General features: G+C 37.4%; 2 protein-coding genes across 5 annotated transcripts; one reads left to right on the forward strand and one right to left on the reverse strand.

The window, feature by feature from the left end:
• Positions 1-5,205: 5,205 nt before the first annotated feature.
• On the reverse strand, positions 5,206-209,832 carry LOC121386554. 4 transcript variants are annotated; one of them, XM_041517505.1, is made up of 14 exons: positions 209,757-209,832; positions 206,844-206,958; positions 187,298-187,508; positions 152,351-152,393; positions 142,391-142,601; positions 141,438-141,547; positions 140,328-140,455; positions 98,592-98,732; positions 39,151-39,312; positions 32,101-32,268; positions 31,204-31,319; positions 25,280-25,436; positions 23,983-24,599; positions 5,206-6,895 (listed from the first exon to the last, which is right to left on the reverse strand). In XM_041517505.1, exons 3-14 carry the CDS (start codon positions 187,503-187,505, stop codon positions 6,128-6,130), a joined length of 2,829 nt encoding a protein of 942 aa, XP_041373439.1. In that variant the 5' UTR covers positions 187,506-187,508; positions 206,844-206,958; positions 209,757-209,832; the 3' UTR covers positions 5,206-6,127. The 4 variants fall into 4 exon arrangements, with proteins under 4 accessions (XP_041373439.1, XP_041373431.1, XP_041373447.1 ...); XM_041517497.1 differs by having other exon boundaries at positions 209,616-209,822; XM_041517513.1 differs by lacking the exons at positions 206,844-206,958; positions 209,757-209,832 and adding an exon at positions 205,162-205,353.
• A 6,814-nt stretch (positions 209,833-216,646) lies between these two features.
• On the forward strand, positions 216,647-221,959 carry LOC121388795. Its single transcript, XM_041520301.1, has 5 exons — positions 216,647-216,708; positions 217,300-217,423; positions 217,744-217,910; positions 218,286-218,876; positions 221,839-221,959. The coding sequence occupies exons 1-5, from the start codon at positions 216,647-216,649 to the stop codon at positions 221,957-221,959; spliced, it is 1,065 nt and encodes a 354-aa protein (XP_041376235.1).
• The last annotated feature ends 66,399 nt before the right edge of the window (positions 221,960-288,358 follow it).

Below are 288,358 nucleotides of genomic sequence, written 5' to 3' on the forward strand. Positions count from 1 at the left end.
ACACATCCGTTAATTAGCAGTGCAAACGGTAAAACAAGAAACAACAACAAATGTTTTAAAGACTATATATGTGACAATCTGTATTCAGCGGCCACCTGTTATAAGCGGCCACTTTTATCTACTACCATGTGTGACTGCTTAAGACAGGTTTGACTGTGTGTGTGTGTATATATATATATATATATATATATATATATATATATATATATATATATATATATACACACATATATATACACACAAACACACACAGATATATATATATATATATATATATATATATATATATACACACACACACACACACACACACATACATATATATATATATATATATATATATATATATATATACACACACACACACACATACATATACATATACATATAGTTTATTTTAGCTAATAGATACATAATAAAGGGATTATCGGAAAATAAAATAATTCTCTTGAAGTTTGTTGTGAGAAGCTGTGAATGTGAGATCAATTAATGTTTACCGCTGGGTTGCTAAAATCATTAAAAGATTACTAGAGAAGAGGTTTATTTAGCGACTGAGCTGTCGACGATCAAAGAGCTGGGCTGGTAATTTTGTATTACAAGTATACTTTAAATAAAATAAAGTGGCAAAAGAAAAATAGTTGTTTCTTTGAAAATGACTACGGGTATTAATGAGCAATCAACTGATTGTGATTTCTGCTTGCCGACTTCACAGTATACTCCATTTATTTAAAAAAAAAAGAAAAAAAGAAAAAAAAAAGGTTAATAAAATTAAAATTTACGGTCTTTTTAAAATCCAGCTAACTTATTAAATGTCACCTCACAGTCTTACAAATTTATAGCAAAAATTATCTAACAAATATGATTATTGTAAACTACTTTTATTCAGTGTACATTTAACTGCATTTTGTAACCTATAAATACTGCATGTTCATTTCCCGCGATCACGATCTGCATGCGTGCTCTCGACCATAGGTACAAAATTAACAAAGACAAACGAATAAACAAAAACTGCAGTTAGGTATTCAATGATGCGAACAACTATTTGTTTTTCTACAAATATACATCAAGATTTACTTTTGCGTAATCGTATTGTTTAATGTTCGCAACAATGTCTCTTGACACGCGGGTGTCAGCTGACTGAAGCGTGACGTATATTTGCGCCGAGAGCCGTCTTCAGTTCAGCCAACGAACGTTCTTCCTAACGTTCGCGAACTATTTGATTGGTGTTCGTCATGTCCATTTGGTTTACGTGAAGCGCACAAACCAGATTAGTGAACGTTTTGTTTTCGCTTGGTCTGGCTGAACTCAGTCCTTGAGATAGCCTACATGTCTTTCGGCCCTGAACTGGCATGTGTATTAAAATTGACACGCATTGTCGGGCTGTTTTTATTACTTTGGTTCAAAGATTTTACGAAGTAAAAATAACAAGTTACATATCTTCCAGACAGTGCTGTCATACATGTTGAATGCATGCCGCTAAAATTAATAACCGTGATTATTAAAATAAGCAAACATTATAAGGCCTACGCTGAATTCTGCATGATACCATTTGTTACCGGTCGCGAGATCGCCATTACACTAACTGAATATTTGGTATTATTATTATGTTTGAGGTGTCGGATGGATTATGTAACCGTTTGTTCACATCAGAAGATAGTGCAATATGCAAAGGAAAAAAAGTGTAACGTTTAAGCAGAGCGTAATCTTGCAAAATAGCCCGGCCAAATGTACACTGTTTACACTACTTCGTTCCGATGCAATGGATACCAGTTTAGTATTAAACGGAACGAAGATGTGTAGCCAGTGTATACATACATGATCGGGCTATTTTACGAGATTGCCGTAATGTGCAGTAGCCTTTCGCGTAAATGACTAGATCGGGTAATTGACTAATAGTCTATTTGCACGGAGACTATGCAGTTACGCGGAACCCACTGTATATATATATATATATATATATATATATATATATATATATATATATATATATATATACATACATACGTCACGGGGATTCTATAATTCCCGTAACCGAATAAAACACGATTATCAAAATGTCTCTCCTACTTGTATATCTATTAGATCTCTCTGTAACAGGCTGTTAAACCCTAGTATGGCTCGTCTCTAGGTATGATCAGAGATACGATCTTATATAAAGTATATATTAATATAGCACGTTAGTTCTCTAGAAACACAACAAAAACACAATACACTTTGGAATCTGTATTAATCTACGCTGACAAATGTACAGCCGTAGTAGTTAATTAATAACAGCAATAATAACAACCCAGAACTGATCACTTAATTAGTTAATCTCTAGGTGTCTAGTTACACAATATGCGAATCACTTCACCGTTACACCACACCCACACGTGTGATAATTGAGAACGCTTACAGGAGAAGTTAATTAATAAAGGAATTACAACACCATTCCTAACTGGTTAATTTTTAATTAACCCTTACTACTCGTTCAGTAACGTGTGATAATTTAGGAACGCTTCTTGGGGAACTTAATTAATAAAGGAATTACAGCTCTATTCCTAACGGGTTAATTTTTAATTAACCCTTAACTACTCTTTCAGTGATCTGTAACACAAAATTAATACTGGTACCTATCACAATAAAGACAATAACCTACAGTTTACCTAGGGTCTTCTAGGATGACTGGCTAAGCTTTATATTACCAAATACTCATATAATGTTAGAACAAAAAGTCTACGATTTACTTCGTCAGATGACCGAAGACACTGTCTAAAGAAGATTGGTATAATACAGTATTAAAATATTTAAAGTCACATCAATCACATCAAGGTTATACACAGAGCAGAAATGATATTTACCAAAGTCCAAACGGACTACGTTCCCTGGAGCCGTCCTTTTCGTTCTCCCAGATATCTCTCAAACACTAGCTATTTATTATAAATCAGGATTTTGCCTGGGAGTACAAGGCGGTACCTCACGTATCATCTCATAGTCTGACTCTACTAGAGTCGGTATTATTTCTCTCTGATCGTCAGACTTACTGACGCCATCGTCGCCAAAATCACGGTTGTAAAACCGCACTCGCAGAGGTATTACGTAACTACTCGCCACATGGCCTCCGCAGCTGGACTAAGTGCATATTGGAATGTCCGATCGAAGACGGTCGCGCAGAAATCTTACGTAACAAGTTGCCCATCTGGGCTATGGGCAATAAACTGCACACGGCCCTCTAACACAAGTAAAATCGCCACAGGCGAAAACAAATTAAGAGCATGTACCGTGACAACATACATACATACATACGTATATATATATATATATATATATATATATATATAGATATATATATATATATATATATATATATATATATACTATAAAAAGAAGAGAGAAAAAAAGAAGAAAAAAAAGTACCTGATAAACAACATGCATTTCTTTTGGTGTTCAGTATATAATAAATACCATTGTTTCAACAATCCCAAAAGCCACCATCTTTGGGTTCAGATATAAAGTCTGCTATAACCAAAAAAATCAAAACGTTTTATACATTTTTAATTTAAAATGTTTATTTATTTTATTATTTAAAAAAAATTAAATTTAAATACATGTACAAGCATATATCACAGATAATTATGACTAACAAGCAATTCCTCTGCTTGTTTTTTTTTTTTTTTTTTTTTTTTTTTTTTTTTTTCTTTCAGATAAAACGTATTATCACATTTGCTTTCACTTGACTCTTTCTCTGTTATACCATAAATAACAATAAATATACTCCTGACAATTTATTAAAACACATTTTCCAAACATATGTATAACACATATAAAAATATATTAATAATTTTGATGTTATTGTGTAAAATACTTTATATAAATATTGTTTTGTCAGCCATAGGTCTACAGTCACTGAAATAAATAACAGCACATGCTTATAAACCTGTCTTAAAGTCCACACTCGACATTCAGCAGATCTCCACAATTAACAGGGTTAGCTCTGGCACTCACCAAATTCGCCAGTTGCAATTTTTAGAAACATTTGGCGAATTTTATTTTGATTATGCGAAATAATTTTTAGTAATAATTGATATTTTTTTTAGAAAATAATTGGATTTCTGCAATTTTTTAAAGATTTCAGAGATAATTTGGCGAAAGTTTCTACTTGCCCAGAGCTGGCCCTGAATTAATTAAGTATCCATGGATGAAATTCTAGAAAAATATGGAGTCTAGATTTTTAAAGTTTTAAAAACATTGGGTCAGTTACTGTCTCATATTATTGGCACCACTAATAGCAACAGCAGCCAGTTGAACAAGCCAAGTTCTACTACTTGTTCTTCTGGTTTTCAGGAGGAAATTGTCACATTGCTAGTAGCACCACTATTAAATTCAGTCATCAGTTTATTAAGCACAGTAAGCAAACGAAAAGTGTGAGAAAAAATCCAGCAATTTTGAATGGGTAGTTCAAAAGTAAGTGTAAAGATCTATAATAAATGGAATGGCAAACACTTTGACACACAAACCCTTGATTCTGGAAGTATGTAGTGACTCTGAAAAGAGATCATTACAAAATATGTAATGTAATGTTATTGCTTTTGACATTAAAAGATGTGAAAATCTGTAAACAAATTGCAGTGCAAGGGACAGGTCCAGAAAAGGGACCACAGCTGGATCTGTGCTTGATGAGTGTTCTAACTTGATTCAACCAGTTAAACATGCACACACAAGAGGTCAGAGAGCATTATCAATGAAAAAAAGATCAAGTGATCACTTACATGTAAGATGCCAGCACCACAAACAGTAATCTGTTCACCTTGAGCAAATATTCTGCACCTCTGTTATTACTGGTAATGAACTGGGGCTTGGAAAGGAAGTCAATCATAGTAGCACCAATAACAATAATTGTTTTGTTACAGACAGTACTGTTGGTGTTTTGCATTTTCTATATTTAAGATAATCAAAATGCAGGAATGAAAATAACATTGGACAAAAAAAAATCAAGAAAACTTCACAGGGTCTTAAAAAATAGGGTTGTTACTCAAAACACGAAATGTCCACATGCAATAATTAAAACAATTAAGTCCAATCTTGTCCCCGTTTCAGAAATAATCATAAGGAATGGAAAATTCAATTTTAATGCCCATAGAAAATAAAATTATATAATATACAACCACCCTAAAAATAGATTTGAATGCAGCACACAACAAGCATAAACAATAATAAAATATGGAATCCTCAAAAATAGTTTAATTGGCTATTTATAATTACCTCACACACACTGAATTCTATTGACACAAACCATTTTATTTTACTGTATGTGATTCATTCTAAAAGGACCCCAAGTCTGGTAACAAGACAGGTCACTTGTCACAATCGTCAAATTTTCTTTGCTACTTCAAGCTGATTTCACAGAATCCTAATATCAAGAAATGAAGTCTGAAGAGAAGCAAAGATAAGCAAAACTTAAGTCCATGTTGGTAGAACCACAACAACATTCAGACTGTAAGAAAATCCGCCTACATGCAAACCTGTAGCATCAAACACATTGATACTGGCTTCACGAAAGTCTATGCTTCACTTGATGCTGTCACCCATAGGAGCCAGTCACCTATCAACTCACACTGCTTGGTGTGCTGAGCAATCTTTGTCTTATACTAATGTCCCGAGTCGGGCCCCTCATCTTATTGGAGGCCAGACTTGGGATGGGCGTACTCGAAACCCTAGTGGTATATGAGCATGTTAAACCAGTTACCTACCTACCTTCTTATACTTCAACTATGGCTCATGCTTATAAAACTTTGGTGTGTAACATGTTCAGGATGGCAAGCACTTAAATCTATTCAGTATTCATCATGTTGAACTGACTGCAAGTGCTACAGATCCTAAGGCTTCAACTTAGACTGCATATATGTTTCATGTCACAATAATGCCAATACCTTTATGTAGCATTAACAGGCTGAACTAACTTGAAGTTAGACAGTTTAAACCTTGCAACTAAACACCAGTTTATAAAGCCTAGACTTTAGACCCAGTCTTAAATTTGGACTTTGAGCCATAGGTCCTGACTTAACTATTGTATGAATGGGCCAGTTTCTCAAATAAAACACAACTTTAGTGTTGTTCTTCCAAGATTTGCTCAACAGTCTAGAAAAACTTAAACACCATCTTTTATTTGATGCACCGAAGGATGTTCATCACCAATCTGACCAGGGAAGTTTTTAGGTCTTGGGTGAATTATTGCTGTCCCAAGAATCTTGTGAGGATTTCGAGCTAAACCTCTTCGACTGGCACTGGAAGATTTCAAGTGAGCATTGCTGGAAACGGACATCTCTGAAGACGTCATATGACCATTGACATCTGCAGAACATGGTCCCTTTCCACTCATGTGTTTCTCAGATCCTAAGCATCGATCTTTGTCTGAATTTGTCCTTGGCATATTTTTCACAATAGGTGATCGATTACTTGGTGTAGATGCCACAGTGTTTGGAGAATTACTTGCTAGAGGAGACAGACAACTTGGTAAAGATATTACAGACAATGTCTCTAGGTCTCTTTTGTTTCTCCAAGATGATGCACTAGAAAATATTGGCCTCTGCTTTCTCTTGAGATTCTCAGCAAATAGAGTCTGCTCCTTCTGGGAGCCATTTAACAACATCCTGTTAGCCGAGGACAGGTCCGTGTGAGCTCTTTGGTGTAAAGTACTGAAGGTTTTTTCGAGACCAGGATGTCCACTAGACTCCTGCACAAATTGAGGATTAGTTCTGGAAGTAACACCATGAGTTTTTTGTGAGGCAAACTCCACTACAGACTGTGATGTCATGGCTGAACGTTGAGCAGATGTTTTCAGCTTGTTGAAGATTCTCGAGTTGTCTCCTCGAAGAAAATGACCAGGAGGAACCATTGAGGTTTTAGATCGATGAGCCTGTTAAAAAAAGACAAAAAGAAATTGGACAAATCAAAGTACTGGGTTCAAACAAAAACGGGGGAGAAAAACCCAAATATTTATCTGGTACAGTTTAACTCTTCTAAAAAGTAACATACAAAATTGTAAACTCTTAGCATATATGAGTAATGCGGTTTTGATATTCAGCAGTTAAGATTTTATAAATATGGATTGTAGCAGACACACTAGGGTCAGTATTAATGTAATGACCCATCACATCTGAGAGTGGACACTATTAAATCTTGCACTTTTACACTCTATTGGACTTACCAAGATCTGTATCCATGTAATGACCTATGACATCTTAGGGTGGACACTATCACATTATTGATGTAATGACCTATCACACCTGAGGGTGGGAACTACCACATTATTGATGTAATGACACATCACATCTGAGGGCGGACCCTATCACATTATGGATGTAATGACCCATCACCGTAACAGACACTTCAAAAACAGATGTTATATGCTACAAAGTGTCTGCAGGTAGCAGGGTGAGGGAGTTGTAGTATTCATATCTGTGGTGCACCTGTTCATTCAAAAGGCTGCCACATGTAGCAGCATTAGCCACATGTTCCAACTGTCATTTACGGGATTATTCCGTGGTATTGCCCGTGATCGTGCTACATGTATTACTAACAACTTGGCTTTGTTTTCCATGCATGAGTTCCTTTCGGCATGTTATACACACAATACCTTTGTTACACAGTAATTAATTTTTTTAATTTTTTAAATATATTTTTTTACATAACCCTACATGAATCCTGTGCCAAAACACAACAATGTGTAGACATCATTCTTATAAACCACATGCAGTGTGTATTAATGACTATCACCGTGAATTGGCAGACACCTTGATCCTGGCCTCGTATTTCAAGATTGTCTTCTTTTTTCTCTCAAAAGAACCAGCCGACACACACTATAAACATGGGAGTCAGCAGCTCATATGTGGCCGTTTGCATGCATGAGCAATTAAATTTTAACACGTCTCCTGTTCGGAGAAAAAATATTCCTGTTAAATTAAAATTGTACAAATGATTAATTTTTCAGTGGTGGTAAAGGAAAAGGGAAGTCTTTCAGAGTGTGATGAGAATTATCCGCGTGGATGGGTACTCAAACCGCTGCCCCGTGGCTCGGGTTATTACAACATGGAGGAACCGAGAGGGCCACGGATCAAACTGTTACAGGATTTAAACTTCCTCTGTCAGGAGATAATATACAGACAGACACAGAGCAGACAGACAGAGCAGAGCAGACAGACAGACAGACAGACAGACAGACAGACAGACAGACAGACAGACAGACAGACAGAGAAAGAGAGAGAGAAGGGAGGGAGAAAGAGAGAGAGAAGGGAGGGAGGGAGACAGAAATAGATAGGGAGATAAAGAGACTTGGAGAGAGAGAGAGAGAGAGAGAGAGAGAGAGAGAGAGAGAGAGAGAGAGAGAGAGAGACAGACAGGCAGGCAGGCAGAGAGACAGACAGAGAGACAAAGAGAGAGAGAGAGAGAGAGAGAGAGAGAGAGAGAGGGGAGGGAGACAGAGAGAGGGGAGGGAGGGAGACAGAAATAGATAGGGAGATAAAGTGACTTGGAGAGTTGGGAGAGAGAGAGAGAGAGAGAGAGAGAGAGAGAGAGAGAGAGAGAGAGAGAGAGAGAGAGAGAGAGAGAGCGGAAGTGAGAGAGAGAGAGAGAGAGAGAGAGAGAGAGAGAGAGAGATAGGGAGATAAAGAGACTTGGAAAGAGAGAGAGAGAGAGAGAGAGAGAGAGAGAGAGAGAGAGAGAGAGAGAGAGAGAGAGAGAGAGAGAGAGAGAGAGACAGACAGGCAGGAGAGGCGAGCGCGAGACAGACAGAGAGACAAAGAGAGAAGAGACTTGGAAAGAGAGAGAGAGAGAGAGAGAGAGAGAGAGAGGAGAGGAGACCGAGAGAGAGGAGGGAGGAGAGGAGACAGAAATAGATAGGGAGATAAAGTGACTTGGAGAGTTGGAGAGATGAGAGAGAGAGAGTAGAGAGAGAGAGAGAGAGAGTGGGAAGTGAGAGAGAGAGAGAGAGAGAGATAGAGAGAAGAGAGAAAGAGAGAGAGAGAGAGAGAGAGAGAGAGATAGAGAGATAAAGAGAAACAGAAAGAGAGAGAGAGAGAGAGAGAGAGAGACAGAGAGAGAGATAGAGAGAGCGCGAGAAAAGAGATAGAGAGAGAGGAGAGAGAGAGAGAGAGAGAGAGAGGAGAGAGAGGAGAGAGAGAGAGAGGGACAGAGACAAAGAGAAACAGATAGGGAGATAAAGAGACTTGGAGAGAGAGAGACAGAGAGAGAGAGAGACAGAGAGAGATAGAGAGACACAGACACATAGAGACGAGACGTGGCTGCCACTGCGATAGGGCTACTCCTATAGAAAAGCAGATAAAGAGACTTGGATGCACTTTCCCAGAGAGGATAGTACCTTCCACAGAGAGAGGGAATGGTTGGGATGAAAAAAGCATGAGTCCAACAGAGAGTGTTTGATCCTGAGAACCTGAGACACACAGAGAGAGCACTCTAGACTGAGCTAGAGAGAGAGACAAGAGATGAGGAGTGTCGACGTTCCAGGGAGGAGAAACTAAATAGATAGGGAGCAACATCCTTCTTGGAGAGAGATAAGTAGACATAGAATTAGACAGAGATTTAGATAGAGACCAACACATATTTTTTTTACGAAACAGGTGATGCCATTGCATATGTTTTCTCCTACCAAAAAAAAGGATAAACGCAAACTTTTATGCACTTTTCCCAGCACAAAATAGTACCTTGAACCACAGCCTTTGAGCTGGAATTTTTTTCATTTAAAAAGCATGAGTCCATTTCAGTGTTATAAAATCATATATAACCTATCCACCTGAAAAATGCACTTTGAACACTGAGCTATGATTTTCCACAACACTGTTCAGTGTCGACGTTCCATTCAATGTTATAAACTAGCTAGAAAACATTGAAAATCCAGCAAAATCCTTCTTGAAAGGACATCTTTGGTATTTTTAGACATTAGAATAAACCAAATTTAGTTTTTCCAATATTGAAAATCCTGCATTAAATAACGGTGACTGACATTACATTATTTGTTTTCATTTCCCCAAAAAGGATATTTCAACGTTATACATTTTTTTAATTGAAAATCCTGCATTAAAATTGCTCTTGAACAGTGATGTAATTTAATGTTTGTTTGATGAATGGTAACATATCATGTATTATATTTTTGTGGTGCACCAGCCAACAAATTACATGAATATTAGACGACCACTAACAAAAGTGATTTCGCAGTAGAACTAGGATTCAGTGCCTTTAAACTAAACACAACGCCATATAGCCGTAAATAAAATGTGTTGAGTGGTGCGTCGTTAAATAAAACATTTCTTTCTTTCTTTAAACTAAACATTTACTGAATATTCATCAAAATAATGTAATTGGATGGAAATGCAAATTTATCATTTGTATTTATTGGCATTTTTATTTTTGATACTTCCTCACATTACAGTTTATTACGTCTACCCGCTGGGAGAAGTCATATCTTCTCAAAAGTGGCAAAAAAATTTCACAATTTGACTCGCACAGAAGTCAATGAAGCACAAACTTCTGTTAACAAGTTTACCAGTGTGTTATTCTGAATGACTGTTCTAGCATGCGGAACATCCCTATCATCTGCGTGTTACAGTTATAGAATAGGAATTATAAATAAATTAAACATTATTAACTATAACAAAGTGCATTTCACATGGGTTTTTCTTTCTTTTTTTTCTTTTTTTCTCGCAGGTTTCTTTCAACTAGGAAGGTTTTACGTTTCTGATGGAAATTACAACAATCTGTTATCATATTGACAGAACATTCTGTAATCACACAATTCATAAAGCTAAACACAGATCAAACGTAAAATAATTCGGAAATGAAACATCCTGCGTACGAGAGGTGTTGTAGATTTTTAGTACCGGCAATCAGTTTTTTTTGTGTGTGTGTGTGTTTCTTTTTGTGTGTCATAAAACCCAGAATCGGAAGAATAAAACTATCCAGTCCATTAATGATATAAAAATTAACAATGGCAGGTAACAACAGGTATTTAGAATATCATTTTCTGCAGTAACTGGTTGTTAAAACGTTACACGATCTCACGGCTGATAAAAAGACTCTATTATTACGCGGGGTACCTCTGCCGGTTTAAGAAACATAATATACACACGCACATGCTGTATATGATTAAAGAGAACAGAATCCAACAAATGTGCGGTGATGGTGAAGTTTGGTAATAAAAGTAGAAGAAGAAAGGAAAACAGTATAATGCTTGTTCAATGACACCTAAGTGGGTTTATAACTACAGTAGGGATGTAGAAATGGAAATTATTATCCACATGATTTAACATAACCAAGTTAAAGGGATAGACCCCAGTTTTCAACCCGTGAAAATTAACACTATGTTTAGTTAATCTACAAACCCGTAACACATTTGGATAAAGTTACAATTGAGTGAAATAGGAGTCTGTAACTTGAAATGGTGAAATACCCTCTAAAAATAGACTAAAACTTGACTCGATAACTGTTACTTCTCAGACGCACATACACTTTTTAAAATATGAAAAATGCAATTTATATTAAAAACACCAGGATGACAAAAAAAACTTCAAATGTACGGAAATTAATAAACCATAAAATCTAATTAAAGGATGATTTTAGTTATCAAAAATGGCTATAATAGTAAAAAATATGCCTTAGTGTTTAAAAACTAGGGTATATGTCCCTTTAATAAAAACCATATGATTCACACGTGTAATAACAAATATAATGATGTAATATTGCATAGCGACGTCATAACATAACATTGCTTCGCCAGTACTAGCTCAGACCCACTCAACACATTTTATTTATGGTTATGTGGCATCAGACATATGGTTAAGGACCAAACAGATATTGAGAGAGAAAACCCGCTGTCGCCACTTCACAGGCTACTCTTTTCTATTAGCAGCAAGGGTTCTTTTATATACACCATCCCAGAGACAGGGTAGTACATACCATGGCCTTTGATATATCAGTCACAGTACACTGGCTGGAAAGAGAAATAGCCCAATGGACCCACCAACGGTGATCAATCCCAGATCAACCTCGCATTGAGCGAGCGCTTCACCACTGCGCTACATCCCGCCACTCAAAAACATTTAGAGAATGCTATATTTAGATACCGTTTATCTCACTGAGTTGTTTAACAAAATGATTTAAAGAATGTACATTTATCCGTTTATCTCACTGAGTTGTTTAACAAAAAGATTTAGAGAATGCTACATTTAGATTCCGTTTATCTCACTGAGTTGTTTAACAAAAAGATTTAGAGAATGCTACATTTAGATACCGTTTATCTCACTGAGTTGTTTAACAAAAAGATTTAGAGAATGCTACATTTAAATACCGTTTATCTCACTGAGTTGTTTAACAAAACATTTAGAGAATGCTACATTTAGATACCGTTTATCTCACTGAGTTGTTTAACAAAAAGATTTAGAGAATGCTACATTTAGATACCGTTTATCTCACTGAGTTTTTAACAAAAAGATTTAGAGAATGCTACATTTAGATACCGTTTATCTCACGGAGTTGTTTAACAAAAATGTAGCTAACACAATTAAACACTTGTAACATAAATGGTATTAATTTATAACGGACACGAATGTAGTACTTCTATTTGTTACATATGGCCAAAACCAGGTTTAAAACAAATATGAACATCTTTTCCAAATAAAATGTATTTACGGCAGTTTCACTTGCAGTTAAGTTATGCATCATAGAGCAATCAGTTTCAGATTAACTTCTATGTCACAGAGCAATCAGTTTCAGATTAACTTCTATGTCACAGAGCAATCAGTTTCAGTCACCTGTTAAGAGACCACATTTCAAAATTTAATCATCTAATATAGTATAAAGTGACCTGTATTAAGCAGCCACCTGTGTTAAGAAGCCACCTTTATATTCTCCGAAATCATCTAATATATAGTACAAACTAACCTGTATTAACCAGCAGGTAGTACTAGACCAAATAACTTCCGGCTGGGTCAAAGTTGGAGGTGCACCGAACTTTTGATAGAGAAGTGAACACCACAAGTCCTGTGATTGGTTATAAATGTGAGTGTGTTGGTTGTAAAAAATAATAGTTTTATCTGGGTTAAAAAAAAATGCAATTTTATTTCATCTAGTACCAATGTGTCAAGTAGCCTTGTGCTTGAAACATGTATGGGGTACCTGTAAAAAAAAGTACTCGAATTTTGTGCGGAACTAGGGTAGTCATAGACGCTACCCGTTATCTCAGAAACGAGCAGCTTGACCCCCATTTTTTTCTGATTCACTTTAAGTGTGAGGGGTGGTAGTATTTATATCCGTGGCGTTTATGTCGGTTGATACGTTGCAGGTAGGAGTTTTAGCCACATATGTTACTATTGTCGTCTATGGGATTTGATTTGGTAGTATACACCCTATAGCACATATTCAGTGCATAATAAAAAATATTATGATTTTGTCATTTTATTTAATTAAACTATACTGGTTGATTAATTAGCCATCACTTGACCATGCAAGTTCACAATGACCTTGACCTTGACAATAATCTCTGTACATGGCTCTGAATGGAGTTTGAATCAAAGTTAGCACTGAAGAAAAGTTGGTTTTGGCCTATAATTCGTACTGTAAAGATTTCAATAATTTCTTTTTACATGGTATTTGACTTGCCATATACAACTGTTCTTAAATATGGTATTATATATAGGCAACCTGAACTAAGATTTTAATAGCAATTTATTTTTATATTAAAAATAGCATGTGCCAATAGTGGGTTAATGTCTTTAGTTTCCATTAACATTGTTAATTTTTTATGTATGAAATTCTGAAAACTCAAATTTGTAAAGAACTTGATTTTTATTGTCATTTTGACATATTTATAGGATGCTAAGTTATATTTTAGACAAAATAGTAGTTTTATGAAAAAATTTAAGTAAATTTGAAGAAAAACTTTACCAAAAACATAATTAAATTTGTTGTCACTATTGTGCCTTCTATTCTTATTTGTACATAACAATAAGGTTGTTAAACATATACTTAGATCTCCAGATCATTTTTTTTTTTTAATAATCACTTAGTTAGCTCTCATGAAAAGCATTTTGAGTTTATACTAGATTCAGAACCAATTTTTTCAGATTTGATTATCTGCCTTGGATTAAGTTGATAATTTATTTTATTGTTAAAGCTGTATTACCTAATGTTACTAGCTAAATGAAATGCTGGATTACAGATTGTAGGAATACATCTAATATACATATTGTATTAATCCGGATTAGAAAATAATGCAAGAAAATAGATGTTAGGGTAATTTTGTCATTTAAAAATAGTTTTTTTCAGTAATTAATCAAAAATAAATGTGTGAAAGCTGCATGATGATTCCAGATATCACAACTATTAAAACCTCCAAATACAGTAGGCTATAAATAAAATATAGTCAGGAATATTGGTGGCTGCCAATGGTTTTCATGGTTCATTATGAAAATCAGCATGGCCGATGGATTTGAAATTCCCACACCTGGTAAATTGAAGACACCCACACCCAGCATACAGGATTTCCTCCCAACACTAATGTTCAGGACATTAAGTCATTACTTCATACAGGTACAGTCATGTTTGTGTTTCCTTCCTCAGACAGTGTATTTTTTTAATACTGATATTTCTTTGATGTGCCTGTTAAGGTCTTCATACTCTAGGGGTCAATCATGTGCATGTGTTTTAATGGAATTCTTTAAAGGGGTAGAGGTACTCTGACTATCTTTGTTGTCTCTATATATATACCTGAGTACACACACCCAACTGAAAGTAAATATCTTCAGGAGTTTTATTTTAAAACATTTTGTTGTTTAATATGACATATTGCATTTGTACAAAACTATATGCAATATATATGTTTTTTGAGGTGTACATTATATTAGGTTGCACTGTAGAAACAACAGTATCAGTGAGGTTGTCAGTTTATGTCAGAATACACCAGATCCTGGTTGTCATAAAGACACATAGCTGGACACTTTTTGAAAAATGTATGTTATCAGTATAGGTAGTACTAGACCAAATAACTTCCGGCTGGGTCAAAGTTGGAGGTGCACCGAACTTTTGATAGAGAAGTGAACACCACAAGTCCTGTGATTGGTTATAAATGTGAGTGTGTTGGTTGTAAAAAATAATAGTTTTATCTGGGTTAAAAAAAAAAATGCAATTTTATTTCATCTAGTACCAATGTGTCAAGTAGCCTTGTGCTTGAAACATGTATGGGGTACCTGTAAAAAAAAGTACTCGAATTTTGTGCGGAACTAGGGTAGTCATAGACGCTACCCGTTATCTCAGAAATGAGCAGCTTGACCCCCATTTTTTTCTGATTCACTTTAAGTGTGAGGGGTGGTAGTATTTATATCCGTGGCGTTTATGTCGGTTGATACGTTGCAGGTAGGAGTTTTAGCCACATATGTTACTATTGTCGTCTATGGGATTTGATTTGGTAGTATACACCCAGCAACCTGTGTTTAAAAGGCCACTGTTTGGTACACCCTAAAGTGGATTCTTAACACAGGTTTGACTTGGGGGATAATATCACTGTGTTTCGTTGTTCACTATAAGGATTTATCACAACATTTTGTGATAAATCCACGAAACACAGTGATATTATCCCTATTCTAATACTACACCTATTAGGAGTATCTGTAAGACATTTTATTGTTTTTATTGAAGAAATCCCACAAATATAAAACAATTAATTATCTATTCTCCTTACTTACGATATTCAATGAAAACACTTGTAGTAAGTAAAAGTATGATGTACCGTATATCTTCGCCTATAAGTCGAATTTTTTTCACCCAAAAATTATTTTATAACTTGGGGGGTCGACTTATAAGAGGGTAAAAAAAATTCACCAAAAAATATTACTGTTTTGGGGATTATTTTACAAATTTTATTGTTGAAGTATGCCATGTATTTATACTCAAATATGTTAATTTGACACATTTATTTTTTATAACCTTTTTTTTTTTGGCATTAGAACGGTTTTGGTTATGCGAAAAGGCGTACGATCTCACTCACATGCCAAGACAACAGTCCACTTAGTTAAATTAACAGTCATCACTAATAGTAAAAATGTAAACAATACTAACTACCTGTTGCCTGAGTTTATTTTGAAATCTGGTCACTGGCATTAATGGTTGTTCAAACAATGTTTTGGCGGTGATTAACTTCATGAATATTACTGAGCTTTCCCTTAAAATAGACTGATCTCTGCAGTTCACTATCTAGAGCAATAGGGACACACATCATTTGGTACAAAAACCAGTGTACTTTCCAGAGTTATCCTCCTTACATGTATTAATATGGCGGCAAAACGTGATACTTTCAGTTTTATCGTAGTGATCTGTTGGCAGTGTTTATAAATAAAGTTGTTGTCTGTGCACAAAACCATCTGTACAGTACCATACAGTAACAGTCAAACAGCTTTCACTCTCTACTAAGAGAATATTTCGTTTTGATGCTATGTAATAATGATAGTTTGATTGGAATAGTCTGATTATATTGCGATGTACAAAACGTGAAAACCGAAGTTTGTAAAATAATTTTCTTTTGTTCAAATATTGTACATTATTGTTCTCATGTGCTGAAAATAAGAAATATTTCAATATTTATAAGTTGTTTTTCATGGGTTGACTTATAAACGGGTCAATAAAAAAATACGTTTTCAGGGCTTGAAATTAGGGACTTGACTTATAGCCGAGATCGACTTACAGGCGAAGATATACGGTAATATCTTTTTCGTTCTCTTCACATGACATCACTGACTTAGGACTAGGAGCGACCCAAATGGCAAATTTATCAGCATTGTAGTCTGTCTTTTGAACATGATTTATTTTAATACATGATACACTAAAAGAAATATGTTCGTTGGCTGTTAATTTCTGTTGCAAGACATATATAAAATAATATGCATTTACTAAAGGGCAAGTATTATTTTCAAAAGTTTTTCAGAATTGTGCGATATTTTAAAGCAGTTAATGCTGTTTAAATTGCATTTAAAAAAACAATTTTATTGTCACAAAAAGTATGTTCTAAACAAAAATAAGATACTTCAGATTGTGATATAATTATTTCTGATGAACCTGCTTGCACCCTTTTGAGAACACAAACTAGAAGAGCAAACCACAAGACACATGGTGGTGACTTCTGCGGTCGATCAGTGACTGGACCTTACTTGGGGTGGGTGGGTGCATGGTCATTGCTGCTAACAAAGTGTTAAAAGTTACAATGGCACGAAATAATAACAAAATAGTAACAATAACATCATTTTTATCTGAAGTTAGCAATTTTGTTGAAAATTATTTATACTGATGTTTAAATATAATGGAAGACGCGGAATTAATATACTAACGAAAACACCATACACGAGGCTAAGTGACAGCATATTGGACAACTCCTCAGAATTTTGTCATCGTAATAAATCCTGGTTGCTCATGACAGCCTACATCTATCGTCCGATATATCACAAAAATTAACCAATTGAAAAAAGGCTTATATGAAAGTTGTATTAGAATAATGTATATACCACAGCATTTGACATTCAAGTTGTATTAGAATACTGTATATACCACAGCATTTGACATTCAAGTTGTATTAGAATACTGTATATACCACAACATTTGACATTCAAGTTGTATTAGAATACTGTATATACCACAACATTTGACATTTAAGTTGTATTAGAATACTGTATATACCACAACATTTGACATTTAAGTCAGGAGGTATATGTACATGTACTTGTTGCAAAGGACAAAAAAACGGAAACCCCCCCCCCCAACCCCACAAAAAAACCACAGCAAAAAAACTAACAAAACCAGAACCCACCCCACCCCAACAATAAAAAAAATAATAAAAAAATGGAGCCACCAAGGGTGATAGATCCCACAGCCTACGGCACCTGGTGGTGACTGAGCACTCTACCACTGAGCTACACCCCTCCTATGACAGGTAGAACCACCTGGCTGTAACGAGCTGTCTCCACCTGACAACAGGTGATAGATCATCATAAAGAAATAAATTAAATAATCGCAAGTGATTTCCTCCACAATTATTACTCTGATTATGATCGACTCGTCTTACAATTAACAACCACTCCATCAGAGTGACGTACAGATGGCTTGTGGTGAACAATCTACACACTTTACAGTTGGGAATCAGTGGGAATTTCATTGTCATTTATTAGTTATATATCAGTTTGCACTGGCTGATCTTTAAAAAAAAAAAGTATACAATCAGTTAGAATATACAGTGAAAACTGGACCCTCTGTAAACAGGAATTCCCCAAAAATCTGACTTTTTGAAGAGTCCCTTTTTAAAAACCAGTACAGAACTTAACCTCTCTAAACCAGATCCCTCTTAAAACTGGACATTTGTAGTGGTCCCAAGGGTGTCCGGTTTAGAGGGGTTTCACTGTATATATATATATTATAGGATTTTACTAATTTTTTCTTTCATACCTACTCGATATCTGGGCTCATGCTTACGAAACTTTAGTCTCTAATAATGTCACTTGTATGCAATTTGAATGGCACATTGCCATGATGTTAAAAGTCTCAACACTCTATTAAGAGTTGGGGCGAGATGTAGCCCAGTGGTAAAGTGCTTGTCTAATGCACGGTCGGTCTGGAATCGATCCCCGTCGGTGGCCCATTGGGCTATTTCTCGTTCCAGCCAGTGCACCACGACTGGTATATCAAAGGCTGTGCTATGTGCTATCCTGTCTGTGGGATGAAGCATATAAAACATCAATTGCTACTCGTGGAAAAATGTAGCGGGTTTCATCTCCAAGACTATAAGTAAAAGTTACCAAATGTTTGACATCCAATAGCTGATGATTAATAAATCAATGTACTCTAGTGGTGTCGTTACCACCCAAACTCCCAACCTATTAGAGTATGGAGCCTAGGGCCCGTGCTTATAAAACGTAAAGTCTAGACTTTAATAAAGTCCAGACTTTAACGTAATGCTGTTTGAATGGCGCTGCCGTGATGTTAAAGTCTGGACTTTAATAAAGTCCAGACTTTAACGTAATGCTGTTTGAATGGCGCTGCCGTGATGTTAAAGTCTGGAGACTTTAACGTCATGCTATTTGAATGGCGCTGCCGTGATGTTAAAGTCTGGACTTTAATAAAGTCCAGACTTTAACGTAATGCTATTTGAATGGCGCTGCCGTGATGTTAAAGTCTGGACTTTATTAAAGTCTAGACTTTAAAGTTTATAAGCATGGGTGGGGCCTGACCTGTTTTCTTTATGTATGCATAAAAACAAACCCATGCGTTGTGACATTCCACATAATAAGAATAATTTCAGTTAACATTTTGTACAACAATCAGTTGTAAATTTTATAATTAATCATCAGATTGCATCAATCATAACTGATCCTTATATAGGTAACAGTACACCAAGTAGTATCTCACTGGATCGAGGTTTGAAGTGTACCCAACTTGTAATATCACAGTTAATACTACCAGTTCTGCCATTAGTGATGCTTACGCCAATGTGTGTTGTTATGAAATGTTGTTTTATCTGGCCAGTAAATGCATGTAATTTAATCTGAACTAGTGTCAGTGTATCAGCTAATCTTGTGCTTGACACATGCACTGCTTCCTACTGAAAATGGAATGGTAATTTTTCTGTGAACTAGAGTGCTCAAAAGTAGATCCCATAAGGAAGACAAGGATCAGACGATTTCCTTTAATGTGCAGTAATGTGAGAAAAGTAGGTCACGGGGACCTAGTTGTAAATCAATGTTCCTATATGAATTGATAAGAAATATATGGGGCCCAGACAAGGATTTCCTTTAATGTGCAGTAATGTGTAACATGTAGGTCATGGTGACCTAGTTATGGTAAGTGACACATCATCATCCAAAGTTATACTTAAATGCAAGGTCTGATCATCCTCTTTTAATTGATAAGAAAAACATGCTCTGGAAACAAAAAGTTTACGGATGGACGGACAGACATACAGATGAACGTATAAAAATGAATGTTTAATGACACCTCAGCACAAACAATTATGGTGGTTACTGGGCATAGAACATCACTTGGAGATTTTGCGAAATTATTAAATGTGAACATGTTTAATGTTTTACAAGCATGAGCCCTGGTATTGCCTAACTTCTGAATGGCCTCTAACTACGCCTTCCTCCGCCTCCAAGTGGAGCAGTAATAACAGAGCAGGAAGCACGTTGTCCTAATAGTGCCTCATTCTACAATCAAATACCTCTAACAATCGTGTCAGCAAGTCTAAGACACTCAACCACTCGCCCAGCCCAAACACTTGCAGTTTTCTTTTTTTAAAAAACCCTGGTCAAAAGGCTAATTGTTGTACTTCTTGTATGCCAAATGCTGGATCAGTGAAGTCTTCATCTGGTTGCATGATGCTTAATTAGCTGCAATCAGGACAAATATTGGCTGCAAAGTGTTCACGTGGTTCCCAGTCAAATAGGTTATTAAGGGTTTTTTCAACACAGAAGTGGAGATGATAATGCAAGCTATAATCAGAGCAATTTGTATCCTTGAGGAAACACATCGCCACTACGAAAATAACTCGCTTAACTAATTGTTGCCATTTTGTCGACTGCTGCCAATATAAACAGTTGTAGTGCCTAGAACACTGAAGCACTTTCTCTGAAGTTTATTAAGTGGAGGTATGTATGAAGGGATACAAGGAAAAACCTTTTTTGATACCTATGGAAATCAAATGTAATAATCTAAAGGATAAAAATTACAATTAAAGTTTGTTTTGTTTAACGACATTAAAAGGACACACTAATTTATAAATCATTGGCTATTGGATGTGAATATCCACTACATTTTCCCCCATAGCAGTTAGGGATTGTTTATATGCACTTTCCCATAGACAGGACAGCACATACAATGGCCTTTGATATACCAGTCATGGAAGGAAGGAAATGTTTTTATTTAACAATGCACTCAACACATTTTATTTATGGTTATATGGCATCGGACATATGGTTAAGGACCACACAAATATTGAGGGAGGAAACCTGATGTCGCCACTTCATGGGTTACTTTTTTCGATTAGCAGCAAAGGATCTTTTATATGTACCATCCCATTGGATAGCACATACCATGGCATTTGATGTACCAGTCGTGGTGCACTGGCCGGAGCAAGAAATAGCACAAATTTGGCCCACTGATTGGGATCGATCCCAGACCAACTACACATCAAGCGATCGCTTTACCACTGGGTTACGCCTTGCCCCACCAGTTATGGAGCATTGGTTGGGATGGAAAAGAACCCTTCTTTCGACTGAACTAGATCTCGCCCCTTAAACTTGGACAATAGAATCTGGAAAACGTTTTATTGTCTTAACTAAATTTAAATAACAGTAAGCTCTAGCACAACATGCATGTGCACATGTATGTAAGTAGTTGTAGGCTGGAATGGGAAATAACCCAATAGGTCCCCCAGTTGGGTGGGATAAATCATATGACATAATAAACTTCAGATGAAGCTCTATCCCTACATCCTGCTCATTAATAATGCATCTCTATCTGTGTCATAAACAACGTTCCAGTGATACAGTGTACCATTGTCATCAATGCTTTCTGTGAAAGGTCTAATTACAAGTCAATTAAATAAATTGCCATAATACAAAATTGACAAAAGTATTGACAAATGCAAGCCTATTTAATCAATAATCACACATTAGTGCTTATTAAAACAAACAATTTCTGTGTTTATAGTTAATTTCAGATTGATCTCTACTGTATATAAATTGTTAACATTTAAAATGAACAATTATGTTCCTAACCTATAACATGGGCACAGAAATATAGATTCAATGAAGAAAGTGTGAAATCATGCTTATACAGATGGGTAAGATTTTAACCTACAGCAGCTGAGTGAGACTACCTGGACAACTGCAACAACTCTCCAGAAGAAGCTGTATGGCACAAGAAGTGATCTACAGATAACAGTATCGTTCATAGTCACTGCTGGGCTTGACGTGTGGTCAACAAGCGAACGAAAAGAAGAAGGTAAGATTTTAAACTGCAGTACTTAGCTTGGTAAAAGGTAGTGTTGGGAATTGGTTGTAATTTCATCATCGATTATAATTAGTTAAAATCAGTGGGCACCAACCGATCAACTTTTTTTTTACACACTCGGTTAGAAGTCTACGAAATAAGAAGGATTAGAATTTTTAGAAGCAAGCTCTTATTGTTGTGCTCACCAGGAGCTAGACCCTACACATGGCTAATTTACCTTCAGTAACTATTTACCGGCCTTGGTAGCGTCATGGCAGGTCATCGGTCTACAGGCTGGTAGGTACTGGGTTCGGATCCCAGTCGAGGCAGGGGATTTTTAATCCAGATACCGACTCCAAACCCTGAGTGAGTGCTCCGCAAGGCTCAATGGGTAGGTGTAAACCACTTGCACTGTCCAGTGATCCATAACTGGTTCAACAAAGGCAATGGTTTGTGCTATCCTGCCTGTGGGAAGCACAAATAAAAGATCCCTTGCTGCGAATCGGAAAGAGTAGCCCATGTAGTGGCGACAGCGGGTTTCCTCTCAAAATCTGTGTGGTCCTTAACCATATGTCTGACGCCATAATATTATAACCGTAAATAAAATGTGTTGAATGCATCGTTAAATAAAACATTTTTCTTTCAGTAACTATTTAATTATTTTTCTTCTTCATGTACTCACAAAAGCAAACCCCAACCCCAACATATTTATATCAATTCCATCATCTAAACTGGAGAAAGAAATGCAAATAACCTTTTCGATTATGGATTTTGATAATCGATCTGCTCACTGACAGAGTCAAACAGTTCAATGTTCGATTATGGATTTTGATAATCGATCTGCTCTCTGACAGAGTCAAACAGTTCAATGTTCGATTATGGATTTTGATAATCGATCTGCTCACTGACAGAGTCAAACAGTTCAATGTTCGATTATGGATTTTGATAATCGATCTGCTCTCTGACAGAGTCAAACAGTTCAATGTTCGATTATGGATTTTGATAATCGATCTGCTCTCTGACAGAGTCAAACAGTTCAATGTTCGATTATGGATTTTGATAATCGATCTGCTCACTGACAGAGTCAAACAGTTCAATGTTCGATTATGGATTTTGATAATCGATCTGCTCTCTGACAGAGTCAAACAGTTCAATGTTCGATTATGGATTTTGATAATCGATCTGCTCACTGACAGAATCAAACAGTTCAATGTTCGATTATGGATTTTGATAATCGATCTGCTCTCTGACAGAGTCAAACAGTTCAATGTTCGATTATGGATTTTGATAATCGATCTGCTCACTGACAGAGTCAAACAGTTCAATGTTCGATTATGGATTTTGATAATCGATCTATGACAGAGTCAAACAGTTCAATGTTCGATTATGGATTTTGATAATCGATCTGCTCGCTGACAGAGTCAAACAGTTCAATGTTCGATTATGGATTTTGATAATCGATCTGCTCTCTGACAGAGTCAAACAGTTCAATGTTCGATTATGGATTTTGATAATCGATCTGCTCTCTGACAGAGTCAAACAGTTCAATGTTCGATTACAATCATTAGAATGTCCCCGGTAAAAGGATATGCAACTTGTATTGTAAATGGTATATAATTATATTAAAATCCACTATAGTAGTCAGCAGTTAATAGACATAAAACAGTAAAATTGTAACAACTGGATCTACTAAATTTGGAACCTCAACATTCATCACATGGCTATCTCTGATTCTCACTAACTGCAAATTTTAAAAACAACTGGCAAATTTTATTTTACACTGGTACAATCATTTCATGTACTAACTGATATCTTGCTAGACAACAACTGGGTTTCTGCAATTTTTGCAGTTTAACAGACAATTTGGCAAAAGTTTCTACACACCCAGAGATAGCCCTGCATCATAACCAAAATTTCCTCTCGATAAAACCAAATCACAACGACAATACCAGCCATATAAATTAATCTTACCAAATAATGTGTTCTGGCAGGAGAATGTATCCCATTGATTTGCTTTGAGTGTTTCAGAATCCCCACCATGCGGTCTTTCTGTTTTTTAATCAGGCTGTTTTCTCCAGTCTCCCCTGCCCCTGACCCGCGATGACCAGCCGGAGCTGTGGTCAGCAGATCTTCGGCACTGACAAACTTGAAACTCGTGCTGGACACGAAGGTATTCTCTCTCGGAGGAACATAACTACTGGCCGACTTCTTGCTCAGCTGTACCGTTCGCTGGTACTCTCTATTGGACATCAGAGTCTTCGACCGACTCAATCCTGATCCAAGTTTCAGCGATTCCTTCTTGAGCATCAGTCTGCTGTTTGTCCTCACAGAACAAGAACAAGAACAAAAAGTTTTGCTCTGAGCTGACTGGGTCTTTCTGACATCGGGTTGGCTTTCATTACAGTCATCGTCAGGGTTTTTGGCAGATTTGGAAGACTGGCTGGAAGAGTCCGAGTCTAACACTGATGCTGGCATCTGGACAACGAGAGATCGAGATCCAGCAGAAGACCGTTTGTCTGGACTGGCGGCGGTCGTCACTCTGTCGGCATCAGATACTGATGATACCTTCTTGGAAACTGTATGGCCACCTAGAAGAAATATTGGTTAATTAACAACTACATGTAGATCAATGTATTGCTGACTATCAGCATCAGATACTGAAGATGTCTTCAGGACCATCTAAAAGATATATTGGTTTAATGGAAATTTAACAAACAGATGATTATCAGCATCAGATAATGAACATGTCTTCTTGGAAAATGTAGGAACCCGTACAAAAAATAATGTTTTAATGGTTATTTAACAACTTATTGTAAAGCTGACTATCAGCATTAGGTACTGAAGATGTCTTCTTGAAAACAATTAGATCAGTGCAAAGGGCGATCATCAGCATATTTCTGATGCTGAAGATGTTTTCTTTGAAACTGTATGGCCATCTAACAGAAACAATGGTTCAATAATTATTTAATCACTAGATGAGTTGTAATGCAAAGCTAACTTTTTAAGACTGAATGCCAGTAATGTGGGATTAAGTGTTAGACACACATTTAACCTCCACACACCATGGATGAGGGTATTGGTTGCAGTCACTCTCTACTGTCATTCTTTTTATAACTCCTTATTTCTTTTCAGTATGAAAAATAACTGTGCACAATATGAAGCAACTCAATATACTTTTGTTATTGACAAAGTGCTTTTAAATGTTTAATTAATATAATGAGAACATCTATATTCATATTTTCAATACAAAAGGTGACCCCAAACTTACCCATGTTTTTAACTGGGGATGGTGATGGTGCGTAGAACTCTGCGATAGTCAGTTTAGTCATATTTCTATCCAGTACAATGCTCTGATGGTCACACACTGGAACTGGCATAGTCAAAGTTTCAAAATCACCAAACTCATTCTCGGCAAAATTTTCGTCCTGTGTAAAAAAAAAAAAAAAACAGATACTAAAAGTTTTCCAACAATGAATTGAATTCCACTGAGTGAATTACGACAGTACCTACTAATTGCATCATGTGCTGGTTGTCATAAAAGAAACACACACTTTCTTTAAATGAAAAAATACGGCACATTATTTAACAGCAGCTACTCAGAATTCACACACAGTAGAGTCTCGTTGGCTCGAAAATTCACACACAGTAGAATCACGTTGGCTCGAAATTCACACACAGTAGAATGACGTTGGCTCGAACTTGGAAGGGTCGAATACACCACAACGCATTAACCAAAACCCGAGCTATACAGAGACAGAGACAGACAGAGAGAGACAGACAGACAGACAGACAGACAGACAGACAGACAGACAGACAGACAGACAGACAGACAGACAGACAGACAGACAGACAGACAGACAGACAGACAGAGAGAGAGATAGAATCATTAGAACCATGCATATATATTTTCTTACATACCCGTTGGTGAGAACGTCATTCGTTATTTATAATTACATGTACGTGTGTTAACAATTTCAAGACATACGACTAGCTGCTCCTAGGTGATGATAGTGCATGTGATGAGAAGATTCAGGTTCAAAACATACTTAATCATGGCCACAGAACGGACACCTGCCTGGATTCCTGTTAGGCCTAATGATTTTGTGCATTCCATGATGCTCTTTATATCCTTGACTGAATAGTTAGGTCGAACTACACAATTGGTCGAACACTTTCTCAGGCATCGACAGGGTTCGAGCCAACAGCATTCAACTGTATATGCTAATTATTATGGATGGGTATTATTATAATTTTTGTATTGCTATACATTACAATACGGGTTTCCTGCATCATGATACATATCATCATATTTTATTGTGCTGGGGTGTCGCTAAACGTTCATTCATTCATTCATTCATTCATTGCTATTTTATTTACAACAGTGTCACCTGATTTTAAGGAAGGTTTTAACAAAATAAAGAAAATACATGATAAGTATGAGTTCAAATTTATTATTTAAAACCAAATATATATGTATGGATCACTTTGGTGTACAAAAGCTTGTGTGCACTTCCCAGACAGTACAACCCATACCACAGCCTTTCATATTCCAGTCGTGCAGACTTGGCTATCATATAACATATAGTGTAACTTTCTGTCACAAAACACCGCAGAGAAAACATTTTAAAAATGGAGGCCGTAAAGGACATCTGAAAAATGTTTATCTTGAACATAATTAAGTTGGATATAAGACTGAACACAATTATATGATTTGTTTGTTTGTTTTGTTTAAATACACCACTAGAGCACATTGATTTATTAATCATGGGCTATTGGTTGTGAAACATTTGGTAATTTTAACTTATAATCTTAGAGAGGAAACCCGCTACATTTTTTCATCAGTAGCAAGGGATCTTTTATATGCACCATCCCACAGACAGGATAGCACATACCACAGGCTTTGATAATTATATATGACATCACTTGCAGGATTTAAGCAGTCTTTCTCCAAAACAACAAATGTGAATTATAGCTGAATTTCATTACCATATTGTCCATTTTGTAAATTTGAAAATCAAATGTAATTAGTTCTTTAAAATGCCTTTAATTTTATATTTTGTTTGGCTAGTTGTATTTTCATTTAGGTAATGAAAACTGAAATGTGACTTCAGTGTAAGCCCTGAGATGTAAGTGACATGAATTTACACGAGGCACAATACTGGTGATACATGTTTATTTGGGTATGGCTCTATGGAATTGAATGCAACCACAGTCAACAGTGGGTATGCGGGACCTCACCCAGAAAGAAAATGAGTTCTGTTTAGGGTTTGGGGTCGAGAAAATCATACAGTAATGACAAGAGTAATTAATTTTGTGAAAAAGTTAACTTAAAAATAATTAAATCTACCAAAACATTTGGGTTTGGCACCATACCCGTTTTACCCTCTGGCAGAAACCCAGACATGGCACCATACCCGTTTTACCCTCTGGCAGAAACCCAGACATGGCACCATACCCGTTTTACCCTCTGGCAGAAACCCAGACATGGCACCATACCCGTTTTACCCTCTGGCAGAAACCCAGACATGGCACCATACCCGTTTTACCCTCTGGCAGAAACCCAGACATGGCACCATACCCGTTTTACCCTCTGGCAGAAACCCAGACATGGCACCATACCCGTTTTACCCTCTGGCAGAAACCCAGACATGGCACCATACCAGTTTTACCCTCTGGCAGAAACCCAGACATGGCACCATACCCGTTTTACCCTCTGGCAGAAAGCCTGGTAGGTGTGTTGAGTTCTTCCACCACAGACTTTCTGCCTGACAATAATTTGAGAGTATGTAATAAAAACAAAACAGACCATAAGTGACCCTACCTGGTGGTAATTATGGGGTTGAAATAGTTTTAAAATGAACACTGCATTTCATATACTTTGACAAATTAAAACAAAATCAGTTCTCTAACAATAACCTTTTTAAAACTTATATAAAAAATATATCCAGTAATTTCCGAGATTTTAGGGAACGTAATTTTACCCTGCCGTACCCTCTGGCAGAAATCCTGCGCGCATGGATGTGTTGAGTCTTAATCACCATTACACAAAACCCTGAACTAATAATATGACTACGTCTAAATGTACAATTTCATTTACCTCAACGCTAGAATACCAGTGTACACTTTTTATACGGGATGGTATCCAATACTCATTATCCAGCTGAACAGGATAGGCTTACAGACAGCAAAGTGTGACAGAAAATGTCATCAAATACGTTATCTCTGAAGGTACCAATATGTCACTGTCACACAAACAGCCTGGAATAAAACACGGGCCTTACGCAGTCGGCACTAATTAGAGATAATCACTTGATTGTGGATATCAATACTGCGGGCTGTGTCACACACGGGGAAACAACACTGAAGTGAATTAATGAAACAAAACCAGGGAAGTATTACCGTAACTGCATCATTTTAAAAGATTGTCCCTAAACATCGAGATACATGACAAAACCTTACTTTTGATTATTCTTTTGTTAATGTGTCTCTACTAAAAATGAAATCGAGAAGTAATAATTTGAAAAATTTCGAATATGCTAATGTACCATGCCATTAACACACAGGGAACATATTGTTTAAAAACAAATTTGACTGGCAACAGTAGGTGATTACTTGAAAACTGAGTAGCAACTACTGTTCATTTTTCAGAATTGTGTCATAATCTCTGAAATTTGTGTACCGAACTGCGACATGATACTGAACAAAATGTTTCCTCATACAGTGTGTAAAGCTAGCCTGTGGCTCATACTTCCATGAATATAAAAAATTATCAATAATCAATTCTTAAATAAGTACTATAAACTATTGTTTATTGATATTGGTAACCATGCAAAACCGTTTTGGATACATTTTGATGCGTTTAAATATATACTTTTAAGTTCTACAAAATGTTATTAAAAATCGTTCTCCTAATATCGTTCTTTGTTAATGGATAAACCATTCTCAGGTATAGAGGTAACAAGCATGCGTACAGTTTATCAGGCAATTTGACGTTTATAGTTGAACAAGTTTTGGCATGTTTTGGGAGGATACCATTTTAAAATGGCTCATTCAATGTTGCATAATTATGGCTTCCCACCAAATGTATTTGTTAACTTTTGTTTTCAAATGTAAAGATTAAATATTTGAATAATAAAAAAATCCCTATAAAACTACCAATGGCAATTTTGGGGGTACAACCCCCAACCTTCCCCACTAGCTATATGGCCCTGTTTACAATGTCAAGAAATAATATTTCAAATACAAATAAAAAAATACAAGTTAACTATTTATGGACAAACGTGTTTAATGGTTATAAATCAATCTTTGCACTTTCCATTTTCTATATTTCTTATCGAGGAAACAATATAATTTAATTATTATTTTCAGTGCTGGTAACTCAATATGTAAATTAAAATATAAAATATATTTATTTTAAACAAAAACTTACATCACACAGACAAAGACAGCTTCAACTTTGTTTGCTGATTAAATAAATATAAATGATTCAAAATTGATTTTAGAGCAGAATGGCCACAACAGCTTGTGACAAACATAATTACTAATAATTCAATTGTGGGGAACCACAAGGCCATAATTAAATAAAAACATATCACTGCCGGGCCAGAGACAAAGATAGGCCACATGGCCTGATAAATGAAGAAGAGAGATTCATAGTTTTATTAACATGGAATCTCTGATGACTGTTTTGTCATAAAAGTATGGACGCCAAATTGAAATCATCTGATTACAAAGTAACTTTAATATTTCAACAAATCTTAATAACAGACTAAATTCAGCAACATTTAATACAAATTAAAATATATGTTAGTTTAACTGTCAAAGTCTACTAGATACTTATGTATACAACTTTTTTAACTAAGGAAATTTAATAATTTTCCTTTCTGTCCAAAATTAAATAGTGAAAACTATTGCAATATTAAAATATTTAAACATTAACCTTTGATTGAAAATGTACTATCATCTTGATCAAACTACTGTATAAACACTGTCTTCCACACTGATTTCCAGCTTTCAAAATACTTTGTATACATGTATATGAATTAAGCAAATATTAAATCTTCCAAATGTCAACAAATCTATGTTAACAATGTGTGCGTGTGTACATTAATCTGTTTTATTAAATAAAATCCCATTGAAATAAGACTGATTAATCTGACATAAAAACATACTCCCAGCTTTAGAATATTTCTCTTAATTAAGACACGATGAAGCTAAAAAGGAAGATTTTAAAACAAAATTTAAAATCTTTATAACCTGACTCTGGATAAGAGAAAACCGACGGCCATCACAGGAACATCAAAGCCAAACGGTCGTGATATAGTGTTGCACAGATTGTGGTTTTCTTCGGCAGGACGCGACCCACTGGAAAATGATTTCATAACGCGGAACCCCACTGATCCAAGTTCACGTAAAGAAATGTCATGAAAGAAGCACACATCAAACAATGGGTCACGAGGATTACGGGAAGGTTGCGCTTCACAACAGACATCAGTTTCAATTAGTCATTGAATTGTGGGTAATATGTTTTCTGTTATATCCCAGATGGATGAAAACCAACAGGAATTCCGACCAGCCGATCCGACATCAAACATGAGGCCTGTCAAGAATTGTTTGTAAAGTTTTCATCATTTATTTACAGGATTAAAGGCTGGGGCTTTTTCTTCAGCAATTAGAATTAAAAATTTAAGCAAAAAACCCCAAAGATTTAAAAAATCCTTTGTGGTTGTTAAAATTTATTTTATTAATATCTTAATAGCTTTTCAATGTTATGGGGAGGGGTAAGATCAAACTAAGCAGAGTATAAGGACAAAAGCGACATTATACAGGCTGCGAATTTAGTACGATTCCATGTCTCCGCGAATGCTAAATTTTAAGTCAGAAATGTAACATTATGAGATGGAATCTCAAGATATTTTACAAAAAATCCCCTGCTACTAATCGAAAAAAAATGTAGCGGGCTTCCTCTCTAAGACAATGTCAAAAGTACCAAATGTTTGACATCCAATAGCCAATGATTAATAAATCAATGTGCTCTAGCGGTGTTGTTAAACAAAACAAACTTTAAACAAATTTTAACTCAAGATATTTATATTATGATTCTGGCAGAATGTTAAAAACAAATCACCAAATTCAATGGCTGTTATTAATTTAAAAGAATTTTCTCCACATCATAAAACATACAAAATGTACCTTGATTTCCATGTGATCTGCTTCTGATGCCATGCTCTTGCTGACAATACTGAGCACCTCTTCCTGATCCTCTTCACTCGAGTTACACTCAGACTCATAGCCAGCAGGGCACCAGTCTAAAAGAAAAATAATACTTGTCATCCAAATACATTTTTGTATCTATGAATATTGTTTAAAAAATCACCATACATGTAGTTCAAATATACAGTGTACTGTGGTGTGCAAAGAAGATACACAAAAAAGACAGAAAAGAATCAATGATAAATTTTGATGAAAAACCCCCTCTCCAAAACAACAATAAATAACCATATAAATTGCATTTACATTTTATTTTCAAGTGAAAAGTTCTTTTAAAAATTTCTTTTCTTTCACAGTAAAAAATTTTAATAATCACTTTTTTTAAAAGTAAAGAATAAAGAAGTAATGTGTGTTATGGAAAAACATTTACAAATATACACTTCCCCCCCAAAAAAATAACTTAAATAAATTTTCAATGTCAAATTTATATTTATAATATTTAAATTTAATAAAGATTTACAAATTCAAAATTTTCAAAATATGTCTGTACATATTAGTTTGTGAAGAGTGTCCCCAGAGAATCATAGTACCAGGTTTCACAACTATAGATCCAATAAAAAATCTAAAGGAAGAAAGACTTTCACATTAATTAAAAATCAAATACAAAATTGCCAAAATATATCTCTATTAGGTTATGAAAAATTTCCCAAAGGATTATTGTACCAAGTTTGAGAACAATCCAATCAAAACCCCTGAAGGACAGACTTTAAAGGAAATGTTGCCGGTAACTGATGGACGGATGATGGATGGACAGACATTCAACACATTGGTATTGGAAAATCTCATAGTAAAGCTAAAATCTCAGTACAAGAAGTATACCCGATGTTCCTGTTACTGCAGCAGCATGCCAGGCGCCACAGAAAATATCTTTTATTCTCGGCCACCCGGTCTCGTTCATGCACTGAGGGTACGCAACAGAATATGATGACCTCTGACCTGCCGAAATCGTATGACTGTTCTTGCCCCACATGTACAGCTTGCCGGAATCTGAAAGAAAGAATAAAATGTTGTACAGTCATCATGATGGCAAGAGACAGCTTTAAAACTGGCTCCATTTTGTGAAAAATACAACAGACATGTTCAGGAAGATGAATCTTGACATATGCATGAACAAAAAACCCCAGAGGAAATGTTTTTCCTTTTTAGAGCTTTAAACAATTTGTTTTGACAAGATAATAACAAAATATCATTGCAATATTTTATGACTATTGGACCTTTCACACATTCACATAAATATTACAATTTCTGTTGTTTTTTCCACGATTTTTACAACTCGGATAATTCTTAGATGTTAGCATAAATTCTAACTAAGGGTTACATGTTTTGCCATGTTATATGTAAACAAAACAAACAAACAAAAAAACAACAAAAAAAAAAAGAGAAAGAAAGAAAAAAAAAACCCAGAAAAAACCCCACTGTAACAATAAACCAAAAAAACAACAACCAGAAAAAAAAAGAGAAGAGAAAAAGTATATATTTTTAATTTTGATTGAAAATGTTTCAAGACTATACACAGAGTGCAAAATTATGATGATTTCATCTTTCCATTCTGCCACTTAATCAATCACAAATGATTTATTTGTCGCTTGTTTTTCTGTCCTCGGTGAACACTGCCAGAGACAAGCGTTAATTATCTAATCAGAGATTGCCGTGAATTATGACTTTACGACTTGTTGGTTGCGGGGAGTGCGCTAACTACCCCTTGCCATAGCTCATCGCTCATAATCCTCGGACTTATCACTTATCGCACAATTTATTCACCTCCACATACTGAACGGTCAGCTAATGACCCCGGAGCCGGCTGACATATTAATTACTGGGAATGTTCCACCTTAAATACCGTTTAATGTGTCTTGATGCTACGATAAACGTCACACGAGGACACAAAACGTCAAGACCCTGACAAGCCATCGCCCAGTGCTGCCACCAGCGCCATCTATCTTTGTACGGGGAGCTTCTCTTGTTTTTGCCATGCTGACATAATGATGGGTTGTTTCGTAGATGAATAACTCATAAGGAGACTACTGTTTCTTTTCTCTGACCCGGTTCTGTCTTTTCAAATAAAGCAAATACTTATTCATGTTTCTGGATTTTTAAAAGTGCATTAGGTCACATGTAAAATTTACAAGATTTAAAAAAAAATTCAAGTGATGAATGCGTTATCAGAGTATTAGAATTGTATCTTCAGAAATAGAAATTTCAAGTTAATTTATGATCTTGATAGATGCAAAAGTTGCTGTAAATCTATGAATTTATATCATGTATAAAAATCGTGAAATAATGTTATAAAACAAGCCATTTCTGGTCAAATAAAAATTCAAAATAACTAAAGAAAACTTTCAAGTTACTTTCAAATAAATGCGTATTGTTTCAAATAAGACATACTTGTAAAAACTACAAAAGTCTAGAAGCACTTAAATTTCATGTTACAAGATGTGAGGAAATTAATATTAAATTCAAAAGATTCTTAAAAATAAAAAATAAAATATTTGAAAAAAAGAAAAAAAAAGGAAAAATGGAATGGGAAGAAAAAAGAAAAAGAAGTGTAAATAATAAATAAATGATTCAACTCTTGAGTCAGACCTATTAATTACATTTTATTTAAAGGGACATTCCTGAGTTTGCTGCATTGTAAGATGTTTCCGACTAATAAATATTTCTACGATTAAACTTACATATTAAATATATTTTCTGGTTTAGCACATCCGTGTCTGTATTTTCAAGGTGTTTCTAGTCATCTTAATATTTGTAAGAAGCCCAAACTGGATTTTGTCTTCAAATAATTCCGTACATACAAAAAATAAATAAATTTGGAAATGAAATGAAATTTAACCTACGTGTTTAATATACAGCCACTAATATTTTATGCAGAAAAATGTATTTGATATGTAATTGCAATCGTTAAGAGGTCTTTGTTAGTTGATAACATCTTAAAAAGTACAGCAAACTCAGGAATGTCCCTTTAAGAACAGATTGAAAAAAGATTGTGTTAAACTGATGTGCTTTAAAAAATATTTAACAAAAAAATAAATAAAAAAGATTTTCTACAAAAGTTTTTTTCCCCCAAGAAATTAGCTCTGTATCCTTGAGAATGTTTACTGCAGCAAATTTACTTAATTAATAACTGAATAATGATTAATATACTAGTGAAAACAAAAAGTTGTTTTAAGGGTTCATCTGGCAAACGTCTGTGCTCTTTCAGACGAGGAGGAATTTCGTATTGATTCTGCGAGGTCTTCGGACAGAGTGTTGTTCCGGCAGTTGATTTACTACCGACTAAATCACAAAGATGACAGCTTCTGATGAAATAAAGAAGTGAAATCTATACGCCGTAATCTGAAACACTACTTCTACAGATGATGTGACAACTAGATGATCGTAAATCTAGTAAAAGCTAATAGTTAATAGGTTCAAACTTCTAACTCTGACTCCACGACACAGGAGTAAATTAATCACATTTGTTTCAAAACCACCAGCAATGCAGATCTACATTTAAAACTAAAAATAACAGCGGTGAATGCTAATGTTTTTAATTAGCCAAACCAATAATTATAAAGTTCGCCTGAAAGGTTTATGATCAAGGCTATATATTATGTGGATATGAAATGTCTGTTTAATGGCTAACATGTAGAGTTATTGTTCTGAAGAATTTTAAGTTCAAATTGTCTGACATAAAATACTACAAAATCCAAATGAAGTAATAAAAAAAAAAAAAAAAAAAAAAAAAAAAAAATTAATAAATAAATAAATTAATAAATAAATAAATACCAGTAAATTAGTTTCAGTAAAACCTTCTATGATTTATTTAATCAAAGACAGGATAATTGAATAATTTCAAAGAACATATACTTCTGGCACCTGTATGTATTAGGGGGAGGATTTAGCTGTCGGTTGAGTGATCGCTTAAAGGTGCTTGTGTCACAGGATCAAACCACTCTGGTGAATCCATTCAACAGCCGCTGATTAATTAATCTATGTTCTCTAGTGGTGACAGTCAACAGCCGCTGATTAATTAATCTATGTTCTCTAGTGGTGACAGCCAACAGCCGCTGATTAATTAATCTATGTTCTCTAGTGGTGACAGCCAACAGCCGCTGATTAATTAATCTATGTTCTCTAGTGGTGACAGCCAACAGCCGCTGATTAATTAATCTATGTTCTCTAGTGGTGACAGCCAACAGCCGCTGATTAATTAATCTATGTTCTCTAGTGGTGACAGCCAACAGCCGCTGATTAATTAATCTATGTTCTCTAGTGGTGACAGCCAACAGCCGCTGATTAATTAATCTATGTTCTCTAGTGGTGACAGTCAACAGCCGCTGATTAATTAATCTATGTTCTCTAGTGGTGTCATGAAACAAACCAAACTTTAAACATTTATGTGTGTACTGTATGTATAACACTGACCTACAAAACAGAGGTTAACCACAGATAAAAAATTAAATAATAATAATACAAATTACAAAACAATGCTCGGACAAAAGGAAATGAGTATTTTAACCTTTGGTTATGTGATATATGAGAGAGTGACAGAGATACAATGTTTAATAAATAAAAAAGACAAAATATGTATTGTCAGAAAGATTTTACTAAAAAAGAAATTAAACAAGAAAAAAAAAATTAAAACAAAATAATAATTATGGCATATTAAAAGAAAACCTTTTCCCTAATTCCTTAAATTTGTAAGATGTTTGAGGTTACAGTATTATCTGTTATTATGTTTGCATCAAAAGGAAACCTATAAATTGGCTGTATTGATGTGCGACTCTATAATGTTAAAACTCACATAATAATATTACCAAGTTTTAAACTCATAGCAACTTGCACAACATTTTTTTTTTTTTTGCACAAAAATCTGAATGAAAATAAAAATATTTCTCAGCAAAATGCCATCAAATTCCATAGGTCAGATATCACAGCTGTATATATTTCATTGAACTCTATCCTTTGAAAGTTTGGGCTTTCTAAGCTGGTCTTGGGAGTGGCAGTCCTCCTACAGGTGGTGCAGGAGGGATGAAACATTCTGTTATGGATCTCCTAGCTAGGGCAATGGCAGTTCCCCTAAGAATGATGTCCTAGCTAGGATAATGGCAGTTCTCCTAAGAATGAGCTCCTAGATAGATCAATGACAGTTCTCCTAAGAATGATCTCCTAGCTGGAGCAATGGCAGTTCTCCTAAGATTGAGCACCTGGCTAGGGCAATGGCAGTTCTCTTAAGAATGAGCTCCTAGATAGAGCAATGGCAATTCTCCTAAGAATGATTTCCTAGCTAGGGCAATGGCAGTTCTCCTAAGAATGAGCTCCTAGCTAGGGCAATGGCAGTTCTCCTAAGAATGATGTCCTAGCTAGGGCAATGGCAGTTCTCCTAAGAATGAGCTCCTAGATAGAGCAATGGCAATTCTCCTAAGAATGATCTCCTAGCTAGGGCAATGGCAGTTCTCCTAAGAATGAGCTCCTAGATAGAGCAATGGCAGTTCTCCTAAGAATGAGCACCTGGCTAGGGCAATGGCAGTTCTCCTATGATTGAGCTCCTAGATAGAGCAATGGCAGTTCTCCTAAGAATGAGCACCTGGCTAGGAGAATGGCAGTACTCCTAAGATTAAGCACCTGATAGTGAATCATGAAAGAATGCCTAAAACATACTCTCGTCTATCTTCTGCAGAGATATGATTTTGATAAAGGAAAACAGATTGGTTATTTCGATTTAATACATATAAAGTTACCAGTTATTATCAAATTTATATCCAGAGTGAAATAATTTTCAGTTGTTTTCGTGAGTGACAAATGAAAATTAATTCATGAGGGACATAAATTTTATAATAACTGGTACCGAGTTTGTTATTTTATTTATTATTTCAGCTATTTTTCACTAAAAGCCTTTATTTTCAACATACGTGCATGTACATATATAGAAACAATGTAAATCACTTTACACACTGTTCTCAGTATTGCTATAACTTTGTATTTTAATCACGTTCACAGATATTGTTCAAAAACAAAAGTTTTCTTTATTCTGCTAAAAAAAATCTATAATGAATTGTATTCAAATAAAATGTTGTTATAAACGTAAACGTAAACATAAACTCTTTAAACTACATGACCTCATTTTGTGTGTTTGCCAAATTTTGATGACATCAAATTTAGTACCGACAAGGTCATTGGTTTGTAAACGTCAAATCATTCAGTAGCATTGTTCGTTAAACCAATGCAGAATATTTTTCACTGAAGAAATATGGAAAATATTTTTCCTGTGACGAGTGACCACTGAAATAATGAAACTCTTTTGAATATGTATCTGATTATGCTATAAACTCCCTCCAGTCTGATCGACAAGCAGACAACAGTACCAAATTTGGTGTGCCATTTTGAGGAGAGTCTCTAGCTTGGCTAGCATACGAGCCTGAATGGCTCGTAAAAATTATTACATTGATTCTTCGAAATGACAGTCAACATATATCTCAAACTTCTGGGAAACCACAGTCTTGAATAGCAATCTTTTCCATGGTTTCATGCAAAACATTTAGCGTATCATCTGTTCTACTGGAGACGCATGGCACGGCTCGCTGGGTTGGTGGCGGGCTCTAAAGATTTGCAAACGGGGATTCCTTATGACACTTAAATTTTTAAAACCAAAATCGCACACTGCAAACTGATCGACCAATCTTGTTAATCTATGTGATGGATTACCTCAAATAAAACACAACCACACAAAGGAAACAGTCTTTCTGTTGTCTCCACAGAGGCTGTGTCCAGAAACACGTTTTTAAAAACCACAGAACAAAACAGCAAACAGGACTGATGAATGAATGATAATGACTCTATTACAATTAAATTACAAGTTTCAGAAAATTGTCAAACAATACATGTATAAATATAAAAAAAAGCAACAAAATCCCCAAAACTAGGGGATAACTCTCTACTGTGTTGTCCGATCTGCGAATAGGTTTATATATATATATATATACTCCTCCAACAGGATTCAACAAAAATCCAGACCTTTTCCCAAGACTCACTGCATTGCACAAGTGTACTTCAAATCTTCAGTAAATGTCGGCAATTGTTAGTCTCGATTTTCCAAATGTACTTTAGTGCCGAGATCGGAAAATGGCGTCAGATTCTGCCGGTTTCATGCAACCGAAATTTTCTACATGAGTCCTAAAGGCTAAAGATGAATTTCCATACCTTTTCCAAACCAACTCAAAAAAAAGGTATTTTTCCATACTTTTTCCAGGTCTAGAAAATGGATTTTCAAAATTCCATACTTTTCAAGGTTTTCCAGACTCCGTATGAACCCTGCTCCAAAAGTATGAATAGAATAATTCTGTGAATTATTTATTTATGAAACTTAAGTTGTGATCTTTACACAGTAAGATTTTAAGTAATCCATTTATATTAATGTTTAGCAATTATAATTTTGCTTAGACTGTTTTCTCGGCCAGTTGGATATCATTTTGTTTTCAGAGATAAAAATCAGTAATGACCAAAGCATCGAGAAATGTTAATATTGGTGGTGAGCACTGGCGAGGTACCGAGAGTGGCCCTAGGGGTAGGGCTGCACAATGGTCTAAACTGACGGCCTCCATTCAGAATATACATGTTCTTCATATTAGACCAAAACATATTGTAAGTTTGGGACAGAGAAAATTAAAACTTTTTGACATATATGCAAAAAACACAGAAACACTATATAGATGATTAAAAAACCCTGGAATTCTGGATAAATCTGGAATACTTTCATCTCTGTGCTTTTATCAGCATGTTTAGAATACCATGACAGTTGTGTTTTGGTGAATCAACCAATTGCTGATATTTTATGAACTAGATCACACTGACGTGAAAATAATTGTATCACAGTAAATGTTTGCCTACTTGTGACTGCGGCACTGAATTCCTCGCCACACGCGATCTTCACCACACAGCCCTGCAGGTCGGAGTCCGTGAGTCGCCGGGGTCGGTGCAGGAACATGATAGACTGACCGTGACCGAGTTCTCCATCCACTCCCGACCCCCACGTGTACACGTTACCATTAGCTGAAAAAAGAAGAAGAAAACAGTCATAATTTAAACAGAGAATTTTAGTTCATATTTCTTTTAAAAAATCTTGTTTTATCCCAGAAAACTACAAGCTGGTAATGTCAGGTCACAGGATCCCTACATCAGCTGTAGTTGAACAATCTGGAAGACATTTTGCAAGAACCTGAAAAATAATGAATATGTTACGAACTGTAACTTTTATTTCAGTCAAAGAATAATGGGACAGTTTTTGCATAAGACTGAAATACAGAATTCCAGGAAAATCTTAAGTTCTCTTTACTATATCAATACCTTATATAAAAAAGAACCCTGGCAATTTAAGAAATTGGCCTTGGCAAGAAAAAGTCTCCATGGCAGTTTTGCAGTTACTTTGTAAGAGGGGATTGTAAATTATATTAAAAAAAAAAAAAAAAAAAAATGAACAATGGAAAATGACATAGTTGAAAGTTTCATGGCAAAATATATGCTGAGAATATTGTAAATACTGCAGTATAATCACCACAGCATTGCCAATTGCTATGGTTAATTGCGATGGCTGAAATATACCCAAAGACAAAGCTGAAACATAATACAAACCGTACACATTTAATCATTAAAAAAAGAGAAGCAATTCACAAGTAGTCAAGTTTTGGGCACAACCTGCAAGTCTCAATTGAAGACCATCGTACAGTACTGTCCCAGGTGTGATATGGACTGTAATCTAAAACACCATGTTCACCATGGCCAGCCCTGACCTTAAAGGCCATTCTGGGCTAAACCAACACCTCTGGCAATGCCAGCAACAGCATAATGTGATGTAACAACAGGGAGTGTGCACCAGTGATCCAGCCTGACCTGTGATGCAACATGAGGTAACAGGGTGAATGAATGACTGGATGATGTAACAGAATGAATGAACAGACCAAGATCACAGAATGAATGATGTAATATATGGGGCACTACCACCACAAGCCTGACCTCAAGGAACAAACAAGAAGCCAGAACTGTTACCACATGTTACGAAAACCTAGCCTGCCTTTGGTCATGAACTCTGCACTGTGATGGTCTGTGATTTGCCCATTTGAACTGGTGAATGGGCAGGAATGGTTACCAAGAGGTGGAGTCCTGCTATTGTTTAAACAAGAGTTGTGTCCTCAAGAACACACAGGATTACATCAGATTATGCAATTCTGTTTGCAGAAAGTCTGCAGGGCTGTATAGGAGACTTCTATTTTTAAGCAGTTCCACTATGCAGGTGGTTACCTAATCACGATAAGATAAAAGTCAAATTTATTGCAGGCAAACATTTCACATTTGGAACAGTGCATGTGCACAGAAGAGTGTTATGAATAACATGCAGGTGATTTCCTGGACTCTGTATTAACTGGTTTTCCACGGTCTATTTTGTTCAGTATCATGCTGTCATTCGCTGCGCAAATTTGAGAGATTACTAAACAATTCTAAAATGTTATGTTTGTTTTGCTTAACGACACCACTAAAGAACATTAATTAATCATTCATCGGCTATTGGATGTCAAACATTTGATAATTCTGACTCGTAGTCATCAGAGGAAACCTGTTACATTTTTCATAATGCAGAAAGGGATGTTTTATATGTACTTTTCCACAGACAGGAAAGCACATACCATAGCCTTTGGCCAGTTGTGGTGCACTAGTTGGAACAAGAAAAAAACAATCAGTTGAATGGATCCTCCGAGGTGATTCAATCCTGCGATGCAAGCACCTCAAGGGAGCACTCAATGTTAAGTAGTAGTTGCTACTAAATTTTCAACTGATGACCAACTATCGCTAATCAAAATGTTTAAAACAAAATGTTCCCCACTTAATCCAGTGAACATCAACTTTGGTGACAAACAGATCAGCTAAAACCACACCAGGGTCTGAATATTTAGTCTACTTTCAAGACTAACAGGGTCTGAGACTTTATCACCATGACAACACCATAGAATTTATTTATTTATTTATTTATTTATTTATTTATTACCCCAGCAGGAACTGATAAAATTATAAAAATCATTATTTATTTATTTAATCCCACTGCCCCCTTTCTTTTCTCTCTTGAACTCCATGCTATTTCTTGCCAACCTGGCAGCTCTTCCTATCTTTCAACTTCTTTTGGTGTCCAACTCCACATCCTAACCCTTGTCTCTCCAACTGCAACAGGATATCACCATAGAAACTGATGTCATTAAAGTTCTGAGTTTGGACTCTAAAGTTATAAAAGCTTGAAGCATATGAAAACAGAGTTGTATGCCCAAGACAGCATACTTGAACCGTACATAGATTTAAAAGCAAACATAATGAACATAATGTAGAAATAAATAAATAAGGTTCACACAGCAGTTCTCAGTATACCATGGTTACAGATATAAAAAACCCTCGAAACACGGTAGCAAATAAATAAGTCAAATTGAAACAGCAGTTGCCATTATATATATATATATCTACTATGGTTAAGCCAGAATGGATTTATGTAGTTATTATTTCAGTGGGTCACTATGATATTTTTTCTCCCATTAAAGGAACAGACCCTAGTTTCAGCCCACGAAAACGCACACTAAGTTTGGTTAATCTACAAACCTGTAACACATTTGGATAAAGTTACAATTGATTGAAACATGAGTCTGTGACTTTGAAATGGTGAAATACCCTCTAAAAATAGACTAAAACTCGACTCTTTAACTGTTACTTCTCAGACACATGTGTGTTTTAAAAAATATATAGAAATGCATTTTGTGATATTAAAAACACCAGAATGACCAAAAATACTTTGAATGTATGGAAATGGATAATCTAAATAATAAAATGTAAGTAAAGTATGATTTCAGTTATCAAAAATGGCTCTAATAATAAAAAATATGCCTTAGTGTTTAAAAAAAAGGGTACGTCCCTTTAAACAAAGGTCTAATTTTTTACTTTTAATAAAACAAAAAGCATATCTAAGATTCTGACTGACCTGTAATAAATTAGGTTGAGCAGGTCACAGAAAGCAAACATCTATTTTTAAGGACATCTCCATGCAGCCTTACAGGCTTCAGTTTGTTAAGACGGCAGTAAACTGTAATGAATTCAATTTTCTACACTAACCCTATATGCACAGAACGCAAACAAACATGCTACCACAGCAACTGGAGAGCTGGAAAAAAAAAAAAAAAAAGCCCCCCCCAAAACTTCACCTTTGTATTTGTAAGGTTAGAAAGGGCTGCATGTGTAGAAAACAAAACAAACACGGAAGACGCACATCAACATAGAACGAAAAACAAGACCACTCGGCGAAAACACCTGAGAGGGTGTTTGATCTTTCATTAGAGGAGCGTGCGTGTCTTTGAAGCGCCGTGCAAACTTGCAGCAGTTTGCTAACAGGACTGTGCGGCCAGCCCGAAAACATGCGCAGTATTTGATCCACAAACACGGGCAGAATTCGCGGAAGACTCCAAATCAGAGAATAAACAGTGAATTAAGGCCTCGCGCATCTCACCTGGCTTAGAGGAAGAAAATCCACTTAACTCCGCTGTCACCCAAACTTGACCAAGCAAACATACCCAGTTTCCAAGGAGGCATTATATTTGGGTCATGTAACAGTTAAATATTTACCATTTCCCCCCAATCCTTCAAAAAACTATCTGTAGAAATTTTGTAGCCAAGGATGTGATGATATTTTGATCTGTTATTAAAGGTTCAATAACTGAAATCCTTTTAAAATCTCTTTCTATGGGCCCTCCTTTACTAATTCCTAAACAAAATCTTCAAAATATACATACACATATAAGAACATTTTAAATCAAACATAATTATAATGTCTTAAATAATAATAATAAAAATGATGATGATGATGATGATAATAATGATAACAACAACAACAAATGACAACCCTGTTCATTAAATTATATACATAATATAGCTATTAACTGTCTAACATAATAATTAAAATAAATATTACATAATAAATTTCCTTACATTTTATTGCCAGAACTAGTAGTACTGTGTTTGATAATGAAGGGGCAGGATTTAGTTAAGTCAATTGAGGTGCTTGTGTCGCAGGATTGAATAATATGGGTGGATCCATTTAACTTATTGTTTTACCCTCTGCTGCTAATGAAAAAAATGTAGCGGGCTTCTTCTGATGACTATGAGTCAGAATGACCACATGTTTGACATCAAATAGCTGATGATTAATTAATCAATGTGCTCCAGTTGTGTCGTTAAACAAAAAGTTTTTGATTATGAAATACATTGATGACAATAAATGAGTGAAATAATTTTCACTTGTCACAAGCTTTAGTGAGTGCAGACAAGTGACATGTATTTCATAAGGAACATAAATTTGATAATAACTGGTATCGAGTTTGTTATTCTATTTATTACCCTAGCTAAATATTTTTTCTAAAAGCCTTTATTTTCGATATATATATATATATATATATACACATACATATACTACATATATATAAAAATCACTTTACATACTGTTCTGAGTATTGCTATAACTTAGAATTTTAATCATGGTTCACAGAGAATTTTCAAAAACCAAAGTTCAAAATATTCTGTTAAAACAAATTGATAATGAATTGCATAAAACTAATTTTATTACAAGTTTAACACTGAAAACAGAAAGCTGTAAATACAAACTCTTTAAACTATGTGATGTCATTTTGTGTTTGCCAAATCGTGATGAAGAAAATGTTTTATTTAACGATGCACCCAACACATTTTATTTACGCTTATATGGCGTCAGACATATGGCTAAAGCCGCTTCATGGGCTATTCTTTTTGATTAGCAGCAAGGGATCTTTTATATGTACCATCCCACAGACAGGGTAGTACATACCACGGTCTTTGATATACCAGTCGTGGTGCACTGGCTGGAATGAGAAATAGCCCAATGGGCCACCGACGGGGATTGATCCTAGACTGACCGTGCATCGAGCGAACGCTTTACCACTAGGCTATGTCCCGCCCCCAATCGTGATGATGTCATATTTAGTACCTACAAGGTTAATTGTTTGTAAGTGTCAAATCGTCCAAATGGTAGTGTACATTACACCAATGCAGAAAGTGAGAAAATATGAAAATATTTCCTGTTATGAGTGACCACTGAGGTAATAATATGATATATAGGTGTTGAATTTGCTACCTTTTTGAATGAACGAAGAACATGAACCATTATGAAATGTACCAGTAAATGTTCACTTTGCCTATTTTTATCAAACTTTCTCCTTTTCTCTGGGGAAAGAAGAAGTCACTTCTACTTTTTCTATTTTACATTACCGGTAGGCCGGACTATTAAAACGCACAGCACACATCCCTTTTCTTTCCTTTAATTTGTATTTACCGACACAACCAGTGCATCCCTTTCCATGTGTGTTTGTTCCACTAATTTGATATCGTGTATAAAGTTGACATCAAACTACAATGTTTGTCCTCCAAGCTCTTCACAGTTGGAAATTGAAAATGCAAACCTTTAATTATTTGAAGAGTTTTTTTCTTGGTCCCTGTAACAGGTCAACTGTCAGGCCTTTGATGTCTGTGAAACAGGTTTACCTGGGCTTTGCTCATCACTATGTGACGATCTACCTGTAGATGGCCTGGTGTTGAATGCCTGGCCAAAACCTACCTGTAGATGGCCTGGTGTCGAATGCCTGGCCAAGATCTATCTGTAGATGGCCTGGTCAAGATCTACCTGTAAATGACGTGGTGTCGAACGCCTGGCCAAGACCGACCTGTAGATGGCCTGGCCAAGATCTACTTGTATATAGCCTGGTCAAGACCTACCTGTAGATGGCCTGGTGCCGAATGCCTGGCCAAGATCTACCTGTAGATGGCCCGGTGCCGAATGCCTGGCAGAGATCTACCTGTAGATGGTCTGGTGCCAAATGTCTGGATGACATCTACCTGTAGATGGTCTGGTGCCGAATGCCTGGCAGAGATCTACCTGTAGATGGCCTGATGCCGAGTGTCAGATCGTCACCATTTCTTATTTGTCTTTGTAACCTGTCCTTCTGAAGATGGCCTCTTGATTTGGTATGGGGTGTGATGTTAGGCTTTGTTTTGTTCAACTACATCACATTGATTAATTAATCATAGGCTATTGGATGTCAAACATTGGGTAATTCTGACTCATAGTCATCACAGGAAACCTGCTACATTTTTCCAATAGCAGCAAGAGATCTTTCTATGCACTTTCCCACAGACAGGAAAGCACACCTTACTTTTTAGCAGCATTAAAAGTTTTTATATATTTATATATATATATATATATATGTGTGTGTGTGTGTGTGCCCTCCACTTTTTGGCACTTTCCTATGCCCATGTCATGCTTGGTCTAGGATCAAACCCTGTCAGTGTGCCCATTGCACTATGTCTTGTTCCAGTCATTGCCCCACAAGTGGTATATTAAAGGCTGTGGTATGTGCTATCCTGTCTGAGGGATGGTGCATATAAAAGATTCCTTGCTACTAATGGAAAAAGGTAGCAGGTTTCCTCTCTAAGACTGTATGTCAGAATTACCAAATGTTTGACATCCAATAACTGATGATTAATAAAATCAATGTGCCCGCCCTAGTGGTGTCATTAAACAAAACACACTTTTTTTGTTGTTGCTGATTTGGTATTTAGTCGACACAATTTGATTACATTTGTACTGACCTTGGCAGTGTTGTGGTTTATTCAATGATGCACTCAAGTTATTTTTATTTACAGTTCTATGGCATCAGACATACATGTATGGTTAAGGAACATCCCATCTACAGGATAGTACATACCACAGCTTTTTTTTTTTACACCAGTTGTGGAACACTGGCTGGAACAAGACATAGTCCAATGGGCACACTCTAGACCAACCACGAATCTGGTGAGTGCTTTTTCACTGGCTACGTCCTACCCAGGGTTTCGCTCAGTCGGCTGAGTGCTCGCCTGAGGTGCTTGTGTCACAGGATGGAACCACCTCGGTGGATCCATTCAACTCATTGGGTTTTTTCTCATTCCAACCAGTGCACCACAACTGGTCAAAGGCTCAACGTGCCCACCGATGGGGATCGATCCTAGACCAATCATACATCAGGACAGCCGTATAACCACTGGGCTATGTCCCTCTCCATTAGTAATCTCCAGATATTGTTTCACAAGTGGCTTTCAGTGGGGTGAAACACAAAATACTTAGTCTAATATTAGAGAAAAAGACATCTATTACCACAACATAAGCTAGTCTGTTCAGTTAACCATTAATTTGTTCATAGACATCTTTGCTTGACACCAACAACCAATGTATTTTTCATTAATGTGTTATTAAACCAACCAACCAAACAATCAACCAATCAACCAACTAACCATCCCATCCAACCATTCTGTCCACCTATCCATCCATCCCATCCAACCATTCAAACCATCCCATCCAACCATTTCATCCATCCATCCCATCCAACCATTCAAACCATCCCATCCAACCATTCCGTCCACCTATCCATCCATCCCATCCAACCATTCAAACCATCCCATCCAACTATCCATCCCATCCACCCATATATCTATCCATGCAACTATTTCATCCATGTATCCATCCACCCATCTATACATTCATACAACCATTCCATCCATCCCATCCAACCATTCCATTCCATCCATGTAACTATTTCATCCATGTGTCCATCCACCCATCTATTCATCCATGCAACCATTCCATCCATCCATCCATACATTCCATCCATCAATCCATCTATCCGCCTATCGATTGATCCATCCATCCATTCCATCCATCCATCCATCCATCCATCCATCCATCCATCCATCCATCCATCCATCCATCCATCCATCCATCCATCCATCCATCCATCCATCCATCCATCCATTCCATTCCATTCCATTCCATCCATCCATCAATCCATCTATCCCCCATCGATTGATCCATCCATCCCTTCCTATTAGCAAAATTTATTATTATATGTGTACTTCCCAACACAAGACAGCACATACCTCATGTTTTAATACACCAGTCATGAAACAAAATGTGGTGATGCAGGACAAAACAAAGTGGATGCACTGGGGGGGGGGGGGGGGGGGGAGCAGTCATCAAAGATGGATACAGACACCATAACCCACCACACAAATGAAAAACTCATTTACGCCACCACCATGAAATTCAATCAGAATTACCCATTTTTCTTCCATGAAGACGTGCACTGACCTTTCCACTGTTTACACGGGTCAATTACCCAGCAGCTTAAAGCACAATAACAAAACACATTCTTCTATTATTCTCCATTCTTTCCTCCATTTGTTTTTTCCGTTTTGTCCTGTTTTGTCTCCCATCACGGGGACCAGGGCCATGTTAACCCCAGCTGTTGTCCGGTGAACTCCCTGCCCTGTGTGTAATCGGTTCACTCTCACAAGACCAAGTCCTTTGATGATTCCTATTTCACAATTTGTTTTTCAACACATTTTTTTTTTAGCCTCAAAACAAAAGAAGTGTTTTCTACGACAAGGAACACCTGCCTATTGCGAGTGGAGGGACGGGGGGGGGGGGGGGGGGGGGGAGTGTTATCCAGGGGAAACTGACCTGTGTCCGGTGTTCAAACAAGTTTTCAATTTCCTATAATAAAATTTTAAACTTGTTCTGTGGTCAAGGGAGGCAACAGAAAAGTGGTTTTAAAAGTGGTTTGACCTGTGAATATATATATATATATATATATATATTTTTATTTTATTTTTAAATTAAGAAAAAACCTAAACCCTAACAGATGAAACCAAAGAGGAGAAAAAGTCTTCGTTGCACAAATTATTTGCTTACTTTGCTTTGGTGTGTTTTTAAAAAGTATTTTTAATTTCATTAAACCAATAACCAAGTCTTTAAAAATGATATATGTGAGATGAATAATAAACAGTAAAACAGAAAATAATTTAATTTATATTAAAACATGAACTTGACTTTATTCATGATAATTAAACAAAATACTGGGTAATAATAAAATTAATTAATTAATTTAGAAAGATAAACAACAGCAAGAACCTCCCCAACATACCCCACCCAATTCTTTTTTAAATCACAAAACAGTGATAATATAAGATAATATAACTTATAAGAAGAAAAAATGTGGATGTGGTCAGATTTTAAAACTATATGAGGTGGTCAGATTTTAAGACTAGGATGTGGTAAGATTTTAAAACTAGGAGGTGGTCAGATTTTAAGACTAGTCAGTGGTAAGATTTTAAGACAAGGAGGTGGTCCAATTTTAGACTAGGAGGTGGTCAGATTTTAAGACTAGGATATGGTCATATTTTAAAGATAGGAGGTGGTAAGATTTTATGACTAGTAGGTGGTCAGAATTTAAAACTAGGAGGTGGTAAGATTTTAAGACTAGGAAGTGGTCAGATTTTATCACCAAGAGGTGGTCAGATTTTAAGACTAGGAAGTTGTGGGATTTTAAAACTATAGGAGGAGGTCAGATTTTAAAACTATAGGAGGTGGTCAGATTTTAAGACTACCAGGAGGTCGGATTTTATAACTAAGAGGTGGTCGATTTTAAAACTGCATGTATCTATAGGAAGTGGTCAAGATTTTAAAACTATAGGAGGTGGTGAGATTTTATGACCAAGAGGTGGTAAAATTTTAAGACTAGGATGTGGTCAATAAGTCTGGGCAATTAAAATATTCTTGAAAATAAGCCATTAAATTTTATGTGTCACCCATGGCTTTTAAGATTTATGGAGTACAGGCACCTCTCTTCCTTTTGTGTCCACCAATTACCCGACAGTGTTTTGTTCCAGTCTCTGTCCCCTCGCCACAACAGAATCTAAAGTTTTTTTCAAAGATTTAATCCAAGCCGGAGACCTTAAGGTCACAGGTCACCTAATGAGGTGATGACCCTGGTAAGAGGTCATGCACTCTTGACCAGCTGCCAGGCTACCTTAGAGTGACCAGTGGTCAAGAAAGCTGTCATGGGCCTTTGACCACCTGGGGATGGCAACACAAACACAGCAGAGGGTGAATGAAATTTATCCTCACTTATTTTGAAAACTTCCGAGGCAAAGACCTGCCCACCTGTTTGGGAAGTCTCGGACCGTGAGAAATTCCTGCATCTGAACCTGTTTGCGTCACCGACTGGCGTAAATAGTGACCTTGGCGAACTGTCATCATGTCAGAGAGATGAAAGAAGGGAACATATTAAATTATCATCATGCCAAAGATCAACGGGGTTCAACAATTTTAGAAAATTTCCATACAAATTGGTGGATAAAAATTTGCAGATTAATTTAATGCACTGCATGTACATGTGTAATATTTTTCAAATCTATACATGCATGGACATATTTTCAATACTTGTGTTATACAAACTACAGAGATTATACCAAATGTATACAATGAGATGATTTATGTTTTCACATTTCCAACAAGTTTTTAAAGTTTAATTACAGCACAATAATTGTGATAATTTCTTTATTTTCAGAATGGACCAAATATACAAATGATCTTGGACAAAAGACAAAAACATTACAGGGTCTTCAAAAGAATGGGGTTTATTTTGAGCTTTTCTTCAAAGAACCTGGGTCCAAGTGTTAGCTCTACTATATCGTAAAACAGTTTTAAGCTATAGCATGCATTGTTATGATGTCATAGCTCGCGACGGTTTTGCGATATCGCAGTGCTAAGACAGCTTTGAAAATCTGTGCCCAGGTTCTTTGACGAAAAGAACAAAATCTGTACCCAGGGCTGAAACAAAAAATATTTTCAGGAGGCATTAAAAGCCAAAGATTGAAAAATATCGCCTTTTCCCCCCATTTGTAATGGACCAGTAATGATCATGTATAAAAGCTTAAAATCTATAATTTTTAATCATGAAATAATTTTTATTAAGGTTACTATAAAAAAAAAAAAATGTTTATGCCACATCCACAAAGATAAGACTATTCAATATGTATCCAAGGGGAAATAACTGTCAAGTTGTAATAAGGTAACTAATTGTCACAGATATTGTAAGTCAATGTGGGGTGAAACAGGATGATTAGAATTCTGCGAACTCTGCCTAATTTAACCAATTACAAACCTGAGGTGGGATGTAGCCCAGTGGTAAAGTGCTTGTGTTCTCCTGTCTGTGGGATGGGCATATAAAAGATCCCTTGCTACTAATGGAAAAATGTAGTGAGTTTCCTCTCTATGACTATGTGTTAGAATTACCAAAATTAATGTTTGACATCCAATAGTCGATGATTAATGTATGAATGTGCTCTAGTGGTGTCATTAAAAATGATTAAAAGAAAAAACAACTTGGAAGAAATGAACAGGCCTTGACTATACTAGTATGCAGAGGTTAGACTGTAACAGGATATACCCCCCACCCCCCCACCCACCACCCGCAGATCTATGTACATACAATATACAATGTTTCTTCTGACACATTTATTACAGCAGCTAACTTGTTCTTCCCAGAGTCCAGCCGATAAAATCACACCATAATGATATCGCAGATATTTACATTATAAAACTCAGACAGCCCAGAGTAAAATATTACACCATGGGCTGAGCAGCCATCTAATAAACACAGTTATCAGTCAACCAACTTAGTACACCTACTGTTTATAGCTTTTTTTCTTCTAAAAAACCCCACCAGTTAAAAAGCTCAATTTCGAAGGCTACATACAAATTATAAAAGTTTGTTTGATATGTCATCTCCAAGTATCAGAACCAGGGTGAAACAAAGTTATATGATAGTAATGTGACTGCCCCATGTTCAGTTTATCACATCAGATTTGATTTAAGATGCTAGTGCCATATCTTATGAACTGTTACATAGCTGTGTTATGTACATGGTGTCATATCACAGTTACATTCCTTCAACCGATTTATGACATTTAGCAGGATACATGGATAGTTTCATGATAACAAATATTTATCACGTAATTACATGTACACGTAGGTAACGAATTGAATAAAATAACATTCATTGGCTACTCTTTTCAATTAGCAGCAAGGGATCTTTTATATGCACCATCCCACAGCCAGGATGCATAACACGGCCTTTGTTATACCAGTTGTGGTGCACTGGCTGGAACAAGAAATAGCCAATGGGCCCACCAACGGGAATCGATCCTAGTTCGATCGCGCATCAGGTGAGTGCTGTACCACTGAGCTACGTCCCGCCCTACAGTTGAAGGTGACCGTAGAACTGTGATTTACTAACTATCAAATTAAAGTCATGTTATTTTAGAAGTATTAGAACATACTAAAATTTGCTACTCATGTTTTTTAATATGTAAAATATCAAACTCATCTAGGTAATTGGTATTTGTCTTGGCAGGGCCTCAACAAATACCTAGTAACATAGTCAGTTGACATTTTCCACATTAAAAAAACTATCGTGACAAATCCTCTAATTTATGTGATCACATACTTTCAGAATATCAGAACTTTACAAATTAGATGTAAATTAATTAGGTCACAGAACTGCATTCATTGACATGTAAGTAAACATACTAGTAAACAAATAAACATGGCTTTATAATTTTCTATTAGAAATACTATAATTGTATATTATATTTAAGAATGTAACCCCACCCCCCCCCCCCCCCAACACAAAAACAACAGTAGTTACAAAGGAGCAGTTATACATTAAAAAAAATTAGTATATATTTTTTAACAACTGAAATTTTGGCAACAATAAAACAAATATGTTTGTATAGTGTGTATACAATTTTTATTTTTACCATAACTAAAATTATTAGCAACCATCTGACAAATCAATGTTTATTTTTTATTTATGTTTTACACCAATTCAAGTGATTAAGAAATAATACATAACACAAACCTCGAACATCATAGTTATTTTACTCTTTAACAAAACCTCAGCCCACCCCCACTTCTCCAAAGTTATCAACATATCCACCACCATTCCCCACAAATTGGTTAAAATTGGCAAATAAAGAGTAATCATGGTTTTTTTTATTAAGTGATAAACTCGGACAGAGAAGCACGACAATATTTATCTGTTAATCTAGCAGCTGACGGTGGCACGGCTTTGAAGTTCAATCTTTTCATCACATCTATGCAACAATTATGTACAGTGATATCCGCGCGGAATTAACCATTTGTTCTTGGAACACTCACCAGAATCTGCAGCCGAGAAATGTCACAGGCCGAACAAGTCATTTGTCATGTTCGTGTGGATGTTAGTGATTCACCCAGTGATTACCCAGTCCCCACAGATGTCAGACAACATCAGTATATATATATATATATATACATACTGCAGTTACAGCCACTGAATTATTTCAGAGAAAACAATGTCATGATGATGATGGTGATAAACATACGTTTTATGCTTTTAGCCAACTATGTATGGTTCAAGGCCACTGATCCATGCAAGTTTAGCTCATTGGGCTCGTAAGATAGTAAATGTATATGCAATCTTTTATTTTTTGTGTGCAATAAGCTATGTTTTCAATCAATCAATCTGCTAACAAAAGTCAATGGGCTAACCACTAACAGATCAATGGGCAAGCTACTAACAGAGGTCAATAAGCAATCTGCTAACTTACATCAATGGGCTATCTGCTAACAGAGTTTAATGGGCTACCTGCTATCAGAGGTTAATGGGCTACCTGCTATCAGAGGTCAATGTGCTATCTCTCAATGGGCTATTTGCCTACAGATGCCAATATGCTATATCTGTTAACACAGGTCAATGAGCTATCTGCTGAGAGAAGTTAACAGGCTGCCTGTTAACACAGGTCAATGAGCAATCTGCTTACATATGCCAATATGCTATATCTGTTAACACAGATCAATGAGCTATCTGCTAACATAGGTCAATGCATGGGCTGTTAACACAGATCAATGAGCTATCTGCTAACATAGGTCAATGCATGGGCTGTCTTCTAAAATAAGACAATGAGCTATTCGCTACCAAAGGTGAGCAGAAAGCAGGTACCACCATGGGGAAGGATGAATAGCTCAGTACTGGTAGAATATTTACTGGAGACACAGCATGTTTTAGGATTAATGGCTCTTGCACCCCCCCCCCCCCCCACCAACCAATTGGAAGATGGGACTGTACCTCAAAGGGTTGTTGGTATTACTATAATACATAGGACACTATAGCCAAAGTTTCTGTGAGGGCTAGTGACTCGAACACTGCAAATAGCAATAGGTTTTAAATATGTTTGGATGCCGTTAAACATTATTTTTCCTTTCCCACATCCAGCACATAGATTACCGTACAAATTGAAACCAAGAGATCTTCTATATTCACAGAATTCAATATGCATAGACAGACAGAGCATCACATGCCATGACCTTCGATACATACATGGAACATATGGGAAAAGCAATCCATTGCTGGTATACACCAACAATCTGACTCACTGAATTTTTATTTTTCATGACTGATACAAGAAACAGACTAAAAATATTCTTCTTCTCTTTTTTTATGTGTATTATTTTACATTCAGTTTTATAAACAGATGGTAAAAAATATTTTTCTAAAATTGTATTGAAAAAACCCCTCCAACATGCATATCTAAAAACCCATACCGGAAATGCAACATAAATGTCGTCTTTTTTTGTCTTTTTTCTAAGATATACACAAGCTAATGCATAAACTAGCAACATGCATATGCTACAATTATTTATTGCTCCCCGGTTTAAAGGCCAGAAGTCATCGCCCATGCTTCATTAGGCAGGGAAGGAGTAAACGAGTGGGGGTGTTTTCGTGTTGTGCAATCTGTTTTTGTCATCATTTTCCACTCGGAACATCAATCGTAACACACCGGCCCGTTCGCCTTTATGTCAGACAACTGCTTTTCAGATCTTCTCCAAACACCCACTTTGTCTTTCAGACACCGTAGGACCTGGCAAAGCGCTCAGACTCGAAACCCATCTCAAACATCTTAGAAAACAATTCACAACTAATTGCAAAAGCATCACCACGAGTTTTCCGCCCCTCTCTCTCTCTTCTTCATGTTAGTCGATTCCAGTTTTCTTTTCACCATTTCTTTTTTTTCCTCCCTTTTTTTTTTTTTTTTTTTTTTTTTTTCAACTCCTGAATTCAAAACTTCGCTGGTTTTCCTCAAAGTGAACAAATCTGGGAAAATGTCTAACATGCAACCTGAAACTCAATGAAGTGATAATGGACATCTGGGAAGCTACTTTACGACTGGTAAAAAGTCAACCATGCCCTTTTGCTTTTCTCTCATTACCGAATTATCTCACAAAGGGTCTCACAACATAAACTGGAGGTCTTGGAGATAATAAAATGACACTATCATGGCATTTCCCAGCCAGAGTTTAGATAAATCCACCTGCAAGACCAATTTTTTCTCTGATAAAAAGGGATTGTCTTCCTCTTACAGAGACGGAACAAGGTAATCTATCACTGCAACAAAGGGAAATCTATTCAGTGGAACCACCTGTATTAACCCCCCCCCCCATCTTAAAAGACTGTTGTTTGTATACAAATCCTTGAGAAGAGGGGGTACGTAGCCCAGTGGTAAAGTGTTTGCCTAATTTGTGGTCCTTCTAGGATCAATCCCCATCAGTGGGCACACTGGGCCATTTCCTGTTCCAGCCAGTGCACCACAACTGGTATATCAAAGACCATGGTATGTGCTATCCTGTCTGTAGAAAGGTGCATATAAAAGATCCCTTGCTACTAATAGAAAAATCCTGTCATGGATAGACCTCTCTGGCGAAGTCAGAGGTTGTATCCACTGCAGGTGTGCTTGAACAGTTCTCTGATGGAAGCATGCCAAAACTTACCCCCACCCATCCACAATAGAAAAGTGAATTGATGAATGAATGTTAAACAACAACACCTCAATATGACCAATATAGTTATTGTTAAAGGCTGGGATGTAGCCCAGTGGGTAAAGTGTTTGCCCAATTCACAGTTAATCTAGGATCAACCCTTGTCGGTGTGCCCATTAAGGCTATTTCTCGTTCCAACCAGTGCTCCATAACTGGTGTATAATAAAGGATGTGGTATGTACTATCCTGTCTGTGTGATACTGCATATAATAAATCCCACCCCTCACTTTTTGTGACTGCTTGACACAGCTTGTGAGAAAAGATTATTTGCTAAAGGTTCTTTTTCACTCAACAGTTATTAATATTATATTTCACATAAGCAAAGTCTGATTAACACGGGTTTTTTTGGGGTGGGGGGGTGGGGGTGGGTGGGGTAGGTGGACAGGAAGGGTGCAACTCAAAAGGCTGTCAATTTTCGGTTACTTAATACTTAGTCATTATTGCTTCAAGTAATTAGGGCAGTTGCATCAGCTTAGGATAAGTGCACACCATAGAACTGTCTAGATCTGCCATCGCTAAGGTAAACTAAACACATGGTCTAGTAAAAATAGATAAGAAATGTTTAGACAGCAAGAAAAGAAAGAAAGAAAGAAATGTTTTATTTAATGATGCACTCTACACATTTTATTTATGGTTATATGGCGTCAGACATATGGTTAAGGATCACACAGATATTGAGGGAGGAAACCCGCTGTCGCCACTTCATGGGCTACTCTTTTCGATTAGCAGCAATGGATCTTTTATATGCACCATCCCATAGACAGGGTAGTACATACCAAAGCCTTTGATATACCAGTTGTGGTTCACTGGCTGGAACAAGAAATAGCCCAATGGGCCCACTAATGGGGATCGATCCCACACCGACCGCACGCTGTACCACTGGGCTACGTCCCACCCCTTAGACAGCAAGGAGTCTTTTATAGTTGTTGTGCCCAAACAGGATAGCAGTATGCTCTATGTATCATTTATTGACAGGCACCATGGAGAAGGGGAGATAAATCTAATGGGGAGGCTGGGGAATACTGGATGCATCTACAACTGTGGGGCTGTACCCTCCTGGGGGGGGGGGGGGGCAGGCAGTTGCCCCCTGAGAATCTCACTATTTTTTTCTACTTCAAAAAATAACATACACATCTCAGGGTTTAGTGTGTAGTGTTTCATTTGTTTATAAAATGTAGTGCCCCCAGGATTTTGATCAGGGTACGGCCCTAAACTGTATTTCATAAACATAACTTTGTTTCAACATATACACAAAAACCAATAAATTTCCCTATAGTTATTATAATATTTTCATAATGATAAGCAATTCCACATTCAACAGACAGAGTCGCCATTGAAAGTTTTTTTCTTCTTCACATATCAGCCATAACTACATGTATGTCTCCACATTTAATATAAACATAATCAGTCCTTTATCAGGGAGTTGATTCTGTCTTGCAGCACTATAAAACAAGGCTGGGCTATAAGTGCTGCAGATAAGGAGCCCTTGATCAAAACGTCTGGGGCAAGTTGGCAACAGAAAAGGTTAAACAAAAAATTAATCCCAGTCAAAGGTCAAGTCCAAGTGTGTGTACAGGGGTAGCAGCTGTTTAAGTCAACAAAGCACAGCTTATGGTTTTCATGTACACTTGTATTGGGATATCTTTTCAAAAAACATTAATTATATATATAATACAGAAATCTGAAAATAATTCCATGGATTTAGACTTTGTTAAGATGAATAAGAAAAATGGATTTTTTCTAAGCATGGTATTATTAAATACAAAGAACATAAAGTAATGTAGGCCTACGTGTAATATTGATCATAAAAATTGTGTGACGTATAGAGCTAGGGCAACAGACTTTGTAAATTTCAGCCATGTAAGTTTAAGTCTGTCACTAGCTGTAGCACTTTTACATGTAAGTTTAAGTCTGTCACTAGCTGTAGCACTTTTACATGTAAGTTTAAGTCTGTCACTAGCTGTAGCACTTTTACATGTAAGTTTAAGTCTGTCACTAGCTGTAGCACTTTTACATGTTTGGCATTTATTCCATGTAGGGGCGAGACGTAGCCCAGTGGTAAAGCGCTTGCTTGATGCGCGGTCGGTTTGGGATCGACCCCATTCAGTGGAGGCGAGACGTAGCCCAGTGGTAAAGCGCTTGCTTGATGCGCGGTCGGTTTGGGATCGACCCCATTCAGTGGGGGCGAGACGTAGCCCAGTGGTAAAGCGCTTGCTTGATGCGCGGTCGGTTTGGGATCGACCCCATTCAGTGGAGGCGAGATGTAGCCCAGTGGTAAAGTGCTTGCTTGATGCGCGGTCGGTTTGGGATCGACCCCATTCAGTGGAGGCGAGACGTAGCCCAGTGGTAAAGCGCTTGCTTGATGCGCGGTCGGTTTGGGATCGACCCCATTCAGTGGAGGCGAGACGTAGCCCAGTGGTAAAGCGCTTGCTTGATGCGCGGTCGGTTTGGGATCGACCCCATTCAGTGGAGGCGAGACGTAGCCCAGTGGTAAAGCGCTTGCTTGATGCGCGGTCGGTTTGGGATCGACCCCATTCAGTGGAGGCGAGATGTAGCCCAGTGGTAAAGCGCTTGCTTGATGCGCGGTCGGTTTGGGATCGACCCCATTCAGTGGAGGCGAGACGTAGCCCAGTGGTAAAGCGCTTGCTTGATGCGCGGTCGGTTTGGGATCGACCCCATTCAGTGGGGGCGAGACGTAGCCCAGTGGTAAAGCGCTTGCTTGATGCGCGGTCGGTTTGGGATCGACCCCATTCAGTGGAGGCGAGACGTAGCCCAGTGGTAAAGCGCTTGCTTGATGCGCGGTCGGTTTGGGATCGACCCCATTCAGTGGAGGCGAGACGTAGCCCAGTGGTAAAGCGCTTGCTTGATGCGCGGTCGGTTTGGGATCGACCCCATTCAGTGGAGGCGAGATGTAGCCCAGTGGTAAAGCGCTTGCTTGATGCTCGGTCGGTTTGGGATCGACCCCATTCAGTGGAGGCGAGACGTAGCCCAGTGGTAAAGCGCTTGCTTGATGCGCGGTCGGTTTGGGATCGAGCCCCTTCAGTGGGGGCGAGACGTAGCCCAGTGGTAAAGCGCTTGCTTGATGCGCGGTCGGTTTGGGATCGACCCCATTCAGTGGAGGCGAGATGTAGCCCAGTGGTAAAGCGCTTGCTTGATGCGCGGTCGGTTTGGGATCGACCCCATTCAGTGGAGGCGAGACGTAGCCCAGTGGTAAAGCGCTTGCTTCATGCGCGGTCGGTTTGGGATCGACCCCATTCAGTGGGGGCGAGATGTAGCCCAGTGGTAAAGCGCTTGCTTGATGCGCGGTCGGTTTGGGATCGATGCCCTTCAGTGGGGGCGAGACGTAGCCCAGTGGTAAAGCGCTTGCTTGATGTGCGGTCGGTCTGTGATCGATCCCCGTCAGTGGGCCCATTGAGCTATTTCTCATTCCAGCCAGTGCACCATGACTGGTATATCAAAGGCCATGGTATGTACTACCCTGTTTATGGGATGGTGCATATAAAAGATCCCTTGCTGCTAATCGAAAAGAGTAGCCTATAAAGTGGCAACAGCACGTTTCCTCACTCAATATCTGTATGGTCCTTAACCATATGTCTAATGCCATATAACTTTAAATAAAATGTGCTGAGTGCGTCGTTAAATAAAACATTTCTTTTTTTTATTCCATGTAATAAATTACATAATTATGGCATATGGAACATTGTAAGAGGGAAAGAACATGAAATATGTACACATTAAACAATATTAGTTATACTTTTGGTAGTAATAGGAATTGAGCCTTTGTCATAGACCTACGTTTACATGCAAAACGCTTGACGATGTTTTGTGAAATTGGTTCCTGTATTCCAGAGTACATTAACATATTTTCATGTAATATGTTTTTGCACTGATTGTTTGTATTGTTTGTGAAATTATGTGAAATTATTTCTGCAATAACAGTTATCTTATTTTATCTTTTGTTATTTACATTAAATTTATGGCAATCTTCTCCAAAAACCACAGTCAACCAAAATAGTTAAGATTTCTCCAAATAAAAAAGAAGAAGAAAAGAAATAATTATAATTTTATTCATCCAGGGATAGATGATGTACACATACCCTCCCTTTGGATCCACCCTGTAGAATGTATTTAACTGAATCCCTACAAAACATTGTACTTTCATATTTACTGCAACCTACATATACAGTAAAGTACACTTACAACGAACATGCTTAGAATGAACTACTGCATAGAACGAACTGATCGTAAAGTTCCGTTTCATCTCCCTATACATTAATAACCAACTTATGCAAATGTGTACAACGAACTACTGCTATAACGAACTAACCATCATGGTCCCTTCTGGTTCGTTACAAGAGTACTTATACTGTAGATATAATAGAACAACTACAATGTAATGTAGAACAAGCACACTTATAGAGTACACACCAAGCAGCAACCTTGGCTGATCTACGACATCATAATAATGTAATATAGTATGTTTATCAGTCTATCATTATTTGTTTCGGCAAGTAATGTTACGTATTCTCATGGTATGTGGCATGTGTTGATGATGTAGCACGCTCAGCTTCTTTTCTTTCTTATAAGCAGTAAAAACAAGTTCCCTTTCAGTACGAGAAATTTTACTTTGACTATATATATCCACAATTTCATGTAATTTATCTATCATATTTCACCTATATGTTATATTATATATCAATTATTTTATTTGAACTGTTAACTGGATTGATAAGAAAACACCCCCATCAAATCAACTCAATAAATCTACTCTACATTCTTCAAAATGAGTATTATATTTAATATTTAAAACGAAAAAAATGGGGCAAAACTATAAATTTGTGAAATGTAACCTAAGCAAATTTTTATCAATATAACGTTATTTGCTGCTTAACCATAAGCATACGAGAAGAAGCAAATCTTCGCATTCAGGCAAACACAATGGCAATGTTTCGGCAAAATGAGTTGGCCTGAAATGTTTTGACCACGTATTTCTATCATTCTCCTCACAATATTAGTTGTAATTAATGTCAAAACACGTAATGATTCGTTTGGAACCCTATATAGCTGTTGGGCAATAATGCAAATATGAATAAACACTGTTATCCAGATTCTGGCTTTTTGGTTTTCGTTTAATTTGGAGCCAAAAATCAGCCATCCCACCCCTTTCAAAATTGTCTAACATTTACATATTCCAGCAGTTGGTGAAAAGAAACCAGCAGCTGCCACACTGACTACTAGCTACTAAGTAGCATCAAAGGATGTTTTATATGCACTTTTCCATACAGGACAGCACATACCACATTTCTGATATACCAGTTATAAGCTTTAATTAAGCAATGGTTTGAAAGAGGGGAAAACCGTGACAGTTTCACCAAAGAAAATAAATGCTATGACCCATTACACTTCAAGCAAGCACTCTACCACTAAATTACATGCCTCTCCCCCACAAGAAATGGTACATACAAAGAAGATAGAAAGAAGAAGAAAAGAAGAAAAAAAGAGAAGATTTTAAGTATACATGTACATGACAATAAAACCAATATTGGTGAAGCATGTGGAGAACGAAAAGCAATCGATGTGGCCGTCTGGTTTAGCGATCGCTAACATCGCACGATTACATCTGAACCTGTACTTCCTGTTTGCTTTTACTTACACAATCTGCCGACAGGAGCAAACAATATACCATTCCACTGTTGAGGAATTGGCTTACAACAGCAAAACAATGAGCTCTGCCATGCTATACAGACAAGGTTTTTTTCTTTCTCTTTTCTTTCATTTTCTGCTTCAGACATCTCAAACAGAGCTGGCTACACTACACTGTACACTTGTTGCGAGGAAATGAGGGGACTCCACGTACATGTGGTAAATCTGTTTATTGAAAACATATAAAAGTCAAGGGTCACAGAGATGACTAGGAAAGCTTAGCCCCAGGTCAACAAGAGGAGAAACAAACAAAAAAAAAGAAGAAAAAAAAAAGAAGAAGAAGAAACAGAGGAGAAGTAAAAGTAGGAGAAGAAGTAGGAGAAGTAGGAGAAGAAGAAGTAAAAAAAGGAGTAGGAGAAGAAGTAGAAAAAGAAGTAGAAGAAGTAGAAAACGTTGATGGAGAAGTAAAAGAATAAGTAGAAGTAGAAGAAGTAGAAGTAGGAGAAGTGGAAAAAGAAGAAGTAGTAGTAGAAGAAGTAGAAGTAGGAGAAAAAGAATCACAAAAAGAAGTAGAAGTAGAAAAAGAAGTAGAAGTAGCAGAAATAGAAGAGGAGTAGGAAAAGAAGTAGAAAAAGAAGTAGCAGAAGAAGTAGAAAATGTTGATGGAGAAGTAGAAGCCAAAGTAGAAGTAGGAGAAGAAGTAGAAATAGAACAAAGAAATGTTTTATTTAATGACTCACTCATCACATTTTATTTACGGCTATATGGCATCAGACATATGGTTAAGGACCACACAGATATTGAGAGGAAACCCATTGTCGCCACTACATGGGCTACTCTTTGGACTAGCAGCAAGGGATCTTTTATATGCACCATCCCACAGACAGGGTAGTACCCATTGTGGAGCACTGGCTGAAACGAGAAATAGCCCAATGGGTCCACCGACAGGGATCGATCCCAGACCGAGCGTGCATCAAGCAAACACTTTACCACTGGGCTGCGTCCCACCCCTAGCTCAACAATACGGTTGTCTGCTTCCATGTATCTGGGACAAGTAGCTTTGGGTATAGGACAAATAAATTGTTCTAACAACTCGTCTAACCAGACAGATCAACTGATTACACTGTACTGACAAAATTATCATTTATTCAAGATATATTTGATAGTTTTGTTTTAATCAAGTGTATGTTTTGCTGCCTTTCAAGAGACCACAAAATAGTGTCGGATTCTGTTACAAGATTCATTTGGATGGGACAAGTGCATTTAAGACAGGATATGTAAAACAAATGGAGAGACAGTTGTCCTATAAAACAAGCGGAAGGCAGAATTATAATGCCAGCGATGTCAACAGAAAAATGTTTTTAGAAGTCTTCAGAGGAGCAAGAAAAAACAGTACGAGTGAATCTCGTAAACATTGTAGTGTACAGTATGTGTAAAGTAGAAAAAACAGTACGAGTGAATCTCGTAAACATTGTAGTGTACAGTATGTGTAAAGTAGAAAAAAAAAGCATTTGTGCAATGGAAACTTTATTTGTAAAAGCAGTCTTTTACCTTGTCCGATACATCTGCTGTCAACTGACAATGGATAAAGAAAGGAAATTTTTATTTAACGATGCACTCAACACTTTTTATTTATGGTTAAATGGCGTCAAACATATGGTTAAGGACCACTCAGACATTGAGAGAAGAAACCTGCTGTCGCCACTTTATGGGCTACTCTTTTCAATTAGCAGCAAGAGATCTTTTACATGCACCATCCCACAGATAGGATAGCACACACCACAGCGTTTTGTAATACCAGTCGTGGTGCACTGGCTGGAACGAGAAATAGCCAAATGGGCCCGCCGACGGGGATTGATCCAGTTGGAATGAGTGAGGCCCCCACTGTTCAATCTCTCACCAACCAGTAACAAACATTAAAACAAGGTCTTGAGCAGACAGCCCAGACAGGCTAAGTGTGTATGTACCCAGGACAGCATGCTTTAACCTCAACTGAACACATGCATGGAAACAAATTAAAATTAATTAAATAAAACTTAAGACTAGAAAAGAAGGCCACCCTGAAGACTTTGCTTTCTTCCCGTGTGATGGGTGAGACATAGCCCAGTAGTAAAGCTTTTGCCTGATGCATGGTCAGTCTAGGATCTATCCCCATGGCGTGCCCATTGGGCTATTTTTATTCCAAATGTTATAACTGGTATAACAAAAGTAAAAGCATGTACTATCCTGTCTGTGGAATAGTGCATATAAAAGATCCCTTGCTGCTAATGACCATGGAGTGGTGGCAGTGGGGGTTTTCTCCAATTATCTCCGTGGTCCTCAACGGCATGTCCAACACCATATAACCATAAATAAAATGTGTACAGCCTGTTGTTAAATTGTTTTCTTCCAGTCATGTATGTGTGTGTGTGTGCGCGCGCACACACATGCATGTGTGTGTGTGTGTGTGTGTGTGTGAAAAAGTGTATGTGCATGTGCAAAAACGTGTGTGCATGTGTGAAAATATCATGTGTGTGTAAGTGTATATATGTGTATGCTTGTGTTTTGTTTTCGCTCTTTGTCGGCTGGCTCACTGAAGTACAAATTTCTCACTGATACTGTCACCCAGCTCTGTATCTTCCTGCCTCTCCTCATTCAACCCTGTTCAGCAATCCGACCCTAACCCTGCTGCCCCAGGGGTCACAATAAGTATGAATGGAACTGACCTGTGGCCTGCCAGAAATGCGAGAGTCTATTAACAAGTCTGTGTTTATACTACACAGCTGTGAAGATCCTGTCTGCTTTCATTCATACAGTACATAAACACTATAAAGAGTGGACCAGAACTAGCAATAGAAATAAAAACATAAACAAATACACATACGTGCACCACACCCACATGGAAATTGAAATAATTAGCTTATATTGAAGTAATTACAACCTTAAAGGGACATACCCTAGTTTTTAAACACTATGGCACATATTTTACTATTAAAGCCATTTTTGATAACTGAAATCATACTTTACTTCATACATTTGAAGTGTTTTTGGTCATCCTGGTGTTTTTAATATCACAAAATGCATTTCTCATATTTTTAAAAACGCAAGTGCGTCTAAGAAGTAACAGTTATGGAGTTGAGTTTTAGTCTATTTTTAGAGGTTATTTCACTGTTTCAAAGTCACAGACTCATGTTTCTCTCAATTGTAACTTTATCCAAATGTGTTACAGGTTTGTAGATTAACTAAACTTAGTGTGCATTTTCATGGGCTGAAACTAGGGTCTGTCCCTTTAACAAAATGAGCTAAATTGACAATGCCTGTTTTTTTGTTGGCCTTTACGAAGTAAAAAGGTGAGATATATAGGTATTACTTTTCTGACAATGTTGGTGTCAACTTTTGCATTAAAGTTATAAATTTAGATCAGGGTTTCTTTTACAAACTATATGTCTGAGATCAATAAAACTTGGTTTATAGTTGCACACATGAATGTGAATCGAAAAGGTTTATGGTAGGTGAGACATTTAGGCCTGCAGAATTCTCTGTTCTTAAATGCATGTTTTTAAGTATTGTAAATACACACACACAAAGTTTGTTTTGTATAACAACACCACTAGAGCACATTGATTAATTAATCATCGGCTATTGGATGTCAAATATTTCGTAAATTTTGACACATAGTCATCAGAGGAAACCCACTACATTTTTCCTAATGCAGCAAGGGATCTTTCATATGGACTTTCCCACAGACATGAAAGCACATTGTACAGCCTTTGACCAGTTGTGGTGCACTGGTTGGAACGAGATACATACACAACAGATGCAAGACAATAACTGACTGTAAGTCCAGCCGGGTCCTATACTGTTTGTTTGGCACTAGCATAGCCATATAGTTTGTAATGTGCTGAGGTGTAATCAAACAAATATTCTTTACTTGTTTTCCACATTCTCAGATGATTGTCACTGACCACCTAATGTTTTTACAGCTCCAAAAGTTGATATAATATATATATATATATATATATATATAAATAAAACTTTAATTTAAAAATATTTAAATTGGTAATAAAACCCGAACATATTTTGATAATAAGACGATCTTGAACAATATATTGTTCAAGATCTCATTATCAAAATAATGGCCACTTTCTTCCCATACAACACAATTCCACCCAATATTTTCACTCTAAAACCTTCAGCATTGTATTCAACCCATACAACAGGAAAACACCAGCCCACCTTATCTTCACTCCAAATTATTAATCCCTGAATGGGCCGATCTATCACAAATTATGTGACTTTGACCAAAACCTTATTGTGGCCATCTTATTTTCCCAGGGTCAGTGCTGAGTTCCCCTGCAAGGGATGTATTTTAACCCTTGGCCGATGACTCGGACAAGACAGCCCAGTACCAATTAGAGAAACCTCTGGTGTTTGAAGACCTAATTAGCAGAATCCTGTTTCTGTGGGGGTCACAGCGTGAGTTACCCCGTAACAGACTGCTATAACCTGGCCAACCACTTATTACTTCTGTCTTGGCCTCCAGCAATGTATACCGCTATAGGTTGTGGGGAAGTTAATAGTCTCAATAGACTGGGTCAGTTCTCGCGTTTGTTGTACTGTTATTCTTGTTCATGCAATATCTATCTGACATGTAAATTTCATAATGTTTATATTAAGATGTTTATATATATATAAATATATATATATATATATATATATATATATATATATATATATATATATATATATATATATATATATATATATATATATATATATATATATATATATATATATATATACTCTTCAAAAAAAGAAACGCAAAAGGGTACAAATGGGTTATAACTCCGATTTTATGTTTCCTACCGGTTCATGCTTTGTGAATATAAGGTCATTGCATGTCCCAAACACATTCCCACGGGTTACATTCGATAAAACGCAGCTACTGTACAATAAAGTTCCAAAATGTGAATATTCACAAAAACGCAGCCACGTGCAAACCATGTCACCACTGCACGTGCGTTGTCTGCACGTGCAACATGAACACCGACAGTATAAAAGTGCAGGGTGTTCGCTTGCCTGGCCTCTGTACCTGTCCGACAGTTGACAATCCAGGACATGCCACGTCTCAGTGAACCGCAGAGAAACAATGCCATCGGCCGACTAGACGCAGGCGAATCCAGAACGGCCGTTGCCAGGGCATTCCATGTGTCCCCAAGCACCATCTCCAGACTGTGGGACCGTTACCAGCAACATGGATCAACACGTGACCTCCCTAGATCCGGTCGACCACGGGTCACTACCCCCGGGCAGGACCGCTACATCCGGGTACGCCACCTTCGGGAACGATTGACTACTGCCACCTCCACAGCCGCAGCAATACCAGGTTTGCACAGGATATCCGACCAGACCGTACGGAACCGCCTACGTGAGGTAGGAATTCGTGCCAGATGTCCAGTTCGAGGTGTCATCTTAACACCACAACACCGTCGACTCCGACTGCAGTGGTGCCAGATTCATCGACAATGGCCTCAACTGCGATGGAGACAGGTGTGGTTCAGTGACGAGTCCCGATTTCTGCTCCGACGTCATGATGGAAGATGTCGCGTGTATAGGCGTCGTGGTGAACGTTATGCGGCAAACTGCATGCAGGAAGTGGACAGATTCGGCGGGGGTAGTGTCATGGTGTGGGCAGCCATCTCACACACTGGCAGAACTGACCTGGTCCACGTGCAGGGCAACCTGAATGCACAGGGCTACATTGACCAGATCCTCCGGCCACACATCGTTCCAGTTATGGCCAACGCCAACGCAGTGTTCCAACATGACAACGCCAGGCCTCACACAGCACGTCTCACAACGGCTTTCCTACAGAACAACAACATTAATGTCCTTCCTTGGCCATCGATATCTCCGGATTTGAACCCAATTGAGCATCTATGGGACGAGTTGGACCGATGCCTCCGACAGCGACAACCACAGCCCCAGACCCTGCCCGAGCTGGCAGCAGCCTTGCAGGCCGAGTGGGCCACCATCCCCCGGGACGTCATCCGTACTCTGGTTGCTTCAATGGGCAGGCGGTGCCAGGCAGTTGTCAACACACGCGGAGGCCACACCCGGTATTGACTCCAGATGACTTTGACCTTGGTGGTGTGTCCTATCACTTACTCACAATGGACTAGAGTGAATTGTGAACAATCCTGCAACATTTGGTAATTATCGGACTCACCATTCAATAATTAAATCAATTCTCCAAATGTTACGACAATGTGGTTTTGCGTTTCTTCTTTTGAAGAGTATATATATATATATATATATTTCTTTCTTTTAAAGTATAGAAGATTCTTTAGGCCATTATAAATTAAATAGTAGATTTTCATCCAATTTTTATTTTTATTTTTAAAATGATGGCGGAGCAATGAAATGTTTCAGGACATTGGACATATTTGGTGTCACTGATATAGTTGTATCCATAGATGTTAATCTTAAAGCATGTTGACCCTCCTCAAAAACAAATAACAAACCCCCTCTCTTCACCCCCCCCCCCCCAACACAAAAACAACAAAAAAACAAAAACAAACAACAATGAAACATAAGTCACCAAACAAAAAAAACCCCACTTAAAATAAAACATTAAACTAAAATTTTAATATAATAAATTCCATTTTAAAAAACCAAACAACATACATTGAGACGAACATTCATATTTGAAAGTATAAACAAAGTTTTATTCATATAGGACTTAGTTTTAGAGAGACAGTGCTAAATGCAAAACTTCAAAAGCCAACAGCTGATGTGGTGTGGTCATCTCTGGAAAAGTAATATCTCTATCTCCGGGTTTTTCTTCTTCATGAAGGTACAGGGTAAGACAACAAAATATGGCAGGCACACCACGCAAAAAATACAGTGCCAACACTCCCCACCCAACCCCTGTCTTATCAAAATTCTGACGACACCTGTACAAGAAGATGACAGTTAAAGTTTGTTTATATTTAACAACACCACTAGAGCACATTGATTTATTAATCATCGTCTATTGGATGTCAAACATTTGGTAATTCTGACAGATAGTGTTAGAGAGAAAACCCACCACATTTTTCCATTAGTAGCAAGGGATCTTTTATATGCACTTTCTCACAGACATGATAGCACATACCACAGCCTTTGACCAGTTGTGGTATTCTGGGTGGAACAAGAAAAACCCCATTGGGCTCGCAGATGGGGATTGAGCCCAGACCAACCGCACACCAGGCGGCCACTTTACCACTGAACTAGTTCCCACCCCATGTGATGAGGAGTGAACCGACTAGAAGAAGAAATCGGATCAGAATTCTGACGACACCTGTACAAGAAGATGAGAGAGCCCAAATGATAACTGTTTGTTCATAGGTGTGGCACTGGCGCATAATGGAATCCCGCGTTTGAATAGGCTGTTCACACAGAGCCCTGCGCTCCACTTCATTGTATGGGAGGGATCTGAGTACACAAAGGGCCGACTATATAGCTCTGATTGTGTCTGGTCCGCGGTAATCACTTGTTGAGTATGTATGGTCATTCCCGGAGTTAATCGAAACAGGTAGGCATGCAAACTCAAGCAAACGCTGACAGAGAGTCGTATGAAACCTAGGATCAAGTATCACCAAGAATGCATCCCCCCCCCCCCCCCGCTCTCTCTTCTGTGTAAATAATTAATGTGTTCATACAAAGGAAGATGTTGAGTTTTTTCTGAAGGTGTTGGAAGAATTGGTTTACTGTTGAATTAAAATATTTGTGTTATAAATATATAGGATAGAAACATTTCATGGAAAATGAATTAAAACATTTTACTGCATAATATACATGTAAGCAAATGTTTTGCTGTAATAATTTTTTTTGCAGTTGATTTGTGGAAATAGACAAATTCTTTTAAATTAAACAAATTGTATTTTATTTTTGAAAGCTGCAGAAAGAACAAAAACATCATGAAAAAATAAATGATCATGTCAGGAAAAAAAACCAAATCTACTAGTTTAACATAAACGCAATTTGAATTTTTTTTCTTTTTTTTTCTTTTGTTTTTATTTGACATCAGTCCTAAAAGCCAATATTATTCTTTCTCTTCAATCTGCTGCACCTCACTGCAGCATTAACACTATTCATGTCCTCACAATGCCGTTTAACACTCATCCAGGTAAAAAAAAAAAAAAAAAAAAAAAAAAAAAAATCATTCTTCTGGCCAGGTGATAGCAGGTAGGTGTCAAAGATCGCGACCTTTGTTCAACCTGCAAATTGGCCTTCAGGTGAGAACAATGACAGAATGTCGGAGATTAGCCACAACCGCAAACTTACAACACGCGATGGCAGACAGGTACGAAACGAAGTCTTTGATCTACACAGCGAGAAAGCCTTGTACAATCGTGTCACATTCGGGACGGGTGTGCAAGCATTTTGTCTTCTTCTGCTTTCATTTTTTTTTGTTTAATTTTGTCGAAAAGAAAGCCCTTGAATGAAGTTAGCTTGGTGTGGGGAGTGACAGGGCCACTACGAGAGGGCTAATTTACAACTGTAAGGGTCTACAAGAAAAGGGGAGGGAGGGAGGGAAGGAGGGAAGGAGGGAAAGAGAGAGAGAGAGAGAGAGAGAGAGAGAGAGAGAGAGAGAGAGAGAGAGAGAGAGAGAGAGAGAGGAGAGAGGAGAGAGAGAGAGAGAGAGAGAGAGAGAGAGAGAAGAGGGCTGGATCTGAGTGTCATCACTTGGGTCAGGCTGACTTTGTGGTGTCGGGTAGACTTTATACCCACCAGGTTTAGGTGACACAGGTCAAACTTTCGGTTAAGCATCCGGTAGAAAGATGTTTTTAGTTTGGAAACTTGATATGTGTCTATGATACACATCCATGATAAGCAACTGATACTGTTTGTGCAAGTTGTTAAAGAGAATGGAATGCATACAGGTGTAACAACATTCCAACTTCTTTTTTTTAATCAGTGGTAGTTAATGTCTAGAAACTTGCCGCTACCATAAAAAATACTTTTTTTTTTTTGTTACAAATGAGATAATGTCTTCATAAGCAACAATAAATAAATGAATGTATGAATGAATGAATGAATGAATGAATGAATGAATGAATGAATGAATGAATGAATGAATGAATGAATGAATATAAATAAATAAATAATGTAACAGTAGACATTAATTTTTTTAATTAAATTTAAATTTAAAATAATTCAGAAAAGACCTCTTACACAAACGATAATATCCTCTCCCACCCCTCAAAGAAAGAAAGAAAACAATCCACATTTTTCATTTTAAACAGTTATAAATGTGACTTTTACGTGTCAGTATATTTGTATATCAGTCATGGGACACAGCTTGGTACGAAACACCCCCCCCCCCCCCCCCCCCCCCCTCCCAAACAGAAAACCCCACAAAAAACAATTGGAGAATAGATCTAAGTCAGTACCCTGCTGTTTTACAATCACCCACTAATATGACCACTTTTATTAAATGTTTGCAGCCGTGGTGAATTATGAGACTTCTTGTGAGTAAGCACATCCTGCCACCTGCACTATACGCAACACTTAAACCTAATCTCTCGGCTTTCCAGTCCTGCAAGAGGCGGGATATAGTCCAGTGATGTAGCACTCGCCTGATTTGAAAATCAAATTAAAATAACAAACATAGCTAGAGAGAGATTAGAAAGTTAAAAGTTTCATTTGTTTAACGGCACCACTAGAGCACATTGATTAATTAATCATCGGCTATTGGATATCAAACATTTGATAATTCTGACTCTTAGTCATCGGAGGAAACCCACAACATTTTTCCTAATGCAGTAAGGGATCTTTTATATGCACTTTCCCACAGACAGGAAAGCACATACCACAGCTTTTGACCAGTTGTGGTGCATTGGTTGGAACGAGAAAAAACCCAATCTGTTGAATGGATCCATTACGGTAGTTTGATCCTGCGACGCAAGCACTCAACCGAGTGAGCTATATCCCGCCCCCTGTTAAAAGGAAATACGAGAACACCCGGCATTTCAGACCACTAGAGCAACAGCACTTTCTCAGCATGTACCACAACCTTTGATATACCACTCATGGTGTAATGGCTGGGACAGGAAAACCACCCGATCAGAGAATGGATCCACTGAGGACAGTTTATCCTACAACCGAAGCACCTCAGTAGAGCAAAGGTAAAAATTAAAGTTAGTTTTGTTTAACGAAACTGCTAGAGCACATTTATTTATTAATCACTGGCTATTGGATGTCACACATCTTGACATATAGTCTTAGAGAGGAAACCTGCTACATACTTCCATTAGTAGCAAGGGATCTTTTATATGCACCATCTCACCGGCAGGATAGCACATACCATGGCCTTTGATATACCAGTCGTGGTGTACTGGCCGGAATGAGAAATAGCCCAATGGGCCCACCAATGGGGATCGATCCTAGTCTGACAGCGCATCAAGCGAGCACTATACCACTGTGCTACATCCCACCCCCAGTAGAGCAGAAAGCACTCTACCAATCTTATCAATAATATCCATGTCATAAACCCATTTCACGTTTTGATTTATTAACACAGTACTATATACATGTATTTTTTTGCTGTGATGGGTCATTTGTTTTACAAGACCTGAACACCTGAGCACGTGTTATGATATGGTTAAAGTTTATGTTATCAAACTGCATTTGTGCCAATTGTGATGATGACATCATACCGATGAACAGTCAACTTTAGAACTGTGATTTACTAAATTGAACTAAAATGTTGTTTTAGAAATGCTGTAGGATAAATAGAATTTGTTGACTTGTAAATTAAGTAATCGGTATTTGTCTGGGCAGTCTCTTGACAAATACTAATTAACACAAATTTGATTGATATTTTCCAAATTAAAAACCACTCCAATATGTATGTCACTGTTATTTCTACTTGAATATTTAAAGAGAGCAGAATTGTTAATGGCATTACTCGAAGATGAATGCCATGTACATGCATGCAATTCATTTTATCAACTAAAGATAGAGAAAGAAATGTTTTATTTAACGATGCACTCAATACATTGCATTTACGGTTATATGGCATCAGACATATGGTTAAGGACCACATAGATATTGAGAGAGGAAACCCGCTGTCGCCACTTCATGGGCTCTCTTTTAGCAGCAAGGAAGGGATCTTTTATATGCACCATCCCACAGAGAGGGTAGTACATACCCTTGTACACACAGGGAGGGAGGGAAGCTGAAGGCCAGTGCCAGGTATGATCCTCAATCTAATTGCTTTGTTACAGCAGAGCAGCACAAGAAGCTGGAGCAATATTAACCTGCTTGCTCCCAGCCACCAGCAATGTGGTGAGCACTGGATCAACAACATAAATCAGATTTGTCACCTATACTGTACAGGAAATTATAACCAAGAGAGATAGAGATGGAGGGAAGGAGAGAAAAAAAAAGAGGGAGAGAGAGATACAGACAGAGAAAGAGACAGAGAGATACAGATAGAGTGAGTGAGAAAAAAGAGAAAGAAAGAGAGATACAGAAAGACAGACAGAAACAGAGAGAGAGAGAGAGAGAGAGAGAGAGAGAGAGAGAGAGAGAGAGAGAGAGAGAGAGAGAGAGAGAGAGAGAGAGAGAGAGACACACACACACAGACAGACAGACAGACGAGACAAAGAGACAGATGAATGCCAGGTACATGCATGCAATTCATTTTATCAACTAAAAATAGAGCGGAGAGATGGATCAAGTGAGAAGAGTGAAAGAGAAAGAGTCAGAGAGAAATATTGAGAGAGAGAGTGTTGAGACAGACACACAGACACACAGACAGAGAGAAATATTGAGAGAGAGAGAGTGTTGAGACAGATACACAGACAGAGTGTTGAGACAGACACACAGACAGAGAGAAACAGACAGACAGAGAGAGAAAGACTAGATCACAAATAATTTCTACTAGGAAACACAAGCCAAGACTGAAGGCAAGGAAAGGCTTGAGTAGCTTGTGAAGCGCTGTATCCTCAACAAGGTGATCGCGATTGCCCACACATGTGGTCACCTGCCTGGCCCCGGGCAGGGGTCAACAACTTACACACAAACTGTTGTTACTGGAGTGTATACTGAACATACAGGCTGGGACTGTTAAACCGCCCGCAGCAGGCCAAGAATGCAGCTCCAGTGTAAAGTGAGAGAAGTCAAGTCTGCACTGTATTGCTCCTATCACATAGCACTGGACTCTTTAATAAACGAAGGTAGATGGAGCTGATGATGTTGATGTTGTAGTTGATGATGATGATGATAATGATGTTAATGATTATGATGGTGGTGGAGGTATAGTGGTGGTGGTGATGATGTTGATTTTATGATGATGGTGGTGGTATGATGGTGGTGGTATGGTGATGGTGGTATGGTGGTGGTGATATGGTGGTGGTGATGATGATGGGGTGATATGGTGATGGTCGTGGTGTGGTGGTGGTATGATGGTGGTGGTGATGATGGTGGTGGTATGATGGTGGTGGTATGGTGGTGGTGATGATGATGGGGTGGTATGGTGATGTTGGTGGTGATGATGATGGTGGTGGTGATGATGATGGGGTGGTATGGTGATGTTGGTGGTGATGATGGTGGTGGTGATGATGGTGGTGGTATGATGGTGGTGGTGATGATGGTGGTGGTGATGATGGTGGTGGTATGATGGTGGTGGTATGGTGGTGGTGATGATGATGGGGTGGTATGGTGATGTTGGTGGTGGTGATGATGATGGTGGTGGTGATGATGATGGGGTGGTATGGTGATGTTGGTGGTGATGATGATGGGGTGGTATGGTGATGTTGGTGGTGATGATGATGGTGGTGGTGATGATGATGGGGTGGTATGGTGATGTTGGTGGTGATGATGATGGGGTGGTATGGTGATGTTGGTGGTGGTGATGATGATGGTGGTGGTGATGATGATGGGGTGGTATGGTGATGTTGGTGGTGATGATGATGGGGTGGTATGGTGATGTTGGTGGTGATGATGATGGTGGTGGTGATGATGGGGTGGTATGGTGATGTTGGTGGTGATGATGATGGTGGTGGTGATGATGATGGGGTGGTATGGTGATGTTGGTGGTGATGATGATGGGGTGGTATGGTGATGTTGGTGGTGGTGGTGATGATGATGGGGTGGTATGGTGATGTTGGTGGTGATGATGATGGGGTGGTATGGTGATGTTGGTGGTGATGATGGTGGTGGTGGTGGTGGTGATGATGATGGTGGTGGTGGTGGTGGTGATGATGGTGGTGGTGGTGGTGGTGATGATGGTGGTGGTGGTGGTGGTGATGATGATTTTATGATGATGGTGGTGCTATGGTGATGATGATGATGGTGATTTTGATATTTATGTTGGTGAGGTATGGTGATGATGGTGGTGGTGGTGGTATGGTGGTGGTGATGGTGATGATGATGATGGTGGTGGTGTGGTATGATGGTGGTGATGATGATGATGGTGAAAATAATGTGATAATGATGGTGATGTTGTTGCTGCTGCTGATGATAAACAATGAATGAATGAATAAATAATACAAATATGAATGCATGAATGATTGACACAGACTATAAAACCTCATGAATTGGGTGACAAAGGTAAATTAATGAGGGAAAGGGGAAACAATCTGTTTTGTCTCTAAACATTTAAAAAAAAGATTAGAATATATTTCATTTGGGAATATATGTACTGGTAGGATGACTGTAGCACATCATCTCTGCAATATTGTGAAACATATCAAAACAGTGGATATGTGTTCTACGTCTGGAAACACTTGATTGAAGGGAATAATTTAATAATCTCTGCAATATTCTGAAAAATATTCAAAACAGTAGATATATGTGTTCTACGTCTGGAACGACTTGATCGTAGGGAATAACTTAATACCTCTGCCTGTAACCACTAACAGATAAAACATTCGAGAACCGATAGCGAATGTATTTCCATCAAAAAACAAATCTGCACCGAGAACTGCTTTATCCTTACCCACATGACCCTGCAATCTAATAAACAGGCAGATACACACTGTGTATCTCATTATATAATGTGCTCCACAAAAATGTACTTAACCTTTCAAGTTATTTTTATCTCCCAGCTCTAAAACGTTCTCCATGCGTTGATTTATGCAATATATTTGAGATGTGTCTTTACAACGTTAAATCCCCCACTCCCCCACCCCTTGTTTGATCTGGATTTAAAGAGCACGGAAGCCTCTCTTTTTTTGTTTAAAAAATGGTGGAAATTAGCCATATGTTGTGTAACGGGTAAACAGTTACAGTTCTGTAAAGGGGCAACCAGTGAATGAACAAGCAACGACACAGTATCAAGGGGCTTCATCATGAAGTATTGGTCTTGTATGTAGTAGATTTTTTTTTTTTTTTTTTTTTTTTTTTTTTTTTTAAAGAAAAGCCTCTGGTTCCTAGCAATGACTTATAGCTGAAAGCTGCCTGAACGGTGTAATCGAAGCCGGGTTCAAAAGTGGGTATGAGATCTTTAGAAGCCACCAACATGAAGCCTGCCCTTTGTGCTAGGTGCCTGGCCAGGTGTGTTTGTGATTACAACACATTTCATCACAGACTCTGCAACCGCAAGAGCAGGTTGATGGTGTACTCCAGACTACAAGCTTAGATGATGTTATTAAGATCTTGCTGTAAAGGCAGGCAAAAAAAAAGAAGAAAAAAAAAGAAAAGAAAACCCCCACAAAAATCCTGCACACAGGAAAAGGTAATGGCAGCTGCAAGCTACATGCAATACGATGGGATACTTGCAAGTAAAATACACAATACACATACTATGCACGTCATAAAAGTATGTTACCAAGACGTAGAGGCATATTCGGTATAATCATAATAACAGGGGTGAACTGTAAAAAAGGGGAAATCTAGAGGGGTCCCGGAAATTCTTGAAATCCTAGGTTAAAATCTATGCCATTTGACACATTTTGGAGGACACAACGATTAAAATGCTAGGAAACACAATGTTTCATGAGAGGAAAACAGCTGATCCGAGGAGAATTCCCACACCTGTATTAAGGAATGGTTAAAAAAAAGTTAAAGTTTGTTAGAGCACATTGATTAATTAATCATCGGATATTGGATGTCAAACATTTGGTAATTCTAACTTGTAGTCAACAGAGGAAACCCGCTACATTTTTACTAATGCAGCAAGGGATCTTTTATATGCACTTTCTCACAGACAGAATATCACATACCACGGCCTTTGATATACCAGTCGTGGTGCACTGGCTGGAATGAGAAATAGCCCAGTGGGCCCAATGATAGGGATCGATCCCAGACCGACCGCACATCAAGCGAGCGCTTTACCACTAGGCTACACCTTGCCCCCTTAATAAGGAATGGATTCTCTTAATCACTTGTAAAATGAACCATCAACCATAATTATAAAACTGAAACAGGAAAACAGAAAACCTGTAGACTTCTCTTGAACGACTATATATAATGGGTACTGAATACAAATTTCACTATTGTACAATGTAAAAAATATTAATCTTTTTGATTATCCTCATGGAGCCATCTTTGGTACAATTATCATAAGAATGGATTCTCTTAACACATTGTAAAATGAAAAAAAACCCACCCTCACACAAAATTTGATTATTTGAAACTGAAACAGGGAAACATGAATATGTACATTCTGGATGAATGTCTATGTAAAGGGTAGACTATCATTGATTAACACACATAAGACAATTAGAAATTAAATGCTCGATTTTCGTTAAAAAAAAAAAATCAAAATGAGGGCAAGGTGTGAAATTAAATTTTGTATTGTATATTTTCAGGACATATTGAAAATACTGCACAGAGACCATTGAAGTATGTTAAAGGACCAAGAAATAAATAAATAAATTTTAAAAGTGGCCAATAAAAAACAAATGGAGGTGGGGCATGTATCCTTGGGGTGATTTATGATTTATTTTATTATGACACGATAGTCTCTGCTTACACATATTGCTGGGTATCCTTACACATTCCTCCTTATATATATGCTTTAGTTTTTCTTCTTCTTTTTAAACCTTTTTTATTTATTTTTGTGATTATTATAAAAATGTAATATACATCCACTTATGATTCAAGCATGTGGCTCTGGACACAAACTCAGGCAGGGGTGAAATTACCAAATGTGAATTAAAAGTTTAAAATATTGAGAATAACATGTTAAAAAAAGAAAAGAAATAAATCTTTTATTTAAAGACACATTTTATTTACAGTTATATGGCGTCGGACATATGTTTAAGGACCACATAGATATTGAGGGAGGAAACCTGCTGTCGCCACGTCATGGACTACTCATTTCGATTAGCAGCAAGGGATCTTTTATATGCACCACCCCACAGACAGGTAAGTACATACCACAATCTTTGATATACCAGTGGTGGTGTACTGGCTGGAACGAGAAATAGCCTAATGGGCCCACCGATGGGGATTGATCCCACACCGATCGCGCATAGTTTTATCCTGTGGATGTAGGACTGGGAAAGGAACTCAGCATGACTCGACAAATGGAATTCCTCATTCATCCCAAATGAAGCTGAATACCTGATATTTGTTATTTTTTATCCTGCAACCTGATAACAATTAGTGTGAAGAAATTCACTTTATTCCTAGCTTTCAATATGCTCAAGCTGAAAAAAACAACCAAAAGAAAACAAGCTTTTTTGCAGCATGACATTAAAATATAATAATTTAAAAAAGATTCATGGCTTCATTCTCTTAATGTGTTATACCTGTTACATTCAAACATATATACTAAGTGCTTAGCTCATAATTCCTAAATATAAACACATCATTTGTTTATAGCACTACACAAGATTTATTTCAATCGAAATTAATGATGTAATGAACATGTAACTGATATGAATATCTAATCCAGACAGACAGGTCACATGATATGTGATATCTTTTATATATCATAGGATACATCACTAATTGTTACATAAAAAAATAATTTTAAAAAGGTGGGGGGGGGGGGGGGGGGGGGGGGGGAGGGGAGGAAGAGAAAAAAGAAGCTTTATCTGTTCATCATATTCTGTTAAGGAGACAGGACGTAACTCAGTGGAAAAGCGATTGCCTGATGTGCGGTTGGTTTGGGATCAATCTTCATCGTTAAGCCCACTGGGCTATTTCTTATTCCAACCAGTGCACCACAAATAGTATATCAAAGGCTGTGATATGTGCTATTCTGTCTGTGGTATATATGTATACATACATACATACATACAGGCCTTCTAGAATACGGTGGCCCGATGCCCGAGGCCAGTGTTTTTTGGATTCGGGCCAGTAAAAGTTATTTTGTACAATCCCGATGGCAAGTGGTAAAAAAACACACAAAAAAACAAAAAAAACAAAAACAATCTACAACGCTATGTCCTACGATCATACAAAAACAAAATAAACATCTACAAGTCACTTCTTTCGATTTGCTATCACATGCAATATTTCACTAACAAACAGTTGGCCACCAGTAATCTCTGACCCACCCATGACATCAATATACTCATTGATATAACTTTATTAAAGTTATAAAGTGTAAACATTGGAAAAATAAAAGTTCATTGTTTTGCCGCCATTTTGTTTTTGACACTGGAATCCAAAGATTTGTTACTAGAGTAACAAATAATAATATGCAAATTGGTAACCAGTCTTTTATTAGTTTTAAAGGTTGTATGTCACTATTTACAAATACTTTAAACGTGTAAATTATTAATTTAATTTATAAAATTGTTTCTTTTGTTTTTTTTGAGGGGTTGGGGGGGGTGGGTGAGTTCCCATTCATAAGTAAATAAATAATGCTGTTAATTGTTGTAATATGTCGGTAACATGGATTAGTGGAAACAATTATTTTAAAATTTTAATAGGTACGATAACTTTATTCTAAATTGATGAAAATTAAATGCATATTTTTCTAAACAAACCATAAAGCATGCCCAATGAGCCAATCTGTTGTGTAAATTGACAAATTGACTAAACATGATCTCAGTATGAAAAATGGACATTTAAAAAGTTAATTATTTTAATTTACCGTTTTTTTGTTTCATTAACAGTAAAAATTGGGCAAGTGAATTTTTTACCATGGCCAGTGAATTTTCAAATCCACTGGCCTTATGGCAAATGAATTTTAAAAATATTCTAGAACCCCTGTACATACACACACACACACACACACACACACACACACACACACACACACACACACACACACATATACATCTACATCTACATATATATATATATATATATATATATATATATAAATATAAAACATATGGTGCATATAAACGATCCCATGCTACTAATATAATAGAAAAAGGTAGAGGATTTTCTCTCTTAATATAATAGAAAAAGGTAGAGGATTTTCTCTCCAAGACCGTATGTCAAAATTACCGAAATGTTTGACATCAAATGACTGATGATTAATAAATTAATGTGCCTAGTGGTGTTGTTAAACAAAACAAAGAGGCACTTTATAGATCTGGTCATCATACATGTATTTCCAATAATTAGTCCTTATTTAGTCAGTAGAATAGTATGATGTTTGTGTCTTGTTTGTGTCTTGTTTGTGCATGTGTTTTGCATCCAGTTCCGTATGTGGTATGTTAATATGTAATAAAGTTTTTTTAATACTTTTTTTTTTATTCTGTCAATACAAAAGAGTGACTGCAGGATAAAATTTCATTATTAAATCGCCCAAAAAGCTAATTTGAAAATTACACAAATAACAGTCTTTAAAGAGCTTTGATTTTGTTATACCTTGTTTGATTCTATTAACTGAAACTTAACTGAATTTGGCTATCAATCTTCTGACCACAATTACCTAACTGCTATGGTAATATGTTTTTTGGGTGAGGCTTAAATTAAAACCTGAACCGATTAAGCAATACATTTTAGTCACAGGTGCACAAGAGTGGTTTACCCAACAAGCATGTGGATGTGGTGTCCGGAGATCAGGAAGGTACATCTGACAGGAGATACTCAATATCTGTCATGGCTCATGCAACTGTTTAATGTCCCACCATCACATGTTTATTAAACAAGCTGTTTGCTGCCAGGGCAGTCGTCTGTAGGTATGAGGTTGTTTATCATCACTTGTTTGTTTTAATCAGCTCACAACCAGTGCTTGTGTTGTTACATTCCTCCCACTCTTAGATTAATTTGTATGTCACTGTTTTTTCTACTTGAATATTTAAAGAGAGCAGAATTGTTAATGGCATGTCTTGAAGATGAACGCCATGTACATGCATGCAATTCATTTTATCAACTAGATTGAAATCGCGAGGGAGAGAGGAGATAGGGGAAGAACAGAGGCAGGGATGGAGAGACAGAAAGAAAGGAGGCAGGTAGGGAGGGACGAAGAGAGTGAAAGAGAGGGAGGGAGATAGGAAGGGATATGGACAGAGAGAGAGAGAGAGAGAGAGAGAGAGAGAGAGAGAGAGAGAGAGAGAGAGAGAGAGAGAGAGAGAGAGAGAGAGAGAGAGAGAGAGAGAGAGAGAGAGAGAGAGACAGACACAGACAGAGACAGACAGACACAGACATACATACACACACACACAGACACACACACACACACACATACAAAGCTTAGTTGCTGAATGGTAAACCCAATAACAAACATTTTCGTTTTCATCATCATAAAGTTTCAAACCCAAAATAGCATATATTCATGAATACAAATTTGCTTAAAATCATGTAAAAATAGTCATCAGTGTGTTAATTTAAGCAGAATGTATTGCACTCAGCCTGTTCTCCATCACACACAACTTTACAACTTCTTGTGTATCTCAGAACAAGTACAGTCTGATTTAGCAGGTTTTACCAAGGTATTATAGATGTCAAGTTAAAGCTTGTTTTGTTTATAAGAGAACACCACTAGAGCACATGCATTAACTAATCATTGACTATTGGATGTGAAACATTTGGTAATTCTGACACATAGTCTTCAGAGGAAATCTGACGTGCTACATTTTTCCATTAAAAGCAAGGGATCTTTTATATGCACTTTTCCCACACAAACAGAATCTAAGAACCTTGTTGCCCAAATATATAAATATATATATATATCTATATCTTATTGAATACTGGCAAGAAGACACATTATAACACCAAACTGAACTACATACAACTTACAAAAAAATTGTCTGTCTAATCTTTAAACCAAAAAATAAAAAATCACTGAATGTAACTATTACCATCAATGTTCTGTTGCAATTTATTCATCTCTGCCCTGCCACGCTTGATGGACTACAGACAGATCATTCCTACATAATGCTGTATTTAACAGCACAACCACAGAAAAAAAGAGCTCATAATGAATTTCTCCAATCCAGTGACAGACCTCTGACACCACATTACAATTTCTATACACCACGGGTGAGCTGGAGAATGAACCTGGCACAGCTTTAGAGGAGCAAGAGCTTTCTGGGAGATTAACCTCCGAGGACGACATTGTCAGTGTCTGGCCGAAAACTCACCAGGGAATCAAGTGCTTTGTGTTCTAAATTATCAAAATGATTACATGCACACGCACACGCACACACACACACACACACACACACACACACACACACACCATATTTCTACATATCCCGACTGCAGCCAAGAACAGCCATTAAAGGCACATGTCCCCATATTATCATTCCAGTCAGTGCACCACAACTGGTATATCAAAGGCTGTAGTATGTGTTATCATGTCTGTGGGATGGTGTATATAAAAGATCCCTTGCTACTAATGAAAAAATATAGTGGGTTTCCTGTCTAAGACTATACGTCAAAATTACCAAATGTTTGACATCCAAGAGCTGATGATTAAAACATCAATGTGCTCTAGTTAAACAAAACAAACACATTTTTTTTTGGTCCCCATATTAGGACATAGTATTTTATACAACTTTAAAAAAGGTAATGTCATTTATATTCTTGAAATATTACTTTTTGGATATCCAGTGCATTTTAATTCTTTTAATGTTTGGTATCTTAACATAGGATTTATCTAGACATGGAGTCATATGGTGTGCATATCGGTTTTTCAGTTCATACTTGCATGAACCAAAAAATAATTGTGGTCAATTCTTAAATGATGACTAAAGCTTGGAAGACAAATACAGGTATAAAGAAAGAAAGAAATGTTTTATTTAACGCCACACTCAACACATTTTATTTACAGTTATATGGCATCAGACCACACACATTTTGAGAGGAAACCCGCTGTCACCACTACATGGGCTACTCTTTCCGATTAGCAGCAAGGGATCTTTTATTTGCGCTTCCCACAGGCAGGATAGCACAAACCATGGCCTTTCTTGAACCAGTTATGGATCACTGGTCAGTGCAAGTGGTTTACACCTACCCACTGAGCCTTGCGGAGCACTCACTCAGGGTTTGGAGTCGGTATCTGGATTGAAAATCCCATGCCTCGACTGGGATCCGAACTCAGTACCTACCAGCCTGTAGACCGATGGCCTACCACGACGCCACCGAGGCCGGTAATACAGGTATATGTCCCTTTAATATATGTATGATGACTAAAGCTTCGAACACAAATACAAGAATATGTCCCTTTAATATATGTATGATGACTAAAGCTTCGAACACAAATACAAGAATATGTCCCTTTAATATATGTATGATGACTAAAGCTCTGAAGTGTAATGACCGATTGAGAAAAACCTTGAGTGGTTCATCTTGTCAAAATGATACAATGGTGCCCAGCGTAGATGTCGGGGGACTGCCATAATTGATTTCCTTGGGGAAGTTGGTGTATGTGTGACAGGAGATGGCAATTATGAAGTGAATAAATTAATAAATACACTCAATAAACACTGTGAAAAAAAAAGGGAGAGCAAAAAGGGAGAACAATATAATAAAAATTAATGAACAAAATGAGTGCATACAAAGGTCGCCATCTCCGTTTGTACTGACAAAGGTCTCTCTGGCCTTCATTTTAATCACATTTATGATCCAACAAATTAATTGGTTATTTGTATGACCTGAACAAAATCATATTTCCTAAATCATACATACACAGAGTAGAACAAGTTCTGTAAACCATAATAAAGCCATATGTGGCAGATGATGTGATTACATGCAAACTGATTTATGATCATGCTGAAGACAATTAATGTAATAGACCATTGGTAGACATTGTACACTGATGGCGAGTGTGTTCTGTATTGTGACTGGTTAATTACATTCTTTTTCCGGGATCAAATAGACAATAACACCAGGAAAGCTAATGACGTCATTAGAAAGTGATGTCATTAGCAACAGGCGAAATTGACAATTCAAGGGTCTACAGTCAGATTGTAGCCAGGTATTTTTTTCAAGAAATACCAAATATACAGTTAGTTCTGTAGAAAAACGATTCAGTTTACAATGGACATAAACATATGGAGTTTTTAGATTTGCAAGTGTTATTGTCTATTCGATACTCGCAAATGTTTCATTTTTGACCTCAGGCTAACAACTTCGGTCAAAAATGACATTTGCAGGATCAAATAGACAATAACACCTGCAAATCTAAAAACTCCATATGGTTATCTCCTAAATGAATACTGTTATATAATAGGCACGTTATAAAACAACCGTTTGTCTATAATTGGCCTCGGTGGTGTAGTGGTTAAGCCATCAGCCTTAGGCCTGCTAGGTACTGGGATCCCATCCTGGTACCGGCTCTAAACCCTGAGTAAATTTAACAACTCCATGTAAGGCCACTAAACCGACCTCTCTCATTTACCACAAATCACCAACCCACTGTCTTGGACTGGACAGTCCTGATAGCTCACGTGTGTGTCCTAGGACAGCGTGCTTCAGCCATAATTGGATATAAGAACAAAAATCTATTGAAATGAATTAAGGAAATGTTTTATTTAATGACGCACTCAACACATGTTATTATGGTTATATGGCATCAGACATATCGTTAAAGACCACAAAGATATTGAGAAAGGAAACCCACTGTCGCCACTTCATGGGCTACTCTTTTTCGATTAGCAGCAAGGAATATTTTATATGCACCATCTCAGACAGGATAGCACATACCACAGCCTTTGATATACCAATCGTGGTGCACTGCCTGGAATGATAAATAGCCCAATGGGCCCACTGACAGGGATCGATCCAAGACCGACTGTGCGAACACTTTACCACTGGGCTACATCCCGCCCCTATTATTGAAATGTAATTAATGAATCCAAAGTTGTTTGTGTCTCTGTATAAAGACAACATGCTAACAATACCATGACCTGAATCTCTCTCTGATTGTCTTACAGATGTGATTGTAATTAATGAATCCAAAGTTGTTTGTGTCTCTGTATAAAGACAACATGCTAACAATACCATGACCTGAATCTCTCTCTGACTGTCTTATAGATGTGATTGTAATTAATGAATGTAAAGTTGTTTGTGTCTGTATAAAGACAACATGCTAACAATACCATGACCTGAATCTCTCTCTGATTGTCTTATAGATGTGATTGTAATTAATGAATGTAAAGTTGTTTGTGTCTCTGTATAAAGACAACATGCTAACAATACCATGACCTGAATCTCTCTCTGACTGTCTTATAGATGTGATTGTAATTAATGAATGTAAAGTTGTTTGTGTCTCTGTATAAAGACAACATGCTAACAATACCATGACCTGAATCTCTCTCTGATTGTCTTATAGATGTGATTGTAATTAATTTTCTTTATTAGTATGTCAGTATTTGTTCATCCATTCTTCAACACATTCATCCATGCATATATTTGTACATTCATCCATCCACCCAAAACACACCCACCTATCCATCCATCGGTTTATTCACCCATCCTTTCTATCCATCTGTTGATCCATTATTCCATCTGTTGATCCATTCATCCATCCACTCACCCAAAACCCACCTATTCCTCCATCCACTCATCCACCTATCCATCTATTCACTTATCTATCCATTAATCTATCTGTCCGTCCACCTGTCCATTCGTCCATGCATGCATGCATCTATCCATCCACCCACCCATCCATTTGGTTTCCTACTGCTACTTTTCATTTTAAGAATGCTTGAAGTTACACACACATATCTGTATGGATATCTGCACTTTTATATGGATTCTGACCTTTAAAAAATAATAACAAAATAAAAAATTAATTCTCGGTGATGTCTTGTTCATTGTTTTGACAGTAAACAGGTTCATTCTAAACAATGCTGTTGTTGATTAACATATCCCTGGATAATTATGAGCGTGTCATAACTGCTATGGCACAGGGAATTAATGGACTATTGTTTGAACCTCAAACATGCTTCAGTCAACATGCAAAAACTTATACAGTGGTTATTTACGGACTGCTCTGTATATTTGAGGTGAGTGAGGTTGAACAGGGTGAGGTAAGGTGGATTGGGGTGAGGTGAGTGAGGTAGAATGAGGTGAGATGAGTGAAGAAGGAAGAAGGAAATGTTTTATTTAACGAGGCACACAACACATTTTATTTACGGTTATATGGCGTCAGACATATGGTAAAAGGACCACACAGATATTGAGAGAGGAAACCTGCTGTCACCACTTCATGGGCTACTCTTTTTTAGTAGCAGCAAGGGATCTTTTATACGCACCATCCCACAGACAGGATAGTACATACCATGGCCTTTGTGGAGTTGTGGAGCACTGGCTGGAACGAGAAATAGCCCAATGGGTTATGTCCCACCCGTGAGATGAGTGAGGTGGAATAGGGTGAGGTAAGGAATGAGGTGAGGGAGTAGGAATGGCATTGGTATGAAGAAATGGGGTGAGGTGGATTGGGGTAAAGTGAGTGGGATGGGGTGAGGTGAGTGGAATGGGGTGATGTGGATTGGGGTGAGGTGAGTGGGATGGGGTAAGGTGAGTGGAATGGGATGAGGTGATGTGGATTAGGGTGAGGTGAGTGGGATGGGGTGAGGTGATGTGGATTTGGATGAGATAAGTGGAATGGGGTGAGGTGATGTGGACTGGGGTGAGGTGAGTGGGATTGGGTGAGGTGATGTGGACTGGGATGAGGTGAGTGGGATGGGGTGAGGTGATGTGGATTTGGATGAGATGAGTGGAATGGGGTGAGGTGATGTGGACTGGGGTGATGGGTGAGGTGAGTGGGATGGGGTGAGGTGAGTGGGATGGGTGAGGTGATGTGAACTGGGGTGAGGTGAGTGGGATGGGGTGAGGTGATGTGGATTTGGATGAGATGAGTGGAATGGGGTGAGGTGATGTGGACTGGGGTGAGGTGATGGGATTAGGGTGAGGTGATGTGGACTGGGATGAGGTGAGTGGGATGGGGTGAGGTGATGTGGATTTGGATGAGATGAGTGGAATGGGGTGAGGTGATGTGGACTGGGGTGAGGTGAGTGGGATGGGGTGAGGTGAGTGGGATGGGTGAGGTGATGTGAACTGGGGTGAGGTGAGTGGGATGGGGTGAGGTGATGTGGATTTGGATGAGATGAGTGGAATGGGGTGAGGTGATGTGGACTGGGGTGAGGTGATGTGGATTAGGGTGAGGTGATGTGGACTGGGATGAGGTGAGTGGGATGGGGTGAGGTGATGTGGATTTGGATGAGATGAGTGGAATGGGGTGAGGTGATGTGGACTGGGGTGAGGTGAGTGGGATGGGGTGAAGTGAGTGGGATGGGGTGAGGTGATGTGGATTGGGGTGAGGTGAGTGGGATGGGGTGAGGTGATGTGGATTGGGGTGAGGTGAGTGGGATGGGGTGAGGTGATGTGGATTGGTGTGAGGTGAGTGGGATGGGGTGAGGTGATGTGGATTGGTGTGAGGTGAGTGGAATGGGGTGAGGTGATGTGATCTGGGGTGAGGTGAGTGGGATGGGGTGAGGTGATGTGGATTGGGGTGAATAGAGTGGGATGTGGTAAGGTGAGTGGATTGGGGTGAGGTGATGTGGATTGGGGTGAGGTGATGTGGATTGAGGTGAGGTGATGTGGATTGGGGTGAGAGGAGTGGAATGGGGTGAGGTGATGTGGATTGGGGTGAGGTGAATGGAATGGGGTGAGATGAGTAGAATGGGGTGAGATGAGTAGAATGGGGTGAGGTGATGTGGATTGGAGTGAGATAAGTGGAATGGGGTGAGGTGATGTGGATTGAGGTGAGATGAGTGGAATGGGGTGAGGTGATGTGGATTGGGGTGAGGTGAGTGAGATGGAGTGGGGTGAGGTAAGGAACAAATAAGGTTAGGGAGATGGAATGGGATTGGTTAGGAGGAATAGGGTGAGGTGAGCGAGGTAAAATGGGAAGAGGTGAGGTGACGTGAGATGGAATAGGGTGGGGTAAGTGAGGAATAAGGTGAGTGAGATGGAATAGGGTGAGGTAAGAAATGATCTGAGGTGAGTGGAATAGGGTGAGGTTAGTGAGATGGAATAGGGTCAAATGAGATGAGTAAAAAGGAATTGGGTGAGGTGAATGAGGTAGAAAGAACTGAGAATAATGACACCTGAGAACATTTGGAGGAACACAGTCAACCTGCTTCCGCCACATACACTACCGTATATCTTCGCCTGTAAGTCGATCTCGGCTATAAGTCGAGTCCCTAATTTCAAGCCCTGAAAACGTATTTTTTTATTGACCCGTTTATAAGTCGACCCATGAAAAACTACTTATAAATATTGAAATATTTCTTATTTTCAGCATATGAGAACAATAATATTTGAACAAAAGAAAATTATTTTACAAACTTCGGTTTTCACGTTTTGTACATCGCAATATGATCAGACTGTTCCAATCAAACTATCATTATTACATAGCATCAAAACGAAATATTCCCTTAGTAGAGAGTGAAAGCTGTTTGACTGTTACTGTATAGTACTGTACAGATGGTTTTGTGCACAGACAACAACTTTATTTATAAACACTGACAACAGATCACTACGATAAAACTGAAAGTATCACGTTTTACCGCCATATTAATACATGTGCGTGTAAGTGTTAATGAACACAGAGCTGGCTCAAAACAGTGAGATTACGTGCAATGCATGGCCACATAACTGAATTAACGGCAGGACGCACCCCGTCACGCTACGTGTAAGTGTTAATGAACACAGAGCTGGCTCAAAACAGTGAGATTACGTGCAATGCATGGCCACATAACTGAATTAACGGCAGGACGCACCCCGTCACGCTACGTGTAAGTGTTAATGAACACAGAGCTGGCTCAAAACAGTGAGATTACGTGCAATGCATGGCCACATAACTGAATTAACAGCAGGACGCACCCCGTCACGCTACGTGTAAGTGTTAATGAACACAGAGCTGGCTCAAAACAGTGAGCTTACGTGCAATGCATGGCCACATAACTGAATTAACGGCAGGACGCACCCCGTCACGCTACGTGTAAGTGTTAATGAACACAGAGCTGGCTCAAAACAGTGAGATTACGTGCAATGCATGGCCACATAACTGAATTAACGGCAGGACGCACCCCGTCACGCTACGTGTAACTGTTAATGAACACAGAGCTGGCTCAAAACAGTGAGATTACGTGCAATGCATGGCCACATAACTGAATTAACGGCAGGACGCACCCCGTCACGCTACGTGTAAGTGTTAATGAACACAGAGCTGGCTCAAAACAGTGAGCTTACGTGCAATGCATGGCCACATAACTGAATTAACGGCAGGACGCACCCCGTCACGCTACGTGTAAGTGTTAATGAACACAGAGCTGGCTCAAAACAGTGAGATTACGTGCAATGCATGGCCACATAACTGAATTAACGGCAGGACGCACCCCGTCACGCTACGTGTAAATGTTAATGAACACAGAGCTGGCTCAAAACAGTGAGATTACGTGCAATGCATGGCCACATAACTGAATTAACGGCAGGACGCACCCCGTCACGCTACGTGTAAGTGTTAATGAACACAGAGCTGGCTCAAAACAGTGAGATTACGTGCAATGCATGGCCACATAACTGAATTAACGGCAGGACGCACCCCGTCACGCTACGTGTAAGTGTTAATGAACACAGAGCTGGCTCAAAACAGTGAGATTACGTGCAATGCATGGCCACATAACTGAATTAACGGCAGGACGCACCCCGTCACGCTACGTGTAAGTGTTAATGAACACAGAGCTGGCTCAAAACAGTGAGATTACGTGCAATGCATGGCCACATAACTGAATTAACGGCAGGACGCACCCCGTCACGCTACCTGTAAGTGTTAATGAACACAGAGCTGGCTCAAAACTGTGAGATTACGTGCAATGCATGGCCACATAACTGCAGCTTCTAAGTAAAGTTTTGGCGGAATGTAGCCCAGTGGTAAAGCACTTGTCTGATGCACGGTCAGTTTAGGATCAATCCCCGTTGGTGAGCCTGTTGGATTATTTATCGTTCCAGCCAGCAATGGCATAGGAAAGTGCCAAAAAGGGGGGCAAACTTTTATTTTTACACTATTATAAAGCAAATATAAAGCAAAATATCTGAAAACTGGGAGGCACATGCCCCCCCCCCCCCCCCACCTCCTATGCCACTAGCCAGTGCACCACAACTTGTATATGAAAGGCCATCAGAAAATGGGTCCCCTCAAGTGGTTTGATCCTACAATGCAAGCACCTCAGTCGAGCACTCTACTGACAGAGCACCTTATAAGTATGTCAAATTAAAGGGACATTCCCGAGTCTGCTGCAATTTTTAAGATGTTATTGACTAACAGAGACTATTTAACGATTGTAATTACATATCAAATATATTTTTCTTCATAAAATATTAGTGGCTGTATATTAAACATGTTTCTGATCGTTCTTATATATGTATTAGGTTAAATTTTATTTTATTTCCTAAAATATAATTTTTTCGTACTTAAGAAATTATTTGAAGACAAAATCCAGTTTGGGCATCTTACAAATATTAAGACGACCAGAAACCCATTAAATATACAGACACTGATATTCTAAACAAGAAAATATATTTAATATGTAAGTTTAATCGTTGAAATATTTTATTAGTCAAAAACATCTTATAATGGCAGCAAACTCAGGAATATCCCTTTAATATAACAACCAGTTATGTAAAATTAATATAACAACAAGTATAAGAAAAAGCTTGACGGAAGATATATTTGACTAGATACAGTGTTATTTAATTCCTCCTTCCACTGACAAGGTGTAATTACATTGCTTTCTTGTATAATTTTAACTCTCTTGCAGCATCAGATTTTTAAATAAATCCTCCTCACCTCTTCTATTTTTTGTATAACTATAAAACAACCTGATCCCCACCCCTTTCCCTCCCTTGTTGGTATCCATAATTTGTGGGAAGAATGCTTGGTGAGGTCGAAGTTTGGAGACACCCCTTCTATCTCTTTAATGATGCCCTCCCCTTTTCCTCCCTTGCTGGTATCTGTAATTTGTGGGAAGAATGCTGGGTGAGGTCAAAGGTTGGGGGGATGCTGTCATTAGCTGTATCTTGCGCAGATTAGCCAAGTTATAAACAACATGGCCCTGCTCCTTGGGTCAGGGGGAGAAACTAAAACAGACAGGCTTTGGTTGAAAGATACAGTTGGAAGAAAAAACCCTGGAGCGAATGAAAACAAATTGCTCTATCTTTCTCCAGTGATTAGCTCACTATGTGGCAGGGCAGGCCGGTGATAACAGTCCTGACAGGCTCCTATTGACAGAAAACAAATGTGGCTTCTAAAATAATACAAACACACTAAATGAGGCAGATAAAGTGTGTGGTGATATAATAGCGGTGCCATGTATCTATTGGTTTCAAAACTGAACTGACAAAATCGGTTTCCTGGCAGATCCATCAAGACTAGATATATATATGGCATCATTGCTGATTTCTATAAATACCTGATTAATGACCGATTGCCTCAAGTCATGGTTAATGTTATAGATAGTGGGGTGTTTTTTTACCAAGAGAAAAAAATATTATATATAGCCATCATGGTTATACACATAATTATGTCACTAATATTAATACCGAAATGTTAATATTTAATTTACTGTAGTTTGATGTATCCGGATTTATTGAAATAAGAAATAAACTATGGCCGGCTGGGTTTTTTTTTAACACACATGTATAGCTGAAGTAAGTTAGTATGGGGTCAGAGAGGGTTTATTACTGTAGTTTGATGTATCCGGATTTATTGAAATAAGAAATAAACTATTTAATTTTCTTTTTTTAACATACATGTATAGCTGAAGTAAGTTAGTATGGGGTCAGAGAGGGTTTAAGACTGAGTACTCTGAAGACAACTCTTTCTAATAAATAAACTTACTGTTCACTAAATACTGTAGATCCTGAAATTAATATGATAATAATAACAATTATGTGAAAAATGCGAGTTTGTGTTATTCGCATTCATAATATTATTATTACATATTTATTTCTATGTTTTGTCTATGTGTCCCACATTATTAAAACATAACCCCCCCAAAATTAAAATTCTAATATATTTATAAAACAGAACTGGAAAACAATTCATCATAGTCAAGACGGACTAATTGGTAAATAGTCCAGCAATGCCAGCCATGTGTGACGATTGCAGGGTCGTTGGCCACCCTGTCAAAAGGCGACACAATCCATCGCGTGTGAATGGGTTTTAGGACACTAATATTGCGACTGATCTTTTCTTTGTCTTTACTGTTCAAGTTCCCTGCAATTGTGTTGGCATACAGTTAATAGTACATGTATGCTAATGTTTAGCCAGGTTTAGGCTAATATACATGTTACGTAAATGATTGCCACCAAAATATGCTTTGAGTTTCACCAAAAACACTAGGGATAGACATGTTAACTGATGTGTACACAGACATGTTAGTGAGTTGATCTCATTGAAGAGGCCTGTAACTCTGATTTAACCAAAAAGAACACAGATGTGTGGTGTTAAGAAAGTTAATATTTCAAAGGGAGGCCACTTGCATTAATTTCATGTCGCATTTTAGTCTGTCCACCGTCACTCGCATTAATTTAGGGACGCATTAATTTAGGGACGCATTAATTTCTGGATTTACAGTATATACTATTTAAAGGAACGCTCTTGCAAGGCTTTTGGACTGGTATGCATATTCAACAATATATAATGCACATTATTGCTTAGTATCAACAAGTATATTATTATATTTAATTAATAAAACGGTTAAATGTGATGGCTATTATATATAATGGGCGCAGCCATTTTGTACCAGCCCAGTGAATATACCCTCTGGCGAGCTGGTGGTTACATAATATTTAACGCGCCATGTCAGGAATTAGTCTTAGAACCGAAGTATCATGAGTGGTCATTTTTAGTCCAACGTACCCTACCAATATAGGCCTAATAGTATAAATTTTTTCTTTGAATTTTTTAAGAGAGAAAAATACTATAACCCTATTTCGTTCTATTAATGCAAATTGAAATATATTTAGTTAAACAGTTTATTATATTATCAAGTCATTTATGTTATTTTACAAGTCAGGTTGATAAAAGAAAAGCGCCGTGTCGTAAATGACTGCCTCTGTTTAAACTGTTGTTTACAGCAGTTGGTAGGAGCTGATGTCACTTCGCCCCAAGCTAGAATACTGGACGCAACGAAAACAAAACAAAATGGCTGCCTCCAGTTAGCAGGAATAATCACGTTTTTTTTATTAACTCTAAAATTACACATTTTTTATTTCTTAAAATGTCAGTATGTGTTGGTGGTCTGGGTTTACATTTTTCCAACACATAAGGCTCACATTTGAGTTTAATTCCCCTTTAACATCAATAAAAAACCCCTATATACTTGATAGTTAATCATTTTAACTGAAACAGATGTTTTTTGTCAATGAGAGAAAAACGTATGGATACAGAAAAAAACATCATCAATTACCTTTTTGCTTATTTGATGTGTTATACACAAACCTGTAATAAATGGTCTCTTACTGAAATGTTACTGAAATGAAAAGTCAAAACGAGTAAAACGTTCCAAAGCAATTACTCAGGAACAGGAACAGGACATGGTTTAACATGTACATTCAGAGCAAGTTGTTGTAGCACATGCTTATCATGGGCACGGGTGCCGGCCTCAGCCATGACAGGAAAAGGTGAGGGAGGTAGGAGGTAGGACTATGCTGACTGGCGCAAGGGAGCGCCAGCTGCCCGGTTGATCAGTAGCAGGCGGAGGGCAATTACTCCAGATGCCTACAGAAAATATGCTATGACCTCAGCACTAGTGAGATGGTCTCGGACAAAGTGAAAATGGACCGTATCGATAGAAGTGTGAAAACTGTTAGATGGCAAGATGGCCAATTATCAAAAGTGTTTTATATATAGATTTTTGGGTGTATTTTTTTCAGGTTTGTGAAAATAATTATCCAATTATCTAGTGACTAAAGATATATATGACTTCAAATTGTCAAGATCTGCTAACGTGTCATTTTCCACACATTCAATTTTCCTGCACATTTTTAAATAATCTTTCTTTTGAACTAATTATACATATCAAATTTTAACATGCAATGTAAATTTTTTTTATTATTACGCCTATTTTTATTTGTTACTTTCAATAATAATAAAAAAAGAAGAAGAAGAAAAAAGGAATTGTCTTATTTAACAAAAATAATTTGTTTAACTGTTTATTGTTTCATTTTAAATGCATCATTTAATGTTAAATACAAAACACTGAATTTAAATATGAAAATCTAAATCACTTTAATATGACTCAGTTTAAATACAAAAATAGGAAACAGAAACAAAAAAATCAGGTTAATTTAACATTTGTTTTAAATATAGAAATCAGCACTGATTTTAACAAACTTCATTTAATTAAAATAAAAACCCCAAGAAAAAACAAAAACAATTTTCTATAAACATTCACTTTAAACATACATATATCTCAAACAACTCAATACTCTTAACAAAATATGCATCATACAAAGAAACTCTTAGATATCTTCCGTGCAAAACTACATCATCACGCAACGAGCGAGAAAACTTTTAATCAACACGGAGTTTGATATGTATCAAAAGCCTGCAACAGATTTCCATTGTGACATTTGTCAAAGTGATCTCCGCTACAAGCACAGCCCTCGCATGTTAATTACGCCCTGAAAAACGGCCATCCTGCGTATTCTCTAATCCAATAAAAGACGGCATACTTCGACCTTCAGGGCCCACCACGGCTCACCGAACCTACAGTCAGCCACAATAGACTGTCAGCTAATAGAAGCCAGTATCAAATGTGGCGACAAGATTCGTTAACTCCTAATACATTTCGAAATGCAGCGTAAATATCAATAAACGTGCACAATCAATTGTATAACATAAAACATGTCAATCGCAGAAGTGGACTTTTTTTTTTAAATAAAAAGAAATATATTGAGGCTGGTCCTAAGCATGACACATGGGCTCTGTAACAAGCTTATGATTTCTTTGTACAAACATTTCAACAGCCATTGACATACAGATTGAGTTTCCACTCCCAAGGCCAGAACACGGAACAAGGGTGGTCTGACCTTCGACCTCACATTAGTAGCGATATACGGTTTTATTTCATGATGATAAAGAGAAGAGAGAGAGAAAAAAAAGAGAGCAAACAATGGCAAATTGTGTGTGCCTGCATCAAACTGTTATACGAAGTGGTTTAGTATTTAGTGTGCAACAATGCACAATGACCAAGGGCAGGTAAAGTGTGTTGGCATACGATCACCTGAGGTAACGATGTCACGGTCTGCTTAATGAAATGGCCAACGGTTTTCAAAAGCACGAATCGACTGCTTGCCCTATCATGTTACGAACACAATTTCATAAGGTTGACAATACATCCACGGTTTTTAGTTTATTATTAAAGGGTCCAACATTTTCAACTTAATACTATAATTGTTGCTTGCAACTGAAAGATAAAAAAAACCTTTTTTTTAAAAGTCTTAGATGGTCATCACAGCAGATAGGCATCGTAGATACCTTTTAGTTGAAAAAAGAAGAAGAAAAGAAACAGGATATTCAGTTACTGAACACCTGCAATTTATATAGTATTTCATAATGGGACCAGTCATCACAATATATAGGGCTTTAAATAATTATTTCACACGTTAGTCACTCTCTCTCTCTCTCTCTCTCTTTATATATATTTCCCTCACTCTCTCTTTATATATATTTCCCACACTCTCTCTTTATATATATCTCCCTCACTCTCTCTTTATATATATCTCCCTCACTCTCTCTCTCCTTACTGACTCACTCTTTCCTCTCCTCTCTCTTTCTCTCCCCTATCTCTCTCTGTCACTCTCATTCTCTCTCTACCTCTCTCTCTCACTCTTTCTTTGTTCTCTCTCTCTACCTTTCTCACTCTCTCTCTCTCTCTCTCTCCCCCTCCTCTCTATTTCCTTCTCCATCTCTTTCTCCTATCCCCCTCCCTCTATCCCTTTCTTCTCTCTCTCTCCCTCTCTCTCCTTCATTCTTCTGTTTATTCTCAATTAACAAGTTCTAAGTACCAGTTTATTATATTTGTCATCTGGACTGTATCTTAAAATCATATATTTGACAGTTAATAAATAATATTTATAATTTAAAAGAAAACAAAGAAGAAGAAAAATAAAGTTATAAGTTTGTTTCATTTAACACCACTTGAGCACACTGATATATTAATCATCAGCTATTGTATGTCAAACAATTGGTAATTCCGACATTATAATCTTAGAGAAGAAACCTGCTACATTTTTCCATCAGTTGCAAGGGATCTTTTATATATATGCACCATTCCACAGACAGGATAGCACATACCACAGCCTTTGATAAACCAGTCATGGTGCAATGACTGGAATGAGATATAGATTGATTAGGCCAGCACTTTACCACTGGGTTATGTTTAACCCCTAGTATAATGGTATGTGACACATTGTGACAAAATGCCATCCCAATTTGTACTTGCATTCTACATCTGAAAGTCCTAATTATAGTGCAGTAATTTGTGAAAAGTAGGTCACAGTGACCTAGTAATGGTATGGAAGGAAGGAAGGAAGGAAATGTTTTATTTAACGACACATTCAACACATTTTATTTACAGTTATATGGCGTTGGACACATGGTTAAGGACCACACAGATATTGAGAGAGGAAACCCGCTGTTGCCACTTCATGGGCTACTCTTTTTCGATTAGCAGCATGGGATCTTTTATATGCACCATCCCACAGACAGGATAACACATACCACGACCTTTGATATACCAGTCATGGTGCACTGGCTGGAGCGAGAAATAGCCCAATAGGCCCACCAATGGGGATCGATCCTAGACCGACCGCGCATCAAGCAAATGCTTTACGACTGGGCTATGTCCCGCCCCTAGTAATGGTATGTGACAGAACCCCATCACAAGTTGTTCCTGCATGCAAGGTTTTAATGGTCATGCATGCATTAGTAAGAAAGATATGGTCTAGACAAGCATTTCCCTTAATGTGCAGTAATCCAGATCACGATGACCTTCTAGCAATAGAATGCAACACCACCCCATCTCAAATTGTTTCTGCCTGTGAGGTATGATGGTCCTGCCTACTTTAGTATTCAGGATATGTCCCGGACCAAAAAAGTTAATAGACGGACGGACGGACAGAGAATCAATGCCAAACCATAATACAACCCATCAAAGCTGGCCTATTAACAAAACAAACAAACAAACAAACAACCCTCATCCAACAAACTGTCTTTTTTTTAATCCAGAAAAACCCATAGCACAATAAGAAAGAAAGAAAGAAAGAAAGAAAGAAAAAAAGAAAAGAAAGAAAGAAAGAAAGAAAGAAAGGAAAGAAAAGAAAAGAAAAGAAAGATAACCAAGAATTATTTTTTATTGTCCCCACAAACATAACCAAAATTAATACCCTCTTTTCTATTGTTACAATTCTAATTGAGGAAAACCCCCCACATGATTTAAAAACTGACGTTTTTATACAGTTAACCTTTTGTCATATGACGTGTGTAATAAACCAAGCCTATACCACTGTGATTTACAAAAATCAAAGACCATCAGACCATACCACCACCACAAGATGACCTTCTGGTTTGAAACCGGAGCCCATGCATTGAAAGACACATACTGTTATTGTCGGTAATCAATGGTACTTGTTTAATTAGGCATAGATTAAAATCATGCCAAGTCGCTTTCATCAGCTGTTAAATACTGCTGGTCACTGCATGTGTCATAACGAGCTCATGTGGTGCTACTGATGTGTTGATCTCAAAGGCCATCAAGATTCTCTCTGGTCTCGAAAGCATTGTACAACTTTGTAGAACTGGGTAAAATGATTTTTATTCTAATTTATTATCTGGGCATATATCCAATTAAGGAAGGAACGAATGTCTTATTTAACGATGCACTCAACACATTAGTTATAAGGTGTCAGACACAATGATCTTTCTGATCTTTCTGATGAGCAAGGAATCTTTTATATGCAGTATCCCACAGACAGGGTGGTCCTTAACCATATGTCTGATGCCATATAACCATAAATAAAATGTGCTGAGTGCGTTGTTAAATAAAAACATATACCAGGTGCACTTGCTAGAACAAGACATAGCCCAGTGGCCCCACAGACTGGGATCAATCCTAGACCAACTGTGCATCAGGTGAATGCTTTACCACTGGGCCACGTGACAAATAATAATCTATTAAAATGCTTTTTTATGCATGACATTTGATGGTTTTAAAGAAAAAGACTATTTTTTCTTGATACTCAGTCCGAGCCATTAGATTTATTTCTGGTAGGTTTTATGTTCACTCTAATCCATAATAATCCACACAAAATCAGGGGCCTAATTCACAAAGGTCTCTTAGGCTCTGCTACCGGCCTCGGTGGCTTCGTGGTTAGGCCATCGGTCTACAGGCTGGTAGGTACTGGGTTCGGATCCCAGTCGAGGCATGGGATTTTTAATCCAGATACCGACTCCAAACTCTGAGTGAGTGCTCCGCAAGGCTCAATGGGTAGGTGTAAACCACTTGCACAGACCAGTGATCCATAACTGGTTCAACAAAGGCCATGGTTTGTGCTATCCTGCCTGTGGGAAGCACAAATAAAAGATCCCTTGCCGCTAATCAGAAAGAGTAGCCCATGTAGTGGCGACAGCTGGTTTCCTCTCAATCTGTGTGGTCCTTAACCATATGTCTGACGCCATATAACCGTAAATAAAATGTGTTGAGTGCGTCGTTAAATAAAACTTTTTTTTCTTTTTTCTTAGGCTCTGCTAGACAACAAAGCACCCTCTTTGCAAGTCTTTTAGTATTGCACTGCGAGATCGCCAAGTTGCGAGAGTTTAGTGAATTAGGCCCCTCGTGGTATCCTGTGGACTTTGGGAACCGGTGGTGTCCCTTCGACTACCTAGTGAGAACAGGACTGGAAGTCTGAGCATGGCTTTGGGATCGCAGAAAAAGAAGAAGAAGTTTCTATCAGACATGTAATATACCAGGGGCCTAATTCACAAAGGCCTCTTAGGCTCTGATAACAAAGCATCCTCTTTGCAAATCTTTTAGCATTGCACTGCGAGATCACAAAGTTGCGAAAGTTTAGTGAATTAGGCCCAAGGATTCAAATTTAATAGCAGCCATGCAGCAAATTGCTGCAGTGCCCTAGTCATATGTTCCAAGACAATGTCATGAAAATCAAACAGAATCTTACGGCCAAACTGGCTGTACCTATTTTACATGTTACTAATCGGTCATCATACACAAATGCGACTCTTGGAAGTTGTTTTATTACAAAAACATGAAACTGTTCATACTTATTTATTTCGAGTGGGTGCTGTTGTTTTATATTAATTAACTTGTAGAAGTTTACATTGTTGCCCTGCCTTTTGTCCATAATGCCCTAAACAAACAAATCACCATCAGTTGTGGCCAAATGGCATAATATTCACAAGTATTGTGGATTAACCCACCTGTAAGAACGATGCTGTGACAACTTCCCCCAGCAGCCTGTACGACGTTGTGATGGGTGAGAAACAGTTCCGGTGTTAAGACGTTGTGTCTGCGGTGGCCGCAGCCCTTACTGTACCCCCACACATAGACGTCACCATCATCTGGAAAAACAGAATGAAAAACACATTTAACATTTAAATATGAAAAAGCCCTTACTGCACACACATTTAAATCTGGATACATACCCTTACTGCACCCCCACACATAGACGTCGCCATCATCTGGAAAAACAGAATGAAAAACACATTTAAATCTGGATACAGCCCTTACTGCACCCCCACACATAGACGTCACCATCATCTGGAAAAACAGAATGAAAAACACATTTAAATCTGGATACAGCCCTTACTGTACCCCCACACATAGACGTCACCATCATCTGGAAAAACAGAATGAAAAACACATTTAAATCTGGATACAGCCCTTACTGCACCCCCACACATAGACGTCACCATCATCTGGAAAAACAGAATGAAAAACACATTTAAATCTGAATAAAGCTTCTAAAATGTCCATTACCAGTATGTCTTTTTGTAAATTGTCTTAAGTGGTACATCAAAATGAATAAGAAACCCTCCATTCATTCCCTCAAATTGTATACGGCAAAATAAACTATCAACATAATCAAACCTGGCCAAAGCAAATACATGTACCTTAAAACCACACTACTGGGGGTATGTGCATTTTTCTACTGTTTTGAATTGTATAATTTGTATTGGTTTATGTTCCGGAAAGAGAGAGTGACGGGGAGGGTGGGGGGGGTGGGGGGGGGGGGGGGGGGGGGGCAGTGTGAGAGACAAAGAAAAAGTCAGAGAGAGAGAGAGAGAGAGAGAGAGAGAGAGAGAGAAAGAGATAGAGACAGAGAGATAGAACGAGAGACATAAAGAGACACAGGAAGAAAGAGAGAGAAACAGACAAAAAGAAACAGAAAAAGAGACAGAGCAATAGGGATAGATAAACAAACAGACATATAGACAAAGATAGATACAGACAGTCATAATAGAGGCAGAGAGAGAGAAAGAGAGAGAGAGAGAGAGAGAGAGAGAGAGAGAGAGAGAGAGAGAGAGAGAGAGAGAGAGAGAGAGAGAGAGAGAGAGAGAGAGAGAGCGAGCGAGAGAGGGAGGGAGGGAGGGAGGGAGGGAGGGAGGGAGAGAGAGGAGAGAGAGAGAGAGAGAGAGAGAGAGAGAGAGAGAGAGAGAGAGAGAGAGAGAGACAGACAGACAGACAGACAGCCAGCCAGCCAGACAGCCAGACAGACAGACAGACAGAGAGACAGAGACAGAGATAGAGAGACACAGACAGTGACAGAGACACCAAGACTGAGACAAAGATGACTGATTTATTCTAAGTTCTTGTGACCTATTGTTCATGTTGATAGACGCAACAAGCAAGCACTTCTCCGCAGACAATAAATTTGACAGCGCTGCAATAAATACTGTCGACATTCAAACATAAAGGTGCTCCTTTCTGTGCAGGGAAATGCGGTCAGATAGGCCTTCCACCTACCAGCTATTCATGGTCATGACAAAAAAAGCAGATACTTATAATTTAATGACACAGCAGGTCAAAGTGACATGGGGGTTAAATTGACACCGCTATACAGGTTCTCTTTACACTTGCCGAAACTAAACTTGTCTTATCAAATATCAGCAAACACAGGCACTCTGTAATGCTGAAGTTGAGGTAAGTAAAGAGAATAATAAACAAGTGGTGTACTTGTAATAGTGGAAGAGTGTTACTAGGAAGAGGAATCCCAAGAGAATATTGTGTGTGTGTGTGTTTGTGGGTAGAGGGAAGGGGTCATGGGTTAACAGGCTGAACTAAAAACGAAAAGTAAAAGGAAGATAAATGTTTGAATACAAAAATACCTCAGATTATGATCAAACAATATGCTGGGATATTGTGTATCATGCAGTTTTTTCCTGGACACATTTGTAAATATAAACATTTTGTTGGAGTTATATTAAATAAATGTTGTGTAAACTTTAGAACAACTAGTCCGATACTTCTGTTAGAGTAACAGATGGTCATCAAACACAATGAACAATTTTTTTTTTAAAAGTCTTAATGTTTAACAACCTATTTGCCTCATAATTAGTATATATAGGTGGGAAGGTCACAAATACACATGTATACAGGTCAGGGCTTTCTTTCTTTCTTTCTTTACCGTTGAGTCCTTTTTCCTGTTTTGTTCACCGAGATTTATCATTTTAATTCTGATGTGCAAGGGCAATAATTAAATTTCTGTTCCACCTCATTGGAAGTTTCTTCTTCATCTTTTTCTTTTTAAAACTACAAAGACAGCTATTACCTTCTCCTCTGCACCCGCCCCAAACCAAGAAACAACACAAACAGAAAACTTACAATAATAAAGCCAATAGCTTTTAAATGTTTTATAACAATGGTGCGGAACAAGGTGGTGGTCATTATAGGGGCTGGCGGATTTCACAATCGGTATCGTCCGCAATTGGTCTGCCATGGGTTCTCTAATTGTCATGGCTGGTACGTGGGTAACTATTACCCCGCCACGATTTCAATAACGGTGGGTCATTTCACACACTGCTCATCTTCGTTTTCGGCAGGCCATGAAAGGTCACGCTACCCCAAGGCTGAATCAATTGACAAGAGTAAAGTGGAAACAAAAGCAAACATGGGCAACAAGTGCCATTGTGGTGGATCCCGCCAGGGGAAGCCGTGCTCCCATGGGAACATCAGATCATGGGAGCGTGACCTCAGCTCATGAGGGTCAGACCCTGATGTAACCAGGGGTCATGAGGTCACGGATGCCATTAAAAAAAAGAAGAGTTCAAAGCCAACTGGGAAACCCATATTTTTTTTTGTAGGTTAAGTATGTACCACCCATATTCATATAATGTATACAAAAATTATTTCAAAGTAACAAATAAGTGATTCTTGTTAGAAAATGTAGAATTAGGTTTTAATAAAATTGTAAAGTTTATGAATAAAAAATGAAGCAGTTAGTTGCATAATTTAAAGTTACATATTTAAAATGAATCCAAACGAATTTTACACTGTTACTGCACAATATTTTCTCAATCAATATCAGCTACTGGTGCAAAAATATTTTAATAAATTAGTTTTTATGTTTAACAACACCACTAGAGCACATTAATTTATACATCATCAGCTATTGGATGTTAAACATTTGGTAATTTAGACATAGTCTTAGAGATGAAACCAGCTACGTTTCCATTAATAGCCTATTTTATATGCACCATCCATCAAACAGGATAGCACATACCACAAATATTTTAATAATTCTTGCAAGAATGTCTGCCCAAAACAAATTTCATACAGATAGCACTTTTGATTAACATATTGGGGCAGGGGTGGGGGCTAACCGACACCATCCCTCCTCCCTTTCCACAAATTATTCATGTAATTTTATTGCCAAGTGTATACATAAAACCAACCAACTCTTTGTACTAATTAGAAAACAAAGAGGTGAGCTTCTTCCCATCTTAACCATATTTAACATCACATTAGCAACAAAATGATTACTCAGTTACTGGAAAGCTACATTTTAAATAGATATTTTCCCTTTTCCATTTGCACCAAAGCAATTATGTGTTCTTTAAAAATGAAACCTTATTAAATTCATAAATTTCCAACATGACCATGTTTTGACCATTCTCTCATCCACTGGATGGTGTAGACAAATGGTAACATTCCATGTAACAATGACGGGGGAGGGGGAGATCTCGTACAGGTAACCGGCTATTGATGACGGTATGAGCATGCCCGCCCCTTATTCACCACCCTGGGGTCGCATATCAGGTCAAGTACCCCCTAACGGAAGGCTCTTTTATTTGGCCTGACTTCTGCCGGGATTAAAGAACACAGGACCTGTTGAATGTTGACGTATCGCACATCCTCCGATTAATTACCACGCCTGTGTCCCAAGTCTCTTTGATAGCATCACAGCCCAACTTGACCCACGGTGGGAACAAATCACAACTGCCTTTTGAGATGGAGATGCTTTTGTAACACATCTTATTGTGAGCCTACATTGTAGATCAGTTTCCGCGGTGACCGCTGGGTCATCTTGACCATCACCCGAGGGTCATCGGGGCTATGGAAAACAAAGTTTTGAAATCGTACAGAAACTAGCCGAAATGCTCAGAGAGACTGTCCTTGGCTTAATTTGATGCCATTGTTAAAATGTTTTCAGCTAACTGTGGGCCCATTGGGCTATTTCTTGTTCCAGCCAGTGCACCACGACTGGTATAGCAAAGGCTGTGGTATGTGCTATCCTGTCTGTGGGATGGTGCATATAAAAGATCCCTTGCTGCTAATCGAAGAGTAGCTCATGAAGTGGTGACAGCAGGTTTTCTCAGTCTATATATATATATCTGTGTGGTCCTTAACCATATGTCTGATGCCATATAACCGTAAATAAAATGTGTTGAGTGCATCGTTAAACAAAACATTTCCTTTCTAACTAACGAAGTATTTTCAGTCATTAAAATTACATATTAAGCACATTTTCTTGTTTACAATATCAGTGTCTGTGTATTCAATATATGTTTTATTGTCCTAATGACTGATCCTTCTTTTTATTTCCAATACTTCTTGTATATGTATTTTTTCTCTTACATATGAAATCATTGGTAGATATAAAATCCAGACATGTACACAGAATGTACAATCATTGGTATTAAGCTTTTTTTTTCATTTTTTTTTCAGTTTAGTCGAATCCATACATTTATCCAGGATTTGCATTATAATTTACAAAAGATATTATTGAAGACTGATGAAATTAATAATGAGCAGAAGTAATTTAAATGCATGCATATATTACTGAAAACTATATTATTTGTATTGGTTTTCAGATATAAGAATTTCATTTTGTTACAAGTGTTCAATGTATAACTGTCACAAATTTAGTATAAAATTGCTTTTCATTTTTATTTAACTTGTTACATTGATAAATTCCCAGAATATGACAAATAATTCTTGCTGATGATTTCAAAAAAATCTAACCACGTCGTTTTGTTGGTCTTGCATAAAAAGGAGGGAAAACAATTTAACAGCAGCTGTAAGGCCTGTCTTTAAGGTAATGGTGATATCTGGTAACACTGTTTAACAGCAGCTGTAAGGCCTGTCTTTACTGTAATGGTGATATCTGGTAACACTATATAACAGCAGCTGTAAGGCCTGTCTTTAAGGTAATGGTGATATCTGGTAACACTATTTAACAGCAGCTGTAAGGCCTGTCTTTAAGGTAATGGTGATATCTGGTAACACTATTTAACAGTAGCTGTAAGGCCTGTCTTTAAGGTAATGGTGATATCTGGTAACACTATTTAACAGCAGCTGTAAGGCCTGTCTTTAAGGTAATGATGATATCCTGGTAACACTATTTAAAAGCAGCTGTAAAGCCTGTCTTTAAGGTAATGGTGATATCTGGTAACACTATTTAACAGCAGCTGTAAGGCCTGTCTTTACTGTAATGGTGATATCTGGTAACACTATTTAACAGCAGCTGTAAGGCCTGTCTTTAAGGTAATGGTGATATCTGGTAACACTATTTAACAGCAGCTGTAAGGCCTGTCTTTAAGGTAATGGTGATATCTGGTAACACTATTTAACAGCAGCTGTAAGGCCTGTCTTTAAGGTAATGGTGATATCTGGTAACACTATTTAAAAGCAGTTGTAAGGCCTGTCTTTACTGTAATGGTGATATCTGGTAACACTATTTAACAGCAGCTGTAAGGCCTGTCTTTAAGGTAATGGTGATATCTGGTAACACTATTTAACAGCAGCTGTAAGGCCTGTCTTTACTGTAATGGTGATATCTGGTAACACTATTTAACAGCAGCTGTAAGGCCTGTCTTTAAGGTAATGGTGATATCTGGTAACACTATTTAACACCAGCTGTAAGGCCTGTCTTTAAGGTAATGGTGATATCTGGTAACACTATTTAACAGCAGCTGTAAGGCCTGTCTTTAAGGTAATGGTGATATCCTGGTAACACTATTTAAAAGCAGCTGTAAAGCCTGTCTTTAAGGTAATGGTGATATCCTGGTAACACTATTTAACAGCAGCTGTAAGGCCTGCCTGTCTTTAAGGTAATGGTGATATCTGGTAACACTATTTAACAGCAGCTGTAAGGCCTGTCTTTAAGGTAATGGTGATATCTGGTAACACTGTTTAGCAGCAGCTGTAAGGCCTGTCTTTAAGGTAATGGTGATATCTGGTAACACTGTTTAACAGCAGCTGTAAGGCCTGTCTTTAAGGTAATGGTGATATCTGGTAACACTGTTTAACAGCAGTTGTAAGGCCTGTCTTTAAGGTAATGGTGATATCTGGTAACACTGTTTAACAGCAGCTGTAAGGCCTGTCTTTAAGGTAATGGTGATATCTGGTAACACTATTTAACAGCAGCTGTAAGGCCTGTCTTTAAGGTAATGGTGATATCTGGTAACACTATTTAAAAGCAGCTGTAAGGCCTGTCTTTAAGGTAATGGTGATATCTGGTAACACTATTTAAAAGCAGCTGTAAGGCCTGTCTTTAAGGTAATGGTGATATCTGGTAACACTATTTAACAGCAGCTGTAAGGCCTGTCTTTTACTGTAATGGTGATATCTGGTAACACTATTTAACAGCAGCTGTAAGGCCTGTCTTTACTGTAATGGTGATATCCTGGTAACACTATTTAACAGCAGCTGTAAGGCCTGTCTTTAAGGTAATGGTGATATCTGGTAACACTATTTAACAGCAGCTGTAAGGCCTGTCTTTAAGGTAATGGTGATATCTGGTAACACTATTTAACAGCAGCTGTAAGGCCTGTCTTTAAGGTAATGGTGATATCTGGTAACACTATTTAACAGCAGCTGTAAGGCCTGTCTTTAAGGTAATGGTGATATCCTGGTAACACTATTTAACAGCAGCTGTAAGGCCTGTCTTTAAGGTAATGGTGATATCCTGGTAACACTATTTAACAGCAGCTGTAAGGCCTGTCTTTAAGGTAATGGTGATATCTGGTAACACTATTTAAAAGCAGCTGTAAGGCCTGTCTTTAAGGTAATGGTGATATCTGGTAACACTATTTAACAGCAGCTGTAAGGCCTGTCTTTAAGGTAATGGTGATATCTGGTAACACTATTTAACAGCAGCTGTACGGCCTGTCTTTAAGGTAATGGTGATATCTGGTAACACTACTTAACAGCAGCTGTAAGGCCGGTCTTTTACTGTAATGGTGATATCTGGTAACACTACTTAAAAGCAGCTGTAAGGCCTGTCTTTACTGTAATGGTGATATCCTGGTAACACTATTTAAAAGCAGCTGTAAGGCCTGTCTTTAAGGTAATGGTGATATCCTGGTAACACTATTTAACAGCAGCTGTAAGGCCTGTCTTTAAGGTAATGGTGATATCTGGTAACACTATTTAACAGCAGCTGTAAGGCCTGTCTTTAAGGTAATGGTGATAGCTGGTAACACTATTTAACAGCAGCTGTAAGGCCTGTCTTTAAGGTAATGGTGATATCTGGTAACACTATTTAACAGCAGCTGTAAGGCCTGTCTTTAAGGTAATGATGATATCCTGGTAACACTATTTAAAAGCAGCTGTAAAGCCTGTCTTTAAGGTAATGGTGATATCTGGTAACACTATTTAACAGCAGTTGTAAAGCCTGTCTTTAAGGTAATGGTGATATCTGGTAACACTATTTAAAAGCAGCTGTAAAGCCTGTCTTTAAGGTAATGGTGATATCCTGGTAACACTATTTAAAAGCAGCTGTAAGGCCTGTCTTTAAGGTAATGGTGATATCTGGTAACACTATTTAACAGCAGCTGTAAGGCCTGTCTTTAAGGTAATGGTGATATCTGGTAACACTATTTAACAGCAGCTGTAAGGCCTGTCTTTAAGGTAATGGTGATATCCTGGTAACACTATTTAACAGCAGCTGTAAGGCCTGTCTTTAAGGTAATGGTGATATCCTGATAACACTATTTAAAAGCAGCTGTAAGGCTTGTCTTTAAGGTAATGGTGATATCTGGTAACACTATTTAACAGCAGCTGTAAGGCCTGTCTTTAAGGTAATGGTGATATCTGGTAACACTATTTAAAAGCAACTGTAAGGCCTGTCTTTAAGGTAATGGTGATATCTGGTAACACTATTTAACAGCAGTTGTAAGGCCTGTCTTTAAGGTAATGGTGATATCCTGGTAACACTATTTAAAAGCAGCTGTAAGGCCTGTCTTTAAGGTAATGGTGATATCTGGTAACACTATTTAACAGCAGCTGTAAGGCCTGTCTTTAAGGTAATGGTGATATCTGGTAACACTATTTAACAGCAGCTGTAAAGCCTGTCTTTAAGGTAATGGTGATATCCTGGTAACACTATTTAAAAGCAGCTGTAAGGCCTGTCTTTAAGGTAATGGTGATATCTGGTAACACTATTTAACAGCAGCTGTAAGGCCTGTCTTTAAGGTAATGGTGATATCTGGTAACACTATTTAACAGTAGCTGTAAGGCCTGTCTTTAAGGTAATGGTGATATCTGGTAACACTATTTAACAGCAGCTGTAAGGCCTGTCTTTACTGTAATGGTGATATCTGGTAACACTATTTAACAGCAGCTGTAAGGCCTGTCTTTAAGGTAATGGTGATATCTGGTAACACTATTTAACAGCAGCTGTAAGGCCTGTCTTTTACTGTAATGGTGATATCTGGTAACACTATTTAACAGCAGCTGTAAGGCCTGTCTTTTACTGTAATGGTGATATCTGGTAACACTATTTAACAGCAGCTGTAAGGCCTGTCTTTAAGGTAATGGTGATATCTGGTAACACTATTTAACAGCAGCTGTAAAGCCTGTCTTTAAGGTAATGGTGATATCCTGGTAACACTATTTAAAAGCAGCTGTAAAGCCTGTCTTTACTGTAATGGTGATATCCTGGTAACACTATTTAAAAGCAGCTGTAAAGCCTGTCTTTAAGGTAATGGTGATATCCTGGTAACACTATTTAAAAGCAGCTGTAAGGCCTGTCTTTAAGGTAATGGTGATATCTGGTAACACTATTTAACAGCAGCTGTAAGGCCTGTCTTTAAGGTAATGGTGATATCTGGTAACACTATTTAACAGCAGCTGTAAGGCCTGTCTTTAAGGTAATGGTGATATCTGGTAACACTATTTAAAAGCAGCTGTAAGGCCTGTCTTTAAGGTAATGGTGATATCTGGTAACACTATTTAACAGCAGCTGTAAGGCCTGTCTTTAAGGTAATGGTGATATCCTGGTAACACTATTTAACAGCAGCTGTAAGGCCTGTCTTTAAGGTAATGGTGATATCTGGTAACACTATTTAACAGCAGCTGTAAGGCCTGTCTTTAAGGTAAAGGTGATATCTGGTAACACTATTTAACAGCAGCTGTAAGGCCTGTCTTTAAGGTAATGGTGATATCTGGTAACACTATTTAACAGCAGCTGTAAGGCCTGTCTTTAAGGTAATGGTGATATCTGGTAACACTATTTAACAGCAGCTGTAAGGCCTGTCTTTACTGTAATGGTGATATCTGGTAACACTATTTAACAGCAGCTGTAAGGCCTGTCTTTAAGGTAATGGTGATATCTGGTAACACTATTTAACAGCAGCTGTAAGGCCTGTCTTTAAGGTAATGGTGATATCTGGTAACACTATTTAACAGCAGCTGTAAGGCCTGTCTTTAAGGTAATGATGATATCTGGTAACACTATTTAACAGCAGCTGTAAGGCCTGTCTTTAAGGTAATGATGATATCCTGGTAACACTATTTAACAGCAGCTGTAAGGCCTGTCTTTACTGTAATGGTGATATCCTGGTAACACTATTTAACAGCAGCTGTAAGGCCTGTCTTTACTGTAATGGTGATATCCTGGTAACACTATTTAACAGCAGCTGTAAGGCCTGTCTTTAAGGTAATGGTGATATCTGGTAACACTATTTAACAGCAGCTGTAAGGCCTGTCTTTAAGGTAATGGTGATATCAGGTAACACTATTTAAAAGCAGCTGTAAGGCCTGTCTTTAAGGTAATGGTGATATCAGGTAACACTATTTAAAAGCAGCTGTAAGGCCTGTCTTTAAGGTAATGGTGATATCTGGTAACACTATTTAACAGCAGCTGTAAGGCCTGTCTTTAAGGTAATGATGATATCCTGGTAACACTATTTAACAGCAGCTGTAAGGCCTGTCTTTAAGGTAATGGTGATCTCCTGGTAACACTATTTAACAGCAGCTGTAAGGCCTGTCTTTACTGTAATGGTGATCTCCTGGTAACACTATTTAACAGCAGCTGTAAGGCCTGTCTTTACTGTAATGGTGATATCTGGTAACACTATTTAACAGCAGCTGTAAGGCCTGTCTTTAAGGTAATGGTGATATCTGGTAACACTATTTAACAGCAGCTGTAAGGCCTGTCTTTAAGGTAATGGTGATATCTGGTAACACTATTTAACAGCAGCTGTAAGGCCTGTCTTTAAGGTAATGATGATATCCTGGTAACACTATTTAACAGCAGCTGTAAGGCCTGTCTTTAAGGTAATGGTGATCTCCTGGTAACACTATTTAACAGCAGCTGTAAGGCCTGTCTTTACTGTAATGGTGATCTCCTGGTAACACTATTTAACAGCAGCTGTAAGGCCTGTCTTTAAGGTAATGGTGATATCTGGTAACACTATTTAACAGCAGCTGTAAGGCCTGTCTTTAAGGTAATGGTGATATCTGGTAACACTATTTAACAGCAGCTGTAAGGCCTGTCTTTAAGGTAATGGTGATATCTGGTAACACTATTTAACAGCAGCTGTAAGGCCTGTCTTTAAGGTAATGGTGATATCTGGTAACACTATTTAACAGCAGCTGTAAGGCCTGTCTTTACTGTAATGGTGATATCTGGTAACACTATTTAACAGCAGCTGTAAGGCCTGTCTTTACTGTAATGGTGATATCTGGTAACACTATTTAACAGCAGCTGTAAGGCCTGTCTTTAAGGTAATGATGATATCCTGGTAACACTATTTAACAGCAGCTGTAAGGCCTGTCTTTACTGTAATGATGATATCCTGGTAACACTATTTAACAGCAGCTGTAAGGCCTGTCTTTACTGTAATGGTGATATCTGTTAACACTATTTAACAGCAGCTGTAAGGCCTGTCTTTACTGTAATGGTGATATCTGGTAACACTATTTAACAGCAGCTGTAAGGCCTGTCTTTACTGTAATGGTGATATCTGGTAACACTATTTAACAGCAGCTGTAAGGCCTGTCTTTAAGGTAATGGTGATATCTGGTAACACTATTTAACAGCAGCTGTAAGGCCTGTCTTTAAGGTAATGGTGATATCCTGGTAACACTATTTAACAGCAGCTGTAAGGCCTGTCTTTAAGGTAATGGTGATATTTGGTAACACTATTTAACAGCAGCTGTAAGGCCTGTCTTTAAGGTAATGGTGATATCCTGGTAACACTATTTAACAGCAGCTGTAAGGCCTGTCTTTAAGGTAATGGTGATATCTGGTAACACTATTTAACAGCAGCTGTAAGGCCTGTCTTTAAGGTAATGGTGATATCTGGTAACACTATTTAACAGCAGCTGTAAGGCCTGTCTTTACTGTAATGGTGATATCTGGTAACACTATTTAACAGCAGCTGTAAGGCCTGTCTTTACTGTAATGGTGATATCTGGTAACACTATTTAACAGCAGCTGTAAGGCCTGTCTTTAAGGTAATGGTGATATCTGGTAACACTATTTAACAGCAGCTGTAAGGCCTGTCTTTAAGGTAATGATGATATCTGGTAACACTATTTAACAGCAGCTGTAAGGCCTGTCTTTAAGGTAATGATGATATCCTGGTAACACTATTTAACAGCAGCTGTAAGGCCTGTCTTTACTGTAATGGTGATATCCTGGTAACACTATTTAACAGCAGCTGTAAGGCCTGTCTTTAAGGTAATGGTGATATCTGGTAACACTATTTAAAAGCAGCTGTAAGGCCTGTCTTTACTGAAATGGTGATATCTGGTAACACTATTTAACAGCAGCTGTAAGGCCTGTCTTTAAGGTAATGGTGATATCAGGTAACACTATTTAAAAGCAGCTGTAAGGCCTGTCTTTAAGGTAATGGTGATATCTGGTAACACTATTTAACAGCAGCTGTAAGGCCTGTCTTTAAGGTAATGGTGATATCTGGTAACACTATTTAACAGCAGCTGTAAGGCCTGTCTTTAAGGTAATGATGATATCCTGGTAACACTATTTAACAGCAGCTGTAAGGCCTGTCTTTAAGGTAATGGTGATCTCCTGGTAACACTATTTAACAGCAGCTGTAAGGCCTGTCTTTACTGTAATGGTGATCTCCTGGTAACACTATTTAACAGCAGCTGTAAGGCCTGTCTTTAAGGTAATGGTGATATCTGGTAACACTATTTAACAGCAGCTGTAAGGCCTGTCTTTAAGGTAATGGTGATATCTGGTAACACTATTTAACAGCAGCTGTAAGGCCTGTCTTTAAGGTAATGGTGATATCTGGTAACACTATTTAACATCAGCTGTAAGGCCTGTCTTTAAGGTAATGGTGATATCTGGTAACACTATTTAACAGCAGCTGTAAGGCCTGTCTTTACTGTAATGGTGATATCTGGTAACACTATTTAACAGCAGCTGTAAGGCCTGTCTTTAAGGTAATGGTGATATCTGGTAACACTATTTAACAGCAGCTGTAAGGCCTGTCTTTAAGGTAATGATGATATCCTGGTAACACTATTTAACAGCAGCTGTAAGGCCTGTCTTTACTGTAATGGTGATATCCTGGTAACACTATTTAACAGCAGCTGTAAGGCCTGTCTTTAAGGTAATGGTGATATCTGTTAACACTATTTAACAGCAGCTGTAAGGCCTGTCTTTACTGTAATGGTGATATCTGGTAACACTATTTAACAGCAGCTGTAAGGCCTGTCTTTAAGGTAATGGTGATATCTGGTAACACTATTTAACAGCAGCTGTAAGGCCTATTTAAGGTAATGGTGATATCTGGTAACACTATTTAGCAGCTGTAAGGCCTGTCTTTAAGGTAATGGTGATATCTGGTAACACTATTTAACAGCAGCTGTAAGGCCTGTCTTTAAGGTAATGGTGATATCCTGGTAACACTATTTAACAGCAGCTGTAAGGCCTGTCTTTAAGGTAATGGTGATATTTGGTAACACTATTTAACAGCATCTGTAAGGCCTGTCTTTACTGTAATGGTGATATCCTGGTAACACTATTTAACAGCAGCTGTAAGGCCTGTCTTTAAGGTAATGGTGATATCTGGTAACACTATTTAACAGCAGCTGTAAGGCCTGTCTTTACTGTAATGGTGATATCCTGGTAACACTATTTAACAGCAGCTGTAAGGCCTGTCTTTAAGGTAATGGTGATATCTGGTAACACTATTTAACAGCAGCTGTAAGGCCTGTCTTTAAGGTAATGGTGATATCTGGTAACACTATTTAACAGCAGCTGTAAGGCCTGTCTTTAAGGTAATGGTGATATCTAGTAACACTATTTAACAGCAGCTGTGAGGCCTGTCTTTAAGGTAATGGTGATATCTGGTAACACTATTTAACAGCAGCTGTCAGGCCTGTCTTTAAGGTAATGGTGATATCCTGGTAACACTATTTAACTAACTATTTCTAGTACCAAATAGAGGAAGAAGAAGGAAATATTTTATTTAACACACTGAAAACATTTTACTTACCATTATATGGTGTCAGACATATGGTTAAGGACCACACAGATACCGAGAGGAAACCTGCTGTGCTACTCTTTTTGATTAGCAGCAAGGGATCTTTTATATGCACTATCCCAAAGACAGAATAGCACACACCACGGCCTTTGATATACCAGTCGTGGTACACTGGCTGGAACGAGAAATAGCACATTGGGCCCACCGACAGGGATCGATCCCAGACTGACCATACATCGAGTGAACACTTTACCACTGGGCTATGTCCCGCCCCTCTAGTACTAAACAGAAGCAAGGAAGGGAAAACATGTCAGAACATTCCACGTTCTTGTGAAATACTTGACATGGAATATAAAAAATAACTTATCCACCAAGAGTATATCAAAAAAAGTATTTCCGAGTGATGCTTGCAAGCGCAATTTTCATTCCTTGGTGGCAGTGTTTGTGAGTAGCATGCTTCCTAATCGTCCCCCTGATGGTGCCAAACAGCCTGCCATTTTGATGACCTTCTGGGCCAACAAGCAGTCAGTGGCATATAACAACAAATTGCAGGGTCTGGAAGTACTTGGTGTTTTCTCGGCAAAACCCAGGGGAAGAATCGGAGTTTATTCTGGAGAACTCTTGTTTTCATATCTCCGACAGTTTGGCATCTTTGGCTCAATGTGATCTTTTGTTCCTTGGAGGTGTATCTGTACACAGCACTTAAACTTTTAGGAGTGACATGAAGAATTTATAAATCAAATATTGGAGATATCTGTACACAAGACTTAACTTTCAGGGGTAAGAATTGGTGAACTGTAAAAAAAAAGAGGAAATCTAGAGGGGTCCCGGAAATTCTTGAAATTCTAGGTTAAAATCTGTGCCATCTGACACATTTTGGAGGAAAGGACAATTAAAATGCAAGGAAATGCAATGTTCCATGAGATGAAAACAGCTGATCTGAGGAGAATTCCCACCCCTGAACTTTATAACAGTGACATGAAGAATTTATAAATCAAATATTGGAGATATCTGTACATGAGACTGAACTTTTAACGACGACTTTATAAAATCAAATAATAGACCATGGTATGTGCTTGTAAAACATTTTTCCACAGAAGTTTCATTGTTAAAATATGGGGGCGGGATTTAGCTCAGTCGATTGAGGACTCGCTTGAGGTGCTTGCATTGCAGGATCGAACCACCTTGGTGGATCCATTTAGCCTTGGACAAAGGCTGTGGTATGTGTTTTCCTGTTAGAAAAAAATGTAGTGGGTTTCCTCTGATGACTACGAGTCAGAATTACCAAATGTTTGACATCCAACAGCCGATGATTAATTAATCGATGTGCTCCAGTGGCGTCATTAAACAAAACAAATCTGTCTATCTGCCCATCTATCTATCCATCCATCCATCCATCACCTCACTCAAAGCCTAACTCATCCATGCATGCATCCATCCATATATCCAGCCATTCACCCACTCATTCATTCATCCATCGTTTTGGTCATAAATTCTTATTTGCAACATTCATCCATCTTGCATTCCATCCACCCAATGCCAGCATATCCATCCATTATCTATCCATCTGCTCATCCATTCATCCAGTCATCCATTTATCCATCTGTTCATCTATTCATCCATCTGTTCATCCATCTATTCATCCATTCATCCATCTGTTCATCCATGAATCCATCCATCCGTCCATCCATGAATCCATCCATCCATGAATCCATCCATCCATCCATGAATCCATCCATTCATGAATTCATTCATCCATCCATCTGTTCATCCATCCATCAGTTCATTCATCCATCTGTTCATCCATCCATCCATCAGTTCATCCATTCTGCATTCAAGAAAACAAAAAATGTGCTAAATTAAATGTCTTGCCTACCATAAACTTATTCAGTGTCACTGACAGTCACATAGATGAACATCTTCATGCAAAAAAAAAAAAAAAAATCATAAAAATAAATAAATAAACCTTTACAATAAATCAATTAAAATGACATTGTTTATTTGCTTTTTGCTCTTTTTTTTTGTTACAAAAGGCACTAAATGCAAAAGACTTTAACATCAGCTAAATGGAAAAGTTGATGCCGTCGCCATCAATATTGGAAAACTAATACCTATATCTTGTCTTTTCAGTTCGTAAAAGCCAAGTCATCAATAGATAAAATAACAAATTAATAACTATGATTTATCACACAATTTTTTTTGTTCTGGTAATGATAGCAATAATGCCACACTTTTAATTCATCAATATCATAATGGAATTCATCATTGCGCCCCGATGTAGTAGTAGTACTGTGATGTAAATGTGATCAGAACAAACCCCAACACGATGACACTGTGATGTATGTCACCAATCGGGAGAGTCAACACGCTGGGCAAACAGTGATCAGGCCAGATGATGGGCTGTACTGACGGCCGGTGTAAATCACCCCGGGTTACGCAGGGGTGCCCCGGGGTCAGCACCCTGCCATGTTGACAAAAACAGTCAATGTTCTCTGTATCACTGTCAGGACCTTCAGAGATTCCCTGATTGCCTGGTTAGCACCCAGTGTGAATGCACACATATGTCGGCGGCGGAGAGCAGTAAACTATGTGCTTCATGATCACTCTGTCACATGGCTCCACGATTAATATTATTGCAAAACGTATCAACATTTCAGTCGGACAGACAATCCCGTAATATTGCAGTAACTGTTTGTGTAAAGTTAATTAATGTTTTCAGGATCAGAATGATGTTTTTTTGAGATTTGTGTTAAGTGTATAATAAGATTATGCACATTTATGCATCATGTCACAACAGGAAGGTACATTCTGGTAGTATGTCAGAACAGTAAAGATTTGTTTAATTATTGATTTATTGCAAGAAACATGTATGGAAAAGTTGTTTAACTGAAAATATATCAAGTGTTAAAACTTGCACTGATAGGTCAACTCACTCCATTATCCCTCAAAACTAATCTATCCATCTATCCATGCATCCATCCATGTATCCATACATCCATCCACCCAACCCAAACCCACAACCCACCCACCCATCCATCCATTCCATCCATCCATTTATCCATTTATCCATCCATCCATTTATCCATCCATCCATTTATCCATCCGTCCATCCATTTATCCATCCATCCATCCATCCATCCGTCTGTCCATCCCTCCATTTCCATCCATCCATCCATCTATTTATCCATCCGTCCATCCATTTATCCATCCATCCATCCGTCCGTCCATCCCTCCATCTATCCCTCCATCCATCCATTTATCCATCCATCCATCCATTTATCCATCCATCCATCCATTTATCCATCCATCCATCCATCCATCCATTCATTTATCCATCCATCCTTTCACTCATCAAAACACAACTACTGCGGGATCTAGCTCAGTGTGCTGAGGTGCTTCCGCCATAGGATCCAACCACTTCAATGGACCCAATCTCTGACTGGTGTTTTTCCCATCCCAACCAGTGCACCATAGTTGGTAAATCAAAGACCGTGGTATGTGCTGTCATGTCTGTTGGATGGTGCATATAAAAGATCCCTGGCTGCAAATGGAAAAATGTACCGGGTAGTGGACTGTCAAAATGACCAATGGAAAAATGGGTTTCTCCTAAGAAAATTAGTTACAAATTAAAAAATATTTGATATCCAATAGCCAATGATTAATAAATCAATATGCTCTAGTGGTGTTGTTAAACAAAACAAACTTTACCTGAAATTTAAAGATGACCACACACCAGTGGCCTGTTCATGAGGGAGAGCAATCACGGTCACTTGCTAGACTGGTTTTTGCATCAAACATTTGCTGAATGTGAAATGATAGAATACGGAGGGTACCAGTCAGAATGTTGGCAAGCGCTGTGCCTCCTGAACTCAGCCTAGTATTCCAAGTCAGTAGGTCACCTACCTGCCAGAAAGGAGATCACTGGCAGATATCTTCCTTCCCAGACACAACATGCCCTCTGGTCGGCCTGTAACTCTACAGTCACAACACCACAACATGCTGCACAGAGCATTTACTTCCCATCACACAGATAACAGAACCAAACACTGATACCTTTAAATAGCAGTTTGTATACTGATAGCCAGAAAACAAATTAATGTGATAAAACAGTGCATGACACCTCATCTTAAAAAAAGAGAAAAACATATCAAATCATTCATTATGTTTCAAGGGGCTTGCTTGATGCGGTCGGTTTGGGATCAATCCCTGTCAGTGGGCCCATTGGGCTATTATTCGCTCCAGCCAGTGCACCACGACTGGTACATCAAAGGCCGTGGTATGTGCTATCCTGTCTATGGCATGGCGCATATAAAAGACCCCTTGCTGCTGATTGAAAAGAGTAGTCCATGAAGTGGCGACAGCGGGTTTCCTCCCTCAGTATCTGTGTGGTCCTTAACCATATGTCCGACGCCATATAACTGTAAATAAAATGTGTTGAGTGTTGTTAAATAAACCATTTCTTTCATTATGTTTCAAAGTAGAAGACTACTTATTCAGTGTAGACAGCTATGTGAAGCAGCTTCTTAAACAATGTAATTAATCTGTAAAGTAATGGTGAATTATATCATAGCAATTAACCCAACAAAATTCGCCACTTGCTAGATTATTTTGACAAGAGTACCGACAAATTAATGGCATATAATATGGGGGGGGGGAGATGTAGCCCAGTGGTAAAGTGAATGCCTGATGTGTGGTCAGTCTAGGATTGATCCCCGTCAGTGGGCCCATCAGGATATTTCTCGTTCCAACCAGTGCACCACGACTGGTATATCAAAGGCCATGGTATGTGCTATTGTGTCTGTGGGATGGTACATATAAAAAATCCCTTGCTACTAATGGAAAAATGTAGCGGATTTCCTCTCTATGACTGTGTCAAAATGACCATATGTTTGACATCCAGTAGCCGATGATTAATAAATCAATGGGCTCTAGTGGTATCATTAAACAAAACAAACTTTGTAATATAGGTTAAGCTGCATAATTGGGGAGAATACTGAAGTGGGCTTATATAACTGAGGAAACAAAATCCCTCAAATGAAATATATTTGAAAAGTAATTCCCAATTCACCATAAACTTTTACTATCTTACTGCTTTTGACAGTGTAAAAAATAAACTCATCATTTATTACACTATCTTTTTCAGCATGACAGTTATCAGTTAGTTAACTAAATGCTGCACTATGAGCTGATATCACCTTATAGTTACAACAAATGCCACCACTTTGATCCTACACTCACACATGTAGCAGAAAATGAGTGTGTGGGTTATCAGTGCAGTTATCACTAACCCTCTAAACACAATACACTGTGCCTCTAACCCAAGACAAGACATCAAAACCGTTCCCAGGTCAACACCCAAAACACCGGCTCTCTTGATCTGCCGATCTGCCCATCCACTTTGGCAGTGCTTACCACTGCTGGCCGCAGATGACTCCCAGCTCCATCCTACGGTGCCCCAGACCTGCAAGGCAAAGCAAGTGTAGGCCAGACCAGCAGATGGTTCCCAGGTCATGTAAGATTACACCAGGCCACGCAACATTACACAACAGCCAGCACTGCCAGCCAGCCCCGTCTCACATAACTCACATTAACCTCTGCCCCAGTGTAAAGTCTGGCTCACACCCTGCAGCAATAAACAAGCCTGCCGAGGTCCCCGGGGTCATGGCAGAGAGCCCCGGGGTCACGGGCCGCTGTTTATCTCGGTAACCAGGCCGGTCACAGTGACAAGACCTTGGGTGCACTGCAGTGTCCAAATAAATCCTGCATATTCGGCATTGTTCAACACCCCATGAAGGAGAGAGAAAAAGAAAAAGTCATCGTAAAACTGGGAGATCTTGCTTGTAAAGTGCCGTCCCGTATCACCGTCGGGGCAAATCGGCTGACAATATATTAGTAGAAGTGATGGTTTTAGGGCACCCGTAAAAACGGAGCACAAAAATAGCTGGTCGTAAAAGCGTGCCCGACATGGATCCCGCTAATGCTCTCTATCAGCGTAACAAGGCGAGATTAAAAGTTCTCAACGTTTTTACGACTGTATTAAAAACTGAGAAGACACTCTGTTTCGCTGGGTGAAATGGGCCAGGCAAGTGGTAGACTAGATTATTTGTCAAAACGTTATCATGGCAGAATATAAAAGGCTGACGCTGCTTAGTGGGTCCTGGTATGTAGGAGACAGGACATAAACATTTAACACTATTATATCTGTCCTAATATAAATTTACGGTTATATGGTGTCAGATATAGCAGCAAGGGATCTTTTATATGCACTTCCCCAAAAACGACAGTACATACCATGGCCTTTGATATACCAGTTGTGGGGTACTGGCTGGAACAGGAAAAAAATATATATCAGAGAATGGTGAGGTTTGATCCACTGGTAAAGTTCGCTTGATGCGCGATCAGTATAAGATTGTCCCCGTCGATGGACCCATTGGGCTTCACATTCCAGCCACTGCTTCACAACTGGTGTAACAAAGGCCGTGGTATGTACTACCCTGTCTGTGGGATGCTGCATATAAAAGATCCCTTGCTGCTAATTGAAAAGAGTAGACCATGAAGTGACAACAGCAGGTTTCCTTTCTCAATATCTATGTGGTCCTTAACCATATGTCTGACGCCATATAACCGACTGAGCTATGCCCCCCCCCCCCACACAAACGTTATTTCACCAAACCATGTAATACATGTATATACAATACAACTTAAACCTGTATTAATCAGCCACTTGCCTTAAGAGGCCACATTTTAACTCCAATACTCCAATACATGGCTGCTTAAAAGGGATTTGACATTATATTGATAGTTAAAGTTTGTTCTATTTAACGACACCATTAGAGCACACTGATTTATTAATCGTCAACTATCAATGTCAAACTATATTGATACAGAGACCCAAACTGCATATGTTCATCTGTTATGTACTGACACTCATTCAACCTCTGTTCCCAAGTGAAGAAAGATAATTTGTTTTTCATTAACTGTTGACCTGCCCTTGATTAACTCTTCTGTACCAGAAAGAAAAGAGATAAACAGCACCGAGATACCTCCAATTTAGCGGCGAACATACACACAAAAAAGAAGACAAAAAACCCAGTTATTACTCAAACCCATGTATCTGTGTGCAAACATATTGATTCCCCTTACAACCCTCACTTGACATTGCTTCATATTGCATTTATTGCAATTCCCCTGATCCCGTTTCTTGTTTGCAGGGAAAAAGTGATTGGAGGTGTGACTGGCTTCCTCTCTCTCCTGAAAGCAGCACAGACGGTAGAAGCTTTGGGAATAAATGCGGCATGAAAACAAGCGAGCGTTGGCAATTAAAGACTGCAGACAGTAGGTTTAATATATCATGCTGCATCCCAGTGAAAAGCATCAAGCAGGAAGGGCTTAACTTTGCCCCGGTGTCGAGGAGTATGTTTGGTGTAATTATATCACAGAATAGCAACCCACCTGGCTTTCACCAAGTTATGAAAAAGGATTAGGAAGCAGTGCCAGTAATGAAAGAGAAAAATGGAAAGGAAACAAAATTAAAAAACCCAACAAGAAACAAAACGGAAAGGGAAAATTTTGCATTCACTGAGAGAGAGAGAGAGAGAGAGAGAGAGAGAGAGAGAGAGAGAGAGAGAGAGAGAGAGAGAGAGAGAGAGAGAGAGAGAGAGAGAGAGAGAGAGAGAGAGGAGAGGAGAGAGAAGATAGGAGAGAGGAAGGAAATATATATAGAGAGAGAGAGAGAGAGAGAGAGAGAGAGAGAGAGAGAGAGAGAGAGAGAGAGAGAGAGAGAGAGAGAGAGAGAGAGAGAGAGAGAGAGAGAGAGAGAGAGAGAGAGAGAGAGAGAGAGAGAGAGAGAGAGAGAGAGAGAGAGAGAGATTTTTGCATTCATAATGATTAAGGTTATGATGCTTTATATATACATGTTAAAAATGTTCCTATCAAATAGTTAACATTCTCAGCCCTGGATGATGTCCATGAATGATTTACAGTCTACATTATACGCCATGGCACTGGCTTGCAAATGGCAACCTTTGATGGTGCTATCATTACTGTTATTATTATTTATGGTACCACGGGGCTTTCATCTCAGCCCCCTGGTTAACTATAGAACAAAGGCAATTTGCATTAAGTGATCTCCAACCCAGAAACATCAAATAAATATAAAATTTGTTTTATCCAATAAGGATGAATTAACCAACAGGATTTAGGAGCTTACGAGTTCTGTATGCCAAATGTATAACCAATTACTAGTAGTGTGTGTGTGTGCAATGGACTCTCGTCTAAATTAGCGCTAGCCTGATGCGCGGTCGGTCAAGGATCGATCAACATCAGAGGGCCCGTTGGGCTATTTCTAGTTCCAGCCAGTGCACCATAATTGGTATATTAAAAAGGCCATGGAATGTGCTATCCTGTCTGTGGGATGGCCGGTACATATAAAATATGCCTTGCTAGAACAGAAACATGTAGTGGATTTCCTCTCTCAAAATGACCATATGTTTGACATCCAATAGCCAATGATTAATAAATCAATGTGCTCTAGTGGTGTTGTTAAACGAAGCAATCTTTAAACTTGGATTGAAGGGGGACTGATGAAATGTGCTGGATTAGACGGGTTATGCTACAGTCACTGAATGGGACTTTGTGTTTGTCCTGGGCGGGGCGTAGCCCAGTAGTAAAGCATTCACTTGATGCGCAGTCAGTCTGGGATAGATCTCCATCGGTGGGCCCATTGGGCTATTTCTCGCTCTAGCCAGTGCACCACGACTGGTATATCAAAGGCCGTGGTATGTGTTATCCTGTCTGTGGGATGGTGCATATAAAAGATCCCTTGCTGCTAATCAAAAAGAGTAGCCCATGAAGTGGTGACAGCAGGTTTCCACTCTCAGTATCTATGTCCTCAACCATAAGTCCGATGCCATATAACCGTAAATAAAATGTGTCGAGTGTGTCGTTAAATAAACCATACCACGGCCTTTGTTACACCAGTTGTGGAGCACTGGTTGGAACGAGAAATATCCCAATTATCCCACCGACGGGAAACGCTGTACCACTGAGCTACGTCCCGCCCCCCCTCCTCCCCCGAATTGGAATGGGAAAAAACCAATCAGAGAATGGGTCCACTGATTGTATAGTAACATGGTGTGTTTATGCCACAGTTAATTTTCTTTAATAACACCGCTAGAGCGCATTGATTTATTAATAATTGTCTATTAGTTATCAAGCAGGGGGAAGTGGGAAAATTTTGAATAATAATTTAGTAAGAGTTTAAAGTCCATGACTACATAAAAAAAAAAAAAAAAAAAAACGTTTTGGGGGAGTGGCAAACATTTGGATATAGGCCCATTAATACGGTTCATTGATCCATTTGGAGCAGTCTGGGATCGATCCCTGTCAGTGGGCCCACTGGGCCATTTCTCGTTCCAGCCAGTGCACCATGACTGGTATATTAAAAGCTGTGATACATGCTATTCTGTCTGTGGGATGATCATGGTGCATATAAAAGATCCCTTGCTGCTAATGGAAAACTGTAGAAGGTTTCCTCTCTAAGACTATAATAAATCAATGTGCTCTAGTGGTGTCGTTAAACAAAACAAACTTTAACTTTGATCCATGTACAGGTCTGCCGGGGATGGGCACCAACCCCCCCCCCCCCCCGACTACTTGAGGATGAAAATGTATGTTGTTTTTTTACTTGTTTTATATAAATAGAAACAAAATCTGTATTAATCCCCCCCCCCCCCCCCCCAAGTGCTAGAGATTGTACTCCCCCTTAGATATCATTCCTTTGGCTCATTAATAAGGTTCATTGATCCATCTGTCCATGTACAGCCTAACAGTTGAGGATAAAAATGTATCTATATAAATGGAGATAAAAAAGAGGCTTATCCCCCCCCAGTGCTCAGTGGTGTATCTATGGAAAATAGCACCTATGGCAAGCACTGAAATTTGTTCCCCTCTCCAAACATCTGACACCCATCTTTTAGATAATGTCTGACTTTAATAGAAACTGTTCAGTGGCACCCCCTTCAAGTGGCACCCAGGGCACGTGCCATAACCTAGGTATGCCACTGACAATGCTAGAGACTGTACACCCCCTTCAAGTGGCACCCAGGGCACGTGCCATACCCTAGGTATGCCACTGACAGTGCTAGAGACTGTACACCCCCTCCCCCCCACACACACTTTAGATATTATTCCTTTGGGCCTGCTGTCTTCATTAAAGACCACTTTACTGTAGAGTATCATCCTCAGTCTACAGGTCAGCGGCTAATGACAAACTTGACTTGTCTTCTCCACAAAGGTTTGCACGCATCAATCAGTGCGAAGGTATGAAAATAGCGAGGGAAAGATATAAATGTTAAGTCTGCCTGGCCCTAGCGCGATCCTTATAACCTGGTCACAGACCAAGAGATGGAGAGAGAGAAAGTCGCAGGATCAATGACACCTTTGATTTGTCACTTTGTTCCTCACCCTCGATCACACATGAAAGCGGTTCGAGTTATCGGCCTGTCAATTACACGGCAATTAAAAACAGCAGTGGTAAGTTGTCGCGGGGCCTGTCCAACACGTGAAGGAGTGGCGTACATCAAAGGTTAATTGATTCCACCGTTGGCATTTCCCCGACCGCCATCAAACACAAGTGATCATCTTATAGACCAGTGCCAAGCTCTCTCTCTCTCTCTGAAAATAATAGACCATCAACTTTATGATTTTTCTCCTCTGCGACAAAAGACATACTTTTACGCGATCGATAGCCCGACAACGGATTGGTGAACTGTCTTCCTCTCTCAAGTGGATAATGTGATCGGAGAATCTCGGCTCATAGAAATATGGAAAATGTACAAACACAGACTTTTTGACACTTTGCAAACATAGGACGGATGGAAAAAAATACATCGCAGCTCCAATGCACGTGTTTATACAATTACTGCAAACGTCCCTTGGGCGATCTATTATACTTGGTTTAGAAATCAGGGCCACTGTGTAGGAAATAATAGGTTACTGAAGTGCAGAATTAATTGTTCGTGGTTGAAGCTACATCGACCGTGTAACAACATGAAAGAATTTTGTTGGTTTTCAATAGAAAAGTGAAGACAAAACAATCGACGGTATTCGGTCAATTTTCTTTTTCTGTTTTTGAGACAAAAAGAAATGGGGGATATCTTGACTGGGTATTGTACAATAGGTGAATGATATCAGAATGCAATATCTTAATAAAAATCCACACATCTTGCAATGGATATTGTCAAAGATGACATCAGTCAGCTAAAGATGCAAAATCTTAATAAATGAACAGCACCAGAATGCAAAATCTTCATAAAATCCACATAAAAATTACATAATACTGCAAACTGAATTAATATTGTGACATGATATTTGTGTGTAAATATGCACATTGGCTTATGTTTGTGATATTTAAATTTCATGAACAGCCATTGATATCTGCAGTGCATATCTGGTATGAAAACAATATGTGCATATAAAAGTTCATGACTTGAATTTGGGCGCTATATGCACACACATTATTTCCCAAGTTTATGGTAGATAAATTATACAACCAGAATACAATATCTCAATATCTGAAGTGAATATCTCAAAATCTTGATAATTTGGACTAGATATTAGTTGACATGTGAATAACATGCAATGTGGATTAAATATTGTACAACAGACAACTGATTTTAGAATTCAACGACCAGCTGTTTAAACCAGTGGTTTAAGACAAATCTTCAAAACCAAGGACTGAATCAGTACAACTAATAATTGAAAACATAAAGTTGACTCTTGACTTGGAACAACTAACGGTTATATCCATGCATAATCAAACCTGAAGTTTATTTTATATGTGTGCAATAATAATGAAAAAGAAAATATTAGACAAGTGGACACAATATTTCAATTAAATCCATTTATTTTGGACCACTGATAATGTACCACAAAAGTTTGTTTTAGCTTAAAGGAAGGGTCAATTAAGGCATTTGGCCTGGTATGCATTGTCTACGATATATAATGCACATTATTGCTTAATATCAACAAGTATAATCGCATAATTAATTAATAAAATGGTTAAATTTGACCACTATTATATATAACGGGCACAGCCATTTTGTACCATCCCAGTGAATACGCCCTCTGGTGAGCTGGTGGTTACGTAATACCTAACGTGTTACATCAGGAATTAGTCTTCGAACTGAAGAAAAAAAACATACCTGATTTTTGCAGATGCATCGCAATGTTCTGTAATAATATCCATCCCAATAAGCCAGCAGCAAGTATATATTATTTTTCAATACAAAATAAACCACCATTGTCAAAGTGTTGAAATAACTGTATTATTTTTTGTACATAAATTAACCCATGTACTGAAATAATAATCGGAAAGTTTTCTTGGTTAATTGGTCTATATTTAGACGGTCCCCAGACACCATGTCTAGACACATTAAAAAGATGTGCCTCTTTTATTAAGATCACTTGGTATTGTGTGATAACCGCGTGGACACCCCTCAAATTGTAATGGACATTATTAGCTGTCCTGCTTTATTACTGTAAGTAATTCTGTAAAATCCTTGATTAAGTAGACTTTCCCATCTAAAATCACAAAACTGACCAATTACGTAGTCACAAAGAAAAGACAATAATCACTTGGGTATTGTGAGTGGTCGGTTTTGCTCGAACGTACCCTACCAATAGGCCTAATAATATGCATTTTTTCTTTGGATTTTTTAAAAGAGAAAAATACTATAACTCCATTTCGTTCTATTGATGCAAATTGAAATATATAGTTAAATAGTTTATTATACTATCAAGTCACTTATGTTGTTTTACAAGTCAGGTTGATGAAAGCAGAGCGCCTTGTCGTAAATTAGAGCGTTTGTCTACACTGTGCATAGAGGAGTTGGACGGAGCTGATGTTACTTCGCCCCAAACTATACCATCAGACATTGCAAAAAAAACCAAAATGACTGCCCCCAGTTAGCAGGAATAATCATGGTATTTTATTAACTCTAAAATTAGACCTTTTTCATTTGTTAAAGTGTCAGTATGTGTTGGTGGTCCGGATATGCATCTTTCCAACACATAAGGCTCTTGTTTGAGTTGACCCTCCCTTTAATGACACCACTAGAGCACATTGATATATACAATTACAAAGACAGGAGCTTGTGCACAGGGTGGGTTATGGCAGTCGAATCCTTCCATGAACCTAGCAAATGTTCTTTTTGTTTCAATACTTTTTCAGGGAAGCATGTCTTAATCCCTCATAAATTTTGCTAACCACAGTTTAGCCTCCTACCCTCTTCTAAAATGTATGCACAAGTGCCTGGACACGCCATATTTAGTTAAAATATACATAAATCAGCTTCTAGCTACCTTTCCATGACCTGTTTTACGTAATGATGTCCCAGCTGGTGTAATGACGCCATTTTCTGAGGTTTATCAAAGAATAACATTAAGTTTTTCTTAGAATTGAGGAAATCGTATAAACGCGGAAATTTAGTAATTATAACAACATAAAAGTGGGTATATAGTAAGTCCAAACTGTCTATGCTGACCACTAATGAATGAATAAATAAATGTTAAATAACGATACCCCAGCACTATTTGTTTGTTTTTTAAATTGGCTATTGGGTATTAAATAATGGTTATTGATGATCAACATCAATTTAAAATTCAAAACTGATTAATAAAAATAGTGTAGGCCGCTATGAAAGAGTTGCATTTATGAGAGACATAATGAAGTATGTTAATATTTAAATGTTAAAAAGATAAAAATAAACGCTATGATCAGTCCATAAAAAAGAGTAGTAAAGAAACCAATATTGCACTGAATTATCAACATAAAATGAAGTACATATTTGAAAACATACTACAGAACTAATCTTAAAATTTTCAAGAGAACAAATAGCTATGTGAAGATGGCCTTTGTAAATACAGTAAATATATTAATTTCTATGTAAAAGGACCACACCTAATTTTAAACACCTTTTATGCTGTAATATACAACCCATGAAGTTAACCCATAGCCAGTAACGGTTCAGGCATATTTACCATGGGCATCTGTGAAAAAAAGAAAGAAACATTTTATTTTCGGTTATATGGCATCAGACATATGGTTAAGGACCACACATATATTAAGAGAGGAAACCCGCTGTTGCCACTTCATGGGCTACTCTTTTCGACTAGCAGCAAGAGTTCTTTCATATGCACCATCCCAGATAGGGTAGTACATACCACGGCCATTGATATACCAGCCATAGTGCACTGGCTGGAACGAGAAATAGCCCAATGTGCCCACCGACGGAGATTGATCCCAGAACGACTATGCATCGAGCGAGTGCTTTACAACAGGGCTATGTCCCACCCCTCGGCATATATGAGTTCAGACTTGCATGAGAAAACCTGCCCATGGCACACACACACATGCATATTCCCATGAAAAATCCACTGAACCCACAGACACCCCACCACAAAGACCAATTAAACAAATCAAACATATCTTTATTGGATAAAGCAAGAAATCAAATACATCGTTATTGAAGGAGTCACAGCACTGATTAACCGGATACAACTGTACACCGTTTAATCAGTTGCCACTTGTGACATAATAGAAGACCCTGCTAACCTTATTACCCCGGGACAATGCCTGAACAATTATTTACCCAACCCAGTGCATTCATTATCACCTGAAACACCACCTTACACTGGTTCTCTCTGTGAGAACAATCAGCATGTAAGAATAGATATCCCGGACACAATGTAATACAAACATAACTGACATTACAATCTGACCCATAACCGGGCCTCAGGTGCGTTAGGTGGGATGAAAAAAAATAAATGCAAATAACAATTAGCGTGGATGTAAAACATTCAACAGTATTCGATGGTATAAACCGGCCTCGGTGGTGCAGTGGTTAAGCAATCGAACTACAGGCTGGTAGGTACAGGGTTTGTTCTAGCCAGTGCTCCACAACTGGTGTAACAAAGTATGTACTATCCTGTCTGTGGGATGATGCATATAAAAGATCCTTGCTGCTAATCAAAAAGAGTACCGTAGCCCATGAAGTGGCGACAGCATGTTTCCTCTCTATATATCTGTGTAGTCCTTAACCATATGTCTGATGTCATATAACCGTAAATAAAATGTGTTGAGTGTGTCGTTAAATAAGGCAATTCCTTCCTTCCTTCCTATATACCCAGATTCACTGATTTATGAATTACTTTTTTTTTATGAAATGGAGCTATAAATGTGAAACTTTAATACTGAGCAAAATGTTACTGCCAGACAAGTAAATAATTATTATACCTATCTCGTCTTTTTACTTTGTAAAGGCAGGACACAAATATATCATTATGAAAGATGGTTCATAACATGGACAAAAGAAAATGATTTATACGTATTTCAAACTACGAAAAAAAATTACTTATATGTTTCAAACTACATTACTTCTATCGTATCGTATGTAAATAATAAGACTTGGATTTCATTTAAGAAAATGTCATTTTCAAGTGGCCTACACATGTGTACCCTGTGTGGACTCCACAGAGAAAATATGGGATAACAATAGTTGAAAGTCTAAAAGGTTTAAAGATATATTACCACAGGACTGGAAATAGGAAGTAAAATATGGCCTGCTGGTTTTTTTTTTTTTTAAATAGCAGGCCAAAAGAAATATGGCCTGCTAGCAAAACATGTATGGCCTGCTAGCAAAACATGTATGGCCTGCTAGCAAAACATGTATGGCCTGCTAGCAAAACATGTATGGCCTGCTGTAAATAACAGCATAAGTTGAGTGAAGGGTTTGTGACAGTGTGTGGCGAATTAGAACCTCTGAGTTGTATTTTAGTGATTATAAAATTAAAATATAACAGAAGCACGAGATCAGCCTCAGCTATATAAAACATGAGATGCTCGTACCTACATCATTTAACAACACACTCAACACATTTTATTTACAGTTATATGGCGTCGGATATATGGTTAAGGACCACACAGATATAGAGAGGAAACCTGCTGTCGCCATTTCATGGGCTACTCTTTTCGATTAGCAGCAAGGGATCTTTTATATGCACCATCCCACAGACAGGATAGTACATACCACAGCCTTTGTTACACCAGTCATGGAGCACTGGCTGGAACGAGAAATACCCCAATGGGCCACCAATGGGGATCGATCCTAAACAGACTATGTATGAAGCGAGTGCTTTACCACTAGGCTACGTCTCGCTCCAGTTACCATTTAGATGCCTGTGACAATACACATATATATAGCCACGAGAAAAACCTGAATGTCATACCCATGATGATTTATGATGAATATTAAGGGAATTTTTATTCGCTGTGTAATGATGTTTTTTTAAAACAGACGTCAGAATTTTTGTTTATGGTCTAAAACTATGTCAAAGATCCATTGCCAGTAGAACATAAATGCAAATCATAGGGCAAGCTTCATTACTGTTGTGTCATGTAAACACTATAAATTAGGAAAATCTACAATGCCATTAAGCATAAATAATCAATGCAGAAAGTTTACTGTTACTTACATGTATCTGACTAATCTTCCCAACTGCAAACATTTTAAAATTTTGAAATGATTTATTAATCATTTGCTATTGGATGTCAAACATTTGGTAATTTTGACATATATTCATAGAGAGGAAACCTGTAGTATTTTTCAATTAGTACAAGGGATTTGTTTTTTTGCACCATCCCATAGACAGGACAGCACATACCACATCCTTTGATATACCAGTCATGGTGCACTGGCTGGAACGAGAATAGCCTAATGGGTCCATCGATGGGGATCGATCCTAGACCGACCGTGCAATCATGTGTGTGCCAACATTTACCACTGGGTTATGTCCTGCCCTTTCCAAGCTTTAGGTGAGTGTTCCATCACTGAGATACATGTCGCTTTTGCTCGTCTGAATTTCAGTGGAATGTATGATTGCCTTTCCCATCCAATGCCCCATGACAGGTATATATAAAAATTCATGGTATGTTCTGTCTTGTCAATGGGAAATTAGTGTACATAACAAATCCTTTGCTGGTTTTTGGCAGAAGTAGCCTGCGGTAGCTGTGGGTTTTCCATCTAACCATCTAGACCAAATGTCGAAAAAATCATTTGTTGGTGTTACTCAAATTTAATAGCCATTTGTTACAATGTGCTGAGGCCAGTGCTTGAGAGTAAAAATTTTGTGCAGTATCCCAGTTGGCTACAAACATTTTAAAATCTGGTACCCCATCTGAGAATTTAGTATCCCACTCAAACGTTTGAATATGGTTACCTGATATTCAAATGTCAAGCAAGCCAATTTTAATTTTAGTAAATAGAAAAAGGTTTTATTGGTTGAAAACCTTTTATAATGGCTACTTGTCTTTTCGGTGTATTTCAGTGAGGAAATATTGTTACAGCGTAGCATTAGATACGAGCTTGAAACTACTAATTAACTTCACTGGTAAATGACGACTTTATCGTTTCAGGGAAAAATAAAAATGACAAAACAACTTTATATGATATCCCGGTGGGATACTGGGTTCTTAAAGTCTGATATCCAAAATTAAAATCTGCTATCCCTGGGACATCGGGATACCATTAATCTCGAACACTGGCTGAGGTGTCGCTAAATAAATGTTCCTTTTCTTTTCTGCTTTTTGTTTTGATGGTTTAAAGATCTGAGCCTAGTTGTTTAAAACATCCATTAGTTAACAATGGGTTTTCTTCTCAATATTTTGTGTATGAACAAAAACAAATGACGAAAAAAAGATCTCCTTAAGTTGTTCTATATACCCAGTGTGGGACACAGCCCAGTGGTAAAGCGCTCGCTCGATGTGCGGTCAGTCCGGAATCTATCCCCGTCAGTTGGCCCATTGGGCTTTTTCTCATTTCAACCAGTGCACATTGACTGGTATATCAAAGGCCATGGTATGTACTACCCTGTCTGTGGGATGGATCATATAAAAGATCCTTTGCTTCTAATCAAAAAGAGTAGCCCATGAAGTGGCAACAGCGGGTTTCCTCTCTCAATATCTATGTGGTCCCTTAACCATATGTCTGACACCATACATGTATATCGTAAATAAAATGTGTTGAATGTGTTGTTAAATAAAACATTTCTTTCTTTTTCTTTCGTTCTATAAACCAGGTAATGTTTCAAAACATCTCTTCAATTATTATTTGTTTTCATTAAATGTTGGATTCCAAACACTTCTCTTAACCATATGTTAAGCCAGCTAAGATGTTTAACTGGCCCCTGAACCACAGTAAAATGCCTAAATATACTAATCACATAAAGAAATGCAAATCAGGGTTATGGTTGGTTTGAAATCTGAATAGGTTTACTTGATACAGACGTTTAATTCTATGAAATGATAAACAGTATATTAACATGTAATTCTATGAAATGATAAACAGTATATTAACATGTAATTCTATGAAATGATAAACAGTATATTAACATGTAATTCTTCTCAATCTCATTATGTGTTAATCACTTCTTCTTTTTTTTCTTTAAAAAAAAAAGAAAAAAGAAAAAAAGAAATTAATTTTACTGCCAAAAATTATATTTGCATTTCTTTTGGTTTTCAGTATAGCTGGACTACAGAAGAGCAATTCTCTAAAAGTAAAGTTTGTTTTATTTAACGACACCACTAGAGCACATCAATTTTTTTATCTTATCATAGGCTATTGGATGTCAAACATATGGTCAATCTGACACTGTTTATTACAGGAAATCCACTGTTGCCACATAGGCTACTCTTTTATGACAGGCAGCAAGGGATCTTTTATTTGCACTTTCCACAGGCAGGATAGCACAAACCATGGCTTTGCTGAACCAGTTATAGATCACTGGTCGGTGCAAGTGGTTTACACCTACCCATTGAGCCTTGCGGAGCACTCACTCAGGGTTTGGAGTAGGTATCTGGATTAAAAATCCCATGCCTCGAGTGGGATCCGAACCCAGTACCTACCAGCCTGTAGACTGATGGCCTAACCACGACGCCACTGAGGCCGGTAGCAATTCTGTAAGTTCATGCATGGTTTCCCCATGTATGACAACACACTATGACAAGTAGACCATATCAAAGTATTGTTAGTACACATGTATATTGATGTTACACCTTTACACAACAATAAAGCTGTCAAATTGCTCTTGAAACCTTCGTGAATCAATTCACTTTCTGCCAACCTAAAAAGTCAGTGCTTATTCTTCCGGTTAAAGAGTCTATTGTCTGTGAACTTTATATAGACAAACTTCAGTGGATTGTTTTGGGTGTTTTTTGGGTCAATACAAGACAATTTATAAGCTAAGTGTGTTCACAGCACTATAACAGGATATGATGACAAAGAGTACTTTACAAGAGAAACATCGATGACTATCAATAAAGGTTTTCAACAAGACACGGTGATGTTTTCGTGGAGTACAAAGGAGGAATGTTTCTTTAACCCCACCACAGCACATTGTTTTAATAAAGGACCAGTAAGTTAATGGTAATTAAAATACTAGATATAAAAAGTTAAAGTTCAAATTCAAGTTTGTTTTGTTTAACAACACCACTAGAGCACATTGATATATTAATCATCAGGTATTGGAAAAGAAAAGGAACACTTGGTCATTTTGACATATAGTCTTAGAGAGGAAATCCACTATATTTTTCCATTAGTCGCAAGGATCTTTTATATGCACCAGTACAGAGACAGGATAGCACATACCACAGCCTTTGATATACCAGTTGTGGTGTACTGGCTGGAACTAGAAATAGCCCAATGGGCCCACCACGTATCAAGCGAGCACTTTACCACTGGGCTACATCAAGCCTTGGGATGCTACGACTACCACACAAGCTACTCCATAATATAATGGTGGACAAAATGATCGTTTCATATATCTAAAAGTACTAAACAGATTGTATTAGATTAATACTATATCCAGAAATTAAATTATAAAGAAAATGGCAAACAAAAGGAATGTGTGTTCAACGACACCTCAGCACATTTATAAACTATAGCCATTTGAAATCTAACACTAGGAATCCATATATTCAAAACTTTATGCAGCAGTTACACTTAAGTGTTATGCCGGGGGTGGGGGTGGTGGTGCTGGGGGGGGGGGGGGGGTAACTGAACTTGTAAAAATAGATATAAAATATGTCAAAAAGTCTAAAAACTGCTTAAAAATAGATATATATGATTCCATATGTCCGGATGTTTTTTTTAAAATGTAGTTTCTTATGTGGTGTCTGGTATATTTATATACTGTTGCTTATGAGGCATGTTCATTCACACCACGTATGAAGCAATTTCTATCTGATATGCAGATGAATCATATCAAAGTGCTGTCATCACACATAAATAATAGCAGATTATGGTTCTGAGTAATTACCACAACTATATCTAGGAATTTTTCCAGCTTAAAATTATACAAGTGTGGTCATTGCATCATCATCTGGTTTACACAGTGAGACAAGAAACATGCTAACACCATTTTTAATTGCTTATTGGTGTTCATTTGTTGTTGTCGTTTGTTTATTTATTTGTTTATTATTGGTGGGGTTTTTTTGGGTGTTTTTTTTTTTTGGGGGGGGGGGTTGGGGGGGGATTTGCTTTTTAAAAAATGTGTTTGTATTAGATGGGGGACTATAAAAAAGTGATAAACAGTAAGTTACTCTCTTGTGGGCTTTTTATATGCACTTTTCATAAACAGAACAGTACACATTGTATACTGAAGACTTTAACAAACATGGTTATAATGGGAAAACAACACCAATGCATCCTCTAATGGATTTTTCTTTTATACAGATGACTATCAATAATTATACAGACGACTATCAATAATTATACAGACGACTATCAATAATTAATTAATTTTGATGACTGGCCAATAGACCAAGTAAACACCATCTGTAGACCAACAATACTTTTACCTTGAGCATCAAAATAAGCGATCATTAATTTATATTTTTAATCTTCAACTCTTCCAAATCTACGTTAATAATAATAGATTTCAGTATTATTTTAAAATTATTGTGAAAATTTACTTGGGCATGCATGTTCATCTGAAGGTTTCCTATATCAGCCGAGCACACTTGCAATGCTGTTACATATTGATCTATTAGAAGTTTCTTTTATGCTTTCATAATTAGCATCCACATGCTCCTGCAACATCTGTAGTGACAACAAAATGCACCAGCATGAAGCTGTATGGTAAATATTAATTTCTAAAAATTCCAAATTATGGATTAATGTTTAGTGATTATTTAATCAATCGGTAAAAATATAATGTATAGTACGGTAACTGAACATAAGACTTTTCTAAATCATTCTGTATACGTGTTGATTGATGTATGGAATTAATGAATGGGTTTCTTCTAATATATCACTTCACTTGATCATACAGTATATTCATCAAAATATTTAATATATATATAGATATATATAGTCTCAAATGTGTAATAATTAATTTAATTATTACAAAAATGTATTAGAAGATGGGGCAATGGACATAATAAAAATTAATCATATTTTGTATTGAGCGTAAATCCAATTATATGATGTAAAAAAATAAATAAATAAAATAATAAATAAGACAAAACAAAATAAACAAATAATTAAATAATTAAGACCAAACAACAAAAACAAACAAAAGAAACAAAAAGACAAATTTTCCCACAATCCTGTTTTCAAAATGGCATAGTTTTACTGCAGGCTAGCTGAACAGAATTTTTACAATATTACCTGCTTCATACCAGAAAATATATAAGTATTTTAATTTTTATTTAAATCTTACTTTTTAAAAATAAACCTATATTTATTGGAGTATGAAATTTATTTATTTTAATTTTTTAAATTATATTATAGAAATATATTTCTGTGGAAGCATAAAATATAAGGTGGTTAAAAGGGGGCACAATATTTCACCTGAACCATTGTTCTGTTCACGTGTTATTTATGCAACTTTTAATTCATGTGTATTACCGCCAAATGGTTATGTGATGAATCGCTATGTTCTAAAATTAAAAGTCACAAAGCTACATCTAAGTATCAGCAGAACATTATTCATGCATTTCATAGATGCGTTTTAGTTTCTATTGTACGCTGATTTAATATCTAGACTGAGTTATAGACATTGATGCTCAACACATCAATAGTCCAATTGTAACTCAAATAATAGGTGGATATAATTCATATAATCGAAACAATCACACTCAACTATATCAAATATCTAGACTGAGTTATAGACATTGATGCTCAACACATCAGTAGTCCAATTGTAACTCAAATAATAGGTGGATATAATTCATATAATCGAAACAATCACACTCAACTATATCAAATATCTAGACTGAGTTATAGACATTGATGCTCAACACATCAGTAGTCCAATTGTAACTCAAATAATAGGTGGATATAATTCATATAATCGAAACAATCACACTCAACTATATAAAAAATCCTTCAGATATGGAATACAATACCCCTTGATATTAGACAACAGAAGTCAGTTGCGAACTTTAAATGCAGCCTGAAACAATATCTCATGGATGTTTATTTGGCTGATTAGTTTTTATTCTATACTGAATAATTATGTTTTGAGACTTTATAATTCAATATCGAAACAACACTCAACTATACTAAATCCTTTCCAGATGTCTGTTAAATGTACAGAATTTCTCTAGTCAATATGGACGTTTATGTAGTTTTTTATTCTTTATTATAATAGTATAGTACTTAGTATACATGTATTTTCTTGTCCAGTGTTTCAATGTATTGCTGAGGGCCTAGTAAAAGATTAGCTTGTGCTAAACCTGTCACCCTCATTAAATAAAGTTATTATTATTATTATTATTATTATTACTAGGTAAAGATCACATGCTAAGACTTCTGGTTATCTAAGATTTTGAAATACTGTTCCCTGGACCCCAGACTATTTTTCTACAATTATTTATTTACTTACACATAATCACATACCAAAAACAAAAACTAATATGTCTTAAAATTTAAACAATTGTTGTTGGGTTTTTACTCTTTCCTTATTTTTTTTAAAAATATGAATATACAATTTTGTTTATTGACTCGAATGACGTCATTTTGGATGTCCTTACATCAAAATAAAGTTATGCCTAACATTTTTTGTTTTCTTGAACGCTGGACAGCTTTCAGTGTCAAAATGCCATTGAAATGTTTTTATTTGATGACTATGAATGCATAGGTCAATCATGGAGTGTCACCCAAGTATGTTTGCTTAAATGTCAATAAACCTAGTGCTGAGACCTCGACTAATTTACATCTAATTTGCAAAGTTATCAAATTCTTAAAGTATGTGATCTGAAAAATATCACATACTTTGATTGCACTGAAAATGTAAGATATATATATATATATATATATATATATATATATATATATATATATATATATATATATATATATATTATGAACTATTGGAGTTCAACATACTATCAACCACCCAAATTTGTCCCACACATATACCCATCTAACCTAGAATTTTAACTGTATAATGTCAGCTTTGCAAGCATTTCAATATTATTTATACCAAAACTACTTGCAAAATCGACCGTTCAAATAAATCACTTTCCTGTCCTATTTCTAAGATGGCAACATTTCTGTGTCATAAAGCTTGCTGAAATAAAATCCGAACAATTAACACCTCAATACGTTTACAATGTATAACGTTTCCAAAAATTACCAGACAACTTAATACAATGTCGGTGAAGTGTTTCCATTGTCGCAGTGTGACAACATTTTCACACGAAACCTGAGCAACTTTTGATCAGAATAAAAAATATTTTCACAAAGAATTACAAACAAAGGATTTGTCTAAAGAGCGACAAAACCACAAAATACATTAGCAAAGCGATCCTATTAACAGCAGCGCTGTTCATCTATTCGCTTGGCTGTCTGATCAATAATTTGTTCAGCACTTGAAATTAAGTTTGTTACTGCAGTGCAAGGGAGATAATCCATGTTCACTTAAACTGTCAAAGATGTTGGCAACATTCCTTACATGACATTTTGCCTACACTTGTGTAGGAATTGGGGGGGGGGGGGGGGGGGCATGTGCCTTCATCTTTTTACACTCTTCCCTTTCAGTCTGTCTCTCCCCTTCTGTTTCACTCTTTCCCCTTTTACAGCATCATAAAAATAACTCGTAAACAAAAGTCAAAATAATATTAGTGGGATGCCATGCATTACTTTTATTACTAATATCAGAAGCATCATTAATTAGTCAACTTGATAAAGAAATAAGAAACATGTTATTATTTCACTGTCGAATCAACATTCAAGACAAAATACACATTAGGTATTTGTAATAAAAAAGAAAATATAAAAAGTATTTGTTATTGGCCATATTAGTGCATTGGGGAAACAGTAAATAAAAATTCTCTGAAATAAAAGGTCTCACAAACCATAAACTGGTTTGGTGTTTTAAAACAACATTGTCAAAGATCCTAACTGAGGTTGTTTGTTTGCTTTCTTGTCTTTTATTCATAATAAATCTTACTTAATGTTTTGGGTTTTTTTGTGAGTTTTTAAAAATTGTTATTATATTCTAATTAAAAAAACACCTAAAATTAAAGGGATATTCCTGAGTTTGCTGCATTGTAAGATGTTTCCAACTAATAAAATATTTCTACGATTAAATTTACATATTAAATATATTTTCTTATTTAGAATATCAGTGTCTGTACATTCAATGTGTTTCTGGTCATCTTAATATTTGTAAGGAGTCCATACTGGATTCTGTTTTCAAATAATTTTGTATGTACGAAAAATATTTATTTTAGGAAATAAAATGAAATTTAACTTAGTAAAAATATTAGAATGACAAGAAACACGTTTAATATACAGCCACTAATATTTAATGCAGAAAAATATATTTGATATGTAATTACAATTGTTAAAAAGGCTCGGTTAGTTGAAAACACCTTAAAAGTTGCAGCAAACTCAGGAATGTCCCTTTAATTATTTATTTTTAACGTGCTTTGAGATGGCCCATGTTCCACTGATCTAAAATGTATAGTTTGCAGCAAATGGAGCTAAACAGGAAGACATAACATAGAAAAGGAAGGAAGGAAGGAAGGAAATGGTTTATTTAACGACGCACTCAACACATTTTATTTACGGTTATATGGCGTCAGACATATGGTTAAGGACCACACAGATATTGAGGGAGGAAACCTGCTGTCGCCACTTCATGGGCTACTCTTTTCGATTAGCAGCAAGGGCTCTTCTACATGCACCATCCCACAGACAGGATAGTACTAACCTCAAAAGTTGATGTTGTCAGTGGAAAACTATAACATCTATAACTTATCACATTGACAGAAAAAAGTATTTACAATGAGAAAATATTACAGGCAAAATTATCTTCCCAACACCCTGCAAATAACTGAATATGGAATGAATGAATGAATGAATGGATGGATGGATGGATGAATGGACGATGAATGGATGGATGGATGGATGGATGGATGGATAGATGAATGGATGAATGAATGAATGAATGAATGAATGAATGAATGAATGAATGAATGTTCAACAACACCCCAATATGAAAAATACATTGGCTATTGGGCATCAACTATGGTAAATGTATCAATGAAATGATATAAAAATTCAAATTTAGAATAAAATTCAGTACCACTATCTCTTAAGAATTTCAAAATGATTCCATCAGATTTCTCCTACCTAACATATATCTTTTCCGAATTTATCACTACATTACAATAATTCAAACAGTACACTAAAATCCATTACTCTTAACATCAATAGAAAACAACATACAATTTTTTGGAAACATTTTTTGTTTGTTTCCAAATTCATTTATTAACTGAGCTGAAGGCCAGTGCCGGGTGCATGATCCTCGATCTAATTGCTTTGTTACAGCGGAGCAGCATAAGAAGCTGGAGCAATATTAACCTGCTTGCTCCCAGCCACCAGCAATGTGGTGAGCACTGGAGCAACAACATAAATCAGATTTGTCACCTACACTGTACAGGAAATTATAACCAAGAGAGAGATAAAGATGGAAGGGAAGGAGAGAAAAACAAAAAAGAGGGAGAGAGTAAAAGAGAGAAAAAGAGAGAGAGAGAGATACAGACAGAGAGAGATACAGATAGAGTGAGTGAGAAAAAGAGAGAAAGAAAGAGAGATACAGAAAGAACAGACAGAGACAGAGCCATAAAGAGAGAGAGAGAGAGAGAGAGAGAGAGAGAGAGAGAGAGACAGAGACAGAGAGAGAGAGACACACACACAGAGAGATAGCGAGAGACAGAGAGAGATAGACAGGCAGACAAACATACAGAGAGAGAGAGAGAGAGAGAGAGAGAGAGAGAGAGAGAGAGAGAGAGAGAGAGAGAGAGAGAGAGAGAAGAGAGAGAGAGAGAGAGAAATAGTGAGAGAGACAGAGAGAGATAGACAGGCAGACAAACATACATAGAGACGGAGAGAGAGATAGAGAGAGAGAGACAGAGACAGACAGACAGACAGAGTGAGACACAGACACACACAGAGACACACATCCCTGATCTTTGACGATATGTATGATATACGATATGCACAGTATGTAGTACTACATACATTTTCACCATAAATTTCTTCTTTTTTTCTTAATATATAAACAAAACAAATCAACCATAAAATGCCTGTCAAAGAAGATGTTATATTGCAGCACACCAAATTAGTTTTTCAAGTTGTCCTTGAAATAATAATAATAAAAAAAATAAAAATATATATATATGGCCAGAGATGCAATTCAGTAGAGACAGGAAAGCACATACTACGTCCTTTGTGGTGCACCCAGTCAGTTGAATTGTGGCTCTCACCTGAAGTGCAGTGGGTTGCAGGATTGATCACATCTGTGACTTTTCCCACATCCCTAATGGTGCCCCATCACTGGCACACCAAAGGCTGTGGTATGTGCTGCCTTGTATATAACAGCCATTCTGAGAATACTGCTAAAGCAATTCGTATCCCCTAAAAGGCCTAACAAATTTCAATTCATTTCCACTTATTTTCGTGCTTATATCCAATTAAGGTTCAAGCATGCTGTCCTGGGCACACACACCTCAGCTATCTGGGCTATCTGTCCAGGACAGTGGGTTAGTTGTTAATGTTAGTGGTTAGTGAGAGAGAAGAGGGTGTAGTGGCCTTACACCTACCCATTGAGTCATTAAAAACTTGCTCTGGGTGGAAGCTGGTACCGGGTTGCGAACCCAATATCTACCAGCCTTATGTCGGATGGCTTAACCATGACACCACCGAGGTCAGTGCCCAACACATTTTCGTATCTCCTAAGTTCACAGGCCATAACTCTGTCAAAAATGGTTAAATTGTCATGAAAGTCAAACATAATTTGTAACCATATGTGATAAAGCTCCACACAAAATTCCAGCTGAATATCTTGAGACACTGCCCCCTCCCCCAACCACCACCAAAAAAAAGTCTGAAAAATATATGTGGGACAGACAGACAGAGACAGAAGGACAGACAGACGGACAGAAGGATGAAGATTGAAAGTGATGACATAACCATACATATATATGTTAATGATGAAATATTTGTAACTAAAAACATTTTTCAAATTCCAAAGACAGTGAGGGGACGGGACACAGCCCAGTGGTAAAGCCTTCACTTGAAGCGTGGTAGGTTTAAGATCAATCCCCGTCGGTGGCCTCATTGGACTATTTCTTGTTCCAGCCAGTGCTCCACAATTGGTGTAACAAAGACCATGGTATATACTATCCTGTCTGTGGGATGGTGCATATAAAAGATCACTTGTTGCTAATCGAAAACAGCCCATGAAGTGGCGACAGCCGGTTTCCTCTCTATATCTGTGTGGTTCTTAACCATATGTCTGACGCCATATAACAGTAAATAAAAATGTGTTGAGTGCATTGTTAAATAAAACATTCCTTTCTTTCCTTCCTTCCTTCCAAAGACAGTGGCTAACTCTTACCCGATATGGCTATGTTGTGGTTGGCGCCACACGCAATGTCTTTCACCGGTTTCTCCACAGATATGTTGAAGTTCGGCACCACTGCTTCCTGATACGTGCCCACACCGATCTGACCATGAACATTGTTTCTGTAACAGTACAAACAAACATGGGTAGAAAAGAAATGCTGCTTTAATGATACATTGGCATACTGCTCACTGGCATAGGAAGTGTGTGTGTGTGTGTGGGGGGGGGGGGGGGGGGCACTTTTCAGTTTATATTTGCTTTATAATAGTGTAAAAGTGTGTAAATATATAAGTGTGCTCCCCACCCCTCCCACACTTTTTGGCACCTTCCTACTCCACTGCTGGTAGTTGGCAGTTATTAGTATTAAAGGGAATAGTGGCATCACACGAACTTACCGTTATTTATTTTCATCAACTACCATTAAAAGAAAACAAAAAACAAAACAAACTACCATTAAAGACTATTTCAGAAATGCTTAAATATCATAAAATATGCATAGAGATAGCAACTTTAATTATTTCTTGTACAGCAGAATTAAACATTCACACAAGCTCAAAAATCTAAACAAAATTACTGACAAGCCTATAGTAAAATTTATTACGATATTTTATACCAATTTGTTTTTCTTGGTCTGTGGGCCCATTGGGCTAGTTTTCATTTCGGCCAATGCATTATGACTGATATATCAAAGACTGTGGTATGTGCTATCTGTCACAGATTGAAAGTAGGGTCTGTGACTGTAACTCTTTCTGTTTAAAGACATATTTCTCCAAAAGTGGATAATAAATGAAAATTATATCAATGTTTGGAAATCAAATCTGGCTATCGAATCACCTAACTAAACCATGATGAAGTGAAATCCATGTCAATCCTCTTGGCAATACTAATTTTTAAATTATGGACCATTGCCATAATTCAATATTTTTTTTTACAAAATATCATTAGTAAGTGGAGTATGATGGTTATGTATATTGTTGAATAAAGTACATTTAGGGACAAATCAAATACATATCTTTCACATAATACTGTGTTAGGCCATTTAATAGGTCAGTTGTCTGTGACAATATGCCTTTAAAGTGCATACAGTCCATTGTCAGTACATACCCCATAGCTGCTAAAGTTCCATCTTTAAACAGAAACAGAGTGTGTTTGTCACCACACGACACCTTCATCACTGGTCGGTAAATCAAGAACTGTAGCAATGTGGGGCAAGGCTGGAAAACAAGAAATAAAAATTAATAACACAAACAGATCAACTTATAAAAACTCCAGCTTTGGAAATGTTTTAAAAAACTAATTTAAAAATAAATTGTAAAGCAACACAAACTACTTTTTGTTCTTGTCTGGTGGAGGGACTGTGAAAAATGTTGGTCGGTTTTGAATGCTTTCACTATACATGTGGCAACTAATGGAAACTACCCGGTACAAATATCAAAACCAAGATGGAGGACCTTTCAGCATAACATAAGTAATCAGGGCTGTCTGTCAGTTTAGTCATCCACTGAATTAACAAGAAGTTAATTAATGTCGAAGAGTAATGCATGTTTTAAGTTGACTGTAAGTCCAAGTGATGAAGGAAGGAAAAGAAGAAAAAGTTTTTTTAACGATGCACTCAACACATTTTATTTACGGTTATATGGTGTCGGACATATCCACAGAACCACACGGATATTGAAGGAGGAAACCTGCTGTCACCAATTCATGGGCTACTCTTATTGATTAGCAGCAAGGGATCTTTTATATGCACCATCCCATAGACAGGATAGCACATACCACGGCCTTTGATGTACCAGTTGTGGTGCACTGGCTTAAGCGAAAAATAGCCCAATGGGCCCACCGACGGGGATCGATCTCAAACCAACCACACATCAAGCGAGCGCTTTACCACTGGGCTATGTGTTGCCCCACCAAGTGATGACAAATTAAATCTTTCATACATCATATTTATATTGACACGTTTCAAAACATTATTATTAGCAATTAGCATTTAAGGTTTTAGAACTTGCATAGTGATCGAACTGCAATACAATACTGAACATGCAACTCTGTGTGTATACCTTATTTTCTTTGTAATTTATCTCTTTAAAGTTGTATCCAAGCTGGGCGTAGAAGTTATTGCCAAAAGCGTAGACATGTCCGTTTTCCAGCCACAGCATGGTGTGCCGTCCCCCACAGGCCACGCCTTTGACAGGAGTGAGTGCAGCATGCTCGGAGGGCAGGGTCAGGTGAGTGGGCTCCAGTAGTGTGTCATTACCATTACAGCCAAGTCTGTCAAACACATACATACATATATAAACATACATACATACATACATCCAGTAGTGTGTCATTACCATTACAGCCAAGTTTGTAAAACACATACATACATACATATATAAACATACACACATACATCCAGTAGTGTGTCATTACCATTACAGCCAAGTCTGTAAAACACATACATACATATATAAACATACACACATACATCCAGTAGTGTGTCATTACCATTACAGCCAAGTCTGTAAAACACATACATACATATATAAACATACATACATACATCCAGTAGTGTGTCATTACCATTACAGCCAAGTCTGTAAAACACATACATCCATATATAAACATACACACATACATCCAGTAGTGTGTCATTACCATTACAGCCAAGTCTGTAAAACACATACATCCATATATAAACATACACACATACATCCAGTAGTGTGTCATTACCATTACAGCCAAGTCTGTAAAACACATACATACATATATAAACATACACACATACATCCAGTAGTGTGTCATTACCATTACAGCCAAATCTGTAAAACACATACATACATATATAAACATACACACATACATCCAGTAGTGTGTCATTACCATTACAGCCAAGTCTGTAAAACACATACATACATATATAAACATACATATATACATACATCCAGTAGTGTGTCATTACCATTACAGCCAAGTCTGTAAAACACATACATACATATATAAACATACATACATACATCCAGTAGTGTGTCATTACCATTACAGCCAAGTCTGTAAAACACATACATACATATATAAACATACATACATACATACATCCAGTAGTGTGTCATTACCATTACAGCCAAGTCTGTAAAACACATACATACATATATAAACATACATATATACAATATATACATATACATACATACATACATACAATATATACATATATATATAGATATACACAGATAGATATACATACATAGATACATACATAGATACATACATACAAACAAACAAACAAACAAACAGTGAAACCCCTCTAAACCAGACACACTCAGAACAAAAAAACTGTCTGGTTTTAAATGGTATCCGGTTTAGAGAGGTTAATTTCTATACTGATTTTTAAAAAAGGACAGTGAAAAATTTCCGGTTTTAAATGGTATCCGGTTTAGAGAGGTTAATTTCTATACTGATTTTAAAAAAAGGACAGTGAAAAATGTCCGGTTTTAAATGGTATCCGGTTTAGAGAGGTTAATTTCTATACTGATTTTTAAAAAAGGACAGTGAAAAATGTCCGGTTTTAAATGGTATCCGGTTTAGAGAGGTTAATTTCTATACTGATTTTTAAAAAAGGACAGTGAAAAATGTCCGGTTTTAAATGGTATCCGGTTTAGAGAGGTTAATTTCTATACTGAATTTTAAAAAAGGACAGTGAAAAATGTCCGGTTTTAAATGGTATCCGGTTTAGAGAGGTTAATTTGTATACTGATTTTAAAAAAAGGACAGTGAAAAATGTCTGGTTTTGGGGGAATTCTGGTTTACAGAGGATTCGGTTTTTAGAGGTTTCACTCTATATATATATATACATGTGTATATACTGGTTTACTAAGGGTCTGAATTTTGGGGGTTTCACTGTATATATATATATATATATATATATATATATATATATATATATATATATATATATATATATATATATATATATATATACACACATGTGTATATACTGGTTTACTAAGGGTCTGAATTTTGGGGGTTTCACTGTATATATATATATATACATGTGTATATACTGGTTTACTAAGGGTCTGAATTTTGGGGGTTTCATTGTATATATATATATACATGTGTATATACTGGTTTACTAAGGGTCTGAATTTTTGGGGTTTCACTGTATATATATATATACATGTGTATATACTGGTTTACTAAGGGTCTGAACTTTGGGGGTTTCATTGTATATATATATATACATGTGTATATACTGGTTTACTAAGGTTCTGAATTTTGGGGGTTTCATTGTCTATATATATATACATGTGTATATACTGGTTTACTAAGGGTCTGAATGTTGGGGGTTTCACTACATATCAGTGTGAGTGTGTGAGTATTAAAAATATATATTGAAAATAGGTAATTTAATTAAATAAATAAATAATTAAGTACATAAATAAATAGAATAATGAATGAATGAATGAATGTTATTTTCTTGTACTGGTACTGTTAACAGGCACCTCATTAAAATGCAGTCAAGCAATATTATGCTAGTCTTTCATTTGTTGCAAGTTACTTTTAACAAGTAATGCTAGTACATGTATGTCTGTCTGTCCCATTAATCCTGGCTTAATGGTTAACTTTCAGTGTTATGTTTTCTCATTCCAGCCAGTGATCTACAACTGGTGCAACAAAGGTTGTGGTATGTACTATCCTGTCTGTGGGATGGTGTATATAAAAGATGCCTTGCTGCTTATCCAAAAAGAGTAGCCTATGAAGTGGCAACAGCAGGTTTCCTCTCTCAATATCTGTGTGGTCCTTAACACATTTTATTTACAGATATATGGGGTCAGACCTATGGTTAAGAACCACACATATATTGAGAGAGGAAACCCGCTGTCCCCACTCCATGGGCTACTTTTTTAAAATTAGAAGCAAGGGATCTTTTATATGCACCATCCCATAGACAGGACAGTACATGCCATGGCCTTTGTTACACCAGTTGTGGAGCACTGGCTGGAACGAGAAATAGCCCAATGGGCCCACCGACAGGAATCGATCCTAGATCGATCACACATCAGGCGAGCGCTGAATTCTGTGAAATGATAAATGGTATATGAACCTGAAATTCTCCTCAATCTTAATATAACACGTGTGTTAATCCCTTGTTAAAAAGGGGCGAGACGTAGCCCAGTGGTAAAGCGCTCACTTGATGCACGGTCGGTTTGGGATTGATCCTCGTCAGTGGGCCCATTGGGCTATTTCTCGCTCTAGCCAGTGCACCACGATTGGTACACCAAAGGCCGTGGTATGTGCTATCCTGTCTATGGGATGGTGGATATAAAATATCCCTTGCTGCCAATAGAAAAAAGAGTAGTCCATGTAGTGGTGACAGCGGGTTTCCTCCCCCAATATCTGTGTGGTCCTCAACCATACGTCTGATGCCATATAATCATAAATAAAATGTGTTGAGTGTGTCGTTAAATGAAACATTTCCTTTCTTTGTTAAATAAAACATTTCCTTTCTTCATTAAATAAAACATTTCCTTTCTTCATTAAATAAAACATTTCCTTCCTTCCGTTGTTAAAAAATAACTAAATTTACAGTTGAAAACTGTATTTGTGTTTCTTTTGGAATTCACTATCAGTTAATTTTTAAAAACTGTAAAAAAATTCTAGAGAGTTTATCATACACTTCTGTTGTGTACACACAGTGAACGAAAACCTAACTGTCCAATCTTCGTTTACAATCACAAAAACATCTCAACTATTTGTAGTTGATCATGAAGTCCACCGAGCAATGAACCAACAGCTAACAGACAAAACCATTTCTTCCAAGTGATTTCCCCCAATTAACTGACAATCCTCCCTCCCCTGCCCACCTCCACCGCGATAGCTGCATTTATCCCAATTAGGAAACTGTCCTGGCTTCTGGAACACCACCTCCCATCTGGTGGCAGCGTTTCTGCCCGATTACCCACCATTTAAGCCATTAAGGCCAGCAAAATGTTTTTTGTCTGGATAAACACGACAACCAAATTACTACAACATCAAATGTTAAAGCGATAGACAATCAAGTTGGACGGGGAGGAAAAAAAAAAAAAAAACAGAAAGGAAAAAACAAATTAAAAAACCCCAACCATGAACTAATGCAGACAGTTGAATTGAGATTGGCTGAAGAACGGACCCTAGAGATTTTTTGTGAGTGGCTTCTAAAAACAATTTCTCTCCTCTGACACCGAAGAGCCATGACGGGCCGGCACCTGGCACGGTGTGGTAATCAAGGGGTAAGTAGTCGGTGACCGCAAAAAGACCGGAGTCTCGACCCAGGAGACCCTGACGAGGCAGGTTCAGGGAAGGAAAAACTTCTATTACATTAATTCCATTTGATTGCAAATGGTCGGCACGCGTTCCCTGGTGATTCGTACAACATCAAACTCGTCAGAGAGATTATTTTTTTATGGACTCTGTGTCAGCTTTTTATTAGGTTACAGCCTGCACCTGGGGGCCTGTGTCCTTCCTCATTGTACTCTAATTAATCTGTGTGTGCGGCAGTAATATTTCTGCCGGAGATATACAGACCACTGGCTGGTCGTTGTGGTGCAGACAGGGTCAGTTTTATTGCAGTGGCTGTAAACCCATCTGAGAAAAGCCAGACAGCGCTGTGGTCTGCTCCCAGCAGGAAGAGCTCTACGAGATGTAAAAGGAGATGATCACGACACAATCGTAATTGCCAATCCAATCTAGTTTGGGTGTTTGTTGAAACGGCTCTTCAATGGGGAGGTAAGACACGGGCAGACATAGGTCATGTACGGGATCATGTAGCGCGATTTGTGATTGCACAGAGGCGAGGCCCGGTTAATTACGGATCTGACAAAACATCAGTCTCAAACCCTGCTCCCTGCTCGACATCCCAGCGCTCCACAGTTAACCCTTGCTAACCTGCAGCAGCCCGAGAGGCCACCAGATTCAAGATTGAGGTCCGAAAACCCTATGACTTGACCTGTTCTGTTCCGAGCATCTCGGCACCATGTCCCCGAGACTGATAAGCCGTGATTACCATTAGCCTCCGTAATAGAAACAGAGTTATGTTTTTGATGTTGCATTGATCACTGCCATGCGACGGTGACAAATGGCGTTATGTTCCTAATGCCCCGTGTACATATGCTTAATAAATCCATCATCAAACGCTGACACCTCTTCGATGTTTGTCAAATTGGTCAGAAGATCGGGACCGCCGATACAGACTGTCGATCCATAAGTTGTAATCCGACCAGATTACGACACTAAATGTCAATTGCAGCTTCTCATGTTTAAGTAATCCCCTTGAAAAAATCTGATTGATCGCTGATAGGGGATGAGAATTGTTTCTGCCAGACTGCAGAGTATCAATACGATCGACACGGCACTCTCCCTCCACGGCAGATTGCCCACTGATCCGCGGCAAGGCAATTATCGGAATTGTAAGAAAACAAAATGTTAATTTGTACAGCTACTTGTGTATGAAGCATTGATCTGTTACTTGGCTTTAATTCACTGCGCTACACAGAGAGGCATGTGTTTGTTAGTGTTTTAAATGTAAGCTTTAAACTCCTTGTGATTAGCTTCATATACATGAACAAAAACAAGTACAGTGAAACCCCTCTAAACCGGACACCCTCGGGACCAAGTAAAATATCTGGTTTTAAGAGGTATTCGGTTTAGAGAGGTCAAGTTCTGTACTGATTTAAAAAAACGGACCATGAAAAATGTCCGGTTTAGGGGGAATTCCGGTTTACAGAGGGTCCGGTTTTGAGAGGTTTCACTGTAGTTTGTTTTGTTTAATGACACCACTAGAGCACATTGATTTATTAATCATCTGCTCTTGAATGTCGCTACATTTTTTTTCCATTAGTAACGAAGGATCTTTTATATGTACCATCCCATAATGAACAAGGTGCTTAAGATTGTATTAAAGTTGTTTAGGTTTTTTAACGACACCACTAGAGCACAATGATTTATTAACTTCATCGGCTACTGGATGTCAAACATTTGGTAACTTTGACACATAGTCTTAGCGAGACAACCTGTTACATTTTGTTTCATTAGTAGTAAGAGATCCTTTATATACACCATCTCACAGACAGGATAGCACATACCACAGCTTTTGATATACGAGTTGTGGTGCACTGGTTGTAACAAGAAATAACTCAATGGGTCCACCGACGGGGATCGATCCTAGACCGACTGTGCATCAGGCAAGCACTTTACCACTGGGCCATGTCCCACCCCCTTATATACATGTATGTATGTGTGTGTGTGTGTGTGTGTGTGTGTGTGTGTGTTTGTATATATATATATATGTATAGGTAGTAGTCTACCAAATAGCATCTCATCCAGGTAAAATTTGAGGTACACCCTTCTTTTGATACAGCACTTCATGGTTCCTCGAATGCCATTGGTGACATATGTGACAGGACTTGTAATAAAGTGTTGTTTTATGTGACCAAAACCTTTTGCTGTGATTTGATTTGAACCAGTGTTAGTGTACCACGTAATGTGACGCTTGAAAGATAGGTGGGATGTCTTTAAAAATAAGCTTGTCAATTTTTGTGCGGGACTGCAGTTGTGAAGGACGCTTCCTGTTATCTCAGAAACTAGCAGCTTGACCCCCCTCATTTTCTGTGATTTATTTCAAGGGTGAGGTGTTCTAGCATTTATATATGTTTTGTGTATGTTGATTGATACATTGCATGTAACAGTTATAGCCCAATATGTTACTATAGTCGTCTATGGGATTTTATTTGGTGTTATACATTTATTACATACCCATTAAATCTTACTATATAAATACAGCTCTGAATACAAGAATTGAATACAACTTTCCGTATTCAACTCAACTGCCGGAACTATACCGTATTCAACGCTACTATTTATAGCACATGGTTACCGGGAATGCCCTTCGCGATATGTAAACAAAGTTTGTGCTTGGTTTGTTTAAAATGTTATTTTGTGGAAAATTTAAACTAAAAACAGACGAAAACGGTGACAAATATTTACAATTTAATGAACGCGATACCAAAACTTGAGACGGGAACACTACTAACCAACGAGCTTTTAATCCACGATAGTTAGGCCTAAGGTCGACGACAGTCACTTTTTGGACCCTTGTTTTGGTTTCGTTACATCGTACACAATTCTTATTCTTTTTGAATAAATAAAACATCTCCAACCGTAATTTTGTGATATGATATATTTGACAAAAGGTACGTTTTTTCTTTCATCTTTCAAAACTTCAAATTAATATTTTGTCCAGAATTATGAAAAAAATAAATAAATACCGACCTGTAAACAGCGTTGTCTGCTTATTATAGGAATTTGACAGGGGTCAAGGTTAGTAGACTAGTTTTTATTTTAATGTGGCGCAGTATTGTAATAATACAGCTAATTTTGAATTTAAATGACGTCAGTATTCCAATGACGTCACTTTGCATCTCCTTACAATAACCATAAACTGGGTACATGACGTTTCCTTTTTGGAAATTTTCCAATGTAAAATTGCTATAGAATTTTTTTTTTTCTTAACATTACTAATGCACCTGGATGTCTTTGAACAAAATCTTGTGATTAAAAAATTGCACCTTTTACAAAATATGGATTTCTAGTGAAGTTACGGTAAGATATGCTACATTTATTGTGTACGAAGCCAAAACAAGGGTGCGAAAAGTGACTGTCGTTGACTTTAGCAACAATGCCGTCTCCTCACGTAAAAAACTTGAATGAACTGTCAACCGGATTATTCAGTGGAGCGATGATTTATGGAGGCACACTTAATATAAACTTAAACTTTTCAGCAACGAATAATTCCATGAACATCAATAAATGAAAACACACCGATGACGACTCAGACACTGAGTGAACAATTCTTGACATTTTTCTTCGTTGATAAAACTGGCACGCTGAAGGTTTTCTGACGTATTACGAGCAAATTAAATATTATATTGTTCGTGAATTTTAGCTATTACATTGTCTTTAAAAGGCATTTCAAACAATATCATTAAAATTATAGGTAACTTTTCACTCGTTCTTTCTTATTTCTGTTTATTGTTTAAATAGAACTATATTCCTATGTGTAATAATTGGTGGTTCGTCGTTCTGCGTAGTAACACAGCTGACCTAGTTGTGTAAATTTAGAAATCCCTGTCATTAGCTAGCAGTGTTACAATTTCTAAATTATTATTTTGAAAAAAAAATCCAATTTAGGGTATGTAATAAATACAAAACTACATATATGTGGTTTTCTTATTTCTGTATTCCACTCGTGTATTTCCTACCGGAAACCCCTCTGCCTGCGGCATCGGGGTTTCCTGCAGGAAATACACTCGTGGAATACAGAAATCAGAAAACCACATATATGTAGTTTTGTCTATGTACACCTTATATGATTACTTATATTAGTATTTAAAGGCACTATCCCAAGTTTGCTGCCACAGTAACATCTTTACAACATACAGAGCACATTTAATGACTAACATTACAAAACAAGGTGTTTGTTGTCACCCTAATGTTTATATACGCTCAAATCAGATTTTACCTTGCAATCATTTTGTATGTAAAATATAATATAAATATAATATAAAGTAACATGAAAAATAACTGCTACAAACATTAGAACATGACCACAAGCACATTGGATAAACGATGTGTAATTTTAGTTGCCAGAAAGACTGTTAGTTAGAATCATCTTAGAATGGCTGCAAACTGAAGACAGTGCATTTAACATGACACTCGGTGCCCTATACTCGACTCTACTAGTATCTCATTCAGGCACCAATCTAGTGACTTCTCAATTCCCAGATGATGACATAACTGATTGTAGTCATGCATTAATGTTGTGATGACATGTATAGAACATCCAAACCGCGTGGGGAGGGATGTAGCCCAGTGGTAAAGCGCTCGCTTGATGTGCCGTCAGTTTGGGATCGACCCCCCTTGGTGGGCCCATTGGGCTATTTCTCGTTCCAGCAAGTGCTCCACAACTGGTGTAACAAAGGCTGTGGTATGTACTATTCTGTCTGTGGGATGGTGAATGCAAAAAATCCCTTGCTGCTAATCAAAAAGAGTAGCCCATGAAGTGGCAGCAGCAGGTTTATGTCTATATCTGTGTGGTCCTTAACCATATGTCTGTAAATAAATGTCAAAATGGGCCTTAAATGTTCACAAGACATTGACACAAAAACAAACAGGATTCATACTTATTAACTGTAAATAAATGTCAAAATGGGCCTTACATGTTCACAAGACATTGACACAAAAACAAACGGGATTCATACTTATTAACTGTAAATAAATGTCAAAATGGGCCTTACATGTTCACAAGACATTGACACAAAAACAAACGGGATTCATACTTATTAACTGTAAATAAATGTCAAAATGGGCCTTACATGTTCACAAGACATTGACACAAAACCAAATGGGATTCATACTTATTAACGTACAACTCTGTTTCTTTTGTCGTTAAGTTTATGTGAAAATTTACAAATAAGTCAAACTACGAAATGTAAATAAACAAATACAGGACTTTTGTGTATATATATGGTAATTATGGAATGGCAGGATGTAGGACCATTAAGACACTGTATATACATGGTAATTGTGGAAAGACAGGATGTAGGACCATTAAGACACTGTATATACATGGTAATTGTGGAAAGGCAGGATGTAGGACCATTAAGACACTGTATATACATGGTAATTGTGGAAAGGCAGGATGTAGGACCATTAAGACACTGTATATACATGGTAATTGTGGAAAGGCAGGATGTAGGACCATTAAGACACTGTATATACATGGTAATTGTGGAAAGGCAGGATGTAGGACCATTAAGACACTGTATATACATGGTAATTGTGGAAAGGCAGGATGTAGGACCATTAAGACACTGTATATACATGGTAATTGTGGAATGGCAGGATGTAGGACCATTAAGACACTGTATATACATGGTAATTGTGGAATGGCAGGATGTAGGACCATTAAGACACTGTTCATTAAATATCTAAATACTCACTGTCCACTGTTTCCATTGCCCCAAACCAAAATCTCGTTGGAATCTGTAAATACAAAGAAAGAAATGTTTTATTTAACGACGCACACTCAACGCATTTTATTTACGGTTATATGGCATCAGACATATGGTTATGGACCACACAGATATTTTTTTGAGAGGAAACCCACTGTCGCCACTACATAGGCTACTCTTTCCGATTAGCAGCAAGGGATCTTTTATTTGCGCTTCCCACAGGCAGGATAGCACAAACCATAGCCTTTGTTAAACCAGTTATGGATCACTGGTCAGTGCAAGTGGTTTACACCTACCCACTGAGCCTTGCGGAGCACTCACTCAGGGTTTGGAGTTGGTATCTGGATTAAAAATCCCATGCCTCGACTGGGATCCGAACCCAGTACCTACCAGCTTGTAGACCAATGGCCTAACTACGACGCCGGTCTGTAAATACAAGTGCATTTAGTGTTATTCATTCATGGAATATTCAGTGAAACAGTCTGACAACACCACCACCAGAGGTTAGTATATCGCCACTGCCACATGTGGGGATTATTTCTTGAGGCTACAAATGAAAAAAAAAAAAGATGAAAAAAAATAGAGACATATACATGGACACACACACACACACACACACACACACACACACACACACACACACACACACACACACACAGAGAAGACACAATATATACAGACACACACACACACACACACACCACACATACACACAAACACCTAAAACATTTTTTAATTAATCTTTCTGTAGGCCAAGTGTTTGAGTTAGGGTTAACATGGGGTTGGGGTGTCATTAAACATATGATACACTCCATACCTTCTTCAGCCGATTCATCAAAATTGCCCTAGCTTATTTTTGTATTTCAGTCATGGTTTTCATTTTTCAGCAGTACAAAGTAATTAATATATGTGTAATAATAAACTCTACCATGGTGGGTTGAATAAACCACCGTTTTTGTAAGGACATGTATACATTTTGAGGTAAATTTTGTGGGACCGTTTAATATGTCAAGAGGTTTGTGACCTTGCCTTTAACTAATTTAGACAAATTAATATTCATTAACATCAGCTGATTACAACAGAGTGGGATGGGGTGGAGTCCTAGAACATATTCTAGAAACCTATCGCCAAAAATATCCATCATTGTCTACATTAGTATCTAGGCTTTGTAGAGGGAGGAATGAATGAATGAATGAATGAATGAATGAATGATAGAATGAATGAATGAATGATAGAATGAATGAATGATAGAATGAATGAATGATAGAATGAATGAATGAATGAATGAATGAATGATAGAATGAATGAATGAATGATAGAATGAATGAATGAATGAATGAATGAATGAATGAATGATAGAATGAATGAATGATAGAATGAATGAATGATAGAATGAATGAATGAATGAATGATAGAATGAATGAATGAATGAATGAATGAATGAGGCATCTGACAATTGAAAAGGTTTGCGTAACCCATTTATTAGATGTGCAAGAACACATTCAGGTCAACCATTATTGTTTTGTTAAAAGTCCTTAATTTAATGTGTAAATGAAAAATACATTTGTGTGAGCGATGCACAAATGAAACAATCATTCTCACAAGTTTCTGGGGCCTGTGAATGAATGAATGAACAAATGAATGAACAACACCCCAGCATGTATGAAGGAAATGTTTTATTTAACGACACACTCAACACATTTTATTTACGGTTATATGGCATCAGACATATGGTTAAGTACCACACAAATATTGAGAGAGGAAACCCGTTGTCGCCACTTCATAGGCTATGCTTTTTGATTAGCAGCAAGGGATCTTTTATATGCACCATCCCACAGACAGGATAGTACATACCACGGCCTTTGTTACACCATTTGTAGAGCACTGGCTAGAACAGGAAATAGCCCAATAGGTCCGCCGACTGGGATCGATCCTAGACCGACCGCGCATAAAGTGAATACTTTACCACTGGCCTACGTCTCGCCCCTTGCATGAATGAATGATTGAATGAAAGATAGAATGGATGAATTGTTAACAACACCCCAGCATGAAAAACACATCGGCTATTGGGTTATAGAGAAAGAAACAGAGATTATCTAGTTTACAATTGCAATTGGCTTTTCTATTTTATTTCAAATACTGGTAGACACATAGAATTTAATAGTTTACATCAACCATTACATTAATCTCTACATCCAACGGTATAATACACCTGTATACTGTTTCTTGAAAACTTGCCAAACAGCTGATGGTTGAGTTAAAATAAAGATGACACATTTCCATTTATTCAAATGCATTTCAATTAAAAAAAAAAAAAAAAATTCAAACAGCCCATGTTTTAAATCGTAAAAGTCTTCTAGGAATAACACCATACAGTACTGCAGAAAAATATTTCTACATTATCGCTTTAGACGCATTTCAATAAGATCCATAAAAAAAGTAAAAAGAGATGAAAAAAAAATAACACGTACATTCAGTGGTTCGCGAAAACTAATTTTCTCCGAGTTCTAAAATAATAAATTGCATTATTTTGCACCAAGCATAAAGCCGGGTCTGAGTTATATTCCATTGGAAAAAGGAAGGAAATTTGGTAGAAATTTCATTTACAAGTTTTCCATGCAAAATGGTCGCGGTCCATCACCCTTGACATTTCCTTTGACAACAATCTTGACTCGTATTGCAATTCGATAGATTATGGCAATAGGTTCGTGGCCTTGGGCCGTGATCAAATATCTTGTCGGACCCCAAATCTGCGGCATCCAGATCAAAATTAAACTTCATGTTTGTGCGCACTGAATCGTGGCAATATTGACGAAATCCCGGATGAAATATTGGGCTTTGCTTTCATGACAACATTCTGCCTGGCAGCTAGAAGGGCAGGCCGTAATATCTTTGGGTCAACGCATATATGAGCTCCGACAGTCAACCCTGAATTACTCGGGTAACAGGATCAGGACTCTTGTCATATCCAAACAATAAATCGGGGCACACGAGGTGATGAAGGATCAGGCAGCGCCATCTAGCGGGCGGTGGGAGCTAATTGCTATTCTGGCTTTCGCGTGATTGACACAACCTCCGAAATGGAAGCCAAGCAAAAATCTGCACTTTTGATTATCTCCGAGGATAAAAACGGGTTGCGAGGTCCGACACGGCAATGTTATTCACGATATACAGCGCCTGTCATCAAACGGCAGCAAATCTCGACACAGACACGAAAATGTTTTTACAGTAATCAGTGGTGCTCCCTACTTTATGGAAGGAAATAATGCGACATCGATTGCAATTTGCGATATTCTCGGGCCAGATGAGGCCATTTCTTTACACACTGGGAGAGCATGCTAAACGAGTTCTGCTTAACGATCCCGTCTGAATGAAATGAAGAATCCGACAGAACACTCACAAAATCTCATCCGTATAAAAAAACAATAAAACGTTGCTGTAATGTCTCACCTTTTAAACTCTGGCTGCAATTTATGCCCATTCATTTTCAGACCTTATATTTGCCTGCGTTTCTCACTGTTTAATACAGCAGTGATTGAAGTCGGACTTATATTTGCCTGCGTTTCTCACTGTTTAATACAGCAGTGATTGAAGTCGGACTTATATTTGCCTGCGTTTCTCACTGTTTAATACAGCAGTGATTGAAGTCGGACTTATATTTGCCTGCGTTTCTCACTGTTTATTTACAGCAGTGATTGAAGTCGGTTTGCCTGCGTTTCTCACTGTTTAATACAGCAGTGATTGAAGTCCGACTTATATTTGCCTGCGTTTCTCACTGTTTAATACAGCAGTGATTGAAGTCAGACTTATATTTGCCTGCGTTTCTCACTGTTTAATACAGCAGTGATTGAAGTCAGACTTATATTTGCCTGCGTTTCTCACTGTTTAATACAGCAGTGATTGAAGTCAGACTTATATTTGCCTGCGTTTCTCACTGTTTAATACAGCAGTGATTGAAGTCAGACTTATATTTGCCTGCGTTTCTCACTGTTTAATACAGCAGTGATTGAAGTCGGACTTTTATTAGCAATCCCTCTGTCCTCCCACCCTCCAATCTCAAAAAACTCCAAAACAAAATGAAACAAATAAATAAAAAATACTTTTTTCATAACCCTGATTTTTTTTGTTTGGAATTTGTTTTGTTTTGTTTTTTTTGGTGGTGGTTTTTTAATTATTATTATTTTTGGGGTGGGTTTCTTGGTGTTTTAAAATCTAATCTGTTTATGGAATTGGCAAAGTTTCTGTAAATGAGCACCAACAAAACTTTTCCCAAAGACATCAGGTAAACTTGTAAAAAACAAAAAATCAGAATTAGTTAACTTTAATATAAAATATTGCTAAATTGCTCAATGAACTTGATACATCCCTTCTGATTTTTATACTTTGGAGTAATCAAATTGAATATGTGTTAATGTACAGGTTATGGCAATACGTCGTAACACCAGTGGCGTAGAGTGGGCAGGGCCACCGGGACAGTTGTCCTGGGTGCACAATTCTGGTGGAACGGACTCGGGGAGTGCCAACGGTCCACTGGCTAGGGGACGCAATACTTGCCTTGCCCCGGATGCTGGCAACCCACGCTACGCCACTGCATAACACTAATTACTGATGCATTCAGTTCTAGGTTTGTCTCTCAAGTGAAATGAAAAGTTTTGGTACAGAAAAATACAACAGTGCAAATGAATAGCAGGATAAAACCTGTTAAGTCCATAAAATCTTGATTGCACAAAAAAAAACACATTCCCCACAGCCCCCATTAACAACAATGATTGTTGTTTAAATGCATACCGATGGATGGATGTTTGGACAATGACTGTACAGCGCCAGCAAGATGTTTGTTAGTCATCGACTAAAAAAACTTTGGCTCTTTACTTCGCTTAACAGCATATTAGCTGAAAAGCAGAATCGAAGCAACCTCAAATAACCTACTTGCCCACCTCAGGTATATACAGATTTGATGTACACACCAACACCATAGGTGACCTGCAGTGTACAAGTGTGTACGTCAAATCCCTATGTGTAAATTGCTGGCACAAGCTACTGTATACTGCGTAATTGTTTTTGTATGTGATATATAATTATGTATGTTTCATGAATCACTGATTTGAAATAAAATGTATTATTACATGTATTATTATTTAAAACCCCCCAAAGCTTTGTGGGCTTTTTTAAAAAGTAACTTCACATACCAGTATATATAATTGGTTTATAACAATCACATTAAGGGAATTTAAATCATTTTGTGATAACCACTGTACATGCAGCCTTACTCAATATTTCAACCAAGATATTTATGTGGTTATTTAAAATTTTGTTATAGTTTTTTTCACTAATTTTGGAACAAGTTTTATAAAAAAACCCATTCATGCGTTTATTAGCAAGGGAATTAACTCCAAATTGAGGTCTTGATCTAAATACCAACAGCACACAAGTATGGATCAAATGATTATGCACTATAGCAGGCATAGATGCTGAACTTATTCAATGTGAATTGGATAGAATTATGTGAACCTGCAGTCAAACTTTCCTCATTTTACCATAACATGCTCACCCAACCACAAAAACTCTGTACAAACTGAGTCATTTGGCTGTATCTTCTCACTTTGAAGTGACAGCATTACTGTACTTGTTAATATAATATGGTAATAATAACAAACTACTTAAAAAGACAGGGTAATATAATTACATTTCTGTTACACTCAATTCAATTTAACGTCATCCCATTGGTCCAACAGTAACAATGTTAGTTTGTTCATTTCTCGATGAATGTAACAATAACATCATCAAAAAACGTCATATCTTTTGACGTCACTTTATATTGGTGCTTTGTCTTATTGAGCATTATTGTTTAGAAAAAAAAAAAAAAAAAAAAAAAAAAAACTTTTAGTGTTAATAAGTATGTTTCAAATTTAATTATAAGTATTGTCTGTTATTTATTTTACCTTCATCTGGGTATCAACAAAACCAAAAAAAATCATCCACAAATTTGTGTGAACTGCATCACTGATTCACACATTTTTGTAGATTATTAATTTTTGTTCATACCCCGGTGAACATAAAAGAAATAACAGACAATCCTTAATTAAATTCTATAGTACTTAACGTACTTGCAAGTTATCAAATGGAACTTTGGAAAGACAATTTTCCATTTCAAATTTTCTTTTGTGAATACCTATTTCCTAAAGCAGGCATATTGTGCTGATACTATTAGATATGATATATAGTGTGGTCTACGGTACCTACAATATCCCTCTGAATAAAGTCAAATTTAATGTTCGCTACTAAAAATACAAATTAAAACCAATTTATGGAATAGAAATATGTATGTATTAAAGCAAATAACCTCCGGCTGGGTCTAAGTTTGAGTTGCACCTAACTTTTAATGGAGCAGTTAGCAGTTAAGTCCTGTCATTGGTGATAAATGTAACACAGAACAAGTGACAATTTTAGTGTGGAACTAGGGTAGTCATAGACTCTACCCATTATTTCTGAAAAGAGCAGCTTAACCCTCAATTTTAGCCATGTATGTTACTACTGTTGTCTATGGGATATTAAATTGTGACCTAACTGAAGCTGTCAAATATTAAACTTAAAATGTACACAGACTTATAAAGCTTTGATCAATAACTTTACATACCTAGATATTTATTTATTCAGCTTGATTAATTGACTGCAGAAAAATCATACAACAAAGTATGAATATGGAACATGTAAACCTACATATTAAAAATAAAAAATATTTTTAGAAATGTATTATTAAGACCAGTAAGAAAAATATTTGAACATATAAAAAAAGATGTAATATTTTTCATGTGTACATTTTTAATTACAAACAGAAACATCAAAATGTGATTACTCCACACAAAAAGCCGACAACAACTACAACTATATAAATATAGAGATGTTTTGAGAAAGAAAGAAAGAAAGAACAAAACCACCACCACAAAAGCCAAACAACCTTTTGTTCCAGTGTTAAGTACAGATGGCGGATAATGAAATTTCATTTTACGCTGGCTTTCGAGGTCTGAGCAGAACACATTAATTAGTGTTTTCTCGGGACCCATTTTGAAGAGGAATTATGATTCAATTTCATTTTTCATTGCCGATGAAACTGCTCGAAAACTCAACCAGCTGCCCATCCTACAAATGATTATCATTTTTTTTTTATTCTTCTGCAAAACACTCATAGCTTTTTGTCATCGCTGTTTGACATCAGATTTTAATTAAATGCCGTTGCCACTACATTAACTTTTGAACAGAAAAAAGGTTCATGTACGACATTCTGCTTAGAGTCAGGGGTAAATTAATGAAGGAAGATTAAAAAGAAAAAAAGGGGGAAAAAGTGATCAAGGAAGGTCTTGTGGCCAGTAAAAAGGTGTCATGTTATTGAGGGTAAAGGTGGTAAAATCATGTGGTCTTCTTATTGTCGATGGTCTGTGGTTTCTGTGTTTGAGAGGGCACATCCTCCCCCCGCCGCCATGGGTGTCCCCCGTGTTTAATAACGGTGTCGTCGGAACGATCAATTGACCCTCGACAGGGCTGGTAATCACCCTGTCGCTCCCACGTCCAATCGGCCATGCCACAAAAATGAGCATCATGCCACGGTGCTTCGTCTTCGATATGAAATGTGATGATCCATAAATTTGTGCCAAACGTTATTACGTTTTCGATATCAGATTGAAAATTGTTCGGTATCCCACGATCGCGATCAATCATGTAAAAGTGATGGGTCATTCTTGCCCCCGTTTATACCACCATACTCTGTGTACATCCTTGTAATAGGTCGTATATATAAGATCCATAAGTGTATCCTTGTAATAGGTCGTATATATAAGATCCATAAGTGTATGTGTATATTTGTAAAACTGAATGAATCTTTAAAGGGACATACCCTAGTTTTTAAACACTACGGCATATTTTTCACTATTAGAGCCGTTTATGATCAATGAAATCAAACATTGCTTATATTTTATTGTTTAGATTATTCATTTCCATACAACTGAAGTGTTTCTGGTCATCCTGGTGTTTCTAACACCACAAAATGCATTTTTAATTTTTTTTTTTAAATGCACATGCGTCTGAGAAGTAACAGTTATGGAATTGCGGTTTAGTCTACTTTCAAGGCTATTTCAACATCACAGACTTTTGTTTCATTCTGTTATAACCAAATTTGTTAAAGGTTTGTAAATTAACCAAACTTAGTGTCCGTTTTCACGGGTTGAAACTAGGGTCTAAGTGAAAAATATGCCTTAGGGTCTGTCCCTTCAGCACAACAAAATACATCGGCTATTGGGTGTCAAAATAAGATAAATGCATCAGTGATGTGGAGATCAATGTTGATAAAGTTTACACACAATTTCTGCCTGATATTAACAAGAAAAGAGTAAACTAAGTTAACGACACTACTAGAGCACATTGGATATATCAAACATTTGGTCATTTTTGACATGCAGTCTCAGAAGAAACCTGCTACATTTTTTTTCATTAGTAGCAAGGGATCTTTTATATTCACTTTTCCATAGACATGACAGCACATACCTTGGCCTTTGATATACTAGTCAGGGGACTCTGGTTGGGATGGTGAAAAGTAATCAGAGAACTGGTGTACTGAGGTGATTGAATCCTATATGACACAAGCCCCTCATGTAAGCGCTCTACGAAACAAGCTAGATCACGCCCTTTTATGTAACTTAAAGGGACAGACCCTAGTTTCAACCCGTGAAAATTAGCACTAAGTTTAGTTAATCTACAAACCTGTAACACATTTGGATAAAGTTAGAACTGAGTTAAACACGAGTCTGTGACTTTGAAATGGTAAAATACCCTCTAAAAATAGACTAAAACTCGACCCCATAACTGTTACATGTACTTCTGTGACGCACGTGTGTTTTTAAAATATATTAAAAACACCAGGATGACCAAAAACACGTCAAATGTGAGGAAATGGATAATCTAAACAATAAAATCTAAGTAAAGTATGCTTTCAGTTATCTAATAGTAAAAAATATGCCTTAGTGTTTAAAAACTAGGGTATGTCCTTTTAAAATTAGCTGACAAATAGACAGACATGTGATGAAGTAGTGAGAAACCACAACCCCACTAATTAAGAAAATGTCCACGGAAAAAAACAACAACAACATGCCATTGAAAAACCCCCACATGAATATGGTCCAATGCAAACAAGTGGGCAATTGCAGGGGTTAAACCAGCACTATTACACAAATATGTATGCACTCATATACACATACGATCCATTCTTCTGATTGTGTTTTTGTTTTCTTATTCCAACCATTGCACCACAACTGGACAAAAGGCTGTGGTATGTGCTTTCCTATCTGTGGGAAAGTGCATAAAAAAAATCCCTTGCTGCATTAGGAAAAATGTAGCGGGTTTCCTCTGATGACTATGTGTTAGAATTATCCAATAGCCAATGATTAATAAACCAGTCTGCTCTAGTGGTGTCGTAAAACAAAACAAACTTGTTCATATGCACATACATGCATACAGCTGGGGCTAATGGGATTATTTCTAGGTCCAGCCAGTACTCCGCAACTGGTATAACAAAGGCTGTGGTATGTACCATCCTGTCCGTGGGATGGTGCATATAAAAAAATTCCTTACTGCTAATAAAACAAAAAGGAAGAGTAACCTGGAAATGGCAACAGTGTGTTTAATCTTTCATTATCTGTGGTCCTTAACCATATGTCTGAAGCCATACATCCATAAAATAAAAATGCGTTGAGTGCATCGTTAAATAAAACATTTCTTCCTTGCATGCATGCACACATACACTCACATGTTATGCACAAAACACTGTTTACAAAATATAGCGTGTAAATTTCTGCCCTCTTCATTAGATATTTACTTCCTTACTGCAGGTCATAACAGATACATTAGTGCACGTTTAGTCGAGGTCTCAAAGTGTATAGTTAACATCATCATCTTGCGATCCTAAAATCAACACGACTGATAAAAGGCCGATCTAACTCGTGGTCGGATGGGCAGGAAAATTGCACTCGAGGGAAGGCATCTCAGCTTGATTGGTCGTATGTTGGGTTTTTTCCTCCCAACGCAAACGCTGGATACAAACTTCATTATGAAATGCCACAACTGTCATCCCAATGTTCCGAGCGTTTGTCAGCCAAGCACTTAGAGTCGAGGTATAACTTAATTTTTCTCGCTTACACCACTCAGCCCTGTACCGCCCCTCGTGGTATGTCATTTTCCATTTGAATTAGACGCTGCTAAAAGATAAAGAAGTAATTTGCCATGCCTAATTTGTTAACAAAAAAACACACCTAAAAATCAATGTGCAGGGACATTGTCCTTATACTTCCATATATAAACCAGTATGACCACAGCAAGGTCTTGAGATCTCTGGCTTACCACAAATATGACAAGTCTTTTTCTTTTCTTTTTTTAAAAAATTTCTTTGTTTTTTTTGTCTTTTCTTTGTTTTTGTTTTTGTTTTTGTATATATTTTGTTGCATTTGTTTCATTTTTTTTTCTTTTTTCAATTTTTTTTGTTTTGTTTTTGTGGGTGTTTTTTTTTTTATATAACTATTGGAATATTTACATAACTTTAAAAAATGTTTAAGGTTTTCTGCAACTTGAATCAAATAAGGTGAGGGTCACTGAATAGATATTGTATTACTAGGCTGTCTTTATTTAATGTTATTGTATTGAAAACAGGGCGACATTTAGCTCAGTCAGTAGAACTGACATGCACATGAGGTGCTTAAATTGGGTCATCAAGGGTGGGACATAGCCCAGTGGTAAAGTGCTCGCCTCATGCATGGTCGGTCTAGGATCGATCCCCATCAGTGGCCCAATTGGGATATATTTCTTGTTCCAGCCAGTGCACCATGACTGTTGTATCAATGTCATGGTATGTGCTATCTTGTCTGTTGGATGGTGCATATAAAAGATCTCTTGCTACTAATGGAAAAATGTAGCGGGTTTCCTCTCTAAAGCGATAATGTCAGAATTACCAAATGTTTGACATCCAATAGCCGATGATTAATAAATCAATATGCTCTAGTGGTGTCGTTAAACAAAACAAATTTTAACTTTAATTTTAAATTGGGTCATCTGATTGAATCTCCATGGTGGACCCATTCTCTGGCTCGGTTTTTTCCCCCATCCCAACCAATACCCCATGACTGCTTTATCAAGGTATGTGCTATGCATATAAAAAGACCCTTTGTTGCTAATGGAAATATGCAGTGGGTTTCTTCTAAGACTGTTTGTCAGAATATAAAATCACTGATCTCCTATTTAAACAAAATTAAATTAAATTAAATCTTAAAAATATCTTTTGTCCACCTAAAACAGAAACTGAAGCTGCACAGTATATGTACAGGACTTAATTATTGTTATTTAAAAAAATATATTTGCATAGTCCTAGCTACCTAATGTCGCTGCTTATTTCCAAATAAGAACGACTAGTTTCTATACAAACAAGACACACTTTTGTGTCAACTAGTCAGACATACCAATACGATGGATGCCAACATGTTTATTTCATTACAATATTAAACATAGAGAATATGCAGGAAAAAACTGAAATAAAACCTTAAAAGGAACCAAAAAATCTCTGGAAACCTGTATATGATGGCAAATGTTGACACCATCTCCGGGAGAATGCCAGACCACATTCTTATACAAAACACAAACAAAATGAATCCTAGATTATTGAAAATTTGCTGTTCTATCAAAAATAGGAAGGTAGATTAATCACTGTGGAACATTATTTCTGTTAATCTTTTTCATTCTATTGATCATGGTCATAAAACTCCTACAGTAATACTGAACTACCGGTTGTCATGTTCGCCCAATTAATTCACTATTATCATATAACCATTCCTCACAGCTAATATACCTTACAATTTTGGCAATTGTAAATTCTTATTAGAGTTCGCCTACTTTTTTTGAAGAGTATATATATCTATACATTCAATAGTTATTAATTACAGGACACATATTAATGGGTTTTTTTTTTTTTTTTTTTTTTGGGGGGGGGGGGGGGGGGGGGGGGGGGGGGGGGGGGGGGGGGGGGGGAGTTGTTGTTTTTCTTGGGGTGTATGTGTTTTTTTCACTGTTATTTTGATAAATGTATGAGAGGAATTTTGTATGACACAAACCATTAATATTTGTGAAAAATATTTACTTTTGTGAAGATAAATTGACTAAAATATTTCTCAGATGCTTTCATAACAATCATAATTTAAAAAGAACAAAATCTGACCTGCTTATAAATACAATATTTTCAAAACACGTAATTACAGAAACAAACACGCATTCTGTCCGGCCTTAATTAACTCATTATGGTAACAGTCTGTAATCTTGTATTTTCCGATGTCACAGGTCAAGCAAATATTTGCATATTTGGAGAAGCGCTGTCAAACGAAAGGGCAATTACTTACAATTGTGTGACATTAGTGTGGAAGCGAAAACGAAAACCGCTTGAAACATTATAGCGTAATTAGCACTCAGCAAGCGTTTTACTCTAACCACACTAGACAGTCGCGGGACGAAACGGTGACAGGATTCACACAAAATACTGGCATCAGGCATGAAAAGGCACTGTTATAACGGGGAGTTAGCGGTCTGCCGACATCCCCCTCCACCGGCTCTAAACCCAATCACTGGCTCACGGCTCAATTCAGAATGACAGATTCGGCTTCAGGTCCTTGTTTAAATCTGCCGTCAATGGCGTAACAACCGGGAGAAGAATGGGACTGTTTTTGTTGTGTGGCTCCCCCCCCCCCCCCCCCCCCCTGCATGAATCACGGGATGGGGGGGGAGGACGGGACATAATGGCCCACAATGACCATGATGATCGGTCTGGAAACAGGAGCCCTCTCTCTCTGGCAACGATGTAACGACTAACGAGGTGCGAAATCGACAGGCGCATTTCATTCGTGCCTCGGGCGATAACGGTACATTACAATCAAACAGTTGTAATTGTAATTGGCAAATCATTTGGATGTATTCACAACATGTTCAGTGTTGTGGCCTGCACGGGCCAAGATGTATGACACTGCCGAGAGAAGTGGAGAATTGTTTACATGTTAATTCAGTCTCGAGATGAACGGCATTGCACAATAATGAATTAGAAGTAAATGCCTGCAAACTCGAGATGTCGGTTTTAATAAAACGCTGTTGAGAAATGTTAGGTGTCTTCACTCAAATAATCTGCATCTTGTCAAAAGTTGTGAATAGTTAGGGTTTTTTTAAAAAGAAGAAAAGATGGAAAGAAACAAAAAGAAAAAGAGAGAAAAGTACAAAAAGGAAAAAAAAAGAAGAAAAATAAAGATAGAAAAAACCCCTAAATGTCATCTTCTGTTTGTTCAGTTAAATGTCATACACTGAATTTTTCGGAAATAATTAAGTTAGAGAAACATATCCACCAAACAGCCTTAAGGACAAAATAAAAAAGAGAGGTTTTGCTTAAAACGGTTCCCAAAATGCTCCCAAGGGGTGGACAGAATGGGTGTAAGCCAACTATTTTTACTGCAGCCACATGTTTTATGTTTTTATTTTTTTATTTTCTTCTAATACATGGTTATTGGTTCACATGCAGTGCATAATGTGTGTCAATAAACAACAATTTCCGTCTGGCTGTCTGATCTCGACAACACTTGGTTACGGTCAGGTTAAGGTTTTTGTTTGTTGTTTATACCGTACTTGTTTTCGTGCTTATATCCAATTAAGGTTCAAGCTCGCTGTCGTGGACACACAAAGCTCAGCTAACTGGGGTTTCTGACCAGGATAGTGGCTAGTTGTTAGTGGTCGGTGAGAGAGATGAGGGTGTAGCAGCCTTATGCCTACCCATTGAGTCTAGGCTGTCTGACCAGGATTGTGGCTAGTTGTTAGTGGTCGGTGAGAGAGATGAGGGTATAGCAGCTTTATGCCTACCCATTGAGTCTAGGCTGTCTGACCAGGATGGTGGCTAGTGGTTAGAGGTTAGTGAGAGAGATGAGGGTGTAGCAGCCTTATGCCTACCCATTGAGTCTAGGCTGTCTGACCAGGATGGTGGCTAGTCGGTGGTTAGTGAGAGAGATGAGGGTGTAGCAGCCTTATGCCTACCCATTGAGTCTAGGCTGTCTGACCAGGATGGTGGCTAGTCGTTGGTGGTTAGTGAGAGAGATGAGGGTGTAGCAGCCTTATGCCTACCCATTGAGTCTAGGCTGTCTGACCAGGATATAGTGGCTAGTTGTTAGTGGTTAATGAGAGAGATGAGGGTATAGCAGCCTTATGCCTACCCATTGAGTCTAGGCTGTCTGACCAGGATATAGTGGCTAGTTGTTAGTGGTTAATGAGAGAGATGAGGGTATAGCAGCCTTACGCCTACCCATTGAGTCTAGGCTGTCTGACCAGGATAGTGGCTAGTTGTTAGTGGTCAGTGAGAGAGATGAGGGTGTAGCAGCCTTACGCCTACCCATTGAGTCTAGGCTGTCTGACCAGGATATAGTGGCTAGTTGTTAGTGGTTAATGAGAGAGATGAGGGTATAGCAGCCTTACGCCTACCCATTGAGTCTAGGCTGTCTGACCAGGATAGTGGCTAGTTGTTAGTGGTCAGTGAGAGAGATGAGGGTATAGCAGCCTTACGCCTACCCATTGAGTCTAGGCTGTCTGACCAGGATATAGTGGCTAGTTGTTAGTGGTTAATGAGAGAGATGAGGGTATAGCAGCCTTACGCCTACCCATTGAGTCTAGGCTGTCTGACCAGGATAGTGGCTAGTTGTTAGTGGTCAGTGAGAGAGATGAGGGTGTAGCAGCCTTACGCCTACCCATTGAGTCTAGGCTGTCTGACCAGGATATAGTGGCTAGTTGTTAGTGGTTAGTGACAGAGATGAGGGTGTAGCAGCCTTACGCCTACCCATTGAGTCTAGGCTGTCTGACCAGGATATAGTGGCTAGTTGTTAGTGGTTAGTGACAGAGATGAGGGTGTAGCAGCCTTACGCCTACCCATTGAGTCATTTAACTCACTCTGGATGGGAGTCGGTACCGGTTAATAGCCCAAAATATACCCCCCGCCAAACTATACCCGGGGTATAAACTGGACTAGCCCAGAATATACCCAGGGGTAAAAAACAGGCTAGCCCCAAATATATCTCTCTCTTTTTTTTTTAAAGCGTTTATTATTATTTATTTATTTATTTTGTATACAGGTTAGTAATAAAAAATTAGGGTTAGGGTTAGGGGTATAAAACAGGCTAGCCCACTTTAACCCTGGGTATAGTTTGGAGGGGGGTATATTTTTGGCTATTACACTGGGATGCGAAGCCAGCACCTACCGTCATAAAGTCTGGTGGCTTAACCACTACAATACCTAAGCTGGTGGTTAAGATTGTTTAAAGTTCCTATATAAATAGTTTAAAGTTTGTTTTGTGTAATGACACCACTAGAGCTCAATGATTTATTAAAAAGTTCCTATATGGCCACATTTCCTCTTCTGCTTTGGCCCCTTGTGTTTGGTTTAAGTGTGGTTGAAGTTTCTCCAATTATCTTTAACTCTTGAATTGTTTAATTCCTGACATGGCTGTTCCACAAGTGATAATCTTTCAAGTGCATACCCCCCAGTCCCATGAAGGTGACCTCAAACCAAGGTCAAGGTCATTCAAGATTTGGTTGAAAGTTTTATTCCTACTAGCATATTTTGTTATTATTATTATTTTTTATTATTATTAAAAAATTGTTTTATGTAAACCTAACCAACTTATTTAATTTCATTCTTGTGGCCAATATTGAAAAGAAGATATTGATGGAATTAACTGACTTGCCAGCCATAAACCGATTGCACCTATGGGTGTTTATTCCAAAGCATGTTAATGTCCCTTTTTTAAAATTCAATAAAATGAATAATTTGTGATGTAAAATTCATGACCAATCTATAACAAACCAACAAAACATTAAATTAATACTTTTTTGATGCATGGAGGTGAACATCCATAAGTGCTGCTAAAAAGCAAAGTCTTCCAATGTGTGAAACAGAGCAAAACACAAAAAATGTTCACCAAAAAACAAAAAAGAGAGACAGAAAGAGAGAATAAGAAGAAGCTGATGCTGTAGCCACTACCATAGGAAAAGCAAGACACAGCTAACATTTTGGCTTCAAAATTTTGATTACCAATATTCCTAGTTGATTGAAAATTGATTAGCTATTATTGTTTAATGTTTTATCAATTTTGTGTAGCGATCTCCAAAACCTTCCGTAGTCAATCTTGATGTAATACTGAACAAAATGTTCCCCGAGACCTATTTTGCCATTCGACTTCATTGTGGGAAAACTGCCTTGAGCCTCCCCCCCCCCCCCCCCCAAATCATTTAAAGAATGTAGTCTTCACGATTCACTAATCAAGTTTCTGTCAGACTGCTACGCTGTTTTAAAACATTAAATAGTAGTTGCTAATCAATTTACAACTGACTAGAAATATCGCTAATCCACATTTTGGAAACAAAATGTTCCCTGCGTGGTCTTCACCTACAAGGAATGTAAATCATTCACATAGTTTATTTATTTATATATATAAATTCTAATGGCCTCAAAGATATAGTGGTAAAGTAAAAGTAAAGTTTGTTTTATTTAACGACGCCACTAGAGCACACTGATTTTTTACCTTATCATCAGCTATTGGACGTCAAACATATGGTTATTCTGACACTGTTTTATCTTTTATTTGTGCTTCCCACAGGCAGGATAGCACAAACCATGGCCTTTGTTGAACCAGTTATGGATCACTGGTCGGTACAAGTGGTTTACACCTACCAAATGAGCCTTGCGGAGCACTCATTCAGGGTTTGGAATCGGTATCTGGATTAAAAATCCCATACCTTGACTGGGATCCGAACCCAGTACCTACCAGCCTGTAGACCAATGGCCTAATCACGACACCACTGAGGCCGGTAGGTATAGCCATTGACTTTAAGGCTGGTAATGTGCTCTAGTGGTGTTGTTAAAAAAACAAACAAAAAAACTTTCAACTTTAATACAATCTTATTAAGCACCTTGTTCATCTTTTGTTACGTACAGTGCCATCATTGTTTCACCAGAGAAAGAAAGAAAGAAAGAAATGTTTTATTTAACGAAGCACTCAACATATTTTATTTATGGTTATATGACGTCAGATATATGGTTAAGGGCCACACAGATATTGAGAGAGGAAACCCGCTGACACCACTTCATGGGCTACTCTTTTCGATTAGCAGCAAGGGATCTTTAATATGCACCATCCAACAGACAGGGTAGTACATACCACGGCCTTTGATATACCAGTCGTGGTGCACTGGCTGGAACGAGAAATAGCCCAATGGGCCCACCGACGGGGATCAATCCTAGACCGACTGCACATCAAGCGAACGCTTTACCACTGGACTACGTCCCCTGTTTCACCAGAGATGCACAGTTCTGACGATCCGTCATCCGGGTTATAACGTTTATGATGCATGGCCCGGTTCCCAGGTTCCCAGCCATAAATCGTGCAAGAACTTGACGGACAGATTAGCTGTTGTATTTCATAATCGGGCCAGTCATCGCGATACAGGGCTCTAAATTCCCTGCCCACTAAACCGGGGCTTACACTATGACAGAACACATTTTTATTCCTCAATATGCTTCATGCTTTATTGCTATTTTGTTGAGACGGCCAGGGTTTCATGGGTCGAGATATGCACTTTTTTAATGCTGAGGTCCGCGTCTTGAAAAGGAATGGATTAACTCTCTCGGCTGACATCTGGGTGAGAGGACGACAACTTTGCCATTTTGATGGGCGCCCGTTTCTGATACGGATGACCCGATGACATAAGCTCATAAAATAGATAAAACCAATCAGTAGCTTCCTGTCTATTTCGCTTTAACCCGGGCGTGCAAGATGCGAGTGTAATCCAAAGAAAACACGGATTGGCGTGATCGATGGGGCAAAATGGATAGCTGAAATTGGCATCTGCAGATTTTGTGAATAATAACTACATTATTTTTTCTCTCTCTTCTTCAGAATTGATGTTATTGCCATGTGTAAAATTTAAGACAATATACAGAACAAAATCAGTTCTTTTTTAGTTCTCTTGTTTTCTTACAGTTGTGGAATTTTTAGGTACTGATCAATGAATATTGTTGTTGTAATTGGTACTATCGTGATCATTGCAAGAAAACAGTTTGTTTATTCCCTAACTTATTTTGTAAACAACATGTTTTGTAACCTACCTAATACACAATTTTAGAAATGGTCTGGTTGAACAATATTTTTTTTTTTTTACACTACTGGTAGGCTATATGATAAAAAAAATTTAAATAAAAAATAAAATGAGATTATAATTTAGGGAACAATATTTCAACTTGGTTTATGTGCTTTCACCCAGGTAACAGATTGTTTGTTCACATGAATTACATTTGTATAGCGAATAAAAGTTCACCATGTAACCAACTGACAGTTTACGTGATTTAATGTAGTGGCTTTAAAAACTAATTCAAATAAAAAGTTGTTCCAGAAACAATTACACGAGGGAGAGGGAAAGAAGGAAGGAAGGAAGATTTTATTTAACAACACACTCAGGACAATTTGGTTATATGGTGTCAGTCATATGGTTAAGGACCACACAGTTAATGAGAGAGGAAACCTGCTGCCACAATGCAGTAGCCTACTCTTTCTGATTGGAAGCAAGCAATTTTTTATATTCAGCATTCCATAGAGAGGATAGTATACTCAACAACGAAAGTTTAGCTAACGTTAAAAGAAATGGCATAACATTTATAAATTAACCTACTTTTATTAATTAGTATTCACATCTGAAACATAAACTCATCAACCTTTGCCTTAACACAACAGGAGGACCTGGTTTTCTTTTAAGTTTATTCAACAAAAGCAAATTTAGATGTCATAAAAGATATTTGCTAAACTTTCATTGTTGAGTATATATACCACAGCTGTTGTTACACCAGATGTGAAGCACTGGTTGGAATGAGAAATTGCCAAATAGGCCTGCCAACGGGGATGATGATCTGATCGATCCTAGACTGACTGTGCATGTATCAAGTAAATGCTTTACCCTGGGGGAGGGGGTGCACGAGAGATGATACCCTGTACAATTAGGCTCAGAATTGACAGAATTGACAGAATTAATTAAGGCAGGCATTATAAACGTCTTTTAAAATGCACAATATCCTTTCTGTTTTGTCAGCTTCTCAAACAGGTTTTACTTTCCAACTTATTTTTGAAAGTATTTCACATTTCATATCAAGTTTAATTGTCTCATATCTTCAAATCCACGTTACTGATTAAACACTACACTACAAGTACAATGGATCATAGGATCAAACCCTCTTGGTAGACTCACTGTTTTTTTTTTCTTGTCTCAATGAAAGCCCCATGAATGGTATATCAAAGGCTATGGTATGTGCTGTCCTACCTGTGGGAAAGTGCATACACAAAAGATCCTTTGCTGCTAAAATTATATGTCAAAATCACCAAATGTTGGACATCCACTAGCCTGTGATTAACAAATCACCAAATGTTGGACATCCACTAGCCTGTGATTAACAAATCACCAAATGTTGGACATCCACTAGCCTGTGATTAACAAATCACCAAATGTTGGACATCCACTAGCCTGTGATTAACAAATCACCAAATGTTGGACATCCACTAGCCTGTGATTAACAAATCAACGTGCGTTAGTAGTGTCTTTAAACAAAGCAAACCGTTTACCTTTCATTGGTTATACACATTACTCACATTCAACTCAACAATCGGCTACCTAGACAAAAATCTATTACACAGACTTCTGGTTACTCAAGGTTTAGAAGTACCGTAATAGGTCTTCTCCTGAAGATTAAAAAGAAACCCTGGTTAATGGATGTCCCATGAAACCGCTAGCTATCCCCTCCTCTTCATCACAGCCTTTCGAAGAAATTTCTCTTGTTTTTGGTGTAACAATGAACATTATTAATCCCAAGCCGACAGTTATTAAACTTAAGATGTGGCCATGGGAATGCAGTAATAATAAAAATCATTGGAAAGGAAACAAATGGTGTCAATTTCTATATTAAAAAATAATTAATTAAAAATAAATTAAAAATATTCAAAATATGGACTAAAGAGGATAAATTTGTTTGATGTCACATCATTACTTCTTTCTGAAATAATCTTTCTGTCTATTAAAATTTAATTTAAGAGTTTCAGTTCTGTGAAACCAAACTTGTAAACAAATGTATTTAAAAAAATTAATATTTTATCGTCATCAACAGTATTGTACAATAGAGGACCTATACAGTCATAATACAGATAATTACACATTTGTTTTCTACAGCCAATTAAATAGGTTTTAAATCAGTCATTTTTGCTCAATTTTCTCCTTTTGTGATATCAATTGGCACACTTAAGATAAACAAGAGAGTCCACAAAGGTTTGCCACGAGAGTCCTACTTTGATTGAGTCGGACCGACTCCAGACAACTGCGGGTTCTGACTCACTGGGCACAGAAGCCAAGATAAATTGCATTGCGGCAAAAATAAGAATGGATCTCCTGTTATGATAGCTCGACACGAGTGACATTCAAAAAACATTTCTCTCCAGATATTGATAAAAAATATGAACAAAATGCAATTGCCTCAAATCTGGGACGTGACGAGTGGGTTCATTAACAAGAAGCCACTATAGTGGTCAGCTGATTTCAAACAAAACAAAAAAAAGGAAAGAAAAAAAGAACAAACCACATTTTCACCCTAAACTTCCAAGACCACAGACTTGCGTTAATGGTACAACACTGTACAGCAAGCCTCTACAATTTGCGAGAATGATCTTTTTGTTCATGCATTACTTGCACATAATGATAAAAAAAGTATTAAAAAAAGTACAAACCACATTTTCACCCCAAACTTTCAAGACCACAGACTTGCGTTACTGGTATATACTTGGACATTTTTACAACATTGTTTAGCAAGCCTCTGCAAATTGCAAGAATGATCATTTTGTTCATGCATTGCTTACACATACATGTAATTTAAAAAAAAGAGAAAAAAAAGAAGAGTACAAACCACATTTTCACCCCAAACTTTCAAGACCACAGACTTGTCTCAATGGTACATACAGTGAAACCTCTCAAAACCGGATCCTCTATAAACTGGAATCCCTTATAATCCGGACCCTCTATAAACTGGAATCCCTTCAAAACCGGATCCTCTATAAACTGGAATCCCTTCAAAACCAGACATTTTTCATGTTCCCTTTTTAACTATCTGTACAGAAGAGAATTAACCTCTCTAAACCAGATACCCCTTAAAACCAGACGTTTTACTTGGTCCTGAGAGTGTCCGGTTTAGAAGAGTTACACTGTACTTGGACATTTTTACAACATTATATAGCAGGCCTTTAAAAACTGTGAGAATGATCATTTTGTTCACGCATTGCTTGCATTTAATTTTAAAAAAAAGAAAACGAAGAAAAGTACAAACCCCATTTTCACCCAGAGCTTCCAGGACTAGACATTTTTACAACATTGTATAGTAGGCCATTAAAAAATTGTAAAAATTACCGTTTTGTTCACGCACTACTCACACATCTGCAGTTTTCATACCGTATTTTACCATGTATTATGCACACTTTTTTTCAGGAAAATACAGGTTTAAAATGGGGGTGCATACTATACATCCAGAAGGTAACAATAAGAAAAACTATCTTTTAAAAATGCCCAGCAATCACCCATAAAAAATCGTCGATCAGTAGTTTACAGTACTTTACAGGCTATTGACAGTGTTCATTACAACGAAACCCCAAAACCCTCTTAAAAATCGCTTTTCACTTGTGATTGTTGTAATAAATGCAAAATAAATGTTTAAAACTATCCATACCTCGCAAAAAAGTGCACAAAAAATGACAGAACTGGGCAGTAAATATTTTAAATTTCCATGAGATTTAATTCAGCCATTTCCGTCAAACCGGAAATATGTGACACTACTATAAATATAGAAATCTCGCACATTCATTTTAGGTACGATAACCAAATGTAATATGCTACAATTTTATTTTCATTTATTTAGTAGTCATTTACAGTATATGGGTATAAAATTTAGTTTTGATTTATGCACGCGTGCGTCTGAGACATGTAAGTACGCAAGTACTAGCCTATGTTTAATGTGACATGTAGGTCTATGTACGCAAGTAATTAAGTTTTGTTTCTTGAATATACCGCTGCTTTCACTTTTCGTTAATTTTGGTGATGGGGGAAAGAAAAAGGTACATCTTGCATTCACCGTCTATTTTGTGGTTAAAACAAAATGGTGCTCATTATATTGTGGTTCATGTTTTTTTCTTGAAATAAAGGTTCGAAGTGGGGGGTGCACATTATACACCAATGTGCATTATGCATGGGAAAATACGGTAACCCATTTTTTGTTCACACATTACATTTATAACATCATTTACGCCATAACATGGTCATGGTAGATGTAATCTCTTGAAAACAGACTGGGCAACCTGAATTTGTTTTGTTCAACACATAAAAAGAGAGTTGCACAAGTTATTAACTGTCAGAAGTCTGTATGACATTTCTGTCCAGCACCAAGTTCCTCTCTTGAATTAGTAATTCATTCATTCACAGGCTTCTGAAATTTTTTAATTTGCATAACTTATTTATGGGTTACTAATATATACAAAATAAATACAGGTAACCCATTTTGTTTTGTTGTAACCCATCACAGTCAAATAAATGATGTTATAAATTTGATATGCAAACAAAAATTGGGTTATACAAAACTAGACATACATGAGCAATGCATGAATAAAACAATTACTCTTGAAAGTGTTCAGAGGTCTCAGCCTGTGTTGTCATCCAGTCATGTGAAATTAATTTCTGAGCATATAATCACCTACAAATGTATTTATCCAGCACTCCATGCAGGACCCTAAATGTTCAAGTAATTATAATATCTGGAAAACGAGTAAATTATTATATTTTCATTAGCATAATCATTCCAAGATATAGACTGCTCCAAAGATGAGACGATAAAGGGTGTGCCCAAAATCACCAAGCCCAAATTAAGTACAAACATGCTGACCTCAAAACATTTCACCTCAATTCATTTCTGAATATGAACAACTCTGTACTAGCTATTATTAACATTACTGCACAAAAAAAGACCTCAGTGTACACAGAACAGACAAAAAGCCTGTGATGCCCAAATTAGTGAGATCTAAAGACCAGTGCCTAATTTCTCAAAACATTGTAAGCCTAGTTTTGCACATAAACATAAATCTACGACTAAGCCACAATTCTTATTACTATTATAGTACAACAAATATAGTTCAAGTACACATATTTCATGTTCCTTTGTCCTTAAAATGCAAAATTTTCTGTAATGATGTAATTTCAAGCGTGAAATAGATGTCAAACATATGTAAATGAATGTCTGGTATAACTGGTAGTTGCTGACGTAAACTTACGATGTTTACTGAAATAGGCTCCTGTTATTTGCTGTGATCTGACTTGTCATGCATCCTAATGGTTCAGCAAGTTTCTATAAAGTAAACTTACAATGTTTACTGAAATAGGCTCCTGTTATTTGCTGTGATCTGACTTGTCATGCATCCTCATGGTTCAGTAAGTTTCTATAAAGTAAACTTACAATGTTTACTGAAATAGGCTCCTGTTATTTGCTGTGATCTGACTTGTCATGCATCCTCATGGTTCAGTAAGTTTCTATAGAGTAAACTTACAATGTTTACTGAAATAGGCTCCTGTTATTTGGTGTGATCTGACTTGTCATGCATCCTCATGGTTCAGTAAGTTTCTATAGAGTAAACTTACAATGTTTACTGAAATAGGCTCCTGTTATTTGGTGTGATCTGACTTGTCATGCATCCTCATGGTTCAGTAAGTTTCTATAAAGTAAACTTACAATGTTTACTGAAATAGGCTCCTGTTATTTGCTGTGATCTGACTTGTCATGCATCCTCATGGTTCAGTAAGTTTCTATAGAGTAAACTTACAATGTTTACTGAAATAGGCTCCTGTTATTTGGTGTGATCTGACTTGTCATGCATCCTCATGGTTCAGTAAGTTTCTATAGAGTAAACTTACAATGTTTACTGAAATAGGCTCCTGTTATTTGGTGTGATCTGACTTGTCATGCATCCTCATGGTTCAGTAAGTTTCTATAAAGTAAACTTACAATGTTTACTGAAATAGGCTCCTGTTATTTGCTGTGATCTGACTTGTCATGCATCCTCATGGTTCAGTAAGTTTCTATAGAGTAAACTTACAATGTTTACTGAAATAGGCTCCTGTTATTTGGTGTGATCTGACTTGTCATGCATCCTCATGGTTCAGTAAGTTTCTATAGAGTAAACTTACAATGTTTACTGAAATAGGCTCCTGTTATTTGGTGTGATCTGACTTGTCATGCATCCTCATGGTTCAGTAAGTTTCTATAAAGTACTAACAAAAACTTACATGTCACAGGAAATATTTAAGTTTTCTAAACTTTGATTAGCAAAATTAAGTTGTAACTATACTGTTTAAAATTCAGACCTGTGTAGCGATCGCTGAAAATTGCATACCGGTAGTGAATCGCAATACAATTCAGAACAAAATGTTCTCCAAGTCATCAGCATTCTAACATGCACCAATGGGTTACATTAAAATGGAGTGTTTTGAGCATCTATAGAAATTAGGACAATCAAAAACACACCAGAAAATTGTAAGCAAGAAACTCTAGGTCTCGTTTCATTTTTTTCAACTTATTTTTGAGCTTATATCCAATTAAGGTTCAAGCACACTGTCCTGGGCACACACACACCTCAGCTATCTGGGCTGGCTGTCTAGGACAGTGAGTTAGTTGTTAGTGAGAGAGAAGAAGAAGAGGGCCATGTACCTTTAATTTAAATCAGAGTAAATTGTACAGAAATGAATATTGTGAGCAAGAGACTGGAAGTTTTAACCACAAGAAGCAGACAGCCATGCACCTTTAACTTAAATCAGAGTAAATTGTACAGAAATGAATATTGTGAGCAAGAGACTGGAAGTTTTAACCACAAGAAGCAGAGGGCCACATGTACCTTTAATTTAAATCAGAGTAAATGGTTACAGGACAGAGTGGAAAACAAACACACAGGAGACGGAAAATGATCTGTGATCTGGAGGATGGGTAAAGGCGACTGTCAAGTGGGGTCAGGAATGATCCGGGCGTCGAATGATGGATGCAAATGAAATCACGCACATCCACGGCAATATCGCCCGGCCTCATGCATAAACTAATCTCTTATTGTGTGGCCAAATTGACACGCACGCAGGCTTCAAAACCAAGAAGAAAAAAAAACATCACCAGCTTCCTTCCAACATGATAGGCTTCGCACCGAGATCAAAGCTGGCGGACTAAGGAAATGAAATCTGATTTAGCACAGGATGGAGGTTAGCTCTGCCTTCTCCCGACTGCTCAGATGGCAACAATAGAGAACAAGCCAAGGGAATGAGGGAAACCACATTATTGAGCAGAGAGGGGGCCAGAGACAGGCAGACTGTCGTTGTGGTTATACACAGCAATAAGCGGTTTGCCCACAGGCAGTGTTACGGTCGGTGAGAGGTTTTCAGGAGTCATGTTAGCTGAGTTGGTCTGAGGTTTTCAGGAGTCATGCTAGCTAATCGTTACTACATGTATTACTACTGTGCGAAAGAGATAAAAAATGAATGAATGAATGAATGAATGAATGAATGAATGAATGAACGAGGAATGGATAGATGGATGGATAGATCAATTAATGGCTGGCTGGCTGGCTGGCTGGCTGGCTGGCTGGCTGGATGGATGAATGGATCAATTAATGGATGGACTGATCAATTAATGGATGGATGGATGGATCAATTAATGGATGGATGGATGGATCAATTAATGGATGGATGGATGGATCAATTAATGGATGGATGGATGGATCAATTAATGGATGGATGGATTGATCAATTAATGGATGGATGGATGGATGGATCAATTAATGGATGGATGGATCAATTAATGGATGGATGGATTGATGGTTGGATGGATGGATCGATTAATGGATGGATCGATTAATGGATAGATGTATGGGTGGATGGATGGATGGATGGATGGATGGATGGATGAATGGATGGATGGATGGATGGATGGATGGATCAATTAATCGATGGATTGAATGGATGGATGGATGGACTGATGGACAAATGAACGAATGAACAGATGAAAAATGAGAAACGTATCTGGTATTAGGTGACAAGCAAAGGTACCATAAATGGATGAAAAATGGATTATCAACATCAAAACAAAAATTAAAACATTATTAATAAAAAACATAAATAGTTTGTAAAGATATACCCAACAAAAAATAACAAAAACTAAATTGTCTAAAAAAATCAGAATCTGAAATTTGAAGTTCAGAGCATGGAAAGCAAATGTGAGTTTAAGATACAGTCAACCAGCGATAAAAATAAATAAATTGTTTTCACTAGTCCACCATATAGACACGTACAAGTACATCTAGACTAGTAAAAACAATTTGTTTATTTTTATCACTGGTTGATCATGCATACACGTACATCTAGAAATCTACTTGTGCTCCAATAGTTTCACTTGTCCAAATAAGTGGTTTGTTTTATTAAAGTACAAGGAAGATGTTTTTGACTGCTTAACATGAAACTGCATTGAACATTTTTACTTATTCACTGTACAACCACTGAGGTACATTTTGCTAGTGCGAGCATATTTTCAATTGTTAGGTCAGATGGACAAGAGCTTATTTCGAACATTGTCAACACTTCTCTGTTTGAGAAATGACTGAATATTTTAAACCATTTCTCACTGTCTTTAGAAGCCTCTGAAGATGACAACATTTGTGAAATTAAAGAGAATTTTGTTTTTCGATTCCATCGAAATTCGATTTCTGACACAAATGAATTATGAAGGAAGTTTTGCAAATATCTGATGAATGGAGATTTAAAAATAAAGGACCAAAAAAAAAGAAGAAAAAACCCAGAAAGAAGCAAATTAGTCTCCAGTTTAGCAAAATGCCAAGTGGCTTCCACAGTATTAACTTGTGATCTTGTTAACAGATGATTTAGGAGACAATTCTAATGTTGATTTAGCAAGACCAATTGACACATAATTTGTCCACAATGAACAAAGGGGCAGGATCTAACTCAGTGAGAAGAGTGCTTGGCTGAACTGCTTTGATCACAGGATCTAGCTCAGTGAGAAGAGTGCTTGGCTGAACTGCTTTGATCACAGGATCTAGCTCAGTGAGAAGAGTGCTTGGCTGAACTGCTTTGATCACAGGATCTAGCTCAGTGAGAAGAGTGCTTGGCTGAACTGCTTTGATCACAGGATCTAGCTCAGTGAGAAGAGTGCTTGGATGAACTGCTTTGATCACAGGATCTAGCTCAGTGAGAAGAGTGCTTGGCTGAACTGTTTTGATGGCTGAACTGCTTTGATCACAGGATCTAGCTCAGTGAGAAGAGTGCTTGGCTGAACTGCTTTGATCACAGGATCTAGCTCAGTGAGAAGAGTGCTTGGCTGAACTGTTTTGATCACAGGATCTAGCTCAGTGAGAAGAGTGCTTGGATGAACTGCTTTGATCACAGGATCTAGCTCAGTGAGAAGAGTGCTTGGCTGAACTGTTTTGATGGCTCAACTGCTCTGATCACAGGATCTAGCTCAGTGAGAAGAGTGCTTGGCTGAACTGCTCTGATCACAGGATCTAGCTCAGTGAGAAGAGTGCTTGGCTCAACTGCTCTGATCACAGGATCTAGCTCAGTGAGAAGAGTGCTTGGCTCAACTGCTCTGATCACAGGATCTAGCTCAGTGAGAAGAGTGCTTGGCTGAACTGCTCTGATCACAGGATCTAGCTCAGTGAGAAGAGTGCTTGGCTCAACTGCTCTGATCACAGGATCTAGCTCAGTGAGAAGAGTGCTTGGCTCAACTGCTTTGATCACAGGATTGAACCTCCTCAGTGGACCCATTCGTTCTCGGATTCGGTTTTCCCCCATCCCAACCAGTGTCCCACGACTGGTATATCAAAAGATGTGGCATGTGCTGTCCTGTCACTGGTAAAGTGCATATAAAACTGGTAATTGAATGAAAATGTTTTATTTAACGACACACTCAATACATTTTATTTACGGTTATATGGCATCAGACATATGGTTGACCACGCAGATACTGACAGATGAAACCCGCTGTCGCCACTTCATGGGCTACTTTTTTCGATTAGCAGCAAGGGATCTTTTATATGTACCATTCCAAAGACAGGATAACACATACCACAGCCTTTGATATACCAGACTTGGTGCACTGGCCGGAGCGAGAAATAAACTGGTAATGACACCACGACTGTCATTGGTGAGATATGTGACAGGATTTGTTGTCTTAAAATGCTGAACATTTCATCTTAGCAGACATTTAATTTGAACGCGGTATCAATGTACCAGCTACTATATTATGCATCAAATGTGTTAGGTCCAAGTAAAATGAGGATGACAATAATTTTTTATTGGAAGTATAGGGTAGTCAAAAGCACTTCCTGTTATGTCTGAAATTTGCTGTTTTACACCCTCCACCTTTTTTCTATTTATTTTAAGATGGGTAGTAGTTGTTTGAAATGTTGCATGTAGTAATTTAGCCACATATCAGGGCTTCTATATTATGGTAGCCTCACTCCCATGGCTAGTGATATTCAATGTTGGGCTAGTAAATAACTACTATTGCCATGCCCAACGGCTAGTGATTTTTTTTTGCAGTTAAGTCTATTGTGTAAATATGAATATCCTCCACATGCCAACCCCCCCCCCCCCCCCCATGTTAGTGTTTTTAAGCTCTATCTCCACCTTTAGGTGACATATCTGATTATTACTATTATTTAGTGAAATTGTATTACCTTAAAGTAATGTAGGGCTAGTGAATTTTTAATTGTTGCTAGTTTTAAGTCACTAATCCCATGCACATGTTTCTATTGTTGGCTAGATGTGAGTTTATTTCAGGCATTGAAATAAGCAATATGTCTTGTAACCAGAGTACAGTATACCACAAAATAGAAGAAGAAGAAATGTTTTATTTAACGATGCACTCAACACATTTTATTTACGGTTATATGGCGTCGGACATATAGTTAAGGACCACACTGATATTGAGAGGAAACCACTGTCGCCACTTCATGGGCTACTCTTTTCGATTAGCAGCAAGGGATCTTTTATGTGCACCATCCTACAGACAGGGTATAGTACATACCACAGCCTTTGTTACACCAGTTGTGGAGCACTGGCTCGAATGAGAAAAAGCCCAATGGGACCACCGACAGGAATCGATCCTAAACGGACCGCGCATCAAGCGAGCACTTTACCAATGGACTACATCCTGCCCCACCATAAAATAGAGACTTGGTAACATACTGAGCGGGTCGTAACACAGAGGTAAAGTGCTTGCCTGATGCGCGGTCAGTGTGGGATCGATCCCACACAAAGTTACCTCCTAGTAACCTCAAACGACCATTCTTTACTTATTATGATGCCTGGATTTTGCAATATTAATTCACCCTAAAATTTATTAAAATTCAGAGGCTACGGTTTTTTTTAAAAATAATATTTCGCGGAAAATTAACTACCGTTCTAGAGTTTCTTGACATGTGATATAATTTAAACTACTGGTAACCTCAAACGACCAGTTCTCAACTCATTTTGAAGCCTGGATCTGGTGGTATTAATTCACCCTGAAATATGACTGGGCTTTTAACCAGTGAATGACAGAGATGTTTAACTATTGTCTAATGTGATTTTCACCAGGCAATAAATAATCTACTGAAGCACGGAGACACCTTCTGCCACAAACACATCCAGCTCATGTTTTCATTATTTCCCATCCTGCCAATTTGTGAACCACTAAATTACGCATGTCAGAGATGGGTTTTGTCCTCTTTTTTTTTCACACAGCATTTCTAATTATGAGATTTATCTTTGAAAAATCAAATCTTTTTTTTTTCTGACAGGCGGCCTATCTCTGATGTATGAAAGACTGAAAGTTATTGGAGTCAATTGCAGCACAAGCGAATGCAATCAGTTTTTAAAGTGTGCTGAGTAAAAGGGGAGAATGGATGTTTGCTACTGGAAATCAATTTCAGGCTAGTGGAGAAAAACGAAGAAGTGAATTTACGACATTAAATGTCTGGTCGACATTTGAAGATGATCAAAATTTGGGTGGAGATGACAAAACCGGTACGATTTATGAACATTTAAATTTATAAGGAGCAAAACCACTCTGATTAATTTCAATCTAATCCGAGCGTATTTCGCCGAATGTGCGAACACTCGTCGATTATTAATAAATTTCACCACAGAAACATGCCGTAAGTATTTGCGATTATTGTTACGAATTTCCCTTTGAACTCTTTTTGTTAGTTCAAATGTTTATTGCCTACCCATTAAATCTTATCACAGGAATAAGGACCTTTTTGAACCTTTGAATGAAAGAAAGCTGTTATTGAACACAGCACTGAATACAAGACTGGAACGACATTTCGCGGGGTAATGCCCTTTCTTATTGCTGTTATTGTGAATGAATCAGTCACAAGGGAACATAGACTTTAGGAAGATCACAGGCATCAAACCTAGTGTTGGGTAATTAAACCATGTACAGGTTACCACCAAACCTAGTGTTGGGTAATTAAACCATGTACAGGTTACCACCAAACCTAGTGTTGGGTAATTAAACCATGTACAGGTTACCACCAAACCTAGTGTTGCGTAATTAAACCATGTACAGGTTACCACCAAACCTAGTGTTGGGTAATTAAACCATGTACAGGTTACCACTAAACCTAGTGTTGGGTAATTAAACCATGTACAGGTTACCACCAAACCTAGTGTTGGGTAATTAAACCATGTACAGGTTACCACCAAACCTAGTGACGGGTAATTAATCCATGTACAGGTTACCACCAAATAATCTTAAAGTTTGTTTTGTTTAACAATACCATTAGAGCACGCTGATTTATTAATCATCAGCTATTGGAAGGAAAGAAATGGTTTATTTAATGACATACTCAACACATTTTATTTACGGTTATATGGCGTCGGACATATGGTTAAGGACCACACAGATATTGAGGGAGGAAACTCGCTGTCGCCACTTCATGGGCTACTCTTTTTGATTAGCAGCAAGGGATCTTTTATATGCACTACCCCATAGACAGGATAGCACATATCACGGCCTTTGATGTACCAGTCGTGGTGCACTGGCTGGAGCGAGAAATAGCCCAATGGGTCCACCGATGGAGATCGATCCTAGACCGACCGCACATCAAGCGAATGCTTTACCACTGGGCTACGTCTCGCCCCTCTGCTATTGGATGTCAAACATTTGGTTAATTCTGACATATAGCTTTGGAGAGGAAACCCACTATGTTTTTCCATTAGTAGCAAGGGATGTTTTACATGCACCATCTCATAGACAGGTTGCCATTTTGCTTTTTTATGGAAAACTCTTTAAGAGAATTGGAAGGATGTGACATTATCAAACAACATCATGATATGTGTTATGGCATAAAGCCATCATCATATGTGTTATGGCATAAAGCAATCATCATGATGTCATATTAATTACGCCATGTACTTCAGAGGCTTTCAACCCTCTTCAAGAGTATTCCATAAAACAAATCAAAATGGCAGATGGCGAAAAAATACATATTTTTTGTTCTAGGAGATCTCAGCAAAGTCTATATAGGTGACATGATTACATTCTAGTATGTGGAATGTGTCATACTTGCTTTATGCGCAGTTGGTCTGGGATCGATCCCTGTCAGTGGGCTCTCTGGGCTAATTCGCATTTCACACCAATGCACCTTGACTGGTAGATCAAAGGTCATGGTATGTGCTATCCTGTCTGTGGGAATGTACATATAAAAATCCTTTGCTATAAATGGAAAAATGTAGCTGGTTTCCAATTAATCTGATACTATATTTTAGAATTACCAAATGTTTGACATCCAATAGCCGATGATTAATAAATCAATGTGCTCTAGTGGTGTCATTAAACAAAACAAACTAACTATAACTGTCATTGTAATGGGTTTTTTCATGATTTTGTCTGGACAAAATGTTGGGCAAAACAGTAATTAAAGATAGGAGAGTAATTTATTATATAATATTTAGGGAAATATCTTAAAAAATTAGTGAAATAAAAGTGTTATCAGTCACTCAGTGACAATAACATACTTTAGAGTTAAAATTTCACTATTTCACTCCAAAATGTGTTATCGTCACTGTAGAAAGTATTATCTTCACTGTAAGAATGCTGGAACTATTTTGCTGCAGGCATTTTAAAAATATAGGTAAATTGCCAAAAGTTATATAATGAATAGAAAAGTTCATGTTTTTTGTCAAATATTATTTATATCTCATCTCGTGAAGTTTGCAATCATATCACGTTTGTCGTGCAAGCATGACTCGTGAGATATAATTGCAAAATTCACTCGATGAGATATAAATCATATTTGACAAAAAAAACATGAAATATCCTCTATTTATCGTAGTGGTTATCAATGTGGTTTGGACTTTAGATATTTTTGGGTTCCATCTCACAATCTTAAGGTTCTGATCCAAGATCTGGGACTCAGTTTGAAACTTTTTTAGCAACTATAAGTGGTCAATGTTAAAAAATTGTGTATTGATCTTTAAACATGCATAGCAAATAGTCAAGTGATACTGATCAAAATGGTCCTTGACGACACATACTTTGGTTTTTCAAGTTTACTTTTCTTCTTGCTTATATCTATAACAATTGATGCACATTACTATGTTCATACACCTCAGCTATTTGAGCTGTCTGTTCAGAAAAGCAGATAATGGTTAGTGCTTAGTAAATGTGAAGTTGCTATGTTGGTCTTAAATTTCCACACTGAACCACAGAAGCCACAACCTCCCAGCCCTAAGGATAGTTGCTTAACCACCATGATTTCAAACCACTTCCACTTTGCAGTTAGCAAATCATTTGTATGCTATTTCCACATAGTCAGGAAATATAACAAGAATTAATAACAACTGTGAAGAACACTTTAGTGAAAATACATATAAAGGGGGACAACTCTTGATGGCTTGAAATGTTTAAAAACCATGAGAGTGAAAGTTCTCAACGAGGAACAATCTTCGGACACAAATACAATAAATAATAAATCAATATTCATTGACATTAGCATATAAAATTAAAAGCACCAGAGGCAACTGTATATAGTTAATTCATTACCATATACGGTATGCATTATTTAAAGCATGTATTTACCTTTAACATCCAATATTTGATGTGAATTTTTATGATGTGTGTCATTCATTAATTTCTTCTTAATAATTCTATGACAATTTAGTTTCAAAACATTTGTGTTTTGTTACCTCTAAAATGTGTGTGTGTGGGGGGGGGAGGGGGTTGGGGGGGGAGAGTGTATATCTTTTCCTCTCATCCCCGGGTATATGGGACAGAGCTATCCCATGAAAGAAAGCTATGTAAGAAATTTCTATCTCTCATCCTCGGTAATATGGGACAGAGCTACCCGATGAAAGAAAGCTATGTATGAAATTTCTATCTCTCATCCTCGATAATATGGGACAGAGCTATCCCATGAAAGAAAGCTATGTAAGAAATTTCTATCTCTCATCCTCAGTAATATAGGACAGAGCTATCCCATGAAAGAAAGCTATGTAAGAAATTTCTATCTCTCATCTTTGGGTATATGGGACAGCGCTATCCCATGACAGAAAGCTATGTAAGAAATTTCTATCTCTCATCCTTGGGTATATGGGACAGAGTTATCCGATGAAAGAAAGCTATGTAAGAAATTTCTATCTCTTATCCTCGGTAATATGGGACAGAGCTATCCCATGACAGAAAGCTATGTAAGAAATTTCTATCTCTCATCCTCAGTAATATGGGACAGAGCTATCCCATGAAAGAAAGCTATGTAAGAAATTTCTATCTCTCATCCTCGGTAATATGGGACAGAGCTATCCCATGACAGAAAGCTATGTAAGAAATTTCTATCTCTCATCCTCAGTAATATGGAACAGAGCTATCCCATGAAAGAAAGCTATGTAAGAAATTTCTATCCCACATGGGATATCATGTGCTTGCGTTTAACATGATGTCATTTGTAATATATGACATCGTATTAATGTGAGATGGTGACGTGAGGTCATTAGACACCGTTTTAAATTAATATTTTGTTATTAAAACCTTCATTATAAAAGCTATCTTGTTAATTTGTAGTGTTAAATTTTATTGAAAGTGAAGTTTATTTAAAATAAAATGGACAAATAAAAAAGTTACTTGTCCAGCCATCAATATTCAAGTAAAATAATGGTTTATTTATCGAATGAATGTGAGAAAAAGACTCCATCATATGTGGTCATGTGGGATAGAAAAAGTACAACCTCGGTGGTGGAAATTTCGACCATGGGACTCGGCAAGCCTTGTCCCGGGTTGAAATTTTCACCACGTTGGGTGTACTTTTTCTATCCCACATGACCACATATGATGAAGTCTTATAGTCTAACCCTAAACCTAAATGTTCGAATTTTGAACAAATAATTGGGACACAGTATTATAGTCAGTTTGTTTTGTTTAACGACACCACTAGAGGTAATTCTATCATATAATCTTATAAACCTGCTACATTTTTACATTAACAGTAGCAATGGATCTTTTATATGTATCATCCCAAAGACAGGATGGCACATAGCACGACCTTTAGTATACCAGTCTTGGTGCACTGGGTGGAACGAGAAATAGCCCAATGGGCCAACTGATGGAATCGATCCTAGAATGACTGTGCATCAAGCGAGTGCTTTACCTCTATGATACATCGATCCTGCCCCTTCTAAAATGTATTGAGCATGTTGCTAAATAAAACATTCCTTCCTTCCATTCACATGTGTACTTACTGGTGACAGCGATGTTGTGACTCGACCCGCTGGCCGCCAGCCTCACTTGGTGACGTGGGTCGGTGGGACTAAGCGACGCAACTCGGCTGTCAGTGAACGAGACGTCGCTGGACGTACCGTGACAGTGCTGACCGAACTCTCCACACCCCCAGCACAGAAACTCACAGCCTGTGTCATGGGATGATAGCCCTTCATCTTCATCTTCCATTTCCTATATAATAAATAATAATACTAATACAAAATACTACTACTAATAATAATAAATAAATAAATTTAATATATATATTTTTTTTTAAAGTTTGTTTTGTTCAACGACACCACTATAGCACATTGATTTATTAATCATCGGCTATTGGATGTCAAACATGTGGTCATTATGACATGGTCATAGAGAGGAAACCCTCTACATTTTTTCATTATTAGCAAGGGATCTTTCATATGCACCATTCAACACAGGATAGCACATACCATGGCCTTTGATATACCAGTCGTGGTGCACTGGCTGGGATGAAAAATAGCCCAATGGGCCCACCGATGAAGATTGATCGCAGACCGACCGCGCATCAAGCGAACGCTTTACCACTGGGCTACATCCCGCCCTAATATAAAAATATAGTCATAAAATTTAATAATAAAATAAATAAATAAAACTAAAGTAAGTAAATTTAAATAAATAAATAGGTAAGTAAATAACAAAATAAATTTAGAACTAAATAAATAAATTTAAAATAAATAAATAAATATACAGTAAAACCCCTTTAAACTGGACACCCTTGTAACCAAGTAAAATGTCCGGTGTTAAGAGATATCTGGTTTAGAGAGGTTAAGTTCTGTACTGATTTTTTAAAAAGGACTGTCAAAAACATCCAGGTTTTTTTTTTTTTGGGGGGGGGGGGGGGGAGAGATTCCGGTTTACAGAGGGTCCAGTTTTGAGAGGTTTTACTGTATACATGTATTAATTTATAGTTATTTCATGCTTATATCCAATTAGGTTCAAGCATGCTGTCCTGTGCATACAACTCAGCTATCTGGGCAGTCCAGGAAAGTGGGTTAGTGCTTAGTGAGAGACAAGTCAGTGTAGTGGTCTTATACAGGGGTGGGACGTAGCCCAGTGGTAAAGCACTCGCTTGATGCACGGTCGGTTTGGGATCAATCCCCGTCGGTGGGCCCACTGGGCTATTTCTTGTTCCAACCAATGCACCACAGCTGGTATATCAAAGGTGGTGGTATGTGCTATTCTGTCTGTGGGATGATGCATATAAAAGATCCCTTGCTTCATTAGAAAAATTGTAGCGGGTTTCCTCTGATGACTATATGTCAAAATTACCAAATGTTTGACATCCAATAGCCGATGATTAATGAATCAATGTGCTCTAGTGGTGTCGTTAAAAAAAAAATCAAAATTTTGGTCTTATACACCTACCCACTGAATCGTTAAACTCACTCTGGGTGGGAGCCCATACCACGACGCGAACCCAGTACCTACCAATGGCTTAACCACTACACCACCGAGGCCAGTATAAATTGTCATATCATGTGCTTATCAATTAAGGCCATACATTTTGAAATTGGCCTGCTTCTTTTATGGCAAATTATTAAATGGAAAACAAAAAATTATTTTATCTGAAATCAGATTCAGGTTTAGAAACTTTTTGTAGTTAGGTGAAATTGGTTTCCAATACATAGATCAATAATAAAGTAAGTAACTTGAGAAAGTCAACAGCAAATCCTTTATAGCTGCTCGCCTTATCTATATCCTTCAATCTCACCATCAATTTCCCATTTATGCCTTTGTTCACACCTGATACTGATGCAAGATTGCTTATAATCTTATAGCTGGGATCTATGCCAATAGATAAGCTATAAGATTTAAGGTGGTACATGCAATGATATAACCTGGCATCATGGTGGTCTACTACTGAAAAAAGTTCAGGTCAAGGCCTGAATATACAAGATCGCTTATTCTTATAGCTGTGATTTATATTAGTTAAATAGCAGTGGATAAGCACTATAGCACATTGAGTAATTAATCATCATTGGATGTCAAACATTTGATAATTCTGACATAGATATGAAACAGGACAGAATTAACATTAACAAGTAATTTGTAGTTCCTTTGATGTTGGGATGGTATGGGGCAACAAAAACAGAAATGAAGAAAAAAAAGAAGTTCATTAAGGAGAAAAGACCCACTGCACCTCAGGAAAGCACTGGCTACATATACAGCACAGATTTACATGTCCAGGATAGTGTGCTTGAACTTTGTTTAGATAAAGGTCTGGGTTTTTTAAAGACACTACTAGAGCACATTGATTTATTAATCATCGGCTATTGGATGTCAAACATGTGGTAATTTTGACAAAAAGTCATAGAGAGGAAACCGGCTACATTTTTCCATTAACAGCATGTGATGTTTTACATGTGCCATCTGACAGACAGGATAGCCACATGCCATGGCCTTTGATATACTAAAGTATCAATCATGGTGCACTTTCTGGAATGAGAAATAGCCCAATGGGCCCACTGATAGGGATCGATCCCAGCTGACTTTGCATCAGGCAAGCTCTTTACCACTGGGCTACATTCCACCCATCCAGGATAGCGTGCTTGAACTTTGCTTAGATATACGTTTGAAAATAAGTGAGCATCAATGACTGTTCATGACATTATCAAGACTGTTCATGACATTATCAAGACTGTTCATGACATTATCAAGACGGAATGAGGCGTAGGTGGATCCAAAACATATCACGCACATAACAAAATATCATAATAATTTTTGTCATTATCTCAGTCGAGAAGAATAACAACCAAGAAACCCTGTAAATGCACAGACATTAAACACATTTGATATCTTTCCCACCCACTGTACAATTATTTCATCTAAACACCATTATAATTCGATACTCACTGCAAGTAGAAAAATACCCACAGCATAAATCTAATGCAGGTGAATTTGAGCCTGTGTCACACACATCCATATATATATTATATGTCTATTTCCACGAATACAACACATGTAGCCTGTGCCACAAACATCCATATATATATATATTATATGTCTATGTCCACGAATACAACACATGTAGCCTGTGCCACAAACATCCATATATATATATTATATGTCTATGTCCACGAATACAACACATGTAGCCTGTGCCACAAACATCCATATATATATATTATATGTCTATGTCCAAGAATACAACACATGTGGCCTGTGCCACACACATCCATATATATATTATATGTCTATGTCCACGAATACAACACATGTGGCCTGTGCCACACACATCCATATATATATTATATGTCTATGTCCAAGAATACAACACATGTAGCATGTGCCACACACATCCATATATATATTATATGTCTATGTCCACAATACAACACATGCAGCATGTGCCACACATATCCATATATATATATTATATGTCTATGTCCATGAATAAAACACATATGTAGCATGCACGCTTACCCAGTCTGTTAATAAGTTTGCAGAAACAAACAAGAGTCGGTCAACCAGTGAATATGAGCAATAAGAAGCTAAATGTGATAAATTGCCGTTCCAGAGGAACAATAGCTACACACAGATCATAGAGCAGTCGGTCTATTGTTCAGTAAACGCCAAGCTGAGTACGACAAGCAATAACTTTAAAAAGCCAGTATACCCATGGAATGGAAGTCTTTTGAAAAGTCAGTATATACATGTACCTATGGAATGGAAGTCTTTTGAGATCCCTGGCAGTGTCGCACTGACATGTTGACTGGACAGCTCGGTCATTAATTTGTTGACCACAGGACATGCATGTGTCGATCAGGCAGTGTTTTGACTAAACGTTTGTTTCCACTTAAAGTGTTTTTGTTTGTCTTGTTTAACAAGACCACTTGAGCATACCAATTAATCAAAGACAATTTTGTTTCGTATTGAGTTGTGATTTGCTACACAAATTCCACAGATCAGTACATAATTCTCAACATTAAATGGTAGGTTTTTTTTTCTCAAATTTCAACTGATCACCAACTTTTGCTAATCAAGATATTCAAAACAAAATGTTCCCTTTTAATCATCAGCTACACTGGGATCGATCCCCGTTGGTGAGCCCATTGGGAGATGCAAGCACCTCAAACATGGAGCTCAACCGACTGAGCTAAATCTCGATCCTGCGACACAAGCACCTCAGGTGAGTTGTCAACCGACTGAGCTAAATCTCGCCCTCTGAGGGGCCATGATTGCACTCAATGTGTATGCTTGTGGATCAAACCTCGGCAGATTCACTGGGCTATTTCTCATCTCACCCAGTATTCCATGACTAGCATATCATAGGCCATGGTATGTGCTGTCCTGTCTGTGGGATGGTGCATATAAAAAATCCCTTGTTACTAATGGAAAACTATAGCGGGTTTCATCTCTAACACTATATGTAAAAATTACCAAATGTTTGACATCCATTAGCCGATGATTAATAAATTAATGTGCTTTAATGGAGTCGTTAAACAAAATAAACTTTTAACTTTTCATTGGCTATAGGATGTAAATTATTTTGTAATTCTGACATGTAGTCTTCTGAAGAAACCCACTATATTATTCCATAGACAGGACAACACATACCACAGCCTTTGATATACCAGTCATGTAGTACTGGGCGAGATGGGAAAACCCAATGAGTCTGCCGAGGTTTGATCCTACAACCCAAGCATCTCTGGCAAGTGCAATCATGGCTCCTCAGTGGGTGGATTTAGCTCAGTCAGTTGAGCACTTGCCTCAGGTGCTTGTGTGGGTTTTTTTTCATTCCAACCAGTGCACCACAACTGGTCAAAGGCCATGGTACGTGTTATCCTGTCTGTGGGAAAATATATATAAAAGATTCCTTGCTGCTAATGGAAAAATGTAGCGAGTTTGTTCTGATGACTACGGTTCGAATTAAGATCCAGCCAGTGCACCTCAACTGGTATATGAAAGGTCGTGGTATGTGCTATCCTCTCTGTGGAATGGCACATATGAAAGATCCCTTGCTATTAATGGAAACATTGAGCGGGTTTCCTCTCTAAGACTATATATCAGAATTACCAAATGTGCGACATCCAATAGCCAATGATTAATTAATCAATGTGCTCTAGTGGTGTCAAAACAAACTTTACTTTCATGCCCCCTCAATGGACCCTCATACAAGATGATTGCACAAGACAGTTAAATAAACAGCCTCAGCATGGATTTAACTAGTTTAAAGAAACAACAACAAGCGTACCCGAAAACATGAAAGAGTTATTGGATCATGCAGCACCACAAAACATCTGTAATTATTAATATCAAATAACCGCCACAAACATTGTACCTGTATCACTGATCACAGCTGATTAAACCTTCGTAGGTATGTTATAAGTAACAGAAAACTATGTCTGAAACTGGTAGATAGTCAAATCTGCTTAACCAGCCAACTCATTTAAGAAACCACCTGACTCACAGGAAGAAAGGAATTTTTCATTTAACGATGCACTCCCCTGCGCGTGCTGTAACCTCACCGTGGTGCAGGGGTGTAACATTCTCTTTGAGAATGGCCAATACAGCACAAATTAAAGTTTAGAGTAAAATTCAGTGTCCGTAAAATTCTGTGATATTTGTATTTGTATTTTTGCAGTTCTTTACACTGTTTTTGTTTAAACCTTGAATTTTTATATTGATGTTGATCATCACTTTATTTATTTGCATTACCATAGTTTGACACCCAATAGCCGATGTATTTTTCGTGCTGGGGTGTCGTTAAACATTCATTCATTCATTCATTCATTCATTCATTAATGATGCACTCAACCCGTCTCAAATAGTCCAACAATGCTCTTTCAGGGCTTAAATTTAACAGCGGTCATGCAGGAAATTGCCACAATGCTCTAGTCACATGCTCCAATTCCCTGACAGGCAAACTGGCTGTGCCTTATTTTGCATGTTAATAACTGGTCATCATACTCAAACAACCAACTTTAAAGTTATTTTATTACTAAAACATGAAACTATTCACACTTTCTTATTTTGAATGGAAATGTTTTATTTAACAATGCACTCAACACATTTTATTTATGGTTATATGGCATTAGACATATGGTTAAGGACCACACAGATATTGAGAGAGGAAACCGCTGTTGCCACTTCATGGGCTATTCTTTCGATTAGCAGCAAGGGATCTTTTATATGCAGCAACCCACAGACAGGATAGTACATAACACGGCCGTTGGTATACCAGTCATGGTGCACTGGCTGGAATGAGAAATAGCCCAATGGGCCCACCGACGGGGAATGATCCCACACCGACCGCGCATCGGGCGAGCATCTTACCACTGGGCTACGTCCCGCCCCTTATTTTGAATGGGTACTGTTGTATTACATTGAAACACTTTAAGTTTGCCTTGTTGCTCTACCTTTTGATTGTAATGCCCTAAACAAATCTCCATTAGAAATGTTTTATTTAATGGCGCACTCAACACATTTAATTGATGGCTATATGGCATCAGACATATGGTTAAAGGGACGGACCCTAGTTTCAAGCAGTGAAAATTAACACTAAGTTTAGTTAATCTACAACCCGTAACACATTTGGATAAAGTTACAATTGAGTGAAACATGATCCTGTGACTTTGAAATGGTGAAATACCCTCTAAAATAGACTAAAAGTCGACTCCATAACTGTTACTTCTCAGACGCACATGTGTTTTTAAAAATATGAGAAATGCATTTTGTGACATTAAAACCACCAGCATGACCAAAAACACTTCGAATGTACGGAAATGGATAATCTAGACCATAAAATCTAAGTAAAGTATGATTTCAGTTATCAAAAATGGCTCTAATAGTAAAACACATGCCTTAGTGTTTAAAAACTAGGGTATGTCCCTTTAAGGACCACAAAGATATTGAGAGAGGAAACCCACTGTCACTACTTCGTGGGCTACTCTTTTCCATTAGCAGCAAGGGATCTTTTATATGCACCAACCAACAGACAGGATAGTACATACCACAGCCTTTGATAAACCAGTCGTGATGCACTAGCTAGAATGAGAAATAGCCCAATGGGCCCACTGACGGGGATCGATCCCACACCGACCGCACATTGAGTGAGCGCTGTACCACTGAGCTATATGTCCCGTCCCAAATCTCCATTGATATTGCCCTCTTATTTGTCAAATTCAAGGCCTTCTCTTTTCTCACCACTATAGGATCCGATTTCTCACTGATTGTTCAACCACAATTAATGGTTTAAAATTCTTTTGAAAGACGATCAACTGAACTTTACATTTAACATTAAACAGTTAGTTTTGATCTCCATTCAAAATATGTGTTAAAAAATGTTAATGCATGAAAAATATTTTCCTGGCATGATCAACAATTGATTGTAAAGCGAGTTTATCGAAGCATAATTAAGGTTTAATAAAGTCACATTTGAATCACTGATGAGAAATTACATTGAGCCCAGCTAACGTAACTGCTGTCAATTAACTACATGTAGTAGTTTTAATTACATACCTGTCCACATACTGATATTCTCACAGGTGACTGTTTACAACACATGGAGCACCATACGTGCATTAAATCGCCATATGGTATTGATATCTATTACACAGGCATATTTAAATATTGATGAACTTATAGCTGATTGGCAGATCAAAGAAGAACAGGTGTGAACCATGTGGTCAAGGAGATATACGTTGCACATGTTTTGAACAATATCAACCTCAGCTGTTAATTCACCCCAATGAAATATGTCTCTTTTTCCTCCTCATGTATTTTGTATTACATTACAGTCAAACCCAGGTCAATAACCTATCATTTTGTCAGGTAAATGAATGGTATGCAAGTTGATACCTTTGCTTGGTTAGTCAAGTATTAGCATGATGTGTGACCTCAGTGGACCCACTGTGTTATTTCCCATTCCAACCAGCAGACTGTCTATATCGGATTCATGGGGCATTGACAGATTAGACAGCTTTCTTCAAAGCTATTTGCAGCACCAGGTTTCCTCTCTCATTATCTTTGTGGTTCTTGATCATATGTCTGATGCTATATATAACCATAGATAAAATGTATCGAGTGTGTTGGTAAAAAAAACCCATTTCTTTCTTTCTTTCTTTCTTTCTTTCTTTCAGTTACTGTCAATGAATCATGATGGTGAACTACACAGATGCCAGTTTGAACAGACCACCATACAGTATATCAATGACCATGGTATGTGCTGTCCTGTCCAAGATGGCATTTTGAACAAATCCCACCATATATATATACATGTATACAGTTGAATCCTGTTGGCTTGAACCCCATCGGTGCTGGAGAAAGTGTTCGACTCATTGGGTAATTCGACCTAACCATTCTGTCAACAACGTGTATGTGTAACTTGGGACTTTGTTTTTGGTTCGAGTGTTGCTGTGTATTTGACCCTTCCAAGTTCAACCCAACGAGATTCTACTGTGTATATATATATGTGTGTGTGTATACATATAAAAGGATCTGAAGTTCCATGATTCAGCAGGAGCCTATATGTGGCAGAATCGGTTTTCTATTTTCATTGTTAAAATCAAGTACATGTAATACTGCATATGCTGGGACATACACTGTAACAGATGCTGATTAAACAATCTAATGGGGTGCTTTTTATACATGTATTAGCATTCATAAGTATAAAATGTGCATGTCTGTAGACAATGTCAGGCCTAACAAACAGCGTTAATTTTGTCACTGATGCCAGACAAGTTAGTTTGTTTTGTTTAACAACACCACTAGAGCACACTGATTAATGAAATCATCGGCTATTGAATGTCAAACTATAGTGGTAATATTTACAATCTTAGAGGAAGCCCACTGCCAATACCTTGCTCAATTAGCAACAAGAGATCTTTTTTATGTACTTTCTCACAAGCAGGACAGCTCATACCATGATCATTGATATTCCAGTCATAGGGCACTGGATGGCTACACCGAGGAGGTTTGATCCAATGACTCAAGCACCTCAGGCAAGCTCTCTGCTGATTACAGCCAAACAAAGATGTTCACCAAGTTGCAATGATTTTTACATACACTACAAATTGTCCTCCTCAAGGCATTAAAAGCACGAGATCGCCCTGCTAATCCAGTGTAAATTGGCCACATTTCCATTGGATCCTAAACTACACAGTCCACAGGAACAGCCATACTACAAATATTGTGCAAACACCCGTGACTGATTGTCTACACACGTTCATTATATATCGGTACTCGAAATCAGATTAATCACACCTGATGTGAAACCCAGCCCACCATGACACTGTGTGTAAGCAGTATCTTCGTGTACTGGGATATACCCCCACAATACTATAATCCAACGTTCTATAGCCATAACGGTTTCGGTTTGCTACATAGCTTTGTGTTGACTTGGCCATTAGGATGACAATCAGTTACCTGCATAATGGAGCGTTTAAGCAATCTGTAGCAATCTGTTGATTAAAAACCTGTTTTGTTCTGGAGGTTTTCCTTCTTATATCCAGTTAAGGTGAATAATAAAAAAAGAAGTTTGTTTTGTTTAACGACACAACTAAAGCACATTGATTTATTAAAGGGACATTCCTGAGTTTGCTGCAATTTTTAAGTTGCGGTCGACTAACAGATACTTTTTATCGATTGTAATTACATATGAAATATATTTTTCTGCATAACATAGTAGTGGCTGTATATTAGACGTGTTTCTGATCGTTCAAATATTTGTAAAAGGTTAAATTTCATTTTATTTCCTAAAATGTTTTTTTTTCATATGTACGAAATTATTTGAAAACAAAATCCCGTTTGGGCTTCTTACAAATATTAAGACGACCAGAAACACATTGAATATACAGACACTGATATTCTAAACAATAAAATATATTTATTATGTAAGTTTAATCGTAGAAATATTTTATTAGTCGGAAACATCTCACAATGCAGCAAACTCAGGAATGTCCCTTTAATCATTGGCTATTGCATGTCAAACATATGGTCATTTTGACACAGTCATAGAGAGGAAACCCACTATATTTTTCCATTAGTAGCAAGGGATCTTTTATATGCACATACCACCAACCCCTGCAATTAAGCAAATGTTCACAGCAAAAAAACAAGCATTGGAAAACAAATTCTAATATAGTCTACATCAAAAAAAGGTACCATGGAGAATGAAAAACTCCATGCCAATCTCCACGGCATTCCGATTGCCATGGGCAATTGCAGGGGTTGTACCACAGCCTTTGATATGCCAGTCGTGGTGCACTGGCTGTGACGAGAAACAGCCAATGGGCCCACCGACGGGGATCAATCAACAGACTGACTGCACATCAAGTGAGCACTTTACCACTTGGATACGTCCTGACCCTTAAGGTGAACCAAGTATGCTGTTCTGAGCACCCACATCAAGTGAGCACTTTACCACTGGGATACATCCTGACCCTTAAGGTGAACCAAGTATGCTGTTCTGAGCACCCACATCAAGTGAGCACTTTACCACTGGGATACGTCCTGACCCTTAAGGTGAACCAAGTATGCTGTTCTGAGCACCCACATCAAGTGAGCGCTTTACCACTGGGATACGTCCTGACCCTTAAGGTGAACCAAGTATGCTGTTCTGAGCACCCACATCAAGTGAGCGCTTTACCACTTGGATACATCCTGACCCTTAAGGTGAACCAAGTATGCTGTTCTGAGCACCCACATCAAGTGAGCACTTTACCACTGGGATACGTCCATTATGCTGTTCTGAGCACCCACATCAAGTGAGCACTTTACCACTGGGATACATCCTGACCCTTAAGGTGAACCAAGTATGCTGTTCTGAGCACCCACATCAAGTGAGCACTTTACCACTGGGATACATCCTGACCCTTAAGGTGAACCAAGTATGCTGTTCTGAGCACCCACATCAAGTGAGCACTTTACCACTGGGATACGTCCTGACCCTTAAGGTGAACCAAGTATGCTGTTCTGAGCACCCACATCAAGTGAGCACTTTACCACTGGGATACATCCTGACCCTTAAGGTGAACCAAGTATGCTGTTCTGAGCACCCACATCAAGTGAGCACTTTACCACTGGGATACATCCTGACCCTTAAGGTGAACCAAGTATGCTGTTCTGAGCACCCACATCAAGTGAGCACTTTACCACTGGGATACATCCTGACCCTTAAGGTGAACCAAGTATGCTGTTCTGAGCACCCACATCAAGTGAGCACTTTACCACTGGGATACATCCTGACCCTTAAGGTGAACCAAGTATGCTGTTCTGAGCACCCACATCAAGTGAGCACTTTACCACTGGGATACATCCTGACCCTTAAGGTGAACCAAGTATGCTGTTCTGAGCACCCACATCAAGTGAGCACTTTACCACTGGGATACATCCTGACCCTTAAGGTGAACCAAGTATGCTGTTCTGAGCACCCACATCAAGTGAGCACTTTACCACTGGGATACATCCTGACCCGTAAGGTGAACCAAGTATGCTGTTCTGAGCACCCACATCAAGTGAGCACTTTACCACTGGGATACATCCTGACCCGTAAGGTGAACCAAGTATGCTGTTCTGAGCACCCACATCAAGTGAGCACTTTACCACTGGGATACATCCTGACCCTTAAGGTGAACCAAGTATGCTGTTCTGAGCACCCACATCAAGTGAGCACTTTACCACTGGGATACATCCTGACCCTTAAGGTGAACCAAGTATGCTGTTCTGAGCACCCACATCAAGTGAGCACTTTACCACTGGGATACATCCTGACCCTTAAGGTGAACCAAGTATGCTGTTCTGAGCACCCACATCAAGTGAGCACTTTACCACTGGGATACATCCTGACCCTTAAGGTGAACCAAGTATGCTGTTCTGAGCACCCACATCAAGTGAGCACTTTACCACTGGGATACATCCTGACCCTTAAGGTGAACCAAGTATGCTGTTCTGAGCACCCACATCAAGTGAGCACTTTACCACTGGGATACATCCTGACCCTTAAGGTGAACCAAGTATGCTGTTCTGAGCACCCACATCAAGTGAGCACTTTACCACTGGGATACGTCCTGACCCTTAAGGTGAACCAAGTATGCTGTTCTGAGCACCCACATCAAGTGAGCACTTTACCACTGGGATACATCCTGACCCGTAAGGTGAACCAAGTATGCTGTTCTGAGCACCCACATCAAGATTTGAGTTTTGAAATAATAAAAAAAAGATAAATGAAAGAAAAGAAGGAATCCTAAAAAATCTTATATAGAATTACGTACTGGCCTCAGTGATGGAGTGGATGCATGCATCTACAGTCCAGTATCAGCTTCAACCCAGGGCCATCGAGCCCAGTAGGGAGTTTGTAGAATGAATGTGTGCTGCATGGGTCCACACATCAATATCAATTCCAACTTATGGTGAATTCACAGCCCAGTAGGATGTTTACATAAGTTTAATATTATGTGGGAAATTTCATACAATTTATATATATTAAAAAAATCTGTATTTTAAAAATGTATGGAGAGGCTTTAATACAGGTTTATGCCTGTTGGCCAGATCCAAAACTACTTATTGTGTATGATGGTAATAAAAATTGTTTAAACCAAGTTACCAAAAACAAGATATATGTATTTGTGGCTACATGTATTTAACAATATAACTAATGCGCAGTGTAATATCTGAATAGCTAGAAGTGAACGAACTATAAGTATGAATAATATTTACTCAAGAGCGATTGTGTTCAACATACAACTGAACACCTCTGTAAAACGGCAACACAACAGAACCAAAGAAAGGAGACAGACAGAAATGTTTTATTTAACGACACACTCAATACATTTACAACAGAACCATGTAGTCATGCATAATGGTTTAACAAAACACCTCCAAGCTACAAGTACAAGTGTTCGGGAATGTCTGTCTGTGTCAAATAAATGAAACTTTGAGTGCATATGTTATATTATATTTACACTTGAGAAAAAAAGCCTGTTCAAATATTTGCATAAAAGTTAAGTTCATTTTGTTTAACAACACCACTAGAGCACATTGATTTTAACCACTGCAATTAAGAAAATGTATAAAAAAAACATGCTTTAGAAAACATTTATAATATAGTCAACAGCAAAATAAAAGTGCTGTGGATAATTAAAGTGCCACAGCAATCTCTATGGCATTGCCGATTGCCATGGGCAATTGCTGGGGTTGTGATTTATTAATCATTGGCTATTGGGTGTCAAACATTTGGTAATTTTGACATCCAGTGTTAGAGAGGAAACCTGCTACATTTTTCCATTAGTAGTAAGAGATATTTTATCTGCACCATCACACAGACATGATAGCAGATAGCACAGTCTGTGATATACCAGTCGTGGTGCACTGGCTGGAGTGAGAAACAGCCCAATGGTCCCACCAGCGGGGATCGATCAGACTGACCGTGCATCAAGCAAGCACTTTACCACTGGACTATGTGTTGCCCCAAACATATTTAACAAGTAAATAATAAATTCTGTATTGACAGTTGTGTTTGGGTGTACATGTTTTGTATCTGTCAGTATAAAATGAACCAATCAACAAGTTACAAGATCCCTTGGTAGTCTAGTATTGCTTAACCAATCAACAAGTTACAAGATCCCTTGGTAGTCTAGTATTGCTTAACCAATCAACAAGTTACAAGATCCCTTGGTAGTCTAGTATTGCTTAACCAATCAACAAGTTACAAGATCCCTTGGTAGTCTAGTATTGCTTAACCAATCAACAAGTTACAAGATCCCTTGGTAGTCTAGTATTGCTTAACCAATCAACAAGTTACAAGATCCCTTGGTAGTCTAGTATTGCTTAACCAATCAACAAGTTACAAGATCCCTTGGTAGTCTAGTATTGCTTAACCAATCAACAAGTTACAAGATCCCTTGGTAGTCCAGTATTGCTTAACCAATCAACAAGTTACAAGATCCCTTGGTAGTCCAGTATTGCTTAACCAATCAACAAGTTACAAGATCCCTTGGTAGTCTAGTATTGCTTAACCAATCATCAAGTTACAAGATCCCTTGGTAGTCCAGTATTGCTTAACCAATCATCAAGTTACAAGATCCCTTGGTAGTCCAGTATTGCTTAACCAATCATCAAGTTACAAGATCCCTTGGTAGTCCAGTATTGCTTAACCAATCATCAAGTTACAAGATCCCTTGGTAGTCCAGTATTGCTTAACCAATCATCAAGTTACAAGATCCCTTGGTAGTCCAGTATTGCTTAACCAATCAATAAGTTACAAGATCCCTTGGTAGTCCAGTATTGCTTAACCAATCAATAAGTTACAAGATCCCTTGGTAGTCCAGTATTGCTTAACCAATCAATAAGTTACAAGATCCCTTGGTAGTCCAGTATTGCTTAACCAATCATCAAGTTACAAGATCCCTTGGTAGTCCAGTATTGCTTAACCAATCATCAAGTTACAAGATCCCTTGGTAGTCCAGTATTGCTTAACCAATCATCAAGTTACAAGATCCCTTGGTAGTCCAGTATTGCTTAACCAATCAATAAGTTACAAGATCCCTTGGTAGTCTAGTATTGCTTAACCAATCATCAAGTTACAAGATCCCTTGGTAGTCCAGTATTGCTTAACCAATCAATAATTTCACACCCCACCATTTAAGGGGAGCTATCACTCTTAATCCCCATCATTCCCATTATAGTTCAAAGAAAATGTTTTATTTAACAACGCACTCCCGCTGTCGCCACTTCATGGGCTATTCTTTTCGATTAGCAGCAAGGGATCTTTTATATGCACCATCAGGGCTAGAAATGAAAAAAAAAATCTACATGCACCAGGTGCATGCTGAAAAAAAAGTTACATGCACCATTAAAATTCTGCATGCACCAAAAATAAGGCAACTTCGGGTTTTTTTTTATACGAAGCTATTCAGAATTATTCGGCAATACCTATATTTATTTATTAACAGTACCGGAATGTTATACAACTGCGTTTATTACTGATTCTTGATCAAATTTGAAAATTTCACCCAACATAAACGCCTTACAGAAATCTATAATAGGCCTATTACAAAAACGTACGAATATTTGTGTTTTGTATTAAGCAAGTTATCAACTTTTTTAACTCGATAAGATCTGTTGGTATAATATAAATTAGCCTACGGAATTCGACGAGAAGTTGCGACTGAAATAATCACTGGCTGACTTCGAGTCAACTACGCAAGTAACGCACCTGCACGTTCACAATCATCTGATCAAGTGCCCATATCTGAGGTCGAAAATGTTCAAGGCAGTTACGGTACTTTGTATTGATCACAGATCTGGCGGAGTTCAATTTGTCAGTGACGACAACAACTGTGTTATGCGCGTGGATACCCCAAAGTCGGTCTCGACCACCTTCCCTAATACCGTTCACGGATATAACCGAGATATTGCCGGCAATTTTCGCAAATATATTTCACGGAAATGACCGAAAGGGCACCATTGTTGTAAGTAGGATTATGGGATACAAAATGGATGCGCCCTCAAGATAAAAGTTATTGTTTTCATGTGGCGAACAGAATACGAAATGCATACGCAAAATTCAACAACTTGAGTCTGAATCTGGTAGACAACAGGATACTAGTATACGCAATACACAGTACTTCAAAAATATTAGCATGCACTGCGTGCACCCAGTTTTAAAAGTTACATGCACACGCAAAAATCAGCATGCACCGGTGCATGTACTAACACTGTATTTCGAGTCTGACCATCCCACAGACAGGATAGTACATACCACGGCCTTTGTTACACCAGTTATGGAACACTGGCTGGACAAGAAATAGTCCAATAGATCCACCAACGGGGATCGATCCTAGACCGACCGAGCATTAAGTGAACGCTTTATCACTGGGCTATGTCCAGCCACCAATAGTTCAAGGAAAGTAATCTAAATTAGGGGAGCAATTTATCACTCCCCTTAATTTGTATTCACAGCTAGGTCTGCAATTTATCACTCCCCTTAATTTGTATTCACAGCTAGGTCTGCAATTCTGATCAGTACAAATATTCTTGAGTTCTCTGAAAACTTTTATGCTTGTATATACCTTGTAACAAAACATCTAAAAATATTTAAATAATAATAACATTTTAAGAAGAAAAAAAAAAAGAAAAAGGAAAAAAAGAAAGAAAAGAAAACATTGTGTAAAAATCGATTTATTGAAATATTCATGACAGGTACAGTATATGCAATATGTTTTTTAAATGGGGAATTTTAAAATTCAGATTGGAAATATGTACTTAAAAATTGGGCATTAAAAATGACATACATGTAGCTTTGGAGAATGTGGGACAGGATTTAGTTCAGTCGGTTGAGTGCTCGCTTGAAGTGCTTGTGTTGCAAGATCGAACCAACTCTGTTAATCCATTCAACTGATTGTAGCCAGTGCATCACGACTGGCATATCAACGGCTGTGGTATGTACTACCCTGTCTGTGGGATGGTGCATATAAAACATCCCTTGCTGCTAATCAAAAAGAGTAGCCCATGAAGTGGTGACAGTGGGTTTCCTCTCTCAATATCTGTGTGGTCCTTCACCATATGTCGCCATATAACCGTAAATAAAATGTGTTGAATGTGTTGTTAAATAAAACGTTTCCTTCCTTTCTTCCATTCAACTGATTGGATTTTTTCTCACTCCAGCCAGTGCACCACAACTGGTCAAAGGCTGTGACTTTCCTGTCTGTGGGAAAGTGCATATAAAAGATCCCTTGCTGCATCAGGAAAAATGTAGCAGGTTACCTTTGATGACTACAAGTCAGAATTACCAAATGTTTGACATCCAATAGCCAATGATTAATAAATCACCATCACAACCCCTGCAATTGGCCACGGCTCCAGTGGTGTCATTAAACAAAACAAACATTGGGAAATGTTTTCATACATCTCATAACAAAAATATACGTGTAAATTTATTTATTTAAATGATTTTGACTAGTATTTGTTTATATGTATATATTAAGAAATGTTAACAAAATTGGGAACATTTACATTCAGATTGGGACTTTTTACATTAATGTAATTACTGCATAATACCAATATGTATTGCTGCAATAGCAGGTAGTAAATTTTAGCAATATTCCATGCTTCATAGAATCCCTGATTTTCGATAAAAAATGTAAGAGTATAGGATGGAGTCACAAAATATCTATATTACATATAGTGAAATCCCCCTAAAAAAAAAAAAAAATCCCACAAATTCAATGCCTAAACAGTGTTTATTATGAAATAATTGTGTAACTGATAGTTTTTATCTGTTCCATAATGCAAAACAACAGTTAAAGTTAAAGTTTGTTTTGTTTAACGACACCACTAGAGCACAGATTTATTAATCATCGGCTATCAGAAGTTAAAATTTGTTTTATTTAACGACACCACTAGAACACAGATTTATTAATCATCGGCTATCAGCTGTTAAAGTTTGTTTTGTTTAACGACACCACTAGAACACAGATTTATTAATCATCGGCTATCAGAAGTTAAAGTTTGTTTTGTTTAACGACACCACTAGAACACAGATTTATTAATCATCGGCTATTATATGTCAAACATTTGGTAATTCTGACATATATAGTCTTACACTTTTCTATTAGCAGCTGGGAATCTTTTATATGAACCATCCCACAGACAGGATAGCACATACCACAGTCTTTGATATACCAGTTGTGGTGCATTGGCTGGAACAAGAAATAGTCCAATGGGTCCACTGACGGGAATCGATCCTAGACATATCAAGTGAGTGTTTTACCACTAGGCTACATCCCACTCCACTAAAGCAAAACAATGTTTGTGTTCAGATATAAATTTATAAAGTACAATCAACTTACAAGTGCACAAATCTCACCTGCGCCTATATGCAGACGTACTTCACATCAAAGCCTGATAACAAGTAAGGAGACAGGTATAAAGACAGGTAAAATCCAGGTATACTGCATGTGTAGCCATAGTGTGGTCCACATGTAAACAAACAGCGATCACCGATAAGCCCCATCCATTGAACGGAACTCACATGGAGAGTGGCACACTAACACAGATAAAAGCTCCATTGTATGGAATTACACAAACACATGGATATATATACACCCACAGAATAGCTGACCTCTCCCGTCAACTGTGTACCCGAAACAACAAATGGATTAATAATTACACCTGTTAAAGCTGTGAAACGCACATTTTGTCAGGGGCTCCTGGGTTAAGACGTTACGACTTAAGGATCTGTGAAAATCCTTTGTTGATTTGGTAGATTAGTACAGGGCATAATGTGATATACATTGCACATGAACAATCGTTCTGTTCATGTGTCAAGAAAACAACTTTAAATTCATGTGAACTACAAATCGGTTATGTGGTAAACTGTCATACATTCTTAAAGTCACTTTAACAATCATCAAAGAAATGTTCTTTAATGATAAATTAAAAAAAAATTATAATAATTTTTATTTTATTTTGCTTAAGCTTACAACTTAGCAGCTGGAATAAACTACTGTCATAAAAATGCTGTAAAAATGTCATAAAAATGTAACTTCAATGCAAGTTCAAAGTAATTAATTTTGTTACGCAAATATAATTTGCATAACTGATGTTTCGGTTACTACAAATCATGTAAACCAACTTCTGCTAACCTAAACTTTTGAAATATTTTTCCCTTTTAATGCTATACATATATAGGCATTGGAAGATGCCTTCAACTAGAGAGGGCAGGCACTGGATGTAGCCCAGTGGTAAAGCACTCGCTTGATGCATGGTCAGACTAGGATCGATCCCTATCATCAGTGCACCACAACTGGTATATCAAAGGCCGTGGTATGTGCAAATTCTGTCTGTGGGATGGTGCATATAAAAGATCCAATGCTTGATGCACGTTTGGTCTGGGATCGATCCCCGTTGGTAGGCCCATTTGGCATTTCTCGTTCTAGCCAGTGCACCAGAACTGGCATATTAAAGGTTGTGGAATGTGCTATCCTATCTGTGGGATGGTGCATATAAAAGATCCCTTGCTACTAATAGAAAAAGGTAGCGGGTTTCCTCTCTAAGACTATATATTAAAATTACCAAAGGTTATACATGTATCCAACAGCCAATGTGCTCTAGTGGTGTTGTTAAACAAAACAAACTTTAACTTTTCAACTGGAAGGGAATTAGAGTATTAATTTACATTCTTATGGGTGCTCTACAATAGCTTGTTCTAAATGTGCACGTTAAACCCTATGACCTGACCTGACCTAATGAAAAAATGTAGCAGGTTTCCTCCCTACAACTATATATGTCAGAATTACCAATCTTTGACATTCAATAGTCGATGATTAATTAATCAATGTGCTCTACTGGTGTTGTTACGCAAAACAAACAAACATCAATGCAGTACCTCATTGCCTTGTGACAGACAGTATACAACTTTAGTGCAGTTATGTTTCTTCAAATGGAGAAAAATGTACTATTAAAGCTGTCTTAACATTAATAAAATTACAGGGGTAAAAACTTGATATAAACATTATAAGAATATCCCATGTAAACAAAATTGCTTACCTTTAACTTTAAATGCCTTTCCTACACACTCAGTCTTTTTATAACATTTGCTGATACATGCTATTGACGCCTGCAGACTCAGCCTTGTAATGGTATTTACATCAATCAAAATTGCCTATACAAAGAAAGAAAAGAAAGAAATATTTTATTTAACAATGCACTCAACACATTTTCATCTATGGTTATACAGCATCATAGAAATGGTTAAGGACCATATAGATAAGATAATGTGCCACTCCATGAGTTTTTCTTATTAAATAGCTACAAGGAATCTTGTATATACATCATACCGCAAACAGGATAGAATACAGTGGTAAAGCACTCACTTGAAGCGTGGTCAGTCTCGGATTGATCCCCATCGGTGGGCCCATTGAGGTTATTTCTCGCTCCAGCCAGTGCACCACGACTGGTACATCAAAGACCATGGTATGTGCTATCCTGTCACTAACCACTAACAACTAACACTGTCCTGGACAGATGGCTCAGATAGCTGAGGTGTGTGCCCAGGACAGTGTGCTTGAACCTTAATTGGATATAAGCACGAAAATAAATCGAAATGAAATAAATATCCTGTCTATGGGATGGTGCATATAAAAGATCCCTTGCTACTAATGAAAAAATGTAGTGGGTTTCCTCTCTAACACTGTATGTCAGATTTACCAAATGTTTGACATCCAATAGCTGATGATTAATAAATCAATGTGCTGTAGAGTATTATTAAACAAAACAAACTTTGTTATACCAGTTGTGGAACAGTTGCTGCAATGAGAAATAGCCCAATGGGTCTACTGATGGGGATCAAACCAAGACTGATCACACATCTTTACATGATAATGTACCCTTCTAAACTGAACAGCAGTGGACAAATAATTTTGTGTTATTGTGTTTATTTAATGTAAGTTGTATTTCTAAATCACACAGTACCACAGGTAGCTGTCATTATTTACATCGGCCCATTAGACCGGTATAGTGCAATATGAGCATGCTCCGTGTTAGCTGTCAGTCTATATTTATCAATAGTACCTTAGCTCGTGTTACAGTTCTGATTTATGTCAATTAAATAGAAACATACCTTTGTTTTGAAATAACTAAAGTACACATTATTTAATACATTTATTAGCAGCTTTGTTGGAATTTGTTGACATTTTGTTGGCCTGATGTCATGGCAGTGACCGGGCGGTCATGAGTTTCATTTTGCAGTTGTAATATTTTAAAACATATATTTGACCAAATAGATTTTTCAACTTGACTTCATGTAAAGATATCAACTGTATTTCATTTCCAAATGAACTTGAAGCATGTCCAAAAGTCTGACAAAATGTCAACATGTTTGATTATTCATGAACGAAATGGCACACCCAAGTGCTTAAATAAATTGCATTATTTTATCCACATTAGATTGTAGTTATTTGCCAGTTTCATTATTTTTTCTATATATTTAATAGTAAACAGAACACAACACAGACTTTTACCTCAATCTAAACCCCTATAGGGTGTATACTACCAAATCAAATTCCATAGACGACAATAGTAACATATGTGGCTAAAACTCCTACCTGCAACGTATCAATCGACATAAACGCCACGGATATAAATACTACCACCCCTCACCCTTAAAGTGAATCACAAAAAAGTGGGTGTCAAGCTGCTCATTTCTGAGATAACGGGTAGCGTCTATGACTACCCTAGTTCCACACAAAATTTGAGTACTTTTTTTTACAGGTACCCCATACATGTTCCAAGCACAAGGCTACTTGACACAGTGGTACTAGATGAAATAAAATTACATACATTTTAAGCCCAGATGAAACTATTTTTTTTACAACCAACACACTCACATTTATAACCAATCACAGGACTTGTGGTGTTTACTTCTCTATTAAAAGTTAGTTGCACCTCGAACTTTGACCCAGCCGGAAGTTATTTGGTTTAGTACTACCTGTAAATCACACTTTTTTTCTTTTTTTTTACACTGGACTCAATTTGGCCCATGGATGTACTGTTTAGATGGGTGTCACTGCATTATGTAAAGTAGTTCTATGGGTATATGTAACAGTACATGATTAATAAAGGCCAGTAGTAACATTATTTCAACTTTTGGTGACAGGCATATTTTCATTAATGACAGGTTCAAATCGAATGACAATAATAAAAAAAAAGAGTTGGTTTTGGGGTTTTTTTTTACCAACAGAGCGTTTATGATTAAAATTGCACATTCAATACATTTCTTGTTTAGAATATCTATTATCTGTCACTGTATATCCAATCTGCTTCTGGTCAACTTAATGTTTGTACTAGCCCAAACTCCAGTTTATTTCCTAACACATATTGCTTCGTAAGTACAAAATTATTCACAGGCAAAGTCTTGTTTCAGCTACTACAACCAGAAAGAACCCAAGTATACAGACACTAATATTCTAAACAAGAAACTCACTTCTGTCTCTACTGACTAATCAATTACATGCAGTGTATATTTGTGATCAATTTATTAATTTTTTTATATATAGCAAATAGATCAAGTTAAAGTTTGTTTTGCTGAAAGAAACCACTAGAGCACATTGATTAATTAATCATCGGCAACTGAATGTCAAACATTTGGTCATTCTGGCACTCACAGGAAACCTGCTACATTTTTCCTAATGTAGCAAGGGATATTTTATATGCACTTTTGCAGATAGGAAAGCACATGCCACGATCATTGACCACTTTAGAGCAAATAGATGTTTAAAACAAAATAGCCAAATATTACACATACAAAGTATGATACTGTACCTTTAAATTTCGGCAATTCAAAAAATGGAGCCAAACAGACTTTCTGAATGATAATTTCCAGTGTAATATGGGCTTAAGCACAGCGACAACTAGAGTTTAGCTTAGTTGAAGTTAAATTTTAACAGAAAATGTATTTCTTACAACGTCGCCTTGTGGATAGAAGCAATATGTCTTCCAAAAACCCTTTCAGGTTTCAGCAGTTTTTCCCAAGTTAAATAAACTTTTATTACCACAATTAGAGTTATGTACCCTTTTTTCGTTTTTCAGAAGAGGTGTCAGACCATGATTTTGTTTGTTCTTGTTGATAACCATGATTTGTAACAACTAGTCTAGAAAATCTACTAATTTTGAGAAAATTATCTGTAGTCCGTCCCATTCTCCTACAAAATGTCTTTTGTAAATCATTTGTAAATAAATATTAGAGCGGGAATCTTTAACTACCGTTTGGTAGATACAGACTGCGCAATATTCATATACATAGTAGGCCTACTCGGGCTAACATACGGCCCTGTTGTCAGGCGGGTTTTGGGTTGTTGTTTTTCTTTAACGACACCGCAAGAGCACATTGATTTATTAATCATCAGCTATTGGATGTCTGACATAAAGTCTTAGAGAGGAAACACGCAACATTTGTTTCCATTAGTAGCAAGGGATCTTTTATATGCACCACCCCACAGACAGGATAGCATATACCACGGCCTTTGATATACCAGTCGTTATTTATTTATTCTTGTAGGGTAGGGTAGGGTGGATGGCATGCATTTGCAACGGATTTGCAACGGAAGAAGAACTAGCTACATTCAGCGTCGATGCTATCTCCATTTGAATTTTTACTTTTTGAATCGCCGATCTTAAATTAATTATATTATTATATACAATGGCGTAGCATGGGCGGGGCTAGCGGGGCTACCGGGGCGGTCGCCCATGGTGCAAAATTCTAGATCGGTGGAAGGGACTCGGGGAGTGCTAACGGTCTATTGGTTAGGGGGCGCAATACTTGCCTTGCCCCGGGCGCTGGCAACCCACGCTACGCCACAGACTATATAGCGTATTATATAGTCTGAGACAGTTTACTTCACTATTTCTTTTTAAAAGTTGGATGATAGGTTGACTGACCTCACGGCAATTCCCACCCAGACGGCTATTCTATTTGTACAACCACTATTTCCAGTTTATTTCATTATTCTTCAAACTGAAACCCATCTCTCGGTAATAGATTCTTTCAATTTACTTGTTGACAGAAAGTTGGAATTCTGGACAAGTTTTGGTCACCAGGAGATGAAGCTGACTGTAGGTCAACTGATAACGAATGATGTGTTTGAAACTATTTTCTCATGGTCTGGTCAGCCGTCATGTTACTTTGAAAATACACATCATCTGGGAAACCAGACTGTAACGAAATTTCTATCTCAGGTAAAGCTAATAATGGAGAAAACCGGAATTTGGATACTTGGTCTTATGTGTATTATATCACAGGTATGCTCGATTTGTGTTTTGTTCGTCATAAATTATTTACTGTTTTACAAGACTCACTGTTAATAAGTTATGATTTATCTGTTGGAAACATTTTATGTGTTACGTACAGAGGTGGGTCCAATGGTGGAGGAGTGGTGGTGGTGGGGGGGGGGGGGGGGGGTGTTAGTGAATCCGTTCCCCCTAAAAACATTCAGGTACCCCTTTTTCCCTCTTTTAATTTGTTTTTTTTTATATTTCTTAATATGTGTTAGTGTTTTATATATATTCGTGTTAGGAGCCATTCAAATATTGTGTTACGCCCGAGCTGGTGGGTGATGTAGGTTCAGATGCTCTGTGGTGTTACAGAGGGTGGGAGTATACCGAACAGTGTTAGGTAACGCATTAATTTTTATTCAAATGAGTACTCTCTCTCTCTCTCTCTCTCTCTCTCTCTCTCTCTCTCTCTCTCTCTCTCTCTCTCTCTCTCTCTCTCTCTCTCTCTCTCTCTCTCTCTCTCTCTCTCTCTCTCATGGACGCTCTATATCACGACAATTGAGTTTATATTCTAGGTACATAACACTAGACGTATGCACACAAAAACTATTACAAATCGAGTTGAAATCATATCAGCTCAAATATTATAATATCTTTGCAGAAAAACATCCATATTCTGCATTAATTAAGGGAAACAATACTAACCAATGGTTTGTATGTTTATTTAAGACGTGGAAATTTTTTTAATCCTTAAGATAATAGGTTTGAAGGGAAGTTAAACACGATATTTTATAGGGGGCTAGTCAAGTTATCGACAGAATAAACTTCACGTGGCCAGGTGTAAAAACAACAATCAGTAGCCTACATGTATTTTAAGTAAGGCACTAGATTTCATCAAGAAATACCATGGTGTTGCAAGATGAGCAAACGAGTTTAGGGACCTTTCTCTATGTGCTACTTTTGATACTCCCATGGGTGGATGCTTATCGCAAGTTTAACTTTACTACCACACCTGGAAGTAGTAAGTTATCTCTTCCGGGACAACAGCGAAGAAAAATGTTTACAGAGAAAAACACCGGCTGTGTATGTTTTCCAAGCAGAGAAACGCAATTAAATATATTTGATGTACAGTACGCGTATTACTTTTAGGCAATAAGGATCTGTTTGTATTCGAGGCGGGAGACATGCACCCTTAAAAATACTTTTATTTATCACAATGGACATGGGGCATGTGTTTCCATCTGAAAAAAAAGTTTGTTTTATTTAACGACGCCACTAGAGCACATTGATTTTTTATCTTATCATCGGCTATTGGACGTCAAACATATGGTCATTCTGACACTGTTTTTAGAGGAAACCCGCTGTCGCCACATAGGCTACTCTTTTACAACAGGCAGCAAGGGATCTTTTATTTGCGCTTCCCACAGGCAGGATAGCACAAACCATGGCCTTTGTTGAACCAGTTATGGATCACTGGTCGGTGCAATTGGTTTACACCTACCCATTGAGCCTTGCGGAGCACTCACTCAGGATTAAAAATTCCATGCCTCGACTGGGATTCGAACCCAGTACCTACAAGCCTGTAGACCGATGGCCTAACCACGACGCCGGTTTCCATCTGAAATCAAGGTCATTATCAAGGAACGAACAAAACGTGAAATGTACACAGACTAATTTACATTTATAGGCCCACTGTTGTTTTACAATCAATTGTCAATTTTGCTTCACTGGACTGGGGTGTCGTCATTCATTCATTCATTCATTCATTCATTCATTCATTCATTCACTCATTCACTCACACACTCACTCATTCACTCATTCATTCATTTGTTATTGTCACTCACTCATTCATTTATTCATTCATTTATTGTCATTCATTCATTCAGTCATTAACACACTCACTGTCACGGGGATTCTATAATTCCCGTAACTGAATAAAACACGATTATCAAAATATCTCTCCTAACTGTATATCTATTAGATCTCTCTGTAACAGGCAGTTAAACCCTAGTATGGCTCGTCTCTAGGTATGATCAGAGATACGATCTTATATAAAGTATATATTATTATAGCACTTTAGTTCACTAGAAACACAACAAAAACACAATACACTTTGGAATCTGTATTAACCTACGCTGACAAATGTACAGCCGTAGTAGTTAATTAATAACAACAATAATAACAACCCAGAACTGATCACTTAATTAGTTAATCTCTAGGTGTCTAGTTACACAATATGCGAATCACTTCACCGTGACACAACACCCACACGTGTGATAATTGAGACGCTTCCAGGATAAGTTAATTAATAAAGGAATTACCACTCTATTCCTAACTGGTTAATTTTTAATTAACCCTTACTACTCGTTCAGTAACGTGTGATAATTGAGAAACGCTTCCAGGGGAACTTAATTAATAAAGGAATTACAGCTCTATTCCTAACTGGTTAATTTTTAATTAACCCTTAACTACTCATTCAGTAACCTTGTAACACAGAATTAATACTGGTACCTATCACAATAAAGACAATAACCTACAGTTTACCTAGGTCTTCTAGGATGACTGGCTAAGCTTTATATTACCAAATACTCATATAATGTTAGAACAAAAAGTCTACGATTTACTTCGTCAGATGACCGAAGACACTGTCTAAAGAATATTGGTATAATACAGTATTAAAATATTAAAAGTCACATCAATCACATCAAGGTTATACACAGAGCAGAAATAAAATATTTACCAGTCCTGACGGACTACGTTCCCGGGAAGCGTTCCTTTTTGGTTCCCCTCGATATCTCTAAAAACTAGCTATTTATTATAAAATCAGAATTCGCCTGGGGGTACAAGGCGGTACCTCCCCCTATCATCTGATATTTTCCACCGCGACCAAGCGGTATTATTTCTCTCTGATCGTCAGACTTACTGACGCCATCGTCGCCAAATCACGGTCGTCGAAACCGCACTCGCAGAGGTATTACGTAACTACTCGCCACATGGCTTCCACAGCTGGACTAAGTGCATATTGGAATGCCCGATCGCGCGAAGTATTACGTAACAAGTTGCCCACCTGGGCTACGTGCAATGAACTGCACACGGCCCTCTAACACAATTAAAATCGCCACAGGCGAAACAAATTTATGAGCATGTACCGTCACACTCACTCACTCATTCATTCATTCATTTATTCATTCATTCATTTTTATTCAGTCATTCACTCACTCATTCATTCATTCATTCGTTCATTCATTCACAGAGGGTATAAATAACACCCACAGAAGTATATTTTTTTTGGATAAAGGTTAAAAAATGAATGAATGAATGTTTAACGACACCCCAGCACGAAAAAATACATCGGCTATTGGGTGTCAAACTATGGTAATGCAAATAAATAAAGTGATGATCAACATCAATATAAAAATTCAAGGTTTAAACAAAAACAGTGTAAAGAACTGTGCAAAAATACAAATACAAATATCACAGAATTTTACGGACACTGAAGTTTACTCTAAACTTCAATTTGTGCTGTATTGGCCATTCTCAAAGAGAATGTTACACCCCTGCACCACGGTGAGGTTACAGCACGCGCAGGGGTAAAGGTTAAAATTACATTTGTTAAAAAGTACTATATACCCTCAATTACATAATATCAATAAACAACAAAACTAACATCCATATTTATAAATTAATTTTCGTAAATTGTTTAGAAATGTAAAATCTGCTATCACAGACAAAAGCATTTATTCAGCGGACTTTAGCATATAAAGACCACTTACTATTAAATAGATATTCAATAGAATAGTTGACTGGCCAATATAGACTTGAATGTATATATTATCCTTTGCAGTTTGAATGTGGATCATCCATTGGCCACCTATACATAGGGTTTCTTACTTACAACAATGAAGCAAATCGAGATTACCATGACAACTGTTGTGATGGAGATGGAGGTCTGGAACTAAAATGTGAAACGTTTTGCGACCTAACATTTCAAGTTTCCGTCTTTACCTTAGATGGGTTGGTATAATTATATTCAATACCTTCACATTATACATCCACGGGTGTACCACAAAAAAACACTCGCAAAAACAAACTCAAACCAAGATTACGAGATTGTAGAATATCTTGTAAAAAAGTATTGGGTGTGCATAAAAGAACATGCAATTATTTTGTTTATAACGAATTAGGGCGATATCCTTTAGCAATTATCAGAAAACTTAGAATTTTTAAATATTGGATAAAGCTTAGTAGTACCAGTAACTGTATCTTAAAAGCTATATATGAGGAAATGTATCAGTACGGAGATACCTGGTTAACGAACATTAAACAAGAACTAGATACGCTTGGGCTAAGTTATATGTGGGACTCGACCAATATCAATTCTAGTTTTTATGTCATAATAAAAGAACGAGTATATGATGTTTTTAAGCAAAATGCCTATAGTACAATAAGGACATCGCCAAAGGGATTGCTATATCAGCACTTATTATTAAATGGATTTACTTTACAAACCTACCTTACAAAACCAATAGAATCTCGCAATTTAAGACAAATAACAAAAATGAGAATTTGTGCACATAAATTAAATATTGAGTCTGGTAGGTATAAAAATATCGAAAGGGCACAAAGAATATGTACTTTATGTAACTGTAATGAGATTGAGGACGAATTTCATTTTATCCTTCAATGTCCAAGATACGAAACTTTAAGAAAGAAATTCATTAAAAAATACTACTTTAAGCATCCCAGTACTTTGAAATTAATACAACTCTTATCAACCGGAAACAATAAAGAGATAAACAACCTAGGAAAATATTTATTACAAGCAAACAGAACTAGGGATCAACTATTATTGGAAATAAACTAATATGTTCTCATTTTATCATTACCCTAGCCGCTGAGGATAACCTGTAAAATAACTTATCTTTATTCTGTTTTGTTTTTTCTATTATATATGTGTGTTTGTGTGTTTGGGTGTGTATTTGTGTCTGCGTGTGTGTGTGTGTGTGTGGGTATGTGTGTGTATATATGTATATATGTAAGTCACTCTCCACCATTGTTCCGCACTATTGTATATATTAATGTTTGTTCATTGTTATAATGCTGATAAGTTGAACAACTTAAAGCAATAAAAGAACTTGAACTTGTCACCGAATGTTCATGCTAATTTGCTTTCATGCTTACAATCCAATTAACATTAAAATACCTGCCCACAATAAATGATGTCCAGTAGCAGGGTGTATAATAGGGGGTTACAGGCGTCTCAGCGGAATTATTATGTTTTCGCCCGTTCTAACCAGTGCCCTACGACTGGTATATCAAATGCCTTGTTTGTGCTGTCCTATGTATGGTAAAGGGCATATAAAAGATCCCTTGCTTGTAATAGAAAAATGTAGCGGGTTTCCTTTGATTATTAGGTGTCAGAATTATCAAATGTTTGATATCCAGTACCTGATAATTAATTAATCAATGTACTCTAGTGGTGTCGTTAAAAAAAGCTTTAACTTAACAATGACAAAACTAACCTGCGAAGTGGTCAGACTAAATGCACAACAAAACGTGATGCCAACTGACAGGCGTGTGGTATGGATGGCTACAAGAGTCAGGAAACTGTCGCGGTTGGATACAGGAACTGGGATGTTGGGATGTGAAGATGGCAATCAAAATCAAAACAAGCAGCCAGAGCGAAATGAATGAATGGATGTATGAATGGACTTTTAACGACACCCCAGCACGAAACAGAGCGACAACAAGTGAGCTGAAATTCAAATGAGAGAAAGGAAAGAAAACAAAAACACAATATGGGTGAATAGTGAGACATATTGGCATCACTCCTTCCCACCGACTTGTGCACGTTCTGAAGGTTCAGCTGATCATGGGCTACGAACCCAGTACCTACTGAGACTCACACCTGACGGCCTGACTACTACACCGAATGTTCTAAATAGGGATATTGATTGTTTGTTTGTTTTGCTGTTTGTTTTGCTTTCCTTTGTTTTGTTTTGTTTCTGTTTCTGTTTCTGTTTCTGTTTCTGTTTCTGTTTCTGTTTCTGTTTCTGTTTCTGATTCTGATTCTGTTTTGTTTTTTTACTAAAACTTAACGCCTTTCATTGTCTGTCACAGAAGTTCAGTTTTAGTGACTGTTATCTAGAAGAACGTAATGAAAAACACCAATATTATTTCTGTTCCATCTTACGGTAACTGATTGTACTGACGTGAATGTTTTCGTTGACTTCAGGAGGAACATTACCAACAGAAAGCTAGCACACGAACCAATAACCGATACCAGCTACATCCGGTTTTCCGATTCCAGATGGACCGACCTAGAAAACCCAATCAGCCTTGACTTTGATGCTTGGCCAGTGAGTAAAAAAAGAATGAAATCTTTTTAAGGATTATGAAGGTTGTTTGGGCGGCGGGAAGACCGCAATCCCCAAAATGTATCAAGATTATCAGAAACAAACAATCAAACAAACAAACAAACAAACCAACAAATAACACAAAAGGAAAACTAACAAAACAAAACAAAAACAAAAGAAAAGAAAAAACACCCAACAAAACAGCATTAACAATTTTTCTTGAATTCCACAAGACAGAAAGTACAGTCGCCCACATTCAAGCGAATCCCACACCCACATCCCAGCCGTGTAGTAAATGTAACTGTTTTATCGCTATATTTCAGGGAGTTGTTCAGGTGGTAGTTCGAGTGTACGACCACGACGACAACGCGATTGATGGTGTTGATGCCCAGCTGGTTGACATCATGCGGTTTGACGTCACAGATGGTGCATACGGTCCAGATTTCATCTATCAAGAAATAGAAGGTGAACGACCGGGGAAGAAATCAGAGTAAGTATTATAAATGTATACTCAAATATACCTTAGATTTCTCTCATAGGCTATCCCTTACGTGACTCGAGTAATTCAGATTATTAAAGGTTCATTTTGTGGAACCATGCATGCATGTTTCTCCACCCTCTCCGTCCAGAAGAAAAATCTATTGATGTTTAAGCGTCTTCTTTAATATATTTAAATCGTTAGTTTTGGTTGATAAATGGTGGATGTTTCATCTTTTTCCCAATCTTTTTCTAAATTACGTATTATAATATCACACAGGACAATTTGTTAAGTGAAAAAAATCTTTAGCGCATGGATCTAAAAAGGAAAAATAAGGCAACTCATTGCTGAAAGCGATATGGCCTAAACTTTTTATGTACTTTGCAGTTTGGAAGTCGTGTTCCGATTTGACTGTGGAATGCTGTATACTGGAAGGCAGTGCGACAACAAGTGTACGACAGAATCACAACTCGACTGTACGGCATCGGAAACTATACCTCCTATTTCAGCCGACTGCTTTGGATTAACGACTGATTCTTCATCAGCACAGTCAAGTACGACAACTCTCAGTTCCGAAAATACATCGGACTTAACGACATCGGTGTCAACAAAACACGCAATATCTTCTACCACTGAAACAACTACTGCGATCAACAGATCAACAGCGGTGATTTCGACTTTTGAATCTTCTTCGATCTCTTCACATCATTCAAAGTTAACAACAGAGATAACTCTCTCAACTAGTACCCAACAACTAACGCCGGAAATGACGCCACCACCTCGTCTGCATACTCTTAAGAAGCAGACGACAGTTTCTACCGATGCAACCACACTGGATCCGCCATCATTTTCACCAACATTAGGTTCTCCGTTTCTAATTCCTGAGATGAATGACTGGAAAATTATCCTGGGCTGTGTTTTAGGCGGAGTGGCTCTAGCAGCAATTATAGGATATTTGATATTTTTCAACAGACAAAAGTGAGTAGGCCTATTTTACATATAAAACTGTCACGGGGATCCTATAATACCCGTAACTGAATGAAACACGATTGTCCAAATATCTCCTAACTGTATATCTATTAGATCTCCCTGTAACAGGCAGATATACCCGCTGGTGGCTCGTCTAGGTATGGTCAGAGATACGATCTTATATAAAGTATATATTATTATAGCACGTTTAGTTCACTAGAAAACACAACAAAAACACAATACACTTTGGAATCTGTATTAACCTACGCTGACAAATGTACTGCCGCAACAAAGAATAACAACCCAGAACTGATCACTTAATTAGTTAATCTCTAGGTGTCTAGTTAACACAATATGCTAATCACTTCACTGTGACACAACACCCACACGTGTGATAATTGAGAAACGCTAACACACACACACGTGTGATAATGGAGAAACGCTTCCAGGGGAACTTAATTAATAAAGGAATTACAACTCTATTCATAACTGGTTAATTTTTAATTAACCCTTACTTACTCATTCAGTAACCTTGTAACACAGAATTAATACTGGTACCTATCACAATAAAGACAATAACCTACAGTTTACCTAGGTCCTCTAGGATGACTGGTTAAGCTTTTTATAATTATTTAGGACAGTGAGCCTACAGATTACTGCGTCAGATGACCGGCAGCACCGTCTAAATAATATTGGTATAATACAGTATTAAAATATTTAAAGTCACATCAATCACATCACGGTTATACAACAGAGCAGAAATGATATTTACCAAGTCCAAACGGACGAACGTTCCCTGGAAGCCTTCCTATGTTTCTCCCCGATATCTCTAAAACCCTAGCTATTTATTCAAAACTCTCAGAGACAGCGAATATCGCCTGGGGGCACAAGGCGGTATCTCACGTATCATCTGAATTTCCACAGCGACCAAGACGGCATATCTTTCTCTTAGATCGCCAGACTCAATGACGCCAAGTCGCCAAATCACGGTTGTAAAAACCGCACTCGCGGAGGTATTACGTAACTACTGGCCACATGGCTCCGCACCTGGGCTAGGTGTGTATTAGAAGGACAGCTCGACGACCGTCGCGCAAAGGTATCACGTAACAAGTTGCCCACCTGGACTACGTGCATTTGGAACTGCACACGGCCTTCTAAAACATGTACCGTCACAAAAACCTTGGAATGATAAATAATAATGAAGGTATTAGTTTTTTGTAATTAGTATTGTACTGTACAAATAAGGACTCTCTGAAAGAAAGTGGATCATAATATGTTGCTCTAATTAAATTGAGAAAGACAGATGGAAAGAAGGAGCAGGGGAGAGAGAGAGAGAGAGAGAGAGAGAGAGAGAGAGAGAGAGAGAGAGAGAGAGAGAGAGAGAGAGACAGACAGACAGACAGACAGAGAAATAGAGGGGACAGACAGACTGTGAGAGACTATATAGTAGAATTAGCATCAGGAGGATGAGTGTCAGTGGTGGTGGTTGTCCTAGTACTAGACTGCGCACTGTGTAGTACACACCTGTTATATTAGAAAACATGTTGATTGATGTAACATTAATATGACACCTGTCATCGTTAACTTTTGAATACATGACGAATGTGCTTAATAGCGCCGCCTCTTGACATCTAAACCTAACGAGGTGTGAGATCGTCTTCTGCAACAGATACCATTATTAAAACCATTCCTATGCTTCCATGATACAGGCACGTCGAAAAGAAAATGTAACTAGTGATGCCACCATAATCATGAATAATGATTAACGGAAGGCTATAAGCTCCTGGATGCATTATCACACACTTTAAATCGGTTGCTCTTTGTTTCTGTCATTATGAAAGACGAATGGGTGGAAGTAGTCGGGCCATGAGTATCTTAGTCCCTCCCACGAACTCGGACGACTCTGTGGTATTTTAAACTGATAACGATTCATCCACTTAATATATATGTATGTCGCGACCTGGATTAACAGATGATACAGAACACTGACTTCACAACAGACGGGTATATTTGTTTTAGCTCTGGATGGTGCATATCAAAGGTTTCCCTGGGCGATATGGCGACAGAGAACAGTTTGTTTGTATAACCATCTTTTATGAACACAGCCAGTGCACCACGACTGGTATATCAAAGGCCGTGGTATTTTCTATCCTGTCTGTGGGATGGTGCATATAAAAGATCCCTTGCTGCTAATCGAAAAGAATAGCCCATGAAGTGGCGACAGCGGGTTTCCTCTCAATATCTGTGTGGTCCTTAACCATATGTCTGACGCCATATAACCGTAAATAAAATATGTTGAGTGCGTCGTTAAATAAAACATTTCTTTCTTTTTTCATTCTTTTGTGAACATCTTAGCTGTCGTACTTCAGAAATTGGCCTCAGCAAAAACAACTCCTGGGACAACAGTAGTTTGTTTCAACTGAAATACACTTTTATTTTTACCATGCTATGATAATCTACTACTGAACGCAAACCACATGTTCGATCATATCAAAGCTTTTCGTTGAAAGTTTCACTGAAGTTGCATCAGCAGAAAAAAATTGCTGATGTGAAAAAATTTACTTTAGTTTTTACGTCCGGTCGGGAATGATAAATGATGAAGCGAATTGCGAAGACTGCTCTGTTTGAAGTCTTGTAATTTTGGTGTTTGTGGTAGAATGACTGAATCCTAATCATACAGGACGGAACAAAACAACTTGTATTGATTACACTCGGAGCCATCGTTCGATGGCATTTGAGGAATAAATATATACATATATAATATAACAGCATGAAGATGGCAAGGTTTGAAAGACAATTCATAAACTGTAAATAATGGGAGTCTTATGAAAAAATTAATTTTTTTTTATAACAATTAAACATCTACACAACATTCTAAAAAGATGCTTAAATTTACGGATTGTAGCATTTATTTCCATTACTGCCTAAATATAAGCAAGCAATGTTACCGGTGTACTAATTTTTGTTTCAGGTCACTGTTGAAGCGGAAGGAAATTTACAGTGTAACACCAGAGATGCTGAGTATTGTGGAGGAGAATGGAATTACCGTGAGGAGCGACATCCCATTTGAAACAAACTCGACATCCACGTAAACCGTGATTACAGCTTCGCCCTAAAGTCTGACAACGTTATCAAGTACAGATTTGTGATAATGTTCGTCTTTTAGTACGTTTTGTGTCGACGAGGAACTTCCTGTTCCGGTTGGACGACTGTGTCTTTCGAAAAAAACAACAAAAAAACCCGGAAGTGTATGTCTGATATTGTACCTCAAGTAGCATTTACTCCGTGTAGCCGTAAATTATAAAAAGGGAGAAGTTTAAATGTTATGCTAACTATGCATACTATTCAAATTATTATGTTGCACAGTTATTATACGCTGACATATTTTAAATATTCACACTCACATCACCAGAAATGTTTGAAAGAGGTTCATTTTAATAAGAAACTAATAGGAATGATTCTTATAACCCTATACACTAGGGAAAAAACCCGTTTCCAAGGGCTGAAAGAGACAACACAAACAAGATGGTTGTGCTCCAGGGTAGCAGTCACGACATTGTGAAAACATCCCTTTGACTGCTTTGTGCAGAGATACGAATTTGATCACGGTAACAATTGTGTCATTCATAATTGGAGTCACTGGCCATAACTACAATTTCAAGTCGCGAAACTCATTATGTTTACAGTTATGTAAATAATAACGCAAATGCAATGGTGGTAAAGAAGGTTCACAAGAAATTGATTTATTGAATGATTTTATTAGTATTAGCTGAACATCGTTGTTCCACTTTCTGGGGATACCATGCACCTCTAGTCTGTACTAATAATAGTGTATTAATTCATTGGCAAGTGGTACTAGTATTATATCAATGTCACTACCAATCAGAGCAGCTACCTCTACTCTGTGAACTTTGATTTCGACCTTTCCACGAAGCTCTGATTTGGCACAACACAACTTTCATGGAGACAAAATCCACTTCTCCTGGCTCAAACGTTAAACAGATGGAGTAATCTCCCTTAGAATGTTTATGGCTAACGGATTGTGTCACCTCTGCTCTTATTCAAATACCCTTCAGCGTATAATAGCTTTCAGGCCCGTAGCATGGTGGACATTATTGGGGGGCTCAATTGAACGAGCGCGAGGTATTTGGGCGGGGCCGGGGGCGTGATTCAAAGGTTATTTATTCAAAGGTTAAAAAAAGCCAAAATTATTGGGGGGGGGGGGCGCCCCCCCCCCTGGCCAGCCCCCATGGTCAAAGGTCAAAGGTCAAAGGTCAAAGGGTTTTACGTGCACGTTCAGAGCAAGCTGTTGTAGCGCACGCCTGTCGTGGGCACAGTTGCCGGCCTTGGCCGGCCTCTCTGTCCAAGACAGGAAGCCCCCATGCTACGGGCCTAGCTTTATATATGTACACATATTTTTATTAATACTTCTTTATTTACAGTTTGTGACTTATGAATGGCAAGTGATTACACATTTGGATAGTATAATGTTATGAACATGTCCAAACAAGGTCATTTTATAATTTGTAGCCTAGTGGCTTCAATTGTAGATAATTATTAGTTCTTGCAGATTATCCGTATTCAGTTTTAGTTAATTTCCTTGAGCCACGATGGGTCGACATTTGATTAATAAAACGAAGAATGGTTGATTCTGACTATAAACAACTACTGTATTTGTGGAACGTTTTGAATATTTATGAAAATAAGTTTAACTTAAACTTGGGGAGTCCAATAGAAATTACATGCAATTCACGTGATTTTAGAAAGAAAACCATGTTTTATTTAACGACGCACTCAACACATTTTATTTACGGTTATATGGCGTCAGACATATGGTTAATGACCACACAGATACTGAGAGAGGGAACCCGCTGTAGCCACTTCATGGTCTACACTTTCCGATTAGCAGCAAGGGATCTTTTATATGCACCATCCCACAGGCAGGGTAGTACATACCACGGCCTTTAATATACCAGTCGTGGTACACTGGCTGGAACAAGAACTAGCCCAATGGGCCCACCGACGGGAATCGATCTCACACCAACCGCGCATCGAGCGAACGCTGTACCACTGGGCTACGTCCCGCTCCACGTGGTTTTAGAGTCTGGGTCTAAATTCGAGTCTGCTTTCAGATGAAAGATTTGATAAACACATGTGTGACGGTACATGCTCTTAATTGTTTTAGAGACCGTGTGCAGTTCCAAATGCACTTAGCCCAGATGGGCAACTTGTTACGTGATACCTTTGCGCGACGGTCGTCGAGCTTTTCTAATACACACCTAGCGCAGGTGTGGAGGCCATGTGGCCAGTAGTTACGTAATAACTCCGCTAGTGCTGTTTATGACCAGGGGATTGCTCGCGGAATGGCGACAGCCAGTCTGACGATCAGAGAAAAATATGCCGGCGTGGTGGTTGTGGAAAATCCACATGATACGTGAGGTACCGCCTTGTATCCCCAGGCGATATTCGCTATCTCTGAGAGTTTTGAATAAATAGCTAGGGTTTTAGAGATATCGGGGAGAAACATATTGGAAGGCTCCAGGGAACGTTAGTCCGTTTGGACTTGGTAAATATCATTTCTGCTCTGTTGTATAACCTTGATGTGATTGATGTGACTTTAAATATTTTAATACTGTATTATACCAATATTATTTAGACGGTGCTGCCGGTCATCTGACGCAGTATTCTGTAGGCTCACTGTCCTAAATAATTATAAAAAGCTTAACAAGTCATCCTAGAGGACCTAGGTAAACTGTAGGTTATTGTCTTTAGTGTGATAGGTACCAGTATTAATTCTGTGTTGCAAGGTTATTGAACGAGTAGTAAGGGTTAATTAAAAATTAACCAGTTAGGAATAGAGTTGTAATTCCTTTATTAATTAAGTTCCCCTGGAAGCGTTTCTCAATTATCACACGTTACTGAACGAGTAGTAAGGGTTAATTAAAAATTAACCAGTTAGGAATAAAGTTGTAATTCCTTTATTAATTAAGTTCTCCTGGAAGCGTTTCTCCATTATCGCACGTGTGTGTGTTAGCGTTTCTCAATTATCACACGTGTGGGTGTTGTGTCACGGTGAAGTGATTAGCATATTGTGTAAACTAGACACCTAGATATTAACTAATTAAGTGATCAGTTCTGGATTGTTATTATTTGTTGTTGTTAATTAACTACTGCGGCAGTACATTTGTCAGCATAGGTTAATACAGATTCCAAAGTGTATTGTGTTTTTGTTGTGTTTTCTAGTGAACTAGACGTGCTATATTACATATACTTTATATAAGATCGTATCTCTGATCATACCTAGACGAGCCACAAGCGGGTATAACTGCCTATTACAGAGAGATCTAATAGATATACATTTAGGAGAGATATTTGGACAATCGTGTTTCATTCAGTTACGGGTATTATAGGATCCCCGTGACAACATGTTAAGTCACTGACCTTAGTTCCCGACATGGTCAAGTTCAAGTTCAAGGTGTTTAACGTGCACATTCAGAACAAGCTGATACAACGCACGCCTGTCATGGCCGCAAGTTCTGACTATTGCTAGATCTTACATCCAGAACAATACTTTATTTCACATACATTTTCTATTTCAAATAAAATCAATCTGGAGCTATTACAAACTCCAGGACGGTCAGAAATACATTGAAGGAAGGAAGGAAATGTTTTATTTAACGACGCACTCAACACATTTTATTTACATTTATAAGGACCACAAATATATTGATAGAGGAAACCCGCTGTCGCCACTTCATGGGGTACTCGTTTCGATTAGCAGCAAGTGATCTTTAATATGCACCATTCCACAGACAGGATAGTACATACCACGGCCTTTGTTACACCAGTTGTGGAGCGCAATGGGAGAAGCACGTTGAATATGTGTTGATAAGTTAAACAAGAAGTTGTAAGTAATGTGTAATTTAATGATAGGAAAGCTATATAGCACTGCATAATCACTGGGGTCTGTGACTTTAATCCCAGTCAGGGACGGCAGAAGCAAGTAGACCTTGGGATGGGGTGGGGTAGGGGCTGAGATTGGAGGGGGTAACTAAGATCGAGGGAGCGAAGCAATGTTTCTAAGGGGGTTCGGGGGTATGCTTCCCCGTAAACCTTTGAAAACTAGATGTATTCTGCAAGTAAAACTCATCTCTACCTTAAGATTTACTACCAATACTATTTTTGATTCAGAATTATTAGGGGGGGGGGGGAGGCTAGAGCCATGCCTGCCTGTTATGACTCTGTGTCCACATACTATCGTCAGACGTCTGTTCTTATGTCGAATATGGTGATTGCATCATAATATTACACATGTGTTTATATTGTTTGAGTACCACCCTAGTCGCAACTGAAAGAAATACAAAATTATGTTATCAGTGCATTTTGTATTCATTTCCATTTCAACTTATGTTCGTGCTTATATCCAGTTAAGATTCAAGTACGCTGTACTGGGCACACACACCTCAGCTATCTGGGCTGTCTGTCCAGGACAGTGGACTAGTTGTTAGTGGTTAGTGAGAGAAAAGAGGGTGCAGTGGTCTTACACCTACCCACTGAGTCGTTAAAACTCTCTCTGGATGGGAGCCGGTACCGGTCTGCCTTATGTCAGTTGGCTTAACCACGACAACACCGATGCCGGTATTTAAAAAAAAATTCAATTTGGATTCTTTGGTTGCAGACCTATTGTTTGTTTGATAGACCCAACTCATTTATTTTCTGTACATATTTGTTTATACTTATCACATGCCTCTCATCACGGCAATGTAAGCATTCTGTCCACGCAGAGTCATTTATATAAACAACAGTCATTCCCGTATTTGGCGAAAGGAGACTTTTGTAGCACAGGAAATTCTCTTTTCTATTCCATCTCTTCCCTTACCCATATTTTTTGTTTGCTATTGTTACGTTATATAGAATTTGATATTAAATGGTTCCTTTTAGATTTGCTTTTGTCTGTTTTATTTTGGTGTGTGTGTGTGTGTGTGTGTGTGTGTGTGTGTGTTAGTGTGTGTATATGCATGTGTGTGTGTGTGCATATGCGTCTGTGTGTGTATATGTGTGTGTATGTATGTACGTGTGTGTGTATATAATTTTATATATATATATATATATATATATATATATATATATATATATATGTATGTATGTATGTGTGTGTGTCTGTGCGTGTGTGTGTGTGTGTGTGTGTGTTTATATATATGTGTGTGTGTGTGTGTACAGTCGAACCTGTATATAACGGCCACTCAGGTGACCTGGCAAATGTTATGGACACATGGCTGTTATATACAGGTAAAATAAACCACATATAGAATAGTTTACTTTAAAACACGACTACTAAACTGGAATGCATAAAGTATCAACAGCCGTCATAAAAATATAAACTACAGAGAACACTATTTTTATTACATAATTTTTTCATTTAAAACATGATTTCAATACGTTCTGTTAAAGCTCACTCTATTATACACCTTTTAAAAAACAGTCATCCATCTTTGATTGATTTCCACTGCATTCTGTTATCTATTAAATAAGTCCACAAGGCGCACAACGTTCCATGTAAGAAATCATTATAATTTAACCAAAGGGCTAGTTTGCCAGTCTGTAATGTCTAAACAAACATCGACTAACCACTAACAACTAACCCACTGTCCTCGACAGACAGCCCAGGTAGCTGAGGTGTGTGCCCAGGACAGCGTGCTTGAATTTCAATTGGATTATAAGCACGGAAATAAGTTGAAATGAATACTATCGGAACTGCTTGCCTGACTAGCAGCAATTACACACCTAATAATACATTACCTGTCAGTGTTGTCAGTTCAATGCAAGCCATGCTTCAACCAATAAAAAGTCGCCATATTCAGATAGAAGGAAGGAAGGAAGGAAGGAAGGAAATGTTTTATTTTACGACACACTCAACACATTTTATTTACGGTTATATGGCGTCGGTATTCAAATAGAAGATGCAAAATGCAAATACGATTAATGATGCACTGGAGCATGCACGTGTTTTGTTAGAACTGAAGTAAGACAATAACTTTATATTGTAACTGGGATAGTTCAATACAATGTCATGTATATATCTTGTGACCGGTATGGCAAAACAATAGTGGTCATTGCAATTGTGTAGCCGTTATAGCAGGTTCAACCATTTATTTCCGTAAAAAAATAGTGGCCGTCGGACGAATTGAACAGGTGGCTGTTATATGCAGGTAAAAGAAAGAAGGAAATGATTGGGCGGGATTTATGGTCACCATTAAGGACAGGTGGCCGTTATATACAGGTGCCATAACGGCCACTATTTTTGACCAAAATGAATATGTGTGTGTATGTGTGTGTGTGTGTGTGTGTGTGTATATATACTCGCGGAAAAAAAATTCATGTGCCCCAAATAATTGCATATAGAATATAATTTACCTAAAATCTCTTCATAAAACTTTCAGTAAATGAACGTGTTTCTAACTACCGTTGTGAAATTCCACCAGTCAGCATTCCTAATGCTCATTGCTGAGTCGTAGCATTGTTTCACACCAATTTATCCAATAATCAATCTGTGTCATTTATGAGTCCAACGTATGCGGTTTGCACGTGCAAAGTATTGTGATTTGTGTTATGTTTCAGTAAATGTTTTGTTACTGTTAATTTATATTTCAACAATAGTGGAAACAGCGGTTTTCTTATCCCAAGATTTGTTTTGTTTAACGACACCCCAAAAAACAACAACAAAAAACCCCAAAAAACCCAACAACAAACCAACCACCCCGAGAACACCTTCCCCCCAAAAAAAACCCATCAAACAACAACAACAAACAAACAAATCAATAAATAAACAGAGAATAATACATGTTGTTTTAAAATGTATCTAACGAGCGAAAGCGAGTTTGATACGTTTTTACACAACGAGTTGTGAGATAAATGGTATCTAACGGGCACGAATGTATTATTCTATTTCTTACATATCCTCAAAAACCAGGTTTTAAGCAAATTTTAACATCTTTTCCGACTAAAAGTTATTTACAGCCGTTGCACTTGTAGCTAACTTACCTTCACAGACACACGATTGTCAGGTTAACTATACGTCACAGTGTAATCGATTTCCACCGTGTTGTTTTTCATTGGATGGATGGCACTGGCGACCTGGTCATCACCTAGGATCTGCCAGTCGTATGTCTTGAAATTGTTGACATACGTACGTGTATCAACAACCATGTGTTATAAAAAACAACGAATGAATGTTCTCACCAACGGGTGTGTAAGAAAACAAATCACAAAATAGCCAAAACAACAAATCAACACAAAAGAAAACCATCACACAAAAATCCCATACACCAACAACCAAACAAACAAAGCATGAAAACAAAATGAAGAAGACAGGAATAAAAATGAACACTCTCTTCACAGAAAATGTAAGGCAAAATGAGCAAGGAACGCTACAAGTTCTTTTAATAATGTATGTTTTGCATTTGTTCAAAATACCACGACTGGCATATTAAAGGTCGTTATGTGTTATCTTTTCTATGGTCCATTCAACTGATTGGATTTTATTCTCGTTCCAACCAGTGCACCACAACTGGTCAAAGGTCGTGGTATGTGCTTTTTTCTTGTTCTATCCAGTGCACCACATTGGACAAAGGCCGTGGTATGTGTTTTCCTGTCTTTGGGAAAAGATATAAAAGATCCCTTGCTACATTAAGAAAAATGTAGCGGGTTTTCTCTGATGACTACGAGTCAGAATTACCAAATGTTTTACATCCAATAACCGATGATTAATTAATCAATGTGCTCTAGTGGTGTCGTTAAAAAAGCTTTTTCTTTTCTATGGGAAAGTTCGTATATAAAAATTTCTTGCTGCCGACGAAAATATGTAGCAGGTTTCCTATCAAATGTTTGACACCCAATATCCCATGATTAACTAATCATCTAGTGGTCCCTTTACACAAAACAAACGGGTTTTTTTTTTTTTAATTATTCAAATCTGAAAACAAACCACCAAAAACATATACCATATAAAACGCTGTGCACAACTCTGTGAACAAAAAACAATGTCACATAACACTTTGATTAAATTTCGCAGCATACGCCGAGGCATCAAAGCTTTTTAAAAATTGTTCAAATCCTAAAAGAAACCCCAAAACATATACCATATAAAAAGCTGTGCACAACTCTGTGAACAAAACTCAATGTGATAATTATAACACTTTGATTAAATTTCGCAGCGTACGCCGAAGCATCAAAGCGTCCCCAGTATTTTCAATGAAGTATTTTACAGATAACCGAGAAAGGCAAAGGAAATTATGATATAAAAATAACATCACCAAAGTCACGTTGTGCCAGACTTCCAATCAATGAAGGCGCACCGAGCAACAGGAATTCTTCCATTCTAGGCATCAACCTGTGGGTGTTGGTAATCCCAAGTCAACAGTCTTCTTGAATGGAGATTAGCTCAAACAAACGCTGTTATTATTCTACCAGTGGCCCTTTTTTTCCAACTGGTTTTCATTTGACAGTATTTGGTTTTAATTCAACCACAAAACAAAGAGAACAGAACAGTGGACTTTATTACTCTTAGACTAGTCTTCAGCAACATACGAGGAACATGGAAACTACATGAATATACTTTTGTTCTCATGATTCAGATGTGTTTACAAGATGTTGTTGGGTTTTTTTTGTTGTGATGAAGGGGTGGAGTGGGTGTGGGTAATTATGGACATGAACTAAAATGACAATTGGTGCTAAATATGAATTTGGTAAAAATACTACACTGTTAGGAATCAATTCTCCAAAAAAAGGTGTGGGGCTGAATGGTGTCGAATAGCCCCCCAGCTCGCTATATCTGCGGTATAAAACCCTCTTTTTCTTCTTTTTTGTTCTTTTTCCTTTCTTGCTTACTATCCTTCTTTCTTTCTTTCTTTTTTTCTTTTTTGTTATAAAAGTGATTATTTATAGAAACTAAGTAAACAGTGTAATATTAAATTAAGAGATGTGTGTAACATGTAACTCACATTTGCAGGCGGGTATACAGTAGGACGCGTTTTAGTAGACGTCTGCTACTGGCAATGGTGAAACTTTAATTACGGTAACCTCAGTTGGTCCTTGGCTGTAATCATTTATTTCACCGCAATAAATGTGTTTTTCAATTTTTTAGGTATTTTGTTATATCAATATATTTGCTTTTATTTGGATAGTAAACACATTTTTCATCATCCACACTTTTAAATGACCACTAAATTGCCCATTCAAAACACATTAACTCATGGGGGGGGGGGGGGGGGGGGGAGGAGAAAACAAAAGGAAAACCCCCCACCAAAAACCGCAAACATACAGCAACAAAAACAACACCCAAAACATTGCTCAGCAAAACGAATATCCATCGTTATTAGTACCAAATAAAATGCAATTGTCTATTAATATATTTCAGAATAGGAAAGTCAAGCAAGTGTGTGTGTGTGTGTGTGTGTGTGTGTCTCTCTCTCTCTCTCTCTCTCTCTCTCTCTCTCTCTCTCTCTCTCTCTCTCTCTCTCTGTCTCTGTGTGTGTGTGTGTGTGTGTGTGTGAGCGGGGATTAGCGTTTTAGTGTCTGTTAATTGGGTTGGGTCGGGGTACAAACCCTAAAGACAGAAACTTTTCATCACACACAAATGTCTTCTAACAATATAATATTGTTAACAACACTTTGATATTATTATTTTTCTTTTTAAAATTGACACGAAAACCTCGACAAATATGTTGACACCATTCTTGATATTAACTATGCGGCCAGCCTGGTGACACGCTGGGGGTAAACACGCGTGTTTGTTGAGATCTCGCGAGATTCCCGAGTACCAGACGACAGCAAACGAGATTGGGTTCAAGCTCGTCCAAGAATGGTCACTTGTGGTCAAGATGGACAGAATTGTCTGCATTTTATAGGAAATCTGTATGAGTACCTGGGGGATGAACGTTTTTATCTTTGTTTGAATGAGGAAATCTTTAAGTTTAAAGAAAGTGAACCCTTAAAGGAACTCTCCTGATCCAGCGAGTTTGCTGTCATGGTAACATGTTTACGACTAACAGCAGACCTCGCCACGTAAGGGGAGCCATCATTCTCGCCTCCCCCCCCCCCCCCCCCCGCCATTATTCACCTGAGATTGGTTCAAGGAAAGTAAATTTAGCTCCCCATATCATGTCAATATGGTAATAACTATATGATTTCCTATAATCTAAGATTCTTTTTGATGACTGAAATTACGTATTAAAGATACTTTCCTGTTCAGAATATGTGTCTGTATAAACAAGGTGTTTTCCTAATGTTTGTAGTAGCCCAAACAGATTTTACCTTCAAATTATTTCGTACATACGAAAAAAAAAAAAAAAAAAAAAAAAGTAAAATGAGCATTAAGTACTTCAAACATTAGCAGACGATCGCAAAGATATATATATATATATATATATATATATATATATATATATATATATATATATATATATATATATGGGCTGGAACGAGAAATAGCCCAATGGCTCACCGACGGGGATCGATCCTAAACAGACCGCGCATCAGGCGAGCGCTTTATCCCTGGGCTACGTCCCGCAAGATACCAAAGGTCAACACTTCACATAGTGAAAGCTCTTGCCTGGCACTCTGCAGGTTAGTAATATTAAATCTAGTAATTACTCGGATAATTTTGAATTGACTGAAATGCCCAATTTACAGGATATGTAGATCGTAGATAGAACACGGTAATTGAAATTATTGCTGATATTGTAATTATTACAAGGTTATGTTATATATAAATATAACCAAACGTCAGGAAGGTAAACGTTTTTGTGATCTTTTGTAATATTAAATGTAGTCATTACTGTGGACATTTTGAATAACCCATATCCTCAAAAAATATATTAATTGAAATACCCAATTAATAGGATATGTAGATTGTAGATAGAACCCTGTAACGGTGGGTATTGCTAATAGGAACTTAAGCTTGGAAGGAAGGAAGGAAATGTTTTATTTAACCGGCTGTGCCTTATTTTGCATGTTAATAACTGGTCATCATACTCGAACACAACTCCTAACTAAATGTTTTATTAATAAAACATGTAACTGTTCACACTTTCTTATTTTGAATGGAAATGTTTTATTTAACGACGCACTCAACACATTTTATTTACAGTTATATGGCGTCAGACATATGGTTAAGGACCACACAGATATTGAGAGAGGAAAACCGCTGTCGCCACATCATGGACTATTCTTTAAGATTAGCAGCAAGGGATCTTTTATATGACCCATCCCATAGACAGGACAGTACATACCACGGTCTTTATTACACCAGTTGTGGAGCACTGGCTGGAACGAGAAACAGCCCAATGGGTTCACCGAAAGGGGGGTCGATCCTAGACCGACCGCGCATCAAGGGAACGCTTTACCACTGGGCTACGTCCCGCCCACTTTAGCTTGGAATCACATAGTTTCAACTAAACTGTCTATTTATTGTTTACAATATATTGGTTCAAAAGTTTGTTATGTTTAACGACACTACTAGAACACATTGATTAATTAATCATCGGCTGTTAATATATCAATGTGCTCTAGTGGCGTTGTTAAAGAAAACAAACTTTAACTAACACGAATATACAGTGTATACAACACATTCGTAAAACAAGAAGGAAGGAAGGAAATTATTTATTTAACGACTCACTCAACACATTTGATTTACGGTTAAATGGCGTCGGACATTTGGTTAAGGACCACACAGATATTGAGGGAGGAAACCCGCTGTCGCCACTTCATGGGCTATTCTTTTCGATTAGCAGCAAAGGATCTTTTATATGCACCATCCACCACAGGATAGCACATACAATGGTCTTTGATATACCAGTCGTGGTGGACTGGCTGGAGCGAGAAATAACGCAATGGGCCCACTGACAGGGATCGATCCCAAACCGATCGCGCATCAAGCGAGCGCTTTACCACTGGGCTACGTCTCGCCCCTCTTAAAAAATGCCATAGGATCGATCGCCCTTAGTGGACTCGGGTGTGTTTTTCCTATTCCAACCAGTACATCAAAGGCCGTAAAATGTAAGGCCCTATATATGGAAAAGTCCGTCTTATTGCTTTATTAATAGGGAAAGCCGATGTGGCGGAAACAGGTTTTCTGTCTGTTTCCTTATCGACATAATATCGAAATAACAATGAGACAACAAATAGGCATAGTTTGAGATGTGCTGAGCTAGCATTAGTAAAGTTATCATTTTCCATTCCGATTCTTAGCCACTGAACCCGGTTTGGATGTATTTCCTCATGGGTAGTGTGGTACCAGGCACAGAATTTGTACGAAAACGTTTTCTAGTCATAAAAATGCGACATTCGTCGCACAGAATCCAAATAAAGCATCTTCTCTGTCAGTTTACGTTCAAAGTGTTCGTATGTTATTACATAAATATAGCAAATATTATGTTCAGAAACAGAAATACTGCATTTGTTTAGGTTGTTTTACTTAGAAATATCATGCTGATGCCAGCAAATAAAAAAACAAAAATAAATATGTCAAGGTTACTGCACGGTAAAGTTCTCTAAGACCAGCAAACGTTCAGTATTTCGCTCCGATTTGTTACCCGAAGACCATGCTGTCTTATGACATCTGCTTTGCTTTTCATTTGGCACAAACAGAGCATTTCCGAATGCAGTACAGGTACAACCTCCTGCCTAATCCTGTAAAACATGCACATCAAATGGCGAAATGTGGAAAACGCGAGGAGAACCACAGTTGTGGCTAGATCTGTCTTCAAAGAAAGGTATGTGACACACGTAGTTGAGGAAACGGACTCAAGTTCTGACTACCGCTTCCTTCATGTCAGAAAGGTGCTAATTCTCAAGACATGTGTAGAAGTATGTTAGCAGCTAGATTGTACGTTAGACCTTGCCAGCATCACATAAGATATTTGCTAGAGTGAAAACAAACCCCAGAAATAAAATAGTAAAATAAAATAAATATTGAAGGTCATCTGAGCGTTTTTAGGTATGACGCTTTATTATATTTTGGTGCGAAGAATTTGAGACCACTGAATAAATGGCTGAATAAATAGATGGACGGATGCATACTTGAATGAACGGATTTACGTACGGACGCACCAACGAACGATCAAATCAACAGCGACATCCCGATCCAGAATAACAAAACCAACTGACAAAAAGGTTATTTAATGACATCACTGGAGCACACTGATTAATTAATCTTCGGCTATTAGGTGTCAAACATTTGGTAATTTTGACTTGTAGTCATCAGAGGAGACCCGCTACATTTGTCCTAATACAGTAAGGGATCTTTTATATACACTTCCCACAGACAGGAAAGCACATACCACGGCCTTTGTCTAGTTGTGGTGCACTGATTGAACAAAACTAACTAACTAATTCAAACAAACATATTTAAAAGAATGAACGATACACGTCGGTGTAAAAACTTTATGGTTAATTATTTGAAACACAATGCTCAGTTCGGCATTTAGGCAAATGCATGTATAACACCAGACTGTCGGACATTTATCAAATTCGAGCTCGACTCTCATTTGTCAGGTTCAGCTGCCCCCTTATGCTAGCTACAAACCCTCAACTGTCATGACGGAGTTGGCCAACTCGACAGTTGCCTTGTAACCCCTCACCCCTCCCCCCCCCCTCCAACTTACGATGTGTGCTCTCAGATTAACAACTAATGGGTTAAACGATGAGAATCAGTTGTAACAGTGCTCAGACTAACAACTGAACGATCGTAGAAGTTGTGACAGCGGAACGTTGGCCAACTTTGTCGTGGCAGTTGGTAGTATGAGCTAGCATTAGAATGTACTGATATAAGCTTTGCCCCTTCCCTTAAAAATCTGAATTGCCCGCCCCTCTTAGTAACACCCGTTAGCTACGATCATGGCAAAATGGAATGTTCGTATTTGTTTATGGACTCTGACTTGGAACTCTGTATGTGCCCATATACCCCATTGATGGTTTCAGGCACGTCCGTCCAAGTCCGACCTCTCGCATGGTCAGTGGGCTGATGTGTGGGTGTGGATATTTTTTGGCATTCTTGCATCAGAGAACTGTTCAAGTAAGCCTGTCATGAGCACACCGTCTGATTTCACCAGAGAGTGAGCTGATCTGGAACAGATATTATTATAGTGTTGTAGTAGTGACATGCGCAGACGCGGAACAAGAGAGGTCGACACCCCCTGCTCATAATGAAAAAAAAAGAAGTTTTTAGTCAATTATTTAAAACCCTCCAAAACAACCCACCCAAAACATAGCGGTAAAGAGGGGTCATTATTCTAAAGGTTTCTCGTTGGCGCAAAAGAGGGGTCAGTATTACGCATTCCCCCCCCCCCCCCCCCCCCCCCCCCCCTCTCACGAGCTTCGCATCTTCGGAGTTCGCCTCTTCCGGCTTCGCCTTCACAGGAGTTTCGTCTGATTCAAAATCGATCCCCCCACAACCCCTACTTGACACGCTGGTTACAGTAAAATCAGGGGCCCTTTCGTTGACACTGCCATATTTGCATCTTGGGTAATAAATTTGTTAATAAAGATGTGATATTTTATTAATAAAAAAACAAAATGAGAGTCCCGTGATTGACATCCATTTTAAGTCTAACATGGGGCCAGGACGTAGATCACAACCTCCTCTAATCATATAATTATCGATGTAATTTTATTAAATTTTACAGAAAAGCAAGGGTTATTTCTCTTTTTTTTTTTAAATTGTTTTAAATTCCAAAACTGTTTTTCTACGTTGACACAAACAAAAATTAAAAACTGAAAACCGATTATGAGTGTACACTCTAAACGTTACGTAACTAGGTATGTTTCAGAGTTAGGCCTATTCTAAGTGACGTCACGACAGATTAAAAAAAAAAAAAAAGTTTGCAAACATTAGTATCGCTCGTTATCCCTGAACACAGGCAGATAAACTACCTATTTCCAAACAGACCTACATTGGTGCATTTCGAAGGATTTGGTAAGTTTTATCCCGAATCATTTCCTATAGTCATACTTTTTTTTATTATTATTTTTTAAAAATATTATTTTAAACAGTGATATGCTCAGCATCACACGACTTTTTTTATACACGTTACACTGCAACTAAAAACATCTTTATTGTAGAGAAATACAACACAGGTAACTATAGTCTACCACAGGACATTACGGTACCATTGATTTGGTTACGGACACATTATATTTTACCATAATTTCACAACAGATTCATTTCTTGGGAAAGATACATTAAAAAGTTATAAACAAATTGTGACGGAACATGCTCTTAATTTCCTTTCGCCTGTGGCGATATTAATTGTTTTAGAGGGCCGTGTGCAGTCCCAATATGCACTTAGACTAGGTGGGCACTTTGTTACGTAATACCTCCGCGCGACCGTACCCTCTAATACACACCCGGACCAGGTGTGGAGGCCATGTGGCCAGTAGTTTACGTAATACCTCCGCGAGTTCTGTTTTACGACCTTGTTTTCCGAGCGGGTGGCGTCAGCTAGTCTGACCATCTAAGAAAAATATGCCGCCTTGGTCTCTGTGGAAATATCACTTGTAGGTATTCGGTACCGCCTTGTACTACCAGGCGATATTCGGTTTTTGTAATAAATAGCTAGGATTTAGATTTATCGGGGAGAAACATAGGAAGGCTCCCAGGGAACGTTGTCCGTCTGGACTGGTAAATATATTTTTCTGCTCTGTTGTATAACCTTGATGTGATTGATGTGACTTTAAATATTTAATACTGTATTATACCAATATTATTTAGACAGTGTTTCCTGTAACTGACGAAGTAAATTGTAGGCTTCACTGTTCTAAAAATATAAAGCTTAGCCGGTCATCCTAGAGGACCTAGGTAAACTGTATGCTATTGTCTTTATTGTGATAGGTACCAGTATTAATTCTGTATTACAAGGTTACTGAATGAGCAGTTAAGGGTTAATTAAAACTTAACCAGTTAGGAATAGAGTTGTAATTCCTTTATTAATTAAGTTCCCCTGGAAGCGTTTCTCAATTATCACACGTGTGGGCGTAGTGTCACGGTGAAGTGATTAGAATATTGTGTAAACTAGACACCTAGAGATTAACTAATTAAGTGATCAGTTCTGGGTTGTTATTATTTGTTGTTGTTAATTAACTACTGCGGCAGTACATTTGTCAGCGTAGTATTAATACAGATTCAAAAGTGTATTGTGTTTTTGTTGTGTTTTCTAGTGAACTAAACGTGCTATAATAACACATATTTATATAAGATCTTATCTCTGATTATACCTAGAGCCGAGCCACTCGGTTTTTAAACTGCCCGATACAGAGAGATCTAATAGATATACAGTTAGGAGAGATATTTGGATAATCGTGTTTTATTCGGTTACGGGTATTATAGGATCCCCGTGACACAAATACACTATTGTATTCCAACAGTCAATGTCATGCGTTACTATTTTATACTTAACATGTTCTGGCATTTTAAGAACAGAAAGATCATGGGCGAATGGGGACGTCATTCGAATTGGAAACAAGAAAAGAAAGAAAGAAAAGAAAACCCCCCAAACAAACAACTAGTATACATATACAGTTACGTACTGATATATAGATATGAAATCTGGCCAAATGGATTAATAGAATCTATCGTCGTTGTAATGCAATTCCAACGGGGTTTAAGACTGGTGTCAGAAAAAAGGACTCATGCTGCTGGCTAATTCAGTCAAATGGACAAGAATACGTTCACCCTCATCAAAATAACCATACAGGCAGAGGGACAATGGCGTGACGTCACTAAGGAGACCACCTTTTAAAATACACCTGTAACGTTACTGTACTATTGTCTCAACGCTCCAATATTTTTCAGTAATAAAGCGATGATTCCATAACAGTTACTCTCCATTACTAAGAGTAATATAGACAAAATATAGATATATATCTAGATAGACATAAAGTCATGATCTATTGGTGTATTTTAAGTAGACGAATATCCTCTAACTCTCCATTTCTGAAAAATAATGGGACTCGTCCCTAGCGGGCCTCGTCTCCATTATTTTTCAGGAATGGTGAGTTGCTAGGACATCCCCCTATACGTAAATACTCGTATAAAAGGTATGTAAAAACACTTCATAGACATCAAAGCGCGTGTAGATGTGGGATAGGGGGAATAACCATCCATATAGATAATATAGCCCCCCCCCCCCCCCCCCCCCCCACACACACACTTCCAATAAAAGGCAAATTAATACATTACTGGACCCTCCAGTTTTAGGCATCTTGCGACGTCTATTAAAACAAACAAACCAAAAACAAACAAACCCACAAACAAACAAACAAACAACAAACAAGCAACAAAAAAACCCCAAACAACCTCAAAAAAAAAAAAAAACCCCATCTATACAAACGACAAACCCCCGCCCCCAAAACAAACAAAGATACAAAATCCCCCTCAAAAAACCAAACCCCAAAACAAAACAAAACACAAACAAACAAAAACCCACTTAATCATGTAGTTGTGTTGTTATTAATATAATTTTCCTTTTTACAGGCATGGCGGTTTCAAAAGTTCACATCCTTCTCGGAGCGACAGTTCTCACCTTTCTCTCTGCTGATCGTTCTGTTGAAAGTAAGTAATAAAATCAGTTACTTAACTCCTTACCTGGCTATTTCATGTCAGTGTGCTCTATTGGTATCGTTAAACAAAACTAAGTTTGTATATAAACCTGATCTGGGTTTTTTACATATTGTTTTCAGATTTCTCTTTCCCTCTCCGTCTCTGTTTATCTATCTATCTATCTATCTATCTATCTATCTATCTATCTATATATGTATGTATGTATCTATCTATCTATCTATCTATTTATCCCCCTCTCTGTTTCAGTCTGTTTATATATGTCTCTCTCGTCCTCTCTGTCTCTGTCTGTCTGTCTGTCTGTCTCTCTCTCTCTCTGTCTGTCTGTCTGTCTGTCTGTCTGTCTCTCTCTGTCTGTCTGTCTGTCTGTCTGTCTCTCTCTCTCTCTCTCTCTCTCTCTCTCTCTCTCTCTCTCTCTCTCTCTCTCTCTCTCTCTCTCTCTCTCTTCAAACAACCAAGGGTAGGCGCGCTATAACCATGTGTTTTAGGTGGATGATAAAAAACGCTTTTCAGAAACAAATAGGGAGCGCTAAGCGCGATCGCGCTCCTCAGATTTGAAGGACTGTAATATTGTAACATTTTTGTTTCTAATTTCAAGATCGGATAACCCTATCCGGATCTACCCACTACCCCGAGCCCAACGAGCCATACACACTCAAATGTAAGATCACCGGAGCCGCTAACATCACAACTTACGTGCAGTTTAAACGAAAAACTTTAACTTTTGACGATATAAGGGCGGGATGTAGATGACTGGTAGAGCACTCGCCTAAACCGATCGTTCTTGTTGGACTCAGGAAGTTTCCCATTCCAACCAGTGCTCCACGACTGATATATCAATGGTCTTGGAATGTACTCTCCAGTCTATGAGAAAGGACATATAAAAAGTTAAAGTTTGTTTTGTTAAACGACACCACTACAGCACATAGGAATATATAAAAAAAAACCCACTGCTGCTTTATCGTCAGGAGTAGCTTATGCGGTGTCTTCTGACCAACCGTCGAAAGAACCATATGTTAGAGGGACATTAAATTTTGATTTAAGATTTCACTTTTTGTCCCGTCTGGAATACTCTGTTTATTGCAAATAATTCTGAAATGTTTTGACAAAAAGCTGTACATGAACAACACTGGTAGGATTTCTGCCAGAGGGTACGAAGGCTAACATCTAGGAAATTAATGGCTAGAAAGATTATGGTAAGAGAACTTCTTTTTTTCAAAATTTAAAATATTTCAAACCATAACTACTTACAGTTTGGTTTGATGTAAAAAGAAAATTAAAAGTGTTTCTTAAAATAACAAAAACATACAATGTTTTTGTGTGCAATTTACAAAACAATCGGCTCAGAAATAAATAACTTGTAGTAAATTCTATAGTATGTAAACAGGCGTTCCCGTGGGACGGACTATAGTAGGAGCCTTTATGGCCTGTTTTGTTTTATTATTACTTATCCTCAAATTATTTTCTGGCATAATAATTAATTAATTAATGTTTATTTGTAGGTAGACATAAAGTCCTACATGCAGATGTATCCAGTGCCGTGTCGTCTGCTGTACAAACCACCATGATGGCGTTTGGACTTTTTCTTACTGGGATTTTGGTGCGGGACGTAGCCCAGTGGTAAAGTGTTCGCCTGATGCGCGATCGGTCTATAATCGATCCCTGTCGGCGGGTCCATTGGGTTAGTTTTCGTTCCAGCCTGTGCACCAGGACTCGTATATGAAAGACCGTGGTATGTGCTTTCATGTCTGTGGGATGGAGCATATAATGAAAAAATGTAGCGGGTTTCCTCTCTATGACAGTGTCAGAATTACCCAAACCAGTAACCGATTAGTAATAAATCAATGTGCTCTAATGGTGTTGTTAAACAAAACAAACTTTATAACTTTTTAGTGTGATTTTTAATTAAATAGGGCAATACATTTTTCTTTTTAGTTGTTTCCAAGCAGTGCACCACAATTGGTCAAAGACCGTGGTATGTGTTTTCCTGTCTGTGGGCAAGTACATAAAAGATCCCTAATGGAAAAATGTTGCGGGTTTCCTCTCTAACAGTATATTTCAGAATTACCAAATGTTTGAAACCCAATATTAGCCGATTATTAATAATTAATCAATGTGCTCTAGTGGAGTCGTTAAACAAAACAAATCACTGGTTCCAGGTATGATGTGTATACGAGTCTTGAAACAGGAAGTAAAATATGGTCTGCTGTTGTTTGTTTTTTAAATAGCAGGCCAAAAGAAATATGGCCTGCAAAGAAAAAACTATAGCCTGCAGGAAATAGTACAGCACGGAGTGAGTGAAGGGTTTAGGACAGTGTGCGGACCTCTGAGATATTTTTAGAGCATTATAAAACTAAAATGTAACAGAATCACTATGCTCAGCCTCCGCTAACTAGAAGATGGGATGATCATACATACATATGTCTCTCGAAGAATGACCTGCAATTGTTTTGGTCATTTTAGCAGGTGAATTTTGTTTTCACCTGCTAGGTTTAAAATATGGACTGCTTTTCACTCTTCGCAGGCTGCTATATCGAGTAATGTGTATACCAAATACTGTGGTATGCCCTGTCCTGTATGTGCAAAAGTACAGTGTCAAAGATATTTCACTGGCTGGTCCAGATGGCGACAAAGATTTAACGGATTTGTTTCTGAAACAGTGTTTAATTATATAAAAGATTCCTTGCTACTAAATACTTAAAGAAGTAGAGAGTATCCTCTGAAAACTACATGTGAGAATGACCAAAAGCTTGAGATCCAATAGCTGATGATTCATTAAGCATTATACTTTAGAGGTGTCGTTAAGTAAACAAAAAAGAAAGAAAGAAAGAAAAAAAGACCCCCCCCCCCCTCCCCCCAGAATACTAGACCGACAACTCGGCTAGTTTAGGTATGCTCGCCGGATAGCGCATTGAACCTGAATTGAACAAACGATCTGTATAGTTAAACCTTTACCATGACCATGACATTGGCTGCACCAAAAGAAATGTAAGCAAACACACCACAAATAGAGCATCAAAGTCCCCCCCCCCCCCCACACACACACTCACCCGCCCGCCCCTCCTTCCTGAGCTTCATTACACAAGGACGGTCCCGTGGAATCTGGTCTATTGTGTGAAATGGTAACGATGTCCAGAACATGCAATATTTTTTTTTTTAAAGTTTGGGAGATGTCTTGATGACAAAAACTATTATAGTAATACAAGGGGACAAGGATGCCAGGTACGTGCAGAAAAAAAACAAGCTAACATGATTTATGTAATTTTTGTTTTTGTTTTTGAATTTTATGCATTTTCTGATATTTGAAATATATTAAATGAATAAAATGTTAGATACTGAGAAAAAATATTGAAATAATGAACGAAACGATTAGGGTCGAACTTTTTTTCTAGATAGGGTTGACTTCCTAAAAACACCCTTTTAAGTAGGTTATGATTTGTTTTACGTGGTTAATATAAATAATAATAACATTTTCATATTATTGGCCAAATCAAATGGAGACAGTTTCATCGCACGTTTGTTTTTGTATTATTATTATTATCATCATCATCAATTTGATTATGTCATGACATGGAAGATAAGACAGTGACTTTCGAAAAGTAGCAAAAGTGCCAAACATTTATTTCACTGTAAACATTTGCATTGAAATTGAAGACATCTATTCACGAAACACTTCGTTTAAGTATACAGAATCGGTATATCTTTAGCTATCGAAATCCAGACCCTATGCGCAAAATGACTTGATTGATGGAAATGTTTACGCGTACTAGTATATTGTATAATGGAATCTGACCCAGCCCATATGTATGCGGAAGACGCATTGTGGATTACTTATACAGATTATAGACAAATCCTTTAAAAGTACGAACAGGCGGACAGATCCTTTAAAAGTACGAACAGGCGGACAGATCCTTTAAAAGTACGAACAGACGGACAGACAGGGTGCGGACATCATGCACAGCAGAACCGTTTTTACGGATCACACTGAATCCGTGAAATGCGCAAGCGTTGAACATGAGGAATATTTGCGTATAATTCATCGATCCGTGTTAATTCAATTTTACTGCAGTTACGAGCTTATGCGAACCTAGCTTAACTGACCTATTGCGATCTTCACTTGACTAACAAAAAGAGATATGTAATTGCCAGTGGCATGATGTATTTAAGGTAACGTATTAAAACAAGTATAGTTTTCAAGATATTTTCACTACTATTGTAAGCACATGTAATATGTGAACAACAGTATTAGTGTCAAAGAGAGGAGTAAAACGAATATTTTGGTAGTAGATGGGAAGGTTTGGGGCGAATTCGGGAGTGTCATAATCACAGCACGGGGCATATGCTGTCTGCAATAGTTGTATTGATTTCAAGCCAGGGACAACAAAGACAACATTCTTGGTGTGCCAATAGAAGGAGAGGGTGCACACTCCACTTATTTATTTAATTATTTTGTAAGATAATTTTTAAAAACAATGATCATTTGAAAATTATTTACAAATACGAGTGAAAAAACATTTTGCAGTGTATCACTTGTGTATTATAATTATGATTCTGTTATAAAAATCAAACACAAATAACAAACAACAAAAACAATCTTACCCGAAACCCCCACCCCCTAAAAAACAAAAAAACCCCAACAACCTCAGACATAAACAACCAGGCAATCAACTAAACAAACACTAATAAATATCGTATCTACTATTTGGTTAACTTACTTATCACCTAACAGCAAAAAAAAAAAAAAAAAAAAAAAATAAATAAAAAAAAAAAAAAAAAAAGGAAGAAAAACAAGAAAAGAAAAAGAAAGCTAATGCTTTTGAGAGAGAAAGTCTAATCTGACAAAAGTTAAAAGTTTAAGCTAAAATTTGCTTTGTTTAACGACACCACTAGAGCACATTGATTTATTTATCCGCTATTGGATGTTCAACATTTCGTAATTTTTGACACGAAGTCTTAGAGAAAACCCACTATATTTTTCCATTAGCAGCAAAGTATCTTTTATATGTACTTTCCCCACAGGGAGGACAGCACATACCACGACCTTTGGTATACCAGTTATGGGGCGCAAGTTGGGACGGGGAAATTGCAATCAGAGAATGGATCCACAGAGGTGATTCGATCCTTCGAAGCAAGCACCTTAGGCGAGCCCTCTTCTATCTAGGCTAAATCCCTCCCCCTTGTGTCACAAGGTCAGCTATCAACGGCACATCGTCTTTTGTCCCATGCAACATTGCTCTATTATATGTTGAACCTATCATAATAAAAGCAAACTTATAAAAGGAACAGCAATTGTTGCAATGCACAAAATGTATTTATTTTCCAGTCAAGATTTTCCGAAAGCCACAGTGTTGTGATAGTAGCTAAATAGAAATATGACCTTGACTGGAAATGATAACCTAAATATTTCGAGGAGGAGGAACTAGAAGTTCTAAAAGGTCTGATAATACCAAAGAATACAGAAGATCCGTCGTATCAAGACTGTGATAATTCCTCCTTTGACTGCCGACGCATCGCACTACACAGATTTATTTCCCGGAAGCGCTAAAGGACGCGTTTCTCTTTCAAGGTGGACATTTTTGGACCAGTTCCCACAAACCCGGATATTCTTCTAGATGGTAGTAAACACAAAATAGTTTTTTTCTAAATAAAAATGGCCGACTGATATTGAACCATATAGTTAGATGATGCATATATAGTCGAGAGATATTTTCCCGACATAAGTTATTCAAGTTTTGATATAATTAAGTATCATTTTACAATTGGACAGTATGTGTGTATAAATAGAAGAAAATACCACAAGCTTGGACAATAAATGATGATGCTACTTTAAGTTGGTGTGTATATATCTAATTACGGTTCATGCACAACATCCTGAGCATGAAATTCTACACACTCGAAACAGGATGCCGAGACAGACGATAACGGGCTGATTGAAGACAGGAAACCCGCCAAATCGTCATAGGACTACTTTTACCGAGAAGCATCAAGCAGTCTTTCATATCTACTTTTATCACAGAAAAGATTTACAATTTTTACTTCTACGTTCGAAGTATAAAAGTTGAAGAACTCGCCTCATAGAGCAATCCAGTGGCGTACCTAGGGTATGACAGGTATGGCACGTGCCCTGGGCGCCACTTGAAAGGGGTGGGGGCACTGAACAGTTTCTATTAAAGTCAGACAAGCCATCCTCGGATAGTAAAGTTATCTATAGATAGTACACAAATAACTTCCTCCGGCTGGGTCAAAGTTCGAGGTGCACCCAACTTTTGATAGAGAAGTTAACACCACAAGTCCTGTGATTGGTGATAAATGTGAGTGTGTTGGGTGTAAAAAGAAATAGTTTCATCTGGGCAAAAAATGTGTGCAATTCTATTTCATCTAGTACCACGGTGTCAAGTAGCCTTGTACTTGAAGCCTGTATGGGGTACCTGTAAAAAAAAACCCAGAACTCAAATCTTGTGCTGCAGGTAGGATTATTAGCCACATATGTTACTATTGTTGTCTATGGGATTTGATTTGGTAGTATACACCCTAAAAGATGGGTGACAGGGTCGCAATTTCAGTGGTTGCCATAGGTGCTATTTTCCGTAGATACGCCACTGGAGCAATCGCAAATCAGGATAATGTCCATAAAATAAATTAATAATTCACTGAATTGAGCAAGGGCGAACACAGGAAACATTTTAGGGACGAGACAAAGGCCAAAAGGGCACACGGACCAACTCCCTAAGAAGAGCAGTTCAATGAAAATTGTAAACAAATTGTTCAAAAGAAGGGGCACTTTATTTTAGGGGAAATCAGTTCCACTGGTATATCAGATAGTTATAGACCAGTGGAGCTTATTTTAATCCGATTGAAATTGATAAATATTATTACTAGATTTATTTTTCGTAAATAAACAAAAATAGAATGCCGATTCTGTTTCAGTATAATTAAATTGTAGTATCTGTATTTAAATTGGCGTAGATTCAACTCCATTATGGAGCGCTCGCCTGAGGTGGAGCCGTTGTTTTGCCCACGTCTCAAAAACGTGACCTGTATTTGAAGGGAGTGCATGTACTAAAATTCATTCCGCCTATTCCACAGGAGTGCCATATATTGCTGCGACGGGATTTCGTTATGACTATCTTAAACCACGTCTCGAAGTTAAATATATTTCAGACACCAAAAATAACCATATTTTAAAATATGTGTGAGGTGTTGTCAAACAAACATATCTTTCTTTCTTTTTTCTCTTTCCAAAAATATACATGCATGTATTATAATCCAGGCATGGAAACATATTTATGAGAACAAAGTACATCCATACATTTCAGGTTGCAATTGATCCCCAAACAAGAGCTATGGCCAATGCCAAATCTCTTTGAACTGAGCATTTCGGGATGAATAACCAAGATCTTAAAACAGGAGAAAAATAGTTCCTCATTGAACATAAACATAAAAAATACAAACATTTGTGAAGAAAAATCCATACCCGTTCCAGACAAGACAAACCCAAAGCGATCTGAAGAAATTCGTAAATTTTTCTTTTAGACAACAATACAGTCGGCTGAATAACAAACAAGCTGTCGGCAGTTTCAATGTCACCAATTTGATGCAGACAAAAACTCAAAGGCAAGAGAAAACAAACATGTTACTGTTTTGTGTAAAATGTCACAGAATCGCTCATCATGAAGCTTCATGCCCACAGACCGGTACACCAAAGGTTGGTCATAATTGTCTACACGATCAAAAACAATTTTTCTGTTTTTGAAATTAGTGGGGGGTTTTCATGGTCGTCCTGCAAATTTATTTCTTCCTTCAGTTTTATAGATATTTTAAACTTAGTATTTCTTCTTTAAAAAAAAGAAAAAAGAAAAAAAAAGTTATTAATTTCTGTTGTTAAAAATAAACGAAATCAATTTAGAACAAAAACTAATGACGTTCAGAGTTTGTTTTGCCTTATTTGTTATTGACCACAAGACAAGACAAGACAAGACAAGACAAGACAAAAGAAGATATTTGGTCAGTTATTTAGGTCGCATCACCAAGATAACTAACATCGCTAATTGTAAAAATTACAATACATATTCAGTTAAATATCTCACTACAACTTTGCAAGCGTGTGTGTGCTGTCCGGCTATTGCGTTTGTTTCGGCTGCCGAATACGTTTTTAAGCGCACGCTGCGCATGCATTTCGTATAGATGTACTCTCAGACTAGTTGAAAATACACATTTTAATTTTCCTAACTGTACCGCATACGGGGCAGGACACAGCCCAGTGGTAAAGCGCTCGTTTGATGCGCGATCGTTTTAGGATCGATCCCCGTCGGTTGCTCCATTGGGCTATTTCTCGTTCCAGCCAGTGTACCATGGCTGGTGTAACAAAGGCCGTGGTAACCCTGTCTGTGTTATGGTGCACATAAAAGATCCCGTGTTGCTAATCGAAAAGAGTAGCCCATGAAGTGGCGACAGCGGGTTTACTCTAACTATATATCTGTGTGGTCCTTAACCATATGTCCAACGCCATATAACCGTAAATAAAATGTGTTGAGTGCGTCGTTAAATAAACATTTTCCTTCCTTCATGTACCGCACACATACGCCACACTATCGGTGTCTAGACATATAACTGCTTTGTTAGATGTGTTTACTGTAGTTTTTATTTATTTTATTTATCTTTTAAAAAGGTAAACAACTGAAAGATAGTAATTGTATACTACTATGTATAACACGTGTAATGCTAGTCTGAAACTACCAACTGCCAGCAGAAAGTTAGTCGTATAACCCATTAGTTGTTAATTTGAGCGCTCTTACAACTGGATTCTCGTCGTATAACCCATTAATTGTTAATCTGAGAGCACCCGTCGTAAGTCGGGAGTTGGGGAAATTGCAACGCACCCGTCTTGTTGGCCAACTTTCTCCTGGCAGTTGATAGTCTGACCCTACAATTACGCAGGGAAAGTTTAGATATGAGTCTGGTGTCCTTACACCGGACCTGTCCCCAAAACTATGACTACCGTGTAGATAGACACTTCTATGTTAAGCAACAAAAATGGCACGGTTATATTTATGGAATATTTAGCACCATATGTGAATGGTAGATGATTTGATCTGAGCGCAAAAGGATCCTCGCGTAACGAGGCATCTGATAAGTAGCATGAAGGAAATGTTTTATTTAACGACGCACTCAACACATTTTATCAGGGCCGTAGCTAGGATTTTTTAAACGGTTAGTTTCTATAATTTTTTCGGGGAGGGGTTGGGGGTGGGGGGGGGGGGGGGGGCTAGCTACGGGCCTGTTTATTTACGGTAAATAGAAGGAAGGCTGTCGGCAGTGTAGTTCCAAAGAGTAAAGCGGTCAGAAAGATCTGAAACAGTTTAAAGGGAGATGCATATTATATTATAAATTCAAAATAATATACACAACTCAATTCCTGTGAAATGTTGTTTTTTTTCTTCAGAAATAATGGGTTTATTTGTGTTTTGTTTTGCTTTGTTTTGCTTTGTTTGTTTGTTTGTTTTTTAAAATCCATTTATATTTTAAAAATAACACAGAAGATCTTCCCTACATTTATTTCAGTGTTTGTGAAGCTATCTCGGGACAGCACAGAATCTGACATAGGAGTAATTCGTCGATATCGTATGTTGGTGTTCTGCATCAGAGATGCACGGCGTGTTGTAGCAGTTTTACGACACATACTGCTAGACTACGCTATGCTATCCTAAAAACGTCATGCACGCCGATATAATAAGATTTGTGATTACACATTGTACTATGTTTACGTTGAATATTTAGAGAGAAAGATAGAAGGAGAGAGAGAGAGAGAGAGAGAGAGAGAGAGAGAGAGAGAGAGAGAGAGAGAGAGAGAGAGAGAGAGAGAGAGAGAGAGAGAGAGAGAGAGAGAACAAAAGTGGTCCTTAGGTAAAACATCTCGTTTTAGAACTATTTTGAAGGTTTCTTTTCTAAACAATCAATATAGTATTAGTCCACGTTATTCTTGTCAACCCCTTTTTTATCCTTTTTCTCTGGCTTTTAAAGATTCTAGGGTTTAATCCAAGTCTGCTGATTCACTGCCTATGCCAATGATTCTAACCACTTTCTGCCAATCAATCTCATCAGACAGTTTTCGCAAGGTTTTAACATTTTGCGACTTTCTCCGAGGAGTAGCAGTTGCAGGTGATCTTCTGAACTATTTTTGCACAGTGCCTGATGCATTTACGTAACACGGCTAATCAATGCACGTTCAACAGGGTTGGCGTTTAGTGTTTGCTGCATAATTCTTAAACCGATGGTGCGGTGAATTTCAGATTTAGTATGGCGAGGGTTCAGCAAAACAAACAAACAAAAAAGAGAAAAAAGTGCACGTTTATACAAATGTGACTTTAAAATAGGCTGGCGTGGTGGTTAAGCTATTGTCTTTAAGTGTTGTGTGTACTGGGTTCTCATATTGGCATCGGCCCCCACCCAGACGTATTTCAGGACCAGGGGCTTTATACTAATTTGTTTTCTCTGACCATTATCCAGATGCAGTGCGCTCATATAAACTCAAAAATATATTGAAATTAAAATGAAATGTGCTAATACACCAAAAAAACTATAAATACGCGAATATTTTAATATTTTACTATATATATATATTTTTTTTTTCATGATACATTAACACATCAAATCTGTAAATAGACTGGCAAAACGGTTCTAAGATGACATTGGCAATTTAAATAGACGTGAAATAAATAAAAGAAATTAAAGAAATCTAAATTAATATTCGCGTTTCTTTTGTTGTTCAGTATATTTGCTATAACCATGGTGATACTATCTGTAACTCCAGATGTGCTGTTATATAGCTTACGAATGTCCCATCCTTATGATGAGTGCATGTAGTTAAAAATATTCCCTTTTTGTTGTTCAGTATATCCCCCCCCCCCCACCCTCCCCCATGTTTTTATCATCAAACATTTGCAGGGATTATTGATAGTAGTTTCAAGAGCATTGCGCTAACGTGTTAGCAATGAATGAAAGAATCAATGAATGAAAGAATTAATTAATTAATGACTGAATGAATGGCTTTTTAACGACACTCCACACAAAAAAAATAAATCGGCTATTTGGGTGTTATACAATGGTAAATTAATTGATGATCAACATTAATATAACAATTTAAAAATTAAATTAAAAAGACAGTGTAAAGAGCTGTGCAAAAAAAGTATGTACACATGTATATTAAAATTTCTATTAAAAATCAACATCTGGTACAACCTTCAAGTTACGCTCAGGGTGAAATCGAAATTATTCTATCACATTTCCTATCACTTGGCACCCAACGGAATACTATATTTATAATTAGCAACACATAAAAGGACACACTTTTGTATCAAAATCCCAATTAAGGGATGTTCTAGCTTGATGTTTTGTAAAGCAACCCAATTTCCCCCAGAGAGACAAAAACTAATACCAAAAGACTGTGTTCCGCAATTCCACCACCACAACCATGGACCCGATCCACAACATCGAGAAACACCAGCAGACGATAATATTTAGACTATGGACTGGTCACTGTCATCTCCGGTTCCGTATGTACCGTCTGAAGCTAATGGACACTGACCACTGTCCATGTCAAACAGGACCACATTCTCCACAACACATCCGGCAGTCTTACCCCCTTTACAAGAAAGCAAGGCTAAAATACAACACTGGGTCAACACTGGCTTACACGTTTTGGGAGCCCAAAGAAGACTTGCTGCAGACAGCGGTATTTGTCAGCACAACTGGACTCCAAATCTAAAACAAGATCACTTATATAGCTGGCCCGAGCATTCTGACGGTAACAGAGTTAGACGGACATTTGGACAGTTATCAGCGTTAGAGAGCGTTGATAACTGTCCAAATGTCCGTCTAGCTGTCTTACCGTCAGAATACTCGAGCTAGCTATATAGCTTGAAGACCAAAGAGGAAAAAGGTCCAAGAGCTGCTAAATATAGCTTTTTCACAGCTGCATAAAGTCATATCAGTGAAAAGAAATGGGTTGTTTGTTTGTCCAACGCCATAATATGACCGTAGTTAAAACGTGTTAAATAAAACACGCCTTCCTTTTTTTCAGTCAAGTACTGATTCGCTTGATGAAATATAAACCGCATATTATTAATTACGGCTGCCTGTTGAATGCATTACACGTTCACACGATCGATGCACCTGGATGATCGTAACAGGGAACTGTGAAATATGAAGTCGAGGAGAAAAGATTTCAAACATCCATGGCCTGTTGTTCATGACATTGGCATTGAGGATTAGCCTATTAAACCGCGTTACCTTTTTCGTTAAAGAGTCACAGAGGTTATGGAGTGTTTGTGTACACAGTTTTGCCAAAACTATTTTGTGCAAATTCGATTTTTAAAAAAAGAAGGTTTTTATTACAATTGTCCTTCACGAGCAGAGTGGTAAGAGTCATGGGTCGCCAGATCGATCCCAATAAAGGATTCATGCGGCTATTCCTTGTTCTTATCAGAGCTTAAATATGTTAATGTCAAAAAATAAAAATAAATCCACCCCAAAAACAAACAAAAACCCAAATACACACGAAAATAGAGATAAAAGATGTATTCTCCTGTCTGAAAGTATATATAACACATGTCTTCTCTTATCTAAGTAAAACTGCATATGAACGGTGTACTCTTCGGTCTAGTTGAAGACATGTAAATGATGTATTCTCGGGTCTTCAACTCGTGGTTTCTAAACGTAACTCGCTTTAGCTCGTTAGATACATTTGCCAACCACTCGTTGGAAGATAATCGTCTCCAACTCGTGTATTATTCTCTGCGTGTAGTACTAAACCAAATGACTTCCGGTTGGGTCAAAATTCGAGGTGTACCGAACTTTTGATAGAGAAGTAAACACCACAAGTCCTGTGATTGGTGATAAATGTGTGTTGGTTGTAAAAAAACCGTTTCATCTGGGCAAAATATTTATGCAATTTCATTTCATCTAGTATCACTGTATCAAGTAGCCGTGTGCTTGAAACATGTATGGGGTACCTGTACAAAAAGTACTCGAATTTTGTGCGGAACTAGGATAGTCATAGACGCTACCCATTATCTCAGAAATGAGCAGCTTAACCCCCAACTGTTTTCTGATTCACTTTAAGGGTGAGGGGTGGTAGTATGTATATCCATGGCATATATGTCGATTGATACGCTGCAGGTAGGAATGAATGAATGAATGAATGAATGTTTAACGACACCCCAGCACGAAAAATAAATCGGCTATTTGGTGTCAAACTATGGTAATGCAAACAAATAAACTGATGATCAACATCAATATAAAAATTCAAGATTTAAATAAAAACACAGTGTAAAACAATGTGCAAAAATACAAATGTCACAGATAGATACTGACTTTTATTCAAAATGTTAATTGTATCTCGAAGAAAACAAGGGGATTTGTGCTGTATTGGCCATTCTCAAAGAGAATGTTACACCCCCGCACCACGGTGAGGGTACAGCACACGCAGGGCTGCAGGTAGGAGTTTTAGCCACATATGTTACTATTGTCGTCTATGGGATTTGATTTGGTAGTATACACCATAATCTTACGACTCATCGTATTTCATACAATCAAAGCCCGCTCCTTGTCGATGCTGTAAGTTTCTATAAACAGCAATGCGAATGGATCAATATGAACGACAAACCCGCATCTCTGCACAATGCAAGTCAAGTGGGCATTTGGAAAAAATAGTTGTTGATTCCATGTATCTCTATCTAGTGCTCCGTTTATAAGACAGGGTAGCCACCCCCGAGTAGACACTTTACTAGGCAATACACCCTTCTTGCAACGCTCAGGACACAACACAGAGGACTGCCACTCACAGACTAGTTTACTAAATCGAAATTAGCACAAGACAGAGCTCAATGGAATAAGCATAGTTGTGAAGACTCTGAGTTTGAAAAACCGACCTAAACAACTTCTTTATTTTATTTTATTGTTATTTTTATTAATTTGTTTTTACCTCTGAAGAATGTCTTCCCTCAAATACATCGTTCAAAGTATCCACCTTTTCATCCCATTCTAGCTACAATATCAAATATTAACTGCAGTCTGGACTTTATCCAAATCAGAAAAGTCATCGACGCCAGACAATCGTAAAAAATGATCTTTACCGGCTACCATTAATATCAGTCAGTATGAATGGGGATTGTGTGCGTATAAAGTGTCATATTTTCTAGAACTAAGACACAATGTTAACTACAACTTAGGTGGGCATCTTGAAACACTGGACCATTAATCTTTACTATCTTCTTACCATTTTGTTTCTAAATCAAAGATCCCAAAGCTAACCTTTGTGTCTTTATCGTCCTTCCAGGGGCGTAGGCTGCGAGGCTAAAACACATTTTTACATTGCGATATTAGGCTATTCATATAGGCGTCGAGACAAAATGTAGACAAACGAGTCCATCAGGTTCATAGTAGTGTTCGGTCCGAATTTTCAAATAATTATTCGCTCGCTAATTTACTATTCGAAATATTCGAATAGTATTTTCAAGTATTCGAATATGCAACTAATGTAACTGAACCTATTCCATCATACTTTTATTATGGTGAAAGACGTCAGTCACTGTCGACTTAGAATGGGTAACAGTAACCTAAATGGTCATAAATTAAGCGTCATATCTTAGATAATCCAAAATGTGTTTGTGGGCATCATGTGAAAGATGCTGAACATTTCTTATGTCATTGCCCTCTGTTCAGGGTGCATCGAAATACCCATCTACAGAAATATCTACATGTTAACTATAACATGTTATTATTTGGTGATCTACACTTAACTTATCAGGAAAATATAGACATTTTTTAATCCGTTCATGACTTTATTGTAAGCACTAAGCGTTTTGAAACTTAATAGCACTGCTTCATTTCTCTACCTGTACTCTTTCTATGAACGTAGCTTTCCTTTCTGTAGTTCACTTTTATGTTAACCATCTACTATTATTGTTTAGACTAAGTATTCGAATATCTGGAGTCTTTAGGTCGTATGGCAAAAATGACTCTAAATGAAATGTTTAATGCGGTTTGTTTTAATTATAAGATCGGTTCTACATGCCGCGTGCATGCAGTCGGGAACATAAAGCGTGTCTCAGAGTTCCAGAATAGATTATTAGTGGTGACGTCATACACACGGGTGGCTGAAATTCATAAACACGTATTTTCGATAGTATCTTCACTAACCGATATGTCGATTTCAAATCCTATAAAGAATTAAAACAAATCTCGAAGATCAAAAGTACACCAGTAGTTTTACGGATATTAAAAACGTTTCTAGGGGCCAGTTTTATACTTTATTCAAAACGAAATTTTACTTCGAACCCTATTTGAAAAGATTATCATGTATAACAAAATTGCCTACACCAAATGTAATATCACCACTATAAACAGGTAGATGGTTTAACATTCCTAAAGAAAAGATGCTATATAAACGTTGTAATACTGATATTGGAGATGCATGAATGAATGTTTAACGACACCCCAGCACGAAAAAAATGCATTGGCTATTGGGTGTCAAACGATATTGGAGATGAACACCATTATTTATTCAGTTGTAAAAGTCAAATATTGAAACCAGTAGAATAAAATATATTTTAAAATATTATAGAACTAATCCTAACGTGTTTAAAATGAAAAGTATCTTGTTTTTGTCTAATGTACTATTATTGAAAACCTTTCTTTATTCATTTTTAAAAACCCAAACACCGTGTCTTATGAACTTGTGAATTGATCTTTCTCCTTCACACATTTTAGCTCTTTTGATTACTTACTCGGTGTTCTTTGTTCTTATGGATATTCTGTGTTTACCCCCCCCCAAAAAACAACAAAAACAACAAAAAAAACAACAACAACAACCAACCAAACCCCCCCCCCCCCCCCCCCCCCCCCAACAACAACACAAAAACAAACAACAGCAAAAAAACCCAACCCAACAAATAACATGTGATCTAATGGTTTTACCATCACATATTTAGTTTGGATGTACTGGTTTAGTGTTTTTCATATTTTGAAATTTATAATTCAGTATTCACTCACTCTCTCTCTCTCTCTCTCTCTCTCTCTCTCTCTCTCTCTCTCTCTCTCTCTCTCTCTCTCTCTCTCTCTCTCTCTCTCTCTCTCTCTCTCTCTCTCTCTCTCTCTCTGTGTGTGTGTGTGTGTGTGTGTGTGCGCGCGTTTGTTAAAACGTCATTACACATTTCAAACTAGTTTGATGAGTCAGTTGTTCTTCAATTTGTATTCGAATATTCGTTCGTCATTTCCATTTAATATTCGAATACCATTTTTTAGGTTGAATACCGAACACTAGTTCATATTCGATTCCCTCCCCCAGGTCCAGACCATGCTACGTCCCAGCTTTCAGAAAGGACCTTTCCGTCATCACTTACTCTGTCAAATGCCACTGCAGGAAGTAGACATTATACATCCTACATCCTATAAATTCAACAGACCTGCACTGGACGCTCTGTATCTACATGAAAAGAAAAGAAAAAACCCCAACAAAGATACGGACTGGAGAGTTTACATTAATTCCTGTAATGTGACAAAGACTGTCATCTGTACTCAATTTATGGATAATGTAACTCATCCAAACAAAGGTTTGTGTCAACAAGGACACTGTTTGCCTCGTGTGTGTTTCAAGTGTATGCGAAATTGCACCAGTTATGACCAGCATGAATCGCGGAAGAGAAGGCGAAATGTGACAATGCGGTATTTCCTCAATCGACACAATCTGTTTGTCTCGGATTATCGTTCTGTATACATCGACACGTTTTGAATCTCAATATAAACAATACAAATAGAATACCTGGGATGAGGTGTCGCAGACATTGTTACCGCGGATTTACATGCTGTTTGCCTTACTTGATGTCAAATATGTCACGATTAAAGTGCAGGGATTTTTTTTTCCGTTTCTAATTCAGATGCAGAATAGGTGGAAAATCTGTTTAGAGTTTTAATTTTAAGTTCATATTTAAAAACAAAATGTAAATGGCAAAAGGAAGCAAATACTAATTTGATGGCTTTTTCACGAAGGGGTGAATACGCGCCCAACGTTCTAAACATTTGACGTTTTCAAAAGTGACCCACCAATTTTTGAAATGAATTAAATGGACCTTCATGAGTTTGCTACTGTTGTAACATAAGTACAACATATGGATCGTTCATAAGAAATAAAACTACACATTAAAGATGTTTTGTTGTTTAGAATACCGGTGTCTGTATAAACAAGGTATTTCTTACCATTCTAATGGTTGTATTACCTTCCAATAATTTCGTTCGTACTAAAATATGTAGATGTGACGGTACATGCTCTTAATTTGTTTTCGCCTGTGGCGATTTTAATTGTGTTAGAGGTCCGTGTGCAGTTTAATTGCACTTAGCTAGCTGGGCAACTTGTTACGTAATACTTCGCGCGATCGGGCATTCCAATATGCACTTAGTCCAGCTGTGGAGGCCATGTGGCGAGTAGTTACGTAATACCTCTGCGAGTGCGGTTTCGACGACCGTGATTTTGGCGACCAAGGCGTCAGTAAGTCTGACGATCAGAGAGAAATATACCGACTCTAGTAGAGGTGAAATATCTGATAATAGGGGGAGGTACCGCCTTGTACCCCCAGGCGAATTCTGATTTATAATAAATAGCTAGTTTTTAGAGATATCGAGGAAGAACGAAAAGGAAGCTCCCCGGGAACGTTAGTCCGTTTGGACTTTGGTAAATATCATTTCTGCTCTGTGTATAACCTTGATGTGATTGATGTGACTTTAAATATTTTAATACTGTATTATACCAATATTCTTTAGACAGTGTCTTCGGTCATCTGACGAAGTAAATCGTAGACTTTTTGTTCTAACATTATACGAGTATTTGGTAATATAAAGCTTAGCCAGTCATCCTAGACGACCTAGGTAAACTGTAGGTTATTGTCTTTATTGTGATAGGTACCAGTATTAATTCTGTGTTACAAGGTTACTGAATGAGTAGTTAGGGTTAATAAAAAATTAACCCGGTAGGAATAGAGCTGTAATTCCTTTATTAATTAAGTTCCCCTGGAAGCGTTCCTAAATTATCACACGTTACTGAACGAGTAGTAAGGGTTAATTAAAAATTAACCAGTTAGGAATGGTGTTGTAATTCCTTTATTAATTAACTTCTCCTGGAAGCGTTTCTCAATTATCACACGCGTGGGTATTGTGTAACGGTGAAGTGATTCGCATATTGTGTAACTAGGCAGCTAGAGATTAACTAATTAAGTGATCAGTTCTGGGTTGTTATTATTGCTGTTATTAATTAACTACTACGGCTGTACATTTGTCGGCGTAGGATAATACAGATTCCAAAGTGTATTGTGTTTTGTTGTGTTTCTAGTGACCTAAACGTGCTATAATAATATATACTTTATATAAGATCGTATCTCTGATCATACCTAGAGACGAGCCATACTAGGGTTTAACCGCCTGTTACAGAGAGATCTAATAGATATACAGTTAGGAGAGATATTTTGATAATCGTGTTTTATTCAGTTACGGGAATTATAGAATCCTCGTGACAGTAGATTAAGAAGGAAGGAAATGTTTTATTTAACGACACACTCAGTACATTTTATTTACGGTTATTGGCATATGGTTGAGGACCACACAGATATATAGAGAGAAAACCCGTTGTCGCCACTTCATGGGCTACTCTTTTCGATAAGCAGCAAGGGATCTTTTATATGCACCATCCCACAGACAGGATAATACATACCACGGCCTTTGTTACACCAGTTGTGTGTAGATTAAGTAGAAAATGAACAATGACTACTACGAACATTAGCGCACCCCGCAGACACACTGGATATACAGACACTGGTGTTTTAAACAAGAAAATGTATTTAATATGTACGTTTAGTCGGGAAAAAGACTGTTATTCGGAAACATCTTACGAATGAATGAATGAATGAATGTTTAACGACACCCCAGCACGAAAAATACATCGGCTATTTGGTGTCAAACTATGGTAAATGTAAATAGTAAGTGATGATCAACATCAATATAAAAATTCAAGTCAAATAAAAACCGTAAACTCAGAACATTTCCCTTAAACAGAATATGAAAATTATTATTATTATTATACACCATTCATTTCCCCCCGTGCACACATGCTTCAAAATATCAAATAAATCACTGTGTTCTACAAATTTAGATAAAAGGCCACATAGTTCAAACAGCTTTAGTGACGAAGTCGGGACCGGCTGTTGTCCCAATACAACATCCACCTAGACTAAAACTCTTCGATATTGTGGGGGACAGTTATCTTCCTACAGCGGTCGGAAGACGCCGTCTGTGTGTGCAGGTGAAACATTTCCTATCCACTGTGCTTATGATTGATTGCTGCGCTCGCACCGACTAGCCAGTCGAACGTGTAATGGAACGCAGTTCTCGTATTTAAGTATTTACATAATCACACTGTTAAAAAAAATGAAGAAAAGAGCACGCTTAAAGTGCGGTCCTTGGCGACTTCCGTGCTGCGATCTTTTCCCCATAATCGTAGCGTTGCGTAAACACGTTAAAAAAATCTCAATAAGATGTTCGTCTTTAATTATTATTATTTTATTTAAAAAATTATTATTTATGACTTAACACTTGGTATAGTATTCAGTTAGTATAGTTTAATTATTTGTTCTAAAACCTGTTGCTTCTTAACAAGTTTGTTTTTAATAGCGAAAGGACAATCTATATTGTTAATATTATTTTTTAAAAGATACATTGAAAAGAAAATCACTGTTCGTTTCTCAGCACATGTAATGTTAACTTTCATTGAGACATATTTCATTGCTTTTTGGACACAAATTGATTAGGCACAAGGTATACAACTTATTAGTCACAATTGATTAGGCACAAGGTATACAACTTATTAGTCCTTCTCCATAATACACACATGTTACGACAGTATTATATTTATACAACTTAAATATGAACAGAAAAAGTATTAATATATGACGTATGTTATTACTGCGTATGTTATTATGTATGCATTATGGAGAAGGTCTGGTCAGTTGTAGAACTGCCTAATCCATGTTTTTTAAGAGCAATAAAATATGTTTTAATCAAATATACATTCCAATATTAGTTTGACACCCAATAGCCGTTTTGGTTCCTGCTAGGTGTCGTTATTTCATTCATTCATTGATTCATTATCATTTTGGTAAATATCATTAATAATTTATTTATTTATAAAAACTCTTGTCATCGGTATATTTGTATATTTATTAATGTTCTAATAAAAGTCCTCAATGTTTGTAATACGAAAAAACCCCACCCCGAAGAAAACGCCAAAAAAATAAACAACACAACAGCAACAACAATACAACGCCACACTTTGAAGGCCGCAGTGTTGGTGACGTCTCAAAGTTAGGATCTAACAGTCACGGTGTTGTCAGGAAATGTACCGAAATAGATTCTACATTCCAACAAGTCAGTCGGAGACAACTGGACGACCCTACCTGGATGAAGCCAATTAATTAAACACCAGCTGCGGAATTTGTTCTTGAGCCGGTAGCCACCTCGTGGAAAGTGGTTCAACATTTGACTTAATCAGAAGGTCGTTTTAACATCCGAACCGGCATTCTCATTAAGGTTATCACGGCACTGAAGGTTCCAAAGTCATTAAGCAAAGGTGAAATAATTGTGTAAAGTGTTTAAAGGACAAGGTGAATGTGATTTGAGGAACATAGTTCTTTTTAACAACAAGTAAAAAAACTAAAACTATAATGGATGGATGGACGGATGTTTAATGACATCCCAGCACACACACACACACACACACACACACACACACACACACACACACACACACACACACACACACACAAAAACCCATCGACTATTTGGTATCAAACGAAGTTACAGGATTATCAACATCATTTTGAAATACTAAAAATATTGATGAAAAAGTCAAATTTGTGAAAGACATGATGAAGCATTTTAACATTAAGTTACAAAACAACAACCCAAAACCCAAACAACCAAAATCTTTAAAAACGACAACAGTAAACGCGATGGTAAACTATGAAAGCAGTGAATGGAACTGTCTTAAACAACTGAACCGCATTATCAAGATTAAAAAAAAGATTTGGAAGTAACAGAACATACCAAAAATAAAATCTTCAAAAAGACTGCATTATACGAATATTTTAAAAACTAAAATAAATGTAAAATACGTTAACGTTACTCCTAACACCACCGCTCCCAAAAACAACAACAACCCAACCCCACCCCCCAACAAACCCACAAACAACAACATCTTAGAATATACCACACACCGCGAAAACCCACAGATGTTAAAAAAATACTCGTCAACAACCCAACATCACTCACGTTAAATATCTCTATAGCCAACAAAAACTAATGCAGATGGGCGACATGAGATTATGTCAATGTAACAGAGCAACTTTAAAAAAAGTATGCTGATTGTATTATTTGCTGATTTTCATAATTATGTACTTAAAACTATACACAGAAACCCACTGATAACGGACCAGTTATATTTGTAGTAGTAATAAGGATATAAGAATAAATAATAACACATTTAATTGATTTTGGATAATTGGATGTATTTAGGTAGAGAATAATTTTAATAACCCCAAAATTGTATACAAGGGTAAGGTTTATTGTGTGTTTTACAGCAACCTCTCACATTCGATATTTCATTTCAACTCATTTTCGTGCTTATATCCAATTAAGGTTCAAGCACGCTGTCCTGGGCACACAGCTATCTGGGCTGTCTGTCCAGGACAGTGGCTTAGTTGTTAGTTTGTTAGTGGTTAGTGAGAGAGAAAAGGGTGTAGTGGCCGTACACCTACCCATTGAGCTTCTAAGAACTCGCTCTGGGTTTGAGTCGGTACCGGGCTACGAACCCTGTACCTACCAGCCTGTAGTCCGATGGCTTAACCACTGCGCCACCGAGGCCGGTCACATTCGATAGCAATAACAACTGAAAGCTGGCTTGTACGCTTTCAGTGGAGTTCATTATATATTTTAGTCTGTTGATGCCGCTGGTGTTGAGTAATAAACAGGACCATCCCTAACCAGAGTACAATAAAAGAAAGAAGTGTTTTATTTAACGACGCACTCAACACATTTTATTTACGGTTATATGGCGTCAGACATATGGTTAAGGACCACACAGAATTTTAGAGGAAACCCGCTGTCGCCACATAGGCTACTCTTTTTACGACAGGCAGCAAGGGATCTTTTATTTGCGCTTCCCACAGGCAGGATAGCACAAACCATGGCCTTTGTTGAACCAGTTATGGATCACTGGTCGGTGCAAGTGGTTTACACCTACCCATTGAGCCTTGCGGGGAACTCACTCAGGGTTTGGAGTCAGTATTTGGATTAAAAATCCCATGCCTCGACTGGGATCCGAACCCAGTACCTACCAGCATGTAGACCGATGGCCTAACCACTACGCCACCAAGGCCGGTCCAGAGCACAATAATGCACAGTAATATATGATCATCTCCAGCTAGATAAAAATATACTGAACTAAATAAATAAGGGAACACATTTAATTCACTATTAGAAATGTTTTTTATTTTGTTTAACGACACCACTAGAGCACATTGATTTATTAATCATCGGCTATTGGATGTCAAACATATGGTCATTTTGACATAGTCATAAGAAAGGAAACCCGCTACATGTTTGCCCATTAGTAGCAAAGGATCTTTTATATGCACCATCCCACAGACAGGATAGCACATACCACGGCCTTTGATATATCAGTCGTGTTTTCACGATTAGAGTAGTTATGCTTGTGTAAAATACAGAGATGTAATGAGGGAATGAATGTCAGTACCATGGCACTGGATATCAGTAATATCGATGAAGGTTTTGGTGAATGTCAGTACCATCACATTGGATATCAGTAATATCGATGAAGGTTTTGGTAAATGCCAGTACCATCACATTGGATATCAGTAATATCGATGAAGGGTTTGCTGAATGTCAGTCCCATCACATTGGATATCAGTAATATCGATGAAGGGTTTGCTGAATGTCAGTCCCATCACATTGGATATCAGTAATATCGATGAAGGGTTTGCTGAATGTCAGTACCATCACATTGGATATCAATAATATCGATGAAGGGTTTGCTGAATGTCAGTACCATTACATTGGATATCAGTAATATTGATGAAGGTTTTGGTGAATGTCAGTACTATCACATTGGATATCAATAATATCGATGAAGGTTTTGATTTCAGTCAATGTTTTCTGTTACAATTTATATGTTCCATTATTATCTTTATATCGGTATATAAATAAAGAGATAATACAAGATACATTTTGTCACGTTTTTATAATAAAATAGGTTTTTATATCACTTTTTTGAAAGTTGATCCAGATATTCAGCATCTGACTGGTAACTACAGTTTCACCTTGTAAAAGGAAGGAAGGAAATGTTTTATTTAACGACGCACTCAACACATTTTATTTACGGTTATATGGCGTCAGACATGATAGAGGATCACACAGATATTGAGAGAGTAAACACGCTGTCGCCACTTCATGGGCTACTCTTTTCGATTAGCAGCAAGGGATCTTTTATATGCATCATCCCACAGACAAGATAGTACATACCACGGCCTTTGTTACACCAGTTGTAGAGCACTGGCTGTAACGGGAAATAGCCCAATGGGCCTACCGACGGGGATCGATTCTAGACCTGCCGCGCATCAACATCTTGTAAAAGGTATTACATTTAATTTACTTTGAATGATACGTCAGTTTAGAATTTCTATCCACCCACTAAATACGGAATCTGTCGTTGCATCAATATTCCAGGAAACGGATTGTCTCATTGCTGTAGCACTTTAGATGTAGAGGACGAATTCCATTTTATAATTATTTGTAATTGTTATTCAGATTCAAGACACAGGCACATCAAAACATAACGATAGAAACATATACCTGCTTTAGGCTCATCCAACTTTTAACAGACTTTCAAAATGTCCAGTCTTGTTCAATGCCTATGCAATTAAAAGGTTTACTTTTTAAAATAATATTTAAAAACTTAAATAATCATTTGCAATCTGTCCATTCATTCTGAATCGTACGTTGGCTCTTTAACACTCGACATACCTGTGGCATCCAATTAAAACCACAAACAGTTTTTGTATGTATGACCATAAACAAGGTTTTTTTCATAATGATAAACTTAGCAGTTATTTAATCTATCCATACTTGAAGAGACTTTTTTTTTGTTTTTTCGCAAAGAATAAATAAGGAAGAAAACAGTGTTAATTTAATGACATACTTAACACATTAAACAAGGTATATGTTATATGGCCTCGGAAATATGATTACAGAGAGCATAGATAATTAAAGAGAAAATCCATGGCCGCCACACAATGGGCTACTCCTTTGGGTTAACAGCAGGGAAAAGTACATGCAATACTATTATCATGTTAAAATATTGGGGAGACACATAGCCATAACGTTCTACAGTATTGCAACTTCCAAAAAAAAAAATTAGCATCAAATTAAAGAAAAACAGTTTTCGATCAATTAAGTCTGAAAGAAAAATACCAGAAACAGATATCTTGAATGCAGTAAAAGGGCCAACGACACATAGTTTCGCGATCATTAAACGCAAAGCATTCACCAGTGACAACATAGGTTCAGAAAGCCAAACTTACTTTGTTGATAGGCAAATGGGAATGCATCAATAAGACGTAAATACGTAACGCGTGAGCAACTTCCTAACTCGCCGAGTGACGTCGCTCCAGACAGTACCGCTCTGAAGAGGACATCTTCGCATGCCGAAAGATGACTCGTCAAGGTCACAGCCTCATTTTCGAGCTTTCCATTAGCATCAATCAATGAATTGACGGTCACTCTAAAGGTGATTTTTTGTTGTTACGATTTACACATTTAGATTTTGAGGTTTTGCACTTTTACGACATTCCTGCAAGGTCACAGTGTATGATGAGTGTTCTGAGGTTAATGGCTGTTTGATTTCCAATTTATAATTTGAAATCAAATATTTTATAAAATTTTATTCCATTAAGTGGTATTTTCAAAACCATGCCTTTCCCAGCTTTTAAAGAACTTGAGCTAGACAGACAAATAATAGAAATATCCGTTTGGTGAAGCATCTAGTTTTAGAAAAGTTAACTGTTTGAGTGAGCGAGGAAAGGGTAGGAAGGAATGAAAACCTCGGAGACCATGGCGTTAAAAGAGAGCATTCGCGTATCAAATGACTGAATGCAATACATACTGAATTTGCAATGAATGTCAATATAATGTTTTAAAAACTTTATGTGGTAATGTTTAGGCGATTCGAACACATAACGTTTAGCATTTTGCCTCAGTACTCGGTAGAATGTGGCACCTCATACCATAACACGGTGTATTAATCATGATACAGCCGTGTATTTTAAAATGTAGAAACAATGATTGGAATCTGTTTTGTTGGAAGTAAGCGAGTGGGATAAATGATTTCTAAAGATGAGGTATATATATATTAAAGTAATTTTAAAACGTAGCATTGTGATCACACGGTTCATGTCCAATAGTACATAACATTACATAGTATGCCTTTGCAAACAATGCTCACACAAAACGCTTACAAACTAAACACGAAACATAGTGGAAGCGCATTGCGTCTGGGATGGTAAAAATTGGTACAGACGAATATGAGATATTACATCGGACGCCATTACGAAAATTCACAGTTGTCTTGTTTTCGATTGTACCTGGCAAAGTTTAGTAGGATATATGAATTGGCGTCACACTATTTTAGTGACAAATTTGAAATCTGATTTTGAATATTCATTGATGAATCCTTCATTTAATATTTTATTAACGCCAACTAATTTATATCATTAAAGGAACTAACCTGTAATTGTTTAGATGTTGCCGACTAACAGAGACTTTTTGACGACTGTAATTACAAATAAAAAATCAGTGACTGTATATTAAATGTGTTTCCGATCATCCTAGTGTTTTACTAGGTCAAACTTCATTTTATATTTAATATATATTTGTTTTCGTTCGTATAAAATTATTGTGAGACCAAATCCAATTTGGGCTACTTACAAATATTAGGACGATTACAAACACATTGAATACTCACACACTAATAACCTAAACAAGAAAATGTATTTCATATATAATTGTAATCGTTAAATTATTAGTCGCAAACATCTTACAGCGTAGCAGGTTCAGGATTGTTCCTTTAACAATATCTAATTGAAGAACATTGTCGGAATCATCAACGTAAAAGTGATGTTATTATATATGAGAAGCGCTTTATCTCCATTTTGAAAAAAAACTAACAAACTGCTCGAGATAACGATTGATAAAAGTAAACAAAGCAAGTTTTACAGAAATATTTTATAAACTATAATAACTAAAAGAAGAAGAAGATGGAACAGGAAAACAAAAGTGAATCTATCGAAGTCGACCGATCATTTGACCCTTCGTATCTCAGGCGAGCTATCTACCACTGAGCTACGCCCCGCCCCTGAAATTATTGAAAGATACATTCCGTAGAGCCGTGAGAGGACTGCCACTGAGAAGTTAAAGCAATTCTAAATTTAATATTTTATGTATAGTCACTTACACACCTACGTTCCCATTCAAACATTTGGCGTGCTATTCATTTAATTTTAACTTACCCAATAGCCGATGTATTTTTCGTGCTGGGGTGTCGTTAAACATCTATTCTATCATTTAAACTTATTTTGTTTTATTTTACATCCAGTTAAGGCTCAAGCACCACGTCCTGGGCACGCACCTCAGCTGTCTAAAATGTCTGCCAAAGGCAGTGGTTAGTTTGTTAGTTGTTAGTGAGAGAGGTCGAGAGAGGTCGGTGTAGTGGCCTTAACTCCTACCCACTGAGTCCTTGAAACTCGCTCCGGATAGGAGCCGGTACTGGGGTGCGAACCCAGAACCTACCAGCCTTAAGTAAAAAGTACGACGGCTTAACCACCATACCACGGTGCCATTATGTGCTGGTGTGCCATCATTATGTAAAAATGTTGGTGTGGGTGTGGGTAGTTTGTGGCATGCTTCCATCAGATAAATGTTCAAGCACGCATGTCGTGGACACTATCTGTCTTCACCAGAGAGTTCTGTACACGGCATGGGAGCTATTAATGGTATCCTGCGTTATAAAATAGGCTCCCGCGTCCAGCACTGACCAGAATTAATACATGAGAAAACATTTGACTTCTGTTTATATCAACTATTGACTCTCCGTCTACAGTACAACTACACTGGAATTAAAGTCCCACTCATTTTCCCCAGATGACGGTGGAAACGAACTTAGACTATCTCATTTAAAGTCACAGATCACAAGTCAAGAAATGCTGGCAAGTCAAGCGATATTTGACTTCGAACACGGTAGAGCGTGTTTGGGCCACGAGACTACATTCATCCAATGGCGATCGACTGGGTCACATAACCAAAATACTCCCCAGCTGCGCTAATACCGAGAGCTAAGCCTCGAGTCAATAGGAGAAGGGGAGAGAAACCCACTGCGCGTCCTACATTTCATTTCATTTCATTCATAGTTATTTTCGTGCTCATATCCAATTAAGGTTCAAGCACGCTGTCCTGCGCACATACCTCAGCTATCTGGGCTGTCTGTTTAGGTTAGTGGTTAGTTGTTAATTGTTAATGAGAGTGCGAATTTGTTTGATTATACTTATTTTCGTGCTTATGTCCAATGAATATTCAAGTACGCTGCCCTGGACGCACACTTCAGCTATCTGGACTGTGTTCAGGTTAGTGGTAAGTCATTAATGGTTAGTGAGAGAGAAGTTGGTGTAGTGGTCTTACACTTACCCACTGAGTCGGTAAGCTCACTCTGGGTGGGAGCCGGTACCGAGCTGCGAACCCAATATCTACCAGCCTTAAGTCCGATGGCTTAATCACTACACCACCGAGCCCGGTCGAGTTCTACAACTCGGCTGTGGTAACCGTAAAGGAAGAAGACAAAGGAAATGTTTTATTTAACGACGCACTCAACACATTTTTTATTTATGGTTATATGGCGTCGGACATATGGTTAAGGACCACATATATATTGAGAGAGGAAACCCGCTGTCGCCAGTTCATGGGCTACTCTTTTCGATTAACAGCAAGGGATATTTTATATGCACCATCCCATAGACAGGATAGCACATACCACGGCCTTTGATGTACTAGTCGTGGTACACTGGCTGGAGCGAGAAATAGCCCAATGAGCCCACTGACGGGGATCGATCCCAAACCGACCGCGCATCAAGTGAGCGTTTTACCACTGGGCTACGTCCCGCCCCCTAACCGTAAAGGATTCAAAAGTAACACAACTGCAAATTATTCTCCAGCCTCAATGGTGTAATGGTAAAGCCATGGGACGCAATGCCGGTAGGTACAGGGTTCACACCCCGGTACCTGCTCCCACCCAGAGCGAGATTAACAACTCAGTAGGTAGGCGTAAGACCATTACACCCACTTCTCTCTCACTAACCACTAACAGCTAACCGCTATCTCACTGTCCTGGATAGATAGCCCAGATAGCTGAATTGTGGGCCCAAGGCAGCGTACTTGAACCTTAATTGGATATAAGCACGAAGCTAAGTACATGTATAACCAAACAAACGATTATGTTCCTGCCCATAAGTACTATACGAAGATCAAGATTAAATCGAAGGAAGCCTCCCCCACCCTCAACCCTCCCGTTAAACTGTTACTATGTGACGTTGAAACGAAGAAATGTCATTAAAAACAAACTAGAGCTCGTATTCATAACCGTTACTTCTCAAAGGCATGTGCGAATTAAAAAATGGATTTCGTGATATTACAAACACCAGAATGATCAGAAACATTTTTGATGTACTAAAATGGATAATCTGAACAAAAAAATGTAAGCAATGTCTGATTTCTATTATGAAAAAAACGGTTCTAATAGTGAAAATATGCTATAGTGTTTAAAAACTGGGGCATGTCGGCCATCTAACCAAACAGTTTTCGTTCTACAATCCAACTAAATCATATAATGGTCACATTGACACGTATTTGCCAAAAAACCAGCTTTAAGAGACCACCTTACTATGTTTCACAAAGCATGTAATGACACAGTACTAAACAATGACATAATGTTTACAGTTAATTAAAAAAAGTTATAAAAGTAACAATAATAAAAAGAAGAAAAATAAATTAAAACATTGAAAGGTTTCGTCAGGATTTATGTCTAAAATTTAAAACATCATTGCGCTAAAAGGATCTATCACAGTACTATACTAGTAACATGAAAATGGATAAAGAAAGAAAAGATGAAAAGTGAATAAATGTTAAAACATCACAGTGGTGTATGTGTATGTTTGTACACACACACACGTGGAGATATATTCACCATATCCATATACCAAATGGCTAAATCCATTCAAATAATTATTTACAATGAACAGCAGAAATATCCAATAAAATTATTCTTATAGTGACAATCACAAATATCACCAAGTATATTAACAACAACAATCGAAAACGTTGTTCTTGTTTCATTCCATCAGTATATATATACCCATCGGACCGAATGTGGCACCTGGAAAGAAAACAGACTCACAACTGGAAATTGTAGACTAAAGGATCACCTCCATCGCCTAAGGCTCGAAAATACAGGAGAATGTCACTGCGACAGTGGATCTCAGACACCAGAACATGTTCTTCAAAGCTGCACTCTCCTCCAAAACATAAGGCAAAACATCTGGCCAGAAGAAAAGAACATCAAAGAAAAGCTATGGTGCAGCCCTGGTGGGCTTCAACTGATGATCCAGTTCATTGATGCAGCACATCTCAGGTTTTAGTGAGCATATGAAACCGAACGAGAAGAAGAAGAAGATTCCATCAGTGTCTGCACTACTAACACTGTAAAGTTTCCTTGTGTTGTTTTACCGAGATGTTAAATGAATAAAAGAAGTCACAATTTGGCTTGTAGGTTCTTATCATTTCGCATTACATTGTAATAACTTGATAATACAGATAATATATAGGTCTAAGCTCTTGGGTAAATGGTACACAGGTCTCCCGATAGAGATGACATTGCGACTGAGAACCTCATGGGCATGAACAGCAGAGTTGTCTCCTTGGGTATGTCTTTTTTATGTATAGAAAACGAATATTTATAAGATACATATATTTGTTGACACGTAATTGCCATGGTTTATAGTCCTTAACTGTTAAGCTGAGGGCAACAATTAAAATCCATAGTGTCCTTGATTGCTGTACTTTAGTTTCACACTTATTAACTAAAGACTAAAACAAAAATATTGCATAAATGACAGGTGACAGAATAACAATTGAATCATACATGAACAGCTCAATATATAAATTGCATTTTAATATAGATGTGAATGTTGCACTTTGACACTACGATACGTTCGAAAGGGCGATCCACTATTTTCGTTTCAATCCATATAGATATAAGGAAAATAAATCCACGTTTCTTTAATCTGTATAAATCGTTATCAGGTAGTGGTCAAAGACGCGTCGTTCTAACAATCAGCAATGTACAATACCAAAGATTATAGGTTCGAATCCCGGCTTTGAATTTGTACAGACCTACATAATGCAAATTCAGTTCTCATTAGATGAAGCCATTTGGTACGCGAACACAGTCCATTATATTAATCCATGCCTATTCCCCAGATCTGTAATGACGTAACCTTGCATTTCAGATAACTATTACATAATATCACATTGCTCAATAGATCAGCAAAGATTAATATCAAACATCCATGGTCTTGAAACCCGAATATTCAACAACCCTTTAAATGCGCCATTCTTCCACATATTGTGATTGCGCCTTTGATTTGTAAATACACTTTGTGCATTAATATTTCTAATATTTCAGCCATTGCATAAATATTCTCTTAAATCAACAGGCATCATTGTCGTTCAAGCCTTTCGCTCTTATCTGTACGAACACAACACCGACAACATACGTGTGCGTGGACCACCGTACGTATTACACCGGAATGCGTTTCGTAAATGCGATGTTGTCAAAAATCTCGCCAATAAATCCCATATCATCACGGTCTTCCGATATCGTGGTGAATTATATGGGGCCACTGATCTGGTTTGTCCAGTCGTTCCGAGTTCAGCACGTTTTCACTTTGTGGTTGTATATGATGGATCTTTCAGATGGTTTCAACGTAAAGCATTCTTTACGCGCGTGTATATCGGAGTATTAACGGTATTTGGATGTCGTGCTTTAGGTGTATTCTTCGTAATGTTGGTGTTGGTTTCAGTACGAAAGCCGTTTACGTAAATGAAGATGTCTAGCATTCATTAAATATATGAGAGGCTCTCTCTCTCTCTCTCTCTCTCTCTCTCTCTCTCTCTCTCTCTCTCTCTCTCTCTCTCTCTCTCTCTCTCTCTCTCTCTCTCTCTCTCTCTCTCTCTCTCTCTCTCTTTGTTGCAGGTAGTATAGAAGACCTCAGATCTAGACTGACATTATATCTCATGTAAAAGGTGTTGAAGGTTTTGTTGTATTGCATGTAGTCAAGGTTTCACATGATTGAAGTCGTGGTCTACCATTGCTCTTAACACGAGACCGTGTGTCTGAGTTTGCTCATATTCGAAATAATACATAGTTGCACTTACTCCTTAAACTATTATGTTTTTCTCCATTTGCATTGAAATATACATCATTTTAGAAATGCACTCACAATATTTAGATTAGGCTATGCAATTATTAACACTCATAGAAATAGATACAGACATGACTTGCCCAAACAGTGTCACTATTGTGATGACGTATTGGAAGATGAATTCCATTTTTAGTTTATATGTCCATTATATAGGGATTTAAGAATAAAACACGTGTCTCCAAAATACAGGTGTCATCCCAGTAGATTAAAAATGATAATTTTATTAAATACAGAATGTCATACACAGAAGTGGAATTTAAGTAAATTCATTTGTGAAGCACTTAGAATTCGAGAAGTATTCTGTAATAGTTAATTCAAGTCATTTGGTTAGTATGCATAAATATTATGTCTGAACTACTCGTCTTGTAACATGGTGGTCAACCCTAACAATGAAAAAAAAAAAAAAAATGTTTTTCTCATTCGTTACCTGTCTGAATAATTAAATCGCACTTTGCTAAGATAAGTGGTCAAGCTAACGTAGCTTATATGATCCCAACCAGTGCTCCACGACTGGTATATCAAAGCCGTGATATATGCTGTCCTGCCTTTTAAAAGTGCATATAAAAGATTCCTTGTTTTTAATGAAAAGATAGCGTGTTTTCTCTGAAGACTATATGCCAAAATTATCAAATGTTTGACATCCAATAACCGATGAATAATAAATCAATTTGCTCAAGTGATGTCGTTAAACAAAACAAACTTTAACAGAATACTATATGTCATCATTATAAAATGTTTGACATCCAACAGCCGACCATTAATAAATCAATGTGCTCTAGTTATGTCGTTAAACAAAACAAACATTAACTGAAGACTGTATGTGAGAAGTAGTGCTCGTTTTGTCATTAGTGTTGTGAGGTTTTGTCTTGTGACATATGTCAGTGTGCTCCAGTCGTGTCGTTAAACAAAGCAAACTTTAACTATAGTAATACACCAGAAGCAACTTTGTATGTCTAGTTTTAGCTTCCCATTCTGAATTGTAAGGAGCAATTAGAACACAGAGGAAGAAGTTTAGAACAGTCTGTAGACCTTTGAAAAATTTGTATCCACGATTTTGTTAGTAAATACGTCAATTCATCACGATGCTTTTCAACCCAATATGGCTTGCTGCTAATCTGACGTATCCTAGGAAATAAAAGGTAAACCATGGCAAAGGTGACAGGAAACTGAAGACATTTTAGTGTGAAAAAACCCCAAGACAATAGTAACTAAATAAAACACTCAACAATATATCAAGATTTCCTACTGACAAAAAGTCACAACAAAAGAAAAGTTAAATTAAATTAAATAAAAATAAAGTGCTACAATAAGAGAAAATACAGATGTTTATATGGACTGTCGTGCTATCAAATCGTTTTAGAAATTACCGAATTCGCAAACTACACAACAAAAACACTTCCCAACACATACAGACAGTTAATCACATACACAAATACAATTTGAGTTCAAGCTAATCAACTCATAGACACATGCACTGTTTACTTATCTGAGTTTTTTTTTTATCTTACCGATAACAAACATGCAGAAAGGAAATAATAAGTGCAGGCGCGGAAGCATACATCGGAAGCACACTGCTGGAAGTGACGTGTCGGCTGCACGCTAATTAAACTTATTTAGCCTAATTAAATAAATCTGCTACAGAATTACAAGAGCGATGGTGTGTTGCGTCAACATCACAACGAGATGCTGAAACGGTGTTACTTCCTGGTCTAATATATGGAGTCTTGTCAGCGATGTCAATACCATTCTGTAAGAGAGATAATCTGGCAATTTGCAGACGCGCGCGAAAAAATTCAGTGCGGTCCTGGAATAGTCGGTCACACGTAATACACACGAAAACACCTAGACAAACATTAGATAACTTCAAATGGGTCTTGTACTGTGTATTCAGAGACGTTGATGAATTGACGACATTAGATGGAGGGAGGCAGGGTTGGGCGTGACCAACGAGAAGATTGGGTCTAACGTGAACAATTAACTATTCTTTATGTTGGGTTTATAAGAGTTTTAAATGAACGTGAAATAAAATGATTACGAATAGTATTGAGGTGGGTGGCAGACCCTTTTGACATACAACAATGATCATTTATAAACCCCAATATAAATTTGAAACACATCTGTATTGTATGCTTTACACGAAGAAGCCAAGTCTGACGGTTTTGCTGTTGCAGTTTTTATCAAAACAAGAGATATATAATCAAAATTATACCCCATTATGTTTTTGTTCGTTACATAACTGTTGTAGTAGCAGCTTAAAGGAACTATCTTGAGTTTGTTGCCATTGTAACATTTTTATGTTATACGAAGTTGTTTTTTTGGACTAAAATAACACATTAAACATATTTTCTTGTTTAGAATATCCGTGTCTGTATCAACAAGGTGTTTGTTGTCGTTCTAATGTTTGCACCAGACATAACGGGATTTTACCTTCTAGTAATTTCGCAAGTTCAATAACAGAATTATATCACAAAGTAAAATGATAAGTGACTACATGCACTAGAAACATTAGCACGAGAACGTAAACACATTGAATATACAAACACTGGCATTCTAAATGAGAAAATGTATTTAAACTGTAATTTTAGTTGCCAAAAAGGTTCTGTTAGTCAGAAACATCTTGCAGTGGGTGCAAACTCGGGATTGTTTCTTTAATATATTCCGGTTTAGAAAATAAATCTTCATTAAAGTAATGCAAAATACCGCAATGCCTTTTCGTATTATTTTGTTGCATACAATGTTTATGTACAAAATGATTGGGCACAAGTTATTCAAATTGCGAGGTCCACTCCTGAACACAAACATTAAATTGTACAATAATAGTGACTGCAATTTTCAATCAATCAAAAAATAAAAGTAAATGTTTTTGATAAATGATTGAATAAACTGAAATACCAAAACATTAAAAATGTTTTAGAAGTAAACGATGGTTTAACAGTATAAATTATTATATTGACAATAGTAATAGTAACAACAAATACATGATTACGCACCACGAGATAAAATATTGTTGGTCAAATCGTTGTACATCGTCATTTAACGTGCTTCAAACTTTTAATATCAATAGCAGACTAAGTGGTTAAAAACTGTCAACATTCAAAGAAATAATGATGAGTGCTTTCACAGTAATGTCCACAATTACATGACGGATCCATAGTAAGACCACAACGATATAGACCTACATTTAAAGTAGGACAGGCGTGTCTTGGTCTGGTATGTAAAACATTTTCTTTTCGATTTCTGTATGAGTGGAATCCGGTGCTACTGCTTTTTCAAAAGATGAAGTTCATTCACAATGTCTCATTTCCGCTTTCCGCTTATTCCAGTGATCAGTTGTTAACCAATTTGTTCTAGCAAAAAGAACAGATTTATCGGTTTGGTTCCACAGAACACGTTGTTCAACCCAATGTGGTGCGCTGCTGACTAACAAGTCACGAGACATACCATACATTATTTTGAACATAGTACATCACATTTTGGCCTTTCGGCGTTCAGAGAGTATAGCCAATCCTGTTTCTAAATATAATGCATTTCTAGATGCAAACAATGGTAGACCGGTTAGTATCATTGCTGCTTCACATTGAACGTTTTCTAAATTTACAGAATCTGTTACTAAGCACCCATCCCAAACTTCAGATGCAGATTAAAGTACTGTTCGAATAAAAGTTGAGTATATTTGTATCAGTATGTGTCGATCCAAACATTATTTGTATTTCCTTAGAACAGAAATCATAGCTGAATTTGATTTACATATATTTTGAATTTGATTTGTCCATATTTCATCATTTGTGAAAGTTGAGCCTAAATACTTGTGTTTGTGTCATATTAATAGAGTAGATATTAAAACACAAATTGTTACTGGGGGTGGGTTTTCGAAAATAATAGTACAGAAAATTTATCAGGGCTAAAAATTACTAGCCATTGCTATGACCATCTGTGCAGTTTCTGTACATTTTAAAAATTAAGATTAGATTCTATAATCGTTATGTCATTTGACGACTATAGCACAAATGTTTGAAGTCACTTGCTTTTTTCAGTACTAACTGATAACTGTCCAACTTATATACCACCACTTGCATAACGGCTGAATGAGGCGGTGATCTGACAAAAGAGAAAATGTTCCTGGTCAACCAATGTTTAATTTGTGCAAGGTAGTTATCAAGAGAGAGTACTCCCTAACACAACAGTTATTTTGCAAAAATTGTATTGAATTGCATGTAGTAATGAATGACAGTGCGCAACTTACAATGATTGTTTTCACGAGTTACCTTCCATTTAAATGCTAGTAAATACAGGCAAATACCCTAGTTTTAACCCTTAAAATGGACACTATGTTTAGTTAGTTTACAAACGTGTAACCCATTGGATAAAGTTACAATAGAGTGAAAGAAGAATCTGTGACGTTAAAACGGGAAATATCCTTAAAAATACACTAGAACTCGAATCAATAAACCGCTACTTCTCATAAGCACGTGCGTTTTTAAAAATGTGAAAAATGCATTGTTTGGTATTAGAAACACCAGGATGACCAGAAACACTTCGGTTCTACGGACATGGATAATCTAAAGAATACAATATAAATAATGTTTGATTTCAGTGATCATAAACGGTTCTAATAGTGAAAAATATGCTGTAGTGTTTAAACACTAGGGTCTGTCCCTTGAAGCTACTAATGATAGGTGCCGCCAGTGAGGTAAGATGCACTTTCCTTTAAGAGATATTGGATATTACCACAGTCAACAACTCTAATTCTTCAGGAACAAAAAAAGTACATGCTAACCAAATCTGGTGGAAACATTTGTGGTGATTTAGTTGCAACCTAACCTATAATGAATATTAATTTTATGTGTGTTGGTTTTCTGGATGAGCAACCAATCAAAATGACATCGTTCTCATCATAATCATCATCGTCGTCATCATCGTTATCATCGTGATCGCCACCATCACCGTCATAATCATATTATTTATCTTCTTATTTTACTGGGAGATATTAAACAGTTTAACTCCATGAGTAGAACGAAAATTGAAATTCTATTTTAAAGGTCCTAAACAAATTGTAATCTTTTGGCGCATTATTTAATGGTGCTTCCCCTCTAGACAACAACTAATTATATTGTGCACGTCAACATAATTTGGTATTACAACATCTTGTAATCAATATTTGGACGAATTAGAAACTCTTTCACCGAGTTTCTCACAAAAAAGAACCAAGAGAGAAAAGGAAAGGAAAGTAATGTTTAACGAGACACACAGAACACCGTTTATTCAGTAACACTACGTCCCGCCCCTAGAGATATTGTCCAATCATTCTGTTCCGCTGTTTGTCAACTTAAAAAGGGAATTTAAAAAATCAGCATTTTCTTTATTTACAACAACCGTATACACAGTCTCGATAAGTATACTTTGTAATTTAAAGTATCCTCCGGAACGTCGTAATTAGGGATGACTATTGCGGTCATTTGTACTAGTGTAATAGTATTGTGATAGTTTAAATACTATTGTGATAGTATTTGCAACCTAAACTATAATTAATATAAATTTTATGTATATTGCAATAGTACTGTGAATTCTTACATCGCTTGATAACAGTAATATGAATCGATATTTTGCAAAACTATTTACCTCAGTCTTTCAATATCTATATATGTCTGTCTGTCTGTCTGTATTTATATATGTATGCATGTCTGTATGTCTGTCTGTCTGTCTGTCTGTCTGTCTCTCTGTATGTATGTATGTATGTATGTATGTATGTATATGTATGTGTGTTTGTGAAATATGGTCTACGGCCAACGCATGATTCACACAGTGTGTCTGTGTGAGTATGCGTGCGTATGTACGTATGTTTGTGTGTGTATTCATGTCTGTATTTGTACTTAGTTATTTGTAATAAATCACTAGGTAGTGGAATCAAAAGGCACTGACTATCGCAACATATCGATATTTCGATGTACTGTGGTATTGCTAATATTACTTAATTACAATATTTGTTTCTAAAATCACGTAACAACTATTAACCCTTTAGTTCTACTCATACTGGAGTACCGTCAGTGTCGTAGCGAGGGTGGGGGAGGCGCACGGGAGTAATGCCCCCCCCCCCCAATCAGACCTTTATATAAAATTAGACCAATGTAAAACCCTACAAACCTGGATATCGTTAAACATTACTTAATTAAATTATTTCGATTCGACTCAGTACTGATTTTTAGATAAAGATAAATATTTGTGATTGTAATTTTTATCATGAATTTCTAATTTGTTTACATTGTAATTATTTTATTTGTATAGTGATAGCCATTACCTATTACCTATTAGTCAGTTAGCCCATGACGAATTGACGATAGGCTAGCTTGAGTCGAGATACACATTTCGTGCTGAGGAGCGAAGGGTCTTAGGATCGACCAACCGCCATGGATTCGATTTTTACTATCACATCCATCGCCCCACGTCTGGTCCACGTAAGACCAAGGGATGTACTGTCATGTCTCTAGGAAGTGTATATAAAAATACCTCGGTTTTTTGGTAGGAATAAGCATTATAGCGACAACCAGTTTCCTCTCTGTCTAGATCAAGTTTAACCATAATTATAACAAACATGAAATAGCCTTGCTGTTGTGTCGTTAAATAAATATTCATTTCATTAAACAGTCATTCGTTCTTTCGTTCGTTCGTTCGTTCGTCCATTCATTCCTTCCTTCGTCCCACTATCCATCCATTCATTCATTCGTTCATTCGAAGAGTAAACAAATTACGAGAATGGTGACAATACAGGGTACAATAATTCCTTGACAACGTAATATCAATGGCGTAATAAGAAATGAAAATTTCATAGATATAAATTCCAGTTACATACTCGTAACAGTAAAAAATATATAATTTGTTTAACAACATGTATACCAAAGAAACCGACACTAATTGTACCATATTGATATTCTTTTTAAACTATACCTATAAATATGTGGCACATAATCTACGATATCTAGGTAGATTTATTTAAATTATAAGCGCATTTTAAGTTTTGGCGTATCAAACCAAAATGTGCATAAATAAATCTCATGGGTTTTCCTATCATACAACTATTTACTCTACATTACACTACGATAACGTCGACTGCCAGAAAAGGCTTAATAAAAAAAAACGAGAAAAAAAGAGAGAGATCTCAGTGGTGAAAGAAGGTATTTATTTTTTGCACATCACAAATACGAAGTACGTAGAATCAAAATGCAATTGTGTTTGTACTGCACATGAGCGGCGCGATATAACACCCATCACGTGTCGAACGAAACGGTCCGCGTGGTGTTTTGGGAAAAGAAGAAGATATATATGCAATTAAGATCAATATATCGGACTGGAGGAGCGGGACGTCTCGCACATCATAATATAACTGGTGCTTCACGTGTTGGCGGGGACCTGTCAACACAAACAGTCAACAGCGAAAAATCAACGTCAAATTGTCCACATTCGAGATGATCATCTCCCGAACGATTCCTTCCTAATCACATGGGTATATATGTTCCCCGGGAACTTAGTCAATGTTTGATGTTAGAAACAAAAGGAAGGAAGATATAGTTTCGTATTTATAGTTTTTGGAATCATTATTAAATGTGATGTGGATCATTTTGTTTTGGTGTTTTTAAGTACATTTTGAAATGACTGTTTGAGTTGACAGTTTGTTCCTCTCTCACTTGAGCAATTTGATTTGTTGTAAAAAAGGAAGGAAGATATATTCGTATTTATAGTTTTTGGAGTTATTATTAAAGATGATATAGATCATTTGTGGTGTTGTTAAGTGCATTTTGCAATGACAGTCTGAGTTGTTACTCTCTTACTTGGACAAAAAAAAAAATGCAATGGCATGCTTTTAGTTGAAAACAGTATTTGTTTAAACTAACACTGTCCGGTATTAATATCAAGAAATAGTGTAATCAGCGTCTTTTAAAGTTCCAACATATCGTCTTTTAGAAATCCAAAAGATTGTAGTTTAATGAGCGTATTTTCAACATTTTGCAATTTAATATGCGTCTTTTAGGGTTCTAAATTATTTCACTTTAATGAGCGTCTTTTAGGGTTCCAAAATATTGCAGTTTTTAATTTTCGCATGCGTTTAAAACACGTCTTGTCCAGAGATATGACTTCGAATGCGTTAATAGTTCTGTAATTCAATTTAGTATAGAAACTCTTAGCTGCCACACAGGTTATCCGTTTAGGTTGACAGTAAGGAATTGAAATACGTGTAGTATCAATCGTTTTCAAATAAACATGCAAACGTCTTCTACAGTTAAACTATTGAGGTTGGCATTATTTCGTAAATACTTAAAATAAATGTTTAACAAGTTAATGTTCTGATTTTATTTACACTTGTCAATTAAGTTTAGACAAAAGGTCATCGACCTAATGAATATTCATTTAATGGGTATATGCTCACAAACTTTGAAATGGAAACTACTTTTTAGTTCCAGCAAGTTAAAAGTATGGAAGTCAATAACCTTCATAGTAAGACGTTATTTGTCCAATCCACCACATGTCTCCACGCTTAATGTATAAGAAGTGGTCTTCATTATAAAACAAGAGAGACATAAAACAATTCAATCACACAATGACGCAATGTGCCTAATGAATAATCAGGTCACAAAAAGGCGCAACAATAATGGGATTCAACTGAATAAAATGAAAACAAAATTAATAATATTTTTTAACTTTGCTTTGCAGTTCAATTTTTTCTTTAAATAATTGTAGCAGAAACCAATTTCAAAATTTATGAAAAACACATACTTATTAAAAGACTCAAAACATAACTTCTTGCGCGCGCGCACACGCACACACACACACACACACACACACACACACACACACACACACACCAACCCCCCACACACGCACACATACACGACTATTTGTAAGCACGCACAAAGTTATTATAGTCGTTTTTAACACAGGTTTTCAAATGTCTAGTCTCAAACTCTAGTCATGTAACTCTTGAGTGTGATTCGAAGATTTCGTACTCGTATTAGAAGGAAGTTGGAAACGAACCATTGACTGGTGGACAAATACAATAAAACAAGCCGTGATCCTAGAACCGTGTTCATTAGAGATCTATAGCGTTCTACTATTTGCAAGGACAACCGGAGCATTTGGTACAGCATCGACGAAATGCTCTGACTCCACCACAACCAACCGACATCCAGCGCATGCGCATGAGGAGAGCAGAAACGCAAAAAAGAGAGAGAATACGGGGACTTTAAGGATGTAAACAAGAGATTGCTAGATGGTCCGGTAGCCTTTGATTGATCCACTTGTTACAATATTAGCATTCGGCTCGTTTGCCTAGGCTAAGAGGACCTGATGTGAAAGTATTCTGTCGAGAAGTGTTCCGATCGAAACACTTACGGGACTCTTCGTCTCCGTTTTAGCCCTGATATTTTACAGTCGTGGAAATTCATTTGATATTTTCTAATCTTGTTCTGTGAGGACTTCAGTGTACGGCAAGACTCTTGATTCGACCACACCAAAGCATCAATGTGGCAGGTGCAGGATTTAGTTTTAGCGAGATAGCGATAGAGAAGAAAAACTAGAAAAAGAAACCCACAAACTAAAACAGAAAAAAGAGAGAATGGTTTTGGAGATACCTCATCCGCGGACAATGCTTAAGTGGATGTGGATATGTTGTGTGATATTATTTACTGCTGTGGTAAGTTCATAATTAGGATATTACACGGATTTATTCGCTGTTTAATTGTGTTGATAAGGATTTTCAGCTTCCCGTGGATTTGTACGCACACTGTACGGATGGACGGGCTACGGACGGGGAGATGTTTCCCGCAGCTCACGTATTGTATTATTTTCATGTGTAGAATACACTGGTATAAGGTGGTGTAAAATAGTTTTACCGTTAAAGTATACGTCACTTTCAACTTACTGCTCCCGCAGCTCACGTATTATATTGTTTTCATATGTAGAATACACTGTCATAAGGTGGTGAAAAATAGTTTTACCGATAAAGTATACGTTACTTTCAATTCACTGCTTAAGTGATCAGGTTTTTGACTCTTACAGTTTACCATTTGTTTACCATTAAAGTATACGTTACTTTCAAGTTATTGCATAAGTTATAAGGTTTCCGGCTATTACAAGTTTTATTTACCGTTAAATTATTCGTTACCTTTAACTTATTAAGTGATAAGATGTTCGGCTATTATAGGGGTTATTTTTACTGTCAAAATATACGTTACTTTTATCTTATAGTGACCAGAGATTAATTTTACAAAACCTAATTTTGCATATAAACGTAAATCTAGGACTCGACCACATTTCATTTTTAAACACATTTTTTTTTTCGTCCTTACAATTCTTGATCTTCCGTAATGATGTAATTTTGTACATGGAATAGATGCCAAAGACGACAAACTTAAACTTACGATTTTTTTGTGAGTTTGTCTCCAGTTTTGGCAATTGTAAAGTTGTTTTTGTAGGGTTTTTTTTGATCATCCTGGTGTTGCACAGCGAAATACTTCAAAACAGAAATTCCCTGAAGACCGGACGTGTTTATTTACGGTTCCTTTAAAAAAATATCAATACAGAACCCCTTAAAAAGAGACTTTTTACATGGTGTTCGGGTTAGTAGTAGCTCCAAATTAATTTTGGAGGACACGGAATAGGTACGAACCTTGAGATCTAGGATCGATGATAGAGCCACTGGTTTTAATTATGAAGTATTTTGCATCTAAACCAATATAATAGAAAATATAACACATTAGAGAAGTAGGCCTAACACATTAGTGAAGTAGATATAGTATCTAACTTTATTGCAAAGATTATCTCTGTTAGTAAGGCTAGCACTGCCTAAAACAAACCAAACGGATGCTTAAGTGGCACAGATTTGGTCTACGTTCTATTTGTTCTTATTAGCATAGCATTTCTATGAAACGCCTATTGGGAAGGCCCCTTCTTTGAGGCGAGCAAAGACCCTTAAGATTATAAAAGATACGTCTACCAGTAACCAAAGTGGACACATTGGTACAAATAATTCTAAGAAAATGTGATACTTTTTAAAGCATATTTTAAAGAAACGAAATCCAATTTGAGTCGATTTTATTGAAATAAAAAATTTTAAATGACTTTTTAACTTAGTTTTTTTTACAAATTATGGAGCAGATACATTTCGAAAAAATATATTAATTTGAATAAAACATGTTTTATTGCTTTTGAAAAACAAATAGATTAAGCACACGTTTTTCAACTTACAAGGTCATTTAATTAAAAAAATGAATACTCAGGTAATTCTTATTTAAATGCTTATTTAACCCTATTTCCAAAAAATAATTGTACATATCAGTTATCTTTCTGAACTTATTAAGGTTACTATTTATTTCAGTTCAATATTAAATAACCAGCTGATCTTTGTTTAATTTATATTGTATAATCCACGTTGATTTCTCTCATCACACGTATTTACCATCACAAGAACTAACATCCTCTGTCATACCTTTCGATGTGACAATAAGATAAATATTCGAGTCTTCGAACAATAACTTTAACTTACTATTTTCTCGTCTTTTAAACTGCAATATTTTATGTTTACTTTTTCTCATAGTAACTAATATTAAGGTCCTAATCAAAATAATACCCAGCCGGTAGTTTCTTAAGTAAATGTAGAAAAAATAATGTATAAAAGACAACTAAATTATATGTTGCCAATACATATATTGCGTTTGTAGATTAATAGGTCATCATAATGCTAGACGTTTTCAGGTTTTTATTCCAGGGAATAACATGTAATAAGCCCTCCCTCAAAACCCCCAAAGCAACAACGACAACAACAACAACACACACGCACACACACACACACACACACAGACAGAGAGAGAGAGAGAGAGAGAGAGAGAGAGGAGGAGAGAGAGAGAGAGAGAGAGAGAGAGAGAGAGAGAGAGAGAGAGAGAGAGAGAGAGAGACATACAACCCCAACCAATAACAACAAACAAAACAACAACAACAAAACAAACCAAATTCAAAGAAAAAAGAATAACGAAAAACATGTCGTATTTCAAAATTTAATTATTTTGAATTTCATTATTATGGTTTTTAGTACGTAAACATATTAAACAAACGACACATAGATACCATACTATTTAAACTGTTTAAACAAACGACACATAGATACCATACTATTTAAACTGTGACACTTTACACAATATATCACATGTATATTCAATAAACATATTAAACAAACGACACATAGATACCATACTATTTAAACTGTGACACTTTACACAATATATCACATGTATATTCAATAAACATATTAAACAAACGACACATAGATACCATACTATTTAAACTGTGACACTTTACACAATATATCACATGTATATTCAATAAACATATTAAACAAACGACACATAGATACCATACTATTTAAACTGTGACACTTTACACAATATATCACATGTATATTCAATAAACATATTAAACAAACGACACATAGATACCATACTATTTAAACTGTGACACTTTACACAATATATCACATGTATATTCAATAAACATATTAAACAAACGACACATAGATACCAGTACATATAAAACTGTGGGGCACTTTTACACAATATATCACATGTATATTAATAGAACAAGTTTATTATGACTTGTATGTTTATAAATAAAAATTATTATTTCTCGAAATTCAGTTTTAACTGTTTAGAACTTACAGCAGATACAGTTATATACAACAGTCTAATTAAGCAGATCAAGTCCACTATGATTATATACAAAAAATCTAATTAAGTAGATCAAATCCACAATGGTTAGATACAAAATTCTAATTAAGTAGATCAAATCCACAATTATTATATACAAATATCTAATTAAGTATATAAAATCCACAATTATTATATACAAATATCTAATTAAATAGATAAAATCCACAATGATTAGATACAAAAATCTAATTAAATTGATCAAATTGACAATGATTACCAGTCAAATATCTATAAATAAAATAACATGTTGAAAGATTAAAAAAATACTGCAAACGAAATCCCCGATTTAGCAGCTATTATAACTTTTTTTCGACTAGCAGAACTTTTTTAACGATTGAAGTTATACAGTATTTATAGTTTTCCTGCTTCTAATAACAATGACTGTATTTCCAGTAATATTGGTCTGGTGGTTCTAATGATAGCGGAGATCAACGTGGATTCTATCATCCACTAGTTTCGTACGTAAGCTACTACAAACATTGGGTACGTATATTATATAAGAGTGATTATAAAACAACAATACATAAAGAACACAGAAAAAAGATCACGTAAATTAATGTACAGTAAAAAAACAAATGGCTCATTCATTTTTTTAAAGTAAAAGTATTATATATGATAACTTTATTTGACAAAAATCGACCAAAACTGTGTCACAAAGTCTGTATTAATAAGTCTGAAGTTTAAAATAACAAAATGACCTTTATAGTTGATCTCTGGAAGGATTCGCTTTAGAACCTGCTAAATTCCATATTCTGTCGCCAACGTCAACACACCAATATGGCTGATTTCCACAGGAACCTGTCTTGTTTTTTAATGGAATCCTTCTTTAATCTCCAGCGAAAACAATACAGTTGACCCTAGGATTAACGACTAGCAAGTGGGGGGATTTGCACCTACGAATCCTCGACCGTGAAGTCGTGTTCGAACAATGGGTCCTCGGATGTGTTGAGCCATCCAGATTAACTTTTTGTCCTTTCCAGAGATGGCCTAGTGAGGGCTATCCCAAAAGAAGCCGTCCAAGAATATTTCGAAGAAAAGAAAAATACATTTTTATGAGACCGGTATTATTCCGCGGTTTTGACATCCTTATGTGAAAAAATATGATTTAAAAATATTGAATTATTTTTCCTGAAAGGTGTTTGTACCTTTCACTTATGAGATAAAGACAAACAATCTTCAAACATAGTTTTGTTTTTAAAATAAATAACAATTGCTTTGAGCATTTTGTTCTAGTAAATAGTAACTAATACTTATGAAAGCAAAACGAAGATGGATACTTAGACATAAGTCTTTAAACAATTGCCTTACATGCAATCACAATTCCATATTTTAATACAGTACAGTTTACTAATATTATCCAAGAATAGACTTAAATTATTGAATTTTTCCAATATTCTGTCTAGTCAATTTACTATATCCAATTATAAAATTAAGAATACTTTACATTGGGTTCCAATTAAATAGAACAATACCGATTAACAGAGAGTGGCAAAGTTGTCGAAAACCCATTTTCACGGTACTTTTCGTATGTCTCTATCAATACTGAAGGCGGGACGTAGCCCAGTGGTAAAGCGTTCGCTCGATGCGCGGTCGGTCTAGGGTCGATCCTCGTCGGTGAATCCATTGGGCTATTTCTTGTTCCAGCCAGTGCACCACAACTGGTGTAACAAAGGCCGTGGTATGTACTATTCTGTCTGTGGGATGGTGCATATAAAAGATCCCTTGCTGCTAATCGAAAAGAGTAGCCCATGAAGTGGCGACAGCGGGTTTCCTCTCTCAATATCTGTGTGGTCCTTAACCATATGTCTGACGCCATATAACCGTAAATAAAAATGTGTTGAGTGCGTCGTTAAAATAAAATATGTCCTTCCTTTCCTTTCTATCAATACTAGTCTTGTATACTAAAGTTTGGATTGTGTAATCTACTTGTTTACATCTTAAGTGGTTTTCGACAACCCCGTATTTATTTACGCATTATTATGATTACACATGCATGCAAATATTTAACTTTAATTAGAATTATTTTGATAAGTATCTTGTCGTAAGTCGGAAAAACCCACCATATTTTACACCTTGGTATAACTAATCAGCGACATACATCGATTTGAATTTTATAAAAAAAATTCCTTTTTGTTTTACATTTAAGTGCATATTTTGTTTACAATTACTGTTTAACACACAATAACAATTCTTTCTATTGTCATGTTGAGGTGCCGAAACTATCACTTTATTCCACATGTATTTACCATAAAACGTACTTATTAGCTTGAGGGGAAGATGTCATCCCTAACGGTTAAGTAGTCTGTTTTATTTAACGACACCATAAAGTACATTGATTTATTAACGATCGACTATTAGTATTTTTGACATATATCCCTAGAGAGTAAACCTGCCACATTTCCCCATTTATAATCACCATTCCACAGCACATACAACGGACGTTGCTATTCACTGATGAAGTCTCGTTAATTTATGTTTATAACAGGTTATGTTTGGACTGTCTTTCCAACAATGGGGGAGGGAGGGATGGTTAATTTTTAAGGTAGGACTAGTTTTGGCTGTTCAAACAATTTTGCCAAATGTTATATTCAACATTAAAAAAATCCACCATTATTTTCCAACAAAATATTATATGAAATGTTTTCAGCAAATTAAAACAAAATTCGCCAGTTGTTTTTAATAATCACAATTGGCGAATTTGTTTACTGGCAGAGATAGCCTTGTTAAGCATAAATAAGTCTATGTAGTAGTCCCCAATTACCCATTAAAAGGTATTCTGTATTGGTGCCACTATTAGAGTTTAAAATCTATTTTATTTAACGACACCACTACAGCATATCGATTTATTAAACACAAGCTATTTATTGGATGTCAAACATTTTATAATTCTGACATGTATTCTTTAAAAAACCCGCTACATTTTCACATTATCAGCAAGTAATCTTTTTATACACTTTCCCACAGACAGAACATCACATACCACAGCCTTTGATATATAAGTCCGGGGGCAATGGTTGGGACGGAGGAAAAACCAAGACAAAGAATGGGTCCACCGAGGTGGTTCGATCCTGTTACTGAGGTGGATCCCGACAGCTCTAGAATAAGAACCCACTGTTTACGTGACAGTCTTATTATCGGCTAAACCACCAAGTTACAGAGGCTTGTTAGCCACGGTGGTGTCGTGGTTAAGCCATCGGACTGGTAGGTACTGGGTTCGCATCCCGGTATCGGCTCCCACCCAGAGCGAATTGTAACAACTCAATGGGTAGGTGTGAGACTGTTACACAGACTTCTCTCTCACTAACCGCTAATCCTCTATCCTGGACAGATAGACCAGATAGCTGATGTGTGTGTGCCCAGGACAACACGCTTCCACCATACTTGGATATAAGCAGGGAAATAAGTATAAACAAACAAAAATATGTCGCACTTTTTTCCCCTCCTGCAGCTATTACGAAAACCAACCATGCTGTTTGGAAATATAAACACTTTTATTTAACTGCTATTAGGGATCTTAAACTGGCAACGACTGGTAAAGATTTAATAGCGCGGAGCGTGCCCTCCGAGTAAAGTCTCTTTTATCTAACACCAAAGGCCCGTTACCCACGTCGGTGCAGCTACTTTGCTTTTCGCTGTAGGAGATTACACGATGAAATGCAGCCTGGATTTGGGACGGATTTAGGCAGTATACGTCGTGTATATGTGTGTCCAAGTCATGTGGTTTAGGTTTTAGCTATATTTCTGTTTGAGCGTATGCATATTAAACTTGTAATCAAGTGAATCACGTTTGATGTACATCTTGGTTCAAACAGTCGTATGTTTCCAGCTCTGGCTTTATTGTATTAAACATTAACAGTCAGTCTTCGCCAGGGATGTGATGAATGAATGAATGAATGAATGAATGAATGGACGGATAGATAAATGACAGTTTAACGACACCCTAGCACAAAAATACACATCGGCTATTGTTGGTTAAACAAAGAGAGGTGATGAGTCATAGGTTTTGAGGTAATGTGGCTTTTTCAATCTATCTCCCAACCAGTAACCCACAACCGTACATTAAAGGCCGTGGTTTAGGCTGCCTATGGAAAACTGTATATACAAACGTATTTTTAATAGAAGTAGCGTATCTGACGGCAAAGGGTTTGGAGTCTTGACTATTTAAATCAAGTGTCATATTAGCCATAATTATCATGTATATAATGTACCTCATGTGACGCGATAGTTTTTTCTTTTCTTTATTATTTCAACTTATTTTCGTGCGTATATCCAATTAAGGTTCAAGCACGCTGTCCTGGGCACACACTTCAGCTATCTGGGCTGTCTGTCCAGGACAGTGGGTTAGTTGTTAGTTGGTTAGTGGTTAGTGAGAGAGAAGAGGGTGTAGTATCCTTACACCACCCATTGAGCCCTTAAGAATTCGCTCTGGGTTGG

This window comes from Gigantopelta aegis, chromosome 2 (assembly GCF_016097555.1).
Source record: "Gigantopelta aegis isolate Gae_Host chromosome 2, Gae_host_genome, whole genome shotgun sequence".
Lineage (NCBI taxonomy): Eukaryota > Metazoa > Mollusca > Gastropoda > Neomphalida > Peltospiridae > Gigantopelta > Gigantopelta aegis.

What these genes read in the sequence shown, in the direction of transcription:
- LOC121386554 (XM_041517505.1), bottom strand. Translation starts at nt 187,505, where the DNA reads ATGGAAGATGAAGATGAAGGGCTATCATCCCATGACACAGGCTGTGAG. An exon ending in CCACAACATAGCCATATCGG is followed by an intron (nt 98,733 to 140,327) that starts GTAAGAGTTAGC and finishes CTGTTTTTCCAG; the next exon opens with ATGATGGTGACGTCTATGTG. An exon ending in CAGATCACATGGAAATCAAG is followed by an intron (nt 25,437 to 31,203) that starts GTACATTTTGTA and finishes TTTTTTACACAG; the next exon opens with GACGAAAATTTTGCCGAGAA.
- LOC121388795 (XM_041520301.1), top strand. Translation starts at nt 216,647, where the DNA reads ATGGATGGCTACAAGAGTCAGGAAACTGTCGCGGTTGGATACAGGAAC. An exon ending in AGGAACTGGGATGTTGGGAT is followed by an intron (nt 216,709 to 217,299) that starts GTGAAGATGGCA and finishes CGTTGACTTCAG; the next exon opens with GAGGAACATTACCAACAGAA. An exon ending in CGACCGGGGAAGAAATCAGA is followed by an intron (nt 217,911 to 218,285) that starts GTAAGTATTATA and finishes TGTACTTTGCAG; the next exon opens with TTTGGAAGTCGTGTTCCGAT.